The sequence below is a fragment of the Psittacula echo genome, assembly GCF_963264785.1.
Source record: "Psittacula echo genome assembly, contig: SUPER_2_unloc_1, whole genome shotgun sequence".
Lineage (NCBI taxonomy): Eukaryota > Metazoa > Chordata > Aves > Psittaciformes > Psittacidae > Psittacula > Psittacula echo.
Window position 1 is genome coordinate 6054 of NW_027664283.1, and position 288358 is coordinate 294411.

The 288358-nt window shown below is 39.6% G+C and overlaps 5 protein-coding genes across 11 annotated transcripts in view; 2 read left to right on the top strand and 3 right to left on the bottom strand.

Moving 5' to 3' along the window:
* LOC308218247 (cyclic nucleotide-gated channel beta-3-like) overlaps positions 1-5635 on the top strand; it is a gene marked incomplete at both ends in the record, with an annotated part of 11224 nt that extends 5589 nt beyond the window's left edge. Inside the window, 3 exons of the mRNA XM_080639725.1 lie at positions 1642-1788; positions 4086-4266; positions 5399-5635. Coding sequence (XP_080495851.1) covers positions 1642-1788; positions 4086-4266; positions 5399-5635 — 565 coding nt within the window. The remainder of the gene's footprint in view (positions 1-1641; positions 1789-4085; positions 4267-5398) is intronic.
* Positions 5636-21298: 15663 nt separating this feature from the next.
* CPNE3 (copine 3) lies at positions 21299-55592 on the bottom strand. The gene is made up of 16 exons (XM_080639701.1): positions 55476-55592; positions 40962-41101; positions 39408-39587; positions 38251-38325; positions 37721-37792; positions 36846-36929; positions 35108-35197; positions 31744-31842; positions 31033-31119; positions 30352-30411; positions 29483-29616; positions 28973-29027; positions 28823-28874; positions 28096-28229; positions 25904-26140; positions 21299-24362 (listed from the first exon to the last, which is right to left on the bottom strand). Exons 2-16 carry the CDS (start codon positions 41091-41093, stop codon positions 24243-24245), a joined length of 1611 nt encoding a protein of 536 aa, XP_080495827.1. The 5' UTR covers positions 41094-41101; positions 55476-55592; the 3' UTR covers positions 21299-24242.
* Positions 55593-55671: 79 nt separating this feature from the next.
* Positions 55672-68904, top strand: RMDN1 (regulator of microtubule dynamics 1). Its single transcript, XM_080639702.1, has 10 exons — positions 55672-55887; positions 56497-56608; positions 58489-58576; positions 60252-60411; positions 60887-60976; positions 61596-61651; positions 63739-63826; positions 65450-65480; positions 66715-66848; positions 68763-68904. Exons 1-10 carry the CDS (start codon positions 55741-55743, stop codon positions 68799-68801), a joined length of 945 nt encoding a protein of 314 aa, XP_080495828.1. The 5' UTR covers positions 55672-55740; the 3' UTR covers positions 68802-68904.
* A 1013-nt stretch (positions 68905-69917) lies between these two features.
* WWP1 (WW domain containing E3 ubiquitin protein ligase 1) lies at positions 69918-141988 on the bottom strand. Of its 7 annotated transcripts, XM_080639718.1 has the most exons (24): positions 141659-141988; positions 114956-115046; positions 107450-107588; positions 105142-105266; positions 102220-102357; positions 102055-102121; positions 99712-99893; positions 96726-97074; positions 94614-94709; positions 93842-94016; positions 90356-90410; positions 90172-90256; positions 89946-90074; positions 88580-88652; positions 88418-88489; positions 87314-87402; positions 84525-84684; positions 81542-81675; positions 77693-77833; positions 76545-76665; positions 75051-75155; positions 73845-73941; positions 73398-73470; positions 69918-72134 (listed from the first exon to the last, which is right to left on the bottom strand). In XM_080639718.1, the coding sequence occupies exons 2-24, from the start codon at positions 115023-115025 to the stop codon at positions 72035-72037; spliced, it is 2775 nt and encodes a 924-aa protein (XP_080495844.1). In that variant the 5' UTR covers positions 115026-115046; positions 141659-141988; the 3' UTR covers positions 69918-72034. The 7 variants fall into 7 exon arrangements, with proteins under 7 accessions (XP_080495844.1, XP_080495843.1, XP_080495842.1 ...); XM_080639717.1 differs by lacking the exons at positions 114956-115046; positions 141659-141988 and adding an exon at positions 110872-111539 and having other exon boundaries at positions 102055-102118; XM_080639716.1 differs by lacking the exons at positions 114956-115046; positions 141659-141988 and adding an exon at positions 110872-111539.
* A 30353-nt stretch (positions 141989-172341) lies between these two features.
* On the bottom strand, positions 172342-199733 carry ATP6V0D2 (ATPase H+ transporting V0 subunit d2; the record flags this gene model as incomplete). Its single annotated transcript, XM_080639703.1, has 8 exons — positions 172342-172503; positions 173033-173110; positions 174492-174668; positions 177911-177988; positions 179851-179930; positions 189392-189570; positions 191235-191406; positions 199604-199733. 8 exons carry the CDS (start codon positions 199731-199733, stop codon positions 172342-172344), a joined length of 1056 nt encoding a protein of 351 aa, XP_080495829.1.
* Between the last annotated feature and the right edge of the window lie 88625 nt (positions 199734-288358).

Consider the following 288358-nt stretch of genomic DNA (forward strand, 5'->3'; position numbering starts at 1 on the left):
TTAGGAGAGCCTGAAAATGATTGCTCAATGACTTGTTGAGAAGTGATTAATCAGAACCCAAAAGCTGTTTGCAATATTCTTTAGTTGCTTTTCTTATTATGCAAATAGTTTTATTCTATCTGAGGGATTGTAAAGAATTGTTTAAAGAGAAGACTGCATTTTCAGCTTGAGTTCATATATTGATTGCTGTCTTGGGTTGCAGAAAAGCATTCTGCATGTATATGCAAAAATTGCAGAAGTCTTATACTATCATTATAAATCAAATATATTATCTGTATAATCCAATATTTACAGATGTGTCCTATAAATATAAGTAATATCAAAATCAACCATATATCCTTGATTAAAATTAGATAACAATTAATGCATGCTTTATGGGTTCCAGATTATCCTTTATTAATAAATTTTAAATGTAGGGATTACTAAGTATTCTCTAAAAATATTAACTCATTGGGAAAATTTGGGGTAGATCTCCTTGAATACAGTGGTAAAGCAATTATAGTACTATCAGCAAAATGTGAATTCTCTTACTTATCACCACAGCTGAGAATTGAAATCTCCTCATTTATGCAAGATGAACAATTTTATTTTTATTTGTAAAACATCTAATTTTTATGTGGATATCCTTCCTATGGCCAACAGCTGCTCCCTAAACTGGTCTAATGCCTTACTTTCAAAACAAAATAGCCTTGTTTTTCTGGCAGACACATTTGTCACTGTCAGCCTGAAAGACCTTCCTAATCCATATAATTCAACTTGCCAACATTGAAACATGAGAAATTGTATGTGAGAAAACTGAAAACCGGAGTCCCACAGAAGTTATTCACTCAAGAAAATCAAAATCCTGGAGAATCATTAATTCATTGCAAATAACCCTGTCATTAATAACGGATTTGTGCTGCTCTACTTCTGATATAAACAATTTTCAACAATAAAATTGAGGAAATGCCAAATTCACATGAGGACTGAAACAAATGTAGTCCCTTCAGTGAGTGTCTCTTGGGAGAAATCTCTCTATCTAGAAAGAACTTTCACAGTCCTTAACATCTACATATGCCTGACCAGCAGTGACAATTTGCCCTCCTGAGGCAAAATATTTCAAATCCCAACTGCAAAGTGCCTTTAAAGTGTGGCGTATCACAACACAGACTCAAGTTAATGCAGAGACTCAAATCCTCGTTTATTTTCACCAAGCCCTTTTTATCCCCATGTTCGGGTACTTTCCTAACCTGCACATACATACAACGTTCAATCTCATTGGCCACTGTGAAACTGTCCAGGTAAATAGTCTAACCAAAATGCTGCAGACCCTCTCACAATCCCCACGTCCTCTGGCCTACAACTGAGATTCCCGCCACAACTACATCCTGGCCCACCCTCCCAAGGCTTGCTTGTTTACCTTCCCTGTCCTTTAACATTCCAACTCATCACCCCAGGACTTGTCAAAGCACCAAGGCCTCAGAGCTCATTGTCAAACTCTTTTTCATGCAAATCTTATCACCTTCACTCCCCACATTAAAGAACATCAGATAGAACAATTGGGTACATGCTTTAGGATTACTTTAATGGAGAACCACCAGCAAAGAAATTCTTCGCTAGGACAACTAACAATGTGACTGATGATGTTTATTTTCATTCCAGTCTATTAGCTGCAGGTGGAGGAAATCGAAGGACTGCCAACGTGGTGGCTCATGGTTTTGCCAACCTCTTCATTCTGGACAAGAAAACACTCAACGAAATCTTGGTGCACTATCCTGACTCAGAAAAACTTCTCATGAAGAAAGCAAAGTATGTCCTAGTAACAGTTTTTAAATCACATTATTTCACTGCAGAATGGATAGTTATGGCTTCTAGACAGATTTGCACTCCTTTCTTGGAAGAGTAACAGATGTAAACACATTTGTATTTAGAAGTCAGGTTTGCCTGGCAATTTCTAGTGGAAGTCATGGTCTTGGCAGGGATTCCAAGGGTTGTGGAAATATGGTAAGAAGAATGAAGTCTTGACTGTAGCTGCCTTCTTCTTTGTATTTAAGGTAACAAACCAAATAGGAAATACAGATGTATATTAGGATTCCTTACATAGTCAAGAAACAAACTGCACAACAGATGTCAGTTGAGGAGCAGGTTTTCAAAGACGCAAATGGACACTCAGAATTAGTGCCACAGAGATATGCTTCAATGCACCCAGATTTGTATTCATTTCCAAAACCTCAAGCAGTAGTTAGGAATAGATTTAAAGTAATGCCCAACAAGATAAAAGTACACAGATTGGAGAAGTGTTCATTTTTGTTCAAAAGGATTCTGAAATGGGATTACAAACCCAAATTGTTTTTCATCTTGCTTTGGTTGCAGCTTGCTAGGATCGCTATTTCCCCAGCTTTGAAAGAGCAAAATATTGTCATATTTTGTCACAAAATTATGACAAAGTTAGTAACTTGCTACCTTGCAAAAGGTCCAGATACTTGAAATATTTTGTCATTATTAGTATACTTCAGCACTTGTTGCTCTTGTCTGTTGCCTTGCCCTGCTATCAAAAATTGGAAGGCTGTTCCCAGATTTGAAATTCCACCAGAACAGACTAAACATAGCACAGGAGTGACATTTGGTTAATGTAAGTGCTAGCAGATGGTTGCATTCAGCATGTTTCAACAGCCCTGGTTGTCAAATGACAGTATCTTGAGAATCATCACGTCCCTCAGGAACAGGGAACCAAGACACAGAATGAACTCATTGCCCAGTTTTCAAAACCAGCATCAACAAGTAGAAAGGTGGAACAAATCCACTGACTGATGGTCCCCTGCATTTATCATAGAATCAACTAGGTTGGAAAAGACCTTTAAAATCATCAAATCCAACCATTACCCAGGACTGCCCTGTGCTGGAGGCCATGTATTCTGCTCAGCCAGCAATTTTTCCAAATGTCCCATGCTCTTTGTGTGGTCAGCCATGTCTCTAGAAAAACTAGGCACCAACAGGAGATTTGTGCACTGTTTTGATAAAGATTGCAGTTATGTTCAGTTTTGGAATCAGGTTATCAGTTCCTCTGCCCTGGAAGGTTTACATCAGAGCTCTCTTACGTTTAAAGGGCTCCTTGAAATAAATGCAAAGGTTTAACTCAAGCAAGAAATTTGTTCTACTATCACGTGCCTGACAGTCAATGTATGGCATTTCCATAATAAACTCATGCAAGTTGCAGAAGTATACTTTTCAAATTGATGACAGTAAAAAGAGTAAAATCTTCACTTCTGAAATTCCCAAAATTAAAAAGTACAAGATGCTGGTGAAAATTACAGTATTATGGGATTTACTGTACTTCGGACTGCAAGTATAGTCCTTGTTCATAAAAAGCTTTAAGTCTGGGCTTTTGCAAAGATAGAAAAGTTGCCTTGAAAACTGTATAATAACCTAATGGAAACTAGAAGCATGGGAACCCCCTGCTTTTCACTGGCTCCATTCACCTTGGAACTGTCATCCAATCTTTATCCCTGTCACTCTTTCACACTTCTTGTTATGGCTGCAAATCAGTACAGCTACAGAAGGTGTGAAAATCTAGTCTGCCACTTTATTGGCAGTAAGTTTTGTATCTTCAGGGTGTCTTCTACTGAAGAAGACCAAAAATACATACCCCTGTCTAAACTGACCTGTGAGAGATAGGCCATGCTGGAAGTTAGTTTGGTAAACTATTACTTTCACAAGCAGCAGCTGGACTCCCAGCTGATCACTAAATATGCTCTGAATTTGCATCCAGAAGGCTAGGTAAGAGACTACCACCTCAGACATGAGCATTTGTCTTCCTCCACACTACTTCTCACTCTATAAAACTCTCACCTGCTTTGCAACACCTTAATTTGACACCTGCACTTTTTCTCCAGGGTATAGGTAAGCAACTCCAAATCTGAACAGTAGCCTCTAACTCTACCAGGGCCTCGGGTAAAACCCTTAAGTTTTCCAGCTTTGTTCTTGCCACTAGACCTGAGAATAAAAAGAATTGCCGTATTTTTATCCATGAACATCACTTTAGCTCTGCAAGAGCTTTGCTCGGTTTCACAGCACTGCTGTGTGTTCTCATTCCTTCCTTTTTCCAGGGTGCTGCTGAAGGAGAAGGGGAAACCCGCCCCAGGACCACCAGTGCAACAACCAAAGGGCTTGGCCAGTCTCTTTGGGCAGAAACAGGAAACTCCAAAATTGTTTAAGGCGATGCTTGGAGGCAGAGGGAAAGATGGCCTTGTGAAGCTGCTGCAGCTAAAGAGACAACAGGACATTCAGGTAACACCACAGAAAAGAATGTAGGTTCTTCCAGGTGCTGCAAGATACTGGGAGGGCTTGGGCAAACAGAGTAGGTGAAAATGCAGCCTTAATGCAACCAACAGCAAAAACTCCCAGTAGCTGAGATACAACTGCTGTACCTAATCTCTGTAAACACTATTCTAAAACTTGACTCAAATCTTCCTGGATCTGGACTCAATGCAGAGCAGAGAAAACAGAATCAAGGAAAAAAGCAAGCAAACAAAAATCCTCAAAGAAACTAAGGATAAAATAGACTTGACAAAGACCCTAAGGACATCTGATTCAATTTTATGGAAACAACAGTAAATACAGAAATATCCTAACACAGTAATCTGATCCAGCTGACTCGAGCACACAGTGAACTTCCCAACATAGAGTCAGATCTCTGGTTGCCACAAATCCTGAAAACAAAATCTAATGTGTAGCCCACACAGCTAAAACTGATTAAATCCTTAATACATTGCACTTAGGAGAAAACTGTTTTGTTGATGAAAAACAATTCCCACATTATACTTCGTTCTGAGAAATGTTAATAAGAACCTGCTCAGTTCTACGTATTTACCCAAAGGTGGCAGAACACTCTTCTGTCTTTACAGCTGAACTGGCTGTGGTTTTATTTTTTTTTTTTTTGGTTAAATAAAGCACTTTGCTTACATAAATGAATACAACACTATTACTGGAGCAGAAACATTGCTCAATTTAATGTGTATTTGTGAAATTAATAGCAAATCGGCTTGGCCAAGGAATTGGGGCAACCGATGGTATGTCAATATTTACATAACACTTTCTCATCTGTACTAGTGTAAGCATATAAAGGAAGTCAAGACCTAAGAAAGGGCTTTGTGCTCCCAAACGTGTCTGTTTCATCCTGCTATATTAATAAGGAGCAGATAGCATCACTATTAACAAGCTTTTCATAGGTTTTATGTTGACATTCTGATTCTGAAATTGCATTTTTCATTTAGATACTGATTTTCAGCACCTCAATACAAATTTACATATGTTGCATACCATAATCACAATATCCACACTGTGCCTTTCCACTGCATATACAGAACAGAACTGCTTCCTGAATTTCAGCACTGGAAAACACTGAATTTCTTGTTTCTAGGAAACTCAAGCTGAAGCAGAGAACAAGCCTGAACAAAAGGAGAAGAAACCCATGGAGCCTGCAGCCCCATCTGCCCCTCCTGCACAAAAGGAAGAGCCAAATACAGACACTAAGCCCAAACCTGCAGTTATGCACAAAGGAACCAGTAGAGAGTCTTTGATCATTAGTATGTCTCCATCCCCCAGAGCAGGAGAAGGAGAGATCCTTAAGGTTGAAGTTAAAGAGAAAAAAAAATAAATATATGCTGCTTTGGGCTGTGACTCCATCTACTGTCTTGCTGAATTCAGACGGATAGTGTGACTTTGCTTTTGGGCAGAAAAGATAGAAGTAGAGACTACTCAAGATACAGCATCTACCGCAGATCCTCTACTTCTCTCCCTCCTCTTCTGACACAACTGGACAAATTACTTATATACTTACCTCTTAACCTTAAACCTGAAGAAAGAACTTTGGGTGTAATAACAATTAGAGCTCAAATTTCAGGTGCACTTGTTTCTTGTTTGATCCATGCTCTTCCTTCTCTCTTACTCTGTCTTGTTCCTGCTTCTCCTCTTCCCTCTCCTGTTTATCCTCGCTTTCTTATTGTTCTTCCTGCTGCTCAGTTTGCTCCTAATTTTTGTATGTGTTCTTTCCTACTTCCTTTTCTGGTTTCCCATAGTTACACTTTTTCTTGTCACTGCCCTACTGTTGCTGAGGTTCCTCATGTTTCTCTGGATCCTTCTCTCTCCTCCCCTTATACTTGTAATCAGTGATCTGCTTTTGTGACCAGCATGGCCCAGTGCAGGAAGCAGTGATGCTGTGCATTGGGATGATTTATTCTGGGACAGAGGGTTACAAAACAAAACCATGGTCAGAAAATAAAATCACTAAATCCACAAGAGGGAAGCAGACTGTAGAATTATTACTTTGAAAGCACAAGCAACTGCTCCAGTTGTCTTTTGACTCTGGTAAATAAACATGGCAAGGGCTTACATATTCCCCACCCACCCCAGGGGTGACCTTTAACTTCTGGCTGCTGATTTACATGCTTGATCTTCTTAAGTGGTTGGGCATCAATCATGCCCTCTGAAGAGCAAGCACTTGACACTGGCTAACTTTCTGAAGAATCTTGGTATCTAAACCAGCCCCTTCAAAACCAAAGGCTACTTTACAAAAAGCAGGATTTATGCTTTCTGGCTCTGTAGTGCGTAGTTTCAACCAATGCTCCAGCTGTCCATCTCCATCACAGACCTTGACTGATGGCACAACATGAACCCCGTGCCTTACTGGGGCCAAGCTGCATAGTATCCCTGAACTAAAGTAAATCCTTTACCAGTGCCACAGCTGAGGGGGAGAGAGCTTCCTAAGACAAGAGCTCCCACAGTGTCAACCTTCTGCATCGATTCATCGCAGAAAAGGATGCAATATACTGGCTAAAGCTGTGTTTTAAGCTTAGTTCTCTTTATCTTACATGGGTTTGCATCTCCTCCTTCTCCCAATCCATTTTTGGTCCCCACTGGATGAGCAGTTCTGGGAACTGAAACATTATGCACAGGCCAAGCCAAGAAATCATAGAACAGGCTTCACAGCTCCTCAGCTGACCAGCCAGTCAGTGAGGTCAAGGTTCAGCTGCTACATGGTAACAACTATCTTTGTTTGTATATTATGTGTTATTTGGTATGTACGAATAAAGGATGCCACAACAGAGGTAGAAAATGATGATGCATCATAAAGAATTACTCATCTATTGCACATCCAAAAATGCTTCAATACAATCTTAGAATTAGAAATGCTGCAGAACTGCTTCACAAATGAGGCCTTCTGTGAACAATAATCATCTATGAATTCATTACAATATATGGTTCTTGCATCTTTTTTGAGAGTTGTAAAAACATTATGGAAGGGGGAAAAAACCATAACCCCCTATATCTGAATATTTTTGTATTAATGTGTAAAGCTCTCTCTCATTGCAAAAGATCCAAACCCTTTCTGCCTGCACAAATGCTACCAGGTTACTTCAAATATTTTCACTGTTGGCATATTTAAATTCATCGATCATACAGACATATATTACAACATAAGGGCTGAGACTGCAGCAGCAAGCGCTATGCTGCAGCAACGGAGCATCCCACAAGTTGCTGCTTTGCTACAGACCTCAACAGTGCAGGATTGCAGGAAAGCCTGCCAATTCTGTCTGCAAAACTACCAAGTGATGCACAGCTCTTGAGCTCCTCAGATCCAAAATGAAGGAGAAGTATCAGTGTTTCCAGAAGACCATGGCCACACACAAATAACATCCATCTGCTTTTCTCTGACATCTAATTTTTCTGTTGTTGGAGTATTTTCCCCTTTCCAGGAGTGTGCAGGGGCAGGAAGGCTCCAGGAACTCAAGTTGCAACTGTTTATAGGGTTTTCATCAGACAGGATGACACAAGACAGGTCAAGAGTAAGATGTATTGAAACCTTTCGGGAATTAATTCTACCTTGTGGATTCTTTACTGATGGAGAAGTCAAGCAGATTACTCTAGTGCACTCAGAAGACACATGTCCTGGGTTCAGCAGCAGCAGTCAGTTTTTCTCCTTCTTAGCAGCTGGTGCAGTGCTGCGGTTTTGACTTTCGACCTGGGAACAGCACTGATAACACTGATGTTTTTAGTTACTGCTCAAATGTTTAGCCTGACCAAGGACTTTGTGAGTCTCATGCTCTGCCAGGGAGGAGGGGAAGCCGGGAGGAAGCAGGCACAGGACACCTGACCCAAACTAGCCAAAGAGGTATTCCATACCACAGCATGTCATGCCCAGGATGTAACTGGGAGTTTCCCAGAAGGGCACACTCTCTGCTCTGTCAGGCTCATTTTCAGCGGGTGGTATCGTATTCTCTTCCCTTGTTATTTCCCTTATCATTATTGTTATTGGTGGTAGCAGTAGTGGTTTGTGTTATACCTTAGTTACTGGACTGTTCTTATCTCAACCCGTGGGAGTTACACTCTTTCGATTCTCCTCCCCAACCCCCCCGGGGAGGGAGGGGGAGTAGAAACTGCATGCCTGACTTGCCGACTGGCTTAAACCACGACAGTTCTTTTTTGGCGCCCAACATGGGGCACGAAGGGTTGAGATAATGACAGATCTGACCAGAGTGTGTCTAATCGTATTTGTGATTAGCATTCGGTGTTTTGGATTAATAGTCACTCGTCACAATGCTGATTTATTGGCTCTCAGAGTTGTTGGTTTTGATCTCACAGTCTCAATATGTCGTAGCTTACTTAGAGCCGGTATTTGCTGTGTTAGCGTTTTTCAAGTGTGGGGCTTGGGCTAAGGTTATTGTCTCATTGTACTTTATGCTAATGACTTGTAATACAATAGAAAAATTGATCATGAAACTGATCTGGCTTATGTTCCCAGTGTGGTCGCCACCTTTATACTTTGGGAAGTACATAATAGAAGTGCTTACCAATCACACTCTTTTTTCTCCTTCTCGGGTGGTCAACCTGTGAAGGAGACATTCTCTTACCCTCCCAGCGCCCCCCAGACCGTTTACAGCATCGTTTGAGAGTTTTGAAGTTTTTGAATGGCCTTTTAATACTGTTGAGACCTGTTTGCTGATCGTGATGGGGATCACCATGTTGGCACGCATACAAAGTGTGTTTTGTCCCCAACCATTACGTCTGATCTCAAGAGTTAAGCAGAGTCGGGTTTGGGTCTTGTCTGGGGTTAGACAACCATATAGGAGGACCGAGAGATTCTCCCCGAGGCTGGACAGCCATGAGTGGCAGGCTGTGTGGGATAGTATGGGCAAGTATCTAGGTCAGTGGGCTCCTCCAGTGCTTTGGAATTTCACCACCGAACAAGTGCAAAATCCAGAAGAATTAGTAAAACACTTAAATGAGGTGTGTTGTCATCCTGGTCATACCAGAGAAGGACAAATCATGTCAACGTGCTGGGGCTTGGCCTATGCTTACTGGGCCTTGTTCAACACTATCCAGCACCTTCAAAAGGAAAAAAATGTCCCTGGATCTGAGGGCAAAGCGGCAGACAGCACAGCTACTCCAGCTCCGAGCACAGCAGCTACACCACCCCCAGCGACAAGTACAGCCACTACTCAAACTTCAGCTGCAACGGACAGCGCAGATATCCCAGCGACAAGTACAGCAGCTACATCAGCCTCAGCGACAAGTACAGTAGCTACTCGAACTTCAACTGCAACAGACGGCGTAGCTACCCCAGCTCCAAGCACAGCAGCTACACCACCCCCAGCAACAAGTATGGTTGCTACTCAAACCACAGTGATAATGACTGCAGCTAAACCAGAAGACCAATTCGTACCAATATCGGTTGCCCTTGTACACAAGAGAAAAAGCAAAAAAAGAGGCAAGAAGGGTGAAGCAAGATGAAGAAACAATGTATTCACCACCCGGGCCAGCATTTGATCAGGAGTCATCATCACATGACAAAGAAGAAGAAGAAGAAGAAGAGGTGACTTCTCAACCTCGGACCTCAACCGAGCTACGGAATATGCAAAAAGTTTTTGCCCGTCAACCAGGGGAGCACATCATCACCTGGTTGCTCCGATGCTGGGACAATGGGGCCGATGGTCACGAACTAGGAGGTACGGAAGCCAAGCAGCTGGGATCACTTGCTAGAGAAGGGGGAATTGACAAAGCAATTGCAAGAGAGAAAAAGTCCCTCAGTCTTTGGAGGCGGCCCTTGGCAGCTGTGAAAGAAAGGTTTCCATACAAGGACGATGTTATGAGTCGTTCAGCCAAGTGGACTACTTTAGACAAAGGCATCCAGTCTCTGAGGGAATCAGCCATTGTAGAGATGATCTATCACATCAAGCCGAATAACGGGGATGTACCCAGAGACCCAGATGAAGTCGAAGGTACGCAACCCATGTGGCAAAAACTTGCACGGAATGCACCATGATCATATGCCCATTCATTGGCAACAGTAACCTGGAATGACGTAATACCACTAACAGTGGATGAAATGATTCATAAACTCCAAGAGTTCAAAGACGATATCACCCCTTCCATCATCTCAGCTGTGGAAAAACTGTCCCAGGATCTCAAACAATTGAGGGACAATCTATCTGATTTATCCAGCTCCCCATGTGTACCAACACACATCTCAGCTATTAACAAAAGATGTCCTATTGTTCGAGAGAGAAGATATAGGAGGTATACGCCACCGGCCACCCTATGGTCTTACCTGCGGGATCACGGAGAAGACATGACGAGGTGGGATGGAAAACCTACTTCAGCTTTGGAGGAACGGGTGCATGAATTGAAAATAGGAACAAGGGTCAAGGCTGATCATCCCATGAGAGCTGCAGCTTCAGTCTCTGGTGAGCAGGTTCCCAGATGGAGCGGAAGAGCTGATTTTACTCCAGCTCCTGTGATAACGAAGAATAATCCCTTTCAACACGACTTAGGTGTCCAACGTTGTGATGACTGTTAGAGGGGCCCTGCCTCCAGCCAGGTGGAGGTAGGGGACATTTGGATTTACTGGACTGTTTGGATCAGATGGCCTGGCACATCAGTCCCACAGAAGTATAAAGCTCTAGTAGATACCAGTGCACAGTGTACCCCGATGCCATCAAGCTGTCAAGGGGTGGAACCCATCTATAATTCTGGAGTGACAGGAGGATCCCAAGAGTTGACTGTACTGGAGGCTGAGATCAGCCTGACTGGGAGGAAATGGCAAAAGCACCCCATTGTGACTGGTCCAGAGGCTCCATGCATCCTCGACATAGATTACCTCAGGAGAGGGTACTTCAAAGACCCAAAAGGGTCCCGATGGGCTTTTGGTATTGCTGCTTTGGAGACTGAGGAAATGAAGCAGCTGTCCACCTTGCCTGGTCTTTCAGAGGATCTTTCTGTTGTGGGGTTGCTGAAGGTCGAAGAACAAGTGCCAATCGCGACCACAACAGTGCACCGGCGGCAGTATCGCACCAACCGAGACTCCCTGGTTCCCATCCATAAGCTGATCCGTAGACTGGAGAGTCAAGGAGTGATCAGCAGGACCCGCTCACCCTTTAATAGCCCCATATGGCCAGTGCAAAAGTCTAACGGAGAGTGGAGACTAACAGTAGACTATCGTGGCCTGAATGAAGTCACACCACCATTGAGTGCTGCCGTACCAGACATGCTAGGACTTCAGTATGAACTGGAGTCAAAGGCAGCCAAGTGGTATGCCACGATTGATATTGCCAATGCATTCTTCTCAATTCCTTTGGCAGCAGAATGCAGGCCACAGTTTGCTTTTACTTGGAGGGGCGTCCAGTACACTTGGAACCGACTGCCCCAGGAATGGAAACACAGCCCTACCATCTGCAATGGACTGATCCGGAATGCACTGGAACAGGTGCAAGCTCCAGAACACCTGCAATACATCAATGACATTATTGTGTGGAGCGATACAGCAGCAGAAGTCTTTGAGAAAGGGAGGAAAATAATCCAAATCCTGCTGAAAGCCGATTTTGCCATAAAACGGAGTAAGGTCGAGTGACATGCACAGGAGATTGAATTTTTGGGAATAAAATGGCAAGATGGACGTCGCCAGATCCCCACAGATGTGATCAACAAAATAACAGCAATGTCTCCACCAACTAATAAGAAAGAAACACAAGCTTTCTTGGGTGCTGTGGGGTTCTGGAGAATGCACATCCCAAATTACAGTTCAATTGTAAGCCCTCTCTATCATGTGACCCGGAAGAAGAATGATTTTAAATGGGGCCCTGAGCAACAACAAGCCTTTGAGCAAATTAAACGTGAGATAGTTCATGCAGTAGCCCTTGGACCAGTCCGGACCGGGCCAGATGTAAAAAATGTACTGTACACCGCAGCCGGGGAGAATGGTCCTACCTGGAGCCTCTGGCAGAAAGCTCCAGGGGAGACTCGAGGTCGACCCCTCGGCTTTTGGAGTTGGGGATACAAAGGATCTGAGGCCAGCTATACCCCAACTGAGAAAGAGATACTGGCAGCCTATGAAGGGGTTCGAGCTGCTTCGGAGGTGTTGTGGTTTAAGCCCAGGCCGTAAATCAGAACCACGAAGTCCACTTCCCCCCCCACCTTTCTTCCCCCTGCTCCTGGAGGGACGGGGAGGAGAATCAAAAGAATGCAACTCCCACGGGTTGAGATAAGAACAGTTTAATAACTAAGGTATAACACAAATCACTACTGCTACCACCAATAGTAATAATGATAAGGGAAATAACAAGCAAGAGAATACAACCGCTCACCAACCGGTACTTCACCCCCACCCTGCCATGATCCAGCCCTTCCGGGCACTCTCAGTTCTACCTCCTGGGCATGACGTGCTGTGGTATGGAATACCTCTTTGGCTAGTTTGGGTCAGGTGTCCTGTCCCTGCTTCCTCCCGGCTTCTCCTCCTCCCTGGCAGAGCATGAGACTCACAAAGTCCTTGGTCAGGATAAACATTCTGACCAGCAACTGAAAACATCGGCTTTATCAATATTTTCCCAGGCCGAAAGTCAAAACCACAGTGCTGCACCAGCTACTAAGAAGAAGAAAAACTGACTGCTGCTGCTGAACCCAGGACAGTATCCACCCCTTATTCCATACCATTCACGTCATGCTCAGATCCCACATTTTCAATATACAATCACTTTCATCTCAGTGCACTCTTATCTTAGTGCATGGACCAATCCCTATAAAGCTGCTGAGTCCATTCGGTCCATGATGGTGGGTTCCATCTCTCGTAACAGTCTTTCAGGGCAGGAGAGGCTCATTGCAAAGTCCACCCCTCGATCATGAGTCCATCTCTATGTTGCATCTCTGCCCTGATGGCCTGAAGTGTCATGGGCCCATCAGGCTCAAAATAATTCACCCTCCCCTGCAGCAGTCTCTGCAACTTGTCGTCGGGGACTCCACACAGCTGCCTTCCATCTCTGGTGCTTCCAAAGCATTGGAGGGGCCCAGTGGATTAGATACTCGCCCATACTGTCCCACACACCGTGACACTCATGACTGTCCAGCCTTGGGAAAAACCTCTCGGTCCCCCTGTATTGTCTAAACCCAGACAAGACCCAAACCTGACTCTGCTTAACTCTTGGGATCAGACAAAATGGTCGTGGGTAGAACACACTCTGTGTGTGTGCCAACATGGTGATCCCCATCACAATCAGCAGGCAGGTCCCAAGGGTACCCAAAGGCCATTCAAAACCTTCAAAACTCTCAAATGCTGCTGCTGTACTTGTCACTGGGGCTGGTGTAGCTGCTGTGCTTGAAGGCTTTCTCACCACCAGCTTCTCTTTTTCCGAGTCCAGATCTTCCTCCTCTGCCTTGCTGGGAAATGCTGCGTGGTCTCCTGCATCCTCCGGGGGCTCAGGCTCACGGGGCTCGGCAGACGGCTGCTGGGGGATGCTCTCGGCCGCCACGGGGCTGGGCTCGGCCGTGGAGCTCTGCTCCTCTGCCACCTCCTCCCGCTGCTCCGCGGCCGCCTCCTTCATGGCCTCCGGCCCCGCTCCCGCCGCCGCTTGGTCCCCGGGGCCGCTCTCCCGGGCTGCTTCGGCCGCCGCCGGCTCCCGGGGCCGCTCCCCCTCGGCTCCCCGCAGCCTCACAAAGACGGAGGCGAGGACGAGGGCCAGGACAGTGAAGAGCAGCGGGACGGCCAGGTACAAGTCCACGGCCACGTCCATCCCGCCCTGCTGCCGGAGCCCCCCCGTATCGCAAGCCATTACCATAAAGTACAATGAAACAAGAACCTTAGCCCAAGCCCCACACTTGAAAAACACTAACACAGCAAATACCGGCTCCAAGCAAGCAACGACATACAGAAACTGTGACATCAAAAAGAACAACTTTAAGAGCCCATAAATCAGCATTGTGCCTCAGTCAGATCTGTTGTTATCTCAGCCCTTCAAGCCCCACGTTGGGCGCCAAAAAGAACTGTCGTGGTTTAAGCCCAGGCCGTAAATCAGAACCACGAAGTCCACTTCCCCCCCCACCTTTCTTCCCCCTGCTCCTGGAGGGACGGGGAGGAGAATCAAAAGAATGCAACTCCCACGGGTTGAGATAAGAACAGTTTAATAACTAAGGTATAACACAAATCACTACTGCTACCACCAATAGTAATAATGATAAGGGAAATAACAAGCAAGAGAATACAACCGCTCACCAACCGGTACTTCACCCCCACCCTGCCATGATCCAGCCCTTCCGGGCACTCTCAGTTCTACCTCCTGGGCATGACGTGCTGTGGTATGGAATACCTCTTTGGCTAGTTTGGGTCAGGTGTCCTGTCCCTGCTTCCTCCAGGCTTCTCCTCCTCCCTGGCAGAGCATGAGACTCACAAAGTCCTTGGTCAGGATAAACATTCTGACCAGCAACTGAAAACATCGGCTTTATCAATATTTTCCCAGGCCGAAAGTCAAAACCACAGTGCTGCACCAGCTACTAAGAAGAAGAAAAACTGACTGCTGCTGCTGAACCCAGGACAGGAGGTGATTGGCACTGAAGCACAGCTCCTCCTGGCACCCCGGTTGCCCGTGCTGGGCTGCATGTTCAAAGGCAGGATCTCCTCTACACATCATGCAATCCATGCGACATGGAGTAAATGGGCTGCACTAATTACGCAACGAGCTCGAATAGGAAATCCCAGTCGTCCAGGCATTCTAGAAGTCATGATGGACTGGCCAGAGGGCAAAGATTTTGGAGTGTCACCAGAGGAGGAGGTGATGCGTGCTGAAGAGGCCCCACCATATAATAAACTGTCAGAAAGTGAAAACCAGTATGCCTTGTTTACTGATGGGTCCTGCCGTATTGTGGGAAAGCATCGGAGATGGAAGGCAGCCGCATGGAGTCCTCAACGACAAGTTGCAGAAGCTGCTGAAGGAGAGGGTGAATCGAGTCAGTTTGCCGAGGTGAAAGCCATCCAGCTGGCCCTGGACATTGCTGAACGAGAAAAGTGGCCAGTACTTTATCTCTATACTGACTCATGGATGGTGGCAAATGCCCTGGATGGTGGGGGTGGTTGCAGCAATGGAAGCAGAGCAACTGGCAACGCAGAGGTAAACCCATCTGGGCTGCTGCACTGTGGCAAGAAATCACTGCCCGGGTGCAGAACCTGGTGGTGAAGGTACGCCATGTAGACGCCCATGTACCCAAGAGTCGGGCCACTGAGGAACACCAGAACAACCAACAAGTGGATAAAGCTGCTGAGATTGAAGTGGCTCAGATGGACTTCGATTGGCAACATAAAGGTGAATTATTTTTGGCCCGGTGGGCCCATGACACTTCAGGTCATCAAGGCAGAGATGCAACATATAGATGGGCCCGTGATCGAGGAGTGGACTTAACAATGGACACTCTTGCCCAGGTTATTCATGAGTGTGAAACATGTGCTGCAATTCAACAAGCCAAACAGTTAAAGCCTCTTTGGTACGGAGGATGATGGCTGAAGTATAAATATGGGGAGGCCTGGCAGATTGATTATATCACACTCCCACCAACCCGCCAAGGCAAGCGCCATGTGCTTACCATGGTGGAAGCAACCACTGGATGGCTGGAAACATACGCTGTGCCCCACGCCACTGCCCGGAACACTATCATGGGCCTTGAGAAACAGATTTTGTGGCGACACGGCACTCCAGAGAGAACTGAGTCAGACAATGGGACTCATTTCTGGAGCAACCTTATAGACACTTGGGTCAAACAGCATGGCACTGAGTCGGTATATCACATCCCCTACCATGCACCAGCCTCTGGGAAAATCGAACGGTACAATGGGCTGTTAGATACAACACTGAGAGCAATGAGCGAGGGAACTTTCAAGCATTGGAATGCACACTTACCAAAGGCCACCTGCTTGGTCAACACCAGAGGATCTGCCAACAGGGCTGGCCCAGCCCAGTCAGAACTTTACGTATTGTAGAGGGGGACAAAGTTCCTGTGGTGCACATGAAGAATTTGATGGGGAAGACAGTCTGGGTTATTCCTGCTTCAGGTAAAGGCAAACCCACTCGTGGGATTGCTTTTGCTCAGGGACCTGGATGTACTTGGCGGGTAATGCGGGAAGATGGGTAAGTCCAGTGTATACCTCAAGGGGATTTGATTTTAGGGGAAAACAGCCAATGAACTCAGTTGTATGATGATAGGCTGAGAAAGTTGGGGCTTTTCAGCCTGGAGAAGAGAAGGCTGCATGGAGACCTCAGAGCAGCCTTGCAGTGTCTGTAGGGGGCCTACAAGGATGCTGGGGATGGACTATTCATCAGGGACTGTAGTGACAGGACAAGGGGTAATGGGTTAAAACTTAAACAGGAGAAGTTTAGATTGGATGTAAGGAAGAAATTCTTTGCTGTTAGGGTGGTGAGGCACTGGAATGGGTTGCCCAGGGAAGTTGTGAATGCTCCATCCTTGGCGGTGTTCAAGGCCATGTTGGGTGAGGCCTCGGGTGGCATGGTTTAGTGTGAGGTGTCCCTGCCTATGGCAGGGTGGTTTAGTGTGAGGTGTCCCTGCCTATGGCAGGGGGGTTGCAACTAGATGATCTTAAGTTCCTTTCCAACCCTATCTATTCTATGATTCTATGATTGCAAATAAGCTGGCTAAGTAGAAGCGGATGTCTTTCTTTCCTTATTCTATTTAGTGTCTCATGCACTTTCAAGATAAGTTAATACTGTGTCTAGACTGTGGACTTACTGTGGAGAAGGACAACCTGAAGAAGCTTGGGAACTTCCAAGAGAGGCTGCTTGTGAAAAGATTTTGAAGTTTTAGTCTTTGAGTCAAGGGCATTTGTACTGTAGAGGCTCACCTCCCAGAGAGATGTTGGCAATGATCAACTGTATTCCTGAAGAGTATAATTATAGAGGGGTTTTCATATAGAATATGTCTTCTGCTCAGACCTAGTTTGGCTTGCAAATGGAGGTTATCGCAATGTGGGATTCATAACTGATAATGAAGTTATTTCTGTAGGTTTGTAATATCTGCTGGTTTTCTCAGTTCCAGTGAAGAATAATTGAAATACTTCAGAAGAAATGTAAGAAAGCTTTCAGTTGCTCTTAATTTTCAAATGAACCTTCAGAAAGAGCACTTCATCTTAATTCTTGGTTGTTACTTGGCTTCAAAGTTCTTTATCCATATTATTAAAAATTAGCTGGTTTTGAAGATTTACTAAAGCAAGATCACCTATTTCTGTTACCCACTTAAACTCCTTTTCCAATGGTGCAATGCTCATGGCTTCAGCTTTTCATTACAAAGGTTTGGTTGGGGAGTATGTCATATGACTTACTTCCTTATTCATTGAACTATTATTAATATTTACATTATAAGTTACTGGCATTCATGTGGCATACATCATTACAGGATGTACTTTAAGGCTTCTGAAGCTCTATTGTCAGCAGCTCACTGTGAACAGTTTACTGTTTGTGGTGTCTCCCATTTTTCTGTTTGGTTCCTCAAACATTCTAAGAAACCTGATCTTGTTTCTTATGTGCAGATTTTAAAATTAAGTTTTATACAAAGCCAAGAGTATGAGAGTAATATTGTGATGTTGGTACATCATAAGTCTTAAAATTTGCATTTGAAACATCAGATTTCACTCTTGACAATCTAACAATTCTAGTGATCTGTCAGAGAGTTAATGCATTGTGACAAGCCTACTGTTTGCTTTTTAGTCCATTTTTAAAATAACAATTTCTGTTGCTGCTTTCTAGCTTAACAAATGGCGGCACAGTGTGTGACAAAGGTGGAGTTGACAATTTCCTGCACCAATCTCTTGGATAAAGATGTTGGTTCCAAGTCAGACCCGCTCTGCGTGCTTCTCCAGAACACCAGTGGTCAGCAGTGGTATGAGGTACAGAATGCTGCTTCTCATGTATCTGCTAAAAACGCCATTTACGTTGTGAGGACATTTAAAACATGGGAGTGTATGAGTGCATTAAAAAATTCTGATTATATAAATTATTTAATTATATAGAAATATAATTATATAAATTATATAGCTATATAAAATATATTAATTATATAACAGCACGTCTGAATCATAGAATAGTTATGATTGGAAAGGACCTTAAGATCATCTAGTTCCACCTCCCCTGCCATGGGTAGGGACACCTCCCACTAAGCTATCATTATGCCTAGAATAGTTACACAGGCAGCACACTAATAATTTTTTTTTAATAAATACTTACACTTGTCTGATTTTTAGCACTGTTCCCCAGCCACATGTGGACAAACAGAATGTGCCTTCTAAGTGCTTACGTGTCCTTTTAGAAATAAAGTACTCCAAAACTGGGGTCTCATCCTGGTTTTGACAGTATAGAATCATAGAATAGATAGGGTTAGAAAGGACCTTAAGATCATCATAGTTCCAACCCCTTGTCCCATTTTAGGACAGGGACACCTTGCACTCAACCAGGTCACCCAAGACTCCATCCAACATGGCCTTGAACACTGCCAGGGATGGCGCATTCACAGCTCCCTTGGGCAACCGATTCCAGTGCCTCACCACCCTCACAGGAAAGAACTTCTTCCTTATATGTAACGTAAACTTCTGCTGTTTAAGTTTGAACCCTTTACCCCTGGTCCTGCCACTACAGTCCCTGATGAATAGTCCGTCCCCAGCATCCTTGTAGGCCCCCTACAGATACTGGAAGGCTGCTATGAGGTCTCCACGCAGCCTTCTCTTCTCCAGGCTGAACAGCCCCAACTTTCTCAGCCTATCTTCATACGGGAGGTGCACGTTCAGGTTCTTAAGGTGGTCTCGAACCATCTGAATACTGAGGCAATGAAGTCATTAAGAACCTTAGCCTTTTCCAAATCCAGGGTAGCCAGTTCTCTTGATAGCTTCCAGAGAGGGCCCATATTGTCCCTAGTCTGTCTTTTATTTGCTACTTACCTATAGGAGCCCTTCCTGTTATTTTTATGTTGGTCTTCTCTGTGCAGGAATAAATACCCCTTACTGGGAGAGAAGAAAAACAGGTCCTCCAATATTTCTGTGACTTACAGCAGTGGATTTTGTAATATGTTTATATTTAGAAAAAATAAATATATTGCAAATATAACTTTGATTCATAAATATATTCATAGTTGATGAAATGTTTGTAGGAAGATATGGTGTAATACTTCATAGTAAGAACATTTGAGAGTCTTTAATAATATATTATTTGATTTGAATGCTTGTTTGATTGGTGAAATCCTGGATAAAGTGGTATCTTTCTAACTGCAGGTTGATCGCACAGAGAGAGTTAAGAATTCCTTGAACCCAAAGTTTGCCAAGAAATTCCTAATTGATTACTATTTTGAGCTTGTTCAGAAACTTAAATTTGGAATATATGACATTGATAACAAAACCTTTGATCTGAGTGATGATGACTTCTTAGGAGAATTTGAATGTACACTGGGACAAGTAAGTATGCAGATGATTTCCCTTAGAATTAAGAAAATGTCAGTTACTTATATAATTTACCTTAAATTTACCACTGTCATCTTATGTGATTGGGGTACTCCTAAACTGAATAGAATTCCCTTCATTTGTTTCTTCAAGCCTCTATGCCTGCTATGTAATATTTTTATAGCCCAACAACTAGAAGTCTGCAGGGCACCAGCAACTGGCCCTGACTTCCCTCTGACCGTCATCCCAACAGAGAATGAACTTCGATAGAACCGGACGAGTCCTACAGTAAAGGAACAATCAGCATCAGCAGTCAACAATCTAACACTGCACACAGCCTCTCCTGCCCTGAAAGCCTATTACAAGAGATGGAGCCCAACATCATGGACCGGATGGACTCAGCAGCTTTTTAGGGATTGGTCTATGTACCAAGATAACAGTGCACTGAAATGAAAGTGAGGGTATATTGAAAATGTGGGATCTGAGCATGACGTGAATGGCATGGAATAAGGGGTGGATACTGTCCTGGGTTCAGCAGCAGCAGTCAGTTTTTCTCCTTCTTAGTAGCTGGTGCAGTGCTGCGGTTTTGACTTTCGACCTGGGAACAGCACTGATAACACTGATGTTTTTAGTTACTGCTCAAATGTTTAGCCTGACCAAGGACTTTGTGAGTCTCATGCTCTGCCAAGGAGGAGGGGAAGCCGGGAGGAAGCAGGCACAGGACACCTGACCCAAACTAGCCAAAGAGGTATTCCATACCACAGCATGTCATGCCCTGGGATGTAACTGGGAGTTTCCTGGAAGGGCACACTCTCTGCTCTGTTGGGCTTGTTTTTCGGCGGGTGGTATCGTATTCTCTTCCCTTGTTATTTCTATTATTATTATTATTATTCTTGGTGGTAGCAGTAGTGATTTGTGTTATACCTTAGTTACTGGACTGTTTTTATCTCAACCCGTGGGAGTTACGTTCTTTTGATTCTCCTCCCCATCCCTCCAGGGGGGAGAGCAGAAACTGTGTGGCTGACTTGCCGACTGGCTTAAACCACGACAACACACCTTGCAGGTACCAAAGCTCACTCAGGCTGCGTGTGGCATCACACTCTGCTGCAATGCTATGTCTCCCAGTTTCCCAATAAAGCATCTCAAACTTGACTACACTTGAGTGTAAAGAAGCTGAAGGGCGGAATAGGACAATGTATTTGAAAATGAAAAACAACCAAATCTCCATGCCCTTCTACTTAAAAGGTAAACGCTGTTCTGAAAAACATTTTGGAGAGCCATTAATAACTGTATTAAACAGCATATATGAGAGAACTCTCACGTGGCAAACCAGCATGAAACAGGCACTGCTAAAACTGTCCATATTCAGAATACTTTCTTACTAAAAGCCAGTATGAGATGCTTTATGAAATACACACTGCACATTCATAACCACTGAGTGAAAAGGCATTTTTCCTCTCATCTCATAATACTTGTTATAAATCTGAGCTGTTCAGCCTGTGCAATACTCATTACAGGAACTGCAAAAGCAGCATTTATCATGATACAGAAAATGCTGAGTACAAAGGCACAACAGAAGAACAGTATACTGAAGTTATATTTTTAATATGTAGGCATTGTAAATCAGTTAACTTCACCAGAACTGAAACATAGGAAAGTAAAAAAGTCTGATTACAGGTTATTTCTCTGCTGTACATACATATATATATAATGACCTCTAAATGGCAAAAAGCATCTGATTACAAAGACTGCTATACATCATTTTGATCACAAGGTGGTGCAAGTGACCTACAAGCGCATTCACAAAACTGACAGTATTTTGCTTTATCACTGTCAAGCAACTAAGGCATTTTTAACTTGTAAAAATGAACAAAAAATGGCAAAACACAGCAACTACCCTCCCCCCCGACTCACAATCAGCTGCATTTCCTTGACTCAGAATACTGCTTTAGCCTAACTCAGAAGCTTCCAAATTTTTCAGCAGGCATTAGCTGTCCATCTCTAAGAGGTTATACCTGGAAAAGGGTTCTTGCTCTTGTCAGGTCTGAAACACTTTTCTTTTACACAGTATAAGGCACTTGGAGAAGTAGGTATTGTGGATATGTTATTTAATTCCCTAAGCCTGAGGAACAAGAGGGCAATTTTCACTTTTCCAGTAAGAGATAATGCATTCTCCACTGTAGAAACTCATAATTTATATACAGAATAGAGACAAAATGAAAGCTTTTATTTTATATGCAATAGATATTTAGTATAATAATACCTATTAACGTAATTGAATTTGATTAAATGCACTTCCACAGCAACTTAAACTAGAATTAGTAACAGAACTCAGATGCAGCATTTTATTTTTGGCAGACACCTCAGAGGAATCATAGAATGGTCTGGGTTCTTCAGTACTATCCTGTACTCCTATCAACAGTACACATCCACTTCAATGAATCTAGACAAAGCACTAATACCGCATCCAGTTACCTCTGTACACGGAGCATGTTGCTGTGAAAACATTTACTGCTCCAAAATTATACAATACCTATTTGCAGCAGTGCGATTTAGGTTCATTGTAACTACTTCGTTGATCTTAGTATGTTCTGTTGCATATCTGGCATGACACTTCATTATAATTTATGAATAAAGTAGTAGCACATTTGCAGTACACTGATAAAAAGATGACTGTAGATTTTTATATAAACACATGAATTAGATTTAAGAAATAAGAAAGAGCTTTGCTTATATGAAACAAAATTTCTTCTTTAATATTCCACTGCGGAAACTATTTAGGACCCCCTTCGATCAAGGAAAACAGAGTAGAGAGTAACATACTCATTCATGACTGATAACTAGCCAACTGCCTACAGAACATGTGGTATGTTTTACAGGATGTGTAAAATAATCTCAATGCAAACATCTTTCAGCCAATGTTAATGTGAGTTCAGATTTTTGACAGGATTATACATGTATGAAACAAAAAATACTACCTAAACTATACAGAGCAGCTCCAGCAACTAAAAAAAGTCACATACAAAGTCACATACACTATGACCTGGTGTAATCTTGAATGCCCAAGTATGCTAAATATAGTGCTAGTCCATCCTGTTCCTTCATGTTACAGCTAGACCATCCAAAATTGGATCAGTCAGATGTCTAAACCACTTCAAATGTGAAACAGCAAAATTCATGTTCAAGATGGGCATTCTGGAAGTGATAAATGAGACCTTTACATCTGTATATGTTACATGCACTGACAGGATCAGAAGAGATGCTCAGGAAGCAGTTTGCAGCTGGGAGACAAGAAAGCTTAATCTGTCCACTAAGCAAATGCAACATGATTTACACTTGACATAAATGCTGAAGAGGAAAAGTTAAGTCAAGAAAATAAACCAGGAATTGTTTGCCCTAGAGACACACAGTATGATTACAGAGTTTGGGCTCAGAGACTTTCTTGTCTTCCTTCAGGGAGGGAAGAAGGGATTTTGTAACCACTTTTCATTAGTGGGCTCACGAAAAAGCAGCATGATTCAAAATATGACAAAAGCAACATAGCTAGCACTTTCAAGAACTGCCTTTGCTTGAAAATATGCAGTCATAAATCAGACAAAACTTATCAACTAGAAAGTGAATTCTCACTTCACAAAAAGCCCTTTAAAGACCAATAGTTCTAACTGGCTTGGGGAGAAGGGACACCAAACTAAAACCCCAACCAAAACAAAATCTGGAGTTCCTATTTTCCAGCACAGTACACACTGAAATACATCTTACAACTTTTACTTTGAGTGTCCTCAAAGGCCAGTAGCATTCTTCTCAGATGTTTGAGGTTTACCTTGATTCACCCTTGTTCTTTTTGTGCTACCTTAAGAGAATGCACACTAGAAAAGAACATGCACTTTAATGACTTGTTTGGCTCAAGTTCACACAGCCTTGAATCCCAGGCACCGGCCAAAGGCACTGAAGTGGCAAGCATAAAGTAGGCATGCAAGGAGGGCCTTTATGCCCTCTGGTACTTGTTTATTTTGTTATGTAACTTGTAAGTTTTGTTATGTAATTTAATAGACACAGAAGCCCGAAATATTTCAGATTTGTTGAAGCACGTACAAACTGTTACCTGCTTGGTGGGAATATACCCTCTTCTTCGTTTCTGACTGGTCTTATGACCACAGAGAAACTGCAGCTCTCCCTGCTGATCCCCAAGAAATGTTTATCAGCAAGGCCATATTCCTGAAACAGGCAGCTGTTCCACTTCCCCCTTCCCTCTGCATATTTAACCCCTTCTTTTCCACTCTTATTTTTTAAAATAAAATGCACCCATGTAAGCCCCATTCCCCAAATCAACACCAAATATTCACATAATTATAAGTTTGGCCCTTAAAAGGCACACCTGGCAGAGCGATTTGCAGGCAAAAGCTAACATACGTCACCACACAGAAGTGTGTGTGTATACATGTATACAGAAGTATCTGGAGAACCAAAGGCTGCAGATTCAGTAAGTAAAGCCAGCACAAAATCCCAGCAACCCTGGTCAGCCCATTGACTTTGCAGCAGGATTCTTGGGAGGCTGCAATTTGTAGGTGCTGAAGTAGTTCACTACTTGCTGAGGGACTTCCGCCAGGACACACTGCGCCAGCGCTTCTTTTGGAGACTTACAAAAAAAGAACACAGAGTTTCAGTTTTCATCAACTGTTAACAGAGATCCTAAGACAGGTAATAAGCACCTCCTCTATTAGGTCAATTTAAAGTTTGACATTTTATAGAGGACTTTACACAGTGCCCTTGTGGGACAGATGGTAGCTTCTCTCAAATCCTCACCGTCTCACTCCCATTACTAGGAAGCAGCTGGCTGCCTTACTCCACTGAAGTAACAGAAGCTGGGTGTGCAAAAGGCCTGCCATGTCTGAAGGTACCTTTTATCATACAAAATGCACACACAGTGCAGATGTCAAACTTCAGCCATGTAAACATTCTTTCACTGTCTCCTTAGATGACACTTCAGGGGCTTGTCTAATCATCCACAACCTTTTGCACCATGTCTCACCCACAGGAATTGTACTGCTCCAGAGGAGCTCTGCTAGAGATGTTTTCACTGTAAGACTAAGTACCCATGGGGAAAAAAGCACCCCTTTTTCTAGAAACTGAAAGCATTTTAATGTGTAATTTTATACTGAATATTGACCCTAGTTAATCTACATCCAGGTGCATTATTCAGTGATCATATTCTATATTGATTTTGCTTTCTCCTTTCAGTTTGCATGATTTGCTCCGACACTAACAAAACTTCTATCAGAAGTAAAAGTACAAAATACAAAGGCAAAATAAGAAGGTATAAAGAGTATTATTAATAGGGTTAATATTAAGAAACAAAATTAGAACATAAGGGTGGAAATTAAAGTATTAATCTCTCCCATCCTGAAGAAATTTTCTTTGCTTTTTGTTTGGATTTTTGTTTGTGGTTTTTTGTTCGGTTTTGTTTGTGTTTTTTTTCTATTTATTAGGTTTCTGGGTTTGGGGTTTGTTCTTTTTTCTGTTGGGTTTTCTTTATTGCTTTGGGTTTGTTTGTTTGTTTGTTTTTCTTATATCAACTTTTTTCCAGCAATATCATATTTAAAAGTCAGACTATATACTAGCCAGCACATATCTTATTGGGTTCTACAGCAAAAATCAGAACTCTATTCTTTCACTGCCTCTTTTTTTGGTATACTTGTTTTAAAGAAAACCAAACCCATCACCACTATTGTGCCCACACACAATTTCTACTGATTACAGCCTTCCTGATTTAGCCTTGAATTTTAGCACTGCACTAAAACGTAAGACTAATCCACATTTACAAATGGGCATCCACAATAAAAACACTCTACCATAAGAACAAAACCACAGTATGTTCTTCCTCCAAAATGAAAAACACATCCATATATTTAATCAAGTTTGAGGGAGATTTACAAATCTCCATCCTCTGCAGCAACTTGTCAGAAATGCAGTGCTGAAACCAGAATGGAATCTTTTGAACATGCATTAGCTCACCTACTGAAAATTCTACAGATGCTGAAGTTTTTTGTCCTTTTTTCTTTTTAGACTTCAGAGTTAATTTTAGAGACTCTGAAAAAGCTTAGGACTATATGTAGGCTATCCTAGCAAACCCCGCATACCTCTACCATATTTATTAAACATTCCACCAAGATTACTTACATTTTGGAATTTCCTGAATGGCACAAATTGGACAATGTCTCTGACAGCTGGTTCTCCAGATGAGGACCTAAGAACTCCATCATCACCATCAAGAAACTCCATAGCATCAAAATCTGCTCCTCCAACACCAACAATGATAATGGACATGGGCAATTTTGAAGCATTAACTATGGCAGTTCGAGTCTGATCAAGGTCTGTTATCACACCATCCGTTATGATCAGGAGTATAAAGTATTGCTGTCAAATCAATAAACACTATGTTATGACAAAAACCAGAAAACAGGTAGGCATGTACACTTAGAAAAATGAACACGCAGACTACATAATTTGGTCACTTTAAGCATGTTCAATACACTCACTGAATTTTACAAGCAAACATCTAAGTTGTGGTCAAGCTTCAACTGTACAGTCTGAAGAAATTTATAAGGACAACAGAATCAATCTTTTAGAAGAAGTCATCTTTAAACAGCACCTCCCAAAAAACCAACAGTGGTATCACTCTTGTTCTTCATCACCTAACAATGAATGAACAAAAGAGTCCTGGAACTCTTTTAAATTAAAACATATCTTTTTCATGCTGAAAAACAGCATGTCCATTTTCAAATTTCTTTAATGATGTTTTCTAGCTGCTTTGTGAAGTTAATTATCAAGGTATGTGAGACCACCTTGCAGTACTTTGGCAATTTATTCAAGCATCACTTGACCTGCTTCCACTATACTGCCAGGGCTTCTACAAGTTGGCATCTCAGGCTCTGTTCTGGATTGAATATGAAGAATAAGCTAGAAGTACAAAGCTCGGAAACTATAAAAACACTTGCTGAACTTCTGGTCTTCTCTCACTTGGTTCATTTCAGGATATTGCTGGGCAGCACAAATTCAAGTTCCAAAGGTATACTCAGGAGTCTTTCTCTTCAGAACTTTGCTCCTTGTCTTCACTTACCTGCTTCTAAAATAATTGGTTTTCCCTTATCTGCTGTGTTCAGGTATCACCTTTTCTCCTTGCTCCCCAACACTCTATTTCCCCCCCTCCAACAACGTCTACAAAACAACCATGACCAGAGAAGGCCAAGACCAGCAGCATGATAGAATATCACACTGGATTTATTTCTCTCTTCTCATACTTCCCTCATACTGGAGAAAAAAAAAACAACAATACAACCCAAAAGCAAACCCAAAATATCTACAATACACATTAAATAGCAAGGCAGCAAAATTTATTCAATACATCCTTTCAGACAGAAAAAAAAATATCTTGCAAGGCATATTGCACTCTCTGGGAAAAAAAAAAATATGTACAAGAGGTTTTGTTACTTTCCATGTGTGTGTGTGTATCTATATATATGTATAACTATGCTATGATTCTATGACTCTATATATTGATGACAGTTACTACTGAAAGACTATCAAAACCTTATAAATTTCCTGCCATATGAAAATCAATAGCTCTTTTCCAAATTGGTTTCCACATGTACTTTTCTATGCAAAACCAGCTGATTTTATTTTCTGACTTTACACGATGTCTGAGACACCAGTATCTGCTATTATTAATTATTTAGGATATATATAGCTTCAGATTTGCTGAACTTGCATGGATTATTATTTAAATTATTTCATATTCAAGACTTGCTCTTCAGATTTCCTATTTTTTAATATGATCAACAACTCACATATACAATTTTAATAAAGAGCAGGGCACACCACATACAGCACCTAAAGCTTTCTAGTACAGACAATTTATTATCTATGTCGGCACCTAGGTGGCAGGAGCTACATCCTCCTTTTCTTTGTTGTCTTAGTTAATTCTCTCTCTCAGCTATCTGATGTGAAACAAGGTCTAGGTGATTTTCTTAGCTGAGGTTAAGTCATTTTCCTATATGCAAAGGCTTAAATTAGACTTTTAACACCTGATTAGCACTGCAAGAGCTTGGAATACAAAATACCATGAAGATTCCATATGTTTTTAAGTTGGTATTTCAACCCTGAAGAGTTTGTTAATTTTGGAGAGAATTACTGTACACAATCTGCAGAAATCAGTTAATTTTTATCTCTTTTTAAGGGTACCAAACATCAATTCACAAGGTAAATATCCATCTGTCAAAACAAATATAGCTTAAAAGAGAAAAATAGTATATGTTAACTGGAAAGGAAAGAAAAAAGTAAGAAAAATATACACAGTACCATAAGGAACTTACAGATGCTGTTTGCTGTTGTGCAGCTGCAGCAGCAAATCTCGCCACGTGATTTATAATTGGAGAAAAATTTGTTGGTCCATATAACCTCACTTGAGGAAGACAAGCCCGATATGCATCAACGATGCCTTGGACTCCTACAGAACACAAATAGATCACATTTATTTTTTTCATATCAGGTATTTTGAAGCACTCAATCTTCCTGAAACACTGTCTGTATCAGTTATTTAAAGTGATGACAGGAAAATTTAAAACCATGATGAAAAAAAGTAAATGATTCTATAAGCAGTGGAGGCCTTTAGCTTGAACAATGCTTAATGCACCTGCTTAGCATGTTTGGCTCTATGTGAACAGAAAGGCCAACACTCTACAGCTTGCAACAGTTCTCTTCATCTAGTATCTCATGGCAGTTAACAGTGTAATCAGTGAGGCCACGTTGAACAGGCACTAGCAGCATCAGATTCAACTCCACTCCACAGTGAAGCAGAATGAATTGGCTTGACAACATAAGAGAATCATTCCCGTTTACCTGTACTGTACCCTGTTTAAAACACTTCTTTCACAAATCATTACAGAAGAGAGACCAAACGCTAATTGTAGCAACTAAGAAAACAATTATAAAATTGTTTCCTGTTACAGAACTGAACTCATTATTTAATTAGAACAATAGGCCTCACAGTTCACTTTCCATGTGATTTTACCCCTTCACCTTAGACTTACTCAGACTTACCATTACAGAATGGGTTTGATGGGTTAAAATTTAATGGGAACTCATGTGACACCTGTAAATATACAAGACATGGTCAAGGACTGTATATACAATCTCCTCCTGAAATAAGTGCTTTTAGTTCTTATGTAGTGCATTTACATATTCCATTACCTGAAACGAAGGAGGAATTTGTGCACCAAATCCAAAGGCTGGAAACATCTTATCTCTAAAAAAGGCAATTTTAAAGAAAATGAAGTTAATGCCTTCCTTTAAAAGCTGTCATAGTTCAGTAGATTTAGCTAATCAGTTCCACTTTTGACTATTAAAAATGCTGTTTATTAAGCATTAAGAGGCAAAATTAAATGGAAGTTGCGCCATGTAATTGTTTCTAGGACCAAAACCAGCGTTTCACACCAAATCGGCAAAAATGCAAGCATTTATTTAAATCAACACTGCTTTTTGCATCACAGATGCAAAGCCTTGCTGTTTGTCTGCTGTAACACAAGCTTCTCCTTGTGATTATGTGATTCTGCAGTGATTATGAAGTCTTTTTTAGCTCGACATTTCATCTCAGAAGCTTTATTCCAATCTATCTGCTAGCACCTTCAACACTGGTTTAAGAAGCTACCATAAAAATCTATACGTATCTAAAAATTATTCAAATGAAAATCTAAAACTTACGTATCATAATCCTGAATGACCAGTCCTACAGACCAGATGGCTGTTAGGTATTCATTAATTCCATTAGGGCTGAGGTAATGCAAAGAGTCTGGAGAGCGAGGGTCTCCATTGGAGCCTGTAAAATCTATCCCTACCTGTCAAATGCAATGTTTAGATTAAACTGCTGTTAGTGGCAAAATTATCTTTCTTATCAATCACAAGGCCAAACTGAAAATCATGAAAGGGTTGTAAACAGTAGTTACCAGGACATCTACAAATCTAATAGGCATAATACTCAGATGCAGGTTTCTTGGAATATTAATGCTTAATGCCTCCACAAAACCATCAGCAGCTTTGCATTTGTCAGAAGGGCTGAAATGACTTTCATCTGTCAGGTTTTCACTGTGTTCACTTTCAGTTACCATTCACAGTGGCTCTTCAATAGCTATTAAACTAACTTCACCCTCTATCTTGCCATACACATCTTCTTGGAAGTACAACAGACACCAAAGAAGCGTAGAGACAGTTCTCCAACCTCAGTGGGTCTTCTCTGCTTTGGTAATGAAGTGTATCACCAGGGTGAAGACATCTTACTGCTATTTGAGCTGCATTTGGTTCTCCTTGGGCTCCATCCACACAGCTCAGCTAGTTTCTAACAAACATAACTACAAGTTCAGAACTTCATGCCATGAAAATATTTTTTTCTAAACACACTAGATGGGACTCTGGCAAAATGACTTCCCCCTTCATGCTACAGAACAAAACAAAACAACCCCCACAAAAAAAACCCCTGGTAATAAAATGCAGAGCACAGGCACACAGGCAATCAATTATATATTTCCATTCATTCTAAAACTCAAAAGCTACTCTATGTAAATGATTTTACTTACTGTGAAATTCAGCTGACACCCACCCATGATGTAATCGAGGAATGTGCACTCTACTATGATCTAAAAATAGAAGTTAAATATAGAAATTAACTTTTTTTTTTGAGAAAACCAATAAATATTATTGCAGTAACTTTTGAGATTGTAGATTTGTTATCTTTACCCATGCAAAGCCCTACTTTTACTCTACAGATATCTACAGATACATACTTTTACCATATACTACTTTTACTCTACAGATTTCACCCACCCACTGCAGTGAGGATATCTACAGAGTGGGCCATCAGTGCATCAGAATTAGACCTTTTACAAAATTACAGGTAGACAACAAAGCAGCTCCAAAAGCTCTATTATTTATAAACCAACATATTATAACAGACTTACCAGATTTTAATTCACCATATAATGGTGAGTTGGAAAATGCAGGGGTTCAGGAATGGCCTTACAAATTAGTAAGTGATCTTTGCCATATAGATGGCACCTTCATGAGAAAGTGAGGGGACAGAGGAGGACAGACACAAGATTCAGCTGCCAATCTGTCTCCTTATATGAATCAGAGTCCTTAAATACCTACTGCGTCTGGAACTTTCAGACATTTTACAGTTTGAGGGTGAAAGCATAGCGGGTGACAGCTGTTATGCCTGAACACTCAGAGACAGAGTAATACCAGAATACATCACTGACCTCACAGTGCTTAACGCTCACAATACCAGAGTTTTTATAGTTTTTTTTCTTCTGTCGTTTCTTTTCATTGATACACTCAAATTCAACCTGTATGAACACAAACAAATCCAACATAAGCACCATAAATATCATTTATGCAACAAAAATTCTTCATTCTACGACAGATACTTTGGGCTTGTATTAAAAATGCAGTCTGACTATCAAAAATTAAACCCAGCTTGCCCAAAATTAGCAAGAAGAATGCAATTATCAAGATAGAAATCCCCTCTTACCAAAAAGTTTAGAAATATGTTTGTTTAGACAATTGTATTTTAACCAAAGAAATTGTACTATTTTCCCTCTGAGGATTCTACTAACAACCAACCTGATTTTTGCCTGAATCACCATGTCTTTAACAAAGCAGCTGTAGCACTGACATATGAAGTAATACCTATATATTTAAGCTTCCCAAAATCAGTTGTTGAGGCTTCATCAGTTAAACTATTACCTTAACCTACTAGCGCAGTCAACACTGAGCCAGGTTAAGCAGCTCCTGCCATCATATAGGTAAATGGACGCGTAATGTAAATGCTGAGCTAGCCTCAACTACAGCAGCATTGTTAAGGTGCAGCCTGACAACTTCAGTATCACAAGTCATGTGACGTTAAGTTTTGCTCCCAAATGAGTAAAACAGCTCATCAAAAGCACACAGCTAGACTACGTAAGACTTACAGGTGAGGACCGGGATGCTTCCTTCAGTTTTGACATCGTAGTTTGAAAGCTTCCTATGAGATCATGAGACCCATCACTATCATAATCATAGCACTCTACCTAAAATGAAGCACTATTCAGTGTTAGTAACAGAAATGGCCCTAAAAAAGTAACGAACATTTCTGTAGCATTTCTTCAGGCAAACCTGAATCTTTAATATCATGGAGATTTTCCCAGATTGCACTCTTAGAATTGCATAGAGTTACATCTAAAATTATGAATGAAGCATGATACAAAACAATATAACATTTCAGACCAGATCTTTCACAGGAACAATGGAGAGACGAAAATACTAAGCAGCTTCAGGTCTTGAATGAGCAAATAACATCAATTATACTGAACTATGTTTTGGGAGTGTGAGGGTGTTGGAACAGCAAGAGAATAATGTAGTTTTTTCCTACTGAAATCATGGATTAAGAGACTTAATTTTTCAGAGGTATTAAGGAAATTTAGCTATCTCTGAGCATCCAGCCAAAAAATTAGTGAACCAGTTATTCAGCAATCACAAGAGTTTTATTAACACTTTTATATTCATTAAAGATAGCTCAGAATTCAGAAGTATATGAAGGTTCAGCCATAAATCTAGAAACAAGACTTGAGTTTTTTTAACATCTTTTAACACCCCAACCCACCAAAGAAGGCAGAACAAGTGAAATCTTTTTTATTTCCTAAGAACCTATCAGTTTGAGTGACAATCATTCTACCACTATTTATTTACAGCATCCTCAATTTCTGTTTTTTAAAAGTTTAACTTACAAATGTGGCCAATCTGCCTTTCCAGATAAAAAGCTGAGTATTTATTTATAATAGCATATGCTAGTTCCATCCACTTCTGATATTTTATTTCAGTTTAGCAATGCAGACATGCTAGCTAATCAAATAACAAGAAAAAAAAATAAAGTAACTTAGTAAAAATAATTATAAATTATAAAAATAACAAGCCAAGAGTTAAAGTAGGAATTCTCCGTTAGAATGGAATCAAAACAAGCTTCAAGAAAACCTTTTCTGAATACACAGGGCTTGAAATGAACAGATATTTTCATGTCCGTCTTTCCAGACTGAAAAAAATCATACATTATATTAAAGAAGCAATTCAGTTGATTACTTGGCCACTTCATTTAGGAATAATAAAGTAAAACAAACAACTTCAACATACACTTGAGCTTCTGAGAGGAATTAACTCTCTGAATACAAACAGGAATGTTGAAACACAAAGTATGATGTGTAGATTGCGAGTTCTATGCTGTGCAGAACATGCCTCATGCCTCTGCGTTGCAGTTTGCACTACTCCTACATTTTGAATGCACTAATAAATAAATGCATGCACATGCAGTGAATAGCAACTTAAATCTCATACAAACAGCTACAGAACCAAAAGACTAATATTCATGGCAGATGCTACATAAATTCTTTTGAATGCCATAAATTAAGCCAATCAAATACTCAGCCAAGTTCTTCAGTACCTGAAATTTAAAACTGAAGACATTTCCTGATGCAACAGTTATGATACCTGCTCACAGTTGGCACAGTTAGTTATCTTTTCTTTTAAACGGATCAAAGCATGTCTTGCTTGATATATGCAACTCATCTAAGCCAATTTTCAGTGCTTATCCAAGCAAGACAGAAGTGTTTCTTTTGTTCCATGTATGCTCCTCCTGGACATACAAAAGCACTAGGGAACCAGGTGATAAGACTGCGTATATATTTGACCCAGCAGAACTAGGCATTCTTGCTCCAGATGAAAGGCTCACATTTTCAACATGGAAAAACTTCACTGACTGCAAACACACTCTGATGGAATATAGCAATAAATACATAAGATAAAGAAACAACTTGGTTTGTGCATTGCTGGGGATACACAAACCAAGCCACTCGTTATGAAAAAGTTGGTAGGTTTACTTACTATGACAAATAGCCCATTACGTATGCAACTGTGCACATATAAAAGTATTAAAAAGTATGGTTTAAACCTTCAACATTATAATACAATTCTTCCTGCATTTTTATGTTTGAAGTAACAGCTCCTGGATTTATAAATTAAGACATAATCCTACTGTCTGCCTGCAACTCTGTAACAACTCCAAGTAAAATCTATTTCCTCTGGAAATAAACCTACACTTCTGAGGTAGGATTCCAATGAACAGACTCAATTAAAATGATGACAGAACTGATAATTACTCCATCTTAATAGATATAATTTAATCAATGGTCTATAGTTTTAGTACGGCTGTTTACTGAAAAAGATAAATATATTTACAGTATATGGAGAAGAAAGCTATTACAGCTGTTTTGGGGAAAAGGGAAGCAGAAAGGAATGAGAAAGGAAAAACACATTAACTGTTTGGGGAGCAGGATTCTAAAGTTGTTCATTAGTCTGCTCTATAATTATGTGTTTAAATCTATACAAGTGCTTATAACACTTAGATCCCTGTGGCTGCTAAGCATATTCCAGGGCTGCCTCAAGTCATGTGACTAATACCTATCTGTCACATGCAGATCATGCTTTCATTTTTCCTACCCAGAGGAAAAATTGCAAGTACAGTGGTTTAGTCATTTGTTTGTTGGCTTTTTTTTTTCTTAAATGCTAAAATATCACGTTTCTAATATGTTCATAATAGATTATAAATGGCCTTTTGATGGGTTGCTTAGTTTCAATTCCACACTTAAAGGGAATTCCTGAAGAAAAAACACTCAGAAGTTAAACATAACTTATTCAAGATAAAATCTGAAAATACAAAGAGTTAAAGACCAGACCTGATAGAACTGGCACTTCACAGGTTTGGTGACTTTCTGACATAAGGCTCAGTTCTACAAGGCATATTTGGTCCACATCTGTTATCTCAGCTGGCATATTTAGCGTAATTAATTGTACCAGGTAGTATATTAAAAATTTCATTAGTGTTACCTGTTGAACCAGCAACAAAGTGCTATAAGATCTATAACATAGACCAAAGCATATTCTAGCCTTTACCACACATCTTTCACTACACAGTGTCTTAACACCACTGATACTGGCTGATGCAACCCTAAAACTATGATCCAAATAAGAAACTGAACCAGGTCTTCCAAAGCTACTTGTGTTTAACTGTTTTCTCAGACTTTCAAAGACCATAATCTACCAGACAACGAATCACAAATGTGAGATACATTTTTTGCCCCTAAAACATGCATGTATCTTTGTGAATTTCAAATAAGAGTAAGAAACCTAATACTTTCAATTCAATTTGAAATAGAGGCAATAACTAGAATAACACATCTTCCATTTATTATTACATACTCTCATTTTTTAATGCATTAATTCATACACACATTTCATATACATTACCTTGATCGACTTATCCATGTCACTGTAACACAGAGAATTGAGAGAGATTTTAAAGGGTCTCCAAACTGGATTCAGGTTGTTCTTAATAACCTGTTTATAAAAAAAGCCAGAATAGTATTGTTCCCAAGAGTGGAACGTAGTCATTGTAATGGGTCATACCTTCATGCCATGATTTTTGTAAGCAAAACCAGTTCACTAATGATGCTGTCAATCACTTCCTGCAATCCAAATCCTAGCATGTAGAATATATAAACAAACATAACATTCTAAACAAGCAATATCATTGTCCAAAAGAGATAGTACCTTTCAGCTCCATATTTTTCTAGACTGCATTGTGATCTATTATATGATTCAGATACTACACTGCAAAAATTAGTATTTATATAAATATTGCCTTTTTTTTCATAATACACACAAACACAAACATATATGAAAGCGTGGCTTACCAAAGAAAGTGGAAAAAGATTACATTGGAAATTCTGAATACATCAACGCTCTAGAGATTACAATTCACTGCAGCTTCTATTTATTCTGAAATGCTGCTTATGGAAATACTCCCTCAAGAAATTCATGGCATAGTTAAGCAGAAACAGTACATGAGGATAAAAGATCTCAAACTGAACACTAAAAACATGACATTTAAGAATAATACTGAATGATCTTCAGAATTTGTCAACTGGAAAATATCTGTAATATGCCCAATACACACCAAATCACGATCTTATAAAGCACAAGAAACTACATGCAACAAGAAATACTTAATTAATGATACCTAATAATACTTACATTTCCAGCACTGTATGAGTGCAAGGAAAGAAATAGCTCTTTTGAAAATAAAAAGAGTAAATAATGGTTAGTAACATAAAAAGTTTTTAAAATCTGTAACATAAAGAACTAATCCTCCAGCCAGTTCTAGGCTGGAACAGCAAATTTGGGTTTTATCTAAAACTGAAGATGACTGAGATCCTCATGGGAAAGATGTAATTTACACAGAAGAGAAACAAGTTTATAGATCTGACACAAAAAGGATTTATATTTCTTCGACATCCATGCTTCAAAATTAACACGGTCACTACTTCAAATGCACACAGTACCTCAGTTGTGACTAGGGTCTGGGCTTCCACTACAGTGAGACATTTTGAACCTGCTTTGTCAGTTGCTGCCATGGCACCTCTGCACTTCCTCCAAGGTAGAAGGCTGCTGTTGCTCAAGCACGCTTTCCCTCAGTCAGCATTATCCTTGTCTTGCCCTTGCTATGCAACCATGTGGTATAATTACTTTCATTACTAAATGGTACAGCTAGGTGACACTCACCTAAGAACAGCACAGTCACAGGAATGCCCAACTTTTACCCTTAGAGCAGCACTCGGACAAATGTCCCTGTGTGAGTACACAGTACCTTTTCAAAACATTTGTTTTCTTTTAGACTGCAGAAAGTTTTGTGGTAGGGTTTGTTTTTTCGTGGTTGCTTTTTTTGTGGGTTTCTTTTGTTTGTTTGTTTGTTTGGGTTTTTTTACTATTTTCCTTTAAAACAGGATGGCATAAATCAGAAACAGAGTAAGGTAGACTTCCTGTTCTATCATAAAATCAGTGGAAGATCTGAGGTCATTTCTAACCAGTCTGTGTGTCAACTACCAGACCATTCTCTTCTTTTTGTAAGGCACTGTACCTCTAGTGCTGTGACATGATAAAAATCAAATAAGCTTAATCTCTAAATTGTTGACTGAAAATATCCTACCTCTGTTCTGTGAACCATGACCCAGTTTCCATCTCCTGTCTGCTTGTGGAATTCCAGATAAGGATCTGACTTTCCAAAAAAATCCTGTATTTAAAGAACATGTAATTACCCCAGAACAGCCTGTGGCATGAATGCTATTAAAGGCCAGTTAAAGCACACTTAGATTAACAAAAAGTAAACTAAGTGTTCATGGAACAAAAGCTTTAGATGAAGAAATGCAAGTCTGATGAAAGAGGAAATATACCAGGGAACATCTGTCAATTTAGGATAAAAGTTCTGTAGTGTTCATATACTAGATACTTGACAACTCAAGCAAAAGAATATTTATACTATCCATCATAATACTTATTAGTTAGAAAACTAAGGATTTAATCCAGTTCAAAAAAGTATCGTTAAATCAACTGGGAAAAATAACATATTTGTCATTATTAATTTTGTTTTTAAAAGTCTTTCTAAATAGAGTCATTTTAGCCAGCCCAAAAACATTTACGTAACAGATTTATACACTCCAAGTGTACTCTTGTCCAGTTATTTCAGAGAGATAGCAGGGAATCATTTATACACCTATTCAACCCAATCAGCATACCAAACTCCCTTATCATTATGATTAAATATAAATATTTACATTTAAATGGAAGCATGCTGTTCACAGCTATTCCTGAAATGCACTTGGCTTTTTTAGAAATATATTATAGTTCATTTCAAAACAGTTAATAAACTTACTGTGAAACCATCTTTCTTCAATTTATTAGCATAAGAAGAGTCTTAATGATTTGTTTCAGGAAACAAAACAAAACAAAAAAACCCAAACATTTTAATGTTTCCTGTTTTGACAAGATTCTGATTTTACTAAGAAACAGCAATGGCTTAAATACCTTGTTGTCCAGTTTCCTTGCTTCTACTTCCAATACAACCACCCTGTTGTCCTTCACTTCTTCTGCTGTAATCTAGAAAGGCAAACAAAATTAAATCCTCATTTTGTATTCAGGAACTACATAGTTTTCTCATATTCACAACAGGTCCAGTAAAATAAATCAAGCTTGTTCACAAAAGAAACATTAAAAAATGAAGTCTGGGGAGGGAAGAACAATTTGATCTGATATTGGGATTCACTAGATGCTGATACTGACAATTAAAGATATTGCCCAAACAGTCGCACACTGGATGCGCTAATTATTTTATGGATGCAATGAGACCTAGAGATGTAGAAGGCAGGTTGTTGCTCATCTGGATGACAAAGAAATATTAGTGGAGGAGAAAAAATAAATAAATAGAAAGCGTTAAGATATTTTTTACAGCACTGTCGGTTACACATACTCTGTTCAAAACACTAACTCAAAAAAACCCAAACAAAAAAACCAAACACCAAAACATTTAAGGATAAATACCGAACAGATTGTCTTACCATAATACTGCCTCTTCCAGCAGGTCTGCCATTTTTGAGTACTAATGGTTTTGTTAGAGTCCTGCTAGAAACTATCTGCCAAGACAAAATTTGTGTATCAAGCATTAGTAGCACAATTAAATGTATCAGTAGCACAATTTAATAGATTTTCAAAGGAACGAAATCAGATAGTGAGGTATTTTCCTTTATTAATTTCTCTTTTATCACGAAGATGACAGCATGGCATTTACTTTCCATGATTTTCTATAAATAAATAGTTAATACTCAATACATTTCAAAACTTTAAAATACATGTGCAGGTGAACACACACAGAGTTTCAGCAGCAGTATGCAATCAAATGTCTTCTAGTAACATGATACACATAATGGACAAATACCTTAAGTTTCAATCTCAAACCATTCTTAAGTTTTTCATACATACGATTCAAACACATGAAAGCCACATTCCATTCAGGGGTTCAGCAAACAGATTTGTAAACACAATGTTTGTCATGGAAACAAACATCAGCCTCCCCCTGCAGCGTTTCTGCAGTTTATTTTATTTTATCCTCTGCTGGCAATGCTTTCTCAGAAGTTTGTCTACTCATTCTACAGGTCCTTCTTTACTTTAAGAATGAATGATTAATTTTAAATTGTTACTGAATTTCATTTCACCATGCCTCTGTCTCCATAATACACTGAAAATAAAAATACTTTAGACACAGGGAAGCAGAATTTGATTGGGAAACGGGAATGAAATTGACAGTAGGCAGAACCAGAATCATTGCTGCTTGCCTTGAGTGGAAAGCAAATTACAAGGTTAACATGGCACTTGTGAACATTCTTTATGTTACTATATCAAACTCTCTTTTTATAGAGCTTAAAAGTAAGAATTTGAGTACTACAGTAAGTAAATAGCAATTACTACTTTGTGCTCATTGACAGTCCACTTAGTTTCAGACAGTCACCATAATAAAGTACATTTCAGGGCACCATCGCAAGACCTTTTGCGCAAAAAATGTATATACATGGAACTGAGGCTTGAAGAAACAAATGAAGGGAATTCTATTCAGTTTAGGAGTACCCCAATCACATAAGATGACAGTGGTAAATTTAAGGTAAATTATATAAGTAACTGACATTTTCTTAATTCTAAGGGAAATCATCTGCATACTTACTTGTCCCAGTGTACATTCAAATTCTCCTAAGAAGTCATCATCACTCAGATCAAAGGTTTTGTTATCAATGTCATATATTCCAAATTTAAGTTTCTGAACAAGCTCAAAATAGTAATCAATTAGGAATTTCTTGGCAAACTTTGGGTTCAAGGAATTCTTAACTCTCTCTGTGCGATCAACCTGCAGTTAGAAAGATACCACTTTATCCAGGATTTCACCAATCAAACAAGCATTCAAATCAAATAATATATTATTAAAGACTCTCAAATGTTCTTACTATGAAGTATTACACCATATCTTCCTACAAACATTTCATCAACTATGAATATATTTATGAATCAAAGTTATATTTGCAATATATTTATTTTTTCTAAATATAAACATATTACAAAATCCACTGCTGTAAGTCACAGAAATATTGGAGGACCTGTTTTTCTTCTCTCCCAGTAAGGGGTATTTATTCCTGCACAGAGAAGACCAACATAAAAATAACAGGAAGGGCTCCTATAGGTAAGTAGCAAATAAAAGACAGACTAGGGACAATATGGGCCCTCTCTGGAAGCTATCAAGAGAACTGGCTACCCTGGATTTGGAAAAGGCTAAGGTTCTTAATGACTTCATTGCCTCAGTATTCAGATGGTTCGAGACCACCTTAAGAACCTGAACGTGCACCTCCCGTATGAAGATAGGCTGAGAAAGTTGGGGCTGTTCAGCCTGGAGAAGAGAAGGCTGCGTGGAGACCTCATAGCAGCCTTCCAGTATCTGTAGGGGGCCTACAAGGATGCTGGGGACGGACTATTCATCAGGGACTGTAGTGGCAGGACCAGGGGTAAAGGGTTCAAACTTAAACAGCAGAAGTTTACGTTACATATAAGGAAGAAGTTCTTTCCTGTGAGGGTGGTGAGGCACTGGAATCGGTTGCCCAAGGGAGCTGTGAATGCGCCATCCCTGGCAGTGTTCAAGGCCATGTTGGATGGAGTCTTGGGTGACCTGGTTGAGTGCAAGGTGTCCCTGTCCTAAAATGGGACAAGGGGTTGGAACTATGATGATCTTAAGGTCCTTTCTAACCCTATCTATTCTATGATTCTATACTGTCAAAACCAGGATGAGACCCCAGTTTTGGAGTACTTTATTTCTAAAAGGACACGTAAGCACTTAGAAGGCACATTCTGTTTGTCCACATGTGGCTGGGGAACAGTGCTAAAAATCAGACAAGTGTAAGTATTTATTAAAAAAAAATTATTAGTGTGCTGCCTGTGTAACTATTCTAGGCATAATGATAGCTTAGTGGGAGGTGTCCCTACCCATGGCAGGGGAGGTGGAACTAGATGATCTTAAGGTCCTTTCCAATCATAACTATTCTATGATTCAGACGTGCTGTTATATAATTAATATATTTTATATAGCTATATAATTTATATAATTATATTTCTATATAATTAAATAATTTATATAATCAGAATTTTTTAATGCACTCATACACTCCCATGTTTTAAATGTCCTCACAACGTAAATGGCGTTTTTAGCAGATACATGAGAAGCAGCATTCTGTACCTCATACCACTGCTGACCACTGGTGTTCTGGAGAAGCACGCAGAGCGGGTCTGACTTGGAACCAACATCTTTATCCAAGAGATTGGTGCAGGAAATTGTCAACTCCACCTTTGTCACACACTGTGCCGCCATTTGTTAAGCTAGAAAGCAGCAACAGAAATTGTTATTTTAAAAATGGACTAAAAAGCAAACAGTAGGCTTGTCACAATGCATTAACTCTCTGACAGATCACTAGAATTGTTAGATTGTCAAGAGTGAAATCTGATGTTTCAAATGCAAATTTTAAGACTTATGATGTACCAACATCACAATATTACTCTCATACTCTTGGCTTTGTATAAAACTTAATTTTAAAATCTGCACATAAGAAACAAGATCAGGTTTCTTAGAATGTTTGAGGAACCAAACAGAAAAATGGGAGACACCACAAACAGTAAACTGTTCACAGTGAGCTGCTGACAATAGAGCTTCAGAAGCCTTAAAGTACATCCTGTAATGATGTATGCCACATGAATGCCAGTAACTTATAATGTAAATATTAATAATAGTTCAATGAATAAGGAAGTAAGTCATATGACATACTCCCCAACCAAACCTTTGTAATGAAAAGCTGAAGCCATGAGCATTGCACCATTGGAAAAGGAGTTTAAGTGGGTAACAGAAATAGGTGATCTTGCTTTAGTAAATCTTCAAAACCAGCTAATTTTTAATAATATGGATAAAGAACTTTGAAGCCAAGTAACAACCAAGAATTAAGATGAAGTGCTCTTTCTGAAGGTTCATTTGAAAATTAAGAGCAACTGAAAGCTTTCTTACATTTCTTCTGAAGTATTTCAATTATTCTTCACTGGAACTGAGAAAACCAGCAGATATTACAAACCTACAGAAATAACTTCATTATCAGTTATGAATCCCACATTGCGATAACCTCCATTTGCAAGCCAAACTAGGTCTGAGCAGAAGACATATTCTATATGAAAACCCCTCTATAATTATACTCTTCAGGAATACAGTTGATCATTGCCAACATCTCTCTGGGAGGTGAGCCTCTACAGTACAAATGCCCTTGACTCAAAGACTAAAACTTCAAAATCTTTTCACAAGCAGCCTCTCTTGGAAGTTCCCAAGCTTCTTCAGGTTGTCCTTCTCCACAGTAAGTCCACAGTCTAGACACAGTATTAACTTATCTTGAAAGTGCATGAGACACTAAATAGAATAAGGAAAGAAAGACATCCGCTTCTACTTAGCCAGCTTATTTGCAATCATAGAATCATAGAATAGATAGGGTTGGAAAGGAACTTAAGATCATCTAGTTGCAACCCCCCTGCCATAGGCAGGGACACCTCACACTAAACCACCCTGCCATAGGCAGGGACACCTCACACTAAACCATGCCACCCGAGGCCTCACCCAACATGGCCTTGAACACCGCCAAGGATGGAGCATTCACAACTTCCCTGGGCAACCCATTCCAGTGCCTCACCACCCTAACAGCAAAGAATTTCTTCCTTACATCCAATCTAAACTTCTCCTGTTTAAGTTTTAACCCATTACCCCTTGTCCTGTCACTACAGTCCCTGATGAATAGTCCATCCCCAGCATCCTTGTAGGCCCCCTACAGACACTGCAAGGCTGCTCTGAGGTCTCCATGCAGCCTTCTCTTCTCCAGGCTGAAAAGCCCCAACTTTCTCAGCCTATCATCATACAACTGAGTTCATTGGCTGTTTTCCCCTAAAATCAAATCCCCTTGAGGTATACACTGGACTTACCCATCTTCCCGCATTACCCGCCAAGTACATCCAGGTCCCTGAGCAAAAGCAATCCCACGAGTGGGTTTGCCTTTACCTGAAGCAGGAATAACCCAGACTGTCTTCCCCATCAAATTCTTCATGTGCACCACAGGAACTTTGTCCCCCTCTACAATACGTAAAGTTCTGACTGGGCTGGGCCAGCCCTGTTGGCAGATCCTCTGGTGTTGACCAAGCAGGTGGCCTTTGGTAAGTGTGCATTCCAATGCTTGAAAGTTCCCTCGCTCATTGCTCTCAGTGTTGTATCTAACAGCCCATTGTACCGTTCGATTTTCCCAGAGGCTGGTGCATGGTAGGGGATGTGATATACCGACTCAGTGCCATGCTGTTTGACCCAAGTGTCTATAAGGTTGCTCCAGAAATGAGTCCCATTGTCTGACTCAGTTCTCTCTGGAGTGCCGTGTCGCCACAAAATCTGTTTCTCAAGGCCCATGATAGTGTTCCGGGCAGTGGCGTGGGGCACAGCGTATGTTTCCAGCCATCCAGTGGTTGCTTCCACCATGGTAAGCACATGGCGCTTGCCTTGGCGGGTTGGTGGGAGTGTGATATAATCAATCTGCCAGGCCTCCCCATATTTATACTTCAGCCATCATCCTCCGTACCAAAGAGGCTTTAACTGTTTGGCTTGTTGAATTGCAGCACATGTTTCACACTCATGAATAACCTGGGCAAGAGTGTCCATTGTTAAGTCCACTCCTCGATCACGGGCCCATCTATATGTTGCATCTCTGCCTTGATGACCTGAAGTGTCATGGGCCCACCGGGCCAAAAATAATTCACCTTTATGTTGCCAATCGAAGTCCATCTGAGCCACTTCAATCTCAGCAGCTTTATCCACTTGTTGGTTGTTCTGGTGTTCCTCAGTGGCCCGACTCTTGGGTACATGGGCGTCTACATGGCGTACCTTCACCACCAGGTTCTGCACCCGGGCAGTGATTTCTTGCCACAGTGCAGCAGCCCAGATGGGTTTACCTCTGCGTTGCCAGTTGCTCTGCTTCCATTGCTGCAACCACCCCCACCATCCAGGGCATTTGCCACCATCCATGAGTCAGTATAGAGATAAAGTACTGGCCACTTTTCTCGTTCAGCAATGTCCAGGGCCAGCTGGATGGCTTTCACCTCGGCAAACTGACTCGATTCACCCTCTCCTTCAGCAGCTTCTGCAACTTGTCGTTGAGGACTCCATGCGGCTGCCTTCCATCTCCGATGCTTTCCCACAATACGGCAGGACCCATCAGTAAACAAGGCATACTGGTTTTCACTTTCTGACAGTTTATTATATGGTGGGGCCTCTTCAGCACGCATCACCTCCTCCTCTGGTGACACTCCAAAATCTTTGCCCTCTGGCCAGTCCATGATGACTTCTAGAATGCATGGACGACTGGGATTTCCTATTCGAGCTCGTTGCGTAATTAGTGCAGCCCATTTACTCCATGTCGCATGGATTGCATGATGTGTAGAGGAGATCCTGCCTTTGAACATCCAGCCCAGAACGGGCAACCGGGGTGCCAGGAGGAGCTGTGCTTCAGTGCCAATCACCTCCGAAGCAGCTCGAACCCCTTCATAGGCTGCCAGTATCTCTTTCTCAGTTGGGGTATAGCTGGCCTCAGATCCTTTGTATCCCCAACTCCAAAAGCCGAGGGGTCGACCTCGAGTCTCCCCTGGAGCTTTCTGCCAGAGGCTCCAGGTAGGACCATTCTCCCCGGCTGTGGTGTACAGTACATTTTTTACATCTGGCCCGGTCCGGACTGGTCCAAGGGCTACTGCATGAACTATCTCACGTTTAATTTGCTCAAAGGCTTGTTGTTGCTCAGGGCCCCATTTAAAATCATTCTTCTTCCGGGTCACATGATAGAGAGGGCTTACAATCGAACTGTAATTTGGGATGTGCATTCTCCAGAACCCCACAGCACCCAAGAAAGCTTGTGTTTCTTTCTTATTAGTTGGTGGAGACATTGCTGTTATCTTGTTGATCACATCTGTGGGGATCTGGCAACGTCCATCTTGCCATTTTATTCCCAAAAATTCAATCTCCTGTGCATGTCACTCGACCTTACTCCGTTTTATGGCAAAATCGGCTTTCAGCAGGATTTGGATTATTTTCCTCCCTTTCTCAAAGACTTCTGCTGCTGTATCGCTCCACACAATAATGTCATTGATGTATTGCAGGTGTTCTGGAGCTTGCCCCTGTTCCAGTGCATTCCGGATCAGTCCATGGCAGATGGTAGGGCTGTGTTTCCATTCCTGGGGCAGTCGGTTCCAAGTGTACTGGACGCCCCTCCAAGTAAAAGCAAACTGTGGCCTGCATTCTGCTGCCAAAGGAATTGAGAAAAAAGCATTGGCAATATCAATCGTGGCATACCACTTGGCTGCCTTTGACTCCAGTTCATACTGAAGTCCTAGCATGTCTGGTACGGCAGCACTCAATGGTGGTGTGACTTCATTCAGGCCACGATAGTCTACTGTTAGTCTCCACTCTCCGTTAGACTTTTGCACTGGCCATATGGGGCTATTAAAGGGTGAGCGGGTCCTGCTGATCACTCCTTGACTCTCCAGTCTACGGATCAGCTTATGGATGGGAATCAGGGAGTCTCGGTTGGTGCGATACTGCCGCCGGTGCACTGTTGTGGTCGCGATTGGCACTTGTTGTTCTTCGACCTTCAGCAACCCCACAACAGAAAGATCCTCTGAAAGACCAGGCAAGGTGGACAGCTGCTTCATTTCCTCAGTCTCCAAAGCAGCAATACCAAAAGCCCATCTGGACCCTTTTGGGTCTTTGAAGTACCCTCTCCTGAGGTAATCTATGTCGAGGATACATGGAGCCTCTGGACCAGTCACAATGGGGTGCTTTTGCCATTTCCTCCCAGTCAGGCTGATCTCAGCCTCCAGTACAGTCAACTCTTGGGATCCTCCTGTCACTCCAGAATTATAGATGGGTTCCACCCCTTGACAGCTTGATGGCATCGGGGTACACTGTGCACTGGTATCTACTAGAGCTTTATACTTCTGTGGGACTGATGTGCCAGGCCATCTGATCCAAACAGTCCAGTAAATCCAAATGTCCCCTACCTCCACCTGGCTGGAGGCAGGGCCCCTCTAACAGTCATCACAACGTTGGACACCTAAGTCGTGTTGAAAGGGATTATTCTTCGTTATCACAGGAGCTGGAGTAAAATCAGCTCTTCCGCTCCATCTGGGAACCTGCTCACCAGAGACTGAAGCTGCAGCTCTCATGGGATGATCAGCCTTGACCCTTGTTCCTATTTTCAATTCATGCACCCGTTCCTCCAAAGCTGAAGTAGGTTTTCCATCCCACCTCGTCATGTCTTCTCCGTGATCCCGCAGGTAAGACCATAGGGTGGCCGGTGGCGTATACCTCCTATATCTTCTCTCTCGAACAATAGGACATCTTTTGTTAATAGCTGAGATGTGTGTTGGTACACATGGGGAGCTGGATAAATCAGATAGATTGTCCCTCAATTGTTTGAGATCCTGGGACAGTTTTTCCACAGCTGAGATGATGGAAGGGGTGATATCGTCTTTGAACTCTTGGAGTTTATGAATCATTTCATCCACTGTTAGTGGTATTACGTCATTCCAGGTTACTGTTGCCAATGAATGGGCATATGATCATGGTGCATTCCGTGCAAGTTTTTGCCACATGGGTTGCGTACCTTCGACTTCATCTGGGTCTCTGGGTACATCCCCGTTATTCGGCTTGATGTGATAGATCATCTCTACAATGGCTGATTCCCTCAGAGACTGGATGCCTTTGTCTAAAGTAGTCCACTTGGCTGAACGACTCATAACATCGTCCTTGTATGGAAACCTTTCTTTCACAGCTGCCAAGGGCCGCCTCCAAAGACTGAGGGACTTTTTCTCTCTTGCAATTGCTTTGTCAATTCCCCCTTCTCTAGCAAGTGATCCCAGCTGCTTGGCTTCCGTACCTCCTAGTTCGTGACCATCGGCCCCATTGTCCCAGCATCGGAGCAACCAGGTGATGATGTGCTCCCCTGGTTGACGGGCAAAAACTTTTTGCATATTCCGTAGCTCGGTTGAGGTCCGAGGTCTAGAAGTCACCTCTGTGGATGATTTTCTGGGAAAGAACAGCCACATACCCAGATCAGCAAGTGCCTACATGGAGTTCGACATGAACCAAGGAACAACAAAAGGTGAAGGAGGATGGGAGCGAGGCACTGGGAGTGAGAATCCCAGCAAGAGAAGAAGGAGCTGGAATTTACTGAGTTGCTAAATTGAGGACTGTTGGAAAACTTTGAAGGTCAGGTTCTCACACCTGTGCTTAACCAATTATATGTTAGTTGTTAAGGGCCTCACAGATATGTATCCAATCACAATGTGCCAAGTTAGTGAAAACAACTTCAAGAAATAGTATATAAAGAGTTAGTTTTCTAGAATAAATGGCTTTGTCTGATCACATTGATCTCCAACTGAGTCCATTTCCGCGACACACCTCTTCTTCTTCTTCTTCTTCTTTGTCATGTGATGATGACTCCTGATCAAATGCTGGCCCGGGTGGTGAATACATTGTTTCTTCATCTTGCTTCACCCTTCTTACCTCTTTTTTGCTTTTTCTCTTGCGTACAAGGGCAACCGATATTGGTACGAATTGGTCTTCTGGTTTAGCTGCAGTCATTATCACTGTGGTTTGAGTAGCAACCATACTTGTTGCTGGGGGTGGTGTAGCTGCTGTGCTTGGAGCTGGGGTAGCTACGCCGTCTGTTGCAGTTGAAGTTCGAGTAGCTACTGTACTTGTCGCTGAGGCTGATGTAGCTGCTGTACTTGTCGCTGGGATATCTGCGCTGTCCGTTGCAGCCGAAGTTTGAGTAGTGGCTGTACTTGTCGCTGGGGGTGGTGTAGCTGCTGTGCTCGGAGCTGGAGTAGCTGTGCTGTCTGCTGCTTTGCCCTCAGATCCAGGGTCATTTTTTTCCTTTGGAAGGTGCTGGATAGTGTTGAACAAGGCCCAGTAAGCATAGGCCAAGCCCCAGCACGTTGACATGATTTGTCCTTCTCTGGTATGACCAGGATGACAACACACCTCATTTAAGTGTTTTACTAATTCTTCTGGATTTTGCACTTGTTCGGTGGTGAAATTCCAAAGCACTGGAGGAGCCCACTGACCTAGATACTTGCCCATACTATCCCACACAGCCTGCCACTCATGGCTGTCCAGCCTCGGGGAGAATCTCTCGGTCCTCCTATATGGTTGTCTAACCCCAGACAAGACCCAAACCCGACTCTGCTTAACTCTTGAGATCAGACGTAATGGTTGGGGACAAAACACACTTTGTATGCGTGCCAACATGGTGATCCCCATCACGATCAGCAAACAGGTCTCAACAGTATTAAAAGGCCATTCAAAAACTTCAAAACTCTCAAATGATGCTGTAAACGGTCTGGGGGGCGCTGGGAGGGTAAGAGAATGTCTCCTTCACAGGTTGACCACCCGAGAAGGAGAAAAAAGAGTGTGATTGGTAAGCACTTCTATTATGTACTTCCCAAAGTATAAAGGTGGCGACCACACTGGGAACATAAGCCAGATCAGTTTCATGATCAATTTTTCTATTGTATTACAAGTCATTAGCATAAAGTACAATGAGACAATAACCTTAGCCCAAGCCCCACACTTGAAAAACGCTAACACAGCAAATACCGGCTCTAAGTAAGCTACGACATATTGAAACTGTGAGATCAAAAACAACAACTTTGAGAGCCAATAAATCAGCATTGTGATGAGTGACTATTAATCCAAAACACCGAATGCTAATCACAAATACGATTAGACACACTCCGGTCAGATCTGTCGTTATCTCAACCCTTCGTGCCCCATGTTGGGCGCCAAAAAGAACTGTCGTGGTTTAAGCCAGTCGGCAAGTCAGGCATGCAGTTTCTACCCCCCCCCCCCCCCCCCCCCCCCGCAGGGATGGGGGGGAGAATTGAAAGAATGTAACTCCCACGGGTTGAGATAAGAACAGTCCAGTAACTAAGGTATAACACAAATCACTACTGCTACCACCAATAATAATAATGATAAGGGAAATAACAAGGGAAGAGAATACGATACCACCCGCTGAAAACGAGCCTGACCGAGCAGAGAGAGTGCCCTTCCGGGTAACTCCCAGTTACATCCTGGGCATGACATGCTGTGGTATGGAATACTTCTTTGGCTAGTTTGGGTCAGGTGTCTTGTCTCTGCTTCCTTCCAGCTTCCCCTCCTCCCTGGCAGAGCATGAGACTTCACAAAGTCCTTGGTCAGGCTAAACATTTGAGCAGTAACTAAAAACATCAGTGTTATCAGTGCTGTTCCCAGGTCGAAAGTCAAAACCGCAGCACTGCACCAGTTACTAAGAAGGAGAAAAAGGGACTGCTGCTGCTGAACCCAGGACAGCCGTTCTGCCATCTTATCAATGGACTTCTGCAGAATGAAGAAAATATAGATCATACGTAAAGGAACCACTCAAGCATCCATGCACATACATTAACTTTAAGAGGAAGCATGTCAGATTCATGGAAATCCTATTGCACCCCCAAACAGCTAAAAGTGATTCCACCTTTGAGTACTTTTGCTCCCATAACTTTACCACGTTTCAGTCATTGTCCTTGAGATGAAAAAAGTGAAATTCTAAGTTCTAAGTATTTAAATTGTTTCAAAACCAATGGGTTTTATGCTTAGAAAGCATATCTCTAAAAGCAGTCTGCCCCTTTTCCCCTGGTTCTTTTTACACTGGTATTTTCCATTTCCTCTTGTTTTGCCAAACAGAGCTCATCAACAGTCAGTAGCTTTGCCCATAGTTTCCAGTGGAGACCACTGTATGACTCCTTCATGCCTGTTTCCAGAAAACAACTTTCTGCTGACAAATGATGCTCAAGACACAATATAAACTTATTTTCAAGACTGAAATTTAATTTATAAACTGTACAGCAGAACTTGCAGCATCTGATCTCTGAACTGCAGCAATGTACAGTCAGAAGGGAGATACTCATTCCTGACCATATGCCATGTCTATGCCACTCAAGAGTATTATTAGGTCAACTAAGTATATTACAAATTCTTCTGCTTCAGCTGTCACTATCAAATCAAAATTAAGTCAAGGACTAGTCTTTTCTTGCAGTTCCACCAATGACAATGTTCTTTGAATTCCATCATAATGACTCTATTGAAGATAAGTGGTGTCCACCAAATAACCCAGCCTATGTTTGCTTTTCAACAGAAACTGTAAACACAGGATTCTAAAAGGGAAGGAACAGACCTATTATCAGAATGATCTAATAGAGCACTTGGGAACTGTCAGACTCAGCAAGCCCATTGATGCTGCAATACCAGAGGAGAGTACAGGCTTACCCAGGTAACCTTCCAGAGTAGTACGACATGTTTATAACTATAGCTGCTTCCCAATCTGACAAGCAGAAATACATAACTACAAGAAGACAAAAGGACTAACAAAGTGAGCACTGCTCTAGCTGGGTTTGGCATCACTGCCTTCAGTCAGAAGTCTCAAACCTGTTCTGATGTAAGCTATTGCTGTCACAAAACATTTCCTCATTCCTATGAACTACTGACAATAGACCCAAAATCCATATTTTGCATTTATCTCATGGCCCAGATGGACACAGCAAGAGCAGTGCAAGCAATTCTGAACTTTCTAATAAAGTCTGGTTAGCTGATTGCTGATCAGCTAATCTTCTAGCTGTAATACTACACTTAAGCATTTTGTGTAAACTGTGTTCCAGACTGAAACAAGCAGTACTGTATAAAAGCAGTGCTCCAATCCTTCTTGGATTATTAAGTATTTCCCACAAATCTTGGCAAATGACAACAAGGAAATAATTGTTGTCAGACAGACAGACTATAAAAATGAAAGTCATGAACCAAGTCTAAACCTGTAATAACACATATGAAGCTTTACTGTCCTGAACATTCAGCACATGCAATTCAGGCTCTACTCTTTCAGACAGGACTAAGATACCATTTCCTGCAGACAGAAATTTTTGTGGTAAAGATCTCTAGTCCTGTACTTTTGTATTGCAAGACCAAGAAATAACAGCACTTCTTACAAAAGTCTTTCACAAGAAGGGTTCCAGTGAAGAGCTGGCACAAAGATGGACAAAGTAAGATTTGAATGAAAGTAACCTGGGAGACAACATCCATCTGATGATATAATTTTCTCAATTCACAAACTCAGCATAGTCCTCTAGCACCTCTTTAGAACAGCTGCATATGCAAAGAGCAGAGAATGACATTGTACTCACAGAAAACATCACATCTGCTGCAAGAAGCTGATGATGAACTTAATGACAAATGGATGCTTCTTTCCACTGACGGGCTAGGAGCAACACAGTTTCCAGTGATCTTGGGCTACTTGTATGTAAGCATATATTTAAAAAAATCTCAAGGTAACCCTTCAATTCTCAATGAAATGGACAACCTCACAGGAGCTGACATTTCACATAAAGTTACAAAGGCTGTTTCATAATCACATCTGAAAATTAGAGGCTTCTTTAAAAACTATAAACCTGAATTCTGGCTCCTCTTTTTCCCTCTCTCTCTTTACAAGCAACACAGCTGATAAAATTGTCCTGTTGCACTAACTGATGTGCTGACAAGTTGAATAACCAAAGCAGCTCAAAGTAATGTATCTCAGCTTGAACTGCTTTGTATTTGAAGAATCACACAAACCTTGAGTGTAAGCTATCCCTTCTCACATTCATTACTTAGTATGATGTAATTATTTAACTCTTCATTGAACAAGTGAGATTACTTGATAAAACCCTAATAATCTCAGAATTTATTTTACTGGTGATTATTCCAAACAAAAGTAGGAGTTAATATTTAAGATATTTGAGGCATATGAGCTCATGAGAAGAGACACATTGTTTTCTCTGTGGGAAATGAATCATCTATTTACACAAGCTTCATCATACCCAGGTAGTTCAAGTACTTATCGACTGGACTGGTAGCACATTGGTGTAACAAGTCATGCAACTACTTGTAGATATATATAAAAATCTATAATTAAGTTACCTTGCCAAAGAACACAGTCAGAATTCTATTTTTAAAAATTCCCACCGCACAAACTTCTAGGATGTGTGCTCGCCAAATGACTTAGAAACAACCATTTCTAAATATCCTTGTGTTGACTTTTTTTTATTCCTAAATATGTGCATTTACCCTTTACACACACTTTTTATGGTAAGGGTTCTTCCCAGCTTCCTCATCACGTAACAGTATTTTAAGAAGTTTGAGTGATGTTTTGATCTAAGTGAGCTAAACTATAAAAGGTAATATTGTGTCCTGAACAAGAAAATTAAGAAACACAGATCTCCTAACATCAAAACTTAGTTGCTTTAGGCAGAGAGCATTGAGCCAGGGGAAAATGTGTTTACTGCATACATGTTTTATCAGACTATTTTTAAATTAATTATAGAAAACAATCTATCAACTATGCAATTTTAATACTATCTTAAATAGCGTATTCTTTATTGCAATTCCTCTCATTGACTGACTTTAATCAACATTATCCAGAAGACAGAAAAACCTGTATCTCACTAAAACTTGCTGCGTTTCACTGCAGAAATAAGATGCAAGTGATCACATTTTAGACTAAACCTTAGAGTCCATTTCAAGTCTGGCATGTTGTCACACTTCACTGTTACAAATATCAGTTCTTAAAAATGGCAACTTGCCTCAGAGGTCTGCCTCTGGGCTTCTAGGCAGAAGGCTAAGCTTCAATAGTAGCATTAAAATGTTAAATGAAAGATAATTAAAACCAAGAATTGTTATTCCCATATATCAATCAAAGTAACAGGTTTAACTGCATATACTTTGAGGAACTAGAGCTCCTCAAAATAACCTGTCCAAAAGTTTTAACATGTCCATGACAGAAGCACTGTAAAGATTATTTATGGAAACTCAGAGCCATTGTTACAGAACAAAGTACAACGTAAACAAGATGCTTAAAAACTCCAGCAAAAAAAGCTGTTTAAGATTTCAAGAACAAACATCAGATTACTTTTTTTTTTTTGTCTTATTCCTGTAACTTTTTATTTATAAGATGATGTTTTAAAGTAAGTAGAACAAAATCACTGGCTTGCAAACTCTCAATATGGCTTATGCTCTGAGAAACCAATGCTTTCCTACACTGCTACAGCTAAAGACAGCCAAAGAAGAAATCTATAAAAGTACTATTACACAATGGTCCAGCATATAAAATATCAGTTTGAACCTCAGCATAAACAGTAACACTAACCCGAAATTGACAATCACAAAATTACACTTTACTACTGCCCAGATGTATTTCAAAACTTCCTGTAGGCAAAACAAGAGCTCTGCAGTCATCTGTTCTTCAATTCACTATCACAGCAGCTACTTGCACTCTGCATTCACTGTAGCTGGGAGGCATTATACAAGCTCTGCGTACACACAGGCAGTGGCACTGAACAAAGGCACACAGCAATCATGCTGCTTCCCAGAACCATCAGATTATTGCACATGTGCTAACTACCCACCATGAGGATTTCATAATAATCCTCCAGGATGTGAGAAGCACTGGAAGCAAGTTGCCACCACCGGAACTTATTCAACTGGCTCCTAACTGTGCCTTGGATAAAGCACTGAGCGAACACGTGCACCTGCTCCACCTACAGGATAGAAGGATCTTCCAGATACAGGCTTCTTTCAACCACAGAAACAGAGAAGCATGGCAGAGCATGAGACTCACAAAGTCCTTGGTCAGGGTAAACATTCTGACCCACAACTGAAAACATCAGCTTTATCAGTATTATTCCCAGGTCGAAAGTCAAAACACAGCACTGCACCAGTAGAAAAAGTGACTGCTACTGCTAAACCAGGACATACCTACAAATACTGACCTGATAATGTATTATTTATGTTGGAAGAGCACTCTGACATTCATTGAAAAATAAACCAAAATAATAAGGAATTAATAATTTAGTGTCTTACTACTTAATTTTGTCCCTAAAGGTATTGCCTAAAGGAAAACATGGTAATGACAGGATCTGATACTAAATCAGAATAAGGGAAAAAAGAAAAATTAAACTCCATCCCAGGTAATAATATTAACCTGTCAAGTTCAGTTTTATTCTTTTAGAAGAATCTTTGGTGTTGCTCGTACAAAATAGCTGCTATGGCTTCCCTCTAGCCTTAAATTCTGGAGAAACATTAAACACCTTGGGCATAACACAAGGCTATAAAATCACTGTGGTATAGCACTGCTACCTTGGAATTCTGGCAGATGACATTTAATAATAGCTTAGTTATTCAGTCTAACAGAAATGGATTTTTGCTTTCAACACTAAAATTGGTCTATCAGTCACATATAACTGGTCTCTATGGATTAATTCCAAAATATTATCACAAATATACTTCCTGGAAAAACACTGCATTCTTCGTAACACCATAACAGAAGAACAAAAAGACCTCTGTCTGACTCTTCTTGCTCCTCTACCTATTTCTTGGTTTTCTTCCAATGTTTACTGATGTCCTGCATGCCCTCTGAAACCATCTTACCTCTGTGATTATACATATCACAGAATCACAGAATGCTTTGGGTTGGAAGGGACCTTAAAGATCATCCAGTTCCAACCCTCCTTCCATGGGCAGGGACACTTTTCACTGCAGCAGGTTGTTCAAGGCCCTGTCCAGCCTGGCCTTGAACAGTGCCAGGGATAGGGCAGACACAACTTCTCTGGGCAACTTGTGCCAGTGGCTCAGCACCCTCATAGTGAAGAATTTTTTTCCTAATATGTAAAGTTTAAGTTTAAAACTTCAACGGAAAAAAAAAAAAAAAAAAAGAAAAAAGTAATAATCTGGGATCAAGTTTGGCTCTAATTACTTTCACTAACAACCCTTCTGTACCACCATAGAAACATCTCTAACCTGAACTTTCAGGGACATAAAACTCCCACGAAAACAAATGTAAGTTCTGGAGACAAAGCAATGCATATTAATGCACCCTGAAGATACGAGTAAGGAAGCAAAGTGAAAAGCTTTCATATTTTAACTTTTCCCTAGTGGAAGAGTAAATTATGACAACATGCATGTCAGCTTGTTCTGCAAATGCAGTTTAGAGAAAAAACCCAACCCGCTCTAGCAGCCGTCCAGGAAGAACAGCGAGTGTTCTAGCAACGACGATGACTTCCGACAGTCTCCTCCCCAGAGGGAGCAGGGTTACACCACCAGACACCGGCCTCCCGCACACCAGTGCTCTGGCGCACAGCTCTACCTTCACGCAGTCCGAGGGACGCGGAGGAAGGCGACTTACGCCGCAGCTCCGCCGAAGCCAGTGCCCAGCCCCGCGGAGAGCGGCCCGCGCCTCACAGCAGGAAGCGGTACGGACACTTGCGGGTGTGTCACCAGAAGGCACGGTGAGGGCAGCTGCCGCCCGCGGCACCATCCCCAGCCCTGCCCGGACCCACACGCCTCTCCGCCGCAGGGGTGCACCGCCCTGGGGGGGCGGCAGCTCGTTCTGCTCAGGCTAGAGCGGAAGCTAAACCAGGGCAAACGGGCAGACGCACAACCTAGCGAGCACAGGAAAAAAACGGGGCCCTCCCAGGAGACGGGACGGCGTCCCCGGGCGCCCAGCGCTCAGCCCGACCCGCACACAACGCCTAGCCTAACCCAGCCCGGCCCATATCGCAGCCACTGCAGAGCGACCAAGCCAGTCCTCACCTGCCGAAACCACCGACAGCAGCACCGAACCCACGGACCCGTAGCTGCGCGGCGGCCACCCCCACGCCAACGGGGCGCTCCGCGGGCGAGATGCGCATGCGCGGGCTCACCTCGCGGCCGCCACAGGCCGGACAGGCGTGGCGTGGAGCGGAGCGGCGCTGGGTTCAGCAATGGTTGGCTGGCGGAACGCGGGGTCGCTGTTCTTGTTTCCGCCTCAGTCGGGCTGCTTCGGGTGACGGACCGGGTCCTCTGCCGTGGGGGTGTGATGATTGCCGTCATGAAGGTGTTGGTGTTGGCGCGGCCCTTCCACCGCGGCCCCGCCTGTCTGGGGAGGCTGCTCCGGCGTGGGGCGGGAGGCGCGACGTACGGCCCACGGGGTCGGGAGGCCAGCCGCGGGGCCGGAGACAAAGAGGTAGCCGCGTTGTTGCTCGGGGTGGGCGACCGCTTCCACGGTCTTCTTCGTAAGCTTGTGCCTGCCGCTCGCCTGGCCACGGCCGGGGGTCTGGGGTGGGTGGCAGCTACGGAGACCAGCGTGGCGAGGCGCGGTGAGGAGCTGCTGCGGTTTTGTGCAACTAGGATCCCTGGGCTCGTTCGCTCGTCAGAAACACGAGTTTGATACTTTGCTTCTTGCCTTGTGTGTGCTCCGTATTCTTAGAATCATAGAATCAACGAGATTGGGAAAGACCTTTAAGATCACCCAGTCCAACCTTTAACCCAGGACCGCCAAGTCCACTACTAAACCGTGTCACAAAGGGCCTTCTCTACATGGTTTTTGAACATGTTTATGGTTTATTTTCAGCCTAATGCTCTGTTCCTATTTGAAAGTGTGATTACCAGCCCGTGTGAAAAAAACTAGAAAATACCCTCATGATTATGTGGCTTATCTTATGAAGTTTTTTTTTTAACATTCAAAAGGCTTTTCTCTGATCAAGATCCGAAATATAAATGATACTAGAGAGCATACAAACTTTTTTAAGTCAGGTTGACTGTTTATTAATGCGTATCTTGTGATCCCATGCAGGTGCTTAGAAAAAGCCTTCAGAGGGGCCTTGTGCTTTCAACAGGGGCCTTTCTGGTTTATGAAGCTCACAAGCTGATTTCTGGCTTTGCTGAGGTTCATGCAAGCTTCAAAGGTAATATTTTTAAATTTTGAAGTCTGTAGGTTATTCTAATGCGAACTTTTTTTGGTTTTAGTGCCAGAATTATATAGGAAAATGGTGTAATGCACTTGATTTTCTCCATTAAGACTGCACACAATGTATTTTCATCATAGGATGCTTTTGAATTGGTTCAAGGTAGCCTTGTAGCAATTTAACAATAATAGAAGCTTACACAAAAAGTCAGACAACGTACTTTTGAATAGATAAGGAACTATTTAATTTGCTGCAACAGGTAGAGGTTCAATGAATAGATTTAAGGTAACTATTTGGTACGCAAATAGGAAAATTTCCCGTGAGGAAGATAAAGAACACTACTTAGTTGCTTGTGGTCTGTTTAGCAGTCTCACTTGAATCAAGCAACATGGCCAAAAAAAAAAAAAAAAAAAAAAGCAGTGTTAGTGGGCTTTCTACAAGACAAGTAGTAGATATTGTGAAAATAAGACTGAAAAAGAAATACCTAAAAAACACTCTTAAAGAAATAGAAGTCTAACAATTTATATAAAACCTCTGGTGGGAAAGGTGTTCAGAAGTTTGAGTTCTGAGCATTTAGTCATTAGATATGTTAGTAGTATTCAGGGAGACTAAGCAAGCAAACTTAACAGTTTGCTGAACATAATACTGAAGATGTACCATGAAGCTCCTCTTGGATGCTAAAATCCGAAGTCCATGTAGACTGTTGCCTTATCTTATCTTTGAAATGGTTAACAGAAAGCATTTAGAGGTGGCAGAGTTAAAAATTATCCATAATGCTTGCCTGATCTTCACTGCTTTATATTCTAAGATCTTTCTAAGCTGAAGAGAAGACTTTTGTGTTTAGTGGCCTTCAATGTTGGGTTTTTTTTTTCTCTTCTGTAAGAACACCTGCTGCTGTGAAACATGACTACCATATTCAGTAGATAACTTGAAAAAACACTTTTTTTGGGGGGTTAGGGGGGAAGAGCTTATGTTTTCACTTAGAAGTTTGATCATGGACCCAAGAGTAGTATTAAAGAGATGATAAGCATAGTTGAAAGTTCTGTAAGAAATTAGAGAAGGCTTTTGACTTAAAAGGTAATTTTTTCATGTTTTAATGTTGGTGGCAGAAGAGTAAACTCAGAGTTTGATCATCTCCTGTACAGTTAAATACTTTAATAGAATTATCTAAATGCTTCCTTTTGCGTATTTTTCCTCCTAATTCTGTCCGTTCTCGTCGTAGAATCCTGTATTTTGTGGTGTTTAATATTTCTATTTCTGGAATGCTGTTTTATGTACTATATACACATGATACTTACTCATATATTACTGTCTTCAGTTGTGGAAATTGTACTTTCCCATCTCTGTTTTGAAGTATTTTTTAGAGATGTAAAGTATCCTAAGAAAATGGGTACTTGGTTCATAAATTGACACTCTAGAAAGCTGATCCTGATTTTCAGAATTATTTTTACTTTTAGTGTGTTGAACACGTAGAGAACTTCACTCAGAAAACCTTTGAGCGATGTTTCAGTTTGGCTTGTCGAGCAAGCTAATGGGGCCTATTCAATCTGCAGTCAGATTGTAGCAAAACTATGAGATGATATTGAGAATGAAAAAGACAATCCAAAGCTCTGTTGCTGAAAGCTGTTCTGTAGTTTCATGAGAGAGGCAGGTATTCAACACTGTTTCTCTTCCTAGTTGCTCATTGAAAATGTAGTTTATTCAATCCTCCTATGCATGTAAGTTGTTTGGAATGATGGCCTGAAAAGGAACTACGTCCTTATGTTTGTTTCTTATGTTTTAGATAGGTTGTCTTGCTCTAAAATGTTTTGTTTATGTTATAATGTTCTAATTACATGTACTTTGTTCTTCTATTTCCACAATTTTAATTCCTTCTTAAGTGGAAGAAGTTATAGAGCAAGCAGACTACCTGTATGGGAGCGGAGAAACGGAAAAGCTGTATCAGTTGCTGGTTCAGCATAAAAATAGGTATTTTGTTGCATTGAGACATTACTGTGACTTCTTTTCTGTGCTCTTCTGTATCAGTTTTTTTCAGCTTGTGTTCTCATTGTGGTATGCTGGAGAACCTTCCTTTCACCCTTATGTAAGCAGAAAAAAAGGACTCTTGATCTTTTCTCTCCTAATGGAAAAATGAATGAAATGAGGGCTGGTAGCTGTAGGTGGTGAGAATCAACACTCAAGTTTTCAGTCCTTTGAAGGAGGATTTCTTGCTTGCTTGATTTGTTACGCTAAATTCTTTAAATTATAGTGGAAAAAAAGCCTCAACAAAACCTCACAGTGTGCCTACACATTACTAAATGATCAAAGTACCTAGAATTTAGCTATTAAAAATTTCGAGTCACTGTTTTCTTTTTCTTTGCTGACCAGCTGTTCTTCTGCTTTCATTTGTCTCATGTCAGTATTTGAGTCTGCACAAAAAAAGCTCCTTCCTCATGTAGTTATGTCTTAGCTGCACAAAGCGTTATTGATAAGTGAACTGGGACAAGCTGTTTAAGGAGAAGGCAGAAAATGCAAAGTCCATTCCTTTGGAGGACACAAGGCATCTCTAGAACATTTCTAAAGGGAATCAACTGTGCAGTTTTTGATTCTTTACCACTGCCCCTTCTTGCCAGGGTCATAAGTATGAAGCCTGGGAAGTTAAATTAAGATCCTAACCTCTAAGGGTCACCATGTCATAAGCAAGGTGTAAGCTTGCTGACAGGTGTATAACAATACTAATTATTCTGTGAGGAGTAATGATTCCATTAGCAGTACTTAGCATTTTTGTGACTTGGGTGAAAAATGAATCAGCTGTTTCCGTTACTGTGTGTTAAATAGTGCAGGCAGGACTGCTGCACTCTGAGCAGTGACCCAGGGTTACTCCATAGAAGAAAACTGGTGTTTGTTGTTGCTCTGAGTTTAACATTAACTCATGTATGCTTTTTAATATTTTTGGTCTGAGTTTTATCACCAGATAAGAAGCTCTGAAAGACTTTCTAAACTTAATGTCTCTATTAAAATAGTAAGCCAAAATTCAAATGGTAGTTAGCTGAACAGAGTGCAAGCAGTGTTTCAAAACAGTATGTTAACAAGATAATAAAACCTAAAATCCCTTTGGCTATAACATACCACACACCATTTTATATAGCTACATATATAAAGGTACAGCTTTATGTGGTAGTGGCATGGCTAATCTGTTTTTTCACTGTTGTTCTAGGAAGAATTTGATTATTTACATACAATTATAAGGGAAAAGATTCATAATATTTTTTAACGTTCCTAGTAAACATTAATATCAAATCAGTGGGATGCTGGAAAAAATACTGGCTAGCTAAGAACCAAGTACTGCTTGTTTTCCTTCTGGTGTTTTCAGTGGTACTGCTGTGGGGTTTTTTTAACTCTGCATCTTTTTTGAGAAAACAAAGCCCTTTCCTACAGAGATGTTTGCTTCACAGACCAGAATGGTAGAACAAAGGTATCGTCAGAGAGTCTGTAATGGAGGGCTTCCATTGTTATTTGTTACCTTGTAGTTGTACATAGCATATACACTGTTGTCTTATCACCCACTTAGGGTACATATTGAAAAGCTGGTTTAAGACCTTTGCTTGCTTAATTTCCATGATTGCTGTAATTGCTGTATGTTAGTGTTTCTGTTCGTAACTAGTGATGACACAGAGCTGTTATGGCGGCTGGCACGGGCATCACGAGACTTAGCTCAGCTCAGCAGTACTTCTGCAGAGGAGAAGAAACAACTGGCTTATGGAGCCCTTGAGTATGCAAAAAGGGCACTTGAAAAAAATGAATCAAATTCTGCAGCGCACAAGGTGAGCCAAGCAAAATAACTCATGTCTTGTTCTTTGATTTCTGCCAGTGGAAGTTTGAACAAATGTGCTGTTACAGCAGACTTCAGCATAATTTAACTTCTCAGTTGAGACTGAATGAGTGAGACTTCTAATTCCCCCTGTTTTGGAAGATCAGAGTTCAGACTTCTGCAACTAAATTGCCTCTGTACAGGAAACAGGAACTGGTTAAATATGTGGAGGACCACGAAAGAGGTGACCGATGAAGTTGATTACAGCTGATGCGATTAGCTCATCCTTCTCTTGTGTAGCCTCAGTAATGTTGCACATGCCCCATGTCTCGCATGCCTTTTCTAAGCACAACAATAGCTCTATAGAGTTTCACTGAAAATCACTTGTTGTCATCAGTGGTGGTGGCAGCTTTTCCATTTTGTTGTTTTTTAATTAACTACTAATAGCCATAGTGCTGTATTGAATGTTTTTATTCTTTGAATTACAGTGGTATGGAATCTGCCTCAGTGATGTTGGAGATTTTGAAGGAATTAAGACTAAAATTGGAAATGCCTTTGTTATCAAAGAGCACTTCCAGGTAATGTAGACAGTGTTTTGCATACAACAGCATTCACGTGTCCAGTATGTAGACTGCATGACAGTTGTGAGCTATTTTTTGGCAAATGTACTGTTCAAATCTGCTGGTGACACTTTGGTTTTGTAACAGTCCTGAATGCCCCACCAGCCTCCAAGGAGGACAAATTTATCTCCTGCAGAAAACTAAGCCCATAGAGAAGGGAGTCTTGAAATAGCTGACATGCTTTTGGCACGTCGTAGGGCTAGATAAAATGTATCTGTGCTCTTGAGAAATGGATGTGTGGCTGTCTTTTTAACTGTGGATTGTGTAGCAGTAAAGGAAAGTCCTGGAGAAGATAAAGGACTACAGATACCACCAGAAATAAAAATCTGAATATGCCAAGTCTCATGTGAAGTAAAATTCTTAATGACCTACTAGTACTAAACAGAAGTGCTTAGACATCTGCCAGTGTCTTCAGTTTCTTGGAGCCATTTAGTTGTGCACTGAATAAATACCATATTGCCTTGAAATTCTACACACTGTTAATCTGGTTTAATTAACAGTCTACTTTTTAAATGTATTTTAATCCAAATGTGGCAAAACAACTTTTTACATCTTGTGTGTTTTTCCTCCTCACTAGAAAGCCATTGAACTGAATCCAAAAGATGCTACAACAATTCATCTTATAGGCATTTGGTAAGGCGTATTTTCAAACAAAAGTTAGCATGTGGCAAAGCAAAATGCCACAATATAAAATGTCTTATATGAATTGCAAAAATGGTTGGAATAATTCAGTGGCTTGTAATTAGTTGATGCAGACATGAAAACCTATTGAACGGGGGTATAGGACGTCAAGCCTTGAAAAAGTCTGGCTGTTAAGGCATATGCTGTTCAAAAAGATGAAAAATAATTGCTCATCCCATTATTTTGTTTTACTGTATGGAACTATTAAAAACACATTTTGCAGATGTCTGCTGTGGAAACATGCTTACATCAGAGGTTGTGAGTACTACTTATTTTGTTCTATTGGTGTGAATGGAAACAAAACACTGAAATCACGCTGAATTTTGGTGCTGGCTGCAACTTAATACAATCTATGTATAGTGAAAAGCTATCAAAAGCAAGATGTGTTCCTAAAAGACTTCTGGGTTGTTTTTTTGTTGTCATACTGTATTTGATACTGTATTTTTAAAGTTATCTTTAAGTAAAGGCAGCTTATAAATGCATATACATTAACAAAAATCTCTGGAATTGAACTTACTGCTCAGTGAAATTGTTACCAAGAATTGCTGTTACACACCAGGTGAGGGGACTGGAAATTCACCTTTCCAGACAAACCAGGGCATTCTGTGGAAGCTGCGTGGCTGAAAGCAGTACCTTTGTGTGTTAGTGACAGACTCCAGGCAGCATTTCTGGTTATTTGTGTGAAAGACACCAAAGCTGCTACATTGTTTTAAAGGAAATCTCTAGTGTAAGATTGAGAGATTGAAAATAAATAAATGTATTTGTAGCTTAAAAAATATACTAAAACACAGTATTTTTGAATATCAGAGTGAACTACAGTTTATTACTCCAGCGGTTTTTATTAGTTTACAAATGTACTTTGTTTTTGCAGTATCCACCACTCATTCCCACATGACTTAACTATTGCAGTAGTCTAAATTTTTAAACAGAAGCGTATGCTACCAATTGAATGACCCTCAAGCTCAGTTCTGAGATAGGAAGCTTGTTCTGGGAAGTACTTAAGATACTGTTCCTAGGGAAAATTAGAAAAGGTGATCAGAAATCATTTAAGGGATAATTCTGCCAGTATTTCCATATTGTATACTCATGGCATCCCAGAGCATCTTCATTCATGGAATCAAGAGCATCATCAATTCATGGAATTTCGTATAAGACAGTTTTTGAGTATTTTTTGCCTTCTCTTCGTAGCCTGTCCTGCGTTGAACCTTTTTTATTGGCACTTCTGGTAAGACACATCTGATGGCAGAATTTCAGCTTGGAATGTTTATTTATTCCATGCCTCACCCTCCTCTCCTCCAGACACTTCCACAATTGCATTTATTGATTTTTCACCTCCTCTAGAGCTCTCTTATTTTGCACAGAGAATAATATTTTTATACTCGGTGTAGGAGGGTAATAAAGTGAATAGAATTGTCTAACGTTTACACCTGGAATGTTCTACGTGTTTGAAGTACTTAAATGTTTAATCATTTCAACATCTCTGAGATGGGCAACTGATTACCTTTGTTATTTAGTAGATAGTACAACAGCATAGAATGGCCTAGCCTAGAACACAGTAGTTTGATTCTTGGATTTATTTTCATTCTTGTAGATCAGAGTCTTTCAGGGACATACTGCAGATCTCCTTCATATTAATAATTGAGAAAAACAAGGTAGTGTTGAGATAAGGCAATGGACTTAAGGCAACTCGCACCTTGTTTTTGAAAATACATTAGAACAGTATCAAATCCACATAAATGGTTAAAATCATTCAAGCTCAAAAGCTGTCTCATGGTTAGTAACTGCCTCCAGTTTGTCCAGTGTAATAGTAGTTCCCAGTAAAAGACACACCAACGCTTCTTTAGCAGAGCTACACAGCAACTTCAGACATCTTGCTGGTTCATTACGCAGTTGTAAGAACTTGCTTATAGAACTTGTGGTGTGTCTGGAGTTGTTGTGATTCATGGAAACAACAATTATGACATCCAAGATATGAGAATTTTACTTGAAAATGAGAAAAAAATGTGAAGGGTATATACAAATGTTTCCTTTTACTCCAGGTGTTACACCTTTGCTGAAATGCCGTGGTACCAAAGGAAAATAGCTGCAACTCTATTTGCCTCACCACCAACCTCCACATTTCAAGAGGTACAATAAGAAAATGTTTCACATATTCCCCTCTCAAAGCTGCTGATACACTTCTACTAATGCTCCTGACAAAGCTGGCCTCTGTTTATGGAATAAGCATGGACTTGTGATTTTAGAACTGCAATTAATAAAATGGGAATATAACAGGAGAGTGAAGGATATCTAAAAACATGACAACATAACAATCCTTTTTGGGTTTTTTCCAGCTGTAGCACACACAGAATAGTGAAAATTATTTATGTAGTTTGTGCAGCAGGAAATAAGAAGCTATGTGTAACTTATTTTATATTTACTATTGTGATGTATTGCAGGTTAACTGTCCATACTAGTTCTGGTGCTGATGATTTCTTTGGTGGTTATACCATGTACTTATTTGATAGGACTATGAGGACTTTTCTCTTTATATGTAAAAAGCAACAGCCTGCTTTGTTACTTACCACAAACACCATTTCTCATCCCCTGGCTACATATGGTGTGGATTTTTTTCAGTCAAAAGTATTTTTGTGTCTTTGCTATGCAAATTGCTGCCATCACATACCCTAGAAGATACTGTCCAGACATATATCTTCTAGGGTGTCTAACACAGTGTACTTGTACTAGAAACCAGAAAATTGAACTGGTAATAGGAAAGTTTGCTGCAGCTGTTTGTTAGTCTTCGTTTTGATCAACCAATATCTAGCCTGGTGTGTTTTGCTCTTTTAAGGCGGGGAGGCAGGAGTCACTAGAAAGTAATTGCAGAAGGCTCTTGCTGTTACACAAAAAGCAATTTAAGCTCTGATTGAAAAAGAAATAAAACTTTTTAATGGAATGTCAAGCTTTTAAGCTTTTCTGACAGTCACTCTCAGAAGAATGCAAACTGTCAGCCAGGATTTCTAATAGTGCAGAATCATGCCAGTCCCAACATCAAATTCTGTAGTGCTTAAATTGGCTGAAGCAGCAAAGTTGTAGTTGAGAAGTGTAGTTGAGCCATGCTGGTAAGACCTCTGCAGTTTCAGTAAAGTCTGTTTTATAGATACATCTACACTTAAGTTCTGTCAGTGTTTTCCCTCTGGCTGGTAACATCAGGAACAAGTAGGAATGGACTGAGATTTCTGATGTGCAGGATGGGAAACTAATTGAAAAATGAGCGTGGATTTAATAAACATTTATCCTCATGTAAGAGGGTACTAACTGGTGCTCTGTAAGAATTGGCGCTCCCTGAAGTAGTTGTCAACATTTATGACCTGAATCATAAGATTTTTCGTCTATTAAATTTATACATGAGAACTGGCTGGAGGAAACTACAGTTATGCTACATGGGAGAAATAAAATTATTTTGACAAGTTGAAGACAGAAAAACACAATCCAATTTGCTAGGTACTATGTTTACACACAGAGTACCAAATAGAGTTACTGTGTTTCTGGAGGAAGTGGCAGCGGAATAGCTGGACAAGTACTAGTTCTGTTGAGATGTCAAATCTGATTGTACATTGAATGAGAACCATCAGTAGTTTACTGAATTAATAAAAGTGAGATCACAGACAGGAAGTCCTTCAACTATGTTCAGCACGTGCATAAGGCTTTAGTTTGATACTGTGTTCAGTTTGTTCTCCATTTTAAAGATGACCACCGTATCTTTTGCAGGCTCTTCGTTACTTCCACATGGCAGAGGAAGGTAATACTTTCAGCTTTTCTGGACAGGATAGTATCTTTTATAAGTGATGAGTTGCAATAAACCTCTAGCTTTTGGTATTACCTTAATAGAGTGTGATCTACTGATAAACATACCAGCCTGTTGTGTGTCAGCACACTAGACTGTCACTTTGGAATGTTTCATTGGAGATGCTCAAAAACATGCTATGTGTTTACTATGACAGAGTGCAACATGAGGGATTTTTTCAGAGTAAGTATTAAAGTGACATTAGTATCTTCATTAGTAGTACAGTACTCTTCCCCAAGGCATTCAACTAGAATGCACAAAGTAATGAAAAAAGGGAATTTTATGTAATTTTTTTTAATTTTCTTAAAGTTCAAAAGTCCTCTGTGTTCCAAGTAGAACAACAGAGAAGGCACATTCTTTTATTACTTCACAAGCTATTTAGGTCAGAATGCCTATCTACCTGGCAGTAAAGCTGTCCGCATGTAAAAGAAAACACAGACCTGTTACTTCTCAAAGAGTGAAGCCATAAACAAAACTGAGTAGCTGAAAGGTAAAGGAAGACAAGGGAAGACGGTATTCTATGAAAGATCTGTATATAGTTAGTGAAGTTAAAAGGAAAAGTTCATTGTGTATCTTCCCTGGGGTGCAAACTGATGCAGCTGTGAACTGGAACAGTGGACTTGCTCTCAGAATTTGCTTCTGGAACAACTCCGTATGTTTTGAATCCTGACCTCAGATCCAGCAACAGAGAAGCGTTGTGCTGCAAGTATGCACAGTAGTCAAGATTAGTCTTTAATAATGATTGATAGCCAAATCATGCTTTGTAAAATGCTCCTTAAAAAAAAATTAACTGTGGGTACATTATTTTAAAGCTTGCTTTCTGTGCAGCAAAAGCCATATATATGGTCTTAAGCTGGGAAATGTGCCCTGATTTCCTGGCCTCTACTTGCTAAGCTGGTTGCATTGCCTTCTGTACCTACCAGGCCCAGAAAAGTACAGAATCTGCAAAGCAGAGCTGTTATGCATTAAGATCCCTCCTTGTGAGAAACCTAGTTTCATTTAGCGTATTAACAAGCTACTAGTTCATGTAACTCATGTATGAGACCAAAACCTGGGAAGTAGAAGTTTTACATAGGCTTCCTTCTGATTCAAAGCCAAAATACTGTTCATCTTTTTGAAAGTAAGTATCAATGATGTTGACAGTGTGCTGCTCACTCTCATGTAAAGCTTTTCTCCTGTCTCTGTACAGCTGACCCAAATTTTTACAGCAAAAATTTGCTCTTTTTGGGGAAGACTTACCTGAAGTTAAACAATAAAAAGATGGCTCTTCTGTGGCTAAGCAAAGCAAAGGAGTATCCTGCACACACAGAAGAGGACAAGCAGGTAGGAAATGAAGAACTGCAGTAGTACAGCCCTATATTGTAACTGGCAGCCTGTGACATCATGGCAGTGGAATGGTTTATAAAGGTCACTCAGAGTAAATTGTAGTTAAGCACCTATAATCCAGGATCACATCTAGACACCAAAAATTTCTAGTATCTTGGTAACAACCTCTGACCACGATGGTTGGAAATACTCTGTTTATAACAAAGAACAGTTATTCTTTTTTCTTCATGATGTCTTTGTGGCTAACATTAACCCATCCTTAACTGTGGTGCTGAAGTTAAGGCAGGCACCTGAGCTAACCTCTGTCTAGGTGAGCACAGATTCACTTTTCATATGTCTAGATCTGGAGAGGTAGAAATCACTGTTTCTGAAGATCTAAAAAGCACATGAACAGAAGGAAATAAAAAGCATGGATGCAGCAAAACCCTGTTACATCCATTAACATTTAACACTGCAGGCCCAATTGAGACAAATGGAAGTACTGTATCTTTTGACAGCAAATCTCCATGCTAGGGGATATGAGGCTCAGTTACCCTTTGAACTGGTCCTGGTTCAGATGGGTAGATAATCTGCTTCCTACCTGAACACATAGAGAGTGCTTCTAGGAGAGGTAACCAATTAGATAGACTTAATACTGCATTCAGTATAAACCACAGCAATTGCACTACCTTTCATACACAATCCTGTTACCATCAGGACTAACAAAGACTGATTTACAGTTTGGTTTTTTTTTTTTTTTACAGTTGATTGACCTCTGATTTATTTCACATTAAGCTGAAGTGTGAGATGTTTTAACTGTTACAGAAAACATCTAAAATGTGTTGTGACATTCTGAATGTCTTAACTGTAAGGAATACTTCGGTAGGATTTTGTACTTCAGAAAAAACATGATTGAGGTTTCCCTCTGTAAATTCTGTAGTAGGGCTCAAAATATTTCTCCCCAAAGCGAGCTCCTTCAGTAACATCTTTCAGTCGAAATACGAGTAAAGGTTCCATTCCTCCACTGCTTTGCAAAATGTATAGGAATCTAATAGCTTAAAGGAGTGATGGTCTCAGGAAGGTATGAAATTGATCAATTCTTCTGCAGGTTACAAGTAGCTGGAGGCAGATGTGAAACCAGCTGTCACAAAAGCTCGCCTTTAGAAACCATGCAGGAGTAGTCAGTAAGGATTTTTGTGCAGTAGCCAAGTTGGGAAGCTGCTGTTACCTGCTGCAGCTCTGCCTGGCCCCCAGTACAGACATCTATGTCTTTTTCTCCCTAACGGGTGCAGAGCTGCTGAACTGAGAGGTGGTGCAGAATTCACTGGGAACTAGATCTGGTAGTCCAGGAAGAAGGAAACTGGCCTGTGCTAAGTAACTGGAATTCTTGTCTCGGCATAAGCAGGTTTTCTGAACATTCGTTACATCTGAGTATCTGCAGGGTCTGCCTGCCTGCACTGCTTGCTCTTTCAGGGCCAGAAGTTTGTTGGGATTTTTTTTTTTTTTAACATAGATGCTAGAGGTCATATTCATGTTTTACCCAGAGTCCCTAGGCAAATGAGGTCTCAAAAAGAGTCTTCTCACACTTCTTCAGTTGGTGCTGATTTTGAAAATGCCAGGTTGGTTGGTTATGATCAGGTACAGGACAACTTACTTTATGCTACTATTAGACTACAGCAAATCAAGAGCTAATCATCTGTATTCAACACAAATAAGCCCTTTACATATACTAAGTGAACTACACTGAAGGCACTGACTTAAGTGGGTTTATGTTTCAAGCGTTGAACATCTTGAGCTATGGAAATGACTACTTGTAGGAGGGTTGTGGATTTACAGGGCTGTGGTGAACCACCTGTGTGCTTGCACAGCAAGTTCTGCTAGAAGAGTCCGTAACTAAGTGGCACTGGTTTGTTACAAGTATATTTCTTTCAGGTACAGAAAGAAGCTTTGGAGTTGCTTAATTCTATGTAACAAGACACAAGATGATGGGAATTCGATGCCTCAGGTTTGAGCAGAACAGGAAAAAGACCCCAACTACTACTGTGATTTACTGAAGCTGTTAATAAAAGTATAGCCTAAACCTGCTGTCTCTAGCTTGTTTCAGTTAAACTGGCAGTTAGATCTGTTTCATGTGATCCTCTCTTGATTGTCATGGGAATAAAGGGTATCATCGACACACAGAGTGTATATTGCAGAGGAGGGGCTGGAACATTAGAAGGGAACTACAATTTGGAGGCACAGAGATGATGGCTTGTAGAGATTAAGTAAAACTTTCTTCTTGTTCTTGCTGCTTTTTTAGCAGTAACTCTCACCAGAAAACTAAATTAACCTAAGTTAGATACTCAGCAAAGAAAACATTTACAGACTTTCCAAACAATATGTTGTCATTACCCAAGAGAAAAAGAGGACCAAATAATGACAAAATGGCAGGCAATCAAATATACATGGTACTGCCAGTAGAATGCCTAAAGATCTAGAACAAACTGACCATAAATACTTAAGTGTTTGCTTTAATAGAGAAGGATACTACAGTCTGTAGGAGGAAGATGAAGGGCATAAATTGCTAAGACTAAGAAACCAAGCTCATGCCAAGTCAGTAGTGAAAATGTGCCTTTTCTGATACAGAAAGCAGTATCTGCACACAGAGGAAGGCTAATCCAGGTACTGAATTAAGAATTGAGTGTTGAGAGAAAAACAGCTGAGTTGCTGGCATGAACTACATGAACCCATGAACTACACAGTAGTTCCTTCAGGTAGTATTGCCTCCCGTATTACTTCATCTGATCCCCAGTCTTTGATGCCTTCCATCTCTTTGCTGTCTTCCTCCCTCCCCCTGACCACAGCAGAACTGAGAGGAATGCAAACAGAGAAAGTTACAATGCAGTATTACTGAAATTCCCAGAAAGTCTACGTTACCTGTACAAAGACACACACACACACAAGTATATACATAGTTGTGGATTTGTTTGTTTTTTTTTTCCATGGAGAGCCATGCTTCAGTCAGTCCTTTGAAACCAAGTCATAGATCATATGGCCATGTACAGAGGGCCACTGGGTTTGGGGTTTTTTCCTTCCTTTCTAACCCTTATTCACAGAAAAAACTACTGCAGTTACGAGACAGCTAAAATAGCAAAACAATAAAGCAACTACATGCTTGTGATGTGCTGTCTTTTTTTATTATTATTTTGCTCAACTTACTCACAGATTCACAAAATTCAGCAGTTGGTAGTGGGTCACCAAGACAGTCATTAGTGCAAATTCGTAAAGTTCAGCTCTGTGACATTCACCCCCCTCTGAATGGTCTTTCAAGCAAGCCACATGCCCTTCTGTTACCTGACCTTTGACTTTTGGTGGGTGTTTTTTTCTTTAAAGCTTCCTCCATTCTAACCAGCTTAAGTCATAATTTAAATGGATCTGCATTTCAAATTAATTTGATGCTATATTTATGAACATGGTTTTGCAGAAGACATTTGGTGCAGTATGAAAAACGCTCAAAAGTGGTGGAAATATTTGGAACTCTTCCAGAAAGTTCACGTAAGAGAGCAGTCTATTGGGCCCATTGTACTACCAGTGTTATCACAGCTATGTGCAGGTTAACAGCTCCACAGCGCGCTGGGCGTATAGAATACAAAGCCTCAAGAGAATCCAATGTGTAGAAAAATAAAGTTTTGGCAGAATTCAGTTGCTGTATTGGAAAGATACATGAGCTTTTCTGCATGTACACTTTTAACAGTGCAATATGATATGTTACAGAAGTGTTTTTAATCATATTTAAAAAATCATTTTCATGTGTACAAAATTCTGTATAAGTTAAATGTAATGGAATTTACAGTTAATATTTAAAGCATAATACAAATGGTAATTTTAAACATGGTTTTACTCTATAATAAGGAAGCACAATTTGCTAAAAGTAGCATTTAATATCATTCACATGAATAAGGTGTTAAATTCAGGGGGGGTTTAAACACATATTTGCAGTTCAGCAAATGCCCTCAATGCCAATAAACCTAATTTTAAAATGCCTTTATACTACTGTGCACTTAGGGCAAACTGACTTACACAACAGGATGACAGGTTTTAGACATACTTAATTCAAGTTCATCTGAATTTCTGTAAGAAGTTAAGAGGAATAACAGTATTTAAGGATATTTTTACCTGTGCAGAGCTTATGTAACTTTCATTTTATTTGGGTTTACTAGATCCAATAACTGAGGATGAACACAGAAAGCAGCAAAGTTCACATTACCTTTCATATACTCTTCTAGCTCAGTGTACATTAACATACTCTATAGTTGTACAAAGGACATCAGGTATTGAAAAGCAAAACAAAAAAACAAACCAAAGAAACCTGTAAGACACCAGACCAAGGAGAGAATGTGTAGTATTTTCTCTTTTATTATTAGTTTTTCTTTGAAGATTACCTAACATCCTTGTGGTAATAACCCAAGGTAATATGTAAACAAATTTCAATCCTGCTCAAATGAATTAAAATATTCTGTTCAGCTCCTACAATAAGTCAGAACAGTGGCACCAATTCCTTTCAACATTAAATCACATTCATCTTATTGTACATGACTTTTGTGCAAGTAGTAAAGGCTTTACTCATGAACTTGGCTACATCAGTAGAGAGGGATATATCAGCTATTTATGTATTTAAAAAAATTAAACTGACAGAACAACATATTCTGTCGTCTCAAATACCAGCAGCATCTTTCTACATATTTAGGATACGTTTGGCCTAAGCCTTTAACACCTTTTAGAACAGCCATGCAATAAAACAAACTTGGAGATGTTTCTTAAGAAAGAACACAGAGCAGTTTAAACATTTTTCTGAATAATAAAGCCAAGATAAAGCAAATCCAGGCCCTTTTAAATGGCTGCAACTTTTCATACACTTAAAGCTCTATAAAACTAGAGCCTATTCGTATATATATTTATACTTTTTATATATATTTTAAATAAGTCTCTTGTCTGCTTTCAAAATTTATGAGGGGTTTTTCTGGTCTTTTGGAAGGGCAATAAATAAAAGTAGAAAAGGCTGAACTGTTTTGCATATCTTTGTGGAAGAACAGAGAACACCCATACTTTCAGAGTTCCAGAAAGATCACTGTACAGAACAAAAAGCTTATATACAATTAAGTGTGCAATCTTAGTTGGCTGGGCCTTTTGTTATGCAAGATCTCCTTTTTGACTAGAAGCCACTTCTACTCTTGACCAAATCCCTCTGTTTCTTCAATGGCAAAGAGCAGCTTCTCTTTTAGTTGTTCATAGCTTTTATATGGTGGCAAATCCAAACGATTAAAACTGAGCAGAAAAAACAAAAATGTTAAGTTTAGCTAAATGCCAAGTAGAACACTACAGAGCTTGACTGCTACAGTAGAAGTTAAAAATGTTCTCATCTAACATTAGAAATGAAGAAACAGCAATCAGTGCAATCTCACTGCCCTTTCTATGAGCAATAAAACCAGAGTACTTTAAGAAACAAACTACTCTTATCACATCAGATAAAACCCAGAGCCTTTGAAGATTACAGACAGCCTCGGATACAGAGAACTATTAACACTCACAAAAGGAAATGTTCACCATTATGGAGTGATCCACCTCCAAATTCCAGCAACAGCATGAAAAAGCTGAATTATTCTTTCTATACATGCCTAGATACAGTGTGGGGCCTTTTCCCCCTCTAAACTTTGCCCTAAAAGGCTTCTGCCAAAATTCTGTTTCATTCCATGTCTTCCACAAAATTATATCAGACAAAGAGAGATGTTTAACTCCTGCAAACATCACTTGAAAAAACAGCACTAGTGGAGGAAATGGTGAAAATGGAGGATTCCCTAAAGTTGTTTTTTTAGCTACTAGGAAATTAGATAATTCCTTTAAAATTATTAATTCTATTAATTAATCACCAATGTTATTAATAATTCTATTATCATTAGTGTGATTAATATTATTGTTACAATGTTGCCATAGGAAGGTGTGTCTACTTTGCACACAGTATATAGGGGAAATTGATCTGGGTGCCTGTTGCACCAGTTTGGCACAGGAATGACAAGCCAATAATAGCCTGCAGCCTGGCAGGAAAAACAACCTGCTGTCTTGACTAAGCACCCCTGTTCTGAACATCTGCTGTCATTTCTCTCATGCTACTTTTTCTCATCACTATATATTTATCTTTTACAATTTTACTGTACAATAAGTGTATGTAATAGCTGTAGATGTAATATCTACAGCTAATAATATGTAATATTATCTAATACCAACTTGACTTTTGTCAGTTATTTAATATTCTCTAAAATATTATGAAAATACCTCCCAGTTCTATACAAGAAGAATGATATCATACTTTTGACAGATCTAATACTAACAAACTGTACAGTGCAGCAGCAAAACTTAAGAACAGGGGAACTAGAAGAGTTCTCAATACTGGAATGTCAGAGCAATCAAAGAAAAGAAGCTGAAGATAGACATAAGAGAACTGATTCAAATACATTTCATTTGATTTGGTGAATGCAAGACCAGAGGCGAGAAGCCACTTAAGGTACAGAAAGTTTATACGTATCAACTCACCAAGTGTGACTCCTTGGTAACCAGGTTTCCTTACCAACTTTTTCAATGCAGAATTTCTGAGGACCATTACTTCCTAGAAAAGATTTTCAAAACTGTGATCACAGAATGGTTTAGCTTGGAAAACACCTTAAGATCATCTAGTTCCAACCCCCTGCCATGGCCAGGGATGCCTCACAGTCATATATTTGTGACATAAGACACAACGCAGACACAATAGAGAGAGCTCATTATGTGCTACTCTATGTTACATGACTATGAACATTCTTCTCACAGAAATGATCTAACTTCTTAATAATTTAAAAAAGTATTCATGAGATTTCCAATATAAAAAGCCTTTCTAGATCCAAGGTGATGTACATGAAGTTCCTGCTATCTGCAAACTTGCAGCATGTTTCATTTGCAAATGGAACAGGTATAGTACAAAAGTTGAGGTCACCTTCTACTTACCCATAAGTTCAGCAAATCCACCCAGTGGTAATCGGCAAGTGCCAGTGACAAACTGCAGAAGTCGCATGCGAACCTCGTTGTCTGTTTCTTTTACAAACTAGGTACAGAAATTCAAATTACTTACTAAAAATCTTTAACATAGCTGGAGAAAAACAAAAACACCATGAAACTGCTTAAAAAGTGTAGTTCCATTTTAAAAGGCACCACCTTGAGAGCAGTTTATCTTTCCTTCTTTCAGCAAAATTGGGTGGAGGGACATTGATTTCAGATTATATGCACCGTCTACTGTTACAGTGTGAAGGCTGGGAACAGCAAACAAGAATAATCTTTATCTACTGTATTCTACACTAAAATATAAATCATGCCAATGATTATATGAAGGCTACTGCCATTTTGATTAAACACAGCGACAGATTAACCACAGGCTCTGGGTATCTCAAGAGTGAAGTATTCCCTTCAAATGGCAGTCTTAATGAGAGAAAACACTATCCAAAACAGCGGCACCACTATGGAAAATAATTCACTGGGAAAGTGAAAAGGAAAGAGAAGGGAGGTGGTGAACATTTCAGTAAGAGAGGAGGCATTGATACATCCAGGATTTTAGCTCAGAAAAACCTGGATAACAAAATGAGTATTTTTGTTGTATAAATGTTAAAACCATATCCAAGTTACTGATTAAGATTCTTTTAGTGCAAAGCTTCTTAAAACCAGATCAAATCATCAGATCTTACATTATTCTAACAATATAAATAAGCTAGAAAATAACTGATTTACATCATTTTCTCATTGGAACTTTGTCTAAAACGATGATTTGCATCTCTAAAATGATGATTTGTGACAAGACAGGAAGTGAGCAGCTGTCTTTAGGGAAATTCATAGAAACTGGGAACCTGTATAGGATTTTTTGAGGTTTTTTCCTGAAAATAATTCTTATCCAACTTCACTGAATTGTGAGTTATAATCAGTCAGTGCTAGGCTAGAACACCTAATATGACAATAATCATAAATAGTATATGGCATTTCAGATGTACAGGTGTACTACACAGAAGAATGCTTAAAAGGTAGATCACTGCTAAGAATACAAAAAGCTTCCATCACCGTATAATCAATATAAAGCACAAGATTTAGAAAAATTATTCAGGACCCAGCCATCCAAGTGTAATGCAGGTATCCATCTGCCATTTCCCACCCTAAAGATCAACATACCTGCCAGAACCATATGATCTGCTTGCTATTCCTTGTATAATGACGATAAACAGTGTTCCTCTGCCAGTCTGCTAAATCAACTTCTTGCATACCACAGAGCATAACCTAGAAAAGAGAATGGTTACTTGACAACATACATGTCTACATGCATTAGTTACTTTTGTATCTTGTATAAGAGACTAACAAAAATGGAAGTACTTGCTCCCAGAAAAAAGGGCTGAAAATTTTTAACTATATTCCACTGTTAAGATTTTTCTTTATCCTAAGTTTACAGAACTTCCCCAAAACTGTTCATGTATTTAAGTGGCCTGAAAGCCTGCCTACCAGGACCTTTTTCTGTCTAATAATTCAACAATAAAAGATAGCACCTTTCCCATAAAAAGAAATTTTATATTGAAGAGGATATTACCTTTCCCATTAAAACCTTGCCTCATATTTCAAGCTGATGATTACATTGCTGCTCCCACTACTACTTAGTACACACTGCAAAGTATACATCTGCAAAATATTCATTATGAGAAGCAATGAAAGCTGAAAGTGCTAAAGGCAAAGCCTCCTAGAAAACTGAACAACAACGAAGACAGATCCACGTCCTTTCTCAGGAAAAACTCCCATTCAACTTAAGAAACTTTCAGAACATTGCTCATTTTATACAGAGAACCTTGGCACGTCTCACAGAAGCCCTACAGAGCCTTTTATCCCTGCTACAAATCACAACCCCAACAGTGAACATAGGTCAGGCAAATTATTGAGTAAACACAGTGCCTGCAAGCAATTCCTGTTATCAGCCCTTGAGTCACATATCAAGGATCTGCAAAATTCAGTTTCAAACCTTGTTGGTTCCTCCAACTTTCTGTCCTGGAGAGTAATAACTCTAGAACCTACCCTAGACTGTGTATGTAAAACTAAGTGATCACTGTACACAAAAATCAACTTCTGTGACATCTGTTACAAGATAATTCTACCCATCTACCACAGAGGGAGTAGTCTTCTATGACTAAGAGATCCACCTGTGACCTCATAGGCTGATCTTTTGACCTTTTTGAGGGTGGTGAGGGACTGGAATGGGTTGCCCAAGGAAGCGGTAAATGCTCCATCCCTGGCAGTGTTCAAGGCCAGGCTGGACAGAGCCTTGGGTGACATGGTCTGGTGTGAGGCATCCCTGCCCACAGCAAGGGGGTTGGAACTAGATGATCTTAAGGTCCTTTCCAATTCTGTGATTCTATGATCTTTCCAGAGAAATTTACAGAACACGTTTTAATACTGAGGATGAAATCTAAAACTACCTAATGCTGAACACCACAAAAAAACAATTCAATATATTACTGGCTTTTCACCATGATTTACCCCCACTGCTCCTACTAAATTCTCCATGTTTCAGAAGCTATCAAATGCAGCATGCCACAGATGAGACGTTCAATCTGATCTATTCACTTAATCACCCCATATGTATTACCTTTGCAGAAGTTAAAAATGTTGAAGAGAAAACCTCACCTCCAGCTCCTTTTCATCAAAATAGTGCAGCCACTGCAGAGGAACAACTTCATTGAAGCCATCAAGAAAAGCTTTGGTTTGTTCTCTAACTCCCCGAGAAAATCGCCACTCAGCCATTAGCCTGGGATGGAAAAGAACAAACATAAATTAAATATCAATTAGCACTCATCATGAAGAAGCTCAAACGTGTATGATTGCATGCGTGTTCCACTGAAACATTCTGTCCTTGAGCAAAAGGCACCATGTACACCAAGAATAATAAGAAATACTGTTGCTTATAACACCCGTTACTACAGCTGCCCCATACTTCCAGCATGAGACTACTTTCAGCTTCAACAAAGAATAGTAATTTTCTGTTCTGAGCTTCTGATTTATGCTAAAATTTGGAGGAAGAGGTAACATTTTTTAAGTTTTAACTTAAATGGTCAAGCCACTTCTGAATAAAAAAAAAAGACAACAAATATATATACATACTAGAAAAACTATTTCATTGAGAGACCAAAGATGTTAATTTAAGAGGAAGCTACGTGTAGCACTGGACATACATTGTATCACAGAAAGGAATCTGTGTACATATCCTTTTGAGACCACTCTGAATAGACGGATCAGAAATAGAGGTTCAGGAAAAGAAAGGCAGTGATAACATTAGGAGAGAGCAGCATAACAGAGCAAAGAAAAAAGTAGTTTAAATCACGCCACACTGTACACCACTCCGGTTTTCAGTTTCCACAGTGACAGCAAAGTTCTGAAAAATTTAGAAATCCTCTGTCAAATACATGGCTTCCCTCCATCTGGATTTGTTACCTAAATCACCGAAAACAGCTTCGCTCACTTTCAGTTTCACCTGTTCTCTTACTGTACATGTAATAACAAGACAGGTCATCTCTTCTTTCTACGGGTCTACTTTTTTGAGAGGGATGGAGCAGGAGGACAAACGGGGTAGGGCTGGGACAGTGGGGGAGAGGGAAGAGGGGAATGGGAGAGATCAAAAAGTTCCAAGAGATTATGTGCACGAAGATATCACTTCAATAACAGTCCCAAGAATTATACAGTACTAGGAAAAGAAAAAAAATCATATACTGTGTCAAGAAAGACTAGCACGACAGAAGAAATATGGAATATTTTTTTCAGCATCTACCCCTTCCTACCCAATATATTCTTCTTTGTTTTCCTCAGTTACCAAGATATTTGAACCTCCTGATTTCAGCTCATGTGAGGTTACTTTTCCTAAGAGCTCCATATCCACACAAAAGTACATTTCCAAGTTACACTCTTCAATGTTGTTATCCCTGAATGAAAAGAGAAAACAAAAAAGGGGTTCTATATAAATAGTTCTATATAAACAAAATGGGTTCTATATAAACAATGGGTTCTAAATAAACAAACAAAAAATCAATTAAACATCACACACAAAAAATAATCTACAAACCTTATCCAAATTAGGGAGTTGTAAAATTCAGTATCAGTAGATTCTAGGTCCTTAATAGTAAGTTTTTTGCTCAGCATTCGTTTGTAGAAAGGCAGAGAAAAAACAGTGATTCTATGATTCTAAGAGTGTATTTCAATCATCTCAAGAGGTAAAGTTACGACTGCCCCATGAAGTCCCCCATGAAGCTGCAGCCCCTTCAGGGCTTGTCCCCATGCCCTGCTATGCAGCAGTTCCAGAACTCTGGTGTCACAGAGCTGTGATGTCACAGGCCGTGTTCCATCGGCAACTGCCCGTTACCAGCAAGAAGCACAACACAGAACTTCTCCCTGCACCCTGCACCTATCCTGCTGTGCTCCTTCCGACTCTCCCTGGACCTTCTGTCCTCCTCCCAGCCTTTCTAACCTTCTGCTTGCCCTATTCTCCATGTGTGCCCTGCTCCTTAGTCCCTATCTTGTTGACAACATGCAGCCCCACAAGAAGAGCACCCTTGTCCTGCTGGCAGCGCAGCCCAGCCCTTGCGAGAGCGAGGAAGCAAAGACCTGCGTGCGCAGAGTAAGGAGTTGGTGGGTGTTGAGGAAGGCACAGGGACCAGGTTTGTGCGCAGGCCTTGCAGGCAGGGAGCACAGATGCTCACCTCTGACCTCTCTGCTCTGGTAGGTCTTCAAGGTCTTACCGCTCCGCAAGGCGTTGAAGCGCAGGAAGCAAAGGATCCTCCAGCTGCAGACGCCAGCTTGTCAGAGCTGGTGGGTGCTGCTGGCCAAGGAGCCCCCGGCCTCAGGCCAGATCCTGCTTGGGGATGTGCCTGGGGCCCCAGCGCCCCACGGCTCTGCCCAGGCAGCAAGGGGGCTGGGTGCCCCGTCTCACCTCCCACAGCTTTGCTCTGCTGCCCAGGGCAGCACCAATGCACTCTTCTGCTTGGCTTTTGCCTTAAGCTATTCCAATACATGCTGGAGCCGGAGGACCAGGCTGCCAGCAGGACCCAAGTGGAGCTGCGGGACGAGGAAGAGATGGAAGTTGACATCAAGTCAGAGAATGATGAGGAGATGGAGGTTGACATCAAGTTGGAGGATGAGGAGATGGAAGTGGACTAACTAGTGGTAAGACAGCACGTGCCCTCAGCCACTGCTGGCAGTGAGGGTGGCTCAGCTGCTGCCGCTGTGCTGCAGCTGACCATGCTGCAGGGCCACGGTGCCCAGTGCCTTCGTCCTCGGGGCCACCACAGCACTGCCCTGCGCTGCCTCTGGGCCACGTGAGCCAAGTCTCATCGCGTAAAGCCCGACTCCCAGCCCCAGCCAGAGCTGAGTCCCATGGCACAGTCACGTTCTCCCCAGTGTGTCTCAGGGTGTGGCAAACACAGTGACCATCAGTAGCCTCACTGAAATGACCTTGTGCTGCTTGCTTCCAGGGCCCATCAAGAACGAGGAGGAAGCTGTTTCAGGAAGAGTTGTTTATTTTAGAAGAGTCGTGGTTTGAAGAAGAGTTGAGTTTTGTACAAGATTCGGAGTTTCAATTAGAGTGGTTGTCTGCAGACTCTAGTTTAAGATAGGATAGGTGTAGCTTGTTGTATAAGAATTGTAGTTTGTTCTGTTGTGTTTTTCTTTCATTTTTTGTTGCTTTGCATATACATTTCTTGAACTTCTTGTGATCCAAGATCTCTTTGTGTTTGCTGTGAGCACAAGCAGTTTCCACTTGCTCCCAGCTCCTGGGGCTGGAGGGGGCTGGGGCTGCTGGCACTGGGGGCTGGGGCACCACAGGTGCCCCGCATGGGCTCCCTGCCTTGGCAGAGCGGCTCTTAAGGCTCTCTGCAGCTGCGGGCAGGGCTGGGCATGGGCGAGGGATCAAAGGTCTGGATGCTCACACCAACCCCTCGGTGGCTGCAGGGCACCTGGCCCGGTGCTGCCATCAGGCACAGCCTGTGCCAGCACTGACCAAGGCTTCTCGGGCTGCTTCTCAAGCTGAGGAAAACACAAAGAATGTCATGGCATCACGGCATCACAGTGTGCCAGACCCAGGTTGCTACGGGAAGCAGCCTGCACCCGGCCTGTGGTTGGATCCTGCTGCCCAAAACAAGTTTGACCTCCCTCCACCTCTCTTTGCTGAGCCCCTTCCTCCCTAGCCTGCAGGGTGGAAGAGGCTTTTGGGCCAGAGGTGGCTGGGGACACTGCAGCTGGCTCTAGGGTAACACAATGGTGCTGTTGTGCTGGGACCTGGCAAGCGGGGAAAGAGGACGCACTTCCAGGAGGGAACTGGAGGTGGAGTGCAGGGGGAGCTGCTACGTGCATGAGCTGTGCGTGCAAATGCAGATGGGCACATGTGAGTTCAAGGTCCGGACCTGCTGTAGAGCCCTCCTGAAGCAGGCAGCCTTTGCCACATGCTGCTGGCAGCACATGTTGTCCTGCCCTCACAGCCTTCGCTGTGTGTGGGGTGCAGGTTCTGGCACAGGCTCAATGTGATGGGCCCAGCTAGAGGATGTGGCCACGCAGCCGTGTCCTGCTGCTGCCTGCACCCCGAGGCTGAGCAGGGCTGAATTCCGCCCTCACAGATGCCTCCCAGCTGCAGCACATCAGCACTGCTCAGCTCACTCTCAGGCTGATCATGGAACAGTGAAAGAGCAATGGAGATGGTCCTGGCCCCGTAAGTTGGGCAGCACAGCGTTCCAAATGTTCACTGTCTATTTAAGCACACGAGTGGCTAAAGAATCGGCTGGATTTGGTGGATAACGAACTGGCTGGATTCAGTGGATAATGAACCGGCTGGATGGCCGCACGCAAAGAGTTGTGGTCAATGGCTCGATGTCCGGCTGGAGACCAGTAACGAGTGGTGTCCCTCAGGGATCGCTGTTGAGACCGGTCTTGTTCAGCATCTTTGTCGGTGACATGGACAGTGGGATTGAGTGGACCCTCAGCAAGTTTGCCGATGACACCAAGCTGTGTGGTTTGGTTGACACACCGGAGGGAAGGGATGGCATCCAGAGGGACCTTGACACACTTGTGAGGTGGGCTGATGCCAACCTTATGAAGTTTAACCATGCCAAGTGCAAGGTCCTACACCTGGGTCGGAGCAATCCCAGGCACGGCTACAGGTTGGGCAGAGAAGAGATTCAGAGCAGCCCTGCGGAAAAAGGCTTGGGGGTGTTGGTCGATGAGAAAATGAACATCAGCCGGCTTCAGTGTGCGCTCGCAGCCCAGAAAGCCAACTGTATCCTGGGCTGCATCAAGAGGAGCGTGGCCAGCAGGTCGAAGGAGGTGATCCTGCCCCTCTACTCTGCTCTCGTGAGACCTCACTTGGAGTATTGTGTGCAGTTCTGGTGTCCTCAACATAACAAGGAAACGGAACTGTTGGAACAAGTCCAGAGGAGGGCCACAAGGATGATCAGGGGACTGGAGCACCTCCCGTATGAAGACAGGCTGAGAAAGTTGGGGCTGTTCAGCCTGGAGAAGAGAAGGCTGTGTGGAGACCTCATATATATAAATATGCATGTATATAAATATATAAATATATATAAACAATGGGTTCTAAATAAATAAAAAATCAATTAAACATCACACACAAAAAACAATCTACAAACCTTATCCAAATTAGGGAGTTGTAAAATTCAGTATCAATAGATTCTAGGTCCTTAATAGTAAGTTTTTTGCTCAGCATTCGTTTGTAGAAAGGCAGAGAAAAACCAGTGTCAATAAATTTCCCATGAAACAATGCCTGTTGAATAGAAAGAAGTCTGTTTAGCTCTTACTGAACTGCTGAATTATTGAAGCTTTTCTGGACTTGAATTCTTTTTTTCCTTTCTCCTTCATATAATAAGAAGCACCAAGTAGCAGTAGCAGCTTGGTTTTAAAAAGAACAAAACATTGCATTAAGAGGGAAGGAAAAAAGAATGATTAATTTACAGTGTTATCCAAGCATATGTTATCATTAAAATTTAGAAATTATCTGATTAAAAATAAACTTGTCATAAAAGAATGAAGTCTACGAAAAGAGGAAATTACCAAGTTTCCTCTTTATTATGTGGATAGGTATATATGCCAAGTGTTATTTGATCCTACTTGATCATATTTGATCCTACTTGAGTAGTAAGTACATATATCCTGCAAAATCATCCTTTTCACAGTGTTACTGCAGCTTGTATAAAACACTTTAAAAATGTAATCACAGACTGCTTCAGAAAGAGCTTTGGGAATCACATTTTTTACAGGTAACAGAACTGAAAATGAAATTCTACCTTCTACTGCAAAAATTAAACTGAAAAAACCCCAAACCAAACAAAAACATGTGCTCACACTTGTCTCGCCATACATGAACAAAAGGTGTAAGCTAATTTCTAGTACTGAAGCATAGCACACACACACACACACACACTGTGAACCTCTATCCTGACTCAGTGCATTTGAGTGGTAACAGAACACGGCTTTTGAAAATATGAAATTTTTTTTATGAATATGAAAATATTTTTTTCTTCATCCTTATCAAGTACACTTTCTTCATGCAAATACTTCTTTAAAAAATCACCCTAAACATTGGTCTGGTATGGCATTCATTGCTTGTCTTTCCTTATAGCTGAAGTTTTATCAGCAGAAGAGCCAATGTAATGGCCCATTTCCTCTAGAAAAAGGCAAGGCTCCCATCTTTTCTCCCCACCTTCTAATTTCCCCTTAGGGGTCACTCTAGCATGCACTATCTTCTGCTTTAGGAAAGCTTAAACAGAGGCATTTATTTATTTATTTTTAAACTGGTCTGTACTTCTCATGGGAGAGCAAGCTAATCAAAATGAAAAAATTACATGCCAAATGCAGCATCCACCCATAGGATTTCCTCCTTTTTGCAAAAGTCAGCTCTTAAATTATCTCATTTAATGTCTATGTCATCTTACAGCAAAATATAAAAGTTACCTCAGCCAACCTCATTTAACAGCTTTTTACTACAGTAATGTGCATTTTTATATTTAAAACCATTTTGGTCAAAAACATCTGTAATTATTTCAGCACTTAAAGCCAAAATAAGTCATAACTACTTTAGAACTGTGAGAGCAACAGAAATTACAACTGTACTTAAAAAGCCTACCTAAACTCCCTGAAATGATTTCCACTTACATTATTACCTGAGCTATTTTAAGCCACTAAAGGGTATCCCCAGGAAGTACTGTAGGGAATACCATCCATTACAAACCATCAATATACTGAAACCTTTCAACTGACCACATCAGGCACCATTACACAGGCCTCTCCCTCATTCTCCTCCCCTTAGAGAATTTAAAGTAAAAATACAAAAGTACTTCAGGAAAGAAACTTTTGTCTTTTAATTACATTAAATACTTTAATTAAAGTATATTTATTAACTTACAGGTCTTCTATGATCCCTATTTGTATGAATTACATTTCCTGAAATTAACATTTCAACTACAAATTTTATCTTATGTACAAGATAAAAAAAAAAATCACTGGCTAAAAGAAAGAGAATTTGGCTCTAGCACCTAATTGGCTTTATCACGTCTTCCTGCTTAATGGCATTATAGCTTGCTGAGGGTTCCAAAAGAGAGAAAAAATGTTGGCAGCCCATTGCACCTGTTAACCCAATGAAATAAACTTTCATGACAGCACAGAAATACAGGAATGACAGGGAGCTTGCCCATAAAATCCTCGAAATCAGAGATGTTCTCATCAAAACTAAATAAATTTGTTTCTCAAGAAGAATCTGCAAGAAAAGTAAAACCAAGAAAACCCTCAAAACTAATTTATTGTAAGTCTGAAAGTATTTTTCCCCCTTTTGTTATACTTTACTGGTATTTATTGTGATTTCATACACAAAGCCTGAAGAACAGAAAACAACAGTCTCTTCTATCTGAAAATACACTTTAGTTTACTTTTTGTTTTCCCTATTCACCATTTTCGGGGATGTTTGGAGGGCTACCTGTAGACATCATGATGATTATGTGGAAAGATGACTGTATCACTTCATGGAAGGAAAGAAGTATGACAAGAGTAGGAGTCCACTATAGGAAACACTCAGCGGTACGAGAAGAAGAAATGATACATACAGCATGTCTCATTTGAATTTAATTTTAATTTAAGAGACACCTGATGGCAGAGAATCAGCTCCCTGCCAGCTTCTGCTCTCCTTAGTATCTGACCTTTGTATCCAAGTACGTATGTTTAAATTAAGGCTCAGTGTATGCCACAAAAAACTTCTAACTAATTTTTTCAAATATAATAAGGTATATCAAGTCTAACAAAGGAGCCTTTTTTGGAAAATACCAGTCACATTTTTCAGAGCATCAGAATTCAGACACTCAACCAAACAGCAGTTTGCATGAAGTACACACATCCAATTGCTAAAAATAAAATCTACTGAATGCCATACTAACTGTCAACACTATCCCAGGAAACTTGATTGTGTAAGAGACTTAACTCTCCAGGAGTATTTTGGCTCAATAACCTTGTGTGCCTTTCATTTCTAATAGATTAATATAACCTTTAATAACTGTAAAAACAAGTATTGTTCAGGAATAAATGTATAGCTACAGCAAATAATAAAACCTTAAAAATCTAACCTACCATGGCAATAAAGCGCCCAATGAAACAGAAATATGAAAGATGGTCAGGATTGATTGTTGATGCTGGATTTATCTGCAGGCAATAGTTGCTCTTGCCAGCATATTCAAATAGGCAGTACATAGGGTTCAGTACTTCATGGGAAAGCAAGAAAAACCATTCTCTAAGGAAAAAAAAACATGTATACACATAAAAACCATCAAATACAGATGCTTATCACCATTCCCCTTAGGTAACTAGAAAAATGGTCAAAATATATGCAAACTTAGAAAAACAACATAACCAATGCTGCATTAGAATCACAGAATAATATATGGCATTATATACTTCTTAAATATAAAAAAATCATTATTCAAATCAATAATGTTAGAAAGTCATGGTTGTCATAGTTTAGAAATTATTGTTAAGCTTGTCACCTTGAACACACCCTCACAGCACAAGTTTTAGCTGTATATTAGTAACATTTTTGCCGACAGAGTCCTTGCCTCAAATACACAGTATTTACCCTCCTCATGTCTGCTTTACTGCATATGTCTCCAATCTCTATTCAAAAAAAACCTACAACTATTCCACAGGCAGTGCTTAAAACAAAACAAAACCAAAAAACCCAAACCACAGCACACCTTATTTGCTTTCCCAATATGACAGTGGAACACACACAGAGTTACTGTGGTTTAACAAATTACCATGTATCAGTTAAGTCAACACAACATGACAATAGGAAAACATATTTTTGTTGAGGTTTAACTAGGACATGTTATCCACCACTTTCATAGTTTCCAACTCAGCTGACCTGAAATAATAACAGAATCTGGTATTTCATCATTAGCACAGCTGATTTTTAGAGTAGTTGTTGCTTCATAGCATTTACATATAATCACAGACCTCAGAAGCAATCATATATACTTTATGTATATGTGATTTACTGTATTAGGCCCTTTGTAAAGGCTTGGAACTGAACAATCAGGGTTAGGGAAAAGCCACAAAAAAATCCCTAAAAGTCTATCCTACAGGGACTGAATTTCATCCTGACTGCCTCTCAGCTGTCACATTTAAGAGGCATCCTTTCTATCTCTATATTTACCTGACATCAAGTCATGGATGATGATTGCAACAACATGCTTCCAATCCAAAGGTCAAGTAGAAAGAGTAAACAGAGAAAAGCAGCCAGGATATGATAACTCTAATAGGGTTCTGTGTTATCTTTTAATAAGCACAAGAATGCTGTACAACATTCTATGCAGGTTTTATACTGAGACAATACTAACCCTGCATAGATACATCATATTTAACAGGTATTTAAATTAGATCAAAGTCAGATAAAGGATGAATCAAAGAAATTGATCATTAACAAGAAGCCTCCAGAAGCAAATTTTCACATCAACAGGCAGAACTAGCCACAGGACTTAGTGTCAGACTGGTTCTGCTAAACACAAGGTAAAAATCTGGAGGGAACACCAAGTTTAGCCTGGTGAGAAACAGGCGATAAACCAGGTGCAGCAGCTTTCTATATTTGAATTAATACAGTATTACATTAGCAAGTCAGTACATGAACATTTACACAGTGTCACTTAAGAATTCTCAGCTCAGATTACAATTGCTGGTTCTCAGATTCACATACAAAATCTTGGGCAAGACTTATTCCTAAAACTATGAAATTATACTACCTGTACATTTGTTACTTATTCTGCTACTTTCTGTGACTAACAGATGTTAGTTATATTATTCTAACATCACTTCTTTGGAATACTTTGTTTCTCTGGAACAGACAACTTGAACTCTCCTGGTCCCTATCCTGTGCCTAGGGCCATCATGTTAGTGACACCAATCAAACAAAACCCATGCAAAACAAAAATTTGATTCCTCCCTGCTGTCACCCCCCAAAAGCCTATCAGATACTGTAATTCAGAAGTATAACCACCTGTAAATGCAAAGAAGCTCAACCTTCAGAGGCAAGCTTCCTTACTTGCAAATACTACACATTTTCACTGAACTTCATTTAGTAAGCTACATAAACCAGTCCAAAATTGAACATCTTTACACTAAAAAAAAAAAAAAAACAAACAAAAAACTCAAAAAAATTTTATCACCTGTGACTACTTCTAATTCCCTGGATCAGCAGTAGTACTGACATTTTCATCCTAATAGTAACACTTCAGTCAAGTAGCTGGTAATAGTACTCAGCGGTTGTCTTCTATATGGGCAAGAGATGAAACACACTTTAGCTATCATTTTACTGTTACCAGATTTTCCCTTCAAGTTCCACTTCAGATTCTAGAAAATCCTGTAGTCTAGCTGTTTTGCACTCCTGCACAGCCTACATAGTCTGTTCATCTGCTGTTACTTCATGGCTGCACTATTCTTCTCTTGTTCATGTCCTTTCTGTTCTGATCAGTCCCAATCTGGTGCTGCCTCTTTTTTTCAAAATAAGCAAAACACTTTTTATTTTTCCACAGTCCCTACATCCAGGAAAGTGGAACTTTCTGATAGAAAGTTTCTGATATAACTCAGTCTACAGCAATTAACCAGCATAAAAACCTTCAATTTAAACATCAATCTTTGTCAAAGAACTGAACAACTGAGACCACAGTTTTACTAATGTAATGTTATAACCCATAACAACAGCCAGTGCTGTCAGCTTCACCTCCTTAACACCTTAAGGTAAGCTAAAAAAGGTAACCAGAGTCAGACTGCAAAAGCACGCAGCTTCTTTGCCAACAGAATTACATTAGAAATTAAGGTTAGAGTGCTACTAAAACATACACCTATATTTTAAATAAATTTTCTTTTACCTTGCCAAGCCACCATAATCTAATCCTTCTTCTCCTCTGAATATAACATACAATCTTCTCCTCAAATCATAGGGTTTTAGTGCCATAATCTATAAAAAGAAACTAAAATTGTAACAATTTATAAATCATGCATTGTCAATACAATCACTCCTTCTTATTTAGGTTATCTTTAATTGATACAGAAATACAATATATGTCAAATGTTTACACAGATTTGACAAGCAATTAGACCATCTCATGGAACATGCAATTAATGAACAAATATACCAACTTGGACTAAAAATCCTTGAGCAGCAGTCTGCTAGCAAGTGGGAGAGCATATCTGGAAAGCATCGCTATATGACTGCCCTGTTCTTATACTCTGCCTAAGGCAATTCAGGGAATCTGGCAATGTTAAACATATCTGATATATTACAGATTTTGGTTTTAGGAAAATCATTTAAAAAGTAATTTAAACCAAAATAAGTGTAATATACTTTCATTAATAATATAATTGTTACTTATAGAGAATTCCTCCCAAGAAGTTCTGATGTGGTGACAGCAGCAAGAATTCTCCTTGTTACAGAGAAAGAAGGAAAGAACATATATTGGCTACAGACTGTAACAGCTCAAGAACCATAAGCTTCAATTACACAGATTTAACCTCTGAAGGACAAAGCAAGACACCAGTTTTAACTGGAGAAAACACTATTTTGTAATGTATATAATCACAAGAATTGGAAAAGCAAATCTGATGTGGTTAAGAGGGTACGCAATGTGGTTAAACTATGAAACTCTTTTACCACAGAATGCTGCAGATGCAAAAAGTTCACAAATGGAGCACAGACCAGCTCAAAGAAGCCCCTTGAGGATTATTAAAATACCCAGAAACCACATCAAGCTAAAGAAGCACTTCAAATGTAAACAGTTGGGAGCTGAAGGATCATTTGGTAAAACTGTTATATACAATACTTCTGTTCCCAGTTTTCCATAAGAATCCCCCTTTGGCTATCACCAGAGGAAGATTTACTGTGCCTGAAGGACCATTAGTCTGAGCTGGCGATGGCCATCTTTGCTCTTATGCTTTGTCTTGATAAACAAATGTAACAATCTTTGCAGGCTTACTTGCTGGAAGGAATCCTCAAACAAAGTCTGTCTGGATACATTGATTTTCACATGACTTGGCAGTGCATTGGACTGTAATCATAAAGCAGTAACATTAAAAGGCAGCACATGTAAATATAAATTCAAATAGTTTCAAAAAGTAAAGAATTACTTAACCAGTACCTGACATAAGTAACGGAAATGAGCAAGTTTCCACCTAAAGCTACGCTCATAAGCGATCTGTGGCCCTTTATTTCTGTAAGGAAATAGATTTGAGATACATTAACCACACAGACATCAAGCAGTACTTTCAATGCTAAACAGCAGCATGTAGATTTCAAAAATACACAAAAACTGTTAGAGTAAGATATGATAGCAGTCTTCCAGTATCTGAAGGGGGTCTACAAGGATGCTGGGGAGGGACTATTCATCAGGGACTGTAGTGACAGGACAAGGGGTAATGGGTTCAAACTTAAACAGGGGAAGTTTAGATTGGATATAAGGAAGAAATTCTTTACTGAGAGGGTGGTGAGGCACTGGAATGGGTTGCCCAGGGAGGTTGTGAATGCTCCATCCTTGGTGGTGTTCAAAGCCAGGTTGGATGAGGCCTTGGGTGGCATGGTTTAGTGTGGGGTGTCCCTGCCCATGGCAGGGGGGTTGGAACTAGATGATCTTAAGGTCCTTTCCAACCCTAACTATTCTATGATTCTCTGATCAGAAACAAAAATGGAGTCCATGGTTTGGCCAGACAGTCTGTCCTTCTGCTGCCCTCCTAGTCAGTTTACCAAATTAGAGAGAAAGGTAGAGATCTAGAGGATTTCAAACCTCTGCCTGTTTTGTAAAAATCACAAGCCAGCTAAAGGGGAGATATTTAATTTATTGTCCTCACTCAAAGACTGCTAAATTAGGCTTCATAAATTCAGCTGCTTGTGAAGTATGAACAAGTTTCTAATACAACACTCCACAGGCTTTTTGAATGAAAGGTCATCAACATGTCATCAGAAATAAACCCCACCCTACATAAAAGACATTAAGACGGTGTCCTAGGTTCGGCTTAAACCATGACAGACGGCTACAACAGACTGGGTCAATTCTTCTGACTAAACTATTTTTAAGAAGATTTGCATGTAAAGTTTTTGAAAAGTATTTAGAACTACTCTGTTTAGACATGAATGTTGCTAGAGGGTGCATAACTATAACCAATACTCATTATAATCATTTGCTGTTTCTTTAAAAAATTAACTATTAGCCACATTAGTTCAATATTCCAGTTTACCTCACTTTCCTTCTGATTTACAAAACTATCACAATTTTGGTATTTGAAAAGTGTATAAAAACTAGTGAGCCTTAGAAAAGCACAGCAAAGTGTGTGATAGATAAACTGACAATTAAATCTTAAAAATAGATTAAATTTACAGGACAACAATTTGTTCATAATTTAGTGCTCAATCCCAGCTAAAGGTATACATTGTTTTTTAGTACGACAAGATTTCATTATTAAACTACAGGAAGTTTAAACATTAAAAAATATATTTGATTTCTCACTTACACAGATGATTTCCCAGTACGAGGATCATTGAAGGTGGTGGTTCTTGTATTATGGTCAACAAAGTATCTGACACCTTCTCTTGTATATCTGATTTCCCAGCCCTCTGGAAGGGGGTCTTCATTTTGTAAACTGCAGAAGAAATTGCAGACAGTACTTTTTCCCCCATATCATGATATCTGAGAATTAAGCAAGACCTTTTTATTTCACAATCAATATACACACCTACCCTTGAGTTCGAGGGTCTTCCCACTGTGTTGTCTTTGTGTTATGATTTACAAAATACACCCTATCATTTGAATCCACTCTCCTTTCTAGGAAAAAAAAAAAAAAAAAAACCAAACACTATATAACAACTGCATTATAAATTTTTGTAACTGTCACTTCCTGAAATCAACAGCCAATTAACTTACCCCAACCTGGTGGTAAAGGCCCAAGTGGGTCATTTTCTGCTGACAACATCGAAGCCTATTTAAAAATAAGAGGACCCTCAGTTAGACCAATTATTATTTGTATTTTTTCCTTAATGTGTTTTATGATTACCACTAGTTCTGAAGACTATTCACACTGAAAAACATCATGCCATTTTTAGTCTGCTTTTGAGAGGAAACACAGATTATATGATAATAAGATATGATTTGTACATTTGTCTCTACTGCTTTCAAGCCAATGTACCCTGTATTTCCCTTCCTACAGCACACTTGAGACTCACTGGTCTTAAAAGATGTAGAGTTCACAGAAATTTTGCAGAAGAATGTATAAACAGATAAACACAATGTTCTTGCTGAAGAACATGCTTTACATAAGATATGTTTGCAAGCACAGTGATTACTGCCAACACAGGGTTTTTTGCTTCCTCAATACATGATGTCTTCCCTGGATGTTTGGCTATTTTCAGACCTGGTCATTTTTAGCAACTGCAGCTGCAATCATCAAAATACATGGATGGTTAAAATTATACCAACAGACAATAAGGGTAAAAGGAAAAAAAAATTTTAAAAACCCAGATGAAATTATTATGTAAAACCATGCTAAGCCCATAATATATTGTAACCTTGCATTAGTCCCCAGGTAGCTCCCAACAATAAAAAGCACGGGAAAAATAAAAACTAGAAGGCAGAAATCCCCCAAACTGCAGGATCCATGCTCTGATTTATAATTAAAAGCATCCACTCCCTAAAATTTTTTGCACACTAAAATTCCCTTCTTTTGCTGCTGTTGTTGTGCAGAACGGAATTTTGATACATGGGGATCAAACTGCATTATCAAAACAGTATCTTAAGGATCACCTTGCTACTAATACTGCTTTATATTGCATTTGCAATCCAAAAAATCTCAAATACACTTAAGAGTTTACAACAGCAAATTCAGGCTAAAAAAAAAAAAAAAAAAATCTTCAGTACTTCAGTATTTTTCCTGTGAAACAGAAACAGAGCAAGGGTCAGAAAAAAATGCAATATTTACACTCAAAATCAAGCCGCCTCTTTGTTCCAGCCACCAGCTAATTAGACGTGAACAGAGAATTACCATTATCTCAGCAGCAAATGCAGTAAGCCTTTTGTGCTTTTGGGAACTTCAGTCACAATGACTCTGTAACCAAAGATTTCTCTGTGGTGAGTATAAAAAGAATAGCGCACAAAAGAAAATGCTGTCTGCCAAAGAACTGAATGGCAGCACAATTCAGAGATTTCTGATCTTCTTAATGAGTCCAAGGATTTGTGTGCGCTGCTGGCTAATGTAAATTTAACAGAACACTCCTAAACACTAGGCAGTGCCACGGAATGAACCAGATTCTCTAGCAAAAGGAGTACATTAACTGGGGTAAAAATAAAATTAAATTAACTAAATTAGCTACATCCTATCCATTTTTCTCCCTTCACATGATTTAGCTTTGACCATTCAAGGTAACTGAAACATTCTCTTACTCATGAAAAGTATTAATACATTTTTTTCCCAAGCAATAAATTACAACCTCACTTTTAAGCTGCTATACAGGGAGAGTCCTGGAGTCCTGGTATGTCACCAAAGGAAGAAAAGCTAATTCTAGTTTGACCTTAACAATTCTAGAAGAAAAGTATACAGCAGTACTAAAGAAAGAAAAAAAAAGACCAAAACCACAACACTGCACACAAAACCCCCATAATTTCTTCAATATAATTTCAATTTTTTTACCCACAATATGTTAGTTCTAGGTACGCAACTGACACACTACTTAGAATTCCAAAGTGATGCTAACAGTACAGTCATCTTCTCTCTTCCTTAAAGTATATTCTGCCTCACAAACAAATCTTAATTCAATGATTCTAAAGTCTGAGGGGACATCTTAAGAAGTTAGTATATGGGTTTCAGTAAGACTTGTTATTATTAAATGAAGGAACACAGTTTAATTAAAAAAAAAAAAAATATTATTTCCTGAGAGAATAAGTCTAGCTCAAAAGAAAAAAAAAAAAAAAAAAAAGTCTTTGGGTCAGGAAAAGTGTGAGTTTCTTAGATGTTTAAGCAACTGATCAAAGTAGTACACGAGTACAAAAAGTTGCTTAGTGGGAATTCTTGGCTTGTTATGTTTCAGCTGTGATTCCTGGATTTGCATTAAAAGTTACCAATGTGTACAAGTATCTGAAGGGAGGGTGCAAAAAAGATGGAGCCAGGCTCTTCCCTGTGGTGCCCAGTGTCAGGACCTGAGGCAATAGGCATTCCCTCTGAATATCAGGAAGCGCTTTTTCACTGTGAGAGTGAATGAGCACTGGCATGGGTTGCCCAGGGAGATTGTGCAGTCTCCATCCTTGAAGATACTCAAAAGCTGTTTGGATACTAGGCAACTGGCTGCAGGTGACCTTGCTAGAGCAGGGTGGTTGGATCAGATGACTTCCAGAGGTCCCCTCCAATCTCAACCATTCTATCTTTCTCAAATTTCATGAGATAAAGTGACTTTGATGAACAGCTCCAGGACTTAAGTGGTGATGCATGTTTCTCCTGTTGCTAGTGATGACATATAAGGTCTAAACAGATGAGAGGCTGAGAACCGTTAAATGTAAGAATACTGCAGCATCCTTTACTTCAGACAGGTACCTGAATAAAAGTCCATCAAATTCAAAGCAAAGTTAGGTCTGGAATGCACAGAGTCCTAGTTCAATGAAACTGTTTCAGACCTGTACTTCAATGGTTTCTTCTTTAAAGCACTACAGCTTTGCTACATATCAAAGTCTCTGGGACTGGATCTTTTTTTTTTTTTTTTTAAGAGACCAAGCACAATTCCTAAAATGGACTGGTTTAGAGTGACAGCGACATGCAGGCACCATCATTCTTAACTCTAAAAAATGTAACTATCCTATTTAGCCAGTCACACCAAAAAAAAAAAAAATCTACCTCAAGAACTATCTTCTTTGAAGCTATTCATGGTATTTTCTTCCGGCAGAAGTAAGTGAGCAACTATTTGAGAGAAATGAAAAACCATGTAGAAAATTCCAGAGCTGAACCAGGTGCATAAGCTTGAAAATGAGCTCAAAGTGGAAAAATTGCCACCTGTACTAATGAATGACTCCTAATCACTAAAACAGTTTTGAAGGCCATTTAATGTTCAAAATGCCCATAACTCAGCTTTTACATTCCCTTTCAGTTAAGGGACTTCTTTAGTTTTACTTCTTACTGCTGTCACTAAAGGTTTTAAGTATCATGCAGTACACAAGGCTCAAAAATCAGGGAACCAACAACCTTCAAGGACAACTTTTACAAACATTTTCACAGAACCAGAATCTGAATTACTGATGCCAAACATCTCATAACGCACATGGCTGAACAGTTCCAAAATCACTTTAGAAAAAGTTAAAGAAGAAAAAGCATATCTATACCTCCCTACTCATTTCTAATTTAATATGAAAAATTGATGTGAGAAATTTTACCGAATAGAGGTATCGTTGGTTAAATTGCTGCATAGCTCCCTGCAGTTGATTCCGTTGAGACTGCCATTGCTCAAAGTTTCTGACTGATTCCATTGTTGGTCGCTGCCACGTTGTTGTTCTGGTGTTGTGGTCCACATAGTAAACTCTTCCACGATCATCGACTCTTCTTTCCCAGCTTTTAAGAAACCCAAATGTTAACAGCTAATTCCGTAACTGATTTTCTCTTTATGCTGAACTCCCAGACATTACTTGAATGAAGTATGAATTTAATTTCTAAAGTCTCCAACCTTGGAGTTGGAGGACAACAAACACATTGAGCAAACACAAAATTCAAGCAATAGCATGCTCAGCAATTTGTCATCTCATTTTTAATGTCATAAATTCCTGTAACCACAAGTAACATTGGCAGGCTTCACAGAAAACACTTTTCAAGAAATTTGAGGTTTGAAACCAGCGCAATGGTGCCACCCAAGTAAAGGTGGTGATATGTGCTTAAGTTTTAAAGGAAGAACAAAATAATTTAGTAGCTGTATTTGAACAAATGATCAGAACAAACAACATATACAGTACCAATTTTCCTATAATAATAGCTGCAATTAATACAATTCTAAATTATCTGAAAGCTAGAATTTCTTACTATATGATCCACAACACAGTTTTAATGAGCTGCTTACAAAAGCTGGTATTTTTCCTACACCAAAAAAAGCCAAAAACAAACAAACAAAAAAAGATAGTCTCTTTATCATATTTAAATAAAAAAAGTCTACATTACCCAGGAGGCAAGGGCTGTGGTCTTTCCCATGTTGTAGTTCGTGTGTTGTGATCAACATAATAGGTTCTACCATGAGGATCCTTTCTTTGCTCCCACCTTCAAGACAAAAAGACTTTCATGTAAGTCAAGGTGAAAATTACTTCCCACTAAACCAAAAAGGAACCTTGGAACTGAATGAAAACACTATGATCCAAAACTCATTCTAAAACACCAGAGAAAACTCACACTAGAATATATTCTGTTACTTCTTATTGAACTGGTATCACCATAAAGTGACTTGGTACACAAAATGCGCATAGACCAATATTCACAAGCATTTTCAAATTCTATTTAAGGTATCTGAAAACAAAGGCAATTAATTATCTGCTCAAGGCTTGAATACTAAGATAAGCTCATTCAAAAAGTACTTAGAGACGCATTCTTTGCATTTTGAACTCCACGCCTCTCAAGGAAAGAGGTACATTTCAAAGCACTGTGCCTCTATCCAACGAACAACAAGATCTTTCACAGTGAACCTGAAATGTGTACTATCATATGGTTTTCCTGTGTTTCTATTTCCTGTCCTGGTAATTTATCTATCTGATATCCCTGGGTATTATTTCTTCAGTTTTAGCTGCAAAGCAAACTTTTACTGAAGATGGAGAGAGGGCCAAACATTATAAAACAACTGAAGTTCCATGCTGCTGAGAACTGTAATAATGCAATAGAAGTATTTATAAATGGGAGAGGAAACCAGGATAAATGTTAGATGAAAAGCCGATGCCTTTGCTTGCATCAGATACATGTTTTTCTTATACACCTAAAGAGGTAGGCAGAACACCTTGCCTGCCACTAATAGGACTCAACATGCATTTTCTTACCATTACAGGGTATCCTATAAAAATCCTACAAAATGTTTTCTGCAGTTCAAGAGGCTAAATGCTAAGATTACAAGAAGATAAGGGAGGAGCAGCAGTATGTTACAGAGTTACTAGAGCTGAACATAATGGACTGAACAAGATGGGATGAAGGGGCAGGGAGGAAGCACACACACAAAACACAACCCAGAGAAACCTAATCAGGGTGGAATGAAGAAGCAATGCATGCGGCCATAGTGCACACTGGCACTCATGACCCTGTCCTCAGTGGGAAACCATATAATTAATTAAAAAAGACTGTGTGGATGACCACAGGAATTCCCACCCATAAAGAGCCTCCACTGTCAAAGCATCTGAAAATTAAAAACTTTGTAGCTCTTCCCCAACAATATCTACACAATATTTCTATCTTTTTATGTGCTTGTTTTCATGTTTACCCAACTGCAGAAACTCAAGTGAAGTGTTACTAATAACTTACTGAACCTCCTAAAGAGGGAGCAGGTACAAGACAGGCTCTTGAAAGATTAGCTACAATGACACATGGTATATACACTTTGGGTTAAGAAACAATTTATGTGTTCAGAAAATGCTGTAATAGTTAATATCTAGAATATTACAGAAATGTCAGTATTTCCAATTAGTTACTGAAGACATCTTTTCACTCAAACATGAAAGCATCTATTAGATTCTGTATTTGAGCAAGTAGTATATTTTCATCTAATGTCTGAGCACATCTTTAATTTTTCATTTAAGGTTTAGGACCACAGTAGGAGTTCCTAACAGTCTAGCAGAATTAAAAGTTTCTTGCTATTCTGAGCACATACATACACTTCAAATCTGTAATTTTACTTCTAACATTACTATTACACAGTAAGCACCTACAAGTATTTTATCAAATTTCAGTTCTCTGTATTTTTGTCCCTACTACAGTCTCATAGTTTAAGAGCCAAACAAGTAACAAATTATGACCCAAGTAAGTCTGAATACATCAAATGAGAAGTCTTCATGTCTATAATTCCCAAGAGTTTGTCTATTTGGACCACAATACCATCTCAGCAAATTTGTTATCAGTCATTACTGGGACAAGAGCTACTAGCCAGTTACAGCAGCAGTACAAGCCTCATTTTAGATCAAATAACCCCATCTCAGCAAACAGATCTGCATTTGGCAATCCAATTACAGAATCAAATTTCTGTTTCTTCATGTGCACATTCAGACAAAACACAATTACAGCATTAAATTCAAGCCCACATACCCTGGTGGCAAAGGTTCTGTACTCGCATTACCAGACTGCTGTCTTGCAGGTTCTACAGATGCACTTGAGGTGGAGGAGGATTCCCTTGGTTTTGCTGCATCTGCTGATACACTGTTTCTAGCATTAGGTTGAGCACAGTCTGTTGCACCTGCAGGTTCTAGTCCAGCAGATGCAACAGGTGATGCAGAAGCATGGCTTTCAGAACAGCTTGCTGCGTCTGCTGTTGACTGAGTTTCTGCTGTAGCGTTAGTGCAATCTGAAGATGTGGGAGCTTCAACTGAATCTACTGGAGCCTCAGAGACAGAAGGATTACCAGCTTCTGGTGCAGAGGAGGACGATTCGCCATTAACTGAGAAATGGGAAATAAGACCATTTGCGTATTATAATCTGCTGAGATGTGTTTTTCAAATTACTAACTTTTGTAGTAAACAGCACCGAAGGAATATGTTTAAGTCACACCTATATGCCATAAGCATTATTTTTGTTTAAGATGACAAAAAGTCACAATGCACCTGCCTCAGTTAAAGCTGTAATTAAAACTCAGAGCCTGCAAGCCCCACTCTATAGACTTCCCTGCTAAGGTAATTCCTTAGTTTCTGCATATCTTGGTCAACATTACATTTTACTCTTTAGATTAGCAAATGTATCCATCTGCTTAGGACCAGAAAACACTACTGCTTTATTTGCTTTGAAACTTATTTGCCATGAACTTATACCAACTTTAAAAAAGAATCTCAATCAGTATGACATGAAAGAAAAATTTGAAGAGACAAAAAAATACCATGAAATTTAGAAAACTAAGATGCAGTTCTTAGAGATTATTTTTATCTTTTCCTTTTTCAGAGTTGAGGTAAAGAACCCTACAATTCAGCAAAACACACCTGTGTGTGACTAGCGTAAAAAAAAAAAAAATTCCCCCCTCCAAAAGTGGGGTTAAAATGTAAAAACCAGTATTTGTCTAATTCAACTTACATAGTCCAATGACCAAAGAAAGTAATTTCAGAATCACAAAGTAAATCAATTTCTGTCTTTTAAAGAACAACACAAATGTCATCCAACTCAAGCAAGTATAATCTCATAAAAGGTTTAAAGCAGGCACGGATTTAGCATGAAAAGGGGGCTAAGTAGGCTTTAATACTTCCAAGCCCAATTGGCCAACCATACATCAATACCAATCATCTGCAGAGCTTAACAGAAAGTATGGCAGCACAAGATCTTGTCTTAGACAAGTGAAATCAGGTACAGCAGTCAGTAGGACCCCATTAAATGTCAAGGCCCTATTAATTAAAAGCAGAGCAAAATCATTCACAGTTTTCATTTTCTGCAAGACTAATCAACACCAGACACTGACAATTCTATTTAAACTCATTTGGACCTCTTACAGAGCTGGAACTACTTTTCTACAAGACTAAATGTAATATGCAACACCAACTTCAAGTAACCTAACAGCATACTATCCACTTACAATTCTAAGGACTGAGGCCAATACAGCTGCTCTATACTCATAACTTTATCAATACAGATTTGCAAAATTGAGCCCTAGACTAGTGGCTACAAACCACTGTTCCAGCATTTTAAAGAGTTCGTTTGCAAGACTGTTATAAAGTAAATAAATAGCTACATTCTACTTATGACTTGCAATGTGTATATAATGTCAGCAATTTCTTGCTTTCCTAAATTGTCAGAAAAGCAGGTCAAAGAATTACACGCAATGCACTTAAACTGGGGAGTCAGTTTCTTTAAACAAGTATCACTGAGCTTTTAAGTATTTTCTTGATAATGCAGCATAAAGCATGATTGTACAGACAGCAGCAGACTTGTAAAATCTGTAAATGCTTTGCTTTTTGAACACAACTATTTCAGAATAATCTGTCCCTACTTCCAGCTCACACAGAACAGGTTAACTACATCAAGACATGTCAAGACTTTGCATTATTTCAATCAAATGTAAACCGTATCATTAAAAAATCCCCCACATAACTACAATCTGATCACATTTCTTTAAGCTTCTGTTTTAAGTAGCAGCAATTTTACTTTCATAGGAAAAAAGCCAACTGAAATTTTAGCTTTCATTAAAAAAAAAAAAAAATAACCACAATTCATCCACATGAAAGAGTGAATGGGATTACGTAACAAAGTTAGAAGCAAATTAACTGACAAATCACCAGCTCTTTAGTAAGCTAATCGCCAAAACAGATCTATAAAACATTACATCAGCTGGTTACCTCACCAGCGAGATCTAAAACAGCAATTCTGGCAACATCACATGAAAATGCAATCCTGCTAAGCCCAGTAGTGTGTGGGATAGAGAGAAGTCTGTCATCAACAAATGCTGGAGACCTGTTTTATGCCTTCCCTTAAAAAAGTCCCCACTAACTGGTACAGCAGTTGAAGACTGCTCTATCAGTGCCTCAGTGCAAGCCCAGTGATGATTTCATCAATATTACTATTTGAACAAAACAATTATTTTTGCAATTACCCTATCCTCATACAGATTTCAAATGGATCTCTCTGCTACTGAAGAAAAAGGGAGCAATGTCTAAATAATATATATGCCCTCTGGCCTTCAACTGGAAAGAAAGGGGAATCAAATTAAAATTCTCCAAGTAGAGAAAAGCTTCAGATAGGGCCTAATTCAATTATTAGCTTGTAAAGTTCATAACTGTTTCTGCTATCTTTCCACCATACCCACATTTCCCACTCTATTACAGAAAGTTTGACAGTCTCTGTTTTACTGTTTATTAACAGCTTGCCTATTTCTACTGAAGGTTCTGAAGTATGGAACTTTATACATTCAAGAATGGGTCTAACTCCAGAAAAATTCAAAGAAGTGGGCACATAGGATTATAAATTCAAGCCCAGAAACATCCCTTCAGTATTTTTGAAATCTAACAAAAAATATAGACAAAGTTGTGTCAAGTTCAGATACATTTCAACTAGATAAAAGAGCTTAATGGAACATTTTTCATAATTCTCCCATTCTTACCAGTGCTGTTGACAGGCTGAGCTGCAAGTTGTTTTGGTTCTGGTGTATTTTGGGGCCTGGCTGCAGCATGAGTAGGAGATGGTGTGCTGTCTCCATTCACAACTTCTACACAGAATGTATTCTGTACTATAGAGTCAGAAGGTACTTGATTGTCTACCCCATTAGAAATGTCACAAGCAGATCTTGGTAAAAATAAGAGATCATTTTAGGTTACCCCAAACAACACGTTAATCAGGTATGCAACTAAACCAAATCATACACTAAATCACACTAAAGAAACAAATAAAGAAATGAAAGTAAATTCACAACAGTTTGTAACATAATTTTTACAGCCTAGATAAGTCAAGTGCAACACCAAAACAATTAAGGAACAAAAGGCAAATTTTAGTTTTGAGGATTTCAGATAACAAATAAGATTATCCTTTTCCACTTAATCTTTTTACTTGTAATGACATACTAGAATTGAGTTGAACAGACTGATGCACCTGTCACATCTTCCAAAACTGCCTTAGAGGCCTTTCAAAGAGCAGCTATGAGCAGGAAAACTCTATTTCTCATTAAGTAAGTGGAACAGTTGGGGGTTTTTGTCTTATCTCCAAAAATTATTCTAGTGATAACATAAGAAAGTAACAAAATTTCCCCTCAGTAAAGGAAAATAAGATGAGCTTCTCTATACATAGGCAGGATTGGACATTGTGAGGACAGATACACACAGACAGCTCTGTGTTTATAAGGCCACATGAAATTAAATATAGCGTCAGGGCTTGTGAATAGGAAGTCTCTTGTTCAATTACGCTGTTTTTACCTAAATCTATCACAAAACGCTTAAAGCCACCCACCAGAGACACGTATTGTGAAAATTACATTCAATGCCAACTCCCCATCTTCTCAAGGAGGCTAAAAATTAAAGAGAATTTAAACAGATGACAAAACAAATCTGAAAATCTGACAGAAGTCCCACTTTGCAGAGTAAGAAAGGAAGAAGCAGCATTTCCATGCTAACGAACTAGTTACCCAACTTCAAAGGAGTACTATAAATAGAGAATTAAAGTATTATTTCTTTCAGCTCTAGACTACAAAGCCGATTTGCTTCCTAAAGACATACAGAGAAGCTACCTTAAAACTTTTGTCTCTAAATTTTAAAACTTTAAATAAAAACTGCTGGATAGTTCTATGGAAAACTGCTGTAATCAAAATACCAGTATCAAGAGCAGGTACCCAGTAAAAGCTGCACCTCTAGCAACAACAGCTGAATGAAAACAAATGATTGTTAACTACTGTTTCAAATCAGTATGCTTAACAGTTCCAAACTTTCTAATGAAAACTAAGGAGAAACAACCTTTTACTTTATACTCACTTCCTCATATTGGGCACCCAGGGGGAACAAACTTCCACATATTCAAAAAAAGAATCAAGTTGAGTGTTCAAGGACAAATGTGTTCCCGTCATTCAAATGCATAGCAACTGTATGTTTCTCCAATCTATCATGTATGCCAAGAACTTAAATGGAGAGGGGTTCACTGCAAAGTAACTGAGCAGGCCAGTAACATTAAGTTGATCTGAACATTGACCTATTTATTTGATTCACTAGCAGTAAGGGAGCAAACAATTTACTCCTACTTCTGTTCAGGCAGTCCTGGAGCTGCAATAAAGATACAGAAGCCAAGAATTAAGCTCTAAATTGACCCCAAAGCTACTTCAGGTTGAAGCAGGCAGGTTGAAGTGGCATTTCTTGCCACTTCAGATTGAAACAGGCAAATCCTTTGCATCAGTGCTCTGCATACTCCTCCCTAAACTCAATACAAGTCTCTTCAATTCCTGATCATAACCTTGAAAAGGAACTGGGTGAGGGACAGTAATTTAGTTTTTATTTCTTCCGTTCAGTTGGTATGCTGCAACAAGGTAGTACACATTAATAGAAACGGTTCTTACACAACATAAGAAAAGAAAATGAAGTAAGTACACAAAACCACATTGAACCACTGCTCCCCTAATGTCTGCCGCAGCATTTAGTAGACTTCAAACCAGTTGAACTATGTTCAGAGGGCTACACATGCAAGAGGTAATGCTAAAGTAGTGGTGAGCAGACTCTAGCAGCAGAGGAAGAACAGAGTTGTAAATTTAACTCTCCTCAAGCTAAACTATGTAATTATCATATAAGTAATGTTTCTAAAACATCTGGTAACATTATTTATGTCTTGACAGTTAAAGTCTATTGCCTTTGGAAAAAATAAACAAACAAACCCTACAAAAAACAACACACAACCAACTCAAAGATTTCAACTTATAAATTTGCTAACACATTTCATATAGCGCAAAACACACACAAAAAAATATTCCAACCTGGATGTACTTCTTGCTGAAGCATCTCTGCTTTCATGCACAGCCTCGCCATTTTGCTGAACTTCTACTGAACAGTAAGAAAACAAATTCAACAGAAATATTCTATTATGTCTGTTTGAAATCTTAATCAAAATATTACCATCTGATTTAATTATTTTAACTTACTTGTTGCTGATGAACTGAGATTTGTAAGAGATTCTTGTTCAACAATCAAACCATCTAGCACAACTATCAGTTCACCTGTTTGCACCATGCCACTCTTGTTTTCTAGAGAGAGTTTCAACTGTTCTTTCACCTTCTCCACTAAAAATGTAGTTAGGATGGGTAGCGGGAGATAACGAAAGAAGGGATAAAGAAAAAATTAAATTTTAAACAACGTTAGAAGACTTTCAAGGCAAAAACATGATTCATATTTAGTTGCACAAAACAGAACATGAGGAATATTCAGATGATTCAAATCAACAAAAATCTCTAAGGAGATGTGTAAATTTACATCTACTGTGGGGGAAGGCGCAGTTTATTGTAAAAATTAATTGTCCATTTACATAGGATATTCTATAGGTATGCTGTAAGATCCACATGGCTTCATTACTTTGTTGTTAATGATTTTCCAGGTTTGCTGTTTCCACTAAGCCCCTTTTGAAATTATGCACTAACATAATATGAGACAGCTTAAAGTCAATCAACTTCTGAACTCCACATCCAAATATTACAAGTCACTGGGAACCTCATTCTATAACCAGAGCTTATGTTCATTTCCCATATCACCTTCCAAAACTAATTCTAAAGTGACCACTGAAAAGAACATCACTTTAAGGAAGAATTAAATGCAAAGACTGCAGAGTCCTTCCTCATTTCTTAAAATTATTTTTGGTAAATCCTCACTAGCATTTTCATAGATCCCAACTCCGAGAGATTAAACAGTAACAGAGAAGATACTTACGTAACCAAAAATTAAATTAGAAACTATTTTCACCAAGAAATATTGAGATAATTGAGATATACAAAAAATATACACATGGTGCAGTTAAAGAATTCTATATGACTGATAAGTAATGCACATATTTGTTAGAGAGACATACATAATCCAGAAGTAAGACATACTGTGGATGCTGCATAATTCTCTCTAAAGCAATCATTACTAGTACAGTGTTTAAAACTACATGTCAAATCCAGACACAGTCAGCTATGAATTTGCATTAATCAGATTAAAATGGTTAAGGCCTTTCAGCATTTGTTGTCTCAGATTAAAAGATAAATTTTTCAAGTTATACCACCATGTTTCCCTCTATATGATACCACTCTAAGCTAAAGTTAAAGCTTACAGTACACTTGATGCATTAAACTAGCATTTCCTTTTTTTTTTTTCCATTCTTAACATATATCGTAAATGAACAATAAACACGAAAACAGAGAAGGTTACCATGAACTATTGCTAGATACCCCCAAGCTGTTACTTTAAAGAGCAGGTTCGACAATGTTGGGCAGTGGTATAGTGACTTGTAGACGCCCACTGCGATATTACACTGGATTTCAAAGTATTTCACTGGAGCAAGCACAAAGCTCCCAAATCTACAGAATTATTAAGCAGTCTGCATTTTGGAAAATGCTACTATCTGAGAGAAGAAGAAACCTACCACTGAGTTGTAAAGTTAACATATTTATAAATTATCCTTTCTGCACAGGGTGATTGGTTTAGCTAATGCTATTTTAACAAGTTATCTCCCCAGACCAGATCAACAGTTGGCTTCAGTTGAGCTGAGCTGGCAAGAAAGCTGGGAGGAGTGTGGGAAGCAACTCAGTACTGGTAGTGTTCAGCAGGAGAAAATAACAGCACTAATTCTAAAGTCTCTGCGTTTAGAGGACTTCCCCTTTACATTTTCTTCAGTAAAGAGCTTTTCAAGTGCTGCATTTTAGATTAGCTATTATCAATAACTGAATGACTAAGTGATACCAACAAAGTTATACTACTGGTGAACTACTGGATAGTACAGTGTGCGTCAAACTGCTGATTTGCCCAAATGAAAAACACTGCACATATATTACTTTTGGTGCAAAGTACAACTAACACACTCAACCATTCCCTGAAAGAATTTGCAGAGTTGTTGGATCCTACAACCCCTAGATATACAGTGATAAAGCATTAACTATTTTCTTAGACATAGTTAAAATATATCCTTTGTTTTTTGGTTTTTTTTTGCTATCATTATTAAAACCCTGGTTTCTTCTGATAGTATGGGAGGGTTATAACTTGACAAGGAAACAACTTCTCTGCCTAGCTATGGAATCCTGGGCAGAATCTTTACAATACTGTTGAAGAAATCCCACTTGCTTTTGGATTCTGTTGCAATTTTCTCTGAGCATCAGAAAAATTAAGCTTTTTTTCAGCTTTCCTACCCCTCCACCTCCCTGAACAGAGCTCTCAGGTATGCATATCTAAAATGTGAGACTGGCTTAGCTGGAATTCTACTGCCACTCTGGAATGGAATTTAAAGTGTGGATTCACCATCTTCTTGCACTAACAGAAAAAAAAAATCAACACAAATTAGATAAAGAAGACCTGGTTTTAACTGTATTAAAAACAACTAAAATCAGAAGTTACATAGAATACAACAATCTCTAATGTACTAAAAGGAAGCTCTTGCTTCTTTCATTAATCAGTGGTTCCTACTGCTTTCTGAGAAGGTATATTATGAGGGAAAAATATTCAGCCTTTCTGTAAGTGATCCCAAAGAAGGAAAACACGAAGAATTAAATAGATGGCTTTTCCGAAAGCTTAGACCTCTTTTACCAAGTCTGAAACAGATTTTCTAGCAAATTAGTTATTAGTTTGCCACAAAACACTGTATTTCATCACTTCCATTTTTACTTAATTTGTAGTAACTCATACCCTAATGTTTGCTTCAAAATTATTATATGCCATTGTTACTTTTAAACTGCTCTTGACAGCACAGACATCTCTAAAAGAGACAAGACATCAACTGAAAGCCAGTTGTAATTACATGTGTAGTTAGTAGTCTGGTTGCCATTTTGATATATAGATTAGTAATAACAACTCTACTCAAAATACTCTTCATGGTAACTTACATTTTCTATTGTGCATTTCCAAAGCTTGTCTCAAGTCTACAGTGGCTCTTCCTAATAAAGCATCTGCTTTTAAAGTGTGATGGCTCCACACTCTAAATTCCAGCGTAGTCTGTGGAGTCACATTCCTGCATATAAAATACAGTTTTTTTTAAAAATATATATATAAAGGTTTTTAAGTATTTATTCTTGTTATTAGGAGCATTTGACCTTAATTTGCTTTCTTATAATTATTGCAGTTCTTGATATTAATTAACTGAAATGAGGTTTTGTACTTCAAGGGGAAACTTTTAACTAAGAACTGCAAACACTACGATACCTACATTTAAGATCAAACTTAAAGTCCATTACTATAACATAAGAAATTTGAGGAGTATCAGAATAACCTACACTAAAGCTCAAGTCTGTTATATAAAACACATCTCTCTATTTACAAAAGACGTATTTTCCTTATTTCTCACTATTCCAGAATTCTAATTAAAAACTCACATTATTAAATGTGAAGAAAAAATTTGGCAAATATATTTATCACTAGAAAAATACAAAAGATTTTTTTAAGAAAAAAGGAAAAAGCAAACAATCAGCTTCTTGCAAGCAGGAAGAACCTACTTAATAGGTATCAGCTTCCCATGAAAGTGTTGATAAAACATTATTTGTGAATTCACAAATATATATAAAACCATAAAGCATACTCACAGAAATCAGAGGGGAAAAATCAAATGATGAAGCTAAAGTAAAAACTGGAGGGAAGCAGAAACATAACAGACCCAATTAGAGTATATTATGATAACCTTTGGCAGTGATCTCTCCCCTCCTCAAGAAGGAAAACTGGAAGCTACGCTAGGTCCTGGAAAATAAGTTTCATACTACAGGATCTAGTACTGCAAAAGTGCTCCTGACTATGAATAATGGAGTGGAATGGTTGCTCTGCAAAAAGTCAAAAGCCACATATCAATCAGTTCTGGATACAGAAAGTTATGTCGACATTGATGAAAATATCACTGAAAAAATCCCCCACCCTTTCAACAGCAAGGCTAGCTTTATAGTCACTTGAACATGCTGGACAATGTGAGTTGTTTTTGCTGAAACCCATGAGCAAACGTATTTTTGCATTTTGAATAAGCTGCCTTCTAACAGTAGTCTTACTAAATTACTTACGTGACAAAGAAAAGAAAAAAACCAAGACCCATATACATGGAGAACATATTGCTGGTATATATAAGAGTAAGATCCTAATACTGATGATGGAGTAAGTCTGTTTGGCTATACTGTGTATGTCAAATTACCTCATTTTATCAGCTCACCAAATTCTCCCAAATCAAACTGCCTCCTCAACAGAAACTTTGGATTCTGTGAATACACTGATAGCTCTGTACTTGTGCTAGTAATAAATCCTGGAAATGATTGTCAGGTCCAGGACTACACTATTCTCTTTTACAATGCTGCAAAGGGCTAATAAGCTCCATTAAACCTAAAAAAATGAGACATGTGACACAGGAATACCCTAATTGCTTCAGCCCAAATCTGCAGTTAATAAGTAAGTGTTCCAAAGCAAACAGTTCCCAAAGCTAGGTATGTTGTACCACTCCACACTCTCCAGCACTGTTAAGTTATAGGAACCTGGCATGGTTCCTACTGCTAACAAAGCTGAATTTTGAAAAAAAAAAACTAGTCAACACTGCAAAATGTACCAGCATGTGTACAGTGCCACTTGATAGTAGCTATGCTGCTTCCAGACCCAAATCTGAAGCAGTACAATCTTGCTGGTATAATAATACATTCTTGTAAATTGTACAGTGCAAGACTGCCAGCTCTTCAAAGCCATATACAGGTATATTAACACTTGCAGCACAGGTAAACAAAATTAAACCACGAGATGATTAAAAAAATCAAATATTGGGATAACTTGCAAGGTCACTTTGCAGTAAACTGTTTCTGTGTGTGTCCTTTCATTAGGACATTTAAAGGACAAAACGACCTTCCTCTAAACTACTACTTATTCAACTGAGATTTTTTGTTTTCTTTTTAAAGTTGAGAACGACATTGCTACAATTAGTATCATCACCTAGAGAAAAATTTTAAACTTGAATGGTCCACAGCAACTGCATGAAAGGAACATTGTACAAAAAATATTCTCAAAACACTGTAAGAATTGAGAAAAAAAAATAATTTGAAATAAATATCATCTTATGTCTGCATTTAGTCATTAACGGCCAGGAAAAACAACTATGCAGGCAGCCAAGATTAGTAAACATTTTCCTGAAATGCCTGCCTAATAAACAGTATTAAACAACCAAAAAAATCTACTTACACTGTCAGCTGCTCATCCCATTTTGGATTTGAAGAACTACTTGATTTTGCTGTTTTCTTAATTTCTCCATCTGCACTTAATTCCGTGTAGAAAGTTGTTCCAAACCAATTCTTTCTTCGTTTCAGTTTGGCACTGGAAACTAGTAAAATACATTGCTTTATCTGTAACAGCATACTGTTACTGAAAAAAAATGTGCTGCCTACACAATGAATGAAACACAGCATGACAATGTTATTCCTCACCTTTCTATTTCAACTAATATAATGACATCAATGCTAAAATGTTAGCTTTTATTTCCAAAAGCTACTGTGTCAGGCAGTTGAAACAAAGTGTGACATATTCTCTTCACTACATACTGGCAGGACAGGTTGGAGAGACAGTACGCCTATTTTAGGGCTAAATACTGAAAATCATTTGGGTTTTTTGGTTTATTTTCTCATTGTTCTTCTTACTCTTACTTAACTAAAAATACCAAAGTATGAAGACATACAACATCTGAAAGATTACCAGCCTTTTTTTTTTTTAATTATATGTAGTCATGAAAGCATATGCAGTTCAGGCCTGCTCCAATATGTATGTATGTCCCTGTGCAGCAAAGCCTGTACACACAGCTTCATTTCCTTGTATATATTACCTGTGTGGTTAACTTGTGGCTTAACATCTCTGTTTGTTAAAAGTAAGAAATAAACTCTCAAGTTTCTCCTATTGAAACAGTTTTTCAGATGAACTCAAGAGTTTCAGCTAAATATTTGAGAAACAGCAAATGACCAAAGAATCTATTTTTTCTAACTCCAAATCACTGGTGAGGTCTTCAGGACTCCTGAACATAAATCTGCTCTCCCCCTTCCTCACCCAGCTGAGGAAGTCAGTATAAAAACCAACAGGAATCTAACTTCCCACATTTTAGACTCTCTTTCAGACAGATGTTGTCTTCAGAAGACCACCTTAATGGATATACAGCTGTACTTACCTGCTGGCTATGCCTCCCCTCTCATTCCTCCCATAATTCAATCATAGAATCACAGAATAGTTAGGGTTGGAAAGGACCTTAAGATCATCTAGTTCCAACCCCCTTGCCATGGGCAAGGACATCTCACACTAAACCATGGCACCCAAGGCCTCATCCAACCTGGCCTTAAACAACGCCAAGGATGGAGCATTCACAACTTCCCTGGGCAACCCATTCCAGTGCCTCACCACTCTAACAGCAAAGAATTTCTTCCTCATATCCAATCTAAACTTCCCTGTTTAAGTTTGAATCCATTATCCCTTGTCCTGTCACTACAGTCCCTGATGAATAGTCCATCCCCAGCATCCCTATAGCCCGCTTTCAGATACTGGAAGGCTGCTATGAGGTCTCCACGCAGCCTTCTCTTCTCCAGGCTGAACAGACCCAACTTTCTCAGCCTATCTTCATACGGGAGGTGCTCCAGTCCCCTGATCATCCTTGTGGCCCTCCTCTGGACTTGTTCCAACAGTTCCGTTTCCTTGTTATGTTGAGGACACCAGAACTGCACACAATACTCCAAGTGAGGTCTCACGAGAGCAGAGTAGAGGGGCAGGATCACCTCCTTCGACCTGCTGGCCACGCTCCTCTTGATGCAGCCCAGGATACAGTTGGCTTTCAGGGCTGCGAGCGCACACTGAAGCCGGCTGATGTTCATTTTCTCATCGACCAACACCCCCAAGCCTTTTTCCGCAGGGCTGCTCTGAATCTCTTCTCTGCCCAACCTGTAGCCGTGCCTGGGATTGCTCCGACCCAGCTGTAGGACCTTGCACTTGGCATGGTTAAACTTCATAAGGTTGGCATCAGCCCACCTCACAAGTGTGTCAAGGTCCCTCTGGATGCCATCCCTTCCCTCCGGTGTGTCAACCAAACCACACAGCTTGGTGTCATCGGCAAACTTGCTGAGGGTCCACTCAATCCCACTGTCCATGTCACCGACAAAGATGCTGAACAAGACCGGTCTCAACAGCGATCCCTGAGGGACACCACTCGTTACTGGTCTCCAGCTGGACATCGAGCCATTGACCACAACTCTTTGCGTGCGGCCATCCAGCCAGTTCTTTATCCACCGAGTGGTCCACCCATCAAATTCATGTCTCTCCAATTTAGAGACAAGGATGTCATGTGGGACAGTGTCGAAGGCTTTGCACAAGTCCAGGTAGATGACGTCAACTGCTCTGCCCCTGTCCACCAGTTCCGTAGCCCCATCATAGAAGGCCACCAAATTGGTCAGGCAGGATTTCCCCTTAGTGAAGCCATGCTGGCTGTCACCAACCACCTCCTTGTTTTTCATGTGCCTTAGCACGCCTTCCAGGAGAATCTGCTCCAAGTTTTTGCCAGGCACAGAGGTGAGACTGACTGGTCTGTAATTCCCCAGGTCATCCATTTTCCCCTTCTTGAAAATGGGGGTTATATTTCCCTTCTTCCAGTCGTTGGGAACTTCACCTGACTGCCATGATTTTTCAAATATGATGGCCAGTGACTTAGCAACTTCATTTGCCAGCTCCTTCAGGACCCGTGGATGGATGTTGTCAGGTCCCATGGACTTGTGTACGTTCAGGTTTTTAAGATGGTCTCGAACCAGATCCTCTCCTACAGTGGGCCTAGGGTCTTCATTCTCACAGTCCCTGTGTTCACCTTCCAAGACTTGGGTGGTGCGGCCAGAGCCTTTGCCAGTGAAGACCGAGGCCAAGAAGTCATTAAGAACCTCAGCCTGCTCCAAATCCTGGGTAGCCCAGTTTTCCTGATATGTTCCGTAAAGGGGCCTACGTTGTCCCTAATCTGTCTTTTACTCGCTACGTACCTACAGAATCCCTTCCTATTATTCTTAACATCCCTAGCCAAGTTCAGTTCTAACTGGGCCTTAGCCTTCCTCACCTGGTCCCTAGCTTCCCGGACATCATTCCTGTATTCTTCCCAGGCCGCCTGTCCCTGCTTCCACCTTCTATAAGCCTCTTTTTTCCCTTGAATTTTCCTGAGCAGCTCCTTATCCATCCAAGGAGGTCTCCTGGCCCTCCTGCTGCACTTCCCTCTAGTCAGGACACAACACTCCTGAGCTTGGAGCAGGTGATCCTTGAATAACAACCAAGAGTCTTGGGCCCCCCTGCCGCACTTCCCTCTAGTCAGGACACAACACTCCTGAGCTTGGAGCAGGTGATCCTTGAATAACAACCAAGAGTCTTGGGCCCCCCTGCCCTCTAAGGCTATATCCCATGGAACCTCACTAAGCACGTTCCCGAAGAGGCCAAAGTCTGCTCTCTTGAAGTCCAGGGCAGTGAGCTTGCTGCATGCTCTTCTCACTGTCCTGAGGATCTCGAATTCAACCATCTCATCGACACTGCATCCAAGGCTGCCCTGGAGTGTCACATTCCAACCAGCCCTTCCCTGTTGGTGAGCACAAGGTCAAGCACGGCACCTCTCCTTGTCGGCTCCTCTATTACTTGCAGAAGGAAGTTGTCTTCCACGCAGTCAAGGAACCTCCTGGATTGCTTGTGCCGGGCCATACCGTTGCTCTAGCAGGTAACAGGGTGGTTGAAGTCCCCCATGAGAACAAGGGCCTGTGAGCGTTGAGGCCGTTCCTATCTGTCTGTAGAGCACTTTATCCACAGGTTCCTCTAGATCAGGCGGTCTGTAACAGATCCCCACAGTAATGTCTCCCATTGCTGCTCTCCCTTTAACCCTGACCCACAAACTCTCTGTCAACTGCTCACCCGTCCCCAGACAGAGTTCCATGCTCTCCAGCCTATCTCTCACATAAATAGCAACTCCCCTTCCCCGTCTGCCATGCCTGTATTTTCTAAAGAGCCTGTAATCTTCCATTCCAACACTCCAGTCATAGGAGCCATCCCACCATGTTTCTGTGAGGCCTCTTATATCATACCCCTGTAGACGTGCACACATCTCTAATTCCTCTTGTTTGTTCCCCATGCTGCTGACGTTTGTATAGAGGCATTTGAGCCGAGCTCCAAAGGAAGCCGGCTCATTGGCTGGAGCGGCTGGAATATCTCTACATCGCTACGAGCATTTATTATAGGTGCTGGCAACTGACTGGGTGTGTTGGGATGAAACGATGCCCCCCTCCCCCAACACATCTAGTTTAAAGAAACCTTGACCAGCCTGGCAAGCCTCCTACCAAAACTGCTCTTCCCCTTCATTGTCAGACCAGCTCTACCAGCCCCCAGTAGACTTGGCCTACTAACTTGGGTCCCATGTTCAAGATACCCAAACCCCTGAGTATGACACCACCCGTTTAACCAATTATTAACCTGGCCAATCCTCCTAGCTTTTTTAAGGTCCTCGCCTGTATCCTGGAGAATTGACAAAAAGACAATCTGAGCTCCAGAGCCCCTAACCACCTCTCCCAGGGCTCTGTAGTCCTTCTTTATGTTCTCCAGGCTGCTGCTATCAACATCACTAGCACCCACATGGATCACTAGAAGTCGGTAATAGTCCATGGGACTTACTAGAGCAGGCAGCCTCTCTGCAGCATCCCTGATCCGTGCCCCAGGCAGGCAACACACCTCCCTTGGGTCAGGCCAACAGATGAGTGCTTCTGTCCCTTTCAAAGTAGAGTCCCCTACCACTATGACTAGCCTCTTTTTCCTCGCACCACCAGTAGTGATCTTCTTTACCAGTTCATCAGCCGCTTGTTTCTGGTGCGAGTGCGCTTCCTCCTTAGCCACCTGCAGGACACCAAAGCGGTTCTGGGTGGGGACAACAGCTTTAGGAGGAAACCCCTTGCTTGTAATTGTCCTCTTCCTCCTTTTTTTGTCGTTTTTTGTTGTTATTGTTTCTCAGCTTTCTGGGTTGACGGCCTCCTCCTCTCCTCCATGAGCTGCAGGAGATACTTGAGGCCCTTGCACAGTTTGGGCCTGGAGCAAGCATTCCTGCTTCCTCTCAGCTTCCCTGACATCTTGCAATCTATTGACAGCATCCCGCAGCTCAGCCACCTGCTGCAGGAGGACCTCCACCAAGGAGCACCGAGTGCAGGCCTGCCCATTTGGCACCGTTCCCTCACGAGACCAGTGCAGGCACTCTCTACACTCTGAGCTCTGCGCTGCAGCCTCCCCTCTCATCGGCTCTGTCTGGGTGCCTACACTGGCCATGGCAGGAGCAGCCAGAGCAGAGCTACCAGACCGTCCCCTCGTCATACGGTGAGTACTCACCATCCTGCTCGCCTGCCGGCGCGAGCTGTCGCACGAACTGCCACACAAACTGCCTCAACTCACCCTGTTCGCCACGCTCATGGTCACTCACGCTCCCAGGGGCAGGTTTATAACCACTCAGGGCTGGTGCCGCTCCTCCTGGCTCCGCCCCCGTGAGTCAGCTGCTCGCATTAGCTGAGCTGCCGGCTGCTGGGGAAGTCCTGTCGAGGACCTGAGACTCCCTCGGTGGCTCTGGCAGCTCAATCATCCTTTTCATTTCAAACTGATGCAAAGCTGAGTATTTTCAGCCACTTGGAATTACCGCCTAAGTATGACTTTTCTGTATGGTACTTGCTAATTGAAAAGTAAGTGGAAGTTAACTAAATTGTCTGAAAGGGAGACTAAAAAGTTCCATCCTGTATTTCTAGATTACAGTATTCTGAGAATATATACTAGAGACACATATAAAAGTTAGTGGGATACAAACTTTTTTGCATTCCTCTGATCTTGCAATAAAGCCTGGTTAAAGAAGTAAACCTTCAGAAAACTAATCCTAAAGATTGTACAGATTTCGTCCCACTTCGATCCTTGAACTAGATCTTCTGAAGTCAAGAGAAGCTCCAGTGCCAGAAAAATACACCACTTACATAAGGAGCAGTATAGTAGAGGATAACAAAATGATGATTTCTGCCTGCATACACAGATCTGAGATACAGGTCATTTGTGTAACTCAGTTTTCTACAGTTCCATATATTCAATCTACAGGTGGCTCTATCTATGTTATTAGTTATTGCCAGTTTCGGTGATCGATCATGTTATCAAGTTCTGCGATTCTTACACAAGGTTAATCAGTTTTAAGGTTTTTCTCTTATCTAATTAAAAAAAAAAAAAAAAAAACATTTTGGGGACTCTTCAACAGTGTATTTTTTCCTCAGATAACCTAATTGTCTTTGGACCATTCAGCATGATGTATGTTGAGATGCACCTTTTTTTAAGACATGGTGTCTTAATCATGGTTTTTTCCAATTTTTGTTCAAGACAGCTTTAAATATATTCTCAGTCATGCATTCGTTTTTATTTCAGGATTCCCAGATTTCTCAGGATTCCTGAAAAGTTCAAGCTATTCATCAATGGTAAAATGATACGTATATAGAGACATGCATGCACATACACCTATATGTGCATATATGTATTTATGCACAGTATCTAACTACTTGCTGGTAACATTACCACTTTTAACTATGTAATTAGATATCAAACTTATTTACCTAGATGCATTTTACTTATCTCTGGATTACAATAAGCCTTTGTTCTGCCCTGCCAGCACACAGAAAGAGCAACTAAGACTGACACTGATGGTCACATCCCAGACCAGTCCTTATCTGTAAGTGGCAAAATGCAGAACCTACTAGGCCTGTTCAACATCTGTTGAAAAAAAGTGCCCTCAGCACAATCAGAAATTTGCAGAATTGCTTGTAGCCCACTGTGGCTTCTTCCAGCAGATTCTGGGACGGCTGAATTCTGTCTCAAACTCTGAGAGCCAGCACAGCAAAAGGAAAAAAATAGTCACAAGATGCAACATAGTAAATTCCAATTTGATGGAAAGAAAAACATTTTCACAGTGATGTAGTGTATCACCAGAACAAGCTGCCCAAGCCGGTAATCTACAGCCTTTGAGATACTTAAAATTCAGCTGGACAACACCTTGAGCAACCTGATCCAACTTCAAAGGTCATTCTGCCTTCAGCAGAAGAATGGACTAGGAAATCCCCAAAGGTCTCTTCCAACCTAAATAATTCCATGAATCTGTGTAATCCAACCTGCTGCTCTAAGGATAATACAACATACCTATATGATACTCAATATATGTAACTTTTATTACATATCAAGTAATCAAAGACCTTAATCTTTTGAAAAGGTAGCAAATTTTGTGATCTCCTCCAGCATCTTCTACAGCTTCACTATAACATTGCACCCATTTTCAGCTTGGAGTTCACTAAAACTGCCCATCTTTTTTGTAGAATTTCAATTATGTGTGTTCCCTCTATAGAATTTGTGCCATTAATTGTTTGTTCCCAAGCAGAATTCCTTACATTTGCCCCTACTGCTGTAGGGAATATCTTTTTTTTTTTTTTTATTATAATTTGAAGAGATCGTTAAAACCAGTCATCCAACTCACTGTATAACCACTACTTAGCTTCAATTCACCTACATAGAGTTATATTCTTAACTGTAACATTCAAATTATTAAGATATTAACTATACTAATCCATTTTTACACTAATGTCAAAGATTGTTTTTTTAGAATACATATGCTTTCCTGTAAAAATCACCATGGTACAAACCACTACTTGCCTGTTACTTGCATCTGTAATCTTCCATTATGGTTGTTACTTGTACCAGATCTTGGTGAGGATGTGGCCATGTCAGAGGTTTAGGCTTTAGCCTGAAAGAAAATAAAAAAAATAGCACACAGGTAGCTTATTAAAAAGCACTTATCTCTGCATGTTAGTTACAACTGTTAAATAAAATGCTGAAATAATCACCAAGTTCCCAAATGTTACTTAGGTATGGCAGAATGCATTATTTCATAACACCAGTTGAAAAAACCAATTACTTTGGAGATTTTTCCTATGCTAACTTTGAAGATGACAAGACGCTTCAGTAATGCATAAATTTACATAGTTTAGAACAACTGCGGAAGGCAAGAGAAAAAATTCAGCCACGATGTATCAACATCCCTATCTCCAGAAAGTAAGCTTATAGTCTGATTTCAGATGAGCTAAGCACCAACAACTTCAAATGAACTATCTGAAAGGTTTATATGCTTGAAAATGAAGCTGTCCTCAAAATAATACACTTGAGCAATAATGTGATTCAGACAAACATTTGAATTCTATTGTTAGATTTGCAATCAGCTTTCTATACCACTGCCGTCCACCCACAAATCACTTCCCTCATCTATTGAGACAGTAAGCACTTTACAAGGACCACCCCATCTTCCCACTGAGCAACTAAAATAGTATGGTCTGATCTTAGGGCACCCCAGCACCTGAAGTGCAGGTAGACAGCATCACTCCATCCTCCCGAATTACTACACTTGAAACAAAGCTGGAAGCCACATATCCTCTGTGATATCAAGTAACTATTTTTCATGGGAAAAGAATATGTACATTTAAAATACATTTTCCATGATATGGATGAACTTCCATGTATTTATTTTCTGGTATCAATAATATGGGAACAGTTGTCACCAAACCTTTTTCATTGTGCACCTCTATCAGTTAAAAGTTTTTGAACACACCCCTAAAATATGTATATTTATTTATAAATTATGTATAGGTACTACTGTACCAATGTATTCTATATATTATAAAACATAAAAATTGAAAATAAGATGAGAAAAAGATTAAATAAACAGTATTTTTAAATAACCCTAACCCTAAGGCCACAAAAGAAATTTCGGCTGTCATAAAAATACTTTTTGTGATAGCCATATGATTGAATATGCTTCATGTCTTAAAATGTTGGCTTAACACTTTGTACTACTCTGAATGTCTAGTTCTAAATTCAGTTTATTTTAATACTTAGGTTTAATGTCATCATAGCTGGAAAAGTCAATTCACAAAGACACATAAATCCAAATCAAAGTGCATCAATCATCATGCTCATTTTTCAATCCCATCCACTAACAGTACAAAGGTTTTTCCTGAAATTTGGCCAGTATATCTCCATCTTCGCTGTTGTCAGTCGTTAATGCAAACTAATGGAAACTAATGAGATGTTGCATTTTTATATTCTTAAGAAATAGGCATAAACGGCCCTGAAACTCTTTATTTGGAAGACTTTTAAACAGGTGAGAAAATTCTGCTTCCAAGTTTAAGTGTACAGATATGAGCTTTTAATAGATGACACATCTTTTCTGGCAACAAAAGCACACAATGATCAAACCATTTCCAAACATTCATTTTCAAAATGTTCTCTACATAGCAAGAGTTTCCTGCAAACAGCAGTCATCATCTTACTTGCTAAAACATCACTTTTACCTTGAAGGGATGCGTTAAGTGTCTTTTAAAAAAAAAAAAAAAAAATCTGTTAGTCAGCATACTGCTGACAGCCACTTGTCATTACACAGCAGGTAAAAGAAAAATGTGTAATGAATATTTAAGTTTTACAACTCATCTAAGCACTTTGCCGTGATAACCAGCAAACCTCTGCATAGTACAAGATTTTCCTGGTCACTCCTCACGTCATTACAAATTACTGTAAAAATTCTACTATTTAAAGGTCCTGCCTTCATACAATTAACCACAATGATGACATCCTGCAGCACACTTCATGCACTTCTGGCTCTAATTTCCTTCTTGCTTGCCTATGCATGATGCAGTGAATTAACTCCATGCATGGTACTCTCCTTGCAACCTTACCCCAGAATCCCTTTTGCTTTAGTCAAAGGAGCCACTTCATCAGTGGTTACATTTGCAAAGTTTTTCCATTTAAAAAAATGCTGTTAAAGAAGTCATTTACTGTTAAGAATGTTTACTTTGGTACATCTTTCTTTAGTGACTTAGTTATCTGTGTATTTCGTTATTGACACAGAATCTAACAACTACCATAAGCCAAGCCACATCCAACATCTCTACTTTCATTCAACTGTATAGCACGTCACCCACACTGGGTAATTTCTTCCAATATTTGCTTCTTCAAATCTCTGGCAGTGTTTTTCAGTCATCTTCCAAAAGTATCTGCTGATAAACGAATGCATTTTAGTTTCTCATCATATTGTTTTACATGTATTATTTCAGACATTTTTACTGCCGCAGGAAGATCAAGTGTTTCCCCAACCATATGTGGCTTCTAAGTCTTTTGCTACTGAGAAACCTCAAAAGAGGCTTTTAAAGATCTATCATTAAGTTTAGTGAAATCCTATAAAGTGCTGGCCTGAGTATCGCATAACCTTAAACACTGCTGAAAAAAATTGTAGAGGTTTGTCCTCATATTCTGGATGCTTAGTTCTTAAATGGCTTGCTAATTGTGATGGCTCCATACCATCATTAGCTGATATTTCAAGATACAATATTTTCTTAGGACGAGTTTCATCATTAACGACAGCAGATGTACACCCACATTTGAAATAGCCTTCTTAATAAATCCAAATGTTTTTTGGCCAACATCTTTGTCACATCTAACTGCCATTGTTTTTTACCTCATTAATGCAACTGACCAAGAGATCATACTAGGAGTGGGAGAAGCATCAGCTCTGCAATATTCTTATTGTTCACTTGTGCTCACATTATTAGCATTATCTTCAATCCATGCTCTCTTTGCAGAATTTTTTTAAACCCACTTGCACATATTGTGTCAGTTTAGTTCAAATTACATAATATAATCCATAAATCCAAGTAAGTAGGTACATGTGTAAACTGCATACACTGCAATACACTGAAAACAAACAAACAAGTGAAGGCGCTACTGTGACCCTTCCACTCTGTGCAATACTAAATCTGCCCTCAGAACACCTGTGTCACCTACATGACACAGGACCATAGGACATACACACCAAGTGATGGTGACAGTGTCAATGCGTATATTACAAGGGGGGGAAAAAAAAAACAAAACACCACAAACCCCTTAATTTCTTATTTTTTGGATAAAACATAAATCCTAACATTTTCCTCACACACCCCACTTTGGATACCACTGATACAGAAGACATCACATGAGCAACACATGTAATCAATTCTGTGACAACTAACCTCAAATTCTTCACAAGTAACCAAGATCTGCAATCTAGTTCTAATCATACATTTAAAAACAAGTTTAGGGATAGTTTTGTAACTGACAATTATTTTTACTGAGTTTTTTCCTCCTATTGTTCAACCTGCATAGATCCAAAGTGCTAGCGCTTTCCCTGAGTTTTATTTGGTTGGTTGATTGGTTGGCTAGGGTTTATGGTTTTTTTCAAGTCTACTTGTAGCATGCACAAAGCAAAATAAATACAGCAATAAAGAGATAAACTGTGTCAAAGTCCTCAGGTAGACAGTTGATTGCCTAATCTCCTGAGACTTCAGGTTTCAGGTGCTGATTTATCTGCAAGGCACACTACCTGCCCTAACCTGAGTTTCTGGCTCTGATTGCTACTAAACTGCTAACTTCATTTGGCAAACACAGGTTTGCTAATCTCCTGATAACAGGGAAGTGAGAATTCACTACACACACCTTGGCATCTTTCCACTTGAAGGAAAAAAAATGACCATGAAGCCTGGGAGAAATTCTCACAATGCCAAGGATATCCCAACAGAGGATGGGGATGAGAAAGGCTGAGAAAGTTGGGCTGTTCAGCCTGGAGAAGAGAAGGCTGCATGGAGACCTCATGGCAGCCTTCCAGTATCTGAACGGGACCTACAAGGATGCCAAGGAGAGACTCTTCATCAGGGACTGTAGCGACAGGACAAGGTGTAACAGGTTCAAACTTAAACAGGGGAAGTTTAGGTTAGATATAAGAAAGTTCTTTACTGTGAGTGTGGTGAGGCACTTGAATGGGTTGCCCAAGGAAGTTGTGAATGCTCCATCCCTGGCAGTGTTCAAGGCCAGGGTGAACGGAGTCTTGGTTGACATGCTTTAGTGTCCCTGCCCATGGCAGGGAGGGTAAGAACTAGATGATGTTAAGGTCCTTTCCAACCCTAACTATTCTACGATTCTATGAAACAAAGTTATGCTTAGCATTGGCTGTTTCCACAAAAATTACATGACTGTATCCCATGTCAGCAGTGCCCCGACATTCTGGTTTTGCCCCTGTAAAATGAACATCCTTCTACAATATAAGTCTACCTTATATTCTTGCAAATATGGCACATGTAGGTACATTTACACAGCAATGATTGCAGTTCCAAAGTTTTAGGATGTTATAAACAAAATACTGCATTAACATGTATGTCAAATGCTACCTAGAAAGAAACAAACTAAAATAAATGGACATAAAAAAAAAGGCATTTAAAGTATTTTAAATAAACATAGCTTTTTATCAACAATGCATGAAGAAACCATTATTACATATTTTGTATTCAAAAGGGCTTTACTTGACAAAGCAAATTAGTTGAACCGACCAATTCTGGTCTCATCGCGCTCCGAAGACTCCAAACCTGCAGCCCCTCCATCCTTTTTGAACTGATTAGGAATTAAGAACTGGTTAGGAATTAAGGGGGAAGGCAACATCACATTTTCTCCAAGTTAAAAGAAGAAAACTAATCAATTGGGTTTTCTAGTAACTTGTTTTTCAGGAATACGTAAAAACATTATTTAAGGCTTCAGTCATCAGTTACTTTCATAACTATACAAACTCAGCTGCTGACATTTTTAAATGAAGTTAACAGATTATTGTCTGATCAGCCCTGATGCAGGTTGGTTCTCCTGGGAGAAGAGAGCCTGCTCACATGATGATGTTTGGAATTTTTATTCAAGATTCAAGTGCTACTCTTATCGCACTATTGAAAAAAACCCAAAGTTTTCACTGCCTGGTACATACCAGGTCTCATTCACTCCCAGTCAAAGTTGTCTTTTTTTCAGGTAAACAAAGTCCTTAGGAGGAAAAGCTGGCCAAGTACAAGATAAAGGATCTTATCTAAAGGTTTGGATACCTATTAGTCTCTGAAGGCTGGTCTGGACATATGACAAATGCTGCTGCACAATCAAAGAAGAGGAGTTTAATCCAGTAACTAGCACCTCAGCCTTTGATAGGAGAATTTCCACCATGATGGGAGGGAAGAGATGGGCAGGACATGGAACAATAACCCTATTTATCACATGAACTGCTTGCAGTAGTGGTAAAAACACTGTAAGTGACATTGTATAAGGTACTAGTACTGATTGTGACATTCAAGAAAAGGCTATGAACAGCACTACTTGGAGAATAAAGACAATGAAAGTACAGTCTAAAATAAGAAGTCTGGAATCAAATCTCCTCATTGTCTATAAATATAACAGGAACATGTAGAAAATAAAAATAAAGGCTACTGAATTTAAAGAAAGGTGTTGACATAAATGTTTCCAAAAACCCCAGATTTCCAGGGGACAAGGTTGCAGCAGAGAGGACAAGCAAGTGCATACTGTATGAAACAAAGCAGAGACAGTAAAGAAGTCACATAGCAGAGGGACTGAGAGACTTGTGCTAGGATGGGATTACACCATCACTCTCTTGCCTCAGTAGAGGTAAAAATTTTCGTAAGCTGAGAAAGATTTAAAAGAAGTTCTACAACTACAAATTCTTCAAATACTGAAAACCTGGAAATTTCAAGGACTACTAGCCTCTCATCTTTATGAGCCAGAAGAAGCTTTATCTCCACAGCCAAAACCAACCAAGATTTCCACTAGTAAGTCGTCTGATTTTGGTGAAGGAAGGGAGGGGATGGCAGCTACAGGAAGTGATGACACTCATTTGGAGAATTAAGAAGATTCACAAAATAAAATCAAAAGCTAAATTCCAGTACTTTCTTGATCTAACTTGCAAGAAAACCTGTATGAAAATCAGGTGGTAAAGAAGAACTGAAAGATGAGTCTTTTTAAAAATAAACAATTTTCAGAAGTTTTATTTCAAATAATGCAACTCCCTTACAGCTTCCTGAAATCTCTGGTCATTTGTCCAATACCTTTGGCAGTTTTGCAACATTTGGCCTTTTTACAGTAATGAAAAAGCCAGTGCATAAAAGCACAAGATAAAACCACACATAGGTGTTAGTATGTGGTGGTAAAACCAGAAATAAAGTAGAGGTAGTATAGTAGCTTTCAGGATTATACAGTTCCTAAAACAGCACACTAAAGGATTTATACAATAGTCCTCTTGCCTACAGCAACACTAACAAAAACATTCTAGGACTTCACACTCCCTGAGCAGACAGCTTTGGCCATCAACAATATTTACACTTAAGCAATTAGAGAACTCTGAAGTCAAAGTCTTATTTCCCCAGACACCACAAGCCTGCTTGCTACTTTAAGAAGCAATGGAAAGACTACTCTTATCAGCAAGGGATCTCCTCCACAAACACCAATACAGCCATCTGAGAAGCACTGAACTTTCTGTTGATCTTGGTGGCAAAATTAATTCATTGTTCTTCATGAAAATTTGATTTGTCCTCTTCCGTTTCAGATGTCCTCCACGTTTTTCAAATTTACTATTACAGGCCAACCCAAAATATCTGCAATTCCATTCTCCTTTCTGACTAAATGCAGGGTAAGCAGGAATATGCTGCAAAGCCCAGTGGATACTTCAGTTTAGGTGTGATGGACTAGGGATGCAGACAAGTGACATTATGTAAACCTAGGTATTAACTTTTATAATCAATAATTCATTGATGTATGTGAAGGGGAAAGGGCAAAAAAAACCAAAACAAAAAACCAACAAATCAACCACCACCACTCTCCTGTGAACAGAAGTTTCCAGCAAAAAGCTGTATTCATGGACATCTTAGGTATTTAATCAAAATACTTGCTGGTTTGATTCCTTCCAACAGGATGCCAGAATTTAAAATACACAGTGTTACAATCCTTCTTGTCAGGTGTAACTAAATTTAAATGTGGGGAAATAGAACCTTGATCTGTCGTAGACATTTAGAAGGTTTATTTCATGTATGCACTATGTTACACTCACTCTTAGGGAACCAAATTGTTTGCACACAAAAACAAACTTCAAGAAAAGAAAAATACTCTGTAGTCACACTATTGTTTTATTGTCTCATATTACACATCCTTCTAGATAGCAAGGAGTTTAAAAAGGGTTAAATTAAGTTGTAAATTAACATATTGTAACAATCATGCAGCCAATAAACTCCCCTTAAAATTACTAGAAGTTGCAAAAATGTTGAGGGTTTTTTTAATGTTAAATAGAAAGCCTTGACATTTTTTAATTTATTGAAATTAAGTGAAAGAATAGAACAAGAACTACAGACTAATGAAGCATCATTAAGCAGCAGGCCTTTCTTTGTCTCTCATACATAGGCTGAAAGAATCATTCCAGCAGCAAAACTAGTAAACAGTGCTCTAATCTGTGATTCTCACTAGACACATACAATGAAAGCAAAATCCAAGTAAAAATAAACAGCTGTAACATTTGTTTTCTAGTCTGAATGCTTTACACTGAAGGTCTTAGATTTTTTCAATTTAACTCAACAGATCTGTTTATATGCAAATAAAATGTTGGGTTTTTTTTCTCAGGCTAAGTCAGGTTTGTCTTTTGGTATTATGCTTTTGCCCCAACAGAAGCTGCCACTTCCCAATCATGCTTATTTTATTACCTGCATGAGCTCAATCACTTCCTAATTTTTTAACCTCTTATTTTTCATAGGTTTCACCTTTACTATATCTTTAATTTTCAGTCATGTATACTTTTGTCTTTGAGTGTTACATCGAAATCATCCCAAATTTTTCTGGGGAATATTTTAATTATCCACCACAGAAATACACATCAAAGCCATATATTATGATACGAAAAATACTGGAACCATGCAACATGCACGTTTGCTATCAGTTTTTCAAACTGTCTTAAAAATAGGCATCAAGAATATAAAAGTACCTGCAACATTACCAGTCCTAACTTCTGTGACAGCAGGCTCAAGGAAGGAAAGGTTAACTTTAAGAATCCTTGTGACAACAATTTAAGCTACAGTTCTATGCTCAAACTGAATGAAAAAGATGGCACAAGACATTCAGATCCATAAACCACAGAATAGCTCTAATAATTAACATGGAAATTTGTAAGATGCAATAAGTAGCATGTCCTTACCTATGAAGTGCTCTACAGAAAGATAGGAACAGCCTCACGCTCACAGGCCCTTGTTCTCATGGGAGACTTCAACCACCCTGACATCTGTTGGAGTGACAGTATGGCCCGGCACAAGCAATCCAGGAGGTTCCTCGATTGTGTGGAAGGCAACTTCCTTCTGCAAGTAATAGAGGAGCCGACAAGGAGAGGTGCCATGCTTGACCTCATGCTCACCAACAGGGAAGGGCTGGTTGGAAATGTGACACTCCAGGGCAGCCTTGGTTGCAGTGACCACGAGATGGTTGAATTCGAGATCCTCAGGACAGTGAGAAGAGCATGCAGCAAGCCCACTGCCCTGGACTTCAAGAGAGCAGACTTTGGCCTCTTCAGGAGCCTGCTTAGTGAGGTTTCATGGGATACAGCCCTAGAGGGCAGGGGGGCCCAAGACTCTTGGTTGTTATTCAAGGATCACCTGCTCCAAGCTCAGGAGTGTTGTGTCCTGACTAGAGGGAAGTGCGGCAGGGGGGCCCAAGACTCTTGGTTGTTATTCAAGGATCACCTGCTCCAAGCTCAGGAGTGTTGTGTCCTGACTAGAGGGAAGTGCAGCAGGAGGGCCAGGAGACCTCCTTGGATGGATAAGGAGCTGCTCAGGAAAATTCAAAGGAAAAAAGACGCTTATAGAAGGTGGAAGCAGGGACAGGTGGCCTGGGAAGAATACAGGAATGATGTCCGGGAAGCTAGGGACCAGGTGAGGAAGGCTAAGGCCCAGTTAGAACTGAACTTGGCTAGGGATGTTAAGAATAATAGGAAGGGATTCTGTAGGTACGTAGCGAGTAAAAGACAGATTAGGGACAACGTAGGCCCCCTTCGGAACATATCGAGAGAACTGGGCTACCCGGGATTTGGAGCAGGCTGAGGTTCTTAATGACTTCTTGGCCTTGGTCTTCACTGGCAAAGGCTCTGGCCGCACCACCCAAGTCTTGGAAGGCGAACACAGGGACTGTGAGAATGAAGACCCTAGGCCCACTGTAGGAGAGGATCTGGTTCGAGACCATCTTAAAAACCTGAACGTACACAAGTCCATGGGACCTGACAACATCCATCCACGGGTCCTGAAGGAGCTGGCAAATGAAGTTGCTAAGCCACTGGCCATCATATTTGAAAAATCATGGCAGTCAGGTGAAGTTCCCAACGACTGGAAGAAGGGAAATATAACCCCCATTTTCAAAAAGGGGAAAATGGATGACCCGGGGAATTACAGAACAGTCAGTCTCACTTCTGTGCCTGGCAAGCTCTTGGTGCAGATTCTCCTGGAAGGCATGCTAAGGCACATGAAAAACAAGGAGGTGCTTGGTGACAGCCAGCATGGCTTCACTAAGGGAAAATCCTGCCTGACCAATTTGGTGGCCTTCTATGATGGGGCTACGGAACTGATGGACAGGGGCAGAGCAGTTGACGTCATCTACCTGGACTTGTGCAAAGCCTTCGACACTGTCCCACATGACATCCTTGTCTCTAAATTGGAGAGACATGAATTTGATGGGTGGACCACTCGGTGGATAAAGAACTGGCTGGATGGCCGCACGCAAAGAGTTGTGGTCAATGGCTCGATGTCCAGATGGAGACCAGTAATGAGGGGTGTCCCTCAGGGATCGGTGTTGGGACCGGTCTTGTTCAGCATCTTTGTCGGTGACATGGACAGTGGGATTGAACACACCCTCAGCAAGTTTGCCGATGACACCAAGCTGTGTGGTTCAGTTGATACGCCGGAGGGAATGGATGCCATCCAGAGGGACCTCGACACGCTTGTGAGGTGGGCTGATGCCAACCTTATGAAGTTTAACCATGCCAAGTGCAAGGTCCTACAGCTGGGTCGGAGCAATCCCAGGCACAGTTACAGGTTGGGCAGAGAAGAGATTCAGAGCAGCCCTGCAGAGAAGGACTTGGGGGTGTTGGTCGATGAAAAAATGAACATGAACCAGCAGTGTGCGCTCGCAGCCCAGAAAGCCAACTGTATCCTGGGCTGCATCAAGAGGAGCGTGACCAGCAGGTCGAAGGAGGTGATCCTGCCCCTCTACTCTGCTCTCGGGAGACCTCACTTGGAGTACGGTGTGCAGTTCTGGTGTTCTCAACATGAAAAGGACATAGAAGTGTTGGAACAAGTCCAGAGGAAGGCCACAAGCATGATCAGGGGACTGGAGCACTTCCTGTATGAAGATAGGCTAAGAAAGTTGGGTCTGTTCAGCCTGGAGAAGAGAAGGCTGTGTGGAGACCTCATAGCAGCCTTCCAGTATCTGAAAGCAGGCTATAGGGATGCTGGGGATGGACTATTCATCAGGGACTGTAGTGACAGGACAAGGGGTAATGGGTTCAAACTTAAACAGGGGAAGTGTAGACTGGATATAAGGAAGAAATTCTTTACTGTTTGTGCGGTGAGGCACTGACATGGGTTGCCCAGGGAGGTTGTGAATGCTCCATCGTTGGCGGTGTTCAAGGCCAGGTTGGATGAGGCCTTGGGTGACATGGTTTAGTGTGAGGTGTCCCTGCCCATGGCAGGGGGGTTGGAACTAGATGATCTTAAGGTCCTTTCCAACCCTAACTATGCTATGATTCTATGATTTCTAGAAGTATTATAAACAATAGCTTATGTCATTGTTTGATAGCTTAGAAAATGTTAGAAATGGAAATCAGTTTTTCACTGATCATTTAAAATAATATTGTTTAAAGCACCGATTTTACTTCTCGTCACATAAGGGAAACACACATTGGCAGTACTCTTAGGACTGGATTGTAGTAAAACCATAATTTTCCAAGCAACAGATTATTTCCTGTGGCACCTACTCCTGGTTTTAAACGTCAATCAAAAAAACACTGACGGACTGAAATGCAGGTCTCCAGCTGAAGGAAAAAAAAACTAAGATCCCATTTATTAAAATGGAAAACTAGCAACTTTAAACTATTTAACAGAATACATAGCTACTTATCAATATGATAAGGCTCCTGAAGATCCCTTTACCATTACCTCTACTTACTAATGGTTTCTCCAATTGCTTGGATATTGATGAGTTTAAAAAATATATACATGTTAAAAAAAAAAAAAAAAATCCAACCGTACTCCATCAGACTTGCAAGTATTACCTACACAAACAGATCTGGAAAACTTAAAAGGACAGTAATAAGCGCAGTGCAAAACGCTTGTACCTGTATGACACATTTAATGCTAATAATGAACACTGGAAATGTTCCTTAAGTCAACGGTCCAATGAAACTGGTCTTAGCACCACTCATCCCATATATGAGACGTTCACTATATATAGTCCCAAATCACAAAATCACAGAATGGCTGAAGCTGGAAAGGACCTGGTCTAACTCCCCCTTATCAAGCAAGGCCACCTACAGGCAGTTGCCCAGGATAATGTCCAGACAGCTTTTCAGTATGTCCTAGGACAGAGACTCCATAATCTCCCTAAATACCCTTTGTGTATTTATATACACTGATCAGGAGCCCCCAAGTCTTCTCCAGGACGAAACATCCCAAATCACAGCCCTTCCTCAAAGGGTGTGCTCCACTGCTTCAATCATCTTCAGCGTCCTTTGTTGAACTTTCTCCAGTATGTCCATGTCTCTCTCATACTGAGGAGCACAGCACTGGGCACATGACTTCAGATGTGGCCTCACCAGCACTGAATAAAGGGGCAAGATCACCTCTCTCAACCTGCTGGCAATTCTTCGTCTAATGCAGCCCAGGGTACCATTTACTACCTTTACCCTCTGGGCACATTGCTGCCTCATGGTGTCTTGGTGTCTACCAGGACCCTCAGGTCCTTTTCTAACAACAGAATGTCTTGCATCTTCCTGTCAAAACTGAAAAGTACTAACAAAACCACCTTCAACTGACAACACCACTCAGTCCTTTACCTCGGAGTAGCTTACAAGCATTCCCAAAACAAACAAACAAAACCAACAAAAAAAATAAAATTACTTGCAGCTGAGAGGACTGAAAAAGGACCCAAAAATGTGAATCAGAAAAGCCAACTTCAATAAAATAAAGTAGAATAAAGCTATGAGAAAGTACTCATACTTTCTGTTATCCTCATTCTTTCTGTTATCATCTACACACTTTCTGGAGTGGATTTTCAGACCTTCTAAAACAGTAAGGGTCACAGTAGTATTTAATTTCTCTGAGCCTATTGCACATACTGACAAGTACAGACAAACCAGTGGCTTCGCTAGTATATGCTTTGACATTAACAGAATTTCAGCTTCAGCAGTCTCCTCCTCAGGGTCTACAAGGCCTTGTCAGCAAGGAAAAGCATTAGTTCTTCCTACAAATTAACAGCTTCCCTAGAGATATTTCAACATCTACTTTGTTATGGAGTTCCAAGTTGCCAGCCCTACAGCACACCTACATAGAACTGAACTGGAAAGCAAACTGTCATTCTTCTTAAACCACAGAACATCCTGAGATGGAAGAGACCCACAAGGATCACTGAGTCTAACTCCTGACTCTACAGGGCAACCTAAAAGTTACACAATGTACACGAAAGCACTGTCAACACTTCCTGCACTGGAACTGTTCAGTCAGTTCCCAGAGCTATGGTATCATTGGTATTACCAAGACATGGTGGAATGAGTCCCATGACTCAAGTGCTGGGATGGAGCTACAGGCTGTTTAGGAGGGATAGACAGGGCAGGTGTAGTGGAGGTATCCCACTCTGCATAAGGGAGAGGTTTGACTACAGCCCGTACAATTAACGATGATGTAGTTAAGAGCCGCTGGGTGAGGATTAGGGGGATGAAAAACAAAGGAGATTGCACAGTGAGTGTCTACCACCGATACCCCACTCAGAATGTAAGCACTGAGGAGTTATTCTGTAGGCAATTAAAAGAAATCCATGAATGAGTAGTCCTTGTACTTATGAGTGATTTCAACATCCCAAGTATCAAATAGGAATACCATAGTGCTGTGATGAGCAAGTCTGGGAAATGCTTGAAGTTTGTGAAAGATAGCTTCTTGCCACAAGTAGCCAGCAAGTCAGCTAGGAAAAATGTTGCTAGACTTGTTATCTACAAATACAGGACTCATGGGTGATGTGACTGTAGGCAGCTCTGTTGGCCACAGTGATCACAAAACATTTGAGTTTAAAATTTTCAGTGTAATGAGAAAAAAGGACAGCAGAGTTTCTAGCCTGGACTTCACGAGAGCAAACTTTATTCAGGGAACTATTTAGCAGAGTACCCTAGGAACCTGCTTTTGAGGGTTTAAGAGTCCACAAGTGCTGGTCAGTGTTAAAGAACCACCTTCTAGAAACACAGGAGCAGGCAATTCCAGTGTGTCTTACATCAAGCAAGCAGGGCAGAAGACCAGCCTGGCTGAACAGGAAACTCCTCATGAAGTTCAAGAGGGGAAAAAAAAAAAAATATCTCTAGAACAAAGTTATGCTTTGAAGGAAGACTACAAAGCCATGGATTGTTTACCAGTTGACACAAAAAGCCAAAGTTCAATTAGAGTTGAAACTGGCCAGTGCTGTGTGAGATAACGAGAAGGGCTTTTTCCAGGTATGTTAATAGCAAGAGGAGGTCTCAAAAAAAAAAAAAAAAAAAAAGAAAAAACAAAAAAACAAAAACAAAAACAACACACACCCAACATTGGACATACTTGTTGAAGATGGTCACCTGATTTACGGGGATGAAGAAAAAGCAGACACATTCAGTGTTTTCATTTTTCTTTTTGTCTCAGTCTTTAATAAGACTGATAGACTTTGAGCTGCCTGGTCCCCCAAGTCAGAGGACTAAGAGTGTAAGAAGAGTAACTTTCCATTTGTGGATACTCAAATTGGAAGAGACCAGCTGCAGCAGCTGAATGTTCACAAGTCCATGGGACCCGATGGGATTCACCCCCAAGTTCTGAAGGAGCTAGTGGATATTATGGTAGGACCCTTCTCAATCAGCTACCAAAGGTCTTGGGAGTCTGAGGAGGTACCGGCTGACTGGAAGCTAGCCAATGCTATTCCAATCTACAAAAAGGGCATGACGGAATACCGAGGAAACTACAGGCCTTTTAGTTCAGAAAAATTATGGCTAAGATCATATTGGGTACTACTGAAAGGCATTTAAAGAATAATGCGGGTTCACAAAAGGAGAGTCCCACTTAAATACTTTGATAACTTTCTATGACAAGGTCATCCACATAGTGGATGCAGGGAAAGTGGTGAATGTAGTTCTGGATTTCAGTAAGGCTTTTATTACTGTCCCTCACAGCATCCTTCCAGACAAGCTGTTCAGCTGTGGGTTAAGAAGCTTCAGAGAGCACTGGGTGAAAAACTGGCTTAAGGGTGAGGCAAAAAGGTTTGTAGTGAACGAGCCTACATCTGGTTGACAACCAATCACCAGCAGTGTTCCTCAGGTCTCAATTCTAGGGCCAGTTCTGTTCAATATATTTATCAATAATCTGGATGCCAGAGTTAAATGTACCATTAGCAAGTTTGCTGACTGGAAAGTGGAGAGGGAAGGGCGATCTCTTCTCCCTGGTATCCAGTCATAACACATGTGGGAATCATAGAATGGTCAGGGTTGGAAAGGACCTCACGATCATCAGGGAAGAGTATTTTCATCTTCATTTTAATATTCAGCTGAACAGCCTTTGTATCCACCAGAATAAAGTAATACACTAGACACACACACTCAGCCTCTCTGAGTTGCCTTGGATAATCCTAACAACTGGTATAAATTATTATCAGACTGGCATCAAGAGCAATATAATGTAATATACCAAGTCACATCTCTAAAATATGGGCAGATTTTTGTATAACTACACTGCAAACAGAAAATCTTACCATAGTTACATGTAGGCACTTCCATTTTAAATTCTAACTCTATAGGTAACACAACAATATGGAGAAGTATGGGCTTCAGAACAGACATGCAGCCTGAGCACATAACAAAAGTGACCAGATAGCTTATAAAAATCCACTCACAAGAATTCATGCCTGTCACCACCATCTTACTGGTCATAATAGCCTTGACTAGCATAAGCACATCCATACTGCAGTCACTGCAAAATTAACAAACCAACAAATTCTGAAGGAACATAAACCAACATTACAGATGTCAATGAAGAGTGATGCTGCTTCTATTAGGCTCTACCCCTTGTTTCTGTGGGGATATGAAGAGACCATGACTAAGCAATACTAATATGGGAAAACAAATTAATACTGCCCCACAAAATAATCTCCCAATGGTTCTGGGAAGTCAGCAGAAAATGACAATTCAAAGAAGAGGAGAAATTTACTCAGCATTACAGGTTAACATGGCAGGAAAGGTCATTGCACATTTTTCCACACTAAGACATTTGATGTGATCTACCTCTCCTCAGTAACTGTATCTCAAAAAATATCTCAAAGAGGTATAAGTACAAGTCACTGCATGTTCTCACCCTCTTTTCTCTGAATATTTGCTTTTTTTAAAATGTGCCATACAAGCCTCTTTCCAGCCGTCAATCTCGGCAGTGTTAAAACATTAAAAAACATCTGTCCTAATTCCAATCATAGACTGCACTAATCTTACAAATTTCTACCTGACAGCACTCACCCAAGCATTGTCACTTATTTTTCAAAATAGCCTTTCAGTCTCTACAGTGCTAGAGAATTCAACCTGATCCCTAGTAAGGCTCTCAGGTGATAAATAATTCTCACTTCTTAAGAGCTCTCTGCTCTGCTAATTGTTTTCCAATATAATCTGATTCCAAAATTTAACTACACAAAAACGACAAGTTGAGAACATGAAAATGAACAACAGTACGTTCTATCAGAGCCCAAACCCTGACTTTTTAAGGGTCAGTGTTGGATGACATCAATACATTGCATATTAAGTTTAACTCAATGCTACAAAGAAATCAGTGGGCTACAAGAAAAACATTTACGTATCATAGTAAAAGTGTGTGAAATATTAGTTATTTTCATTGTAGACTGAGTTCATGAGAAATGCAGAAACTCTGATTAGGGTCAGCACCATTTCTGGTGAAATGCTAAAGACTAAATTATGTAACTTAAAATCATTAACAGCTAATTCTTGAGAACAACTAAGTGACTACAAAAACTGCACAGAAATCATCCAACTCCCCAAAGAAAGAAGTCAATTTTCAAAATTATTCCCTTCTCCTGAGTTTTGAGGGACTACTGAAGGTAGATACTAGACACAGAGGAAAGACAAACAAGTGAAAAGCATCTCCAGCATCCTTTACCCACATAATGTACATTTGCATGACATGGTCAATGCACAGGCCTTCCTGCCTGAAGAGTATTAACAATCCTTAGTCATTCTTTAAGTCTTCCATATAAACCGATCACTTTTGCTGTCCTCCTTTGTAACTTCTCCAATTATACTGTACAACTTCGGAGACAGAGTGAAAAGATGAAAAAATCCACAAAGCATTCCCTCAAAATAAGAATTTCCCATGGAAATAAATAGTAGCATGATGAGGTGCTCTGTTTTATTCTTTATTCTGTTCCTATATCTTCTACAGCAACTGTTGAAACCACCAGCTTTTAAGCTGGGGGGTGTCAATTAACATCTGAAAAATCTTCTTACTTCTCCTCCTTAAACAGGAAGGGATTGAAACAGGAAAATAAGCCTGAAGTGAATGTCTCAACTAATACAGATTTATTTAATCTAATTTTAGTTTCTTATGGCCTTTCAAGATTTGAAACTCAAGCAACCAGCATAATAGGTTTACTCAAAACAGACAAGAACACCAATCAACTCCAAAAGCAAGCTGTCCCTGGGAAAGGGCAAAAAATTCCAAGAGAGGCTGTAATAGCAGTGTAACTTGCTCATAGGAAGTATTTAAAGATGCAGTTAGTTTATTCACTGAAGTGCTAGCTGTATGATCTTTTTTATTAAAACACCTATTACTTAGCAATGGATTTTTTCCTTGTTTCTATAACAATCTATTCCTTATTTTGAATCATGTATTAGCCTATGCCAATTGAATCTTGTAAGAACTATTTCTTAACAGACTAGCCTACTGAACTTCTCAAAGTGTGCTCTCACAACTCCTTGCTTAGTTGTATGACAGAGGGTTAAAAGCACAGGCTGAAATTTATTCATATTCTGTTCAAGGTTCTGTTGGCCTCTGCTGGAAGCCTCTCTTCCTTCACTTCTTTTTATGCTAAAAATAAACAGTATTTTTCGTTTTACTTGCACAAGAGCAGTACTATTCCAACAGCTTTCCCCTCAATCAATTTATTGGAATTTTTTTCCTGATCAAAAAATGGAACACAAAGAAACACAACAATCTGTTTTGTAAAACAGATAAAGCTAGGAGGTCTCCACATAGTACCAGAACCACTTACCATAAAATAGTAAAATTTAGCAGTTTTCAAATATACAAAAAATTGTAATTAATACAAAAATAGTATGCAAGACAGTATATATTATATTCTTAATGCATTCCAACTTTTACTTTTTATTCCATTCCTAATGGGACATTTTCATAAAGCAACTAATAATTTTATCGGGTTCTTATTAACAAACAATTTACTCCCCATCTTAAAAAGCAGCTCTACCTACTCCCTCCAATACACATTATGTCTCCTATATTAACACAAAAATGTACTTATGACCAAATATTAAAATAGCCCATTATGTCTCTGAAGTTTCCACTTCCCTTACTCATATATTTCATCATTTACAGATTTTGCCAGTTCATTAGTAGCAGACTTTTTGTCATCTTACAAAGTAAGACTCCAACTAGTCTTCTTCGTCGCAGCTATTCCCTTAAAAATGCAGCTTTACTCACCATCCCGTGACAACATCGCTTTGTCAGCAACCTCTCACAAGACATTCAGTCAAGGATTTTATTTTAAAATAACATACAAATATCAGTCTTCTACCAGATTTTCAATAATAATTGAGTTTTTTCCTGTCCTTGTAATTCAAGATATATGATATAATAGGCATCACAGAAACATGGTGGGATGGCTCCTAAGACTGGAATGTTGGAATGGAAGGTCACAGGCTCTTTAGAAAAGACAGGCCCGACAGGCGGGGAGGGGGAGTTGCTATTTATATTACAGAGAGGCTGGAGAGTATGGAACTCTGTGCGGGGAAGGGTGAGCAGTTGACAGAGAGTTTGTGAGTCAGGGTTAAAGGGAGAGCAGCAATGGGAGATATTACTGTGGGGATCTGTTACAGACCACCTGATCCAGAGGAACCTGTGGATAAAGTGCTCTACAGACAGATAGGAACGGCCTCAACGCTCACAGGCCCTTGTTCTCATGGGGGACTTCAACCACCCTGTTACCTGCCAGAGCAACGGTATGGCCCGGCACAAGCAATCCAGGAGGTTCCTTGACTGCGTGGAAGACAACTTCCTTCTGCAAGTAATAGAGGAGCCGACAAGGAGAGGTGCCGTGCTTGACCTTGTGCTCACCAACAGGGAAGGGCTGGTTGGAAATGTGACACTCCAGGGCAGCCTTGGTTGCAGCGATCACAAAATGGTCGAATTTGAGATCCTCAGGACAGTGAGAAGAGCATGCAGCAAGCTCACTGCCCTGGACTTCAAGAGAGCAGACTTTGGCCTCTTCAGGAGCCTGCTTAGTGAGGTTCCATGGGATATAGCCCTAGAGGGCAGGGGGGCCCAAGACTCTTGGTTGTTATTCAAGGATCACCTGCTCCAAGCTCAGGAGTGTTGTGTCCTGACTAGAGGGAAGTGCAGCAGGAGGGCCAGGAGACCTCCTTGGATGGATAAGGAGCTGCTCAGGAAAATTCAAAGGAAAAAAGACGCTTATAGAAGGTGGAAGCAGGGACAGGCGGCCTGGGAAGAATACAGGGATGTTGTCTGGGAAGCTAGGGACCAGTGTAGGAAGGCTAACGCCCAGCTAGAACTCAACTTGGCTAGGGATGTTAAGGATAACAGGAAGGGATACTATAGGTACGAAGCGAACAAAAAAACAGACTAGGGACAACATAGGCCCCTTTACGGAACATATCAGGAAAATTGGGCTACCCGGGATTTGGAGAAGGCTGAGGTTCTTAATGACTTCTTGGCCTCGGTCTTCACTGGCAAAGGCTCTGACCACACCACCCAAGTCTTGGAAGGCAGGTGCAGGGATTGTGAGAATGAAGACCTTAGGCCCACTGTAGGAGAAGATCTGGTTCAAGACCATCTTAAAAACCTGAACGTACACAAGTCCATGGGACCTGATGAAATGCATCCACGGGTCCTGAAGGAGCTGGCAAATGAAGTTGCTAAGCCACTGGCCATCATATTTGAAAAATCATGGCAGTCAGGTGAAGTTCCCAACGACTGGAAGAAGGGAAATATAACCCCCATTTTCAAAAAGGAGAAAATGGATGACCTGGGGAATTACAGAACAGTCAGTCTCACCTCTGTGCCTGGCAAAAACTTGGAGCAGATTCTCCTGGAAAGCATGCTGAGGCACATGAAAAACAAGGAGGTGGTTGGTGACAGCCAGCAAGCCTTCACTAAGCGGAAATCCTGCCTGACCAATTTGGTGGCCTTCTATGATGGGGCTACGGAACTGATGGACAGGGGCAGAGCAGTGGATGTCATCTAGCTGGACTTGTGCAAAGCCTTCGACACTGTCCCACATGACATCCTTGTCTCTAAATTGGAGAGACATCAATTTGATGAGTGGACCACTCGGTGGATAAAGAACTGGCTGGATGGCCGCACGCAAAGAGTTGTGGTCAATGGCTCAATGTCCAGATGGAGACCAGTAATGAGGGGTGTCCCTCAGGGATCAGTGTTGGGACCAGTCTTGTTCAACATCTTTGTCAGTGACATGGGCAGTGGGATTGAGTGGACCCTCAGCAAGTTTGCCGATGACACCAAGCTGTGTGGTTTGGTTGATATGCTGGAGGGAAGAAATGCCATCCAGAGGGACCTCAACACGCTTGTGAGGTGGGCTGATGCCAACCTTATGAAGTTTAACCATGCCAAGTGCAAGGTCTTACACTTGGGTCGGAGCAATCCCAGGCAGAGCTACAGGATGGGCAGAGAAGAGATTCAGAGCAGCCCTGCAGAGAAGGACTTGGGGGTGTTGGTCGATGAGAAAATGAACATGAGCCGTGTGTGCTTGCAGGCCAGAAAGCCAACCGCATTTGGGGCTGCATCAAAAGGAGCATGACCAGCGGATCGAAGGAGGTGATCCTGCTCCTCTACTCTGCTCTCGTGAGACCCCACTTGGGAGTATTGTGTGCAGTTCTGGTGTCCTCAACATGAAAAGGACATAGAAGTGTTGGAACAAGTCCAGAGGAGGGCCACAAGCATGATCAGGGGACTGGAGCACCTCCCGTATGAAGATAGGCTGAGAAAGTTGGGGCTGTTCAGCCTGGAGAAGAGAAAGCTGCGTGGAGACCTCATAGCAGCCTTCCAGTATCTGAAAGCGGGCTATAGGGATGCTGGGGATGGACTATTTATCAGGGACTGTAGTGACAGGAAAAGGGGTAATGGGTTCAAACTTAAACAGGGGAAGTTTAGACTGGATATAAAGAAGAAGTTCTTTAATGTAAAGGTGGTGAGGCACTGGAATGGGTTGCCCAGGGAAGTTGTGAATGCTCCATCCCTGGCGGAGCTCAAGGCCAGGTTGGATGAGGCCTTGGGTGGCATTGTTTAGTGTGAGGTGTCCCTGCCCACAGCAGGGGGGTTGGAACTAGATGATCTTAAGGTCCTTTTCAACCCTAACTATTCTATGATATGCAACCAGGCATTATTGAGGAATATGAATTTGCTTCCAGAGGCCAAACTACACTTTTTCCATTTAAACCCCAAATCTTTCCAGCTGCCTTAGTAAGACAGTAGTATTTTCTTAGAAAGGTAACACTGTAAGAAGGCAGCTGGAAGTGGAAAAAAAAAAAAAGGTGTGGCAAGAATGAAGGAATAAAAGGAACTGAAATTTAAGAAAGAGCAGCTTCCACACTTCTAGCCTGAAGGAGAGAGAAAAGAGAAGCTGCACAATCCTCTTGCTTTTCGTCTTCTATTTCGCTTTTCTTTTATATTGCTTTTTGACAGTTATGTTCCCACATAGATACTTTTAATGTCACTGTGTATACTAGAAAATGCAAGAGAGCAAGTTCCAACATACCAGTCAGTAAAAACAGGTCAGTCTTTAAGATGAATGTTCAGCAGTGCTATCTTATGCTTACAAACAGCAATAAAAAAACTTACTGAATTTCTGAGGAACTAGCACTGTGTTTCAAAACTGGACATGTGTTCTTTTTTTTTTTCATTTCTGATGACCAAATAGATTGTGCAATTTTACAGATTATGATCTTTATCTTTCCTGTTTACCTTTTCCCTATTCCAAAACTACAACTCCTTGGATTTGACTTATACTGAGAAATCACTTGCTACCTTGAAATGTTCACACAATCCAAAGATCTCCCCTATTTTTCACCCACCCATGTGAGGAACAAATAAAAGGTTTCATTTCTTTCTTTTTCAGGACTCTTACTGATCTCCTGCTCCACTCAAATGCTTATAGCAAAAAATCTTGGTTAGAAACCCCCGAAATAAGAAATATATGCAGAGTACCTCTGTGTATTTTTGTCTGTACTCACAGCAGACAAGAGCTCTCTTCTGCCCACTTCAGGCTGCAAGGTGAAGATACTTAAAAGTGTGAAACAATTATTTTGCTGTTTATTTTTAAAATGTGACATCCTCTTCTAGTCTTTTTTTAAATTGTTTTCTTCCACACCCACTTGATTTTCAGCAAGATAACTCTAAAATCCTAGTATTAAAAAGCAGATGGGAGTAATTCTGTGCCATTAGAACTACTTGAGAAGGTCAGTTACCAACATGCATTTGCATTCTCAGTGCCATTTACACATCAGACAAATCAAGAGAATGTCCGACTGTATTTTCAGTAACAGGTATTTATGTTTGAAAGAATTATTCTGAAGTGATTTGTGCCACTTAAGTATTCCTTGCATTAGACTTCTGAGGCTGAATTTCACAACAGAAAAAAGTATTTGCCTTACTAGTTATGTCCCTCCAAGTTAACATCCTTAACAGTAAGAATGTTAAGAAGCTTTTAAACTGGTTACATTTAAGTACCTTGAGACCCTACAGTCACTTAAAGCAGAACATAAGCTCCTCTAACATGTTGCAGCAATTAAAAAAATGGTGATTAATTAAAGAAGTTTCAAAAGCCCAAGAATGTAATCTGCTTTGTTAAACACATGCTTTCTCCAATTTTTATTAAAGGCTTTATTTTAGTTGGAAGCTATTATAAAGTAGTACAACCAGCTAAGTAAATTTCAATTTATTCTTCAAAGTGAGTAGAAATTGTAAATTAAATCCAAATCCATATTCTCTTTAAATAGGATTTTGAAAGTGGGTTTTTTTTTGACAACACTGAATTATCAAACTGCACAGAAGATCATAAATGTATGCAATCTCAACACTGACTAAGGGGAGAGGGAATTAAAAAAAAAAATATATGATGTTTGCCATCTATCTGCTGTTACAGAATCACATCAGTATACACTCATGCAAACCTGCAATGATTAATTGCTTCATACTACATACCACATGTAGTAGTTACTAAGACCTGCACATAACACAGGCATAAACATTTCCCTGACACACTTTCCTTGAAATGCTAAGAAATAAAAGAAAGAAAAAAAAAATCTGAAACACATAGTGCTCTTCCAGGTAAACAATTCTGACATACTATAACCACTTTGACTGCTGATGGCTTCCCTGGAATCTAATGTTCCTCTGTAAAGCAACACTATCAACACTGCATTCGCAAAACTGAGCTAAACTTAAGTATGCTTCTGGTTAAAATATTAGGTCCTCAAACACACCAAAAACATATGCCAAGAAGCAATAATTACAACTTTTCACTTAAGAAAGCAATTAAAAAAAAAAACCTTCCTTTCTGAAGGTACTGTAGCAATATTTAGCAAAACCCATGCCACATCACTGTTCCACAAGCCTTAGGAATGCCTCTTCTGGACACTCCAACTCCTGCTGATGAGGAGGATATTTCTCTCTACAGCCATATCATTTTCCTACAAGACCTCCGATACTTCCAATGGCCCATACCTAAGCCTATTTTATGTCATTATAAGAGGATTTCAGCAGACAATGATATATCTGAGCTAACAGCTACAGAGAAAGTGCCCTATTGATTCAATGAAAACAAACTCCAAATAAGGACCTGAATGTAGCCAACTCCTATTGTCTGCACTTATACACAGACAAATGCAACACAGAATCACAGGATCATAGAACAGTTTGCATATCCCTGTATATTGCTTAACTCAGAATTCAAAGGAACAGTTCTGGTTTACAAGTTTCATAAAAACAGCAAGAATGACAGGATTTTGGTTAATCTAATGCCACCACAGAAACTGGGGAACCCTTCCCCAATTTACATACTTTCATAGTGGAAGGCACACTAAAGCAGCTTTTCTACTGACTGTCCCATGCAACTGATGCAGAGCTAGAAAGCCTTTTGTTTTGTTTTAATTAAGATGAATGTTACAGTGTGCAGAAACAGGTAAGAGCAGTACTAACCTAGCTTACAAGACATGATACTTTCATCAGAAGCTTCACTCCTCTTCAGCCTTCATGAAAAAAGTCTTAAAGTTAAAAGTAACTTCCAGGAATCACTTAAGCATAGCTTGAAGCAAGCACTTTTGTTTTGTTTATCACTTCATCCATTCCTTCTCCACACCTTCTCACTTCATTATCTGCCTTTCACCCAACTAAATTCTAAGAACACCTGGGTTTTCAGGGGCATGGTTTATTTAAGCTAACAATGAGTGTTTGAGTGCATTAATAGCAGCCATTTCCAATAAACATGGCTTAGGTCATTACTATTTTTTTTTTAATTATAGCATCTCAGTTTTCAAATTTAGTGTTTTAATGGCATAGGAATACTGAAGCATAAAGAAACTGAGTGCAATACCAACTTCCTGTTATAGATACTTACCCCAGACTCTTCTTTGTATCCAAACACAAGAAGAAATCTCTTTCTCCACACACATTCATATTTTTAAGGACAAAAAAAGAAAGTGGGTAGAAATTCCAACTTACCAAAATTTCAAAATTTATATGGAAAGATAAGAAGGAAAAGTAATAGGACTAGCACACTCCTCCTTCCAAAGGTTCCACAGGTTCAGGCAAAAGGGTTGGCTCTGAGCTTCGTCAGTATTGCCATGATTTAAGAAGCATTTGTAGACAGCTGATTATTTAAACTTTATTGCCAACCCTTTAACAAAACACACAGGCTGTTACAATGTTTTGTTAATTGATGTTTAGCAACAAATGTAAATTACTTTTCCAATAAAAAAAAAAAAAATCTATATCCTTTTGGTAACAAGGTGTCCCACGCTAAGAGATTAAATCAGTTCCAAATACGTAAAATTGCCTTCATGTTTTCAAGAATAATTATGTATTTAAAGGAATTATTCTACAATACAATTTGGAAAAGACTACTGGTAGTATTAAGTTACTCAAGCTACAAGCATGTATAGGATCAGACCTTTAAAAAATAGCTCAAAAATACCAAAAAGGTGACAAAAGGATTCTAAACCCAGTTTCAGAAGCAACGTCAGCTTAAACTATTTCTAGTTGGCCCATTTGAAAGCATGTGTCAAAAGTCCAGATAAACTATGCTTTTACAATGTTTTTTTTTTTCTCAAATAGATAAAAAATCCTTCTATTTTTTTCTACGTAGTTTCTTTAACATTTATTAGTATTAAAATCAATAAAAATAATTTAGTTTATACCTTGACCAACACAGACTCAGATAAAGCAGCATACAAAACTAAAAAAAAAAGTCACTCAAGTTAGTGAAGCCTTACCACAGCCCAACAATAATCTATTTGTTTCTGTATCACAAGGATTAAATGAGAATACAAATTTTAAGGGGAGATTCTTATTACTACTAAAGCCATATTGCGTTTCATGTGTATGACCATATACATAACCCAGCCATCAGCAGTCAGTGACAGTATCACCTAGTAAGCCAGTGCTATTAAACTTGCATAACCTGGGGTTTTTTAATTCAAAATATTCCAATGACTTTCTATATGACACGGGTGCCATGTGAAAACAGCACTGAACTATGAAAATCTCTTTTTACAGCTTCATTCAAACATTGAAGAGCTCCCATTAAAATGATTAGATAGTGTTAAGTCCTTTTCTCTCTTTGATGTACAGTTTAAACATTTATTGCTCTGAAAGTAGAGCTAGATCATCCTAAACTGGGATGAGAACTGGTACTGTTCCAAAAACAAGACAACTACAAATAAAACCAAGTAAATAAACACACAGAGTTGTAACATTTTGCCACAACATAAACAAAGATAAGTGACATAAATGGGTCTTCTGAGGTCTTGAATTCACACAGTGTGCTCAGCAAAGCATACATTAGGAGAACCCAGAGAAACCAGCAGACATATACAACTTGAGCAGTAGCCATAACGACTTTCCACCCTGCTATCCCCTCTTCTCTTGAGGGGAGGCACACTACATATACTGTGAGGGGTGACAGCAGCTCATTGTGAAGGGGGAACAGCTCTCACCTTCTCCCTCCCCAGCTTCACTAAAGGAAGGTGAACTGAACCGTAACAATATCCTTCTCCTCTAATTTCACCCCGGAAACAAGCAAGGGCCAGCAGCGGAACTGCCTGACTCCCACCCCTAACGCCACTCGCAATCCTCTCCGCGTTGACACAGTTCAGGACTCAGCCCTCAGCCACCCTCACTGGAAAGGCACCAGACAGGAATAAACAAGGTTATTCGCCGACACCGGACACCAGCCACACTCCCCTCTGCTCCCCTCCAACCCCAGACCTCCATACGCTCCTCACAGCGCCGACCCTCCCTCCCCAGCCAGGTGTTGGCCAGGCCCTCTGCCCCGTCCGGACAGGAGCAAGAATATGATACGGCAGGGAAGCGCAGCAATCCTCCAGCTGCCAAACGGGGGCATCGAAAGGAGAGAAGCAACAGCCGCCGCCCCCCCCATCCAGCAGGGCCCGGGGAGGGCGACGAGATGAAGTACCGGAAAGCACAGACTGAGACCTTACCACAGCTCCCTTCGCCATTTTAGCCCCACACCCATTGCCCCCCCCCGTCCCTCGGTGACACGGACAGCCCGCACACTGGCCGGAGATCACCCGCCGACCCCACTCCCCCGCGGACGAACGGCGGCGAAGGAGAGCGAGAATAAGCGGCAGCCGCTTTTCTCCCCAGGCCAGCCGTGTTCTGCCGGGCCAGACTGCAAAGCGAAGTGGCTGCGGCACAGCCTGTTTTGTTTCCTTACCGTGGCTCGCAGCCTCACAGCTGCTACCGCCGCCTCCTTCTCCTTCCTCCCACCTTTTTCTTCTTTTTCTCCTCCTCCTCGCCGCCGCGGCGGCTCCTCACCCCTCCGCTCCGCGCTCCGCCGCCGCCACCGCCGCGCAGAATGATGCCATCTCACAGCGGCATCAGCAACTCCCGCACAAGAGCCCCCCTCCCGCCGCCGCACACCCCCAACGGCCAAGCCAGCCTCGTGCGCTCGCCCCGGCCACGGGGAGCAGGAACTCGTGGAGAAGCCGCAGCTGGAGCCGCCGCCGCCGCCGCCGCCGCCGCCGCCACCCGGGCGGGAGGGCCCAGTCGGAACGAAGCAGTGCGCAGCGGCGATGGGAGGGGAGAGACGAGCTCGAGCCGAGGCTCTTCAAAGGGGACAGGGCTGATTCCTAGCGCCTGCCCCGGACTGAACCAACTTGGGGGCTGCGGCGGGGAGAAACGCCGAGGAGGCTAAGTCAACCTCTCCGGAGGCAGGGGAGGAGCGGCTGAGGCACCGTCCGTAGGGGAGAGCATGCTCGGGCAGGATAAGGAAGCTCTCTGTGAGTCACGGCCCGCCCCCGAGACAGCTCCTTTACTGCGGCGCTGAGAGCCAGTACGCCCCGGTGGCGAGCAAGAGATGAAGACGGGGGTCCGTTCTCCACCCCTCTCCCTGTACTGCGCGGGCAGGGCGGGTCCCGCGGCTCCGACAGTCGCCCCTCTCTGGAGCGGTGGGGTTCTGTCCGTCCCCTTCCTCTGTTGGTGGAGCTCTGTTGCCTCTCTGAGTAACTTACACCTTCCCGTAGTTGGGAGGGCGGATGGAGGCGGGGGGAAGGCAGTCTCTCGCAGCGCGGCCTGGCTGGCTCACGGGCGCGCGGTGCAGCCTGTCTGCCTGATGGCGGTGCCTCTGGCGGTCCCCCCGGCAGCACACCTTGACCACCGGCACGGGCGAGGGGCCGGCGGTCGTTAGGCAACGTTAAAACAGGCTCAGGCGTTCCGTACGGATTTACGAACCTAAAAGTGCTTTTATGCACAAACGTGAGGCTTGTACCTTACGTTGAAGACGAATGATGCGTTAGTTTCGTACTGTATAATGTAGTGCTATGGAGGCAGCGGCAGCCGTGAGCTTTTGGGCGTAAACAAGGCCCTTAAGTGGTTGTCTCAAAGTCCAGCGCCGCTGTTCGTTGAAAAGAACAAAAGCTTACAGTGTGAGACCCTGAAGCAACTTCCAGCAAAGCCTGGCATTTTGTTGTTCTTAAAAAACGACATGAAGGCTGGCAATCTGATGTGGGCATATAAATTCCTTCAGGAAACAAAGGGGAAGCTCTTAAAAGTACTACTTTCCAACCAGCTACTTTCCAATTAATTCATTCTTCATAGAAAATCTGTGAGAAAACCACAAAGTTTTGAAAAAAAAGAAACATTATGTACAGTTAAACTTTAAAAATTATCTTGGAGTATTCCAAAACAAAACAATACTAGTCTTCTCTTAGCTGGTCATACTAGTGCAAGTGCCTGAAAACTGCTGGTTTGAGTATTTGCATGCAGCAGTTAGAACTCGTGAACTGTACACTTGCAGAACCCGCTGTGGGCAGTTAAGACTAGCTGCTTACAGCTGGCAACCTAATTGATCCATCTGATCTGCAGAATTCGAGAAACACTGTTTTCTGTATATCAGCTAAAGCTTACATCTAAAGAAAACTACAGTCCTGTTTTTGTTCTGAGATCGTCCCTTACTCAGAGGGACTACTTTTACAACCCTTTGGTAGCACTCCCAGAGTCTGCTTAGTAAGCTGCATCTCTCCTTCCTGCTCGTTTGTTTTGCTGATGTAAAGCAATCTAATTGAAACCTAGAGAAAAAAGTACCTGTACCTTTAGGTAGGAACACTTTTATATGGGGAAAAAATTATATTTAGGAACTTTCCACTGAATGCAGCATTATATTCCCAGCAGCAAAGGGTGGGTGAAAGCATAAATGGCAATAGTTCTATCTCTGCTCTTTATATAAACTATTAATTTCTCAACTCCCATGCTTTGCTTGTAACTAATATCAGTAATCTGATATGTCATTAAAAGTATAAACATTATTTCTTAACAGATTATATGTGTAAAATTGTTAAGTGCTTCTTTGTTGCCTTGTGAAGTATGAGAATTGTGTAGTGACTTGAAACAGTGCTCTATATACAAGTTACGGGCTTCTCTGGCTTGCCTCCTCCCTGTTTCAAAACAAGCTTTGTCATACATTTGTCTCACCCCAGGGAACACTGACATTCCAAGTATTATTCCCTCTTACAGACATTTGATACACTTAGGAATGCAGAATGTCACAAGTTTGTAAATGTCACCAGGGGTTTTTTTTGTTTGTTTGTTTGTTTTAATGTATTATAAAACATCAAGATTTTTCCAACTAATTTTAGGGCAGTAGGTAATAAATGAAAATGTAAAAGTTAAAAGCCATACACTGAAACTTGATGAAAACATTTAAATTATACTTGTATTGTACATGTGCAAACATGTTTTTCTTCATTTTTCAGATAACCACCTTCATTTTTTTCTACTGTGCTGTGGCCAGTAAAGATTACAAATTCTGTCATACAGTGCTGAAAGCTGGGAGGAATTCATGTGAGTTTGGTTGCCTCATAAATCTTCAGATTTAGAAAAAAATAATCTAATTCAGCTTTTTTATCTCCATAGCTTCTCTCAGTCCTGCCACATATTTTTGTGTCCTCAGTGATATACACAATTCTTTGAAAATCTAATATCATGAAGTGTGTAACTATATTGGTACAGCAGTAAAAGTCAGATCAGGCCAGGAAGAGATGTTAGCTTTCTTTCTAAGGCAAAGACAGAAAGTTGACCTACACAGTTCATGAGACCTTCTGGAGGGGAGTAGCAAGTGACAGAAAAGTAATAGTTTCCAAATGGTAGCTCTGGGAATATTGAGAGCCACCAAGAATGCAAACAGCTGGGAGTTCAATTTATGCCATTCAATTTCCAGTCATTAATATACTTTACTGCACATGAGTAGGACATACAAGGATAAATATGCTTGTTATTATGGTGTTTATAGGGAAATATTATATTTAAAAGCCCAAGGTGATTTTTTTTTTTCCTTGAAGATGCATACAAAAAAGTTCTAAGTCTCTGGGGTTTTGCAGGGAACTTTGAATATTTGTGATGTGGCTGTTTTACTACTTTCTTATTCTCAACTCATGGAAGGGAAGTTCAGGTTGGATATAAGGAAGAAGTTCTTTACTGTGAGGCACTGGAACAAGTTGTCCGAAGAAGTGGTAAGTGCTTCATCCCTGGCAGGTTCAAGGCCAGGCTGGACAGAGCCTTGGGCGACATGGTCTAGAGTGAGCCGTCCCTGCCCATGGCAGAGGGGTTGGAACTAGATGATCTTAAGGTCATTTCCAACCTAAACTATTCTATGATTCTATGATTGCTTCAGAGCTTTGCTCTTTATAGGGTTGAAGTACATTATTAACTTCAAGTCAGGTCTCATAAGCCACTAAACTGATCAAAACATAAATCAACCAAAGCTGGAACTTTACGAAAGAGTCTGCATGAAGATTTATTTTAAATAAATATAAAAATAGCTTCTATAGTCATTTATGAGCCTTCTGAAAATTTTTAACGATGTCTCCTTGGGTGTATTTATGATATTTTTTTCTTTGCAAAGTAAGGAGAGTTTTGGAAATTCTGGTTCAGAATGGATATCTATAACATAGCTTGCAGAATAAACTGGGTTTATCCTTAGATAGTAATAGATCTTTTCTGGCATGGTTGAGCCATGTATATTTGATAAGAATGGATTCCAGGATGGGCTTTTGCAAAATCTAGGCTATAGAAAACTACAGCATCCACTGGCTGGAAGTGTATCTTTCCTTTTCAGTGTATGTGTTTGCTGTTGTTACTGCACATAGAGAATTGGCAGTGAGCACTGTTAGCTTTTAATTGGAAGGTCTAGGTGAGTGGCAGTAGTTTTGCTCAAACTATGCTTCTGGAGAACTCTTCTAGAACTTAGTAGGAAGTTAACCAGTAAAATTGTAAATTAATGTCTCTACTAGCATTCAAAATTCAGTGCCATCTATTTGTAGTTCTGCTATTATTTTCTCAAACATCTTCCAAAAGCCTTATGTGAAACTATAAACCCCTCATGTTGCAAAGTAGTTAAAAAAAACTATAGAAAAATAAAGTGTAATCAACTTCCTTAACAGTAACACTGTAGTAAAAGATGAGGCTGAAGCCAAATCTTTCTACTTTTAATAGACTGAAATACAAGCTGATTTTGCCTGAACAAAGGCATGCAGAACTAGTCTGTGTACAGTATGGTTTCTGTTGTTTGAAATGAGCAGAGTGTTATAATACAAGACCTAAATGCAAGTGGTTAGGCTCATTAGTTATGCAGCCCTAATCTTCCAACCGTGAAAAATCCAAAAAGCGATATCTAATAAAAGTAGAAGTTTCCCTGATAGTTATTTTTTACAAGAGTATTTATTATAACAAAACTCATGCAAAGTAAGAAAACTTCTGGATAAGATTCCTTAGACCATATTCAAAAAAGCATTTAGGCACCTGAAATATTGTTTAGGTATAAGTTGAATTCTACCTTGAAAAGCACAAGCCACAAAACCCTGTAGGTGTAGTCACACACATCTGCTAGTGAATGGATTTGGTGTCCATAAGCATGTGCAGAGGGCACCTGATGTCTTCATTGCAGCATAAGAATTGCAGCTGGACTTAACACTTTTTTCGTTTGGGGTCCAGGCAGTGGGTAGTGTATCATCTGAAATCCATGGAGGGGTGGATCAGAGAGGCATGATTAAGTGTATATCTAGTACTCAGAAGATCTCAAATCAGCACAAAGTACAGAAGTAGCGGAAATGACAGAAGCAGAGGGAAACGTGGTAGCCTATTATTAGAGAAACTTGTGACTGAGAAGACCTGTGTAATGTGCTCTCCTAAGCTCAAACCAATCTCTCCTTTCATGACAGACTATGACCAATGAGTACTCTCTGATTTGGGATCAGGATTATTCCCCTGTGCCAGCTCTGCTGTTTCACAAAGGCACACTGAAGTAGTGCAGGAGAGTATTGTCAAACAACTCAGCAATTAGGAAACATTGCTAGAACAGCTGGAAAGTTTTAGTTGCTGGTCTTTCTTCCCAACAGTGTTCAGACATTTTAACCAATGGCTTTTCAATGCAAAATATCAGCTCCTGTTCCAGGACAACAGACAATAAACACTCCCTATAACAACTGGATGTCTGCACTGTTGGCGTTTGGTCAGAGTCCTCATATTTCTCTGTCTGATTCAATGATTATTATGTTCTGAAAGCAGACTGAGTATAGCTATTTATATGTTTTATTTCTGTACATATCATACAATCACTGAATAGTTAGGGTTGGAAAGGACCTTAAGATCATCTAGTTCCAACCCCCCTGCTGTGGGCAGGGACACCTCACACTAAACAATGCCACCCAAGGCCTCATCCAACCTGGCCTTGAGCTCCGCCAGGGATGGAGCATTCACAACTTCCCTGGGCAACCCATTCCAGTGCCTCACCACCTTTACATTAAAGAACTTCTTCCTTATATCCAGTCTAAACTTCCCCTGTTTAAGTTTGAACCCATTACCCCTTGTCCTGTCACTACAGTCCCGTCACTACAGTCCCTGATGAATAGTCCATCCCCAGCATCCCTATAGCCCGCTTTCAGATATTGGAAGGCTGCTATGAGGTCTCCACGCAGCTTTCTCTTCTCCAGGCTGAACAGCCCCAACTTTCTCAGCCTATTTTCATACAGGAGGTGCTCCAGTCCCCTGATCATGCTTGTGGCCCTCCTCTGGACTTGTTCCAACAGTTCCATGTCCTTTTTATGTTGAGGACATCAGAACTGTGCACTATACTCCAAGTGAGGTCTCACGAGAGCAGAGTAGAGAAACCTCCTTCAACCTGCTGGTCATGCTCCTTTTGATGCAGCCCCGAATGCGGTTGGCTTTCTGGGCTGCGAGCGCACACTGCTGACTCATGTTCATTTTCTCATCGACCAACACCCCCAGCTGCTCTGAATCTGTTCTCCGCCCATCCTGTAGCTCTGCCTGGGATTGCTCCGACCCAGCTGTAGGACCTTGCACTTGGCATGGTTAAACTTCATAAGGTTGGCATCAGCCCACCTCACAAGTGTGTCAAGGTCCCTCTGGATGGCATCCCTTCCCTCCAGCTTATCAACTGAACCACACAGCTTGGTGTCATCGGCAAACTTGCTGAGGGCGCACTCAATCCCACTGTCCATGTCGCCAACAAAGATGTTGAACAAGACTGGTCCCAACACCAATCCCTGAGGGACACCACTCTGTTACTGGTATGCAGCTGGACATCGAGCCATTGACCACAACTCTTTGCGTGCGGCCATCCAGCCAGTTCTTTATCCACCGAGTGGTCCATTTATCAAACTGATGTCTCTCCAATATAGAGACAAGGATGTCATATGAGACAGTGTCAAACACTTTGCACAAATCCAGGTAGATGACGTCAGCTGCTGTGCCCCTGTCCATCAATTCCGTAGCCGCATCATAGAAGGCCACCAAATTGGTCAGGCAGAATTTCCCCTTCATGAAGCCATGCTGGCTGTCACCAAGCACCTCCTTGTTTTTCATGTGCCTTAGCATGCCTTCCAGGAGAATCTGCTCCAAGTTTTTGCCAGGCACAGAGGTGAGACTGACTGTTCTGTAATTCCCCGGGTCATCCATTTTCTCCTTTTTAAAATAGGGGTTATATTTCCCTTTTTCCAGTCATCGGGAACTTCACCTGACTGCCATGATTTTTCAAATATGATGGCCAGTGGCTTAGCAACTTCATTTGCCAGCTCCTTCAGGACCCACAGATGGATTTCATCAGGTCCCATGGACTTGTGCACATTCAGGTTCTTAAGATGGTCTTGAACCAGATCCTCTCCTACAGTGGGCCTAAGGTCTTCATTCTCGCAATCCCTGCACCTGCCTTCCAAGACTTGGGTGGTGTGGTCAGAGCCTTTGCCAGTGAAGACCGAGGCAAAGAAGTCATTAAGAACCTCAGCCTTCTCCAAATCCCGGGTACATACAAACATATGTATGTTTGTGTTTGTAAAACTATACTTTAAATATATATTGTCATTGCATAGTTATTTATATGGTAGGTATGGGCTAGGGCTTTGTCCTTAGGGTGATATATGTTTTTTTGCCATTATACTTAACATAGAATCTTAATTTAGTCATTTTTTTAGTGTGTATAATTTAAAGTCTCTAGTTTTACAGTGGTTAAGGAACTTGATTACTGCACCTTCCAGTTGTTTACTGTATTGTATTTCCTCCCATCTCTCAGAGGTATGCATATGTTGCTTCTCATTTAAGGTATGAGATATGGATTCTACTATTATGTATGCAATATTTGACACAATCAGGTTCTAGTCTGTAATACGAATTTTTTGCCTATGTAGCAGTGTATATAATACATAACAGAAATTATCTTCGGCACACTTAATTTAAGGTGATGCCTCACAAGAATTTGCTGTCTGATTGCACTAAAATGATGGAGTTTTAAGCAGCATTGTGGAGAAATTAAAAAATGTCAGATTTCAAAGAACTGACTCCAGTTAGTAGAAATAAGTAAAAATGCTTGCCTCTTGTCTTAGACAATATTAGTTTCTTTATCTATAGATTTGGAATTATAAGAAGAATCTTTTTCCTACACCTTTTGCTAGACCAAAAAGCGTTGATTCAAAAATTGTAACTTTAAAGTATGAGTCAATGATTGAGAGTGTTTAAAAAACATCGATTTTTCTGTGTACAAGTGTCTTCCAAAATGGCTCTGTGTTTTGAGAATAGAGTTATTGCAATACCTTGGTATTTTTTCTTTTCAGATCTGTTACTCGTCATTAAAGCGTTGGTGAATCAGCAATGAGATTATTACTTTTTCATGTAAGCCTAGAGGTTTGTGTGTCAAATCCTGAAAGTCTATGAAGACAACTTGTCAAAAGTGGTGTAGTTTCTGGTGGGCTGTCTCTTAGCAGCACAGGATGTAAGACTTATTTGAGGGAGGGAGAGGGAAATAAATAAAAGAATTTGCAAACCAGTACATCTCATCTCATAATGAACACAAACATTTGCTACAAGTCTGGTACTGCAGGGTCTTCTCTAAACTCAGAAAACTCAGATTTCATGTGAACATATTGGAATGTATTTGAATGGCAGACAAACTGTAGAGTTTCCTTTTTATTGAGTACCATTTTTACACTGACAGTAATGTGAAATGTATTAATATAAAGTTACTTCTTTCTTGAAATCATAGCAGAAAAGTGTTGAGCCACTGTTTGAAGTCTCTTGCTTCATACAGGGTTACTGCTTCGAAGCATGCCTGGCATGGAAGTGGGGCTGAAATAGGGTGAGGTTGGGAGCAGATAATAAGTAGGCTAGAGGTATTTTAGATGTCTGAGAAAACAGAGACAAGTAATGGAGAATGAGGCACTCTGGTCCTAGCATATGAGAAGAAATGGGAGGCAACAGAAGAGTGGGGAAGCGTAACAGCTCAGTTTGGGGCTGGAGGAAGGAAGAGAATAGACTGTCTAGAAGGCATGTGGTAAGCAAGTAATGGGAGGTGAATAGTTTAGTTTGTTCTGTTCGTTTTTCAGTAGCAAGTTTTTGTATCATTTTTTCTCCCCAATAAATGAACAGTGACTTTTGGAAAAGAAAAACAGAGTATGGCAAATTATTTGAGCCTCGTTTCCTGTGGAAGCAAGATGCATCTTTCCTGAGTGTGTGTTCAGTGACCAGTTGCCCCTTTATCTCCATAATAACTTGAGTGCAGTGGTCAACTTCGAACATATCTTACAAAGACTGATAAATTCTTACAAACTTTGAGAAAATAGATGTCAGAGTAGAGTAGAAAACTTCTGTAAATGTCCCCTGGAAGGGCTACAGCCAAAGAAAAAGCTACATCATTAAACTGCACAGTGTTAACCACTAGAGAATGGGGAGCAGGGAGAGAAAGAGTAAGCAATAAGCCAGCCGGCTCTTATAAATGCCTGCCATAAGAGAAGGCTTCAGTTAGAGTTTTCATTCTTAGGCACCGAAGTCAATCAGCCATGAAAAACAAATCTTCAAGAGAGTAAGCTTTATTAGTTCCAGTACTTTACTGAATGATGTGATTTAATTGCAGCACCACCTAAAGCAATGCTATGCAGCCCATAGTCTGCAGATAATTGATGGTCAATAAAAATCAAAAGGAAGCTCAAAAAGCTGATGAAAACCTGAAATTCCTGCACAGTCATATTCTCCCATACATATAAGCAAAATGGAAGAGGAGAATAAAAATTAGGATAAATTTTTAATTTTTATTTGTCTCTACAAGAAGGCCATTGTGACTACTTTAGCATAGTAACCACAAGATGGTCTATGAGTCTGTTTTTCTTCCAGAGGTTAAATGTTACTTCAGTTAAAAAGGCTGAGAAATGTAGTGGTCTAGAGACCACAATTAGAGTCAACGTTCTGATTGTAAGAGACCGTATGTCCTTTTTGTTTTATCACCCTATTTAGGTAATGTAACTGAAAATACTCAAGTGGATGTAATTTGTGTTCGTCTTTTGTGAGAGCATGGCCTAAGTGAGCCAGAGTCAGCCATCAATTTGAGCTGATAGTTACTACCATCTTTTCTTGATCCTTCACTGAGCATTAATCAGAAAAATCTTCGTATTTTCTGAGATTTAACTATCTATTTTTTCTCTTAACATTACAATGGTTGTTATAATAGTCATGATTATTTAAGAGCTGAGAGCTCTCTCTTCCTTTTAATATAGAACATATGCATATTGTGTTTCTGTGCAGAAGTCTTGCCATGACTTGTTTTCATTCTAAGGGAAAAAAAAGATCTTGAACCTCAGCTTTCTCCCAGCCTGCCTCTCTGACCTTTCTTGGATTCTTACCTGCAGGCCTTTTTTTCTTAATCCCTAGTACTTCTTTTGTCTCTGAAAATCCTCTCTTCTTTGCCTGAACTGGATATAGGAATCAGACCACGGTACTATATGTGTAGTAGCAAATAACATAGACTTACAAATCCACGCCTGCATTTTAACAGCTTTTGAAAGTCTTTCTTTTTGGTTTGTTTGGGTTTTTTTTTTTCCTTTTCTGTTGGCTATTTACAGTATAGTACTATTTTGTTTCTGTATGTATGATTCCACTCTTCAATGTAAGTTAAATGCATTTCAGTCATAAGGCAATACATGTCTTTGGTAGAACATAGTAATCTCGGTTAATGGTTCCTTCCAAGAGTATTTAAACTCTTAATAGGAATAGACAAGAGAATGTTTAACTCTGCCACATTTGACTTTATTATTATTATTCTCTGTTTTAATGCAGCTATGAGACATTGCCCCCAAATTATTATGAAGGTTTCAATATCAATTTATGCATGTTTTTTATTTTGAAATGAGATATAAAATTTATACTTATGTATACTCAATTTGCTATTTATTTTTTTCTTTATTATTTGCTAATAATTTGCTATTTATTTTGTGCTTTTAGGCACAAAAGGGAGTAATGATATTTTTTAATTGTTATTTGTAAAACTTTTGCTTATGATTTATATAGGAGTGTTTTAACCAATTAAATATTAATACAGAACAACACTTGCCTGTTCACTGTAGAATTCAGTGTACTGTTGCTCTTTAAAAGCATTCAAAAGTGCATTGCAGTTTTTCTTCCACAGTCCGCGCATTCAGTTTAACCTGTAAAATTTTTAGCACAAATCTGATGGAATGACAAAAGATGTTTGCTCTTTTGCTCTCTTTTGTCTTCTGCATTCACCTGTATGTCATCTGTTGCTTTCGTAGGCCATTTTGTGATGTGGTCACTAAAATATTGGCAATGTCACAAGGGATTCAGTGAAGTCTAAGTAGGTATTTCCTGCTGTAGTCTCAGTTGTTTGCATTATAGTACAGGAAAGTGGGCTTCTGCTGTGAGTGAAAGCCCATGACTTCCATTTTAGAAAATACAGATTTTTCCATAGCTCTTTCTCTGTCTGATGTAAGACTTTGAAGAAGAGGCTTAGTTCATAATTTTCAAGTGCGTAGATTGTTATATGCAAAGGTATGTGGAAGGTATATGTGGGAGATAAGCTCAAATAGATTTTTTGTGTTTTAAAAGGGTGTGGCCTATCTTGCACATCTTTTGCATGAACCATAGGCGTCTCCTTTGGCTTTCTACCAAGCACTGAATGAATTATAGGACTGACGTGATATTTTGTGCACAAAAAGTCTGCTTTATGAGTGCAGCCTCAGGGGTAGTTCCTATTTTCAGAAAATAGTACTACCCATCAGCCTTCTTATTTTCCCTGGGTGGTAGGAGGAGAAAAATGAAAGCAGGGTTGAAAGGAGAAAGGTAATGGAAGATGGATTCTTTGGAATAACAGAAAACAGCAAGATTAGTGTACTATTTTTAATATTGTTTATGATTAGTATTGTTAGTAGTAGTATTGTTAATAGTATTATTATGCCTGCTAACAATTCTAGCTGTTCCTGAGGGAGAAACAATATACAGCATATGGCAATGCAAGATGCACTAGCATAGTTCTATTTAAGGTGTGTTATTTTTCCTCTCTAGAATTAAAAGACAATGTTTCTTGATACTTGCAGTAAAATACAGTTTATTTGAAAATGATGAAACATTCTAACTTGTGTTGAATACATATAATAATATAAAAATGTCAGTTAGCAAGACCAGGCTCCCTAATGATACAGCTTTTATTACGAGTTAAATTAAAAACTACATTTAGGAGGAGAAAATGAATTAACTTGAATTTCTCAAATGCAAGTCTTCTATTTTCTCCGCTCTTTCCAAGATGTGTTACATTAAGGAGCATGCTAATCTTGCCATATCCAGAGAAGTTACAGTCCAATTTTGTTGATTTCTATTGGGTTACAAGTCTATTTTCTCATTTATTTAATGAAAGTAAAAAGCAAAAAGAATGAGAGAGAAGTTTAAAAAAGTGGAACTTGATGAAACAAAAGTGGTAAAAAACAGCAACAAAGTGAGAACTCATTTTGGGTATGCAGGTTTTTTAATGGCAACTCACTTTGCATCTGAGTGATTTTATACACTTTTGAAGGTTCAAGGTCCTTCACTGTTTGGAAGAGAAATAGTAAGAAAAGCAGAAGGGAACATAGATATTTCTGCATGAGTAATGCCCCTTGTAAGGCAGAGATAATCCGGAGTTATTCTGAAATAGTTCACTCATAGCGAACAACTGTTTGGGCTTTCTGCAAAGCTATGTCAATCTGTTCTTGTTCAATTGCATTAGCTTCTTGGTAGTGATTGAATCAGATTTCTTTCCTAAAATGTTAGGCATAAGTATGCATGCTTAGCCTTTGCTGTTTCCAAGGCATTACTTTCCTTTTTTCAGCAGCTGTGTCTGCTGCACTGCCAGTGGCCAAACAGCAAACACAGGACTTGAACAACAGCTAAGATATTGTAATTACATTTTCAGTCTATCTGTATTAAGTTGTAAGTGAGATGAGAAGGCATTTTCCTTTAGAAAGCAAAGCCTGATGCACAGGTTTAGTGTAAAAATAATGTATCTTTTATAGTTAAAATTATTGTAAAGTTTCACAGCCATTTTTAGTATACTGAAATACCTGCAAATAGATAATTAATAGCAAGACTGAGCTGGGGGTTTTATGGCAACATCAGTGACAAAGCTGGCTAGGCTCCATTCAGAAGACTCAAGTCATATGATCTCTGTGAAGGAGCTTAATTTTGTAATCATTAGTTAGTTATGAGCATTTCTATAAGAAGATTTCAAGATGTGCAATACATGGTGGTTTGGGTTTTATTGTTTTGGTTTTTTGTTTTCAATTTTGCTTTTAGTTCAAAATCAGGTTATTGGGGTTTATTTGTACTTCTGTGTTTTTGCTACAGGACTCAGAAGTTTCTAACCAACTAATGTAATTCTGTCTGAAAAGGTAGTATAATTCCTGAGCATCTAGCTTTCAAAAGCCTGCTAGGCTTTCAAAAGCAGTAGAGGTTAGTTTAGTTTAAATTCATTGTCTTATACGTTCATTGTTTTGCACACATTTCTGTGTTCCCTTTTACCCAGTGTGGTCTCTGGGAGAATAAGGGCATGAAATATGATAAATTCAATTTTTCATTGCTTTAGCATGGGAGTAAGACACTTACAGCTTGGAAGCAGGTCATTAATTAATTTCATGTGGCTTGCAGCCTGGAAGAAAGTGGGAACACAATGTTGTACTAATGTAGCAAAAAGAAACCCCAGTTGTGTTTGTTATTATTGCTAATGATAACTGATTTATTTGTATAGGCCATAAGTACCTGAATATTTGACAATTTGATATTGTTTTAAAAAGACAAAATATGTTTCAGTTTTTGCTTTGCAACTTAAGTTTCATCTTGACAAAAGTTGGGGGCATTTTGCCACAGACAAGTTTTTTTTCATCTTAGCACTGGCTGCTGTTGTCTGGTCTTCTTTCTGAGGTACTATCTCTTCACTATTGAGTATTTTCTTATATTAAGAATATAAGACCATGTCTGACTGTGGAGGGCAGGAGTGCAGCTATATCATGTATGATGAATATATACACGTATACATGACCATTTCAAACTGTTAAAACTCACATTAAGTTGGTGGATTCCATTTGTAACCGGGAACTGATAGATTATTTTCATGAAATGTTGCTATTAGTTATGTTAGGATTCATAAATTACTGTGTTACAGGTAGAGAAGCCATTGAGCTGAGCATGAGCATCATTTTTCTTAGCCAAGGAGAAACTGCACCCAGATACATTTGGACAAAATATGACCTGGTCTGAACTACTGCTTATCTTATAAAAATCAGCTGCCTATTACAGCTAGCATTAACTTTGTGTATGTTAGCAGATACCTCCTGAAAAACAGCTTTTTTTTTTTTTTTTTTCAGATTCAGACACGTTTCTTGAGATAAATACATTACTGTTCTCAAGCAAAATTTCTATAAAGTTAGCTTAGAACTGATATCAGAGTACCATAAGGTTATATCATTTTACTGTTTCAGGTTTATGACAGGTTTTTTATTGGTCTGTATATTTCTGATTTCAGAGACAGACTCTCTTTTTTTCTGTCAGTGAAATTACATCATTGTCCCCATTCAAGAGGCTGCATGGCTTTGCCAGAATATGTCAGTTATTTGCTCTTTCTGTGACTTCAAATACTGTCTGAGTAATAATCCAGCTTTGTTTACCAGCATCCTTAAGTAGGTGATAGAACTCTTGGGAGACTTAAATTTCCAAAAGGTTTTATTTATTTTTCTTTCTGCTTATATTGTGTACTTCATAAGTGCACAATCTGAAATGTTTTGAGATTTTTTAAATAATAATCATTCTCATTAATGTGCCTGGTGCTGTGCCCAAAACTGATTTTAATTGGTGCACTTCAGAAGTGGAAAGAGTGCAGAGCAAACCAGCAGATTTTATCAGACATCTAGAAAATGTGATCTACAAGGAAAGACTGAGTTTGTTTAGATTGTTTAACACAACAAAAGAGAAAATAGAAAGTCTTTTCAAGGTAGTTATTCTTTGATAATTTGACCTACTCGTAGGAGAGTGAACAATGCGTTATTGGTAAGGCTATTTGGGAAATAAATCTTTTGAAAGGAATCTTCTGATGGAAATTGTAGACTAGGACTTGAGAAATGTGTGCTCAATTCTTGTCTCTTTTGCCAAAGTGGCTTTGGGAAATCACTCTGTTCTTTGATCCACCAGCACTAACGTGTTAATATTTTTCCACTCTGTGTTGTTTATAGGCTTAAACCAATTAGGACTTTGGCGCTGGAAACAGAACACTGGCATGCTTGGAGCTTTTGATTCTAAAATTGCTCCAAGCAAGCCTTGTTTAGCCTCTGACTCTTCAAAAAGTCTGAATTCACCTGTCATTTGATTTCAAAATTTTCCAGCTGGTTTATTGGATTTCTGCCTTTCTTTTGTCCAGCACTGTGTCAGTCTGAAAAAGTTAGTGACTAAGTCTTGCTTAAACTCACTTAGGAGCAGGAACTGGTGCAATTCCAAGTTATTTCCTAGCATGCAGAGTCACTCTCTACATCTGCGAGAACTCTAGAGACCCAAAATCTGTTGGTTTCAGGGCCCACTTTCATCTTGTTTCCAATGTCTCAGACTTGCAAATTCATGCCTTAAAATTATGCTAGTTAGGACATTTCATTGAGCCTGGATTATTCAGCAGACAGCCAAAACTACTTCAGCTCTTTCACTGTTGGCTATAGAGAAAGAGGTGGTTCTGGCAGCAGAGACTGACCCCAAGATCTTCCTTCTGAGAGATTTAATTGATAAGTTAATGTAGTTGTTGGCATCTATGCCTAGGAGCAGCCTCCTGTTCCAGCACTGGATAGCCCACTTATGCTTCAGAGAAGTATAGCTGAGTTCTGTGCTTAGTGTTTGCTGTTGATCAGCAATATATATCTCTTTGCTCAGTGTGCAGGATCCATTTTGAGTTGTTTAAGCTGTCCAGACACTACACATTAATGTTAGGGCACACTGTGAATTGGCCATGTACCTCGCAGTCTTTCAGGTTTTAGCTCTTAGACTGTGTACTCTGACGGTGGATGAAGGGACTTGTTATCTTGATTAAGACCTATAGACATTGTTATACAAATTAAAACATACCTACATACCTACCTCCCTCACCTATTTTGTAAGTAAAATCAAAGCGTAGAACATTTGAAAGCTTCTACATTTTAATTGCTATCACTTCATTAGGATACAAGTGAGTATTGTTTGGTAAATATGTTTTGTCTGCAGCATTTCAGAGGCTCATTGCTCATGTGGAGCTGTATTACCATTTTTATTCCCTAAGAGCCCAAAGCCTAAGTAGAAGAAAAAATGTTGCGGTAATTTAAGAAGGCAGAGAGCTGGGTCAACTTTGTTCTCTATCATCCTCTCCAGATGGTATACTCCTCATATTATCCATCTCAACATTTAAACAAAAGCAGCAGCTGTCTCAAATTGAACCTAGTCATGATTAGGGTAATGCTAATTATAGCTGTACATGCATGGATCCTCTACCTCCTTTGTTGTTGTCACTACTTTAAACTTCCCAGACTTCCCAGTGTCTAGAGCCATAGTTCCAACTAACTACAGCAAACTCTTCAGCATTAGGGGTTTTGCTTAAAAATACGCTGGGATATTAAACCATATCTGTGTTATTTCACACCCAGAAGTGGGAGTTTCTGTATTGTTCTGAGCTGCCATTGACAAAATTTTTCTGCTGTTTCTCACAATATGGCAATTCACTGCCTGCTGTGCTGCCAAGAAACCCTAGAAATACAGTTTGCCTTGTGATCTGTACTGTTTAACTCTCCTGTACAGGCAAATCATGTCTGATGCCATTCATTGTGTTGTATTTAAGAACAATATGGATCTACCCATAACAGTGATTTTTTTTTATTTTTTTTTTTGAGCTGGAAGTCCTGGTTGTTAATAAAGGGGCTTCTGAGATTAATCCTGTATGGATTTCCTTAAGAATATAATAGACATTTGTTTTTCATTCTTGAGATCATTAAAGCAGCATATGGACTACTTAGTGTAATTCCAGACAATAATGCCTATTAGTAAACCACTCTTCCCACCTTTAGTTGGCTTTGTGTTTGATTTGCACTGTGTTTAAATATCCAACTCCTAAAAATGGATATGCCATCCATAAAGTTGTTCTAGTGGGTATGGAATACAGCAGCCTGCATCCTAAGTAATACCTATAAAAAAGAACTTTCTAGTTTCTTGATTTCTTGTTTGCTATTTTGTTTTCCTGCTAGGTCACAAATCTGGTCCAGGGCTGTAGAATTTGCAGTATTGCATGTTCTTGAATGAATGCTTGCATCTATTTTAGTAACTTTTTTTTTTTCCCAAGAGCTGTGGAGTTGCCCACTTGAAGGATAAGACTGGACAGGTAGATAGAATATTTGCTCAAGGTCTAGCCCACACTTCTTGAAAACTTGTGCAATGAAACATTTGATTTGCTGAGAGACACTTAGAAGAAATAGCATTTCACAGTATCACAGTATCACAGTATGCTAGAGATTGGAAGGGACCTCAAAAGATCATCTCGTCCAATCCCCCTGCCAGAGCAGGAACACCTAGATGAGGTTACACAGGAATGTGTCCAGGCAGGTTTTGAATGTCTCCAGAGAAGGAGGCTCCACAACCCCCCTGGGCAGCCTGTTCCAGTGTTCTGTCACCCTCACTGAGAAGTTTCTTCTCAAGTTTAAGTGGAACCTCTTGTGTTCCAGTTTATACCCATTACCCCTTGTCCTATCATTGTTTGCCACCGAGAAGAGCCTGGCTCCATCCTCGTGACACTCCCCCTTTATATATTTATATACACTAATAAGGTCACCCCTCAGTCTCCTCCAAACTATAGAGACCCAGCTCCCTCAGTCTTTCCTCATAAGGGAGATGCTCCACTCCCTTAATCATCTTAGTTGCCCTGCGCTGGACTCTCTCCAGCAGGTCCCTGTCCTTGAACTGAGGGGCCCAGAACTGGACACAATATTCCAGATGCGGTCTCACCAGGGCAGAGTAGAGGGGAAGGAGGACCTCTCTTGACCTACTGACCACCCCCCTTCTAATACACCCCAGGATGCCATTGGCCTTCTTGGCCACAAGGGCACAGTGTTGGCTCATGGTCATCCTGCCATCCACTAGGACCCCCAGGTCCCTCTCCCCTACACTGCTCTCTAACAGGTCGTTCCCCAACCTATACTGGAACCTGGGGTTGTTCCTGCCCAGATGCAGGACTCTACACTTTCCCTTATTATATTTCATCAAGTTATTCCCTGCCCAACTCTCCAGCCTGTCCAGGTCTCGCTGGATGGCAGCACAGCCTTCTGGCATGTCAGCCACTCCTCCCAGCTTAGTATCATCAGCAAACTTGCTGATAGTACACTCAATTCCCTCATCTAAATCGTTGATGAATATATTAAATAATACTGCATTTATCGCACACATGATTAGAACAAGGAGGTTTGATTGGAAAGGCCAGTATTTTGATCATTGAGTTAATACTTTTGGCAAGGGTTTGTTTTAATGCAAAATTGACTTGTGCTTTGGTAAGGATAAAGTCCTGAGAGATTAAGATAAACTACAAACTATAACTTATTTCTCATGATTCAATAGCAAGGACTGATCTGAAAACAGTAAACAGAAAGCTAAAGCTAATATGATTACCTGTAGACTGATAGCCTCTATTTTGTGGAGGTTGTAAACTGTTGTTGCTATTTTTAAGAGAAAAATGTTAAAGCTAACACCTTTAAATGACAGACTCTTTGCATTATAATGATAGAAGTAGGGCTTTGATATGGAAGTCATGACATGGTTTTATGCAGTCACTTTTACTAATAGGGTTTAATAGCAGTGGCTTGAATTGGTTTCAGTGGCTTTCACTGTTTGGTTTCTGCATGTTTTTATTGAGCAAACTGAGAAGGGTTCATGTGGCTGACTCCCAGTGTGCTGAATTGAATAGGTCTGTTTAATTAGTCAAACCTCTGAACCTGAACTTAAATGCAGAAGTGCTCTAATTTCAGATCATGAAGACCAGAGAGGGAAGTAGTGATAATAGTGTTGGCAGATCCTCTCAGTTATTGTTTCCTGCTAAGGAGACAATAGTGGTAGGGAAATGTGCTCAAAGACATTGATATCATCAGCCATCAACACTAACATATCTAGGGGTTCTAAGAAAATGTTTTTTCAGTCAGCTGCTCAATGCTTTGTGACCTGTGCTGGGCACAGTGACCATGCTGGTTAACTACCCAGCACAATAGCAGGACACTGAGCACTACAGTCTACCCTGCCGGGTATCTCTAAGGATAGATTCAGGTTTTTCTCATAAATCTTGCATATTCAGCTCACACAAACACAGCAACTTACTTGCCCTGGAGGTTCTAACTCAGGAGCACTATTACAGTGCTCCTACTGAATTCAGTGGGAGCACTGTAATTTTTTTCCATAAGAGCAGATTAGTGGGCTATTAGCTACAGTAGCTTTTACTGTATGTATTTATAAGCTTTTGCTGGGGTTTTTTTGTGCCATGATTTTATAGTATATTGTTTAGAGTAATTTGGAATTTGTGGTTTTCATCCATCTAAAAGAAGTCATAATATTTGCTATAAATAAACTTCATCTGGTTTATTTTGACTCCTTTGGCTTCTGCACAGTTGTAACAGTGTTAGTACTCCCTCTTCGTATAACAGATGATAGATAAAACACTTTGGCTATGTAACAGTTGTGATGGTTTAATCCTATCTTTTGCTAATGTGTATATACATATATGTCAGTAAGCCATTTCTGTCTAAGCTCTGGTTGGGGTGGGTGGGACACACGACTTTCTAAAAAAATCATTTCAGCTTTTTGAATTTTTAAAATTTCCACACTAAGGGCGTAGAATATGTGGCTTTCTTGTCTCTGTTTCTTGTTTTTTCCAGGCAAGGGACAGCTTTTGTCCCCAAACTCTGCCATAGTCAAGCTCATTTGGGTTGGTGTTTTTTTTTTGCTAATACAGTCAGAGGTTGGAAACAACACTGGTACAGGGCTTAGCGGAACTTGACTGAAGTATTGTAGGTATAAAGAATTTTTATGAGCTTACATCAGGCCTGTAATTATTTGAGTGCTCTCATTTGCCTCTTGTGCTGTATGGTATGAAGAGAATGATCTGAATCAGTTTAGTTGAAAAAGCAAAAAGTTTGCTTTATTTGTCTTATATGGATTTTATTATAAATCTTTCAAGTGTTTTAATTGTTGTTTATATTTTCACTGGAAAAAGGTTGTTTACATTTTAGTTGTTTACATTTTTAAAATGTTGTTTACATTTTCACTGGAAAATGTTGTAAAGCAACATTTTTTTATTTGTTCTAGACTGATGTACCCAATGTTGGCTCTCTCAATTTCTACCTGATATGTGACTCAGTATAAAATTTTGTAGTCAATGCACATGTGTGTGTGTGTGTACCCATGCATGTGCATATAACAAAACAGGAGTTTAAGAGAATATGGCACAAAAGAAAATCAGTATATACATTTTCAGGATAATTCAAATGAGGTAAGAATATTTAGATTTTCGAGATTGGAAAAAAAGAAAATATGGCCATTATCTACTCAAGGACCTTGCAGCTTCTACCTGCTCCTTGTAAGGATCAGGTTAGAACATATAATGAACTTCCATAGATTTTTGTTAAGTAATGCTTGAATGCATTGCATTATGTCTATGCAAGAGAACTCAGTGAGGATTTCACTGTCTGTCCGAAGCTGACAGAGATGAACATGTAGCAACTTGGGCTGAGTCTGAAAAGGGGCACATACACACAGTTACCAGGATTTGTGAAAAGCGTTCGGCACTGTCCCATATGACATCCTTGTCTCTAAATTGGAGAGACATCAATTTGATGGGTGGACCACTCGGTGGATAAAGAACTGGCTGGATGGCCGCACACAATGAGTTGTGGTCAATGGCTCGATGTCCGGCTGGAGACCGGTAACGAGTGGTGTCCCTCAGGGATCGGTGCTGAGACCAGTCTTGTTCAACATCTTTGTCAGTGACGTGAACAGTGGGATTGAGCACGCCCTCAGCAAGTTTGCCGATGACACCAAGCTGTGTGGTTTGGTTGGTACACCGGAGGGAAGGGATGGCATCCAGAGGGACCTTGACACACTTGTGAGGTGGGCTGATGCCAACCTTATGAAGTTTAACCATGCCAAGTGCAAGGTCCTACAGCTGGGTCGGAGCAATCCCAGGCAGAGCTACAGGATGGGCGGAGAAGAGATTCAGAGCAGCCCTGCAGAAAAAGGCTTGGGGGTGTTGGTCGATGAGAAAATGAACATGAGCCAGCAGTGTGCGCTCACAGCCCAGAAAGCCAACTGTATCCTGGGCTGCATCAAGAGGAGCGTGACCAGCAGGTCAAAGGAGGTGATCCTGCCCCTCTACTCTGCTCTTGTGAGACCTCACATGGAGTATTGTGTGCAGTTCTGGTGTCCTCAACATGAAAAGGACATGGAAGTGTTGGAACAAGTCCAGAGGAGGGCCACAAGCATGATCAGGGGACTGGAGCACCTCCCGTATGAAGATAGGCTGAGAAAGTTGGGTCTGTTCAGCCTGGAGAAGAGAAGGCTGCGTGGAGACCTCATAGCAGCCTTCCCATATCTGAAGGGGGCCTACAAGGATGCTGGGGATGGACTATTTATCAGGGACTGTAGTGACAGGAAAAGGGGTAATGGGTTCAAACTTAAACAGGGGAAGTGTAAATTGGATATAAGGAAGAAATTCTTTCCTGTGAGGGTGGTGAGGCACTGGAATGGGTTGCCCAGGGAGGTTGTGATTGCTCCATCTTTGGCGTTGTTCAAGGCCAGGTTGGATGAGGCCTTGGGTGGCATGGTTTAGTGTGGGGTGTCCTTGCCCATGGCAAGGGGGTTGGAACTAGATGATCTTAAGGTCCTTTCCAACCCTAACTGTTCTATGATTCTATAAGGTCCTTTATGTAGAAATTGACCATTTTCTTTCATTTCAGAAATATGAGTTAGTTTCACCTTCTTAGTATTTTCATGATAATGAATAGCCTGTACTGTTTTGTATGATATGTTACTCTTAAACTGCACTGCTACATGTCAATATCAAGACAGCAAAGATTTCAGCAAGCTTTTTAAAATGCTGATGACAACTGATTCCATCATGCCAAGGGCAAGAGCCACCCCCCTGAGTATGTCATTTGACAACAGACAGTAATAGCAAGGACAAAGTAAAAATTTAAACAGAAATACTGTGACAGTCACTTCACAGTATCACAGTATGTTAGAGATTGGAAGGGACCTCAAAAGATCATCTAGTCCAATCCCCCTGCCAGAGCAGGAACACCTAGATAAGGTTACACAGGAATGTGTCCAAGCGGGTTTTGAATGTCTCCAGAGAAGGAGACTCCACAACCCCCCTGGGCAGCCTGTTCCAGTGTTCTGTCACCCTCACTGAGAAGTTTCTTCTCAAGTTTAAGTGGAACCTCTTGTGTTCCAGTTTGTACCCATTACCCCTTGTCCTATCATTGTTTGCCACTGAGAAGAGCCTGGCTCCATCCTCGTGACACTCCCCCTTTATATATTTATATACACTAATAAGGTCACCCCTCAGTCTCCTCCAAACTATAGAGACCCAGCTCCCTCAGTCTTTCCTCATAAGGGAGATGCTCCACTCCCTTAATCATCTTAGTTGCCCTGCGCTGGACTCTCTCCAGCAGGTCCCTGTCCTTGAACTGAGGGGCCCAGAACTGGACACAATATTCCAGATGTGGTCTCACCAGGGCAGAGTAGAGGGGAAGGAGGACCTCTCTCGACCTACTAACCACTCCCCTTCTAATACACCCCAGGATGCCATTGGCCTTCTTGACCACAAGGGCACAGTGTTGGCTCATGGTCATCCTGCCATCCACTAGGACCCCCAGGTCTCTGTCCCCTACACTGCTCTCTAACAGGTCGTTCCCCAACCTATACTGGAACCTGGGATTGTTCCTGCCCAGATGCAGGACTCTACACTTTCCCTTGTTATATTTCATCAAGTTATTCCCTGCCCAACTCTCCAGCCTGTCCAGGTCTCGCTGGATGGCAGCACAGCCTTCTGGCATGTCAGCCACTCCTCCCAGCTTAGTATCATCAGCAAACTTGCTGATAGTACACTCAATTCCCTCATCTAAATCATTGATGAATATATTAAATAATACTGGTCCCAGTACTGACCCTTGAGGTACTCCACTAGATACAGGCCTCCAAATAGACTCCACCCCATAGACTACAACTCTCTGGCTTCTCTCCTTCAGCCAGTTCGCAGTCCACCTCACTACCTGATCATCCAGGCCACACTTCCTCAGTTTAGTTATGAGGATGCTGTGGGAGACTGTGTCAAATGCTTTGCTGAAGTCAAGGTAGACCACATCCACCGCTCTGCCATCATCCATCCACCGTGTTATTTCCTCATAAAAGGCTATGAGGTTGGTCAAGCATGACTTCCCCTTGGTAAAGCCATGTTGACTGCCCCTCATAACCCTCTTATCCTTGACATGCCTTAAGATGGCATCAAGGATAAGGTGTTCCATCACTTTCCCAGGGATGGAGGTGAGGCTGACCGGTCTATAGTTACCCGGGTCCTCCTTCTTGCCCTTTTTGAAGACTGGAGTGACATTTGCTTTCCTCCAGTCCTCAGGCACCTCTCCCGTTTCCCAAGACTTGGTAAAGATGATGGAGAGTGGTCTAGCAATGACTTCCGCCAGTTCCCTCAGCACCCGCGGGTGCATCCCATCGGGACCCGTGGACTTCCTTCCGAGACTATATTTTTTCATAATTTTTAAGATTAGTGCTTCAAGCCTATATTTTCCAAAAGACTTAGAATTTTTAGATAATCTGTAACTTAGATTATCAGTGACTGTTCCATAACTGGAATGTTTGCATGAACACTGCAACCTGAGTTACGTGGATTGTAATTTTCATTTATTTATTTATTTTTAATTGAAAGGCCCAGTAAGTATGGATTCCAAATGGTCACATGTTTCTCACTGTCTCTGATAAAAAAATTTACCTGGGTTCTTTGAGAGGTTTTTCTTGCTATTTCTTTGATCTCATTTTTTATTTTCTCCTTTTCATCTGGGTCTTATCCCAATATACTGATTGATTTTCTGTGTTTGAGATAAGTTTTTGTGTCACGTGAACTGTCTTAAGTGCCTGGTAGATATTACTGCCTTTCATCACTTCTTTTTTAATGTGATTTATATTACACCATTTCTCCCTACTCTTTGATAGGGCAATACAGTTGTCTAGTACATCATTGGACTTTGTCTTATCTCTTGTTTAAACCCTTATAGTAGAATCATAGAATCATAGAATCATAGAATAGTTAGAGTTGGAAAGGACCTTAAGATCATCTAGTTCCAACCCCCTTGCCATGGGCAGGGACACCCCACACTAAACCATGCCACCCAAGGCCTCATCCAACCTGGTCTTGAACACCGCCAAAGATGGAGCATTCACAACCTCCCTGGGCAACCCATTCCAGTGCCTCACCACCCTCTCAGGAAAGAATTTCTTCCTTAGATCCAATCTAAACTTCCCCTGTTTAAGTTTGAACCCATTACCCCTTTTCCTGTCACTACAGTCCCTGATAAATAGTCCATCCCCAGCATCCTTGTAGGCCCCCTTCAGATATGGGAAGGCTGCTATGAGGTCTCCACGCAGCCTTCTCTTCTCCAGGCTGAACAGACCCAACTTTCTCAGCCTATCTTCATACGGGAGGTGCTCCAGTCCCCTGATCATGCTTGTGGCCCTCCTCTGGACTTGTTCCAACACTTCCATGTCCTTTTCATGTTGAGGACACCAGAACTGCACACAATACTCCAAGTGAGGTCTCACAAGAGCACAGTAGAGGGGCAGGATCACCTCCTTTGACCTGCTGGTCACGCTCCTCTTGATGCAGCCCAGGATACAGTTGGCTTTCTGGGCTGCGAGCACACACTGAAGCTGGCTCATGTTCATTTTCTCATCGACCAACACCCCCAAGCCTTTTTCCGCAGGGCTGCTCTGAATCTCTTCTCTGCCCAACCTGTAGCCGTGCCTGGGATTGCTCCGACCCAGCTGTAGGACCTTGCACTTGGCATGGTTAAACTTCATAAGGTTGGCATCAGCCCACCTCACAAGTGTGTCAAGGTCCCTCTGGATGCCATCCCTTCCCTCCGGTGTATCAACCAAACCACACAGCTTGGTGTCATCGGCAAACTTGCTGAGGGCGCGCTCAATCCCACTGTCCATGTCACCGACAAAGATGCTGAACAAGACCGGTCTCAACACTGATCCCTGAGGGACACCACTCGTTACCAGTCTCCAGCCGGACATCGAGCCACTGACCACAACTCTTTGCGTGCGGCCATCCAGCCAGTTCTTTATCCACCGAGTGGTCCACCCATCAAATTGATGTCTCTCCAATTTAGAGACAAGGATGTTGTGTGAGACAGTGTCAAACACTTTGCACAAATCCAGGTAGATGACGTCAACTGCTCTGCCCCTGTCCATCAGTTTCGTAGCTCCATCATAGAAGGCCACCAAATTGGTCAGGCAGAATTTCCCCTTAGTGAAGCCATGCTGGCTGTCACCAACCACCTCCTTGTTTTTCATGTGCCTCAGCATGCCTTCCAGGAGAATCTGCTCCAAGTTTTTGCCAGGCACAGAGGTGAGACTGACTGTTCTGTAATTCCCCGGGTCATCCATTTTCCCCTTCTTGAAAATGGGGGTTATATTTCCCTTTTTCCAGTCATCGGGAACTTTACCTGACTGCCATAATTTTTCAAATATGATGGCCAGTGGCTTAGCAACTTCATCCGCCAGCTCCTTCAGGACTCGCAGATGGATTTCGTCAGGTCCCATGGACTTGTGTACGTTTAGATTTTTAAGATGGTCTCGAACCAGATTCTCTCCTACAGTGGGCCTAAGGTCTTCATTCTCACAGTCCCTGCGTTCGCCTTCCAAGACTTGGGTGGTGCGGTCAGAGCCTTTGCCAGTGAAGACCGAGGCAAAGAAGTCATTAAGAACCTCAGCCTGCTCCAAATCCTGGGTAGCCAGTTCTCCCAATATCTTCTGAAAGGGGACTACATTGTCCCTAGTCTGTCTTTTACTTGCTACGTACCTTTAGAATCCCTTCCTATTATCCTTAACATCCCTAGCCAAGTTCAATTGTAACTGGGCCTTAGCCTTCCTACACTGGTCCCTAGCTTCCCAGACAACATCCCTGTATTCTTCCCAGGCCGCCTGTCCCTGCTTCCACCTTCTATAAGCCTCTTTTTTCCTTTGAATTTTCCTGAGCAGCTCCTTATCCATCCAAGGAGGTCTCCTGGCCCTCCTGCTGCACTTCCCTCTAGTCAGGACACAACACTCCTGAGCTTGGAGCAGGTGATCCTTGAACAACAACCAAGAGTCCTGTGCCCCCCTGCCCTCTAGGGCTGTATCCCATGGAACCTTACTAAGCAGGCTCCTGAAGAGGCCAAAGTCTGCTCTCTTGAAGTCCAGGGCAGTGAGCTTGCTGCATGCTCTTCTCACTGTCCTGAGGATCTTGAATTCAACCATCTCGTGGTCACTGCAACCGAGGCTGCCCTGGAGCATCACATTTCCAACCAGCCCTTCCCTGTTGGTGAGCACAAGGTCAAGCATGGCACCTCTCCTTGTCGGCTCCTCTATTACTTGCAGAAGGAAGTTGTCTTCCACACAATCGAGGAACCTCCTGGATTGCTTGTGCCGGGCCGTACCTTCACTCCAACAGATGTCAGGGTGGTTGAAGTCTCCCATGAGGACAAGGGCCTGTGAGCGTGAGGCTGTTCCTATCTGCCTATAGAGCACTTTATCCACAGATTCCTCTTGATCAGGTGGTCTGTAACAGATCCCCACAGTAATGTCCCCCATCGCTGCTCTCCCTTTAACCTTGACCCACAAACTCTCTGTCGACTGCTCACCCTTCCCCAGACAGAGTTCCATACTCTCCAGCCTATCCCTCACATAAATAGCAACTCCCCCTCCCTGCCTGTTGGGCCTGTCTTTTCTAAAGAGCCTGTAACTTTCCATTCCAACACTCCAGTCATAGGAGCCATCCCACCATGTTTCTGTGAGGCCTACTATATCATAATCCCGTAGTCGTGCACACATATCTAATTCCTCTTGTTTGTTCCCCATGCTACTGAAGTTTGTATAGAGGCATCTGAGCCGAGCTCCAAATGAAGCCGGCTCATTGGCTGGAGCGGCTGGAATATCTCTACATCGCTCCGAGCATTTATTGTAGGTGCTGGCAACTGACTGGGTGTGTTGGGATGAAGCGATGCCCCCCTCCCCCAACACATCTAGTTTAAAGAAACCTTGACCAGCCTGGCAAGCCTCCTACCAAAACCACTCTTCCTCTTCTTTGTCAGATCAGCTCTACCAGCCCCCAGTAGACCTGGCCTACTAACTCGGATCCCGTATTCAAAACACCCAAACCCCTGACTATGGCACCATCCTTTTAACCATTTATTAACTTGGCCAATCCTCCTAGCTTTTTTAAGGTCCCCTGCTGTATCCTGGAGAATTGACAAAAAAACAATCTGAGCTCCAGAGCCCCTAACCACCTCTCCCAGGGCTCTGTAGTCCTTCTTTATATTCTCCAGGCTACTGCTATCAACATCACTAGCACCCACATGGATCACCAGAAGTGGGTAATAGTCCGTGGGACTCACTAGAATGAGATAGATAGAGAAATCAGTTATGGTTCCTTTGGTCGCTCCTCTCCCGCTCCTTGGATAACTGTGGTAATTCTAGAGCTAATACATGCCGACGAGGACCGACTTCTGGGGACACATGCATTTAATCAGACCAAAACCAAACCGGGCCCGCCCGGCAGCTTTGGTGACTCTAGATAACCTCGAGCCAATCGCATGCCCCCGCAGTGGCGACGACCCATTCGAATGTCTGCCCTATCAACTTTCGATGGTACTGTCTGTGAAAATAGTAATCTTCATGCCAACAGCTTTATAATTCTGGTGCAAATCCAAATGATGACCAGCTATCACTCCATTCACATACTTTGGATCTGCTGATTTGGTCTTAAAGAAAACTGTTGAATAGCTTTTTATTCTGTAGCTTAGGCATAGTAAAAACACAAAGTATCATATTGTCATATATGAAAGAAAATTAAGTTATATTAGCTTTAATATCCATAAATGTGCAGAATTAGCAAAGTATGGTATTGGATTGTTTTTCATGTTACCTGAAGGTCATACTAGAATTGATAGACCCAGGATGAGAGAGTCTACTTTTGTCAACGGACTGTGAATCCAGAGCTAGTCTTACAGCCACACTCTGATGTGATTCAACCTGTGAATCTTCAGTTCCTAACATGGACACAAATGGTTATTTGTGCAGAAAGGAGGGACTGGACCTGGGAAGTGCTTAAACTGCAGCCCGGTTCACCAGTGCTGCTCAGCTGTTTGTGCACAGATGGCAAGCAAGTCAAGCCTGAGGTATAGCAAATGGCTGGCATCTCTCAGAGTTCACCAGAAACTCATTCATCTCTCCCTGAAGACACAGGCAAAGGGGCATATTTAGCATAATCACACTGAACAAATTTGTCTGGATAGCCTTAGATATTTAAGAGTGTGAACACAAGTTCCTGCTGTTTGAGAGGTATGAGGAAGAAGAAGAAAAGTAGCTCATTGCCTCATGGTCCCTTATCCTACAATTCAACATAAAGAAGTTAATAATGCTCATAGTAGAGAATCTGTGATCCGGACTTCCACTGTAAGATGTTGTTAGAGATCTTTTTTTACTGTATTTGTGTATCTATCTATATATACACACCAGCATGAAGACTAATTTAGTAACAAGAGAGTAATATAAATTCTAGTATTTCTAGAAAAAGTTGTCCTAGGACTTACAACTTTGAAGTCCTACTTCCTTTCTTAGTCTGTTGCTTCTCTTGCTTATTCTTAAATTGAATATAATCGATGCCTAGTACATCCTATTCCTTACTTAGAAAATATCTAGAAATTTGTTTTCAGAAAAGCATCAATCAACACTGATGCTGTCCTTTTCACAGTCTAAAGACCAGTTTTGCTGACAGCACAGGCATGTACGCTGCTGTTCCTGCTCATTTCTTTCTGAGCTAACAGTATCCACAGACTGTAGCCATAGCAGCTGCATATCTTCCCTGGCACAGAATAGTTTAGGGTGGAGAGCAGATTCTTTCCCCTTCAAATCACGTCAGAAAATTCTTGGTGGAAAGCCAGCTGGTTTGTTTTGTGCAATTAAGGAGGTTTGATTTATCAGTACAGAAGTAGTCGTGCACTCTACTGAATTCTATGAATTCGGTTTCTGCGTCCCAGACCAGTTAATTTTGTTATTTTCCTGCTCACAACAATTTTTTTTAATGTTTTTACTAAAAATTACAGAAAGATGCAAATTTGAGACAATATAGCTGTATTACTTCATTGCAATTTGTGAAATAGTTTGTGATATAAGTGTGAACTGAAAAGTATTGGTCACAGACTAGACTGGGACATACAAATTAAGAAATGCAAGATAATAAAAGCAGTGCAAAGAAACAACTATACATGACAAAATTAAATTGCAATCCACAAATCTTACATTTCAGCTTGTTGTTATTTTTGGTTTTTTTACTTCTGAAGTACAAGATTGATTAAACAAAGAAGCCTCAATATAGACATATGATTTATATTGTTTTCATATGTACTTATTTCTTTCAAGTCAGTTTTTCTAAATTCCTAGTAAATTATTTCTAAAGGAAACTCTATGGAAAGTATTTTTTCAAGTAATAATGTAAGATTCTTTGTGATTCACTATAAAGCAAAATATTAAAAATCTTCTCAATTCTCTATTAAATCAGCATGAGATATAACCCTTTGGCTATATTTACAGTTTAAGAAGTGTGGGTTTAGCTATAAAAATGGTAACTTTTTCTATTTTTTTATATATGAATGTGTGCACATGTATATATTATAGAGATACATTTTATCTCAGTTCTTAAAACCATGATGCCTGAATGTTTTCCATAATTCTGTGTTGACATCAGATATGTTTTATTATTCTGTCTACTCAGCAGGAAATTGATTTTATTTCTGTATCATATTACTGGAAGCATAGTCAGCTGAAGATTGAGATTTGCTGTTCAGCCTGAAACTAGAGAGTCATGCAGAAAATAAAGGTATGGCTCATTTCAAAGATAAAAGGGCAGATTTTTTGGATGGAACAGGAAGGCAGAATGTTGATCCAGCTTTCAAAATCCTTCCTTTTTCCTCAGCAGAATTAATCTTGTCCTGCTACAATCTGGCTTCAACTGTTTGCTGTATTTTTAGTTACCAGTCTTAGTCAGGTCCTCAAATAGCTCAGAGGTGGAGTTGTTTGTGTCTGATGTAAAACTGATACAGACTTGGCTGGTATTTTCATTCATGTTTCATAATGTTTCCCAGTGCATACATGAAGACAGTGCCTTTGGTGTGCTAGAAGAAGATATTTGTATTGCTGTGGAGCAGATCAGACATCGATTGTTTGAGACTAATGCTGCTCCTCATGTGACCATCAAGAAATAAGTGAAAACATTTTCATGAAAATCAAGTTACTTATTTACATTGAGCTGAAGAGAGTGTCGCAGTTAGAAAGGTTCAGGAAGCTCTTTCTTGAGATACCTTAGGGGAAATCTCAGGGTAACTCTAAAGTTTCTGTCCTATTTGTGTTTTAAGTTTATTGTACAGTCTTGTATGCCATGAAGGCCCTAACTGTATGATAGAAGTAGTGGTTTAGCTGGCCCTTTGAGAAAACAGTTAATTCAACATTAAGCAATTAAAAAGCTTTTCAGACATCATTGATGTAAAGCTTACTTCCACAAAATAGAAACAATATATATGTAAGACCTTACAGGAAGCTTTTATTGATCAGTTAAATTAAAACGGGGACAGTGGGAAACAAATCTACTGGCAAAAAACTATGAAGGAGGATCATTAATTTAAAACATCTGCTAACAGTTAACTTCTGAAATAAGATTTTTCTTCTTCTCTGTGAAATAATGCATGTTCTCAAGCATTGTAGGATTATCAATTCTCAAATTTAGAAAATTGGAATGTAGTTGTTAATTTTGGTTCTGTGCCTCTGAGAAATACATTCAGCAATCCACACAATATTCCTACATTCTTGTTCCTTTAACTTTACATAGGCATAAAATACTCCAAAATGAAACTGGTTGTTGAACGCAAGCACATTCAGCTTTACCTGTGGAAAAGTTGAAACAAGTGTTATGATAAATATTAAAGAAGGCAAATGTGATTTTTCTATGATAGCTTTTATGATCAGGATTTCTATGTAGCTTTGCAACCAGGATTAGATTTAAGAGTGTCTTGAATATAAATATAACTGAAATGTCATCTGTGGATTAATTTTGGTAATAGACTACAGCAACATTACAGGTAAGTAAAAGACAGTGGTGAAATACCTGTTTCAGTAGACTCTTCAAAAGAAATTTTGTTAAGCGGTTTATACAAGATGGCTTTTGGATAGGCCATCTGGGTTGACAGTTCTATAACTAGACTTCAGAAGAAAGTCCTGGGATTTATTTTATTTAAAAAGGTAAATTCTTCTATTATGATTCAGACAATTGCTGACAGCCATAGAAATACTGAGTTCTTGAATATAAAGCTGAATGTTGTGCTATAGTAGAATCAAAAGCCTGGGTCCTCCTTCTTGTTTTAAATGTTAATCCAGGTAACTTTCATTTTGGTATTTTAAGGTTAGAAGCTCTTACCTCATGTTCAAAAAATGCATCTTCCAGTGTCTTTTCTCCAGTGCCACTCCCTACACGTTCAAACACAGCCTTATATTCCTAAAAGCGTAAACAATCACCCAATGGAAATGAGGTACTTTTGCATTCTGTGCAGCACAGATACCTTACATTACTTTATCAATTAATCTACATTATGTAATCTTCCTGTATAGAAGAACTCATGCACAGATTACAGTTCTACATAAATCAAAAGTTAAAAGCATATAGCCAGCAAAAGAAAGAAAGATCGTGTTTGTTCTTGTATTTCTTACCATCATTTCCTATAACTTAAAGTAATTTACTGAAGGCACTAAAAGAGACTTGACTTATTGTAGAATGACACATGACCTTTCACTCTCTTGGACAGAGAGCACTGAACTTCTTGTACAAATACTGTCTGTCAGAGCCAGAGCTGTAAATGGAGCCAAAACCCTGAACTCTGATCCTCACATGGCTGCTCATTTTATTTCCAGTGGCCAGCTGGATTTCCTTTATGTGTTAACAGTGGATCTAAATCCATTAGTCTGATACGTCATCCTGGAATATTCTGCACAGATAAATTTGACTTTCATTTCTTACGTGTTATATTTCTGTGTAACTTGCTTTTCTGTGCATTTGTTTAGTTTTTCCTATAAAGTTGCAGTGCAGTATAGGTCTAGTACAATGGTTCCCAAATTCATGTATGTGTCCCGCCATCACATTAATAGACTTTCTCTGTTACCACATTGACATGATGACATGCTTCTAACATCCTGCTTATACACAGGAACAAATGTGCACCTCCAGCTTTGTTTCTTCTGTGAGAAAAGGAGTAGACCAGATATAGTTTTGTTTTGTGTACTTACATGCAGATAGCTTAAATAGTACCACAGAGTTAACAGAGTACCACAGTTAATTCAGTGTTGCATATTGATTAATATTCAATAACAGCATTAGTTGCATCAATATTAACAACTTCATCTACTTCTTTAATTCAATCACTGATTTAGAGAAAACTTTTCAGAAAGGCATTTTTTACAGTACCCTAGCAATAAATCAGGTTTGCACTGATCTGTAACATGAATTGTTTGGTCAGCTCACTTTAAAATTACTTATGCATTTACTCCAAAATCTTGGAAGCAGGAGCTGTAAAGTAAAACGCAATTTGGGGAAGGTTAATGAAGTAGGAAACATTTTGTTTCTTGGAATGTCATTTGGTCTTATTTAAACATCACTGTAAGAAGAACTTTGTATCACACTAAGGTGATAGTATATCTTATGTCTTTGTATCAAAGGCCTTTGATTCCATATATGTCTTTATGGGATCTTTGTTATCTTCATTGTTTTTTTTCTCTCTCAAATATGCTTTTAAGTTATGTGAATACTCTGAAACTTTGCAAATGTCAAAAGACGTTAAGTGTTTGTATTTTGGCTTTTTGTTCTAAGAAATTAGATTACATACTGCATAGTAATCTGCAACACACTTCACTTGCTCGTAGTCATCCGCATTGGCCAGCAGGTGTAAGCCTTCTGGATGCAGTTTTCCACAGGCTGGATACAGCTTCTCTCGGTCATCTTTACTCAGCTCAGTGCCAAATGAATTAATGGTGATGATAAAGGCACGTCTGTCTGCCTCAAACTTAATATGCAAAACAAAGAACAAAGAGGTGTTATTAGAGATCTCACTCTAAATTGAGGTGGGATATAGGGGGAATCAGTAAGCTAGACTATGGAAACTTTTAAAAAAAAGTGTACTTCAGAGCATTAGAAACATACTTTATGTTAAAAATTGTAAATCCTTATTTGCAAATACGTGTTAAATTTTAACTAGAAAACCAAAGTGTTTTGCAAGCACAGCTTTTATCCTGTTTACTGAAAATATAATCTCTGCTACTTCCTTATTTCCCAGTTTAGTTACCCAGATGTTGACAACAGAAAATCTCCTCACACACCCTTCTGAAGTTATGAAATAAAACTCTTACAAATAATACAGGAAAGTACCAAGAATCAGTAGTACTGTTCTGGGTTAACTCAAAGTGCTGTTAAGAGTAAAGGCTGAAAGGAAATTCTGGAAAAAAAAAAAAAAAAAAAAGAAAAGTTTCTGAATGCACGTATTTAAAATGATAGTTTAATACTGTGGAGGATGTTGTTTACTTGCCATTGTTTCAAATGCAAGTTAATTTTTAACCCATAGAATCAGAGGCTGTATTTCTTCTCCCAGCTTTAGATGCCTTTAGTATTTGTATTTTCCCTGCAGAAGCAAACAAAGTCATTCTGATGTCTAGATCTCAGGTTGTTCTTTTGTACAAGGCAAAATTTCATTTGTCATTGTTAAATTATGAATTAAAAATATAATGGTAAATAAAAATAATCTCACTCAATTCTGCTGATTTAAATCTATTCTTTTGAAATCAAAATTGACTACAGTTTTATATCTTTATTACTTACTTTCATGTTGTAAGAACAGCAGAGCCCTTGCTAATTGTAGAGATTATGCAGAAGGATCTTCAAAGGAAGCATATACAGTATATCCACATTTTAGACAGCTTGCAAAATTTCTCATGCTGTAAAATTCTGTTCTGTTTTAAGCAGAAAGGTGCTCTTTTCTGTTGCATAAGACGACTGCAGTTGCAACACAGTTCTACAATTTGAGCCGTTAAGCACATATTCGTAGATCTACTCCTGTGTACTGGAACACACTGTAACAGGGACCCAGCTGCCCTCTGGCACTGACTTCAGAGTAAGGAAAATGAGTAAACAATAGAGAAATAATGAGAAGAAAATGAGCGTGCTTGAAAGGATTTCTAGCTAATGAATAACAGGCTCAAATTTCACTTGCCTTATTAATGTGAAGAGGCATATCAGCCCCAGTGAAATTGTTTGGAAGGACAAATGCTTTGGCTTTTTCAGCTTGTTAAAGCCATGTAGAATTTAGCTATTAGATTTGTAATTTGTTGTAAAAAAGCATTCTCAAATGCAATTGCAACTAATGCTGACAGGTTTCGGGTGTACTTCTGGTGACTCCCAGTTTGAGAAAATTTGCGGGATCAATCCCATCCATACAGATAAATAAGTTCATCAAATTATTGGCATATGAAGTCCTCCATAGTGAGTAAGGCCATGAGGCAATTACTTTGTGACTTGGGATATTTGATTCCTGGAGGTAGAGGTGGAGTCACAGGATGACCATTTCCTCAGTGCTCTAGTTTCCATACAGGGAAACTGAAATAGCATGTCGGCTACTTGAGAATTAGCCTGGGGTTCTGCAGTTTCTTGCACATTCGGGGTTAAACATGCAACATGGTGCATGTTCCCCACTCTTCCATGGTACAAGGGAGATCATCAGTACTTTCAGTGTGGAAGGTTGGCATTGTGACTGGTGGTCAAGGCATTTGGGAGCTAAATACCTCAGCCTCATCCTTACAGGGTCAGGTTGGTAGTCTTACATATAATATTACAAAATAAATAGCGAGCATTCTTTTGAATAATTAAACTTTGGCTTTTTGTGAATACAACCATTAGCAATGCGCTGCACCTGAGTCTTCACACTATTAAAATGTTATAGAAAAGGAAATAATTTTCAAAAAGTTTGTCCTCCTGGCTGATTGATGTTAGGTAGGGATTTTAAAGAAGCTTATCATAGGCCAAATTTTACAATATTCTTAAACTAAAGTTGGTAAGTAATCTACTCTCATCATGAATTTCTAGCTAAAAATGAAGTTTCTGAAAAATCTTGAATCAACTCTGGAAGAAGTCTTTATCTCCACAGCCAATCTCTTGATTTTATTTTTTTCAAAAAAGAATATTCAAAATTCTTAATTTCTGGTCAGTTTAACTTGATTAAGAATATTTTTGTTAGAATATAAACTGAAACATTATGACCCGGTTAAATACAAAATGAAATTGCAATCCTCTGGTTTCGCAAGATATAATTTAGGCTCATTCTTCCTTCAGGAGAGAATTCCCAGGAGTATGATCTCTCCCTTATAATGCAAACTTTTAGCATGATGCCATCAGAGTGCAGGGAATTTTCTTCAGTTTTGCTTATCCAAGAAAAAAAAAAACAGGCTCCTGGGGGCAAATGTGTGATCTGGCTCTCTAACCACGTGTGATAAACCCCGTGGGGGTGGGGGTGTGTGGAAATAAAGAGGTGAATGCTGAGAACTCAATTTTAGGAGCTTTTCAGAATTTCTGCATCTTTTATTACAGTAACAGATACAACTGTATCATTCACTGCACTGAAGGTATGGTTTGGGTAGGAGGATGTTAGGAATTCTGTATGTCATAGAAGAAAAAAAAGCTATCTTGAGTAGAGACAAAAATAAAACATGGAATGTTGGACTTTTATGTATGACAGTAGTTTCAAAGGTCATTCAACTATAACTTCAACTGTTAATTTTAATAGGAGAGTAAACAAACATAATAGTGCCATGACGCTGAAAGATTATGTATTAGTAAATATGCAATAATGCCAGACCTTAGCGATCTCAAATTCAATTTTGAGCTAGGAGGTGTAATAATAATCATTATTTGTGTGTGTGTGTTTTTTTAATTTTTCTGCATAACACACAGAAATGCTAAGCGGCAACAGTTTGAGTTCAGTGAAAAATTTACTCTGTTCTGCTCTCTGTTACAGAAAAATATTAACTGAGGCCAGCTCCTCTCTGGTAATGGAATAGCTGCACCTCTAGTCAAGAATTAAAAGTCATCCTAGAATAAAATCTCCATTATATCTTAGAAAAACAGTTTTTATTCAGAGGAGAATCAAACCTTTGACCGATAACATTGCAAATGGAAACAGAAGAAACAGGAAAAACAAAGTAACGTCATAATCAAAGCACTGTGGAGTACTTTCTTGTACAAAGACTGAATTTTTCTTACCTCAAGAATAGGTCTCATTATTTCTGCTGTAGAACCACCTTGTTTTTCACAAAATTTATAGAATGCCTCAAGATAAGACTATACATGAAAGAAGAAGAGAAATATTTTAGATTCTACTTAAGACCTGGACCAGCACAGCACATAGTCATGAACCTAATTTTTATATATTTCAATTAAATTTGATATTTCTACCTATGAATTTAAATTCAAGTATCTGCTTAAGTAACTTGCTGCATTTAAAGTTCAAATATTGAAATGCAGATGTCTTGTTACTACAATATGGGTTCAAATTTTTTCAAAAATTGTTGAAGGACAAATATTATGTTTTCTTTGCTCTCTAAAGAAGGAACACTCAAGCTACACTGAGCTTTCGCTGCATAATAAAATGGCTGAAGGAAATCTTGCATTTATACTGTGGAGGAGGGGATTTGGGAATAAGCCACAGCCATTGGGCCAGCACTATGAGAATGCTCAAAGTAATCCCTACTGCTCTACCCTAAAGCCTGGATTAGGATGAAACAACAAAGAAAGCTTCTGTAATACTGGTCTGCAGAGCCCTCTGGTCTTTTAAGGATTCTGGCTGTCATACTCATTTCAAACTACCTGTCAGGAAGGATCCTAAATATCCCAAAGATGCTGTACCCCCCTCCCTCCCACCTCTCTATCCCCCAAAATACTGTCTTAGCAAATATTTATGTTACCAAAATGCATTTGCTACAACTTCACACAATCTTGTTAGAAGAAGCTGTCACTAACTGCACAATTAAGTAAATTTTAAATAGAGACATCTCAAGGGGAATCTGCTGCATGGGATTATGCATTAGGTTCAGTATAGAGCTATCTGATAGAACAGCTGAAACATAACTGATCACAGTGACAGATGAAGCAGAGGAGAAAGGCTAAATTAATAATTTAGAAGTGTTTGAAGAATGATCCCCCTGATATTTAGAAGAGTGAGAAGAAAAAAAATTATCAAATGTAAATGTATGGTCATCCACACAGGATATAAGAATCAAATCTGTATGTTATCAAATGGAAAAAGAGTGTCTATTTTAGTAGTACCATGAAAGAATTCAAATACTTGGGCATAACTGATGTTGTTTTGAATGAGAGAAAGTAGCACAACATTTAAGAATCAAACACTGGCTTGGGAATTTATAAATATCATTTGTAAGACAAACAGAAGAATTTTTTTTCTTTCCTCCTAGTGCAATTAGATCACTGTAAGAATACTTCCTGCAGTCTGGGGTATCCATTATGAAAGCAAGATAACAAAATAATTTGGAGAGAATATGCTGGGATGAACCAACAGCAGAATGAAATATGGATAGCCTTTAAAGAGACCATCCTGTGAGTATTGACCTGTGTGCTAACATTTGTAAAGTACATTGAAAATGCACAGTACATGTTAGATGCATATCTTTACAGCAGTGTTCTGTAGCAGTGCCAAAGATAATTTAAAAAGGAAGAATATTATACAAAACCCTTAGGTAAAAAAAAAAAAAAAAAGTAGACTCAAAGCAATCAGACCTTTTCAAACCATGTCTGCCTTTTACAAATAAAAATCAATGTTAGCCAAAAGCCTGTCTAGGTTCACTTAGAAGCTAACAGTTCTCTGGCATTTGGTGAATAACCGAGTTATTTGTAAACAAATGGATCTGGATATTAGCCTGACATCTACAGCATTTTCTTTAATGAGGTATTAAATTGGAATTTGGATGCAGACGTAAAATTTGAAAACACTCCAAACAGTGGCATAGAAATGACAAGAGCTGGATTTAATTCTTGGACTTGTCATCAGTCAGGTGACCTTAGACAGCTTGGTTTATCTCACTATGCTTCTGTTTCTCCATCCATAAAACGAGATTAATGATACTCATCTCCTCTTCTGAGACACTTTGAAAAGCCCCAAATATTATTGTTATGTTGCAAGAACTTGCCTTGTACAGTTTGTTGCGCATTATTTCAATGTTCATTTCATCCAGGTCATTTTCAGACAAGCAGTCTTGAAAGAAAGCAGCTGAAAGCAAAGTTTATTATATTGCAGTATAAATCTACATGCTAATAATATGCATCTGTCGTGGTTTAAGCCCCGGCTGTAAATTAGAACCACGCAGTCTACTTCCCCCCCCCCACTCCCCAGAGGGATGGGGAGGAGAATCGAAAGAATGTAACTCCCACGGGTTGAGATAAGAACAGTCCAGTAACTCAGGTATAACACAAATCACTACTGCTGCCACCAATAATAATAATGATAAGAGAAATAACAAAGGAAGAAAATATGATACCGCTCGCCGGAAAAGAGCCCGACCGAAAAGAGGAGGTGCCCTTCCGGGTAGCTCCCAGTTACATCCCCGGGCATGACGTGCTGTGGTATGGAATACCTCTTTGGCTAGTTTGGGTCAGGTGTCCTGTCCCTGCTTCCTCCCGGCCCCTCCTCCTCCCTGGCAGAGCATGAGACTCACAAAATCCTTGGTCAGTCTAAACATCAGTGTTATCAGCTCTGTTCCGAGGCTGAAAGTCAAAAACACAGTGCTGCAACAGCTACTAAGAAGGAGAAAAACTGACTGCTGCTGCTGAACCCAGGACAGTATCCACCCCTTATTCCATACCATTCACGTCATGCTCAGATCCCACATTTTCCATATACCCTCACTCTCATTTCAGTGCACTGTTATCTTAGTGCACGGACCAATTGCTATAAAGCTACTGAGTCCGTTCGGTTCATGATGTTGGGCTCCATCTCTTGTAACAGTCTTTCAGAGCAGGAGAAGCTGTGTGCAGTGTTGGATCGTTGTCTGCTGATGCTGATCATTCCTTTACTGTAGAACTCATCCGGTTCTATCAAAGTTCATTCTCTGTTGGGATGATGATCGGAGGGAAGTCAGGGCCAGTCGCTGGTGCCCTGCAGACTTCTAGTTGATGGCTATAGCAGGCAACAGCGTACAATTGAGTTCATTGTCTGTTTTCTCCTAAAATCAAATCCCCTTGAGGTACGCATCGGACTTCTCCATCTTCCTGCATTACCCACCAAGTATATCCAGGTCCCTGAGCAAAAGCAATCCCACGAGTGGGTTTGCCTTTACCTGAAGCAGGAATAACCCAGACTGTCTTCCCCATCAAATTCTTCATGCGCACCACAGGAACTTTGTCCCCTTCTACAATATGTAAAAGTTCTGACTGGGCTGGGCCAGCCCTGTTGGCAGATCCTCTGGTGTTGACCAACCAGGTGGCCTTTGGTAAGTATCCCAATGCTTGAAAGTTCCCCCACCCATTGCTCTCAGTGCAGTTTTTAACAGCCCATTGTACCGTTCGATTTTCCCAGAGGCTGGTGCATGGTAGGGGATGTGATATACCCACTCAATGCCATGCTCTTTGGCCCAAGTGTCTATAAGGTTAATCCGGAAATGAGTCCCATTGTCTGATTCAATTCTTTCTGGGGTGCCATGTCGCCACAAAATCTGGTTCTCAAGGCCCAGGATAGTGTTCCGGGCAGTGGCATGGGGCACAGCGTATGTTTCCAGCCATCCAGTGGTTGCTTCCACCATGGTAAGCACATGGCGCTTGCCTTGGTGGGTTGGTGGGAGTGTGATATAATCAATCTGCCAGGCCTCCCCATATTTGTACTTCAGCCATCGTCCTCCATACCAAAGAGGCTTTAACCGTTTGGCTTGTTTGATTGCAGCACATGTTTCACACTCATGAATAACCTGGGCAATAGTGTCCATTGTTAAGTCCACCCCTCGATCACGGGCCCATCTGTATGTTGCATCTCTGCCCTGATGGCCTGAAGTGTCATGGGCCCACCGAGCCAAAAATAATTCACCTTTATGTTGCCAATCTAAGTCCATCTGAGCCACTTCAATCTTAGCAGCTTTATCCACTTGTTGGTTGTTCTGGTGTTCCTCAGTGGCCCGACTCTTGGGTACATGGGCGTCTACATGGCGTACCTTCACCACCAGGTTCTGCACCCGGGCAGCGATATCTTGCCACAGTGCAGCAGCCCAGATGGGTTTACCTCTGCGTTGCCAGTTGCTCTGCTTCCATTGCTGCAACCACCCCCACAGGGCATTTGCCACCATCCATGAGTCAGTATAGAGATAAAGTACTGGCCACTTTTCTCGTTCAGCAATGTCCAGGGCCAGCTGGATGGCTTTCACCTCGGCAAACTGACTCGATTCACCCTCTCCTTCAGCAGTTTCTGCAACTTGTCGTTGAGGATTCCATACGGCTGCCTTCCATCTCCGATGCTTTCCCACAATACGGCAGGACCCATCAGTAAACAAGGCATACTGGTTTTCACTTTCTGACAGTTTATTATATGGTGGGGCCTCTTCAGCACGCATCACCTCCTCCTCTGGTGACATTCCAAAATCTTTGCCCTCTGGCCAGTCCATGATGACTTCTAGAATGCCTGGACGACTGGGATTTCCTATTCGAGCTCGTTGTGTAATTAGTGCAGCCCATTTACTCCATGTCGCATCGGTTGCATGATGTGTAGAGGAGACCCTGCCTTTGAACATCCAGCCCAGAACGGGCAACCGGGGTGCCAGGAGGAGCTGTGCTTCAGTGCCAATCACCTCCGAAGCAGCTCGAACCCCTTCATAGGCTGCCAGTATCTCTTTCTCAGTTGGGGTATAGCTGGCCTCAGATCCTTTGTATCCCCAACTCCAAAAGCCGAGGGATCGACCTCGAGTCTCCCCTGGAGCTTTCTGCCAGAGGCTCCAGGTAGGACCATTCTCCCCAGCTGCGGTGTACAGTACATTTTTTACATCTGGCCCGGTCCGGACTGGTCCAAGGGCTACTGCATGAACTATCTCACGTTTAATTTGCTCAAAGGCTTGTTGTTGCTCAGGGCCCCATTTAAAATCATTCTTCTTCCGGGTCACATGATAGAGAGGGCTTACAATTGAACTGTAATTTGGGATGTGCATTCTCCAGAACCCCACAGCACCCAAGAAAGCTTGTGTTTCTTTCTTATTAGTTGGTGGAGACATTGCTGTTATTTTGTTGATCACATCTGTAGGGATCTGGCGACGTCCATCTTGCCATTTGATTCCCAAAAATTGAATCTCCTGTGCAGGTCCCTTGACCTTACTCCGTTTTATGGCAAAACCAGCTTTCAGCAGGATTTGGATTATTTCCCTCCCTTTCTCAAAGACTTCTTCAGCTGTATCACCCCACACAATAATGTCATCAATGTACTGCAGGTGTTCTGGAGCTTGCCCCTGTTCCAGTGCATTCTGGATCAGTCCATGGCAAATGGTAGGGCTGTGTTTCCACCCCTGGGGCAGTCGGTTCCAAGTGTACTGGACGCCCCTCCAAGTAAAAGCAAACTGTGGCCTGCACTCTGCTGCCAAAGGAATTGAGAAGAATGCATTGGCAATATCAATCGTGGCATACCATTTGGCTGCCTTTGACTCCAGTTCATACTGAAGGTCTAGCATGTCTGGTACAGCAGCACTCAATGGTGGTGTGACTTCATTCAGGCCACGATAGTCTACTGTTAGTCTCCACTCTCCGTTAGACTTTCGCACTGGCCATATGGGGCTATTAAAGGGTGAGCGAGTCCTGCTGATCACTCCCTGACTCTCCAGACTACGGATCAGCTTATGGATGGGAATCAGGGAGTCTCAGTTGGTGCGATATTGCCGCCGGTGCACTGTTGCGGTCGCGATTGGCACTTGTTGTTCTTCGACCTTCAGCAACCCCACAACAGAAGGATCCTCTGAGAGACCAGGCAAGGTGGACAGCTGCTCATTTTCCTCAGTCTCCAAAGCAGCAATACCAAAAGCCCATCGGTACCCTTTTGGGTCTTTGAAGTACCCTCTCCTGAGGTAATCTATGCCGAGGATGCATGGAGCCTCTGGACCAGTCACAATGGGGTGCTTTTGCCATTTCCTTCCAGTCAGGCTGATCTCAGCCTCCAGTACAGTTAACTCTTGGGATCCTCCTGTCACTCCAGAGATATAGATGGGTTCCACCCCTTGACAGCTTGACAGCATCAGGGTACACTGTGCACCGGTATCTACGAGAGCTTTATACTTCTGTGGGACTGATGTGCCAGGCCATCTGACCCACACAGTCCAGTAAATCCGATTATCCCCTACCTCCACCTGGCTGGAGGCAGGGTCCCTCTAACAGTCATCACAACGTTGGACACCTAAGTCGTATTGAAAGGGATTATTCTTCGTTATCACAGGAGCTGGAGTAAAATCAGCTCTTCCACTCCGTCTGGGAACCTGCTCACCAGAGACTGAAGCCGCAGCTCTCATGGGATGATTAGTCTTGACCCTTGTTCCTATTTTCAATTCATGCACCCGTTCCTCCAAAGCTGAAGTAGGTTTTCCATCCCACTTCGTCATGTCTTCTCCATGATCCCGCAGGTAAAACCATAGGGTGGCCCATGGTGTTTGCCTTCTATATCTTCTGTCTCGAACAATAGGACGTCTTTTGTTAACAGCTGAGACGTGTGTTGGTACACGTGAGGAGCTGGATAAATCAGATAGATCGTCCCTCAATTGTTTGACATCCTGGGACAGTTTTTCCACAGCTGAGATGATGGAAGGGGTGAGATTGTCTTTGAACTCTCGGAGTTTATGAATCATTTCATCCACTGTTGGTGTTACTATGTCACCCCAGGTTACTGTTGCCAATGAATGGGCATATGATGACGGTGCATTCCGTGTAAGTTTTTGCCACATGGGTCGTGTACATTCGACTTCATCTGGGTCTATGGGTATATCTCCGTTATTCGGTTTGATGTGATAGATCATCTCTACGATGGCTGATTCCCTCAGAGACTGGATGCCTTTGTCTAAAGTAGTCCACTTGGCCGAACGACTCGTAACATCATCCTTGTATGGAAATCTTTCTTTCACAGCTGCCAAGAGCCGCCTCCAAAGACTGAGGGACTTTTTCTCTCTTGCAATTGCTTTGTCAATTCCCCCTTCTCTAGCAAGTGATCCCAGCTGCTTGGCTTCCGTACCTCCTAGTTCGTGACCATCGGCCCCATTGTCCCAGCATCGGAGCAACCAGGTGATGATGTGCTCCCCTGGTTGACGGGTAAAATCTTTTCGCATATTCCGTAGCTCGGTTGAGGTCCGAGGTCGAGAAGTCACCTCTTCTTCTTCTTCGTCATGTGATGATGACTCCTGACCAGATGCTGTCCTGAGTGGTGAATACATTGTTTCTTCATCTTGCTTCACCCTTCTTGCCTCTTTTTTGCTTTTTCTCTTGCGTAGAGGGGCAATCGATATTGGTACGAATTGGTCCTCTGGTTTAGCTGCAGTCATCACTGTGGTTTGAGTAGCAACAGTACTTGTCGCTGGGGGTGGTGTAGCTGCTGTGGTTGGAGCTGGGGTAGCTTCACTGTCTGTTGCAGTCGAAGTTTGAGTAGTGGCTGTACTTGTCGCTGGGGGTGGTGTAGCTGCTGTGCTCGGAGCTGGAGTAGCTGCGCTGTCTGTTGCTTCGCCCTCAGATCCAGGGACATTTTTTCCCTTTTGAAGGTGCTGGATAGCGTTGAACAAGGCCCGGTAAGCATAGGCCAAGCCCCAGCACGTTGACATGATTTGTCCCTCTCTGGTATGACCAGGATGACAGCACACCTCATTTAAGTGTTTTACTAATTCTTCTGGATTTTGCACTTGTTCGGTGGTGAAATTCCAAAACACTGGAGGGGCCCACTGACCTAGATACTTGCCCATACTATCCCACACACCCTGCCACTCATGGCTGTCCAGCCTCGGGGAAAATCTCTCGGTCCCCCTATTTTGTCGTCTAACCCCAGACAAGACCCAAACCCGACTCTGCTTAACTCTTGAGATCAGACGTAATGGTTGTGAACAAAACACACTCTGTATGCGTGCCAACATGGTGACCCACATCACAATCAGCAAACAGGTCTCAACAATATTAAAAGGCCACTCAAAAATTTCAAAACTCTCAAATGATGCTGTAAACGGTCTGGGAGGGGCACTGGGAGGGTAAAAGAATGTCTCCTTCATAGGTTGACCACCCAGGAAGGAGAAAAAAGATGTATAGTTGCTAAGCATTTGTATTATATACCTCCCAAAGTATAAAGGTGGTGACCACACTGGGAACACAAGCCAGATCAGTTTCATGATCAATCCTTCTATTGTATTACAAGTCATTGCCACAAAATACAACGAGACAACAACCTTAGCCCAAGCCCCACACTTGAAAAACACCAACACAGCAAATACCGGCTCTAAGTAACCTACGGCATATTGAGACTGTGAGATCAAAAACAACAACTTTGAGAGCCAATAAATCAGCATTGTGACGAGTGACTATTAATCTAAAACACTGAATGCTTATCACAAATACGATTAGACACACTCCGGTCAGATCTGTCGTTATCTCAACCCTTCGTGGGTTCGTGCCCCATGTTGGGCGCCAAAAGGAACTGTCGTGGTTTAAGCCCCGGCTGTAAATTAGAACCACGCAGTCTACTTCCCCCCCCCCTACTCCCCAGAGGGATGGGGAGGAGAATCGAAAGAATGTAACTCCCACGGGTTGAGATAAGAACAGTCCAGTAACTCAGGTATAACACAAATCACTACTGCTGCCACCAATAATAATAATGATAAGAGAAATAACAAAGGAAGAAAATATGATACCGCTCGCCGGAAAAGAGCCCGACCGAAAAGAGGAGGTGCCCTTCCGGGTAGCTCCCAGTTACATCCCCGGGCATGACGTGCTGTGGTATGGAATACCTCTTTGGCTAGTTTGGGTCAGGTGTCCTGTCCCTGCTTCCTCCCGGCCCCTCCTCCTCCCTGGCAGAGCATGAGACTCACAAAATCCTTGGTCAGTCTAAACATCACTGTTATCAGCTCTGTTCCGAGGCTGAAAGTCAAAAACACAGTGCTGCAACAGCTACTAAGAAGGAGAAAAACTGACTGCTACTGCTGAACCCAGGACAGCATCTCTTGTCTATTGTCATTCACCAGTGTGTGAGTAAGGATCTGAGGTTTCTATTGTATAAGACTGCTATAGCAGAGAGGAAGAGAAATCCTCTTGCTTTTCCCCTTATCCTCCTATCCCCCCTCCCCCCCCTTTTTTTAATGAGAATCTGCTGTGAGGGGAGTCAGTCAGTGCTGCAGCCAAAGCCCATATCTCCAGAGCAAATCAGATGGAAAATGCTAATGAAAGCCCTAATCTTCTCTGAAGTGTATGATCTGGGCATTGGGAGATTTTCTAGTGAGGAACATGAAAGATAATTTTTATCTTAAATCATGCAGCCATTCTGCAATTGTTAAGGAGAATCCTCTTTCCCATTTTCCCTTTTCCTCTTTGGGCATGTCTGTAGTGGAGGAAAGGAAACAGGTTGTAACCAGTAATGGGCAGAAGCCTTGACCTTGATCATCTGTGCTTCCAGGTCCTCTGCAGAACTAGCTAGAGAGAAAGCTTTTGAACAGGGAGGTAGATGATGAAGTTCATTTGTGCAGTTGGACTGCATAAAAATACTGTATTCATAACCAACAAAAGCATGACAATCCCTTACTGCTTCTAAGTTGTGCCAGTGAGACAGACCAGTGCTGCATGACAGAGTGTTGTCTCAAACAGTGGCAATGGAAGATGTTATTTAGAGCACCTGAGCCTGGCTGTGATTTGTAGTCTTCTCCCTTCCTACTGTTCCAGCATCCAGGTTTTGGATGAACAACATTAGACGATGTAGGTTTGACAGTGCGCTTTACTGTATCTTTGTAGATAAATTGCCCGTGAATTCATCCCATCTTTTTAAAGATCTGATACTACTCTCTGATTTTACAAATTTGTTTAGAGAAAAAAAAATAATTAAAAGATCTGGAAAATTACTTTCAGCTGTGTAAAAAGTGTTTTGTAAAACCAGTTTTCTGATGGGATTTCATCTTCTAAAGGATTTGGTAAGCAACAGTTCATAGCTCACTGTGGTCAAATCACTGCCCTCAGAACTTTGTAAACACTGTTCATATCTCTTTCCAGCCTTGTCCTCACCAAACTGAGTCCAGTCTTTTTAGTCTGTCTGCACATGGCAGTGCTATCCCCTTATTCATTTAGCTGACCTGCTCTGTACCTCCTCTGATTTCACTGTATGGGGTGTTGGTGCCCAGGTGCTGGCAGCAGGGGGGCTGCAGGGCAGCCTCCCTGAGGATGCTGGGTCTGTCCTGTGCTGGACATAACCAATTCCAAACAGTCCCAGTGGACCCACCACAGGGCACAGCTGAGCCCTCAGCCTAGTGAGAGGTGCCTCTTAAGGACTTACATAACAAAGAAAATGTGGGATGTAGAAAGGAAGGGAAAAAAAAAAAAAAAGAAGAGAAACAGCAGAGGGAACACCAGGGCCGAAGAAGAAGAAGAAGAAGGAGGAGGAGTTGCTCCATGGCCCTGCTGCCTGTGGAGAACCTGTGCTGGAGCAGGTACTCCTGACAGGAACTGCAGCCAAGGAGAGCCCATTCTGGAACAGAGGGTAAGTGTAAGGGGGAAGGAGAGGCAGAGAGAAACTATAAAATCCCCCTGCTCCTTGTGCCACTTGTTGCCTCTCCAAAGGGATGGAGTGTAACGTGCAGTGATAACCAGGTGGCAGAGGAGAGAAGCCTGGAGAAGGAGTGGCAAAGGAAGGAGGAAAGATGCTTTTCCTCAGTGTGTAAATGTTTCTTTCTTTTCTGTTTGTTTCATAATGCCTGTATCAGTAATTAATTCTACATGTATTAATCAACAATAAATCAGGGTAATTTTGCTCAAATTGAGTCTGTTTTTCCTGCAGTAGTATTTTGTAGGAGATCCCAACCTACAAGCTCCTTTTTCCCCATTTTGTCCCCACATTGTGAGGCCAACCTACCATGCCTTCCTGAGAAAGCAGAACCCAAAAGTACTCAAGGTGAGGGCACACAGTGGTTTCATACATGTTAAATCTATCCAGTTCCATCTTATTCGTGGTACCTTTCGCAGCACTGCCTCACAGCTTGTTAATTTTGGATTGTGTTGGGTGCTGCACCACACTGAGCAGAGTTTCATCCCATTTTCAGAATTAACATTCCTGACCTTGACTCTGTTTTGCTTTTAGATTTAGTTCTTCAAAGTAGTGATTTTCTTTGTGTTTGAATCATGCCCAAATCCCAAGAGGGAATCTAGGTTCTAGCACAACATCTAATATTTATTAATAACTGTCTGCTATTTTTTAGTTATAAATGCAGGTGTTGAAATAAAAATCTAGATGCTTTAAATCAGTGGCTGCTTTGGCTATAAAAGATATCCATTGCACTTCTTTGTGTCTGCTACCCAAGGTTGATACCTATTAATAAATGTTACTAGAAAATATCTTGAACGCCACTTTAGAACTGCTTGATCCACGCTTTGTGTTCTGTGTTCCTGAAACACAGCATATCCAGTGGAAAACGTTACTTCATCTGAAATGTCATTAAGATTATAAGATGAGTAGTTTCAAGAAGCAAATAAGAAATAATTTAGTGCTCTTACCTAACGGTGTGTCAACCAAAATTGCATTGAACAGCTCAGTGGGGTTTGAGGCAATGCTGACTGCTTCCATTTGCTCAAAGCTCCCCAGCGGATGGCACTTGGGAACCAGTTCAGCTATGGGCCGCTGATGTAATGCACCAGTTATTAAAAGGATTATGTTGTCAATCATATAGCTGTATCTGTATTTGAAAGAAAATGTATCTTAAAAATAAATTTTCCTTTGAAAAAATACAAAACCAAGAGTTTTGAAAAGTAGCAAAAATACTGAAGTCAGAAACAAGCACAGTACTTGCAGGTTTGTACATTAGCTATGTATCAAAATGCAAATCACCTGAGCTAGCAGCTTCTCTAGTTTGGGATTTTGTTGTTTCCTGTAGACCATCTGGACAGAGAAATGTGGAAGAATCTCAGCACTAAAACTGCTGAGTGCATGCAGGGCGACCAATCTTGGGGCTTTCTTCTCACTCAGCAATAAACAGCTTCCCATGAGGAAACTAAGAACAGGTTCTCACAGATTTCTTCTTTATTGCCAAGTTTTCTATCAGCTTCTTACTAGTTTTACTGTCAGAGAGGCCAATGACAAATTTGTCAGTGACTTGGAAATGGGAAAGCTATTCCTTTGGGATGCTTAGAACAAGGATGCCAGTCTTCAGCTTGTGTTGTTGATTCTGAACGCAGCTAGAGACATAGGAATTAATACGATCTCACACAAAACCTGTGAGTGTGCTTAAGGGTCTGGTGAAATGCAGATCAGTAATTTAATAATTGTGTTAAATATCTTAAACTAGTGTCTTCATTATTCAAAAACCAACAGGGTGCAGAATTTGTGCCTATATGTGTACACATGCATGTCAGTCAGTGTGAGAAAAGAGCTGCCATCATTTTCCTATGTTCACTTTCATTTCCCTGAAACAAATTGTAAACATTGTATGCCTACTAGTCACAGCTCTCTGAGGACAGTCTCTAAGATCCTGTTAATATATGAGCCTAAAAGTGCTCAGCTACACTTGACACAAAAAAAGAAAAAAAAAAAAAAAAGAAAAAGAATAATGGTACTTTGTTTTGCTGTTACGATATTAGACCTCCTTGAAAGTGGACTGACCAGTCTAGTGTTCTTGTTATAATACGTTAAAAAGATAAGGGGAGTGAGCACCATTTAGGTAAAATATCCTGCTGATATTTCACTAATTCATGCTGGTAGACTGTTACATCCCTTTTCCGAAAGTTCGTTAAACCATTCATTTACAAGTTTTATTTGTTTATGACTCTATTGAGACCAGAACTTTCTATTCATCGGGCATCAAATGGCACTTGTACTTTTAAAAAAGGTACTTGGATCTTAGTATCTTGCAGGACACAACTGTTTTTAATATTCAGATGATATGAAAAGTATGATATGCATATGATGTCATCTTTCCCCTTTTAAAAAAGTCTTAACTTGTCGCATGCCTGGGAATTAAACCACTGCCCTGTATATCGTGAAACTGTTAATCTTACAGGAATCACCCCTGCAAACTTAAGTTTTGCAAGGTCTCTGACTTAAATGATGTTTGAAAATTAAAACCATTTTTCTCAATCTCTACCACTTCTCCTGCCACTGAACACAGAAAAAAATCTGCTTGTGTTCTTTAAAATAAGTGTTTGCAATAATAACAGGTCTTCATATGTATATCTTTTCAGAACTTATATTAGCAAATAAAGTATGTAAATATTGCAATATCAGAGTAATCTTGCTATTTCTGAAACTTGATGGAAATTCCAGTACAATACATTTAAACTGTTTTAACTGGTAACTGTGTGGTCTTTGAGTCTGTGTGGTGAGCTATGCGGTAATATTACTTACGTAATAAAATTCAGAAATGTGGCAAGTGGTTCAAAAGCGTGGTTTCTGAAGTAATGAAATTCTGCAAGTAGCTTCGCTTTCAGTTTGTCATCAATGGTAGAAATAGTGAGAGGGCCAGTTTCGTTAGCCAAGAAGTTGCCGTAGTCTGTAGTCTGCAGATGTAACTTCAGATCTGGAATTAGATTTAGGGAAGACCATGAGAATAAACTGTCATTATTATTGCCTACAAACAAAATAAAAAAAAAAAAAAAAATTAAATGTTAATTTCTAACATTATACTTTCAGATTAAGCGACTGTTTATACTCTATTCAAAAGATTTGGGCATAAATTTAATACAGAGTAAATACATAATTAATGCATTTTTGTACTGCCTTCTACCAGTAGGAGTTACTGCATGCCACAGGAAAGCACAAATAACTTACACCTTTGTCTGAAGTTTCACCAGCAGCTTTCATTTCCAGCCACAACAGGTACAGTGTTAGCTACTTCTGTCTCTAGCCCTTTCCCAGTCAGGTTTGCTCAATGTTTTGCTTTCACTGATTTGCACCATTATAATACATCAGTTGTTTTGTCTCCTGCACTCCTGTGCACTGTTATGCATCAATAGGAATTGTCCTTTAACCTTAACAAGGTCTTGATTTTTCATATGAAACATTTAAATCTCAGTTAATATTACAATCTTATCAGGCTGTGTGAAGAAGAAGAGAGAACACATCTTGCCTGGCTCAGATTCTGGGCTCCAAATGGCTTCTGCACTGAAGCACTTGAAACAGCAGAGTTATGCTCTCTTAGCATTTCTAGTTTGGCTTTGTTTGATTTATGGCTACAGTTACCAGATCCTATGAAGTTATTCCAGAAATCTGGATTATCATGTCATATTCTGTCTGAGCTTCTGACCCTGGTAACTGAGGAAAATATGTTGCTTGAGCAACAAAGTTGAAAGACACTTTCGTAATATCAAAGAATTCATTTGACGCATTTCCTCCTCTAGCCATTTTCCACCATGAAGCAAAAGTAAGAATTTGAATTGGTTCTTAGGGTTCAAAGCAGTGTAACATTTATTTTTAGAAAAGCCCCTGCTATATTGCATAATTATGTTCAAATGCTATATTAAAACTACTATAAATTATAGATTGGGACAATGCTGTATGGTTTGGGCATTCATGGTTAGATTTCCAGGTAAAACCTGTATATTTAGGGAAAAAGACAGCAACACTTCCACTGACTGAAATAAGGGAAGTTAATATGCAGTTAACAAGGTTTGCAGTTATCAGTATCATAGCTACTCTTTCCTGTTTCCCCATGTGTATTCTTTCTTAGCATGCAGTAAGGTTGCCGACATAAGCATAAAGCAAAAGAACTAGTACACTGCAAATTCAGACTTCTGCCTTACTCTGCTTTACTGAGATAGAGAACCCTCAGAGTTTTCTATGCAGGTTCGTTGCCACTTGAACTCATTTTGCTAGTTACAAAATCATCTAGTGGTTTGGATTGGAAGGGTCCTTTAAGGTCATCTATTCCACCCACCTTTGCAATGAGCAGGGAGGGACTGCTTCAACTAGATCAGACAGCTCAGAGCCCTGTCCAACATGACCTTGAATGTTTCCAACATCTCTAGGCAGCCTGTTCCAGTGTTTGACTTTTCATAAAAAAGTTGTCTTTCTATCTAGCCTGAATCTCCTTTCTTTTAATTTAAAACCATTACCCCCTCTCCTATTGGACTTTCTTATAAGACATCTTTCTTATAAGTCCTTTTTAAGTATTGAAAGGCAACAATAAGGTCTTTCTGGAGCCTTCTCTTCTCCAGGCTTAACAACCCCAACTCTCTCAAGCCACCTGATAGGAGAAGTGTTCCACACCCCTGGTCATTTTCATGGTCTTCCTCTGGATCCACTCCAAGAAGTCCCTATTTTTCCCATACTTAGGATTCCAGAGATGGACACAGTACTCTAGGTGGGGTCTCATCAGAGCAAAGGAACAATAATCACTTCCCTTTACCCACTGGCCATGGTCCTTTTGGCACAGCCCAGCATACGGTTGGCTTTCTGGGCTGCAAGTGCACACTATCAGCTTATGTCCACCTTTTCATCCACCAGTACCCCGAAGTCCTTCTCCTCAGGGGTACTCTCAATTCCTTTCATCCCCCAGCCTGTTTTGATACCGGGGGTTGCCCTAACCCAGGAGCAGGACCTTGTACTTGGGCTTATTGAACCTCATGATATTCACAGGAACCACTTCTTGAGCTTGTCCAGGTCCCCCTGGAAGGCATCCTGTCTCTCAGAGCCATTGTCCACTACTCACTGGTGACCATCCAGCCAATACCTTATCTACAAAATAGTACATCCATCAAATCCATATCAAATCGCATCAACAGATTCTTGGATGTGATAGCCTTACTCGCTAGCACTCAGGATTTGTTAGCATTTCTGTAGAACTTCCTGCAATAGACTACAGTTATGTTATTAAAAAAAAAAAAAGTAAAAATATAAAAGTACGTAATTTAGGAAATAAAGAAAGAAAGAAAGGTAAGCAAGATTAAGAGATAAATAAAAATGCAGAATTATGCCCCAAAATGAGCCTAAATTTGTAAGACCATCTTTTTTAAAAATCACTAGTATTTTATATCACAGCTACACTTACTGTGAAAACTGATTATTTTTACTATCTCTTTTTATTGCAAAGAAAAATGCTTGGCATATGGTGGAATCAAATAATACGGCATCAGTACATGCAGAGAGCTGAATTCCAGCTTTCCTCAATTTCTTTTCAGACTAGCCACTGATGTCTACCTTGAGTCATATTCTGTAAATGCATTTCAAACACAGAGGTTTTCAGGCACCTAAAACAGACTGCAAAACCCAAATATCAGTCCCAAGCACTGACTGTTCCAAAGTGTGTTTAACATCATCGTGGGATGAACAGAAACCAAAACTGCTGACTGAGAGTAGTTTGACAAGACTGTGTTACCTTCCTTAGTTCTTTGGTTGACTGAGTGGCTTCAGAAACCATGCCCTAATGTAAGGCATGAAAAATATTGGCTGTAACACTCATTAGCTTTACCTGGTTTTCAGAAGCTGAGGAGGAAATTCTGTGCTGGGATCATTCAATTTAGGACCCTGTCAGTTCCACAGCCTGCTTTATAAAAGTATTTCTTCTAACTGATTTAATAAACACCAGCATGCATACTATATGAAGGAAACAAAATTAAACCCTATCTCCTGGCCTTGGCCAAAACAACAAAAGAAAATAGTTGTCCACAAGCTCCGATACCATATAATGTCAGTCAGGCATGTCATAATCAGAATTCATACCATGACAGAGCTCAGTGCAGCTCAGTCTGCTCTGCTGGTCTTAAATTATAGTCTGCCCTTTTGCTGTTGGTATTTATAATAAGACCTGAGAATTTAACACACTCAGACACCTCTAATAGTAATGTGACCTGATGACCTGGCAGAAGTAAGTGGCTGAGCGTTACATGGGCTTCAGATATTCCTGTCCAGCAAAACTTTTTAGTGATGGTAGCTGCTCCTTTGCTCAGGAGCTCCTGGAGACCTACACAAGACTGGGCTTTTCAGCATGTCCATGAGATTACTGGTAAAGAAAATTCTGTATTTCAGCTGCCAGTATTATTGTCATCCATCTGCATCGTGTATTTCCTCCTACAATTACATGCAGGAAAATCATATGTAGGAAATGTCTGACTTTAAGATAATGTCGCATCATTGAACAGTGACCAAACACAACTAACAGTTTGTCTAAAGGGAATTAATCCACAAAGTCAGACTAATTTAACATGATGCTGATCAGAAAGATGGAATATAGAAAGAACTTAAAGTGTGAACCTGGTCTCTTGGCACCAAGCACATGGTGTCTTGTCTGACTCCTCACTTCAATAGCCTGCTACCACGTTTTCAGTTACGGTTATTTCAGCCACTGTGTGTGGTCTGTCCTGGCTCTGGTGAGTTAAGTGAACTTATTTCAGTGGTTGGTGGAAGCAGAGCTGGGCTGCTTGTCCTTCTGCGACCAAGTCTCCCTTCTAGAGAGCAGTAGTCTTTCCATCACACAAGGAAGCAAGGAAAGAATTTATCACCCCCATATCCTACTCCAAAGACTGTCAGCAGGGTTCCTCTGGGGATCCCATTCTCCAGAGGGAATAGGGCCAAGCTAGTAGCATGCCATGTTGCAGAGGTTTCAAGCCAGCATTGCAGAATACAAGGTACTTCCAGGGAAATTATAATAATTTGAGCAAGCCCACAAGGATGTCTGAATTAACCTGCGTGGCCCTGAATTGAGAGGACATGGTGGTATTCTAAGTCAATTCACAGCCTCCTTTTTTTCTTTCTGTCTCACTGTTAATGCTTTGTGATGATCAAGCGTATGTAGAGCAATAGCCTACAGATTTCTTCTGATTCTTCTGTACTGACATTATGGTTTCCCCTCTAGAGATATCAAAACCACTTTGAAATTAAAAGAACTTTTTGATTCTATTTATGGGTTATTTGGAGTGGTTTTGGTTTTGTTTCTGCTTGTTTGGTTTAGCATATTTATAATATTTTTAACTTAGGCCAGTTTTTGCGGTGTGGTGCTATGTGACAGAATGCAGAATGGGGTAAATTTATTACCTTTTAATGTACATGACGTGAACTGAAGGCACTATTGCATAAGCACAATAGTACTGCAGTACAAATCCACATGCTGAATCTTTCAATTCTATGCATAAAGCTCCAGGGAACTACAGACCAGTCAGTCTCACCTCTGTGCCTGGCAAAAACTTGGAGCAGATTCTTCTGGAAGGCATGCTAAGGCACATGAAAAACAAGGAGGTGGTTGGTGACAGCCAGCATGGCTTCACTAAGGGGAAATCCTGCCTGACCAATTGGGTGGCCTTCTATGATGGAGCTACGAAACTGATGGACAGGGGCAGAGCAGTTGACATCATCTACCTGGATTTGTGCAAAGCCTTTCGACACTGTCCCACATGACATCCTTGCCTCTAAATTGGAGAGACATCAATTTGATGGCTGAACTACTCGGTGGATAAAGAACTGGCTGGATGGCTGTATGCAAAGAGTTGTGGTCAATGGCTCGATGTCCGGCTGGAGACCGGTAACGAGTGGTGTCCCTCAAGGATTGGTGTTGAGACCGGTCTTGTTCAGCATCTTTGTCGGTGACATGGACAGTGGGATTGAGCGCGCCCTCAGCAAGTTTGCTGATGACACCAAGCTGTGTGGTTCGGTTGATAAGCTGGAGGGAGGGAATGCCATCCATAGGGACCTCGACACGCTTGTGAGGTGGGCTGATGCCAACCTTATGGAGTTTAACCATGCCAAGTGCAAGGTCCTACACCTGGGTCGGAGCAATCCCAGGCACGGCTACAGGTTGGGCAGAGAAGAGATTCAGAGCAGCCCTGCGGAGAAGGATTTGGGGGTGTGGGTCAATGAGAAAATGAACATGAGCTGGCAGTGTGCGCTCACAGCACAGAAAGCCAACTGTATCCTGGGCTGCCTCAAAAGCAGCGTGACCAGCAGGTCGAAGGAGGTGATCCTGCCCCTCTACTCTGCTCTTGTGAGACCTCACTTGGAGTATTGTGTGCAGTTCTGGTGTCCTCAACATGAAAATGACATGGAACTGTTGGAACAAGTCCAGAGGAGGGCCACAAGCATGATCAGGGGACTGGAGCACCTCCCGTATGGAGACAGGCTGAGAAAGTTGGGGCTGTTCAGCCTGGAGAAGAGAAGGCTGCGTGGAGACCTCATAGCAGCCTTCCTGTATCTGAAGGAGGCCTACAAGGGTGCAGGATATGGTTATTCATCAGGACTGTAGTGACAGGACAAGGGGCAAAGGGTTCAAACTTGAACAGAGGAAGTTTAGATTGGATATAAGGAAGAAATTCTTTACTGAGAGGGTGGTGAGGCACTGGAATGGGTTGCTCAAGGAAGCTGTGAATGCTCCATCCTTGGCGTTGTTCAAGGCCAGGTTGGATGAGGCCTTGGGTGTCATAGTTTAATGTGAGGTGTCCCTTCCCATGGCAGGGGTGTTGGAACTTGATGATCTTAAGGTCCTTTCCAACTCTAACTATTCTATGATTCTATGATTTTTTACTTTAAAGGTAAGGGTCTGTGCTTTTGGTGAACTGTATGCTCATGGTACAAATTCAGTGTTACAGCATCCTGTATGTTTAGAGAGGTGTCTTTAGTCTTGTGTACAAATCCAATACTTCTCATATTTGCATTATAAATAACACATTTGGTAGCTAACTGGTGGTAATCTGGTAGCTGTGTAAAAGAGGTAGAAAGTGTTACAATGGAGAAAGGATGTAGCTGAATAGAGAAAAAGGAAAGCGATTGTGGGTAGTAGAGGTGTGTGTGTAGGTGAATTGAGGAAGGCTGCTGCTTCTGTTGCTGAAATAATTTGCAGTCTAAAATTGAATGAACATTAGAAAGCAGAAGGTTCAAATATAGAAAAGTCATTCTTTCTACCATAAATCTTACTTAGAAAAGTATTTTATCTCTCTATTTTGAACTGTCCATCTGTTGCAGCTCTTAATAATGTTGAAGGTTTACATATCTCAGAAATGTTTAAAATCTACTTCCTGGTTGAAAATAACTTCCTCACAGCATGACATAAAATTTAGATAGTTTTTCTTAACTATTCCTAACTTAGTCTGAGCAAGTACTCTTTTGGGAAGGATGAGGGAAAATTTCTTTTTTTCTTGTTGTGTTTAGAAAGTATTTAAACCTGTACATTTTCATCTTATTCAGAAGTAACAAGGATTTTATCAGGGATTTTTTCTTCATGGAACTTTTGATAACATAATTTATTGAGCTCCTCTGCACAAACAAGTGGATTAAGAGCAAGGTTTAATAATTCCATCATTCTGTCCTTTGTGTCTTCTAGAGATGTTTGAAGCTCTATTAGCTTCTTCTGAAGTCTGTGAGCTCATGGAGCAGGACTTTCTGACTTGAACAATCAAATACGATATCAAGAGTCTTTACATTTCATAGATCAAAACTTCTGGTAGAAATAGGCTACAGAAGCTGTTGACTTTGTCTAGCTGATGTAAGCAATAAATCTCAGTTCTCAGAGTAAGTGTCTACATGTGTTTATGTGTCTAAACTGCCATTGTATGAAATGAAATTATCAGCTGAAGTAGGTACAGGCACTTGGTCGGTTGCAATATCTAGATCCCATTGACTGTACTGACAATCTCTAACTATGAGAGGAACTTTATCCTGCTGACAGCTAAATACCTACATGTATCTATTTAAATGTAGTTGTTTTAATCTGCAAGATGAATGGCAAGCAACCTTCCCAGGCTTATGTTGTGGTTACATTAATAGTTTAGGCAGCCTCAAAACTCTGTTGTATATGGGAATCATCAGGTTCTGAACTTCTCATTTCCCCAAATCCATTATTGCATACACAAAGCAACCAGTGCTTGAAACAGAGTGAACTTATTATTTCTCCTTGTTCCTTTTTCAAATTAATCTGATAAACTTCATGGTAAAGAAATTATTTCAGTGTGCAATTATAGCTTTAATTTTGGAGTCAGGGAAAGAAACTTTATGTTCCTGTAGAAAAGTGATTTTTTTTTTTTCTGTGATATTTTTTTTTCTGTCAAGTGACTAAAGGTTTGTCATATGATTCTTTGTACAAGTCTGTCCTCATCAGGCTGTGACCAGTCTTGTCCACAGAAGGCTGTTTTGGAAACTAGTATGTGTTCTCTTTATTACAGTGGCAAAGTCACCTTGAAATAAGCTTTTCTTCTCTTTTCTTTTCTTTTCTTTTCTTTTCTTTTCTTTTCTTTTCTTTTCTTTTCTTTTCTTTTCTTTTCTTTTTCTTTTCTTAAAGCTTGAGTATAATTTAGTTTTATCTTTGTTACCAGGTTTTCTTTTCCTGGTAAGTAGACTGTTCCCCACTGCCCTAAAACTTGTGAAGTAATAAAGTACTAAAATTATAACTTTTCTAGAGAAACTTGTAGCCAAATGGTAAGCTTTTAGTAAGATTTTTGGGAACATTTTTATCCAGTTGAATGATATGAAACTTCTATGCTTGAACAGTTTTATAGTGTGGTTAAAATCTGTGTGAAGGTTACCAATCTCCATAGAAACTCTATGGATGAGACTTCCAAACCTTATCAGTAAACTGGAAAAACCTCATCATCTGAATTGCTTTCAAATCACAGTCTGTGCAATCCTAGGGTAATTTATCTGGAAAGCTATTAAATACGAGAACAGCTCTTCAAAGGACATCAGGGTCATCTCTGTTTTTTCAGATAAGTTCTCAATGATTCAGGCTTTTACCTTCCCTTTTTCAAAGGTCTAAGCAACCATATTTCTTCCTAAATAAAACAAACCAGCAGACTTACCTTCTAGCGTCTCACACTGTGCTAAATTGACATAGTCCGCACTTGTCAAGATCCCAGCTTTGAACCCGCGGACTAGACCCTCCAAGTAGCCATGGTCCACATTGAAGTAAAACTCTGAGTATCCCGGCATGGAGAAAAGGAGATTTAATTTCTCTGCTGGATACTTGATGGTACTGAGTATCTGCCACCAACTGTTTTCCTCCTCTTTGGAAGGAGTGACAAATAGTCACTGATTTTCTGCCAGCCTATGATTGTGTTTTACCAACTGGTTTCTTCCTGTTTATTGCTCCTAGTGTAGTTCCAGTATACTTGATGCTTACACAACAGCTAGCCAGCAAAACCAACTCCCTCCTGCCAGTGTTAGAAAATGAACCTACTATTGTTGAAAGAGAAGCCAAAAAGGAAGTATAAGATTTAACCACTGCTTACAAGAATGCTCTGTGCTGACAGGATAATAAGAAAGCATATTGCAAAGCCTGATAGCATGTTTGCATTTTTTAAAATGTATTGCAAACAGGAAGTTATCTGTGAATACCTGTTGAAAAAATGTTTCTGCTCTATAGTGGTGGGCTGTGGTAGAACATAGGCTATTCAAGGAACTCAGATGATTTTTTTGGTGTTTCTGTATACCTTTTGGGTTTTAATGTTTTTGATTGCTGGAAGTTTTCTGCTGCTCATCACTATCAGTAAATATGTATAAGAATTATAAGATCCTAATAATAATCACAATGAATATTAGATCATGCCCATAGGTGAAAGGTTCTTGAAGGGTTTGACTTTCATTAGCCTTTAAAGGGAATATCCAGAGCTTACCTTAAAACTGCAGTTTGTCCAAGTTCCAATAAAATACTCTAGTTATATTCACTGAGATGTGGGAAAAAAACTAATATTTTTCCTTTTATAAGATAAAGATTGTTTTCAGTAATGCAAATTTAGACCCTTTTAGACTTCCTGATTTTGATTCAGTTAAATTCAAAACTGGTAAATGTGTCAGTGACTTTCATACTGAACTGTTAAGTCTGCTGCCTTTCAGATTTAAGTGCCTGACAGTTCAAAGTGGCTATGCTTCTGAAATCAACACAAAAAGTTCTTTTTCTCCCTAAATCCACTAGTGTATGCGACACATCTGCAAGCTTTACTGGAACGGAAAGTCTTATCACACACAAGGTGCTATTTAGATACATAGTTAACTGGAGCCTGGGAATGTTGCAATGAGTTGTCTGAAGACTGATGCACGATTGGAAGGTTAACACCAGCAACAGAAATTACAACAGCTGTCTGCCAACCTCATCTCAACACTCAGTTTTCAGTGTCTGAACGTGTTTGGTGTATTGTGTCAGCTGAAGACATGCAGCGTGGCTTTTCTATTGATCCCTTGTGCTGAAATGTGGCTGCAGCAAGAGTTGTGAGTTGGCAGCCATAGGGACAAGGCTGTGACTATGAGAACTTTGCCCTATCCTCGGAGCCAAGAGACTGATAACATCTCTTTACTCACTAAGTGATTCCTGTCTATACTGCCTTGCTCCTGGCACCGCAAGGCTTTGCAGGCCATACAATGAGGCACAAGGTTCCTGGGTGTTTGCTGCCCAAGCAGCCACCCATTACCTCCTTTAGGAAGGTCACTACATGTCTGCCTTCTTGGCTGGCTGGCCAGGAGCCTCCAACAGGCAAGAAGTGGCCATGAGCCACCTGGCAGACCAGGCTGAGCCATGGGAGTAATACTAACTGCTCCTTCAGGGTTAAAATCGTCTCAAGCTGGTCATTGCTATGCTTGTAATTGACTACAGGGGAAATAAAGACATTGTTAAAAAAATCACGTGCTCATATATGCAAGCAGTAATTAGTTGAGAGTTCAAACGGTGTCTAGAGTATTGAAGTTCACTCCTTGTAAATTAGGCTTACAGTTTCAATTTTGTCAGTTCTTAGTACTGCAAACTTAACCCAGCTAAAGAAGAATGAGACAGATTAAGCCTATTAGACAATAGAAATAAAACAGCTCCCTCCCACAAACAAGCAGTTTGGTTTTGTCTTGGTTTTGTCTCTCAAGTCTGCATGCCAGCAGTGCTCAGATCCTCCTCGTGCAGGAAACTGTCAGGGGAATTTTGTTGATGATATTTCAAAAATCAGGGTGATTTTCAGGATCCATGACCACTGTCAGTGCTTCCCTACTGATGCAAGAAGACAACCACATTTTCAATAAAATCTGGTTTTTTGTGTGTTGTCATCATCATTGTTCTAGCATGTTTTGCTTGACAGCCTCTGGTATTAATTTCTTCAAGGAAAAGAAATAAGGAGAGGTAATGATATGAGGGACTCGTTGTATACACTAAGAGGAGTGTTCGGTTTTAACCCCCACATCTCTAAAGTGTGTGTTATATAAACAAGTAATATCTTGCAGCAGCTGAGTTCAGACCTCCCCCAGCTGCAATAACAGCATATCAGAACATGGCACATATCCCGCTGGTGGCAGTCCAAGGTTATGCTGCCAACGAGCTTCCAAGCCTTCAGACGGCAGAGCCAGTGCAGAAAGGCTTTGCAATAGATCCTAAATTTAGTAAGGCGTGGGGTCATGTGAATACTGTCTGGCAGGTGCAAATGCCTCCACTGATGATCCTCCAGTGAGAAAGTGGTACCACAAGATTCGTAAATACTGTAGGGACCATCACTTGAAATGTAATCACTCAGCAAAGTTGTTTCATGAAATATGTGCAATCTTGAATAATTTCTGGAAACTGCAAAGTCAGGCTAAAGTCTTGAGTGTCAGGCTGTCTATTAAAGTGTCAGGTGATATGATCCTGGTTAAAAGGCTGCATGCAACATCAGAAAATGCTCATTTCTCAGCTTTTTGTTACAAGAAAAATTGATGAGACAGTGTCAATTTAGACATAATACATATAATAAGATAATGCATTAAATTTCTGTATAAAAATTTATATTTTCAGTATCTATTGTTCTAATCTATCTATATAATGTTTAACATCTGTTGTTCTAATTTATCATAACAAGTGGCTAGTACCATAGGAGTTCTTTAACATTTTTTAGTGGGTAAGTTTTTATTTTAAAATTATAGTTCTTTATATTAATGAATAACATAGAGCTGTGGACTGGCTTTAACAAATTACAAAGTGAGAAAACATGATACTCTGACCTGTGAAGTTTGTGAAGTGCAAAGGTTGAGATATTTTTAAAAGAATATTTTTTAGCAGTGAGCTAAATAAATACTTACCGTATGTTTGGGAGGAGAAGTTAATTCAGGTTAAGCAGAATTAACACCACAAACCGGCTCAGATTTAAGGAGAGAATTTAACCTTTGATACTGAAAGTTTTTGAGAAACTGTGAAACTAAATTAGTTTAGTATTTAACCACAAGAGGTCATCACAACACTGCTGTAAACCACCTCTCTTCAGTTTTCTTTCACCTTCACTGAAAGACATCAATTTGGAAAGAAACAGGAAAAAGTTCTGGGGTTTGTCTGTTTATTTTCAGCTAATCTAAAGTTAACAATAAATTACTTACTCAGAAGTAACAAATAAATAATTTCTGGTTGACCTGTGTTTTTGCTATATCCGCAGATTTTCCTGAGCTTCCTTCTTTTTTTACTTTTTTTACCTTTTTTTTTTAACAATTTTGACAGCTGAGAGCCACGAGGTTAATAGTGAAGAACAAATGACCAAGAATCAGCAGAAGAGTGAATAAGTGGTGTTACATCAGTGGAATGTTGACTAAATCACATGAATTTAAAGTTACTGCTTTTTCTTTCATTAGAAGTACTTAAAGATGCAATTTTTCCATATTGGAATCTCATTTAGAAGTCTATTTATAACAGCTTGAGCTAGGCAGATGTGTTTTTAAATTGTGGTTTTGCTTATCCAGAAACAAAATTCACTCAGTTCTTGACTGTGCAATTGCTTACACAGATAATTAGCATTATGTGCGCCAGATTCGTGGTTATAGTATATAGTTCTGCTTCAACTACAGTGTGGGTGAAACAGATTTCTTCTTTTGTGTGCATAGAATTTTTTTACTTGGTTAAGGGGAATTTTTGACCTAATGTGGGGTCTATACTTCCTGACCTGTCATTTTAAAAACATAACTTGTTCTTTCAGCTGTTTCCCTCTCCCCTCACAATGGATCATTTTTAGATCAGCTAGGTAAAAATTATGAGCTCTGCACTATTCAGATTAAAACTCTTTCAATTTTCTAACAAAGTAATAGTATCTAAACTGATTTAGAGACTTCTGGAATGCAGTGTTTCCAGTGGTAAATATGTTACAGTGCACTGGCACTGAAAGTCAATTACATCAAAACTCCTTAAACTTTGTATATTCTGGATTGTTCTGCTGTAAATTTCTCATGGGTGTGACTCATTCCTAAAACCCCTTCCAATGTATGGTATGTTATAATCCCTCATTTTCTTAAACAATAGTAAGACTATTCTGATTGCAGTATGCAAACTGAGATTCAGCCTTTCTGAAGTGCTGAGTACCTGCAAGATGATTATCAAACACAACTAGATACAGCATGGATTACAGCACTCTAACTAGCTAGAATTATTCTAAATAGAATATATGAAAAAATTAAATATTTTCATAAAATATATGAAGATTAAGAATGAAGAAGGACTACACCTGTATAGATACAATCCAGCTACTTTGCTTTCTATTTTTAAAGCATGATAAAGATGCATTCCCATACGGATCTTATTGATAGCTAAGCCCTCTTGTGTCAACAAAATTGTACCCAGCTGGCACACCCAGTGCAAACTCACACCACAGCCAATTTACAGTGTCTTTGCTGTGTAAATTGTGTAATCTCAACAGTTATGCACCCCCAACTTTCCTATCACTTGATTAACTTCAGATTGACTTTACATAAAATACATCTTTTGCTCGTGTTCCTTGTTAGAAATATTATTTTGATAATGGGTTCAAAAATATCACTCACTGATGCTATGAAATATCAAAGAGCTTCCTTTTTCCCTTCACTTGCCACCAAAAAATAATCCAACAGTTTTGTAGGTCAGCAAGGAATTGTTCAAGGAATTACATGCCAGTGTAATAAGAAGTATTTTATCAGAGCCTTAAAGTGGTAAGTCTGTGGAGAGAAGCCAGAAGAAAATCATTATCAGTAGATGTAAACCTAGAGTAAAGCAGATTTGAGAGAATTAACAAAGCTTTGGAATGCTTTCAGAAGTGAAGCTGGAATTTTACAAAATTCATACACTCATTTACAAAATTGGGCTACTTTGGTGTGAATAACTTGTACTTCTGGGCACTGATAATCACATGGACTCACAGCTTTCTGCTCAGGATTCAAGTTCTGGCTAATTCCAGCGAGGATAGCAAGAATTTAGGTGCTGAGTTTAAGGTCCTTAAGCCCTTCTCTGCACAGTATCTGTTCTTTTTCTGATATCTTAATTTTCTTGAGAAGATTTTATGCAGATCAACACCCTTTTCTTCATGGATCAGTTATTCATTAACTCTCACAAAATTCATAATCAATAGGTAGTATCTTTCAGTTCCTTCAGGTGTTATCCTTGATACATCATGAGGGGCTGGAGCACCTTCCATATGAAGACAGGCTGAGAAAGTTGAAACTGTTCAGCTTGGGGAAGAGAAGGCTGCATGGAGACTTTATTGCAGCCTTCCAGTGTCTGAAGGGGGCCTACAAGAATGCCCTTCAGCAGGGACTGGTTCAGGTTAGATATAAGGAAGTTCTTTACTCTGAGAGTGGTGAGGCACTGGAACACATTGGAAGGAAGTAGTAAATGCTCCGTCCCTGGCAGTGTTCAAGGCCTGGTTGAACAAAGCCTTGGGTAACATGGTCTAGGGTGACTCATCCCTGCCCATGGCGGGGGGAATTGGAACGAGATGATCTTAGGGTGCTTTCCAACCCAAACCATTCTGTGATTCTATGGTTCTATGAAAACAAAATAATTATGATAAAACTTTGAGATAAAATGTACAGACAACTCCATATGAAGTGCAAGTGGTCCATTAATTCCCCGAATTTACTTTACTGTACCAAATCCCCCACTCTGAGGACCATAACTTGAATGGTTTCCTCATAATCATACCCATTTCTAAAACAGATGCAAATTCTGACAGCTTTTTTTGCTGCTATAACAATTGGCTATTAAGATCTGGTTTTGACCTTCAACTTCATCTACTTCAAAAACCAGCCAGATGTATGTGACTGCAAAATGTAGCATTTTGTTAACACCATGTTCAGATGATTATAAATTGGAGAAGGATCTTTTCTTTCTTACTCTATGCGCATAGCAGTTAAGCACTCTGAAGCAATGAACATGATGGTAAGTGTACTGGTGTTACACTGTGTAACATACCAGACATCTGTTAGCTGTCTTTTTTATGGCAGATAATTGAAAATCTAATAGGAAGACAAAATAGAATTGAAAAAAAATATATTTTACTTAGAAATGGTTGCTCCTTGAAGGGCAGAGTTGCAGAATATTAACATTTAGATATCATTTAATACATTTCATCCAACAAATCTTGTTTCGAATAAAGTGGTAAGAAGTATTGTTAAAATTCATGTTTAAACATTGAGCATATGGATAATTACTTTTAGTGATGTAATGGCCTTTGGTGTTTCTGAGCTCCTTCAGTTTTAAACATTGATATAAGGAATTTATGCAGAACATTCTTATTGTTATTATGACTTATTTTTTCTTTCTCTAGCAACCCCCGCCACCTGTTTAAAATTCTTAAAAATGGTTTCCTAAAAACAGAATAAAAGCTCAACTTCTAGTATGAATTGTATCTTAGTATTACTTGAGAGAAAAGCTGCAAGTGTGAAACCTATTAAATATTCAGACACAGAATGAAAGAGAATAAAATTAGAAGCATTAAATTCTTACTTTCAGCTGTCTTCATATATTGCTGTCACTTTAAACTTGGTTTCCAGTCTCCTGGATAGTAACATGTTCCTAACTACACTGGGTCCTTGCTAAATAATTATTAAATGGGGAAGAGCAGTTATATATTACAGACACTGAAGAGAGACTTCCCATTATTTCTTCTCTTACAAAATCTGGGTGGCTGCACCAGTTCTCACAGCATTTGTGTTACTTTACATTCTACAAACATTATGCACAAATGAACAATGTACAATGCATGATGTAGAAATAAAAATGTGCACAAATGCAAGATAAGTTTCTTCACATGAATTGTGTTGAAAATCAACCAGCCTTTCCTGACCAGACAGGAATTGGAGCACCTGGAGAAGAGGAAGAACATCTTCCTGGAGGGCATGGTTTTCTAGCATTTTAGTTCTGTTGATTTCTCCACTGCTTAATAAGTGAAGATGATGGATGTGTATTGCTGACAACGAAAAGCACAATTTAAGAAAATCAGTATTAGGAAGCAGCTGTTGAAAGGGTTGGTTGTTACTGGAAATTGTGAGTATAATTTGAATAGGGTTTGCAAGGGGAGATGGGGTATCCAAGGACGGAATAATCATTAAAAATTCTCAACAAAAACTGAAACAATAAGATATTAAATGAAAAGAACAATAAGGATTGGAGAACATTTGATTGCAAGAGGGAGAAACCAGGGATGGGATGGACTTCAGTCATTTGGGATGGAGAACCTTTACACCCTATTTCTTGTAACTTTCATTACAGTTCAATTTTCCATTTATGACTTCTCTCTCAAAATGTTATGAATAAAGTCTTAAACCTGTGATTTAATGTAAAGTCAGAACTCAATTTTAACAGGGGGATGAATAGAAATTAACTCGATGATGAATATTTTGTTCTTTTGTGGCTCGATGAATTGTAGATTCAAGAAAGCACGTTCTACAGCTTCAGACTTGACACCTGATGTGTTCCAGTTTTTCGCTAGATGGAGCAATAGTATCCTGCTTAAAATGCTAGCCCTTCACTGAACTGCTGTGCCAGGAACTTTAAATATGCAAGGATATTCTGATCCAAATCAATATATTTTGTAAATGGGGCATTTAAATTTGAATATTTTTTTTTTCAATTTCTGATAAACATTTTTCTAGCTTTGATACGTCAAGAATTATTTAAATGTAGAATTACTGATTTTACTTCTGTTTTATTCTTATCTGTATGAATGTTATATAACTGATGGAAATAGTAACATATAAAACAGTCCAGATAAAAGCTTGGTACTTACACCCTTTTTTTTATTAATGCATGTAATAAAAAAGGAAAACAAATTCTGAGTCATCTGCATCCCTGCATATGTGGATTTAGAAAGTTTGAAAAAAAGGTAGTTCAGATATTTAAAGGAATATAAACCCTCTCTCTTTACCACTTCAGAAAGAATCCCCAAATTCAAATACACCAATTATAAAATGGGTAAGATTATAAAACTGCAATTTAAACATGAAGGGTGTCAAAAGGAAGAAATGCCTTAGCTTATTCTGTAAGGAACAGGTTTGATTTCCAAGAGTTATACCCATCGGAAAATCATATCAAAAACCAAATACTGGACTATGAGCTCTCAATTTTGAAGAGATCCATCTACTGCAATAGAGCTAGATTAGATCTCAAGTTATTTTATTAATTGTTTAATTATTGTTGTTAATATTGAGGTATTTTGTGCTATTAAAGACTGATAAAATAAATCATAAATCTAGAAAGAAAGCACATAGAAATTGTATTCTGTTAAATCTTAATGAGAACCTTATTAGCTGTGTAAGCTCTTTTGTTGGTAGCTTGCTCTCTCTGACACACGGGAATCTCATTCATAAATTAATCTCAGTCTTCAATAAAGTGGCGGAGTTGATTTTAACAATCACTGTGCATTTTTGACATTTGGGTTTAGAAGTCCACAGTACAAACAACCAATACATTCCTGTCTGCTTCTATAAAAGCAGATTCCCCAAACTCAGACTTTAAACTTTATAACAAAAAGTGTTGCTTTTATACAGTCATAGAAGATAGGTAAAGAGGTTGTTTAAAAATAATACTGTTAAATGCTTGGTTAATTCCCTAATCTCCATGAGCTCTCTATATTATCTTGAACAAATTACACTTACAGTTCCTTGCCTTTGATATTATGAACAAAAGCAAAATATAGTGAGGGTTTAAGCTGGGACTATACATACAGTCTTTTCACTCTGATTGGTACATATGTGAGCAACTGATTAGATATAGAAAGAATTATAGAGAAGATAATTTATTGGGAAAAAAAAGTTAGGTTGGCCTTCTCACAGTAAAAATTGCCTTAACTTGAGCTTCTCTACATCTTCGGCTACTGCAATTTCACATAAATTGCAGTAAGATAGATTGCAGGAAGAAATTGCCATAATTAGTATTCAAATGATTGTAATTTTTGTTATATTTTAAAAATATATATAAAAAATTCATGTTTTTCTTCCTCTTCCTTCTGTCTGCAAAGCAAACAAATCTTCTTAAGTACATATTGGTTCAGTACTTTTCTGCTTAGTTCCTATTTTTTGGCAGGCTTCTGTTCACTGATTTTGTTCTAATTCACAGTGCTGTGCAAGGATTTTTCAGAGCTGTCTTTCTATTTCTGCAATGGCTGTATCACATCTGAGAGAGCTTATTATTGTTTTCATTTTAAAACATTCTTAAATAGAAGAGAAATTGTCCCACTTCGTCTGGCTTGTGCAGTGTCTGCTCATAGCTGCCAAAGGCATTAGTCTATTCATTTTTAAGTGAGTCTTCATGGACATAACAATGCCTTCCTGCCACTTCATTGACATCTTAAGTCAGATTCATTTTGAAATTCCCAATATTAGCTGTAACTCAGAAGGCAAGTTGACAGAATATCCTTAACTATACAAATACTTCTTTGTGCTTGAACTAAAACAATTTGGGTAGATTTTTCTGCAGGGCTGGGATTTTAGATCAGATTCGCCTGCTGGCAGACTAAAAGTTAAGTTTTTATTTTACAAATTTTCGTGAATAACTATTGTCAAGGAATGTACAATTAAAATCATGCAGACAAGCATGGTATTAATTAGAATAAAATAACACCTTTTCATAAAAAGAGTTTTAGCATAACTATATATTTTGAATGGATTCTTTCACAATGTCATAATTTTGCATAATTAAAACAAAGAACTTATATTAAAGATACAAAAAAATACTTTTGGTAATCCTTCTGAAGTCAGTGAGCCTGTTCACTGTATCTTAGCAGTCAATTATTTGAACATTATTATTTATACATTAACAGAATGAATTTGAACATTGTGAGTCGAATATATATTTTTTTTATTAACAAATTGATCTGCTGAATATAAAAGTGGGGATTTAAAATTGCAAATTGAAAGGGATTTGTAGGAATTTGGAGGGGAAGAAATTCCTTTCTAGCCTATTCTTTAGAAAGCCAAACAATAAAATATACAACTATTTCAGAATTATTTCAGATGCCTATTTCAGATGCCTTAATGAAGGGCAGGGAACCACAACTGTGGTGAAGCTGAACTGAATATTCCATTAAATTCTTTACAGCTCTAATGTGTATATAATTCAAATTTTTCAAAATGGCTACTAATTTTTCCATTTCATAAACCTAGGTTGTCTGTAGGTATTGGCAGCTATAAATGCTGAAAATCTGATGCACAGAGGACAGTTCTTAGGCTGAAGAAGGCTGTAATGCAATTGAGACCCAGATGACATTGGTGAGACTGGTGTCCTAATTTCCACTTGTCTCTGGAAAATATGCTGCAGGGTGTCTGGAATGGAGTGACCTCAAATTAGTGGCCTTTTCTGGAAGTTTTGGTATATGACATTATAGCTGTGTCTGCCTCACATAGCAAATCAAAATACAAACCACTGAGTAAAACACAGAAAGACTATATTCAATTGGCAGCATTTCTTATACTTAAGTTACTGCTAATAGTATTTCTAGAAGTGCCACTACAGATAAACATAAAAAAAAAAATTAGATGAGGCTCATAGAATCATACAAGTGGCAGATGCTCAATGAGTCCAAAGAGTCAACACAGGTCTGTGAATGGCTTTTCATCTAAGATTTGCGGTAATTTTGTAGCACTTTCAGAGGCGCTGCTCCAATCATGAGCATCTGGCTTTCCCAAGCCATGAGGCTTTCCCTCATTGTTTTTTCTGCTCAGACAAAATTTCCAGGTGGAACAAAAATGGAACCATCTGAAGGAGACTGGTTGCACATCTCTAATCTGCTGCTTATTTAGTATGCTGGGAGCAAGTAAAGAGTCAATGTGTGTGTTCACCCTGATAACTTGAAAATAGCATGGTTCTTGGGACATACACAGATCAGTTGAGTACTGCTCCAGGCACTTCCATATGAACTATTCCAGAGCATCCAGTAGTTCATGAATTTTGCTGAACTTTGACATGGAGCTTGGATGAAGGCCTGCATATCCCTAACACAGTCTTTGATGTTCTTTATCAGTTTATCCTTCTGATTGCTTTAAGACAAATTTTGACTTGGTTGGTGTATCGTCTATAGTAGCTTCTCCAGTGGAAGAAGCAGTGACATTATGGTGCAAAAAAAAAGTCATATACTCGTATCTGATGTAAGAATATTTCTAAATAGTCTATGAACAATTTACAAGATAAGCTTGTGGGACACTATGTGATACCTTTAATGGAACCATAATGAGGGAAGGGATTTAAACGAAATTATGCAGTGATTTATACTTAATGAGTTTTGATGAGAATGAAATTTTTATGAAATGAAGTAAAAGCTTGTGGGATGCTAAACTATCACAACTGGTAACAGAAATTTAAAACCTTCATACCAAACGCAGTATGTAGTTTTATGGTGGATTATACTTTTTTTTTTTCCTTCATCTTAAAAGAAAGAGGAGAGGAGATAGGCATTTTAGAGGGAAATGCTGACTTAGTGTTGCTTTGAAGTTTCATACTTTAAATGTTAATCTTAACTTCGATATTCTTATCATTTAATATGTTTTACTTTTTACACCTTGCTTATATTCCTATGGACTTTTAATGGTACTTAGTTATTATACTAAAAATGCTAACTTTCTACGCTCCCCTTCTCTACAATTAGGTTAAGATAGGATTGTGTTTTGCACTAAAGATTTCATTAGGTGATTACACTTTCCACAATCCCAGAATATATATTGGTTTCTACCACCAGTCAGCTAAAGGGATATGAACATCTGTGGATGCAAAGTCCAAAGGGGAAGTGACTGGTTAGAAAACAAGACTTATCTTAGACTCTGTGCATGTTAATATTTAGCAAAGCAAAATGTCACGTAGCTGTGTGGAAGTTTTCAAGTAAACAACCTGCATCAGTATTACACATTTTAACTGAAGTCTATTTTAAATAACCTCTATTGTTCATTCAGCTGCTTTACAGCAAAATTACCAATTTCTAGTCCTAATTATGCTCAAGTACTGACAACACTGCTGCCTGTGAGGTAAAAGTGTCTTGTTATTGGAAGAGCTATCCACTGTGAATGATTTAATTTTCTGCTCCTGAAATCACCTTAAATTATGTTGCTCATAAGAAAGTGACTATAGACAGAGGGTTATTATTTGGACAAGCTTCCATGAATGCAAATTCAATGGTCAGACTCATTTGTCTGCTTAAAGATGCTGTTATATTTTAGGTTCACTTCATTTTGGAAAATTTGATGGTAACAAAGAAAGGCATTTTTCTGGAGCTTGTCTGGTGGAGGGAGGGCCAACTTCCATCTCCCTCATCTAGTCTAGCAGAGAAAAATGTCAAATCCTGCTGAACAATGACAATATTTGGCTTCTTTGCAGAGAGACTTTAAATAGGGTGTTCACAAAGTTTTAATTGAAGTACCTTATGCTTGACCGGTGTTCCAACTGCTTTTCAAGCTGCTGTTGGGCCCTTCACTAACGTATATCTGACTTTGGTTCCTATGTGTTCCTCTTCTATTGTGGCAAGGAAACCTTTAGGAAAAGCTTAGCCAGTGGCTGGTTTTGCAGTTGTGAGAGCAGAGCTCAATTTTGCAGAGAAGGATATCTCTAGAAGGAGAGGAGGTGCTTTCAAAAAGAATTTGCTAGGTTGTGTGTGGAGAAGCAGTGCACATTTCTCCATTGGTGAAAAACATGGCCCTGTGAAAGGATTGTGTTGGGAAGGACTGAGTTGAGACTGAGCTGTGCAGGCACCAGTTCTGCAAGCCACACAGGAGCTTATTAGACAACATGACTTTTATACATTTTGTTATAGAAAACACTATGCAAAGTTTTGAGCTACTGCTGCAACTAGAAACTGATAGCTGGGGACTGATTCTTCCCAGTGTGCTTGGTCTATGTGTGATGGGATAGCATTTTTCTGCTAAAGGAGAAGAAAAGATGCCAAGTGTTCCCCAAATGCTTGTCACAGAATGCTTTCAAATGTGTTTTATTAGAGCACATTAAGAAATCTGGAGATTATAACCTACTTTTCATGTCTTCTACAAAAATGATAATTTGGAAAGCTTGGATGAAATTAGTACTTATGACATAGAATCATAGAATAGTTAGGGTTGGAAAGGACCTTAAGATCATCTAGTTCCAACCCCCCTGCCATAATGTGACAGCATATATTTAGACAGAAGTAATACATGTAGAAAAACAGTAACCTTTGCATCTCTGACACACTCAGCCAGTTAAGCATACTAGAAAGGATTATAACTAACAATTCAATTCTGGGCATCTTCAAACACCAGACTTATTTTTCTGGTTTCCTAGATTGCTGCAAAAGAACAGCTTGCTGCTTGAACCAGAACACTAGGAAATTAGTGCTAGCAGTGTACTGGTAGAAAATGGAGGAAGGGGTTGATATCGACAATTTGCCATCAGTTTGACTTTGTATAAAAAGCTATGGGAGATACTGAAGTATTTTTTGACAAACAGTAATTCAGAATATTCTGCCCAAGAAACAAAGCTCTTTCTGCATAATGCTGGTAGCAGATTAATGTTGTCTGGCATTAGGATGCCGCTTTTCATTTTGCATGTTAAAGTGTGCATAGCTATGTTTTCTGAATATTTGAGATACCCAATGTACACTTAGTTAACAGCAATGTTGAATTTCTTCTTTTAAGAGGCATTTTTAATCTTTCAGGCTTCTGTATTAATTAATGTGTTATGAAGACATTACTGAGATGTCATTTGTCTGTTATTGAACAGAACCTTGCAAACCAATCATATAGTTTAAAACAGAAAGCAAGGACATTCATTCTTATCATGGCATCAATGTATGAAGTTTCACAAAATTTCTTTCATTCATCCGTACCGGCACTCCAAAGCAGATCCTAAGTGGGAGTGTACGTGCTGTTCATCACACAATGATGCAGATGCAGTATCTAGGTCTCTGAAACATGTGACTCCAGTGAACACTGTACGGGTCAGTTGCCATTTAATTTCTGTTTCACTAATAATCATAAAGAATGCCATAGGGGCTTTTAACAGGCACTAACAAAACAGTGGCTTTTGAAATACCACTCTCAAATGTGAATGAAAATGTTTGATAATTGAATTTAGCTACCTCAAATCTTGGCTTGGGTTTCCTGTGTTTTCCTAGTGACATTCCTTCATGCTTCCAATAACATGGCAATTTCTATAGAGTGTGTCTGTGTATGCAGGCAGGCAGCTCTCTGATGACACTTTTCTTTTGTCTCTGCAATACAAAGAGGGATATGTTTCTCTACCGAATACAAAGGACTAATTCTACTAAATCAGCTTGTGGGCTTATTAGTGGACATAGCAGTTTGCAAAATTTAATTAACAAAGACTCACAATCACATTTTCTACATATTATTAGTTATTAGTTTTCTTTATTATAAGCCATTTTACATGATTTGTCGAACTGCTACAGATGATGCATTTGTAGAATATATGGTTTTCACTATCATTGATATGAAGGACACAGTTATGGTATATCTTTTGGGGAACTTTTCAAAATCATTTCCTTGCATATGAATTCAAAAGGTCTGTTATCATGATTCAGTGGTATTATGAGCACAATATACAGTTTTAGGGACATGAGCATATACACGTTTTTAATACATTATCTTCATTTAAGAATATTAATAGACAATATTAATAACTAACATGTTAAAAATGTGTTAAGAGAAAAAGAAAGCAGACATGATAATAAAATAATGGTGATATCTCTAGTCCAATTATTGAATTGATAAACTATTTAAAATTACTGTCTGGTACTTCAAAATATGGTGTACAAATTAAATTGCATAAAAGTGTTATTTGTTCTTCCATCAAAAGTGAGATAAAATCTACTAAATGTGTTGCTATGCAGCATACCAGTGACCCAGTTCTGCAAAAAAACAAAGTACTTCAGATATTTTGAGTATTTTAAAAAATCTCATTAGTAAATGTTTAAAAGCTGAGCCCAAGGCAAGCATGGGATAGCCAAGGCAAAGTACTACTTTGAGACAGAGAAAAGTATAAAGCATAAATATATTTGCAGAATGTATTAGAAAGTTTTTTAAGTTTGTGAATTACAAAATTCTCAGAGAGAGTTCTCACACTGCACTGTATATATCCCATTTTGGAAACAACCTGGTTACTTGAACCAGAACTTGAATGGAAGCCGAGACACATTTGAAAATACGTTTATTTCAGCTCAGGCTCAGGCTCTGGCTTTGCAAAGTGCAGCTGGTGTCTGGCTTTGCGAAGTGATGGCTACACATAGGCAGAGTATATATTTAGTATTTGTTGGGTTTCATTATTAATGTAGTTTAAACACCTTTGAAACTGTGATTACCAATGATAAAATTCTTGACTGACTTTTGCATGTATGAATTCATTTGAATATATTCTGTTGTCTGCTTTTATTTATCATTTAGTCCTCCATGTTAATTCATATCTCCTAAAATAGTTTTCAGCTAAGATAGCTGTATGTCATTGCTTGCGTGATCATGCAGTTCAAAGTAGAAATAGATTGCTTTCATTAGAGTGAGGCCCCCAAAGTAAGCAGTCGGTTTAGTAATTGTGCCTGAAGTTTCAATATTACAATTGCTGGCTCAAAGCAGACGGCACAGGTGTGCAGAACCAGGTGTAGGCTGCACCTGGATATTGTCAGTTCCCAATGTACATGAATGTACATGAAATGTACATGAAAATCAAGATCCATGTCCAAATTGTTTTGATAAAAATAATTTTATCGAAATTCTTTTACCTCCTACATCACATTTACGTAACTGTGATAAACGTCCTTCATTCACAGAGTAAGCTTTAAGGCATGCTTATGTTACTGCAGCCAAATAATTTGGCATAATCCCAGTTTCGGTTTCTTGCTGCTGGTATTTTTCATGCCTTAACTTATTTAGAATCATCAAATCAAACAATGGTTTACATTTCTCCTATTCAGATCCAAACTGACCAAGGATTTCCACAGTACCAGTGGGGCTTGGATTTGTGGTTTTATTAAAGATTAATAACTCCACTCCTCTGTTCCTCTTCTCTTAGCTGGCCTAGTAACTGTGATCATACTTACTGGCACAAAGTTAGCATGAAGATTTGCTGCTGTGGGAAGGGCAGAAAGATGGTCTTGGGAAGTACATTCAAACCAAATCCATTTCGTGAGTCTAAAACATAAGACATGTGGAGAGCAAATAAGAAGACTGAGAATTTGTCTGAACCTCCCCTCCTACAGGAAAGGAGATGCTAGGGTCCAGCCAGATGCATGCGGTTAGTGTGAAATCATGGTGTGCCACATCTCTTTTTTCTCACTATTGGAAGTGTTGCGCATTTAAATGTAATGCATCCAAGGCTTGCCAACATATCTTCTGCAAACAAATTTTATTCAAAAAAAATGCACCTTCGAGTTCTGACTTCACACTCGGAGGCAAAGCAGCACATTGAAGGGATCCAGTAAAATGGGAAGAAGTAGGAATGTAAATTTATCATGTGGTTTTATGTTTAATTGCATTAAAAAAGAAAAGGTGCTCTATAAGCAAGTAATTGAAGTTCTAGCATGTTGCACTAATATTTTAATGTGTAATTTGCCTAAATTGTAATGTCATTAGTGATATAGCAAGTCAAACATGTATTTCTATGGAAGTTATTTTGCATACATATTGTAATGTCCTTATCATGCAGATAAGAACATGGAGTCTGTGTCCCCATTTTTTCAACAGTGGAAAAGAAGCATCTTTTTTAACAATTAAAGGGATGTCCAATATATCATGTTAAATTATTAAAATTTCACAACAATATGAATTTACTCAGTTTTCTCATTCATAGGTACTAATACAGTCACTCATCAGAAGAAATAATATTTTAAAATAGTACAAAATTATTGCAGTAATCTTTCAAAATATTCACTTGTTAAGATCAGGACTCACTCAGAAATCTGTATAGCCGTTTTGATGGATGTGAAATTCCTGACTGAGATTCACTATCACTAAATGCCTAAAGAAGCTGTGGCTACCTCAGACCTGGCAGTGTTCAAGGCCAGGCTGGACAGGGCTTTGAACAACCTGGTCTAGTGGGAAGTGTCCCTGCCCATGGCAGTGGAATTGGAACTAGATGATCTTTAAGGTCCCTTCTAACCCAAACCATCCTATGATCCTAAAGTATTAACTGCTGCTCTTTGGGAGGACCTGACTATTAAAGAGCTCTGTCCATTTGTATTGGGGTAAATTTAAGACTTTACCTCCTCAGCCTTGTGCTTTGCTATGGAGGATACACTTCTAGCAGAGCGGTGCTTCTTTGGGCTCTCCCCTTTCAGGTAACTGGCCTTGTAAGCATTTGTCTGATGATGGTTATATTCCTCAGGATCCAATAAAAAGTATTTTTTTACATTGGTGACAGAAGCTGACAGTATAGCCTGACAGATAGAGCAATAACTTGGCTGAGAAATAACCGACATTTGTGTTTGTTATTTGATACTTACTTTTGCCTTTCTCAGTATTGTAATAAAGCCTTTAAGCATGTTTTGAAGTCAGCTGTGTGCACGATTCAATTCAGAATTGATTTCCAAGTAGGAAATTGCAAAATTAATTTTGAAAAAATTCACAGACATTTGAAAGTGGTCACATCACCTTTTAAGCTTCTTTTGAAGAAAAGAACGTGGGGAATGAGGTGTGAGGAAGAGTGTGATTTTTTTTTTTTATATAATATTGTGATTGCTTCAATACTCTATATGAGTGACTATCCTTTCATTTGTACAATTTATTGCAAATTTGTGCCCAAACCATGAGTGCTACATCATGAACAGAAAACTAATGAAAATTTAATTCCTGACAGTACCAAGTCTGGTTGACCCAAGAAGCACAACCAGAGCATTACTTAAGGAGGAGGATACTGCATAGGGGTACATATGCACAAATCCTCCTGGATGCTGCTCCACTTCTATTGGCATTACTGCTACCACAGGTGGCTGGCTGGAAAGGCAGCCAGCCTGTGATTCTGTAAGGAGCCAGGCAGAGAGGAACAGCATGGAGCACACAGGGAAAAGCTGCTCATGCCTGGAAGGAATTACAGGCAGGGCGAGACAGACTCCCATGGGCCTAACTTACTGCTGCTCCTCATCTTTGCTCATTATTTGGACTTAGAATGCTGATGCTTTCATTGAATATGATTTTGCATCCTCCCTCTACTCCACTGAAGTACAAATGACTATGTAATATCATTCAGGTGCAGAAAAAGTTATTTTTATATGAAGTTGGCAATAAATAGACTATGCCACAAGCCACAATAGTGAAAAAGTGTAGAAACATAATTAAATGGCAGTATTTAACAATATTAAGATCATAGGTATGCTGCAAAATACCTTTGTGTCTGGGTGATTTTTTTGTTCAAAAGAAAGAATTATTCTGAAACAAATTTTTAACTCGGAGCTCTGTCTTTCATCAGCAATACACAGTCTCACTAGTAGTGAGAGCTATTATTATTATGAACCAACCTTATAGCCTTCTATGAGGAAGTAACTAGGTGGATGGATGATGGTAGAGCAGTAGATGTGGTTTTTCTTGATTTCAGTAAGGCATTTGATACTGTCTCCCACAGCATCCTCATAGATAAGCTAAGGAAGTGTGGGCTTGATGATCAGGTAGTGAGGTGGATCAAGAACTGGTTGGAAGGAAGAAGGCAGGGAGTTGTGGTCAATGGGGCAGAATCTAGCTGGAGGTCTGTGACTAGTGGAGTCCATCAGGGGTCGGTGCTGGGACCAGTGCTTTTTAATATTTTCATCAATGACCTGCATGAGGGAACTGAATGTACCCTCAGCAAGTTTGCTGATGACACTAAGCTGGGAGGAGTGGCTGACACGCCAGAAGGCTGTGCTGCCATCCAGCGAGACCTGGACAGGCTGGAGAGTTGGGCAGGGAATAACTTGATGAAATTCAACAAGGGCAAGTGTAGAGTCTTGCATCTGGGGAGGAAAAACCCCATGTACCAGTACAGGTTGGGGGTTGACCTGCTGGAAAGTAGTGAAGGGGAAAGGGACCTGGGGGTCCTGGTGGATAGGAGGATGACCATGAGCCAGCAATGTGCCCTTGTGGCCAAGAAAGCAAATGGCATCCTAGGGTGCATTAGAAAGGGTGTGGTTAGTAGGTCAAGAGAGGTTCTTCTCCCCCTCTACTCTGCCCTGGTGAGACCGCATCTGGAATATTGTGTCCAGTTCTGGGCCCCTCAGTTCAAGAAGGACAGGGAATTGCTTGAAAGAGTCCAGCGCAGAGCCACAAAGATGATTAAGGGAGTGGAACATCTCCCTTATGAGGAGAGGCTGAGGGAGGTGGGTCTCTTTAGCTTGGAGAAGAGGAGACTGAGGGGTGACCTCATCAATGTTTACAAATATGTAAAGGGTGAGTGTCAGGATGATGGAGCTAGGCTTTTCTCAGTGATGTCCAGTGATAGGACAAGGGGTTATGGGTGTAAACTGGAGCATAAGAGGTTCCATGTGAACATCAGGAAAAACTTCTTTACTGTGAGAGTGACAGAGCACTGGAACAGGTTGCCCAAGGGGGTTGTGGAGTCTCCTATGTTGGAGATATTCAAGGCCCGGCTGGACAAATTCCTGTGTGATGTACTCTAGGTTACCCTGCTCTTGCAGGGGGGTTGGACTAGATGATCTTTTGAGGTCCCTTCCAACCCTTGGGATTCTGTGATTCTGTGATTCTGTGAAGGAAAAAGACAAAAATACCTGAGCATCAGTCATGATGGTAGTAGGTGGGATAAGCAAAGTTGCAGGACATCGATGGTGCTAAGTTCTGTTCATGTTAGGCAACATTTGCAGTGGTGTCATTGATGGCAATCCTTTTTGTTTTGTTGGTCTTGTGATTTTTATGTGATTCTTTTTCTTCAGCACTTGAAAAACACATCATTCTGTTGGTACACTTCTGTTACACTAATAGAATAGTATAGTATGAATATAATATACTATATTATTATATATTATTATATATTATTATTATACTATATATGAATAGAATAGAATAGTATGTTGCCTGTACATTCTGTGGTTTTTATATTAGTTGTAAGTTTATGGAAAAATACAAGAAGAAATCAGCCTTCAGTGCAAAATATCTAACAAGGTGATTAAATACTTGGGTTCTGCATTTGCTGCTGAAGCAGGGACTGCTCAGTTCAGTCACAATAACCGTGTTGTGCATTGAAACTGTCTCAAACTGTATTTGTATTTCGAATCAATAGCTGCACTGTAGCCAAGGTTACTATGACACATCGCCAAAGCCAGATGCAGAATCTCAGAGCTGAAGGTTGTTAGAAACTGGATGGATTTGTGGTGCATCCCCTTCCATGGAATGTAGTTAACAACATGATGTGTGCATCTATAAAAAGAAAAAAAAGATGAAATGTGATGTGTTCAATTCAGATATGGATAAGAAAGGGTAGCACTAATCACATTGCTAGTGTTGATTTTTTTTCTTTCATTTTTTTTTTCTGTATTCATATTTGTTCCCTGTCATTCTCTTACTCTTCTGTTCTTTGTCCCCTCTTCCTTGCAGACTCACAAGGCTACCTGAGGTTTTGCTGCTTTCAGTGTGCCATTGTTGAACGTCTTAGGACACTGCATTTCTGATGCTTTTTCTTGGCAACTGAAATGAGAGTCAGTGTTCAGATTAACAGCACTTCTTGATACCATCATGTTGCTGCAGAACCCTCTTGGTGGCCAGAGTTCCGAAGTGGATCCTAAGTGGTCTTATTTCTTTTCCAGTCTTGGGACCATGAGAGGCAATGGTAGCATTCTTGTTAAAAACAATTCACCTACCGTAAATGCTTGAAAACCTTCCAGTTGTGATTGCCTTCACATGGGGAAGTGCTGGAGCTTTTTGTGTGACCAGTGAAATGTGTTTTCAACAGATTACATTTTCTACTGAACATGAACTCAATAAATACTGCACTGCTTTTCAGGCTAGGTTGTTTAACATAGTTCTTAGTAACTTTTCAATGTGGCATTTCAATTCGGAACTTATATTTTTTGGAAAGCAGAAGCAGATTTCTCTGGGGGTAGAGTGTTATGTGTTAGAAGAGTTTGGAAGACAGTTTTTTTCTACTAAAGAGGAACATGTGGTGCAAAACCATTTAGCAGCTTTTTAGGAACATGATGAAGATAGTTTTTTTCCTTTTTCATCAGAGTTGTTGTAAGAACTTCTCATTCTTTATGAGACTACTTCTGCGATAATTTCATACTGATTTTCCTCACTCATTGATGTTCTCTTTCACTTGCATGTTTTTTACCTGATTCTTGGAGGATGCAGAGGGAAGAATGATGCAAAAAGACCAATTTACTAGTGTACCCCAATACTGTATGAGGCAGAAAGCAGGAATATATAAAATGTTTGTATCTTTGAGCTTGACTGGAAACTGTCACCCAAACTGTTCTAAAGAATTACTTCAATACCAGGTGTAGGCAGTAGAAATAGCCAGGCTTTGATCAGATACATTTCTGACTTTGACAGTTTTCAGCTGTAGTAATTTTTTCCTGGCTTTTAACAGATGCCAAGGAATGATACTATGAACTTTTGTCTGGGTTTTTTTGTTTATGTTTTGTTTGCTGTTGAAAAGCAGCAGGATCCTGTATGCTGGATGTGGTGAACAGTCTTTTTTGGAGTATTTCCTTCTTTTTTGTTTTTCAGTTTAATTTCTTCATTTGACTGAAGAAGTTAGATACATGCATGAGAAGCATGCAGCTATAACCGAAACCAAATGAACACAGATTTCCTAATTACCTCGGTAATCCCTCTGAAAGGCTGTAGCATTCAAGCAGCATGTAAAGGCTTTAGGAGAAGACCTGGCAAAAGGCAGTGTGCTTTTGACCATGGGAATGGAATGACAGTGGCACTGGTTGCTTCATTTCATCCACAAAGGACGTTTTTTAGAAATGCTTATTTGTAATTGTCCCAAGTTTTCAAAACTATCACTGCCATGCATTGTGTTATGCATATTCTTGTTGATAGACAACATGAGAAGGTTGCATATTAGAGAAGTAGACTAGATATTTTTGTAAGTGAAGTCTTCGCTATTATTTTCTCCTTTGAGCAAAGGGAATATGTAGCCTTTCATAGATTATTTTTGATCTTATACAAGCTAGGCCTGGAAATGGGCAGAAAGACAGTCATGAAGTATACTGTTTTCCAAGGTGTAACAGCGCATTTATTCTTTCCATCTTCTGTGACACATTTGTTCCCAGCCTTGGAGTTGTGTGACTCTAGAGCAACCCATTGCAGCATTGTGGGAAACACACTGAATATTCTTTCCCTCACCAGCAAGGAACGGCTTTTGTAAAACTTCTATTTCAAGGGACTTTCTTGTAAATCTCTCTTAGTCAGCCATTGACATTAGCCATACCCCATCAACATTCTAGGAACTTTCATGCAAACTATTGTGATGATAAATAATTTGGCTTGCCAAGTAACAGGGGAAAGTTCTTCATGTCTAAAGAGCTGTGAATTGTTTTATGGCTGTAAGAAACATCTTGTAGATAAGTAAGATAAAAAAATGGCTTCATTGATGTTTGTAGTTAGTGTTGTGATTTCTAAATTTTTGTCAGTTAAAAATATGTTCTTTTTTCTTTTGCCACAAAGCAAACAAAAATCCTCTGTCAGTTGAGCTCATTCTTCACTTGAGCCAAGAAAAAATTTGTTTTCAAATTAAACTGTGTATGTAGAAATCTTAATGTTTCAGGGTTTTTTTTTCCTTTTCTCCCCTGTTGTAAATTTTAATCACAATAAATGTACTTTTCAGGCTAGGATATTGGAAGAAATGTTGAGTACATAAAATATGTAAGAAAACAGGAGGGAGGAGAATAAACACAGTTCAACTTCTAAAAAGGCCACAGATTGAATTTTATAATTTTATATACTGTAAGATATCCTTCAGAAATGGATATCAGATAGCTAATGCTGTAATTCTATAATTTGAATGTAGCCATAATCTAAACTTCAAACCTTCTGTCAGTCACAGGACTGATCTATCTGTTGTATGTGCTGGTCCATTTAGTTGAAAGTATATGATTATAGGTTAAACTAGACAAGCTGACTTAAAGTATTACTGTGTCTTCAGATGGAACCGACTGCCACTTCAGTGACTGAATACTGAAACTCAACTACAAGGCAGTAAATGTCTGAGCATCTTATGCCAAAATGAGGTAGATCAGATTCACTTCAAGCATCATGGGAAAAATAAGCCAAAATGACTGACAGTGATATCTCAAGTCCCTCAACCATGACAAGAAGTGTTTGTCACTTTGTATGCAGTATAAGAAGCTTTATCTTTTACAGGATATGAACTCCTGAATGAATTCAGCTGGGATGTACAAATACAACAAACTTAATTTGGAGAACATAATTATTTCAGTTTCTGCATTTGGCAGATTTTCAAGAAAGTTTGCATTGTGTGAAGTATTTAAAATAGCAGATGGTGGGGTAAAGTGAAATAATGATGTATTTTTTTGGTACTGCCTGCCCAACATATTCAAGACTTTAGTTTTATTATGTGAGCTGTCCAATGCTCCTTCCAACTGAATATACATATGCTTCTGTAAGAAAAGTAATCTATTACTTTTGAATGTCACCAAATTTTGGAGCAAGATCTAAGCAGTAGTTTATAATTCTCTGCATATAGTTCTTTCTGCATGCAGTTCTCTGCCAGAATTTCTCATTAGGTTGTTCCATACAGACAGTCCTCTTCAGACCCTTTATGTCCTGTGATAAATATGTTCCTGTTAAAAACTGTCAACCCTATCTCTTTGGTATGTTTGAAGTGGCTACAAATAAACCACTGACAAAAGACAAATAGACATATCTTGGAAATTTAGGTCTGTTTCAGCACTGTTTCAGCATTTTCATATCTAATTTGGAGTCTTAAGGTTCCTTCGTTAGGTTCTGAAGCAATGCTGCTCCCAGAAACCTTTCCTATGTTTCTTCTTTTGCTTCCCCCTCTTCTTATTATCATCTTCTTATCTTTTTGTTAGGAACTGGAAAGTCTTCCAGGTTTTAAGGAGCTGGGAAAGACTATAATAACTGCAGTGGTTTAGTAGCTGCCACCCAGCCTTCAAAAAATCTGCATGCAATACATCTTCTATTTTAGGAGATACCAGTTCTTCCTAGAATGAGAAGGAAAAGTTGGGGGTTTTGCAGTTTTAGGATGTCAGTACACTAGCAGGAATAGAGCAACAAAAATAACTGCAGGTAGAGGTACTCTCTGAATGAAGTGGTACGGCTGTACCAGGATAAATCCTCTGAAGTTCAAGGGACACGAGCTAAGGATTTTGTCTGCTGTGTAGAAATGGGGTCTGAAAGTCATTAGAAGTAAGAAGCTTTAGAGCAAGAAGAATAAGGAAACAGATGTAGAAACCAGCTTTATATCAATAATCTTAATGTCTGACAGCTGACTGAAATTCAACTGTGCTGCTAAGGGAGTACATATGAAATTAATTCCAGTATGCCAAGACCAGAACAACGTAGTGGATGATCTATGTATATATGTCAACACATAGGTATGTATGTACATACACAATAGAGCAGACTATATGCATTAGTGTTCATTAAAGCCATGGCTTAAGATCTTAAAGACCTTTCCAGCCCTAACTATTCTATGATTCCATGTACCAGATGTGCTTTATGTGCTGCTACAAATAAAAACCTGTGGGTCTGACATAGCAAAAAAAAAGAGGGAGAAAGTGCTGTTGTGTCCTCCCAAGTTCCTAATCTTTCTCGTAGTGGCATAGGAAGGACCACACCAGAACTACTTTTGCTCTTCCAGTCATGATGCTTCAGCTATTTTTTCTGGAGGCAGTAGATGGCAGTTTTCAGCCGCTTTACTTGGATAACTCTCCGTGAAGAAACGAAAGAAAAAATGCATTGCCTATAAAAAACAAGTGCTAATATACCTATGAAAATTTTTCACAAGCATGGTTTTCAGGAGAAAATTTTTCCATACTTTACTTCCAAATTGGCACCATCCTGAGAGACTGAGGTCTGTAAAGAAGACAAATGCGTTACTTCAGGATTTTTTTTATTTTTTTTTAATCTCGTAAGAAAAAATTCTATGCAAAGATGAAAAAGTCCCCTAAAATGTGAATAAAATATCCAAGTCATCTGCTTTCATTAAGCAAGTTGCATCATTATTTAAATCTCACGAGTTTTATTTTGTGTATGATGGCTATTACAGGAAACCTGCTGATGTTTGCTACCAATGCTCTCACTTGGAAAATTACTTTAAAATATGTGATAGAAGAGCAAGTATTTATGCAGTGTAAAGAATAATAGTGGCATGTTTTTACGTATTGGAAAAAAGTTTACTGCAATGTATTTTCTCAAGAAAAAGGAAAAGAATGATACATTTTGTTCCTCCTTCTAATTACCAGTGCGTGGAGATCGGGGAAAAAAAAATGGGAGGGAGGGAGTTAAACGTCAGGTTTTATTTTTAGGAAGTCAAGAATACTATGTTTTCAGATTAATTCAATTGTTGAAGGTGAGTAGCTTGGATCTAAATATGTCCTATTTTATGTGTCTCTATGCGTGCAGGTTTAAGTACTTTTTAAAAATAAACTCCTTGAGAAGATAGTTGTAGGTAGCATTGGTTTCTAAATCCTTACTGCTATACTGGAAGAAATATTCTTTATCACATGCAGGTTAATTAGTTCATTTCCCAAATACTATGCTGTCAAGTACTGACTGTTCCCATTTAGTCCATTAGAAACATTCTCTGAAATGCAGTATCTTGTAAAGGGTGACTCCAAGGTGAAGTCAGACTTAGTGTTCAGTCTGTTTTCTTCCAGGCTCATCCTGCTTCCACAGGATATCTTCATACAGGATATCTTCATACAGGATATCTTCATATAGGATATCCGGCACGATATTGGAAAACTAACTTTGTAGTTCAGCGAATGATGATGTTTCATCTCAGAGAGTAGGGATTTCCTGAATGGAACTTGCAGAACTATTGAGAAAGGTACCACTCTATCCTTCCCTGAACAGTCAAATTTTTATCACTGTAACACTTCTGCTGTGACTTCCCCATGAGTCAAGAACCGGCAGCTAAATCTGGCTCCTATTCTTTTACCTTAGGGTGACCTAGGATTGTCTTTTCACAAGTTGCATGTGGAAATCATGCTCTGTATTAACATTGCTTTAGGAGGCAAAAAAACTTCTACTCAAATGCGCAATATCTGGGCAATGTTTCACATTTCAATGTTTTACAGTGAGAGTAAGGGTAAGATAACCAGCGACCACAGCCTGGTGCTGCCACACCTAGGCTAGTTTTTAACCAGCTGTGTTGGGTACTTATTAAGAATTCTGTACTGATATTTACCCAAAAGTGAGTATCATGTAAGCTGATGGATAGTATCATTGAGATATTGTGAAATAACCTTCCAGCTGTAACACAGCAAATCATTTGCATTGATACATGAATCCCTTGGATCACCCACTTTCAAGTTGCTTTTGATATTTGACTTAGATCAGTATCTTTTAACAAACAGAGCACTTATCAGTGAATTTGATATGATCAAGCTTTTCTCCAGTAGGAGATAACTAATATTTTATGAACACTGTGACATAAAATCATAAAATCTTGCCTTTTTCACAGACAAAGCACAGCATCTCTAAATGGCTTCTGGTCCTAAAGGGAGACATGAAGTACCTTCCAAAGATGATACTAGGAAGAAAAAAGTGTTAATTTAATAGAATTCAAAATCACGGAGGAGGGCTATTGCTTGTATGGTACATCCCCTGTCTTCCCACAAGTACTTCAAGGTTCCACTGAAGATCATTGTTTTTCTCTCTTTCTCCTCTCTCTGATCTCTTCTTAAACTCCCCTATTCTCTACAGATGACAGCATCTTCTCTTTCTGATCATCTAGCTCATTAGTATAACCTAGTTAAACTCAGTGAAGGTTTTTTTTCAATCTGTGCTAGACTGAAAGTTGTGGTTTTGCCCAAAGTATACCTATTTGGTTGGTTGGGGTCTTTTCTCCCAACTGCATCAGTTAGCTAAAAGAATCATGCTTTCCTAATGTAGTCAAAACAACCTGTTGTCTTCTAATAGAATAACAGAGCTACTAATGGAAATGATGACATTATTATGATAGCATGCCAACCTGCATTAGCAGATTATTCTTGGGTGTTTACTTTGTGTTACCAGAAGTTATTTTAAGAGCATTAAGAACAAACTTACTTGAGAAATATTGTTTCCATGCCTAATTTCAGGTAAAACTTTAAAGCTGTATGACTTCATGTTGATTAGATGACAGATCTTTTGGTTCTACAGATGTGGCCAAATCTACTATGTCACAAAAATAATCATTGTCTGACCCTTTAAACTATGTCTGTTTTAATTTCCCTCTAAATTTTACTTACAGATGTCACCAACATCCCTCCTTTAACCTAGACAAAACCTAAGTTAAGTTCAGTTTTCTCGAAGCTGAATGTTGGTATAGATACCAGGTTTTGTGGAATTTTGAACTGTTCTTAGGAGCAAGAAGTAAAAAATCGGTTATGTCTGTATTCCTTTCTACAGATCTAGCTGTATTTCTTTCTGCTGCAAGGAGAGATTTTGAAATGACCTACAGGGCACCAGACTGGAGATCACTACTCCTGAAACCTTTTCCACTTTGATATGTTTGCAGCATAAGTTTCTCTGCCAGTGCTAGGACCCAGCTGCACAGTACTGCTGCCCACCGAACCCTTCCTGATTGCTCTGTAAAGCTGCAGTGTCCCACCTCTCTGAGAAAAGCATTGTGCAAATTTATAGCACTGTATGAATCTTTTGGACTTCTCATCTTCTTCTGTTTCAGCTTTTCTTTCTTCATAGCTATATCTTGGGCTAATTCTTTGTGTCTTCACATCAGAGAAGAGTAACTTGTCACTCTTAAAATTGCTGAACAGCTTTCATTACACTTAGCAGAGCATTTCCAAAGAGGGAGGAGGGAAAACTGAGATGAATAACTTTATAAGTACAGCACTGCCCAAGGAACAGATTATTACCGTCAGCCTTTACCAAAGTTCACTGGAGCCAAAACAGGGTAAGTAATAAACTTTTACAGGAATTTTTGTTCTGCTCTTACCACACTCCTACATTTTCAGCATACATAGGCCTTAAGCCATGGACTTTGGAACAAGAACTGAGCCTCCTTCACTACACACACTTGCTGTATGCCATGACCCATGCTTCAAGGTGGTGGATTCAAATATTTTCCAACTTATATGATTAAAATGTCTCTGTGCCAGAAGAGTTTATCTCTTTTTTCCATTACTAAAATATGTCACCTATAAGCTAGTGGCTTTATTTGAGCAAAGTCTCTCATGCTTGATGTGGGGCCATTTTAAACACAATTTTCCTTATTTGTAGTCATCTGTCATTAAGTTGCCAATAAGAAAACTAAACACAGAAATTATTCTATTCTGATCCACTGTACAGTCCTTCCTTCCTCCCTGCCTTCCTCCCTCTCTTCCTCCCTATGATTCTTGCCATTGATCTTTATTTTTAGGCAGCAGAAACCTGGCAATGAGCTATAGCTTTTTCTGAATTTTTAACACATGTAACAAAAAAATGTTAGTGTGATTTGAGCTCTGGATATACAGTAGATTTTCACTATTGCTTATATCTGTCTGGTATCTAGATACATAAAGATACCTAAAGTATGATGAGATGCTGTTCAATACCTTCTGGACTGCAATATTGAAGAGTTCGTTTGCAGGAATATATCTGAAGCATAGCAGGCAATCTGGATTTTAACCTTCCAAGGCTACTGGTGAGCATCAGTGTTCAAAGTGACAGAATTAAATTTTACTGAACACAAGGCATGGCAGTGGTTAACAATTTTTTTGGAGATTTAAGGTCTTAGACTAATATTCCACTTCTCCCAGTGGAAACATATATTAACAGAACTGATTTAAACTGGGCTTTAATGACTCCATGTAATATTAAAATTATCCAGGCAGTTAATTTCATGTGTCATTGTTGAGAATAATGCAGGTTGTATAATGTCTAAGAGTTGTGCTGTTAAAATTAATGTCTACAGCACTCTGCCATGAGGGAGCCACTGTAGGCATACTGTGGCCAGAGTAAGGTACTGTTAAATAGTTTATACGAAGCTCCAGAGCCTAATGCATAATTATTTTCAGCCATAAAAATCTCATCATTGCTAAGAGCATTTCATGTACTTTTTATTAAGGAAAACAAAAAAAGAAAAAAAAAAAAAAAAAAGAGACAGAAAGCCTGTGCTGGATTCTTGCAATTTAGAAAAAGATCTGAGCAGATACTTGGTTGACAGCACTCATGAGGTGATGATTGCCTGCTTTCACCGTGAGGCACACCAGAAAACATGGGAGCAAAGCATGGTCTCGGCTAGCTCTGCTGTTATGGCAGCCAAAAACTTACAAGCTCTTTGAGATATGGGTTAAAACAACAAACCCAATGTTCCAAGTGACCTTCAGGCTGTACCTGTGAGAGTCCACATGGCTAATGGTGTACATGTGTTGCCTGTTAATGTTTTCTTTAAAGCCTTGTTGAATAATAGTTAAAGGTACCATTAAGGAGAGCTGTGCAAGTTTACTGCCATAATTAGAAGGCTAAATGCAAGCCTTTTTGAGTTATCTTCAATGTTTGTTATTTAAGTAATGACTGGTTTTGCTAATTACAACTAAACCAGATTAATATTCCATTAGAGAGAAAGCCACACAGCTTATCCAACTGATAGAAAGCTTAGAAGGTGACCTGTGCTTGCAGTAATGTTGTCAAACTAGTTATTTCTGTTCTGCTGTATTTGTCATTTGTCTTTGGGCTGGTGTTTTAATCTAGACCCCTGTTCTGACTAACTTTTCACTCTATATCGCATACTGTCAAATCTTTTCCTGGTTAACACTGGTGTGTTAATTTCTCACTAAGGCTGGAGTGTTTGCACAAAAGATGGTTTTGTTTAATAAACGTATCCAAAGTAAATTCAATTTAGTGAAAAGACTGATAAAGCAAGGAATGCGTAGGTTAACTGATAACTTAGCCTACTGCAACTCTATTGAAATTTGCAGCTGAATTGGACAACAAGGATGAGACTGTTGGAAAGACTCTATTCTAGAAAGGACTCTCTGGGCTCAGTATTTTGAAAATACACTTTCAGTATTGTTTTGCTCATTGAAGTGTTTTGAAAACAGGGTTCTTGGAGGTCATCTGTTAGAAGTCCTCTGTGATACCGATGACAAAACTCTGAGCTAAAAATGCAAAGTTATCTTCTGAAAGGACAAAGAAAATACATTGGTTGTGGGTGGATGTGCTTATTTCCTTAACACTAAAGAATTTATATCCCAGCATCTGATTTCCTGCTCCCTTTGGCATGGAAAACCATGCTTGAACCCAGCAGTACCAGCTCCTAAGCACTGCAGAACTCCATCTTAAGACTGTACTTCTGATGGTAGCTCTCTTTAAACAGGATGGAGCCCTTTACATGCTGATGAATCAGAGCAGCAGATTTTCATCAGTGAAAAATGGCCTGTTTCACAGCCACGGATGCTTGTTAGAGAACTCACTGTGATAATGTTATGATCTTTCAAGTTTCCTTCTATGCCCTAAAAGACCCACATAAGACCAAAAAGAACTTTTTTTTGTGTGTGTGTTTGGTTGGTTTGTTGTTTTGGTTTGGGGTTTTTTTTAGTGTTTGGGTTTTTCTCTGTGTGTGTGCTTTTTTGTTGTTGTTTTGGGGTTGTTTTTTGTTTGTTTGTTTGTTTGGTTTGGTTTGGTTTTTTTTCCAGAAAAATTCTTTTTGTGTTTGTTCTAAGCCCTGCATTTCAAATATGGTTTATGGGGATTTACGTCCTTCTTTCTCCCCTCTACACACACAAACACACCTGCCCTTGGTATTTCATGGTACTAATTTCCAAACTCTATAGCCCTTTATAGGCAAATGAAAGAAAGGCCACTACAAGCTCAGTCAGACACCAAGGTGGGTCCAGAGTCCATCTTATCCTGATACCTTCTAGCACATTGAAAGTTCAGTTGCATTTAAGAAATTCACTGCTTGCAAAAAACCTACAATAGTAAATTTTGTGAACACAAGTACAAGCTAATATAACTGTTTGCCAGAGGCTGACTCCTCTACGGGTGGGGGTGATCCTGAAGGAGTGTGACTCTGAAAGAGTGTCCTTTTGGAGTTTCCTTTGCTAACCAAAGGCTTGGGAGTTGCAGATGAGCTTCAGGAGAAGGAATGCAGACTGAGCTTTGAAGAAGAGAGATAAAAATAGGGTACACAGCCATGTCATCTTGTATTGCTTATCATTCGTTAGTACAGCTATTTGAACAGTAATGGGATCCTTGCTTAGCACTCATCTTGATGAAAATCCAATAGGACAGAAAGCTATCAAAGTCAAGCTTCTTTAAAGATCACAGTTCACTGAGCAACTTAAAAGCTTCAGTAAAACAAAGAACATGCAGCCCTCTGTTCTGGTGTTGTGCACAAGATAAACTTCAAATAATATCTGCAGAAATAATAGCTTATTATTACATCAACTATTCACATCTACTCACGGGACAATACCGTAGCTAAGGTAAAATGCAGAAATTTTTATTTGTGGAGAGGAAACTTGACAATTAGCTTTGTCAAGTCAACTGGTTCAAAGCCTTATTACAGTGTGTGTCTGATGAAAGGTTCGGCTCCCACACACAGATATTGAGAACGTAATATATGTTTGTCATGATAGAAAGCTGAATGCCTGAGTCTGGGAAGCACGTGAGTCCTGCCATGGCATTGCTTTTGCTTAGGTGGGTGAAACTGCAAGCTAAAAATACACAATTTCCAGAACATCTAGAACACAGAGCAGATGTTTGAATTCAGAGCACAATATGGTATATGCAGACTGTAATTAATTGACAAATACTTAGAGACCCAAAAACCTCTAGAAACGTGTGTTTCGTCAATTCACAATTAAACTGTTAGATAAAATGCAATGTAGGTTAATAGATGTGATAAGCAGTGTTGTCTGTTTATGACATTTGAGAAGTCACCTGAGCAACTGGGATGTATTCTTCTCCATTATCTGCTGCCATTGCTCACAGCTGCATGGATTTTTTATGTCAGACTGACATAATTCACAACCTGGATTTTTAAAAGGGAAAATGGCCAAAGCAATGTGTTTGGTGCTTTGTCACTTTCAAACATGTTGAGAATTCCTACCTACAGAACTGGGTGAATTACACGAGAATGGTTGAGCAGAACTGGGCACAAAACTGAACTACATGTGCAGGTATCTGGCTAGGACACCACTGAATAATATCCTGTCAGGTTTAAGAGGAGGATACATCAGTTTGAAGACCTTTAGAAGAGGTAAATAGGCATTACAATACAGATGAGGTTGTGCTTTTGCTGTTTAGGAAACTGCACAGGAATGAGATTCTGGTTCAAACAATGGGTTCCTTGGTTAGCAGCACACATGCGGTTAGATCTTGTAGGCATTGTCTTGGTCTCTGCTGCTGATTTCCTCTATGACCATACAACCTATTGACCTCTGTGTTCCTACTGAGAAATAAAACCTACTTTTTGCTTACTTGTAAGCCTAGCAGCAAATGGAAAAAATGGGTAAACCTACCATTTTGGTGAATATCTGGAAAAAGTCAAATCTGACATTCCAGGGAAGTGAGAAAACTGCATGTATTTTTACTTATGCTCCATCAGTGAGGGTTTAGTTTTATTCTCTTGAAATCAAGGAAGTATATTCATACTTAATGTAAGTACATATAGATAGGATCCACAAGGTTTTTATTTAAAAATCATTCAGAACTGCACAGTCTAATTTATCTTTCTTACATAAAATTGGAATCCAAAGAGTCTCAGATCCTGTTGTTCTATGACTAATTTACTTTTGTCCTACTCTATTACGGTTTTGTGCAGTTTTGGGTAATAGCGTTTCACCGAATTATTTGCCACTGCTGTGATAGGTATGGTCCTTTCATTTGCTATGTGTGAACATCAAAGTTTGTACCATTATAGCTGAAAGGGAGTAACTGGTATCTGAATGGTTGGCACCATTAGGTATAAGAGAGAAATAAAAGGTCTTTTATTGGTCTGCACAATTCTTTTCCAGCAGTTTTGTTGCATTATTACTTGTGTGCAATTTGAGTCCTCAGTCATGCTGGAGTCTTTTGACTATGTATGTTCAGAATGTACAGTAATGCCCTTGTAGTTTTGCCATCAAATTAACAAATATTTTTACTTCTGGAACAGCTGATTATCTTCTAGTACCAGATCATCAGTTATAATAATACTGTTTTACATTCCAGAGAATATCATTTAAATACTCTTTTGTTGGAGGAAAATACCAGTATATAACACAGAAGGATCAACAAATTACTAGCTACATTTTACTACAAATTACTAGTGACTACATCTTCTGGTAAGCACCCTGAAAGTCTGAGTAGAAAAGATTAGATCAAAAAGGCTGGGACACCAAACTACCCTTTACCCCTTTCTCTAAAGTGAGCTAATCTCTACAGGTCACGGTTCAGTGCAGTGGTGCAGCAGGAAGGAGTTTGCGCTGGAGTGATAAGGCAGGCAGTCAAACTGCAAGGTTTGAACATGCTAGGAAATGTGTAGTCAGGAAATATAAGCAACTAGAATAAATATATATACTCATGTTCTTCAAAATAAACAACACAAAGCTGTATTAAAAGAGCCTTTTCTGTACTTCTCCCTCAGCCAGGTTTGCTTCAGTGTTATGTTTTTATGAACATACCAGGGAAAACTAGCCACTTGTAATGAATGTGCTACCCAACAAAAACCTCAGTTTCTGCTGAAATCATTGAACAAATTATATTTTTTAGCAAAGGGAAGACCATACTAATAACAGAGAAAAAAAACTTAAATTTCAATATATATTAACAGATTTTATTAATTTAATATTGATAGAGATAAGCATAATACGAAGAAAAACCTTAGATGCAGCATTTTTAGTGCATGCTACCAAGCCAGGGAAAGTCTGTAATTTGCATTTGTTTCAAAGCAGACTGCTAGCCCCTGCAGTTCTGCGTATCATCAGTTATGTTAAACTGCAATACATGACAGACTAGAAAATTAAGATTTTTAAGAATTAATTAAGAAAATTAAGATAATTTTAAACTTAAACTTAAATGTGTATTTGGCTACATTACAGTAAAATAAAAGGATATTATATATGGCATATATTATTCTACAGTAAAGTAAAATAATAGTTTATATCTCATACAAATATGTCCAGGTTGAACATTTAGAAAAGAATCTTCCATTTAGAAAGGAATGGCTGCTGTATAGTGTTGTGTATTTAAAGAAGGCCTCAAATTCAAGTATACACTGAGTTTATCTGATCAACACCCTTGCCTGCTGCCTCCTGCCCTCCTCAGCTTCCTTAAGCTCTTCAAGGTACCAGAGCAATTCTGGAACTATGCCAAAGCTGAAGCTGGGTATGCCATGGGATGAAATGTTGGATCAAATGCACAATCTCTGGGAGAAGACCCAGAGACTTTTATAAACAAGAATGGAGTGAAATTGTGCCTTTTCTTAGTGACTCCTAAATTCCATTGAAAAGGAATCTGAGAAGATTTCAGAAAAATAATGCAACATTATTATGTGGCACATGAAGAGGTAAATCCAGAGTAAAAAAGTCAATCTCTGTGTAAGCATCATAAAGCTAACACTTGAACTCTTTATTTTTTTTTAATAAGATAAACAGAAATAAGATATAGACCAAAAATATGATAAAGACTGGAGCCCTTTCAAAGAGCGGCAGAGGTGGTGTAAGCTTTTGTAGAGTAGAAGGAAAAAATGTATCATGGAGGATGAGGGAAGACTTGATGCCATAAAACATGCTTGTCATTCTAGCTATCATATTACTATGAATGGAGTTGAGTTCTGACCATGGTGCATAAGTATCTTTAGAATTTTTGGTCAGAGTAGTTTCAGTGGGCTATAAGAGGTAGCTTCTCTGGTATTGCAAAAGAGCTCAGGAACACCTCAAAACACAGTAGTGGGAGAAGTACTCACCAATCACACCCAACCACTTCAGTAAGTTCTAAATATAAAATGTATTTACACTTTGATTTCACACATGTCTAAAAAGCCATGCTCAATTTTCCACACAAGCAAGGAGCCTAAAGTTAATTCATGCTTCTTCTGGAGTCCTCCATAGGCAAAGCTTCCCCTCCCCAGCATGACTTTACTCAAGTAACATCATGGTATAACTACCATTTGCCAGGGAACTAATACCTTTCTAACACATATTTTTAGTTATGCCCAATCCATGACTAGCCACACGTTGGCAGGTCAGAACAGAAGACCCTTCAAACAGTACCAAGATTTAATTGACAGCAGAAGCATTCTTGGATTTTGGATTAGCAAACACATGAGCAATAGAACAGGAACTAGCAAGAGGGGGCTTTTTTTTTTTTTTTGTTGAGGATTACATTAGATTAGTATAAAGCAGATGGCAGGGTAGATATGGGCTGGTAGCAGGCAGCAGTAAAGTTAGTTCAATGGACCTGTTATTTTTAGGATAAGAACAAGACTAAGGATAGCTTTGGCTGACAGATAAGGGGCAATGATCAGATCTCAGCTGTGATGAGCCTAGGTTTGGAAGCAGGGGTAGATGTAGGATGAGGTGAATAGGTAGAGGCAAGCACAGACAGAACAAGAACAGGCATAGGACTGAAAGCCAAGTTGTCATGTTCACTATGACACAGTACACTGACTTCCATTCTTCTGTGATTTCCATGTACCATGCTGAGCTGCTGTAGAAGCCGTGGAGCTCTCTTGAACTCTCTTTTCTAGAACAGGACTTCAGGAAGTTGGATGAATTAAGGCTTTTCTTATTACAGAAAAGCAAGCCATAACATTTTTGTGTTAGGCTTTATAGACATAAAGCTGACAATGAGGATGAACATAGTATCATAGAATCATAGAATAGTTAGGGTTCGAAAGGACCTTAAGATCATCGAGTTCCAACTCCCCAGACTGTAAAAAATTTAGGAAAATGCTTGTCACAATTTGCAAGTTGTTTTAATTCTTTGTGTTTTACTTGCAATCTGAGTACTAAGTTAAGGTCTTCCAGAAAGTATGTTATTTGGTTCTCTTCTTTTTTTTTTTTTTTTTTTTTTGTGGTTAGTATATATTCAATTAATAATTTAAAAAGGCAAAGAACTTTGGATAGCATGGAATTAATACTTGGTTGTTACTCTCCCCTTTTTTGTCAATCTTGAAAACCTTACTTCATACTGAAGAACAAATTTAATTCATTACTTTTATTGTACTGTATGAGTCTTTCATACCTATCTTTCTTCTCTGTTTAGAGTTCTATATTTTCACCACTGCCATGTACTTGTGACACTATTTTAAATTACTCTGTTGGTCTGTACCTCATTCCTTCTTTAAAAATGGGAATGCAGAGGTAGTAGAAGTAGTAGAAATTAAAGAGAAGTTAACAATCTCCAGCACAGGAGTGGTGATGTAGGCATTCATTCATCATTGCTTATTACAGCCCTGGGGGGAAAGCTGTCTGTATAAAGCTGTATGTTTGGAACTAGATGATCTTCAAGGTCCCTTCCAACCCAAACCATTCTATAATTCTATAATTCTATCATTATTAATGAATTATATCTAAGAGGGAAACAAAGTGATGATCAGATTTCTAAGTAGCTTTGTGAAACTTTTAGATTTACAAACTCTCCAAAGTAAACTGAGGTTTTCTAAAATGCCTATCAGTTACCTGTCATTTCTGTTTAATCTCCCAAACACCATGGTGGGGACAATCATGTGGGAAGTGTATTTTTAAATATTAAGAATGGGAGGTAGAGCAAATAAGTGTTTTGACTGCCCCTGAAATTAATTTGGATGCTTGAATTGAGCTCCTCAACAGTACAGCAAAACAATCACTATGGGCCGCCAAACATTCTACAGATCATTGTCAAATTCAGTTCTACAACTGCCTACAAACTTCCATGGAAGTACTACAAAATAAGACACCAGTTTGGTAATAAATGAATGCACTGCCAAGACTAAGAAGGGCAATGGCAAAGGGAGATATAACAAAGAAACACAACTGTGGCTCCCAGAATCAAAACAGTGGAAGAACTGAGTCTCACATTGCCAAGGAAAGGCATCTTATAGAGTAGCTGCAACAGTACTCTCTTCCCCAGCTCTCTGCCCTATCCCTTTCTTGCAGGTTTTTCTCCCTTCTGCATGGATGGCTCAGCTGCCCTTGTAAAATAATTTGGTCAGCAAAATTTATAGTTTTGCTTCCTTAGGTAACCTGAAATTTGTGCCAGTGTACCATTATGAGCGCATCTGCAAGTGGCAGTGGTAAAGGAGCAGAAACCTACCTGACCTAGGAAAAGGAATTACTGTGAAGGATTCAGGACTGAGGAGGCCAAACCTTTCCAAAGAAAGACAGTCCCTCTCCTAGAAGTTTTCAAGATGTTTTGTGAAGGGAAACAATGACATGGAGAAAAAGCACATGGCAAAAGACACCTTGCTTCACGAAGAATTGAAAGATGCAAAATTAAAACCAGGGAAAGAACAAAGGTCAACTCCCATTAATAATCTGTGACTGATTAAACTACTGATTAAATTCTGAGTGAATATGTATTCCTGCCATCTTAAAAATAGTCCTAGTAAATGTCTCACTTCTGCTTTGAATTTTTCAGTGTCTGAACTATTCATAATGCTCCATGAATTCCTAAATTACAGCTGATTTCCTGTTGTTAACTATTCTTTGCCAGATTAAAAAAGAAACAACAAAAGAAAACACCCACCACTGAGTGCAGTGCCCAAGGACTCTGTGTGTCATTTGAAGGAGATCAGGCTTCTCCTCCAGCCAGCTCACATCCTTGCCAGCAGATGCTCGTGTAGGGAAGGCACAGGAAAACAGGTAATAGCAAGGAGCTCTACAGTTCTTCCAGATTCTGTAGAGGCTGAATGCCATGTTATGCCTCAGTCTCTACCACCCCATATAGCTCTACTCCTGAGAGCTGGTCTTAGAAATGTGTTTTGGAAGATACCTGGTGTGGCTTGCTTCCTTTAAGAACTGTGAATACTCGTGTGTCAATTCATTTACAAGGTTAGTCCACTCTTAAGTCGAACCCTCAGAATAACACATGGCAGAGACATATCCTAATGGTGATCTGCTAGGAAGAAACCAGTTATGCAAGCAATATAGTTCTTATTTGAAATCTAAGTGACTTGGCTATTGCTTTGAGAAGATTTTCCCTAAGTTGTGCAGTGTCCCAAATGACAGGTGCCATGTGAATAGTAAAGCAGTTGTCCTTTCTGGAGGAAGCATTTATACTTTCTGGTGGCTCAGACAGTTATTGTACATCTTGTTTCTTTGCTTCCTTGTTAGAAAAGATTAAGACATTCCAAACACTTTCTTTTACAGAAGAATCTGTTGTACAAATGTAGTAAAAATGTACTGCTATCCAATTTAACCTATTAAAAATAGGTTTGGGAATCACAAGACAGTGAAAGATGGGGGTTGAATAAAAGAAATGAGAAAAGAATGAAACAGTAGAATTGGTAGGGTTTTCTTAGTAAGTAGCTGTCTTGGCTTTCTAGTAATGCTGTTTTTTCTGTGTCTCTGCAGGCTGAGGTGACATACACCATGAATCTTGTTTGTCAACCTGACTAGACTGTGGAGGGGGCCCTGCACTGATTCATGCCTACAAAATTTTATGAGAGACTAGATCTACTTTTGTTTCCTTCAGATTAAATGTAGAGAAACTAATGTGTCTGTGAGAGCCATAGAGGTCATGTAGCAAATATGAAACATGATACATTTAATAGTTTGGATTTTTTCACAAAAATGTGTATCTTAACAAAGTGTGCATAACTGGCATATAAATTTCAGTCACTGAAAACTCAAATGTAGAAATCAATGGAAACTTTGAAAAGATAGTTCCACCAAAACCTTACTTTATCAATGATTTAAACTTAAATGGATCTGTTCAATTTTAAATTCAAATTGCAGCTGAATCCTTCCTCAGGGTAAAATAGCGTGAACAGAGCAGCTGGAAGTTTCCTCGAGAGAGTGCATTAGCTATTCTGGAAAAAGAAATAAAATGTTATTTCCTTGACAGCATCAACCTCTGTCCCATGTCTTGCAGTACACAGTGCTATGGAGGTCTACGTCTCAAGCTGTGGTGCACTTACCAATATGGAGTGTATGCAGCCAAAATCAATTAAATACACAAAAGGAGGATGAGTTATTGACCCTGCTGTACTTCAGAGCAACATGGAGGTAAAGTATATGCTCAGTGCTGGACTTCGGTGTGAACACCTGATAATTGCTTCACACTCCAAAACAAATGGTGACGCTTTCTGTCCTCACTTTTACCGCTGAAGAAATCAAGACTCTTGGTATTCAATGAAGACCAGAGTGCACTATGGCCATATGAACCACAGTCTCCCCACACTGCTCAGTTTTATTGCTGGACAAGTCTCTAAGACCTGGATGTCCTCTGTGTCTTATTCAGCTTTACCATGACTATTATTTATGCCAAGATTCTTTCTGCCCTCCTTTAGGAAATAGAAAGAATAGAAGAATTTATGAAATCATGATGCAGCCCAAGGAAAGCTTTTGCAGGACTTGCTGTGCAAATGAGTTTGAATGAATGAACTTCAGGCCACTGGCTTCTTTCTAGATTTACAAGAATAGAAAACGTCAGGCTATAGTCATGCCTTTCTAACATGCAGAAATTTTTTCTCTGTGAGTGAATTGTACCTATTTCAGACCTTTACATACAGATGGCGTGGACAGTGCTGAGTGGAAATTCTGTGCATGGAAGAAAAGGTTGGGTTCTTTTCTTAGCTTAATCTAAAGTCTTTGGATCTGGTTTAAGACAGAACAAGAGTTGAGAGATTAACTAAAGGAAGAATTCAGGCAACAGTGCTAATAGTCTTAACAATGCAAGGTTAATAGAGCTGTGTAGCATTATAGCTCTACCCATGATATACCTATTGTCCTGGGTTCAGCAGCAGCAGTCAGTTTTTCTCCTTCTTAGTAGCTGGTGCAGTGCTGTGGTTTTGACTTTCGGCCTGGGAATTATACTGATAAAGCCGACGTTTTCAGTTGCTGGTCAGAATGTTTACCCTGACCAAGGACTTTGTGAGTCTCATGCTCTGCCAAGGAGGAGGGGAAGCCGGGAGGAAGCAGGCACAGGACACCTGACCCAAACTAGCCAAAGAGGTATTCCATACCACAGCACGTCATGCCCAGGGATGTAACTGGGAGCTACCCGGAAGGGCACGTCCTCTTTTCTGTCGGGCTCTTTTCCGGCGGGCGGTATCGTATTCTCTTCCCTTGTTATTTCTCTTATCATTATTATTATTGGTGGTAGCAGTAGTGATTCGTGTTATACCTTAATTACTGGACTGTTCTTATCTCAACCCGAGGGAGTTGCATTCTTTCTATTCTCCTCCCCATCCCTCGGGGGGGTTGGGGGGGAAGTAGACTGCGTGGTTCTAATTTACGGCCTGGGCTTAAACCACGACACCTATGTGTCTAGTTCTCTTTAGGCAGTTATGAAAGAGGCACATAGCACATGGTGATTCATACTCTTGTAGAAATACATACAGCTGACAGTTTACAGAAGTTACCAGTAGAACAGAAGAATTATTTCACAGATTAAAAAGCATCATCTAATGTAAATATTATTTTTTAAAAGGATAAACAATGTAATTAGGTGTAAAGCGGATTATGTGGTATTTGAGTTTGTGACGAAGAACAGAAAGATGTTATTAGCACTTTGATGCAAAATTGTCAAAGAAAGAGGCAGGTAGAAATGAAGAATGAAAGGTAAAAGTCATAGGTCTTGTATATGCTAAAATCCCTTACAGTTTTTCCATAAACAAATGGTGTACAGGTGGAAGATTTATAAAGCAAATATAAAAATATATGAATTTTAATAAAGAAAGTATGTTAATCAGGTTGTTTGAAAAGTACCAAATAGCTCATTTAACAATATAAGTAACACATGAGTGAATAGATAGGCATGCCACTTTATTTGTCCAGGTGAAGAGTGAATTGCCTTGCCTATGAAGCAAATAGTAGTGCTGAGGTGAAAATGAATCATGAAATACAGAACGAAACAAAAGCTGATAGAGGACTGAATGGAAATTATTTATCTAAATTTAAAGCAATATTCTTTTCTAACTGGTAGAACCAGCTATAGTTTGCAGCATGTCACATCAAGGCAGAAGAATCCTGGCCTAGGTGGTATCTAGATTAAAATTGTTTTTTAGAACTTGTTTGTGCCAGAGCAAATGGTGAGCTAATTCTTTTATCCTCTAAATTCACTGCAAAGTCTAACCTGGAGCAATGTCCTATTCCTTATGGGTTTGTTCTTCCTTTCACTCTGTTATGTAGTCTATCAACAGTCTTTGACAGTTCTTATCTAGGGGTAAATACGGTCCCAAGGAAACAGATGTGTCTTCCACTTCTGTGATGGAAGTAAAGGTGACTATGTAACCCCTTTTAGTTTGTTTGGCTTAAAAGACGGTAGCGAGCAGCTGTCTTTCCCTTCAGTCCCTGCTAGAAGAAAATAGAAGGAGGCATTGTAAGCCAAGAATTGCTAACATTATAGGGTATAACAGAATATAACACAAACTGCATGGCATCACACAGTACTGTGCTCAAACAACAGTTATACACATTACTTGGATGAAAAGGAAAATTCCAGGACTGTGTTGTTCATCAGTTGAAGGTGTTTTTTCCTTAATAATCTAGCTAGTGTACTGAAATTTCTTCATGCCATTCACACAAAGAATAGTAATGGAATCGACCATGCTAGACCATGTTATTTGCCTGTTTGAGTTCATGAGTCTTCTCTGCCAGCAAGCAGCACGAAAAACTTCAAAGGAAATTCTTCAGGAAAACTCTAAGGAGGAATAAACACTTCTGTCCACCTCTAAGCAAAATGGCTTGATTTTATAACTGATTAATGAAGATGTTCTTTATTTTATTTTTATTTTTTATAAAGCTACTATATTTATCTTTTTTAATTTAATAGAGAGGTCTCAGCTATAAAAATACCTAATGTTTCAGAATTTGCTAGCTTTCTTGTCTTTATCCATTTGTTTTAATCTAGCTATCATAGGCAGACATGAAAGGTAACACCCCCTCATTAAAATAAATGTAATGTTGTGACATAAACTGACAGAAGCAAGTAAGTCCCAAGGTATTGTTCTTCTCAGCCTCCTCTCTTTCGTACTGCCAAGATAATGATATAAAACAAGGTTTCTCACTCTTATTTAGAAGCATCAGGGTTAACAAAAAGAGAAGTCAGAGGAGTTTTGATATTTTTGTTCCTATTTTTCACCCTGGAACTCCATAAATAATCTTAGAACATTGTCTCAGGGTACTTACATGGATAGAAATTACTGTGTTTAGGTGACAGAATGGTTTCCTTAATGTTGCCCGGAGAAAGGTCTCTGATAGAGATGGCATTTAAAAGTGGTGGCAAGTAACCAAACAGTAAAAGATACCAAAACCAGAAAGAAAGCAAAAAAAAAAAAAAAAAAAAAGAAATATTTATGCCTTTTAAATCTCTTTAATTGCACTTCGTGTTGTTAATATGATTGCATGGTGCTTTCATTTGATATACTTAAAGTGTACTTTTTTAACAGTCATGATAAGCGTTGCAATCAGAATTTTTTTTCTGATGGTACCACAGGGAAGACCATTCTGGTTTTCCTCCCATTGTAAGAGAAGTGCATAGCTAAATAGCAGAAAGACATTCCAGGGCAGGCTGGATGTGGTTCTGGGCAGCCTGATCTGGTTGAAGATGTCCCTGCTCATTGCAGGGTTATTGGACTAAATGACCTTTGCAGGTCCCTTCTAACCCAAACTATTCTATGATTCTGTGATTCTATGACAAGAAATGTCATTTCTAGTTACTACGCATGCCCAGAAAGACTATTTCCTAAAAGAATGCTCAGTCTCAAACATGCCACTGAAGGAGAAAAGTACATTGTGTAGAGGTTGTGCTGTAATATTTACCTATGACATTTCCCTGGTAAATTAAGTTGAAATATATTTTCCAAGGTAAGGTAGCATTTCAGTTTTGTTTCATGTGTAAACATATTGACATAAAACACATCCACTTCACTTTTAAGCCTCACGTCCTGAGTTTGCAGAAAATGAGTTGTACAGAAATTCACAGCTTCAAAATGACAGTGCATGTGTGGAGTCTGAGGGCAGAAGAGCATGTTATGAATGCTGGTGATTAGGAAAAGAGTTGAAAGATAGTTTTTTAACATCCTGGGATCTAAAATCAAGCTGTATCTGCATTGAATGTTAGAAGGACTCTGTTAAGTAGCAAATAGGAAAGGGAAAACTTAGGTGTTTTTGTCACTAATTGATGCCAGACTTCTGGAATTCATTTTTATCACAGGGAAAATTACAGTAAGTCACTGTATAGGTAAGGCTCCTTGGAGGATTTGGGATGGGATAGCCAGCAAAAATGAAGTCCCAGCTACAAACAACTTGCTTACCTCAGTTTTGCAAATCTTCATCATAAGTTTAAATCTAATTATAGTCCTGACAAAATGCAAGAAATTAAATCAAGACTTTGGATTTGCTGCCAGAGAAGGCAATTAAATCCCTAAAAATGCTTGGGGCAGCAGCTTTTCTCAAACTCATTTTCCCAGTAGACATTGCCAAAAGTGATGGGTTTTCATGTTCATTTTAAAAAGGCAGGTTGTAGTACTCGTAATGACACCATAAATGCAAGCAGTTCAAAGTTTAGCACGTTTGTTTCCAGCAATAGGGCATCTACCACCTTTCGAGTTCCTTTTCAGCAAGTTCCCTATAGTCTGAATAACATCGTGTCTGACCTTCTGTCCTTTTTTTTATGAGATGTTCACTATTTCCTGGATCTGTACTGGGATTCTGGGTAGTTTGAGTTGTCTGCCCAGTTCCTGGAAGCAGAAGCAGAAGCCAAGTAGGACAAAGCCTTACACAGTTTGAAATTCTCAAAAATTCTCTTCAAGTTTAGGAAAAGAAAGTCTTGGAGGACTGAAGCAGATCTTCAATCTGAGTTCAACATGCTAATCCTCACAGGTTAAAATTCACATGTGTGTCCCTTTCCCTCCCCATTCACAGATGAGTGTCCCATGGTGGAGCTATTCTCCCCTAGACTATCCTAAGCTAGCAGGGTCTGTGTTAGGTGGTGTGTGCTTATTGCAGTTTCAGCTCTGGAACATGAAAGATTAGCGGGGTTTGTGAGGAGGCTACTTAAACAAAAGTATGGCTCTGTAATTTTGACTATGTCTAAGAAGAGAGTAGGAGGTAGTTGTTCTGACTGCCTGTCTCATTCATCACTAGTACTATGACTTTGTTGTGACACTTCATTATGATTGTGCAAGATGGTATCCTACATTTTAGTGCAGAAGGTGTCTGGGTGTGCCTCTCTCTCCTCTTGTGGCCTTTAGAGGTGCCTCCTCAGTCCTGAGAGAATGGAGAAGTCTGCTGGGAAGCTGCTGTAGCTCAGGAAAGGTGCTGTAGCTGGAGAAGAGAAGGGGAGGCTGAGGACATATGCTTGCACTTACCCTACTATATCAAAATGGGTCTCTCTGGGGCAGCAGCCTAACCCCAACCAGGTGCACTGGAGTTGCACTGCACTGCAGTGCAGCACTGACTGTGCCATAGCTGCTCATCAGACCTAAGCACTAGCTCTAATCACAAACTCCACAGCCCTGTGTTTATGATGTTAAAAAAATAGAATAGTTCAATACCACGGAGCAAGCACAAGGTAGCAGTGGCAGTGTATCTTGCTGGGATGGCCCCTCTCCATGGAGGAGGAAGCCACAAGGCGGCACTGAAGCATCATTTTCCCCGGGGGAAACCACAAAGGTGCAGACAAACAGGGTCAAAAGTCTCCAACCTCTTTCCCACTGCTCCATGGGTAAGTTTTGCAGCTGGGCTGGAAGCTGAATGCTCTGATATTATGACTCTTCACTAGAAATACAAATGAGCCAAACCCCAAAACACTGACTGTTTGAAGTGGCTTGGCTTTCAGTGGGATTTTTTCTTGATGTTTGCAAATCTATGTGCTTGTTTCTGCCTGATGGAACCTCAGGCAGCCCCAAGGAAAGATGTTTTAAGATCCTTCCAACTAGATTGCAGCCAGAAACTCCAGGATATGCTTTGAGTGCACTTATGCCTATTCATTTCCAACCCAAATCCCACATCAGACATGTTCAGATAAGTTTGGAAAAGCGTTGCAGTGACTCATCAGTGCTTTCTGTGCTTAGCAGGATAGAAATTCACATCCTTCAGAGGTTTTGCTTTACAAGGTTTATGTAAAGCTGTACCTCAGAGCTGAAAATATTTAGGAAGAAAGCAGAGAACAGCAAACCCCTCCATGCTGTATTTGCTGATGGAACATTGTTTTCCTCCTACTGATTGGAGCTTGATTTAAACCCGATTATTGAATTAAATGTACATTTTGTACTTGTTCAAACAGCTTCTGACAATGGATGCCTTCATGTTGAATTTCCCAATCTTAACTAAACTAGGAAAAATTCTCCATGGTGAAAATTCAAGCCTTTACTGGAAAACAACCAAGATCAAACACTCCAAATGGAGGACTCCAAAGGAGAAAACAATGAAGATAAACTGGGTAAGAGATAGATAGAATAACCTTCCTTCTGGACTAAACTGACACAAGCTTTTTTGTTTTAAATTTAAATGATGGAGGGCAACTTAAATTAATCCCTTGGGTTATTTAACAAAATAATCATTAAATGAATTCCAGAAGCTGTGACGCTAAGAAAGATAAAAAAGAAAATTTGCCAAGTAGGAGGATGTTTGTGATGTGTGAGCCAAACTTGGATGCTGCAAACCTATCCAAAGGTCAAAAACTGATGAAGCCCAAGCACACTTGAAAATAGTCAAACAATGGATCATGAGGAGTGCCCTGAGCAGCCATGTGCATAACCTTTGCAGGACCTGTGCTTCCTGAGGCTTCAACAGGATGCATCTCCCAGTAAACCCCACAACAGTAACAAATCTTGGTGATTGCTATTCTTGCGTTTTGAAGCACAGGGATTATCCCAAGCAACTTTCTTTGCCATCAGTTAATGCTTGTGAGCAACTTCTTTTTTTTTTTCTTCATTTCTTTCCTTTTTCCTTTTCATCTTTCTTTCCTTCTTTCTTTCCTATTTCTTTCTGGAAGGTCTATTTGAAGTGGTGAACAGCCCTCACTACTTTGACGGTGGAGAGAGCGACAGGCAGAACAGCACCGTCTTTATGTAAAGTTGCCTTTCATCCCAGCAGGGTTTTAGACTGCAAAGCTGTATTTTTGAAAGGAAAGGTTGCCTGCCAGCTGACACTGATATTTTTATATATAATGCATGCTACAAAATAGGTCTTTCAACATGTTCCCTCCATTTTTAAAAACAGCTGTTAAATCTGTCAGCCCTGGAATATGAGATTAAAGAGAAATTGTATGGGCAGATAAGGCCTGTGAAATGTATCCTGGTGAGTTCTGTCCATGGAGGAGCAACAACAGCCTTAAGTATGGCTAGTGAGACTTAAATCATTACTGCTAATTATGGCCTTGCCATATGGTTATCAGTCCATGAGAAATGGAATAAACCGGCCACGTTCCCTTTTGTGAGTCCCCACAGGGCCATCAGAAGTGAGCAACTTTCTATTGCCAATGACCTGAAAAAGACTGATGCAAAGTCCTAGAAGCAAAGGAAGATAAGTTCTGTGATCCTCTCTCAAACTCAGTCCCATTGTATGGGTTTGAGATTCATGCAGTCAAATCTAATTTCTCAGCAGGTCCCTTAGACCATTCTCCCCAGAGCAAAGGCTGGCCTCCAAAGGTAATACCCAGGTGCTGTGCTTGAAAGGACCAATTTAGATCAGTTGAGAAAAAATAGACTTTAAGTCCAATGATAATCTTCAAATAGGTGCAAAAGGCAGAGAAAGAATTGCACAGAAAATGAAAAAGGTGTTTATAAGCCTTCAGTTCTTTGGAACTGCATCTGACTTGCTCTGAAGGAAGTGGTGATGTGTTGGCTATGGACAGATTTGGTTTGTTTGGAGCAGAGGTTCTCAGCCTCTTGTACCTGAAGACGCTTCTTCTGCTTAGCCAGGTCATGTACCATGAGCAGGAAGGTATGGTTATGACCAAGCTCCTTGTAATCTGGAGAGAAGTTTGAATCTGGTTTCTTTATTGTTCAGGATACTTGTATGTTGAGCAACTGGTACAATGTCATGAGTGTGAGTGACTCCTTACAAACTCATATAGGAAATCTTTCTTTTTCACAAACAATTTGCCTTGCAAAGAGACAAATAATGAAGAAAAGACATAGAAAAATGAGCTGTCAGTTTGTTGCTCTTGGGATTGCTGTGGATTCTTGTCTGAAATGTTTCCTTGTTCTCCCATGTTTGTCAGCTCAGACTGCTGACAAGAAAGCAAATAAACTGCAGGTAAAGAAGTAGTCACATTTAGCTGGGAGGTTCTTGGTGATTCCCATCAGGAACTGTTTTGTGCTGCAGCTGCTGCAGTACTGACAACAGTCAACGTAAATTCTAGTTTATTGGAATGTGATTATAGTCCTAAATCATGCAAGAACAGGTTGTGAGAAGAATAGAACTGGCAGATGCCAAGGAGTACTCTCCCATGAAAAGTATTTGAACATCCAGAAGAAAGGGCTGAGGTCTACAGAAAGCCAGTGAAGCCAAAATATGTCTCCTGAGAGCTCAGAGGCTGGATCAGAAATGTGCTGAGGAGCTGAAATGCCTGAGAGCAGAAAAGTTGAGTGGAAGTGTTGCTGTCAACTGTGTGTCACTTGCTGCTGAGAGCAAAACTCCAGAGCTGCTTGTGGGGTCGGACTAAGCAGAAGAGAGTGCACCAAGTGGATGGGAAAACACAGAAATAAATTCAGTGCTGGCCCATTGATTTGAACTGTAAATGGCACAAATGCGTTAACGGAGTGCTGAGTTTTTCACAGCCCCTGGACTGATGATTGTAGAAGCTAGCGCAGAGCAAATAAACACCGTCCGTTTGGGCTGGATGTTAAGAAGGTTGCCTGCATCATAACCAAATGCACTCTCCCAAGGCACTGGGGAGTCCATGAGGTCAATGGGACAGCAAGCTGCTGAAGTGGAAGTTAGCAGTGCAGGAGTGGATGTGTTGGATGGTAGGACAGTGCCATTACAAAGGCACCACTGAATCTAGAATCATAGAATAGTTCTGCTCTAGGTGTTGATGGAATATTCTTTGTTTCTTGGGTGTTCCTCTCCTCCCATCAAAATCATGTGTTGCATGCATAGTTAGTTGAGGACTGGCTTTTTCTAAAATGTGATCGTATTAAAATTAAAAAGTTAAGCATTGCAAACTAATGTAAATGACAGCAAAACCTAAATACAGTATTCACATGTTGCTGTCTACTTTAGGCAATTAAATACTTAAGATTTTATTTAACTACTAAAAATTGCTCTTAAAACAAGAATCTTGGGGCTTAGTAGTAAGGTAAGAATCTGTATTAGAAATACACCAATTCAACACAGTTATGAGAATGGGACATAATTAGAATACACTCTGGACACTTTGTGGGTTTCGGGTTGTTTGGGGGAATTGATTTCTTTATTACAGTCATGTCTCTGCACTTTTACTGCAGTACTTATATTAAGTGGCTTGCTTCCCTGTTATTTCTGGAAAGTTTCAGTCAATGACTTGGAAATTCTAGATAAGTCACTGACTTTAAATGTTATTTTCTCCCTCAAAAGAAAAGCTTTAATCTACAGAAAAATATTCCAGCTTTGCCAACCAAAATCACGATTTCTGGATCATGATGAAACACACAATATTTGTCACATGTTCTGGAGTGAAGTATAGCTGTGCAGAGCCTTTACACTGCAATTAACTGTCTTTAGCAGTGAGCATCAAAACATTTCAATACTCAGGGTTTCATTATTAATATCTGTTATTGAATATATGAAATTATCCAGCCTTTGTTGACTTGATTAGCAAATGTTCATATAGATAAAACAGGAGAATATAGGGATTGTTAGAGGAGACAGTTGTGACAATTAGCTTCAAATTATAACAGGCATCTCACAAATCTGGGGTTTGATTTTATATGGCTGACAAATAACAGTAGTTTTGTGGTCCATTGCTAATAGAAGACACCAGTTAGCACACAAGCAGTCACTCGATAGGCCAACAGCAAGAGGTAACACAGTCGGTTTTGTTAATAAACTTTAGATTTTTATTTGTAGGCTAGGATTACCTAACTTGTTAAACGTCCCTTCTGCCCATACTTTTTTCCATGCATTTGAGGAATCAATTCCCAAGGTAACCACTGCTGATGTTTTACATGGTCTTAATTATTACAGAGAGTTTATGGTTTTTTACACTTTCAGTATACAGGAAGTAGAATTGCATCACATTTAAAATAAGCACAGGGGTTTCTGTTTTGCCATTAAGTAGCTAAATATTTTCTATCAGATGTTCAAGATAGATAAGGTAAATAAGGTTTTCTTATTTCAAAATATGTCTTTGTGCTTTGGAGCAGCTCAAATGGGCAATTAGGAAATACATGATGCTAGCTAAGAATGCATTTTTATCCACAGAAAAAGAATACAAATTACAAAATACAAAGTGAACGTAACAATTTATATACTCGGTGAAAAATGTGTTAACTTAGTACATTGAGCAATAGCTGATATTCTGAATACTTTGCAATGTAGCTCTAGCTAGCCTATAGATGACCGTTGTTTCACCTCTCTAATCCTACATACAAATAAAGATTTTTAAAATGTGCTTTGAGTTCCTTAATGTATCAAAACTAGGTGTTACAGCCACGGTAGTTTAAGAAACCTATACCTTATTATAAAACAAACTGAAAGCAAAGTGTGGAAGTAAAATGTGATGTGTGGATCTATGATCATGATATTTAAGAACCAATCAGACACAAAAAGGATCAACAATATCCTAAACTCACTAAGTACCAAACCTCATTAGGTCAATAGATGTAAACTGTATATTAATTCTTTGCATATTTATTCAAACCAGACATACCAATATCAGGTTTTTATTAATGAAGAATATATATAAACTCTAGTTATCTAAAATATTTATATCACATGATGCCTTTTAGCTCAACACTTCTGTTGTAATTATCTTCATAAGACTCCTGCAAAGTAGAGAAGTACTGTCAGAGAGCAATACCCAAGCTTTAAAAAAGGATTGCTGGAGATTAGTGTGTTGAAATTATATTTCATTAGACTCAGACTGGCATTCTAGATATGGAGGCCCTCCTTATTTTCCATTGTTTCATCTTGTTCATCAAAGAAAATACTGTTTCCAACCTAAGGGAAGCTCCTTTTCGTAACATTTTAGAATAGGTGGAATAATTTAAAAATATATGTTTAAAAATGTATGTGTACCCTGATAAAAAAGGAGAAAAGTAACTTTTTTAGTGGCATAAAGCAAGAAATTATTAGATGTACCTGGAGCTAATGGCAGTGTTCAAGGCAGTGTTCAAAGTCAGTTTGGGAAACCTTATCTAGTGAAAGATGTCCCTGCCTACAGCAAGTGATAAGTGATAGACTAGATAATCTTTAAAGGTCCCTTCCAAACCAAACCAGTCTATGATTCTGTGATTGAAGCATAAAGTGATAGGTCACGGCTGGTAGTCAATGTCAATGTCTGGTCTTTACCATTATGAGGAAACTAATATTGTAGTGAGCAGGCCAAATGCTGTTTTGCACTTATGTGGTATAATTAGTTATTAGGATTTGGAACTGCCCTTTAAACATGGTTCACAGATTAATAAAGCTGCTTCTGTACCACTTGACCCACATATTTGAATAATTAAAACTCAGTTGAAAAAATCAATGCAATTTATTGTCTGTTTTCTAAGGATTGCTGGTCATGATTTAATTTGACAGTAAGATACATCAGAATAAGATTTTTCTATAAGGTTAGTTCTACCGACCCCATTTACTATGGTGTTCTCTTCAATTAAATACCAGGAAATAAGTTCTGGAAAAATTACCACATTAAAACTAAGCACTATTTTAATTGTTGTTATTAATTACATTGTGCCGTAGATTTTAATAACTCATTACAGATTAACAAAACCCATGTAATTCATAACAGAAATACTAGTTCTGCTGTTGCATTTACTAAAAACATTTTGCAGAATAACACAATAGTTCATGTGTTATTACAACCTAGTAGGTCATTCTTCTCCTTTTGGTGTCCACATTATACTTAACTTTTTCAACTTGCTTTCAGAATACTTATTATATAGACAAAGTAGACCTGTTTTTATAGACCTTCAAATTGCTTTAAAACTCAACAGAACAAAACAAAAGTTACCTTTTTGAATACTTAGGATTTAGCCAGTCTATGAGTTTCCCATTTCAGGGTATTTTTAGCAGAGATCAGTAACTCTTCACTTGCTGGCAACATAATGATCATCAATTGTACTACCTGCAATTTTCCATTCTGAGTAGCAGCCACCAGTATCTCACACATCTTACAGAAGCATTTCTATTAGTTTGTCTAGTCAGTGCAGGGTTGTTTGTTTGTTTTTTTGACAGAGACTGGTTTATGATTCAATAACTTATTGCAAATTTTGCTTGGAATTCAGACACTCGTGCAAACTATACTATTGATCCTGCAGTCAGATTAGTAAGGCCTGACTGTTAAAGCAATGTGGAACCCCATATGCTTTAATTAAATTCTGAATGTAGTCTGTTTTGAAACATAAATAACATCTAACCAATCTAAAGCAGGAATTATATCTCTCACTAGAAATGCTATCCTGTAATTCAAAGAGCCTCATTCTAAGCTTTCAGCTACTGCTTTCCTCTAATTGTTTGAGATCAAGTGTTTGAGGCCTTTCTGCTGTCTCAGAGCTCTCTTTTGTGTGTATGTAGAGTTTCTGTCCACTTGCCTACTAGCCAGAAAGTTGATCTTTGCAGCTCCTAAAGTAGTTATTCACTGGGGGGTATACACAGTGCACAGAATCCTAGGGCACCATTGATGCTCAAAAATATCTCTGATGTGTATGTATGGTGATGGCAAACTGGTGAAGTTTAAAATACATCAAAATATATTATTCAATAGTAACCATCCTTTAACCATACTTACAAAGAATAAGAACTTTTTTTTTCTTTTTATTAATGTAGAAAGAAACAGTCACTGGAGACAACCAGAGCTTGATCACAACATCATTTTTGCTTGCATTTTCCTTCAACATTTAGTACGTTTTTGTGCTAAAAAGAACACAACAGAAGATAAATCTGTCAAATTTACTTGGTGTTTCAGTGTCTTTGTTCTCTCCTACTGTCATTAAAATCATAAAGGATTTGGTGTTGCTATTTTTGGTCTGGGTGCCATCAAAGTTTCAATATGTTTCCTTATTCAGCCAAGTTTAAAGGAACTTCCTTGAACAAAAGTCATTCTTGGTGAATTATATTGCCCAACAAACACAGCAAGCTTTCCAAAAAAAACCACACCTTGAATGTTTTATGTTTAACAAGATTTATTTGTACTTTCTGTCTGTATATGTGTCTTTGTGTGCACATTTGCACTCTACATATGTACACAAACTGTGGAGGCTCAGTGGTTCTTTGATGTGGGTTTAGCTAACCAGTTGGACAGTGTGTCATTAAGTATATAAATCAACTAAGATACAGCTAAACTCCCTAGATCTAGACAGAACTTTGGAGAAGTTTGAATCCACATCTTAACTTCCTGGTATAAAATATAGGTGTATCTATTATAACAAACTAAGGATACATCTGATTGTTTGTTAGTACTGGCAGAGAATAGCTACAGCCATCCTCTTAGCCAACAATTAGTGTCACTTCATGCCAATTTCCAACCAAAAATGCATTTGGCTAGTGCTAATCTCTGAACCATCAGCAGAGATACTCTGTGAGACTATAAACTGAACTGACTAAAACATGACAAGGTACAGTATACATAATCAAATGCCCTGAATTGTTCCCCCCCCAAATGTTTAATTTCCTTCTATCATAAACTAGAAGTGATGATCAGCTAGCCATACACAGCATAAAATGATCAAGATTTTGAATTACCTAATTCCCTACTTGCAATTTTTGTAAACAGTGGGCTCTCTCTCTCCTACTTTCCATTGTGTTCACATGTGGATGGACATACTTGTGATGGACGTTTCTTAACCACTACATAATGAGACCCCAAAGTCACCAGATACTTTTAAAAATGTTGAAGGTATTGCCCAGTGTTGTTCATAAATGACTAAAATTATTTCTGTCACATTGGAATAAGTAAGTTTTAAATAATGGCTATCATGCTTCTTTTGTTTTTGCTGAAGTTGACTTACTAAAAACCATTTAATAGCAAGACATACACCAATCAGTACCAAGTAATGAACTTCATGCTAAAATACTACAGGAAATAGTCACCACATTGCCTGTACCAGTGACAATGAAGAGTAACATCACAAGTCACAAGGACAAGTATGCTACCCTTTTTTTAAAAAAGAAGATAAAAGGTGCTCCAGAGAAAGATCTGTAATAAATTACTAAACGATAAACCTGCACACTCTCAGAGGAAAGTGTAAGGTTAAGCAGCAAGCACTGTGGATGTCAAGAATAAAAAATATCAAACTAATCCTTTGTGTTCCTCAAATTGAACTTGAACCAGCAATACTATGATTTTCAAGACAACCCAACAACAAAAGTTAATTTTTGCTCTTAATTAATAAGTGTTGCATGTTATATCTGGAGGAAAATTACTGCGGTGTGTTTGACATTGGTGAATGTGGATTGGCTAAGGGACAGCGGACATTTCGTGACCAACCCAGACGTCTTAGCCTTAGGAGATGGTGGATATGAAGAATACAGCTGAACAATCGATATGTGAGCAATCCCAGCTGTTTGGCCTTAGCCAAACTCTGAATTAAGTTGCAAGGTCTGATTTCAAGTTACCCAGGCTGCAGGGCCTAGCCTTAGGTTACTAAAGGACAGTTACGTGCAGTAGAATAAGGAACTTGGCATTTGGTCAAAGTTAACAAGATGTGGGAGCAGGATGGTGAAACTGCAAGTTTTGTGAGAAAGGTAGCGAATGGATAATTTTAGCTAGCTTGTTATCTGCTTCAAAAATGTGTAGACTGCACTTTTGAGCCAATCAGAATCTATATTGATTGCATCAGCCAGTTCTGTAAACTATAAAAGCTCTTGGTGTGTGTGAATAAATTTGGCAATCGCTTGATCATATGGATTGTCTCTGCGTTGTCCGTGACTCCCGCGTCAACAGGTGAGGCCTAGATCTTCACTTGAAAATCACATTTGCTTTTATCTACCACACTTTGAAAGTGTGTGAGGCACATGAAAAACAACAAGGTGGCTGGTGACAGCCAGCATGGCTTCACTAAGGGGAAATTCTGCCTGACCAATTTGGTGGCCTTCTATGATGAGGCTACAGAACAGGGGTAGAGCAGTTGATGTCACCTACCTGGACTTGTGCAAAGTGTTCGACACTGTCTCACACAACATCCTTGTCTCTAAATTGGAGAGACATCAATTTGATGGGTGGACCACTCGGTGGATAAAGAACTGGCTGGATGGCCGCACCCAAAGAGTTGTGGCCAATGGCTCAATGCCCAGCTGGAGACCAGTAACGAGTGGTGTCCCTCAGGGATGGGTGTTGGGACCGGTCTTGTTCAACATCTTTGTCGGTGACATGGATGGTGGGATTGAGCGCGCCCTCAGCAAGTTTGCCAATGACACCAAGCTGTGTGGTTCGGTTGATAGGCTGGAGGGAAGGGATGCCATCCAGAGGGACCTCGACACGCTTGTGAGGTGGGCAGATGCCAACCTTATGAAGTTTAACCATGCCAAGTGCAAGGTCCTACACCTGGATCAGAGCAATCCCAGGCACAGCTACAGGTTGGGCAGAGAAGAGATTCAGAGCAGCCCTGCAGAGAAGGACTTTGGGGTGTTGGTCGATGAGAAAATGAACATGAGCTGGCTTCAGTGTGCGCTTGCAGCCCAGAAAGCCAACTGTATCCTGGGCTGCATCAAAAGGAGCATGACCAACAGGTCGAAGGAGGTGATCCTGCTCCTCTACTCTGCTCTTGTGAGACCTCACTTGGAATACTGCATACAGTTCTGGTGTCCTCAACATAAAAAGGACATGGAACTGTCAGAACAAGTCCAGAGCAGGGCCACGAGGATGATCAGGGGACTGGAGCACCTCCCGTATGAAGATAGGCTGAGAAAGCTGGGACTGTTCAGCCTGGAGAAGAGAAGGCGACGTGGAGACCTCATAGCAGCCTTCCAGTATCTGAAGGGGGGCTATAGGATGCTGCGGATGAACCCTTCTTTAGGAACTGCAGTGACAGGACAAGGGGTAATGGGTTAAAACTTAAACAGGGGAAGTTTAGATTGGATATAAGGAAGAAATTTTTTCCTGTTATGGTGGTGAAGCACTGGAATGGGTTACCCAAGGAAGCTGTGTATGCTCCATCCCTGGCAGTGTTCAAGGCCGGGTTGGACAGAGCCTTGGGTGACATGGTTTAGTGTGAGGTGTCCCTGCCCATGGCCGGGGGGTTGGAACTAGATGATCTTAAGGTTCTTTCCAACCCTAACTATTCTATGATTCTATGATTCAACGTGAGGGGAATAAACTGAAAACAAACAAAAACAAAACCAGAAACAAAAACAAAACCAAAAAAGCCCAGAAAATGTCAAAATAAAACCCAACCCAAAACCAAACATAAAATGTGAAGAAAAGTTGAAAAAGTGAGGCTTGCTTAGCCTAGAAAAGAAAAAGTATGGAGTGAAACAGGTCTTTTATATGTAAACACCTTAAAGAGCTCTAGGAGAAGGGCTGATGCCTAGCTCCTAATAGCACCAACTGATGAAGTTCACCCCGGTTTTGGACTAGCCCCTTCTCTAATAAATCTGTCTTAGGGAGAGCTAGTTGGCACAATGCAAAGGAAGCCTGGGAGTGAACAAATAATTTAACAGGACAGGCAGTGCTTTAATGCTCAACTGTCCCTTGAGCAAGACAAGCATAGCTGCCTGAGCCCGCATTTTTCTCAGTCATTATGTTGTCAGGGAAGGAATTAGTTATTTACCTAACACAGAAAGGTAAAGCTTAGACCATATTTCCAGTTTGATCAATATTTTTTAAGACTAGAAATTCATTATGAATATTTTCTGATGGTTACGCTATATGGTATGTCATTACCATCTCCAGAGTTTATCTTAGCTGCATAGGTACCTCTGCTAATTTTCTCTCCGTAACTCTGAAATTTGAAAAAATTGAGTTCTTGTTCAGAACATAATGACTCTACATGACAAGACGGGTCATTTTTATATCTATAAGCCCTTTTTCTTTCTTGCTGTCTCTGGAATATTCCCTTTTTAATGAGGTGAATACTAATTATTTGATCCTTTAGATTACTTCTTACACCTTTTTATGATCTCCTGAGACATCACCTCTGCTTCACATGAAAATATGACAAACGAAATACTTTTGAGAAATTTTTCATCTAAAATTTTTCATCCATGATATTCATATCAGAAACAGTGGTGTAACTGAGGTTAAAAGCAGGGTCACAAGCCTTGTGTTTTGTTAGCAGATGATCTCTATCTGTGTTTCTCCACTTACACAAGGAGAAAATAAGAGGTGATATTGTAATGGTAATGAGATCTTTCTTCTTGTTTAAAAACAACCATAATGTGAAAAATCCATTGTTTTGATTTATTTTAAATCGAGAATCTTTCATTGCTTCTCATATTTAAAAATAAGAATCCAAAAATCTCTTAAAAGTACACAGCTTCGTGGAAGATTGCATTGAAAGTTACTTTCCCAATATGTACTTTTCTGTTTCTCTGTCACTCAGCTTCATTTCCAGTCTCAGTTTCACTTCAGTATGTTTTGTTTCTCCTGGACAGTCATTGAGTGGCAGAAATGTCACATCAGGGAATAAAACTGCAAACTGCAATATGTTGTTATGACCAAACTGCAGTTTGAACAATAGCTAATATGGAGAATACCAGATAACTGGTAGAAATGTATCGACATATATATATACAAAGAAGTCACAGTACAATAGCTGAGAGCAGTCTGCTTTCTGGAAGCTGTTTGACAGAATATGTGGACCATGCATTGTCCATCCATGACAGAAAAACTTTCTAGGGAACTGCACAAAAAAATGAGGAAACACTGTTCTTTCTGAGAACGGGTTTGACTGCTTATTTTGTCTTGTATACTTTACCTCTAATTCCAGTGACTTAAAAAAAAAAAAAATAGCAATGCACAAATTGCAGGTTTTGGTTCATTCTCTGCCTTTTATTGTTTTTTTCTTAATGGAAATATACAATTTAAAATATATCTGCCTTTCCAATCTATGTAGTCACTGAATATGAAGTTGCACACCCTGCCTACATGTAAACAGCTGAGTCTCCATTGAAATAGGAGATCACTCAAATGACAACATGTTTACATAGAAGAATACCTATGTGAAAACTATTTGCATGAGAGGGCAACCAGTTTCTTCGCACCAAACTTTGCATGTCCTTTCCTGACCACAGGGGCCCTCAATGATATGCTTTAGTAGTAGTGGTCCTTGCAGTCCTGGGGTAATGGTTGGACTTGATGATCTTAAAGGTCTTTCCCAACCTACTTGATTCTATGATTCTATTTTTTGACAGATTCTTTCATTTCTAATTGATGCATTGCAATTCACTATAAAAGAAATGATAACATCCCACACAGTTATCACACCCTCCAACAGCTAAGCTGCTACAGACACAGCTTTGTTGCCTTGCCACTACCCACATGTCAGAGAAATGCACTGGCCAGCACATAGGCTTGCTGGGCAGAATTCACTATGCTGGTTTTGGGTTTCTACTTCAATTATTTTGATGTCTGTTCATTTTGTCACGTGTAGCAGCAGAAACTGAGTGAGGTGCAAAATGTCTCTCCCAACTCTGTCCTTATAACTAAACCTGGCCAATTTAATTTCATACCTATTTTGGTGGTCTTTGGGATGAAAAAAGGCATGGCCGCATGTGTTAAGAATTGAACAAGAATAAAATAATTCTCCTCATTCAAGAGTGATTTAAAATAATTACACACACAAAAAAAGTAAAAGTTTTATTTCATTCTATGAGATCTTATGTGTGATTAGTACTATTCATCACTGTGCAGTCAACATAAAGGTGACAAAACACCATACTGTGTATTCTGCTTATTTTGACAGAAATGTGATTAAGGATTAATGCTTGATCTAGATTAAATTAGGCATGGCAGATGATCTGCTAATTCACAAGACTAATATTAACAAGTGTCAAAGTAGAGCTGCACAGTTCAGGACTACCTGCTGCCTTCTTTATCGGTTATTCTCTAAAATGTTGAGGCTAGACTGATTAGATTACTGGTTAATAGGAGCATGTGACTTTGGAAGAATCAGCTCATTAACTGTTACGGCTAAAGTTAAGCATGCATTCTAGTGACATAATTAAACTAACTACTAGCGAGGCTAGTAATGGCAGTAATAGGAGGTTGCTTGTTAAATAATAACTGTGTTTAATTTTAAGCTTATTGCAGGTTTATTGTTTTCATTGATGTCATCCACAGGTATGCTGTGATGATGTGTTCTGTTTCAGAGAAAAAAATGTCAGTTACTGATAGCAAATGAAAATATACTCAGGACAGCAGAATTACAAAGCACAATGTTCCAGTGGCCAGTGAAAGATTGTTTACATCTAGACATTACCTTCCCAAATAATTTCAGTTAGCATTTGTTGAAATCAGCTGTAATCACAGCAAATTAGTGGTTTTCCCTCTAAAATATTTTTAGTACAAACATACTTGAATAGACTGCAGGAATCCACTTAGTATAAATTGTCTTATGTGCCCATTTTGCATAAATGTTAGTGGCACACATGAAAAGCACAAATAAACAAACATCCCCAAATATGTGTTGAAATGTAGTACACCTGATCATCAGAGCCATTTTGAAGTCCACATTGTGGCATATGGCACATATATCTGTTTATTCCAGATATGCACATTTGAAAGACAAATGCTTGCTACTCTAAGAGGAATGGTTTTCCTTCCTACCCTCTTCCTTAAAATAAAGCATTTCTCCTTGTTTCTAATATTGTTGCTTTTTATTTCCATTCAGCAAAGTTTCTTGCCCTTGTCACTTCAATGCCACATCTGAGTTCTGCTTAAACATCTGACATAGATCCCCATATATATCCTGAAAAAACTGGAACATTTATAGTTGTTCCTTAATGACTTTGTCCCAAGAAAATGGACATATTCCATTTTCCAGAATGGAAATATCCTATGGAAGGAAGGGGAAGGAAACATGTCACCTACCAGTCTCTGTTCCAGTCCCAGCATTTGCTTCTTGCACTGGGCTCCGCCATTCACCAGCTTCCTGGCTGCTGTCATCCGACAGCCACCTTCACCACCAGAGAGTGTGCTGAGCCTCTTAAAGCCTTCATAGTCCTCTGGGCTATTTTAAAGTAAATAGCATTTGCTGTAAAGGAAGAAAACCTGTAGGGAAATCAGAGGTTTGTGGGTGAAGTACTTCTAAGAATGCAACTGATATCAATAGGAATTTTTGGACAAGGATGAACTTTGCTGGCTGTGACCCAGAGAACTGCCTTCCTGCATCTATTGCCTGTTGTGGCCAAAGCTGACACATCTGCCAGCTCTGAGTTCCTTCTAACTTTTTGGTCTCCATGAATAAAAGCTTTGGGTATCAAACAGTAGCAACAAAGAATTTATAAAAACAGGCCAGGAGACATATGGCAAACATGAGCATGATAGCTGCACAGAAAAACTTAGCACATTGCTCTTGTCACAAGAAAACTGATCAGAATTACAAGGCTGACCTACTTTAGGGTTTGACATTCTTTTTAAATGCTCTAGGGCAGGTACTTTTTAAAGCAAGATACTTTTGTTCTGCCAAGGTACATCTACAACATAGTGGCTGCCAGTACTAATATTTCTTTTAAAAAGATATTTGAAGGACAGGTCATATGTACTGTTAGAACAGAAAACATAAAGGAAAATGTCTGTAGGGTTGAGGGATAGGAATTGCATATGCAAACAATAGAATTAATGCTGCAATATTTGCTAAATTTATTGATACAGCTTTTATATACTGTCAGCTTTCTTCATTTAGAGTAACTGAGAAGAAACAATGTCTTCACCAGATATTTGTCTTTAGAAAAGACTGATTTCCAATTAGTTCCATTAAAATCAACAGAGAATTAATCTGAGCAATATTTTTGATGATTTTGGTTTCTAGTTACGGTAAGAATTATTTTCAATAAAATTGTTTGCATATTAAAACCAGGTTATAAATCACATATGCATTTCTCCTTATCTGTACTATCCCCATTGGGAGCTGGCTTGTATTAATAATAAATAACTGTGTTTGCAGTGAACTTTATGTATTTCTTTGTTTTCATTCTGTGTCTTTTGGGATAATAGGATGTCCAGGAGGAGCTGTGGGAAAACAGAGATCAAGCAAAATTAAGCCAAGCTTTGTTCTGTAACTTCTCATTTACTCTGTCAGGTTTTGACTGGAGAGGGAGCTGAAATAGTACATAAGAATAAATGGGATAAATTTCAGCTTTAGCTCAGAATTCTCTGACTGTTGGATCTGATTCAATTTTCTCTGAAATCACTGGAAAAGTTCTCATTGATTTCTCCAGGAACTGGGTCAGACTTTCTTAGACCCTTCAGTTAAATCCCTTGAGACAAATTCTTTGTTCTGATGGATCTCACTAGTCCCATGGAACTAATGAGTTCAACAGCTGTAGCTAAAGGATAAAGTTTACCCTATGCTATTTTCTTTATAGAGTGTTGTTAGGGTTATAAATCCCATTGCCCTTGTGTAAGGAAAGGAGGGAAAAGCACAAAGGGGAGAAGGTAGAGTTCATTTTTTATTATGAGGTAAACAAGAGAAAGGTATTTCAGATAAGCCTCATATTTTGACCTTGAGAACTCAAACACTGTCAACCTACTCTGTACTTTTGAAAATGAATTCAGCAGGGACTCATTTGTTTCACGCTTCTGACCTTAATTTAACTGTAAATATTTTTATCATAATTTTGATGACTGAATTAATAAATCTGCCTCCAAAACATTTTCCCCAGTATGTAATTGTTCCACTTCACACCCGGGCATAGCTGAGATCCACCCTGGTAAGCAAAGCCCATTCTGCCATCTGAGTAACTGTGTCACACTGTCCATATATTCCTTTCTGGTAAGGAGGTCACCCCACTTTATATGACGTTTTAAAGGTCCATTAGAAATTGAATTTGAATAGTTTAAATAAACAGATGATGGGTTGCATGAACAAAACCTCCATTTTATAGAATAAAATTATACTGCACCAACATTTGCATGCTTCATAATGTTCAGTGTAGTATCAACAAATTAGCCACATTTAAACCTTTACTTTTCTTTGCAATAGCCTACAAAATCCTTTTATCTCTCTTCAAAGGTACTTACTGGTTGCTCAGCAAGTACAAGTCTCCCATATTATGCTATTGTTATTCACTGTCACTGCCATAACCAATAAATAAGAAATAGCAATAAGTAATTTTCAATAAGTTTTGAATTTTCAGATTCTATTTTTCATTATGATCTGTGTTCTCCACAGAGGAAAACACACTAGCTGAAGTTAACATAGAAAGCTGATCTGACTAAATGACATGAGATCTGTTTTTGTCACAGTAGATTACTTCAGACTAGAACACCAAAAACCATCTCAGAGAGCTGTAGACATCCCCATTATCTCTAATTCCTGCTGATGTTAATCAAAACTATTGTCTTATTTGCAAAGTACTTAATACCATTTTCCATCTTGATTACCATTCATTTTATTTAGCCCTTGCCATCTGCTTTATTTTGTGGTTCTCTGATTGTCATTTGAAATAATGTCTCAAATGTTATTTGTATGGTTCTCATTTTGATCAAAATATAAATACATAATAATAATTTAGGCAATGTATAGTATATTAATATGCAATTAAATTCTTTGGAGTTATGCTAGAGTTTACAAGTGCTTTTTGAGGGTGGACAAGCCAGAGGAGAGTTTTTCTAAAACAGCAGGCTTTCAACCTATGGACATTTTAGAAAGTTGACACCTCAAAAGCAAGTTCCTGACAGAGACTTCAGATGTCAGGAATATACTATGAGTATGTTTATCAAGATATAGAGAAACTCGTAAGGTTAAAAGTAGAAATGTTACATGTAAGATTGAATCTTAGGAACAAAAATTACATTTGAATTTTAACAGTGCAGGGATCAATGAACTTACAAGCTGCTACATCAGTGAATGCTAAGCAGCTATATTCACTTGTATTCTCACTATTATACCATTACAATTTTGCCTTTGAGTGGAAATCTCTAGCCATTTAGGTCAAATTACTGCTACAGGAGTTCACCCAACGCTTCCTACTGTTACAGCTTTCCAGACAGGTGATTTAATACAGAAAGAACATAGAGGTGAACAGAGCACAGTCTGAGGAAAGACAGAGTGTGGAGATGTGGAGATGTGGAGATGCAGAAAAGATGAGAATTTGCTGTTGCCAAGAATGTGAGTGGGACATTTAATTCAAGCTTTTACACAAAGGCCACAGCCACAGAAGAAGGAGATAGTACAAAATGCTTTGGCAGTAGAAACACTGGAATATGAAAATATAGAAGGTCCTGTCGTAAAAATAATGATGACAAAAAGCTTTTGCTGTTCAATGTATTTGTCTTGAAGTCAATGCTGACATCATTAAATAAGGCAAGACAAAATCTCAGTGATGGAATAGTTAGTTAAATTAACATCTGGTGACAGCTATGAAATAGTTAGTCTCCAAAAGTGTTCTGGTAATGTCTAGTGAGCCTTCTCACTAGTGTTTTTGAAATACAAAATTATTCTATTGGCTGAGTTCACTAAAGATGTCATCAATTTCAGTGGTACATGACAAAAGCATCAAAAGTATTGTGTAAATACCCAGGCAATGTCTTAATGAAAAAAAGAGAATTAACTGTTCTAAGGAACCTGTTTCACATAATTCCAAAACAAATCCCAGAACTGAACTGGCTCCTACTCCCACCAGAGCACAAACCTAATGGCCTCTCCCAACTAAGTTATCCCATATAGTGACTTGTTGAGCTTCCTCATTAGTCATTTGATATTGTCTGAGGAATGAGGAAGAGGAGAAAGTGGCTTTTGACAACAGCTTACCAGATAAATTAAAAATAAACAAAGTTTGACAGGCTTATTACTTGTGATTTCTAAGATACTTCATACTCTCTGGGACACAGTAGACTGTCTGTGAAGTGTTCATGATGTGCATGACCTTCATCCTGACATGCGTGAACCTCATCCTGATGTGCATGACCTTCGTCCTGACGTGTATGACTCTCACCATTTTAAGACCTGTGCTGTCTGAACATGAGAGAAGACTCCGGGTAGCAATTTTCCGTTGCCATTTAAATGCACCAGGCTGTTGGAAAGCAAGGAATAACCTATTGTTCTCATTCTTCCATTTTCGTAATAGACAAAAATTAAAGGTATCAGAACTAGAGCTGAAAAAAAAGCAGATTGTGGGACTATAATTGCGATGAGGATGTGCTGCCATCAGAATATAATAGAAAATATATTCCTGTCTAATGCTGAACCTTGGAAAATGAACTGCAGCAAATGGTTTGCAAATATGTTAGGTTCTGAATGCTGCAAGATTAGTGTTAGAGTATCAGCTTTAGTGCACTGGCCACCTTCCAGTCTGGATAATCGCATGCTGCTTACTCAAACAAGCCTACAGTTTCACTTGAACATGGTATTCTTCTCTTCCTATCCTGAAATGTGGTACAGAGCTGCTGTGAGTTCATTAATAATAGAGCATTTCAAAAGTAGGTAATCCTCCATTCTGTCATACTGTTTGCAAATTGTCTTAGAGCAATGTAGGTGTATATAAAATGAACAGCCAGACACGGTCAGACCCTGGCATTAGTGAACTATTTGAGTGCCAGTGGCTTTAAGCAAGGTTACTTTGGTTCCCTACACTCTTTAGAAGGTCACTAATTTTACTTGCTTTGCTCTGAATTCTTTCTGTAATCCTGTTAGGAATAAAACCGTAATAATCCTTTTCACATGTCTGTGGGATTTTGTGCTGTAATTTTAGGAGTTTTGAATTTCTTCTGCCATGTATTCTGAGAACAACCAGTTCTGTTTGAGACTAAAGCAACTACATGTCACTCTTGACACATCCAGTAGGTACCTAAACAATCATTACAGTTCTAAGATTAATACAATGCTCCACACTAAAGATGAATTTAATTTTTAGGTGAAAAGGCAGTTACAGTTTGTATCTAGGACAGCACAGCAGGTCTTGGTGCTTGACAGCTGTGCTCACAGAACTCATTCAGAGAACTCTCAATGCAAGTCCAGTTATTTATTGCTTCTTATTGTCTTCTCACATTATTCACTGCCAAGCCTTATCTCAGGCCTCCTATGCACATGCAGATATACTCCTGGACTTGTGGATATTGTATTAGAATAACCCTATGATCTTCTCTAATTCTTTCTCAGTAGACATCTACAAGGAGTTGAATTGCAGGTTAAGGTGGCCACTGACAAACCTGAATGTCTCTCCTTTTCTCATAAAGCGTTCAGTAAAGTTTTGACATCTCTGTTAGCACCTCTACAGTGTTTTGGTTTGATATGTATGAGAAAGAATCAATAAATAATAGTAGAAAGCAGAAAACTAGACAGCAAATAGAATAGCAGACAGAAAAAAATAGTGAAATGGTGGTGATTGTAATGATTATTCTCAATGCTAGAGATGCGAACAAGGAACAAGGTGTAGGCATAGGCAGAAAGAGGGCCATTAAGTAAAAAGTAAGCCTTGATGTTCTGGGATGAAATGCAAGGAGATAACCTGCCTGCTAAGGTCGCCCTTGCTGGGTGTGCTCAGTATGCCAGTGAATATGCCAGGGACCTTTTAACCATGGAGGGCAGCAAGGACAAGCCCTGTACTTGCTATACACATAGCAATTCCAAAAACTTCCTCCTTCAGTCTTTACTAGTGGAAATCATGGCATTGCCCTCCATACCAGCTTGTGCTTTGGCTGGTGACAAAGCCCACATTCAACTGCATGTCAGGGTGGAACTGCTGTGCCTTCAACTGCTGCCATCAGTACCTTGCTGACTGTGGCTCTGGTCTCTCTGGAAACTAAGGAAGAAGTGCAGTGAAGTCAAAGATGCACATAAACCTTGGCAACTGGGAAACAAGTATTAACACCCTGGCCAGTGCTTTGAATGTGCAGAATGCCCCAAAGGATGGTGGTACCAAAAGGAAGCCTCTGCACTCATTCCCTGGTACAAAGGTCTCTGTAAAACATTTCTGTCTTGATTTTCTGTAACACTCTGGGCACTTTTGGATATACAAAATATTTTCCACTTTCATTGCCTCTTTTATAGAATGCAAAGATTACAATGTCTGGATCTGTTAGAATAATTTCATCTCTAGGTGAGAAAATATATATGTACTTTTATATCATATACAGATATTATACTCATTAGTGAAGCTGGGGCTAAATAACTTTACTACATTGATATGGTTACATTGCACCATTTCTATTAAAGTCCAGTTGCATGTGAGTTTACTTCTGTGTTTATCCAAGTACAGATAGAGAGTTTCTCTTGATAAAATCTCTGGGTTATAGAAAACATTTGTTGTACCGATTATGCTCTGGCAACTTAGTGGAGAGAAGCCTAGGATGTATTGACACTACTTTGTGTTCATCAAGCTCTGGGCGTAAATAAAAGTTAATATCACTGAATGTTAATTAAAAAGACAACACAGTTCATCTGACTCAGAGATAAACTCAAGAGGTTTTTTTTGACTCCTTCCTAAGAGAACAGTCTATATTTACAGGCTCCCAAATGGAGCAAACGAAAATCACCACTACACATTCTGTAACTGGCCTGTAGAAGGATCATCATCTGGCATGATTAGATCTTTGGTTGATCTCTTTTATTCTGGAAATTGTAAGCAAAGTGGAGAAGCATAAATTCAAGTTCTGGATATCAATCAGTAAAATTATATTCTTTTAAAATACTTGTCTATTTTTGCATATCAGCCTGGACTCAGATCTAGTCTGACATGGACCAGCATAAAAGTCAACATTTCAAGTCAATTTCCATGTATAATCTCTTTAGCAAAGATTCCCAGGCACTGCCTGTGGTTTGTAAAGAACTGTAATAATCGGGAGTGAAAGATCTTTTTGCAACTGAAAACAAACGCAGCCGAATCTGGAGGATTACACATTTCCTGGTTTATTGTACATCTTCTTGTGCTCTGTGGCAGAAAATGGGCTGTTTGAAGTTACAGTAGTCCTCCCAAGTCTTTTCATGGAATAGCTCTTTGCTCTTTGCTTCCTGACACAAGTACGAGATCACTGCAAATTGCTTTTGAACTACTTTATCAACTGGTTTTGCAAATGGAAGTTGTAGGGATAAAAAGCTACCTCTTGGCTTTTTACCACTGTGTTAGATTAGCACCTCCCAAAAATATGTAAAAAGTGGCATTTCTGTACCATTAAAAATAACCAATAAAATAATGAAGAGGACTTTTTTCAACAGACAATAGGCCTTTTCCCTTATCAGTGTGGGAATAAATGGCCTTTACAAGCCATGATTCAGTGCTGTCCTCTCCCTATGACCTTTTCAATTTTGATGGGAAGTGCCTCATGAAGTTATATAGCACAGAAAAAGATACATTTATTCTAACATATATATATATTGCTTCCTGTTAATATCCTGCAGCTAATCCTCCTGGCTTCAGTTCAACAAAACCTTTAAAAAGGAGACTATTTATTTAAAGTTAACCTGTTCTCTGATACCATTTTTGCAACTGCTTGTGATTCATGGGTCTTATGGGTGAGCACTGAAGCCAAAGTATGTAGAGCAACTCGCATTCTCAGTATATTCACCATCTTCCCACTCAAATTAAACTTCAGCAATGTCAGAATTTGTAAATGTTTACTTCATTGCTTTAGGTTTGAGCAATAATCTAACCCTCCTGACCTGGAAAACTATGAAATCACTGTACCAGCCACATCTCTACCACAGCCCACAGAGGAACAGAAGTCTCAAAATGTCAGGCAAGGGGTTTTTTTCCCTGGTAAGGCTATTCAGTGATGTTACCATGAGTAACCTGTCCTAGCTCTCAGAATAAAATGTGTTTCTGTTTAAAATAAACCCTGGCACCTGTAAAGAAAGAAGATTGAAGATTGTTTAACAGAAAAAAAGGATGAAATCATGACCTGAGGAATAAACTTCAAGCATGAGTCTCTGCAGACCATGATTTTAAAGAAAAACAAACAAACATATACAAAATAAAGCTTTGCTTCTAAAAGACACAGCACAAACATATTTTACAGAATTCTGAGCACATTCTTCTTTTGCAGTGTTGCCATTTAAAGCCTGTTCCAGCAGCCGATGCAACGAACGTATGAGAGTCATTTTCTGCTTATCTGGGGCACACATTTAGCAGGGAAAGCTTCCTCTTCACTTAATCATTATGATGACGAAGTTTATGTTTCTCAAGCCCAAATTTACACCCATCCAGAGGTTGTGTAATGACAAGTGATTAGAGAAACCATCTTGGCACTGCACCATGGCAAGGCTGTATGTGCTAGATAGACACAAGAAATGAGGCTGTCCCTCTTTAACGCTTCCCACCCAGCTTCCTCATCCCGTTCAGTGTCCTAGCTGGCACTCACTGGTGAGTTGCACAAGTATTGGTTCTGAACTGCCTCTACATGTACAGACTTAAGCTTCATTATTAAAGAGCAAGATGCTGCAGATCCTTAGAATGACTATCCCACTGTAATTTGCAATGAAAGAAGTCAAAATGCTCTGTCTAGGCAGGTGCTAACATGCTGGCAGTGGTGGTAATAAAGTGATCATTCCAATTACCTCTGGAAATTTTCTGGAATTCCAGATATCAGAACTAGGGCCCAAATATGAATAGCATTGGAACCAGTGAGTACTTTCAGATTCTTTAAGTAGAGTTCACTTTTCACCCCTATCTGAAACTCCTTCAATCTTTTAAGAGAAGCATAGGAGAGAATTCAAATGCTCATATCCTACACCTGCATGTAGAGGGACTACTGCAGTGAGAAAATCCACACATTATAATGTTTAAAATCATGTTCATTGTATGCTTTTGCAAATAGATATATATTTTCATTTATATTTAAGCTCTAGTAGCATCTTGGTGAACTTTATTTGCAGCAGTGAAAGAACTGTAAATGTATTCCCTTCTTTTTGCCTCTCTTATGGGAGTGCCCTGTGGATAGAAGCAAAAGTAGATCAGAGCCAACAGTGCAAATGAGGCAAGCCAAACCCTCACCACTTGATAACTGCTTAGCCAGATGTGTCTTTTATAGGCAGGAATTGGTCTTTATTCATGAGGAACTATAAGCATGCCAGTTCTGTAATTTTCCTCCAAAATATGTTGGCAGAGCAAAGGGCAGGCAAGAACTGTAAACAGAAGTGTGGGACTAAAGATCCTGTTATAGCAAGATAGAGACCAGAAAGTAAAATTATCTTTAATTATGGAGACATCTTGAAAAGAAGATACTTTTTCTTGGCTTTTTGTTTAGTTGGGTTTTTTTAAACTGGAATGTGGTGTACTTTAAATTCATTTTTATCACTGCCATTCAAAATGAAGAATTACCTCCTTAAAAGACAGTTTTGATAGTGAAACGTCTCATTACACCTAAAATTAAATGAAGCCCTGTGTCTAAGATGATACAAAAGAGTCTTCTTAGAGTTCCAAAAATTAAGAATTTTTACACCACATGATATCAAAAGAAGGTTCTTTTAACTATATACCCCCAGGTATTTCTGTAGCCTTCATCAAGCCATAGACTTTTACTTAATCAATATAAAATTTTTTGGAGTTCTTCACATAAATATCTCAGATCACAATGCAATGACATATAATAAATGTCTCATGACTACAACAGATTTTTATTAAAGGCCAAATTTGTATGTCATTCATTCTGGTGCAGCAACTTTTAAATCAAATGATGTAATTGAAAACAGGGTAGCAAAAGACATGCTTTTAATTGGGCTAAAATGAGAAACTTAAAAAAGCAGTTCCTAACGCAGGGCAATTCCAATAAAATGCTAATAGGTAGATTTACAATTCACAACATGCTTACAGCAATTTTCCTTACGTTTCATTGATCTAATGCTTTTTCTGTTTAATTAGCGTTCCCAGAAAAAAGTCATGTTCTGAAACACTGAGCATAGGAGTGATGAAGTGTAGGGGGTGACTGAGTCTGGTGTATATCAGCACACATCAGGGAATGGGCTGGATGACAAACACAGAAGTATTTCATTAGTGGTTTAAAGTAATAAATAGTCTAATTAATGTCAGTATTGAGACCTCAAACACATTTCACTTTAAGTGAGAAGCAGAGGAAACTTCAGACACACACGAGTCTCATATGTATGTATATGTATGTAAGTATTCATGCCTATACAAATGCAAGAAACTATGAATTTAATCTGCATGAGCATTGACTAGAGTTCTTTCTGGACACAAGATCATATCTAACTGTGTGTCAGCACACTTGTATTCACTCTCTGGCAGCCAAACAGTTTAGGCAAAGGTATGTATGTACACATTGTACATGCTTAACTTTGAAATTGAGTCATAGACATTTGCTTCCTAGGAAAAGCGAGCAATGCCCAAGCTCAGATTAGGCGCATGTGACAAAAAATCCCCAAGTATTCAATGTTGTTTTAACTCTCATGCTTGGATTCGGTCCACCTAATTTTAGGCACCTAGCTAAGAGCTGAGTGTAGCTTCCAGCTGGCCCAGGCTTCCTGGTCAGTGCAGAACTGAACACCCTTCCTCATCTGGTGTGACATGACCTCTCTTAAGTTGATGGCAAAATTCCAGTATTCCTTCTCTGTATTTAAAGACAAAATACTATGGGTAATATCCTGGCAAAATCACTGGGAACTTTGCTCTTGACCCAAGTGATGTTAGAATTTCACTCAGGCTTTCTTAGGAACAGTGGGACGTGGAATCTGGCTGTGAGGTTTGGGTCATTGCCATGCACATCTATATGGACAGGCAATTTCCTTCTGATAGTTGCCAACACAGGGGTACAAGATAACTCAGGTGGGAAGGGAAGTCAGGGGGTCTCCAGCACAGCCTCACCTTCAGGCAGGAGCAGCTCTGAGCTCAGATCAGGCTGCTCAGGGCTGTGCCCTATCAGGGCTTGGAAACTTCCTAGGACAGAACCAGCACAGCCACCCTGGGCAATCTGCACCCCAGTCCAGCTGTCCTCAGGTGTAAAGGGTGTCATTATCTCTTGCCTGAACCTCTCTTCTTTCAAATTATGCCCATAGACTCATCTCCCACCATGCACTGATGTGAAGGGCCTACCTCCAACTCTTTGGTCCCTTCTCTGTAGGTGTTGGGGACTGCTGTGAGCCATCTCTTCTCCACACAACCCATCTCTTCTCCACACAACCCATCTCTTCTCCACACAACCCATCTCTTCTACAAGTGGAATAAGCCCAGCTCCTGCAGCCTCTCCTCACAGGGTAAATGCTCCAGCTCAACACTTTGTGGACCCTCTGATCAACTGCTCCAGTTTATCAGTCTTTCCTGTCCTGGAGACTCAGAACTGGTATGGCCTAATAAGTGCTGACTTCTAAGAAACTAAAAGCCAGCCAAAGGTGCTACAATATAAGGAATACATTTCTGTCTTATCCATAAATCCATGTTCAAAATCACTTCTTGATTCTCAGGGTAAATGAGGATTCCATTTAAATAATGGTGATGAAAATGGATTCTTAAAGACTTTTTTTATTAAATAAATAGACTTGGGAACAAGCAAATCTTGTCCTGTATCACATACCTGCAAAAGCGGTTGTCTTTTTGCTTCCTGTCATTTCATGTGGGCTACTCTCCCACAGAAGAGTTACAGTTCACATTTTCTAGCATAAATACATAGTGGCAAACAAGTTAGATTTGATGAAGAAGTGTGAACATTTGCCATGGTCTGCCCACTCACATACAACATCATTTGAAGATTTGTAAATTCTTTTTTGCTGGGAGTGCTTCTTGTCTAGTCACTGCTTTATGTTTTACCCTGCAAGGAAGAGAAGCACACACAGAAAGAATAATCCTAGAAGTGGCAGAATTAAATATATTCATGTTTTTTAATTTTCATCTCTACATCTCAGAGTGACAAGGATGCTGATAAATAGGCAGTTATAGATGCTATTTTTGTCATCTTTCCATTTAAGTGTATTGCCAAATTTGATATATATTTGTGTGTAGTTTGGAGTTTTTTTTGGTGAAAAGAGACACTAATACAAACTAGATTGAGAGGTCTGGAGACAAACATTCTCTCTGCACACAATATGAAATGGGTACAGATAGTTGCCTCTTTTTGACTGTGTTGCTTTAACCCTGAAGTGGGAGAATCATAGAATCATAGAATGTTTGGGTTGGAAGGGACCTTAAGGATCATCTAGTTCCAATCCCCTGCCATGGGCAGGGACTCCTTCCACTAGATAAGGTTGCTCCATGCCCCATCCAACCTGGCCTTGAACACTTCTAGGGATGGGAAATTTGTGATACGTGGTAGTTCAGCACCTTTCTCTTTGCTCTTGAAGTTGCTGGGAGGTTTCTTGCTGATTTTTGACTGTTGTTACTGTCTTCAGATGCAGCAAGCAGCACAGATGCTGAACTGTGAAGCAAAAATCCCATATATTCAGACCTGATTCACAGTGGTAGAAATGGAAAACTGTTTCTGTCCATCTTGTGATGTTTTCTTAGTGTCCAGATTCATATGATCAGTAGACACACTGATAGCCATCAATATTAGCTGTTTTAGTAAATTAGCATCACCAATGATGTAACATAGATGTCTGTGAATCCAGTATGAAATGCTCAGATTTCCCTAAAGACAGCGAACAGACACCAGCTTTTCACAGCCTCTAGCACTGGTGGGCACAGGACAATGTAATCAGTAGGAAGGATCTGCTGTGGTCACAGGTGACCAATTATCTTCTGGAGATGTCACAGCACATCCATTCCACATTTGTTGTTGCCTCTCATAAAGCACAAAATCATGTGATCTCATTTTCATAAACTTTTGACTTACAGTACAAAAGCCTAGCATACCAGTTGTACTGGGAAGAGGCAAGTGAAAATGGTGAAAATGCCTGAAGTATGAATCATTCATGTCTTATGAAGACAAGCTTCACTTACTGTCCCCCAAAATGAACATGGAAAAAAATAATTCCTGGCTTCTTGATTTATTGACTTGTTTTAACACTGAACATGCGGAAAATCAACATTCTAGCTCCCAGTACATCACATCACCACCACTATCTCCACAGACCCAAAAGTAATGATATTTTGGATGACATTGCTTTTATCTGCAGACTCTATGTTGCTCACCTCCAGGACCAGAAGATTTGAAACATGTGTGATTCAGTCAGGTCTTATGTGCCCATACAATGATGTTATACCACTGATTTTTTATTTGCAAGACCTACAGGTTACTTGCAAAATAAACCTATGAATCAGCAGTCATGTGGTTACCAACATGAATCTACATGTTGGGAAGATGAAAAGAGCTTATGGTTTCCCAGAAGACTCTTACTTCTCTCCAGCACATACCCTGTCTTAGTTCTGATTTTCTTTCATTTTCTAACCCTGCCTTTGGAAGGTTCTTGAGTCTTATTTTCAAAAATACACTTTTCTAAAGGTAAATGGGTCTCTTAAGGCACAGACAGATACATAAAAATATAGTAAATGTGATAGAAGCCAGGAACAAACTTGGAGCAGAAAAAAAGTCTTTTAAATTTAGTATAAGTTTTCCATGAGAAGTAGTGGAATTTACACTCAGTCATTATTCAGATGTATGCACAAAATATAAAAGAGGAAATGGTTAATTGTGCAGCAGCTCTATCTTCCTCTTTTTTCAAGCTCGTGATTTTCTATCCCCACATCATATGATGCAAGGTTCATCCTACAGCTCAGCTTGTTGGAAACTTGTTTTGAAGTCTTCCACGAAAACAAGCTGGCATGAGATGTAAACTCCTTGAGCAAATTAACAATTTGAATACTGTACTTTAAAATCTCCAATACTGGTAACAGTACATTTTCCTGTAATGCTTAGTTTCATCTGCATTTCTCCTTTAAGAGAATAGTTCAGCTGTCCTTACAGAGATTTTGAAAACAACCTTAAAATACCAGGGATACTTGTGATTTGCAGGTACTCTTTCCTATCAAAAAAAAAGATATGTCCTTAGACATGAACTATATTAATTTCCTTTCTCCATCTACGTAAGTCAGTTTAACTCTTAGAATAAGTTAAACGAACCTGAAAAAACATTTCATAGTTACGAATTCACAGCTAAAAAGAGGTATTGTGCCAGCACAGGTCCTTCCATCCCTGCTGTTTATGCTGGCTGTCTGAGACAGCATTGTCTGATTTTAAACTTTACAACTAAGACATGACAAAGGCAACTTATCATCTCTGACATGTTTCTTTTCTTTTTTTAGTGGAGTACCACCAAAGAGACAGAGCTGGGGGTTTTACCTGCAAACTACTGCTTTTGTACTTATTTATTTCAGCATCTAGCTCAGGCTTGACAATTCCATGGAGTTAACTTCCTCCCTCTTCAAACCTGCCCTTTCCAGTTGCCTAGCTTCTCCATAAAGTTGCTTCCCCAGCTCTAGTAAGTGGGTTTATTCTCACAGTTTTCTACCTCAAGACAGCTCTTAGTACCCAAATGGCTAAAAGCTTATTTTCATGTCTCTCAAAAAAACCAGTGCTCTCCCTGGGTCTATGACTGTTACAGAAGCATATACATGCTCAAGTGAAACAGCAACCCATTCTCTGGTTCACAGAACTTCCCTGAACTCAGTCATTCTTTCTGAAAGCTCTTGTGTATCCTTTTGCCTTCTTACCCTACCTACAGTCCTTATTTGCACATATTAATTGTATTCAGGTATGTAGGTTTCCAAGGTCTACTTTTATGAAGGATGCAATGATTCGTGGTCCATAGACCATGAACAATTCACACAGTAGTCAGCACTTCTGTGTTCTAGGGGAAACTGTTGGATTGCCTTGTTCTAGGTATTACTGCCTGATTTCAGATTATTCTCACGAAAAGATATCAAAACTCCTTGTGGAAAAAAAAAATGCTGTTGTAGGATTGTTATCTGCTCATAAGACCAAACGTAGTACTGGTGACTGAAAAGGAGTCCCTCTGGTTAGATGATATCCATGTTATGGAAATAAAGAACCTGTGGTTTATGCAAAACTGGCTTGAATGTGTTACGTATAGTCACCTCCCATAGTAAATACTGAAAAAAACAGTCAAACTCTGCGTTCTGTGAGAAAACATCTTGCAATTTCTTTGAACATATACAGTGTATCAAAACCTTTCTGTTTTCTTGAAGCTGCAGGTCAGTGGACAGGGTCCTTATGCTGTGGGTGTGTGAATGTAAGAGCAAGGCAAGTTAATGCCCAGAAAGTTTTCCCAAGCTGCATCAACATCCTGACAGCAGACTTGATGTAGGCACAGACTGAACAGCTCTACAAAGTCTGCTTGAGCACAGAGTTCCTTCCTTTGTGGCTGGTTACAAATGAAGAACCATAAGAAACTTCTTCACTCACAGCCTCCTACTTTCTTCCTTTGTGAACTGGCAAATTCAGATACTAAAATTCAAATCCCTCATAAATTTCAAATGAGCTTTCCAGAGCTAATGCATTTTTCTTCTTGCAGTCTGCTTTGTTTTTCTGCTAGAGTATTTTACCACTCTGTTTTCAGAATATTCAATGATAAACCCACAGAGAAGTATAGTGGAATTAAAGGTGGAACTAACAGACAGAACCTGGATGAATAGAGATTGATTCTCAGATAACTTATTAACCAGTGTTTGATTCAGTCTGTGAAACATTTACTTTCTGACAAGGACTTATTGGTGTTTTTAGTAGTTGATGCAGATCTAAAAAAAAGGTCTTGGGCAAACTTGTTCTTTATCACATTTCTTTCTGAATGCTTGCAAAAAGGCAACGGCTTTATAATTCGTTCTCCTTGTTTGTCTGAGCATGCCAAATTAGGGACGTCTTTTGACAGCCATGACAATTTGAGTCTCATGTCAAAAATATCCTTAATATAGTTACTGGAATTTCTTGCAAAGTATGGTATTGAATGTTAATGCATCTACTCTAGAGTGAATCTTCCAGAGTGAATCCATGAAATACATCTTCTGTAGCTTTTTTGGGTTTTTTTTTAGTTGAATGCAACAATTGGCAAAGCACATGAAAGCAGTGGAAACTGGCAAAAAATCCCCAACCAAAACCAAAAAACAAACTTCATAATTATAATGAATATTCACAGCAGTTTGCTTGTAGTATCTACTGTAGCTATTTCATACATTCCTCTTTATTTAAGAACAAAATATCTTAAAAGGATGCTGGGTTAGAATTTCATATGATACAAAAAGGCATAGCGCCATTACATTATCCGTATTAGAGTAGTAGCATGTATATTCATATGGGGTGGAAGGGGAAGTGAATGTGTAGTTCTAAATAGATAACAAACATTTTATTGTAGATAATACGGAGCTAACAGGAATCACTTGCTAAAACCCAGAAAAGAGAAAACAATCTGAAAAAAAAAAAGGTTTAAAAATTTAAAGTACTGTACAAGTGCTAGCTTTAATTTACTTCTGTAACCAAGATTCTCCATTCTTATGCCTGTGTGTTCTTTTATTAACAAACCCCATAAGCTTCACAGCTGCTACAAGCAATGTTGCTACAACAACAGAAACCTAGCAAGTAACAGAAAAGATTTCCCAAATGTTTTGTTTATCCTTACACATACAAGACATCACCACTGAAATGTAGCTGCTTATTAGAGAAGGAACCTGGTAACTTTTTGTTAACGTCTGACAATATACATGGTTTAGGATGGGACATTGAAGATTCTTTCATCAGACAGAAATTCTGTAGGAAGTTTAATTTCCTAAAGTAAAATTTCATCACTGTATTTTAAAAGATTATACTTATATAAAGAACAACAGGATTTTTTAAATCCTCAAGTTTCAAGAGCATCATAGTATATTCAGTAAGAAATGCTCATACTTTGGTGCTGACTTAAGCAAGGTGCTACTGTGTGCTCACCACTACAACATCCTGAGAGGTCCTCCATCCAAGTATTGCTTAGCTAATGAAATCTAAATTAAGGTATTGTACAAAGCTATTTTTGAGCTATACATAGAAGGCCAAACACTGAATTTAGTATCCTGTTGTGGAAAAAGTATTATATCCAGAAAACCAGAATTATTCTTCCTAATCTTCCCAGGTTTAGGGGAGAACTGCCACTCTGTTACCAGAACAGATTTCTTCAGGATAATTCCACACAAACTTAATTGAGAGCAAAACCCTATAGTCTACAGGGATTATAAACGGCAATGAGACAGGTATAGAATCATAGAATTATAGAATAGTTAGGGTTGGAAAGCACCTTGAAATCACAGAATCACAGAATAGTTAGGGTTGGAAAGGACCTTAAGATCATCTAGTTCCAACCCCCCGGCCATGGGCAGGGACACCTCACACTAAACCATGTCACCCAAGGCTCTGTCCAGCTTGGTCTTGAACACCGCCAGGGATGGAGCATTCACAACCTCCCTGGGCAACCCATTCCAGTGCCTCACCAACCTCACAGTAAAGATCTTCTTCCTCATATCCAATCTAAATTTTCCATGTCTAAGTTTTAACCCATTACCCCTTGTCCTATCACTGCAGTCCCTAATGAAGAGTCACTCCCCAGCATCCCCATAGCCCCATAGCCCCACTTCTGATACTGGAAGGCTGCTATGAGGTCTCCATGCCGCCTTCTCTTCTCCAGGCTGAACAACCCCAACTTTCTCAGCCTACCTTCATAGGGGAGGTGCTCCAGTCCCCTAATCTTCCTCATGGCCCTCCTCTGGATTTGTTCCAACAGTTCCATGTCCTTTTTATGTTGAGGACACCAGAACTGTACAGAATACTCCAAGTGAGGTCTCACGAGAACAGAGTAGAGGGGCAGAGTAGAGGAGCAGGATCACCTCCTTTGACCTGCTGGTCACGATCGTTTTGATGCAGTTCAGGATATGGTTGGTTTTCTGGGCTGCAAGCGCATGAGGTATGGTTGACAGAAGTTTTTGAAGCAATTAATATGAAAGAAAATAAATCAATCAGATGGAACTGTGGAAGGTACCTCATTGGACATTTTTGTCTAAATCAACATGACTTATGAATCAGCTTTCAAACTCTGGAAAATGCAGAGCTTTTTCATTACCAGTCAGTCATTTCATGTTTCCAAATGAGCAAGAATATGTGCTTATGTTTATCCTCAAATATTTACTTGCAATCTTCATTTAAAATTGCCAGATTGGGAAATTAAGCTTACATGTGTATGTGCATGCATGTGGGTGTGCCTATCCATACCAAGGACCACTAACTCATTGGCCAGTTGCAACTGAATACAACAGAAGAATGGTTGTCTCTTTAAAAAGCTTACCCTTGAAAGTTTCAGGAAAAGCAAAGAGGTTGGTAGTGGGGAGGAGAGCTGTCCTTGTAGGAAAGAAAACTGCAGTTGCTTGAGAACTTGCTTTTCATAGTGTTCATCATGGGCAAGACACTGTTCAGAGAAAGCCCAAAACCTGCCTGTGATTTCTGAAATGGGAACATAGAGAACATGGAAGTTCAGATGGTACAACTTTACAGAGAGAAGGACACGACTGACTCATGACCACTTTAGCTATTCACCTAATGCAATATTAGTGGCCTAAAAATGGCCTTCAATTCAGCTGCCCACATTTTCTTCATAAGTAATGGAGGGGGACCTGCAATGGCCTCTTTTTTGAGCCTTGCTTTAGGTGCCTAAGACTGAAATGGATTGTGTATATCTTTTCACAAGGTGGAAAAGGAGGCTATACAATTTAAAAGTCCAGCATTTAGAGAAAAAAGTTTGGAAAAGGGTGGGTGAGTTCATATTATGTGTTTAGAGAATAAAATCCTGATCATTGTTTCACCCAACATGGCAAAATTCAGTGGCCTAGGCTAATAAAGCTAATAAATGTCAAAAATGGAAATTCACTTGAGTTCATTGTTGATTAAGTTAGTTAACACCTGGGAGATACTCCCAAGGCTCATGGTGAATTTCGTGTGAGCTGGAGGAGCCTGTGTATTTTTTTTCCTTAAAGGCTTCAGCTGGAAGCTATTGCTCACAGTTTTAAGATATTTTACTCAAGGGGGAAATTACTATGTGAAATTTACAGCTACATTGTGTAAGAAGTCACCCAAGATGGGCCAACATGACCTTTTGGGTTAATCATTAGTTGTTACAGTAATTGTTTTAATAGAAAGAGTGATGAAGGTGGTCTGAACCTACATATTTCAGAAGAATTTGTCCCAGATTTACCAAAGCATCAAGATGACAGAGCTCCAGACTGAAGTTTTAGGTCAATATGTTTCCTCTCATGATACCAGAATTCATCCCGTTTGGAAACAGTTATTTTTTATGTAGAGTTATCCCTGCTGCTCTTCTCCCCAGCAAAGCTGAGAATAAGAAGCACTTTGAATGCTGACAAACCTCACCTAAAATACCAACGCATGGGTAGCCCTGAAACCTGCATCGCTGACACCTGTAATATGTCAGGGAGGGAGGAAAATGTTGACTAGTGACCACAAGTGCAATCTGAAAGGAAGAGAGAAAAAAAACAAATGTAAAATTCTGTTTGGGTTTAGTTATCAAAATTTGCTTTGTAGAACTAAGGTGGCAAAAGTAAACACATGCTTATGTATCAAGCTAGATAGTTCATCCAGTAGCAGCTCTGCAGCATTGTCCCTTATCAGAAGCATAACATATTTTGTCTCTAACAGTTTCTTAATATCAGCCAAGTGGAAAAATTTCAAATTATTAAGTACCTTCCCACCACATGTGCAATCATCTCAGGATGCCCCTTTTGGGCATTTGGGCTGTGATACAGATGTTTTATGTAGTTATTATAAATTGTTTAAGGCAAATGCAAAATAATTTGAAATACAAGATTGCTGCAAAGAAAATTAAGGTTAGTGTCTTACACAATTTTTTTTTTAATTGATTCTTATTCTGCATCCTCAGTGGATTTAAAATATGCTTCTTTGTTGCATTTTTTCCTGTTTCTTTCTCTTAGATTTATATGCATGTTACTAAAGCATGATTTGTGAATGCTGCTGGCCCTGAACAGTTTCAGTTTTATTGCAGGCTTATGAAAACCCAAGGAAAATGCGTTAAAAAGTAATACTCTTTTTAGAGCTCCTTTTCTTACTCATTGACTTTTAAAAAAACAGATTTTATTTAGGAAGTAGCACTAATCAAAGCTATTTTACCTCCACTCTGTGGCAGAATGCTGAAAGGTGTGGAGTTGGCAAATAGCGCATGACTCAGCCTGATATCTCTATCACGCTCCTACATAACAATAGATTGACCTTAAGGAAATGCCATTACAGAGAACAGCCAAAATCAGGCAGAACAATAGAAGGGAAAGAAGGAGATGAGAAAATAGAAGATCCTTTGAAACAGGGAGCACTCTCCCTGCCAGTTCAGTTTCGTTTCTCTAGAGAGCTGTGTAAGCGTTGGGCTGCTAAAGATCACCACTCCTGTAGAGACCTGAGCTTTCCCTGTGAAACAAATACAGAAAGTTAAAAAAATAAACCCAAACAATATTATTGGATCTTCAGGTACACTTCATAAAATCAGTCATGTATTTGAGGGCCCAAGGATGGCATCAGAATGCAAATCAAGACAAACCTGACTGCTATTACAGTCAAATTGAAGTTTTGACCTCTCAGGTTTTGGGAGTTTTTTGTGGTACTGAGAAGGGCTGGTACTGGTAAGCCCAGAGAAACAAGATGATTTCTTTAAAAAATTCCTATTCTCTAGAGCAAGGTCCTGTAGAAGACAGATTTGCAGCTATTCTCCATTCAGCACTTGCATTCTCAGTATTCCCTCAAGAATTCTGTAGCTCCAATAAAGCCTGCGGGACCTGTCCAGGAGATGGAGCCAATCCCACTGCTCAAGATCATAGTCTACAGAGATTGCGAATGATGCTTTACAGGGAGATTGAGGAACTACAGTTTTTTCTGATTAAACACTGAATAGTGACGCCTTTGAGCATGTGATCATCATAGCATGAGGATTGTGCAGTTCTCTTTCCACCCACATCCTAATACCTCTGAGAGGAGTAGAAAGCTGCAGTGAAGGAATTACAATTGTACTTATTGTCTCTCTGTGATCTGAATCTTCGTTTTGACAATATCTTTTGGCTCACTATGGACTGCAGCTTGAATAGGACCTCCTGAGGTCCTCTGTCTCCAAAGTCCTGTTTCTGCTCCATTCTGACCTGTCCAAATGGCACCTGTTAGATTTGAAAACCAAATCTATATGACTTTGGTCTAACAGTATTAATGTAAATTACCACATTTGCAGTTTAAAATATCTAAGGAGATTATGTGGCTAATATTGATGAATGATCTTTCACAAATATTGGAGATCTTCGAGTTCAGAGTAGAAAATGCAAGAAAGTAAATATATAGGAAAAAAATATAACTATCACAGCAACAACTGTTCCAATCAGCTGTATTGGGGTAGTGGAAAAACACCAAAACACAAACCAAACCAAACAAAAAAAAACAACCAAAGAAAAACCAAAATGAACCCTGAAACAACAAATATGATTAGTATTTCATAATTGTTGAAGGTGCTTTTTTAAAAGTAGCCTTATCCCTAAAAAGCACCTAAATATAAAGTAGAAGCCTTAAGGCCTGTTTAGTCAGTTTGAAAGGTAGCAAGGCTTTGCTTTTCACAAGGACTTGGCTGAGGTGTTCAAATGAAAGGAAACATCAGTTCAGCAGTCTGACAAAAATGTTACTCTGGGAGTAAGATATTTTATGCAAGATCCTGTCTGTTAATTTGATTTGCTTAACTCATTCTTTTGCATATCCTTCTATTTGCAGAACGAGCAATAAGTATTCATGCAGCTTTTGCTTTGGCACCGAAGACAAGGAAAGGTGAGAGAGCACTAAAGCTGACTTGCAAACTTGTAGGGGGATGGAAAATTCCAAAAGCTACTATTACTGCATAGATTAATTGCTTTAATTAATCTTGTTTCCTTTGTAAAATGTAAAAAGGGGATCTACCTTCCCCTTAATAGGAAGCAGCTGTTCATTACAAAGCCCATAGAAAAGCATCCTTTAAACACTGTTCCAGCAGTGAAATTAATTTCATTTTAGACCCCACCTAAAAGATAATGTTTTTTCCTTAAAGCTGGGAGAATTAACACAGCCCAATGTTTGTGATAAAAGTACAAGCATACACATACACACATAGAGTCTCTGCAGATAGCTCAGCTTGTTGCAGGAAGAACATAGTAGATTAAGACTCTGGGTACCAACAGCCCATACTCATGACAATGAATCATCTTTAAAAGAGGGCAGATTGTATTTAGCTTGTACTTAGCCCTGCAGCCTCAGGTCAGCCTTATCACTCATTAGTACACTTCACTTCCTTAGTCTGCAGAAATGTAAGTCATTTATATGGTAATATAGAAGCTTAAGAAAGATAGAAATGTTCATGCAATCCTTATGTCCAGTATAAATTAATAAGATCTTGGACTATGATCTATGTGAGTGTGTAAATCTTGCTTTCTTTAGCTGTATCTACAACTCTGTTGATGATAACAGAAGTTTTCATTTACCTGAGTGCTTTACTGGACTGAAGGCAAATACAATCACTGCTTTCCTCAATCCCTATGTGATCTCCAGTAGTGTCATAAGCCAGTTATTCATGAAGTTTGCTAGCATTTCTGTGAAAACTGGTGATAATCTGATAAATTTTATGATGAATTTTGTAATAGAAGTCCAATTAGATAACAGTAAATTTTCAAAGGACTCAACAACTTTTACATGAAATCAGGTTTCACTGTTAAGCATAGGGTACTACAGATCTAAATTCAGTTTACTTAAAATAATTTTTGTGGATTTCACGGTGGCCCTCCGTGATATGCTTTATGGTGATCTTAGCAGTCCTGGGGTAATGGTTGGACTTGATGATCTTAAAAGTCTATTTCAACCTAGTTGGTTCTATGATTCTATGGTGCAACTTTTAAGTAAAAATCTGGTGGGATGGGCCTGAGTCACTTTTCACTGGAAATTATTGTTCCAGTGGATCTGCACTGAATTTAACAGATCCAGGATTTAACTGTGTTTTGAATTCTTGTTTTCATTAAGCAGAAGGAAAACCCTTTCTTTAGGAAATTTCTGTTCACACTCATCAGCTATTTCATAGATATACAGAAGATAACAGGTAAGAAACTCTCTACAGCTCAAGCTTTTAGCTTTCAAATGTAGGATGTGTCTGTCATTCACTGACATTTACCCTCATCAATAATACATACATGTGCAACTACAGCTATAAAAGCTCCACTGAATGCAAAGGAGAAACCCAGTTGCATAAAAGTAGTGTATGATTGGTGTTTCTACTGCTACAGCTGAAGTCTTACAAAATTTTTAATAGCAGGATAATTACCATGGGGAAAGGTTTTCAGAGGGTAGAATGTCAGAACTGACATTCAGAAGTATCACCTTACTAAATCCAGAGAAAGCCAATTTTGTAATACTTTCCCAATTCCAGATTTAAAGGAAAAATGAGATAATCTTATGAAAATTATAATCTCTTTGTATTGAAATTAGTGCTTTCATGTAAAAAGAGTAGTATATAAGTTTGTTCAAAACATAAAAAGCAGTATCTTGTACAAAGATCTGTTAGGTCTGTTAGAAGGGACTGACTAGTGGTTCATTGTTTTCTTTGGAGTCCTTAAATGAGACATCAGATGTGAATTGCTCTTTTCTAAAACTTTTGAATTCTTCCACCTAATTGATCCTGGAATGCTCCAGAACAGTTTCAAAACCAGTTACAAAAGAAGATTAACAGTGGTTACACAGCAATATAGCTTTATTATGGCCTATAAGGTATTCTTCCAAACATTCATTTGTATGCAAATCCCGTCTTTGTGTGTTTGAGCACATTGATGTGCAGGCAATTGGGGTCATTACACCTACGGTCACTTACGGATCAGTGAACTCTGTGAGTATGGCATATGCCATCAGTGAGGTGTGATGAGAATGGCTGAGGTTTATGGAAATAAATAAGCGATTCGTATTAGAGAAAGTAAGAATTTATTGAGAAAGTGCCAAAGTTTCTGTGAAAAAGTATGAATCATATTGTTTCAGAAGGCTGACATTAGGAAACTGAAATTCATCCCAAAACCCTGGAAGAATTTCTACACCTTGTGGTCTTGGAAAACATCTCTCTTTTGATTGAATTTTTTTTGAAAACACCTCTATCAGCAGGCAAAACGGAGCTCAAAGGACAAAAAAAACTTTACAAGGAAACAGTGCTGTCAGCATTTTGGGGTCTTTAATGAAAGGTTGGATGATGTCTGAAGCTTGAACACTGTCAATGGCAGCTACTGACATAGTGGAGGGAAGGGAGAAGGCAGCTGAGGAGAGGAAACAAACTTATAGCCTCCAATTTTGGCTAGGTAACTAGCCAAATAAACTCCCTGAAGAGCCAATGAAGAGCTAGGAGCTCTTCAAAACGGGACATATATCAAGAACTTAATTTACATCTCTTGAATCGCCTTCTGGAGGAATCTCTCCATTACTCACAGTGAATATGTAAAGAGACTAACCGGCTATTTGGCTAAACTCAATATGCTTTCTACTTCAACAGCATCCACTTGAAGCAGATACTCCTGCACCTTCTTCCCTACTTTTCAAACGAAGTGCAGCTCTCAAGATGATGTTCAGATTGCTATTACAATCTTGAGTTTAATACGCCTTTGCCCTACAATGAATACTGGCAGAAATTTACACGGTGGAAAGTAACTAGTCCTGATTGTACTTATTTATAGAGTGATTCATTACCGTACCTAAGCCTCCTAAGTAAGTGTCTCCCCTCCCACATATACTGTTCACTTATCAATGAATAAGTAAATAGAAATAATATCTTGGTGTGGGACCATAGCTACCATTAGGCGCATTGCTTCACCAGAGTGCATTGTCATACTACTTCTATGTCAGGTCATCTGAGCAAAAATCCTGCACTGTATTGGGAAAAGCTACAGGGAATGTACCAACAATATCCTGATATAACACCATTGAATGAAATGAACAAGGTGTTAGACAAATTAGGATTATGTGTAACAATAGCCATGGTACAAACACCAGATATGGGCTCCTGACAGCTTCTACCTCATGATATTAGGTGATGATCATTCTGAGTATATTGGTAACTCTGAGATACTTGAAGTGATATGGTCATTTATTCAAGATCTCCAAATTATTGCTTTAATAGCACAATATTCTCTGGTTGGCATGTAAGTAAGTTGGCATGTTGGTCTAGAGACAGCAGAGGAAATAACTTGGGATACATTTATATAAATGGCTCATCAGGTAGCAACTCAAAAAACATGAATAAGTTTGGAGGCAAGGACAACAGGATCTTTGTCATATTCCTTGTTGAACTTGCTGAAAACAAATGCCATGTACATTAACTTTTGAGATTCAGAGAAACATCTACATCTTCTTGAAAACTAAAGAATCCTGCAGATTCTTGTGATTTCCTGGTGGATATTGTTAGAATTATATCTGATTTCAGTTTCCACTCAGGAAGTGACTCCTCTACCTAACTGATGCTATCAGTTCTCTGAGGGGACTTTTACTTCCTCTCTGTAATGCAGAATCCTTCATCTCTGTTTTGCTGCTGATGCCCACTGACCACTATATTTCTCAGTGGTGACTGATGAACCGGATTAGCTGTGCTATAGCTTTGGAGACCCTTAGAGACTCTGATTTTTAAGTCCCTTAATTAAAATGAAGTTAAGCCAAAATAATTTACTTGATTTCAGAAGTTGTTTGGCTGTTTGGACACTGCATGGTCAGATCAGGTTATAATGCCTTTCTTCACTACTTTGAAAAGAAAGGCAAGATCTTCAGAGCTAGTGTTGCGCTGCTAGCATTTATTTTACTTAGTGCATTTGCTTCTCTGCAGTGTTGTGAATTGAGATCAGCAAGTGTACTTTCTCAGAAACTGCAATGGTTAGTAATAGATGTGTACAGACATGGATGGTTATCTAGGTTATCTATGTGCCAAAAGAGATTCAAACCTGCATTTTGTTTCAGAAATATTATTTGGTTTCACGCGTTTAGTTAAACATTTCTGTTATCCTTAGCCTCTAAACAAGAGCTTGTATATTATTAAACAAGAACTCTGGCATGATTTATGTCGTAAATTGCTGTTCTCTAGCTTCTCTCAGAACACCAAAATGAAAAATGACCACTGTTTCTTATTCACTGAACTTTAATAGAAGCATACCATGGGGTCCCTTCCTTCTTTATCCAAAAGTCACCTGTGAAATTGTCTTAGCAGTATTCTGCTATTGGAAAACTGAGCTCTTCTTATCCTGACCTTAGGTGCACCAGTAATTGGCTGGCAAGGTGACAGCTGATGAGCAGGTAATCACGTCAGTAGGTGTTGATTGTGGGCAACTGCAATTTTCAAAGGAAATATCTTTCTTCTTTGTTTTTCTGCTGGCAAAGTCCAATCCAAAGGTAGTTACAAACTTTTGTGTAGGAATTTCTTTTGCCATGGATTTTGCTTAGACAGACACTGATCAGAGAGTTCTTATAAAAGAATATTTCCCAATCTCATATTAACTAACCATTGTCAATGTTTACGTGGTGTCTCATGATGACCCTGGTTACTCTCTAAATGTGAGTCACTGTCCCATGCATAAAGAGCAAGTAGCATAGTTCCAGTTACAAATAGAGACTTTCTGATCAAATACAAACCTCTGCATTTTCTGGGAAGCCTAGATATATCTGTCCACAGCTATTTCTTCTTATACTTGACATAATTAGGTTAATTCAATTTTCGCTGTGAATCCTGAAATTCAGCAGGGCCAGATATTCATTCCATATGTACAGGGCTGTAACCTCTTGCTTTCTGAACAACTTGGTAGATTTTATTGCTATTTTGGCCTTTTGGGTTGTCGCCATTCCAGGTGTTAATTTTTATTTCAGGTTTGAAATAACCATACCCTACGTTTGTGAAGTACATTTAATTCAGGAGGGAATATCCAAAATAATATATTCTAGAATACGGATTTTCATCCTACTGCTTGGATATCCTAGAGTTCTGTGGACTGTTCTATAGGAGGCCTTTAGAAGGCAAGAAAAATAAATTATTTTATTCTAAAGCAGGTATGCAAATACTTCTGGTAGGAACACATCTATATGGGTCCACATCTCTATCAGAAATATGTAAGAGTTCACAAATCAAAAGAATCTGTAAAATTTCATAACAGAAGCTACTAAAATGTGTCTGCTACTAGGGTCCAGTTAGCTTTTTGCCCCAGTAAATAAACTCGGAGCAAAAACCAATTTGTTCTCCTTAAACAGTTTGTTGGAGAAGTTGTAAACTATAGTATGTATCAGAGTAGTCAGTATTATGTCCCATACGTGTTTAAAATCACAAAATACCACAAAAACACTTTGTCATTTCTGAAGAACTTTTAAATAATGTATATTTTGTTTTAATTTCATAATTGTATATTTTAATAACATGTATTTGCATCACTACTGTTAGTAATTTTTGTTATGATCTGTTATCACCAAAACATTTCTTCTTGCATCACTCTAGAATTGTTTAATATTGACCTATTTGATATTTACCATTTAATATTTAATATTCACTATAAAACTTAAACAAATTTATATAATAGTGAAAATTTATTCAACGTAGGATAGAGAGCACTGAACATTCGTACTGTTTCGGTAAATGAGTGGGAGAAGGGAAAAGAGAAACATAGCTGATAGTCTGCTGTGACACCAAAACAGGTGCTAGCTGGATATATCTTCAAAGTAGCACAGTTCCTTTAAGTGTGGCATTGTTGTCTTTTTGCATACTTATTTTACACGTCATCTAAGCAGCAATCAAACTCAAACTGAGAGGAATTTTCTGAGCTATCATATTTTTAATTGATTTCCTATTGAAAAGCTGCTTTCGGGAATGAAGTCTGGATTTAGGGGCTTGAGATATGTGAGTCAAAAGAAACATTTTTCTTTTAGTCTAGCTCATACCTTGACTGAAATTAACATTTCTTCCTCAGAAGATGTCACTTAAAATAAAAATCTTAGAACATGCATATTCTGTAGCAAACAATAAAACTAGCTAAGAATCCAGTAGTTCAGAGAACAAATGTAGGGAATAAAAGAGGCAGAAAGGTGAAGAAACACAGTGTGTTGTGTGGAGATGGATCAGCACATCTCTAACAGCCACATGGAATTATTCCCCATAATGTGAAAAAGTTTCAGCCATGGTTCCCAATAAAGGTGGCAAAGCTTGTTTTGGTGGTTGATTAGCTACACAGTGCTGCAGGGCTGTTAGAGCTGAGATAGGAATATGGAACCTGCAAGGCCAAGGAATGGTCAAACAGAAATAAAGCACGTGGGAAAGGAAGCAGGAGTCAAAGGAAGCAGGAACAGGCAGGGGACTCTGTTTATTCTTCCATGTGACTCAAAACACTCAGCACATGCCACTGAGAATATTATTCTATTTTATTTCAGGGAATATTTGTTTAGATGAAGATTAAACCAAGAAATTTTGGATCTATGGGAACAGAGTCCTGTGATGCATTATTACACATTGTGCAGGACTATTTCTCTGGAACAATACTAGAGGTCTGAAAACAAATAATAGGAAGGACAGTTACATAAAACATTTTCAATGCAATTTAAAATTCCATGTGGTCATGTGCTTCCAATCCCTCATTCAAAAAATTCTGTCCAGTTGCTGTAAATACTTTGGGTTTTGATTTAAAGATTCTCCTGATAAGTCTTCAAAGCTAAAATAACTTAAAGGGATAATTGTGAGCTCCACTGAGCTATTTGCAGAAGCACTCAGAAAGAAGTACCTCAGGCTTTATTGCTGCTTTCCACACACAATATCTTCTCATACAGAGAAGAAACTTTTTCTGTAAGTGCAGCAACCACTAACAGCATCTAATGAGGATCAAGGGAAATATCAGTTCTTTCCCACGTATTTTTTTCAATGCTGGTAGAAAAGGTCATCTTATTTGTGGTTTTTATTAAGAACACATAAATGCATATTTTTAGAATAGCTTCTT

What these genes read in the sequence shown, in the direction of transcription:
- CPNE3 (XM_080639701.1), bottom strand. Translation starts at nt 41,093, where the DNA reads ATGGCGGCACAGTGTGTGACAAAGGTGGAGTTGACAATTTCCTGCACC. An exon ending in TTGAATGTACACTGGGACAA is followed by an intron (nt 38,326 to 39,407) that starts GTAAGTATGCAG and finishes TTGTCTTGGCAG; the next exon opens with ATAGTTTCTAGCAGGACTCT. An exon ending in TGAGCGTTAAGCACTGTGAG is followed by an intron (nt 30,412 to 31,032) that starts GTCAGTGATGTA and finishes TTCTATTTTTAG; the next exon opens with ATCATAGTAGAGTGCACATT.
- RMDN1 (XM_080639702.1), top strand. Translation starts at nt 55,741, where the DNA reads ATGATTGCCGTCATGAAGGTGTTGGTGTTGGCGCGGCCCTTCCACCGC. An exon ending in GGTTCATGCAAGCTTCAAAG is followed by an intron (nt 56,609 to 58,488) that starts GTAATATTTTTA and finishes TTCCTTCTTAAG; the next exon opens with TGGAAGAAGTTATAGAGCAA. An exon ending in ACACAGAAGAGGACAAGCAG is followed by an intron (nt 66,849 to 68,762) that starts GTAGGAAATGAA and finishes TATTTCTTTCAG; the next exon opens with GTACAGAAAGAAGCTTTGGA.
- WWP1 (XM_080639716.1), bottom strand. Translation starts at nt 110,959, where the DNA reads ATGGCCCGGCACAAGCAATCCAGGAGGTTCCTTGACTGCGTGGAAGAC. An exon ending in GGAAATGCACAATAGAAAAT is followed by an intron (nt 102,358 to 105,141) that starts GTAAGTTACCAT and finishes CTACATTTTTAG; the next exon opens with TGGAGAAGGTGAAAGAACAG. An exon ending in AACAAAGAAGAATATATTGG is followed by an intron (nt 76,666 to 77,692) that starts GTAGGAAGGGGT and finishes TTTCCATCCCAG; the next exon opens with GCTAATGGCTGAGTGGCGAT.